Source organism: Podarcis vaucheri (assembly GCF_965113315.1).
Source record: "Podarcis vaucheri genome assembly, chromosome: 8".
Taxonomy (NCBI): domain Eukaryota; kingdom Metazoa; phylum Chordata; class Lepidosauria; order Squamata; family Lacertidae; genus Podarcis; species Podarcis vaucheri.
In genome coordinates this window covers 70,391,866-70,680,223 of record NC_138766.1, presented here as the reverse complement: position 1 = coordinate 70,680,223, position 288,358 = coordinate 70,391,866, and the positions used below count along the sequence as shown (strand labels likewise).

The window sequence follows — 288,358 nt, the reverse complement described above, 5'->3', positions numbered from 1 at the left end:
TCAGGAGAAAGCAATTAAAGGGACAGCATAATGTTGTGATGTATGGTGTGGGAAAAGTTTAGTCTTTCTCCCTTTCATAGTACTATAACTCAGGATCATCCAATGAAATTGATAATAGATTCAAGTCAGACAAAATAATGTATTTATTCACATCATTCATTTATGGAATTCACTTCCATTAGATGTGGTAATGGTCACAAGCTTAGAGGGCTTGAAAAAGGGATTAGACAAATTCACAGAGGATAAATCTATCAGTGGCTATATAGAACTTTCATGTTCAAAGAAAGTATGCTACTGAATTCTGGTTGCTGGGGATCCACAGCAAAAGAAGGCTGTGGTTTACAAGCTTTTGCTCTGCTTGTGCTGTTGTGGTTTACCACTGCATGAAGCTAGACTTAATGGACCTTTAGTCCAATTCACAAGGGCACATCTCATTAAAAAACAAAAACAGAGAAACCAAATATGAAGAACAATCCAGTTCAACGTGCAGACACACTAAGGATTAAAGAGTTGATCTCTTTTTAATGTATTAATTTCAGCATTTTAGACTTGAGTATAGATTCACAGTTTCCTATCAACTGCAGCTCTCTAAAGTACTTGCAAGCGGCAACTAGGAATGGATCTGAGCCATACTACTGAATATTTTAAAAGAAGAGGTATCTAATTTTACCTCTGCTACCTCTGTATATTTGAGTGAAAACTTGGAGGCTGTTTTACTCAGAGTCCATTGAAATTTATGGACCTTAGTCAATATTAATACATTTCAATGGGTTTACTCTGAGTAAAACATAGCTGAATACGACCCTGAACAATTTGTACTCTGATACACATGCCCGAGTACAAAAACTTATAGGGGGGAATAAGCCTTAAGGCTATGTTCATTTTTATCAGGTGCCTGCCCTGCTTACAAGAAGCTCAAGGCAGCTTTCTCAGATCTCTCATTTTTACTCACAACAACTTTTTAAAGGTAGCTTATGCTGAAAGAGATAAACTCTTCAATAATTAGCCAGTGAGCTTCATAGCTGAAGGAGATTTGAACCATGGTCTCTCTTCTCCAGACTGAACACTCTGTGCCTTTGCCCACTACTAAAGACTGACTCTTATCTATTTACCGTATTTTTTGCACCATAACACTCACTTTTTTCCTCCTAGAAAGTAAGGGGAAATGTCTGTGCGTGTTATGGAGGGAATGCCTACGGGTGGCGGGGGGGATCTGCTGCAGTCGTGAGCAGAGGATCCATGGTTCCCCTTCCTTCCTCCTCCATGGCTCGCTTTGAAACAGCAAAGCGGGAGAAGAGCCGCTGAGTGGGGAGGAGAGAGGGACAGAGAGCCTGCTTCTTTAAAGGAGCAAAGCGGGAGAGGAGCCGCTTACACTCGTGTAAGCGGCTCCTGTCTGGTTGGTTCCTTTAAAGCAAGCAGGCTCTCTGTCCCTCTCTCCTTCCCACTCAGCTCGCTAAATAGCAGCAAAGTTTTTCAGCTCGCTAAGCCGGGGATGAGCGGGGAGGAGGGAGAAAAGCAGAGCCTGCTTGCTTTAAAGGAGCAAAGTGGGAGAGGAGAGGAGCCTGCTCCCCTTAAACCCCTCTTCTGCTTTATTAGCAGCATCCTTCTCCACCCACCCCACGCGTGCTCCTTGTCCCTTGAGTGCTTTTCCTTCCCTCCCCACTTAAAACGTGGTTACAAAGCACGGATCCACATGGATCCTCAGGATTTTTGCACTGGGTCACCCCAAATTCACCATCAGATCACATAGCATGTCCATGGCTACATCTTGCACCAAAAAAATCACGCACCCACTGTTGCCTGGGGCTGCAGTGGTGCAAAAACGTGGTTACAAAGAATGGATCCACATGGATCCTTGGGATTTTTGCATTGGGCTACTCCAAACTCACTGTCAGATCACATGTCTGTGGCCACAGCATGAACCACAAAAATCATACATCCACTGTTTCGTTTAGAATATTTTTTTTTCTTGTTTTCGTCCTCTAATTACTACGTGCGTGTTATAGTCGGGTGCGTGTTATAGAGCGAAAAATACGGGTACTCTTCAAATTTCTATCCCAGCGGAAGTCCTAAAAGTGGTTCAGTCATAGAATCATAGAATTTTAGAGTTGGAAGGGACCATGAGGGTCATCTAGTCCAACCCCCTGCAATGCAGGGATCTTCTGCCCAACATGGGGCTCAAAACCCATGACTCTTAAGATTAAGAGTCTGATGCTCTACAAACTGAGCTATCCCAGCTATCGAATAATCATTTTCCAACTTAGCTCAATAAGGCTTAATTTAAGAAGACTAAGGTCTAAATTAGTTATGGCCTCTGGGCATTCAAATAAAATGTGGAATAAAAGTAAATTCAAGCAGCTCATTGTGACATAACTTATCTACTCATTAAGTGACAAAATACTTTAGTAGAAATAAGGTGTTAATACTGACTCCATAATCAGAGCTGCTGAACATAGATGTGAACAAAATAAGCGACAGGATATGAACACTGAGCATAAATCCAAAATTTTAAAAGAAAACTTATTTAAGACCTTATGAGCGGCTGCATCCAAAATGAATTCTGCACGGACACCATTGTTCTCAGGGCTTCTGTAATCAAATAGTGAATTGGTGAGGTATGTCATCCCTTTTGTGCTCAGATTTTCACCACAGTTGAAAAAGTAGGCCTCCTTTTATAAAAGGGGGAAAAATATATCAGTAGGAATAGAAAGATAGTAACAAAACATAACAAATAAAAGAACATGGTATTTGATTTCTTCTTTATAAAACATGGTACTTGAAGAAACCGTTCCCACCTCCCCACCATGGTCTTGTTTGCACAATGATAAGCCAAACCACAGCTAAGCATGAACAAGCAGGTTTGCTGGTATACCGCTGGAAATTGCAGCTTCTTCACTCCCTACCACACCGCCCCACATCTGCTGTTGCCACACTATCAAGAGCTAAGCCATGATTTACATATGAGCCAAGGCTCGTGGTTTGTCTACTTCGGCTAACACAGCTACCTGTCCTTTTTGTGTGAGCCAGTCATGCGGCTTTTGGGGTTCTTCTGAAAAATTCTAAAAATATTTTATGCCCTCTTCTTAACAAAGCACGCCTGCAAGCTAGCAAAGCGTAACTTGTACTTACCGCATCACTTCTATTCATATTCTCCTCAAAATCTTTAATTCCCATAATTCCTTTGAGACAAAGAGCTTGGCAACCAACAAAGCCTATTTGGCAATCAAAGAAAGGTTCTCCACTCATGAGGACCTGGGGAAAAAATGTTAACATGCTGAGTGTGTATAAAGAAACTGGAAGAGAGTTAAGCTTCTAGCCAAGAACCAACACACTGTTGGGCTCACCTATCTAACTTTCATGTTGTCGCCTTTATTTTATTTATCTATTTTTTTATAGCATTTGCACTCTACTCCAAGAGAGGCTTACATAAAATCAAAACAAGACATTTCCTAACCACAGGCTTACAATCTAAACGAAAAGAAAACAAACGGGACAAGGGACAAGGACAGAAGAGAAAAATGAGAATAAAGGCTATTCCAAGCCTATCCTTTGGAATTCTCTCCCCTTGAATATTAGACAGGCCCTGTCAAAGTGGTCTTTCCGGCCCCTGCTGAAGACTCTCATCTATCAACAAATCTTCTAAATTGAGATTTTCCCAGTCTGGAATGGTTTTTAAAGATTTTTAAAATATGTTTTTATCGTCTTATGCCTTATTTGCCACCCTAGGCACCTTTGGAACGAAAGGCAGGGTCTGAATCTAATAAATACATAAATAAATAAATAAATGCACACCTATCTATCCAAAATTAATATTTATGTGGATGAATGTATAAGCAGGAATATTGTGGTCAGTTTTTCCACTTAATTAAGAAACAAATGAAGTGAAATAACAATAATAATGTACACTAGATTTGAGAGCTTATTATTTACTGCCTAGAGTACTACCGCTAAAGTCCAAGAATGGCTCTATTTCAGTTATGTTTTTATTATAGCCATCCAATAATGAGTGAATATAAAATCAATACTGCAACTGCCAGTACAAAGTAATGATTCTGATGAAATAAATACTGATGCCAAGAAATCTACTATAAATATACAGAAGTAATGGAAAATTACCTCTACTGTAGTTCCTTCTTGCTCCCAGCATATTACTTCTTTGGATTTTACTTTCTGTGGGCTGTAATAGCTACTTTCAGCTTGCATTTCTGTGAGCTGTGTAACAATATGCCAAACACTTACCATTAGTCAACATTAGTATTAGCTACATAGAAGTTATTATTACTGTGTAGAAAAGATGATGACAAATTAAATTTTACTATTGGTGATTATGATTGGGCAGGAAACAGGTGCGCTAAAACAGCTGCAATATATTATCCACACTAGAAAATAACAACTTTAATCTATGTACTGGCACAATTTAAAAAAACAACAACACTGAAACATTTTTAGTTTCTCGGTTACATAAACAATGAATAAAAAGGTAATCTAACAGATACGCAGGTGCAACTCAGTTTATGAACTTGACAGAATAAACTTGACAGTTTATTATAATAGCATAGGAAGTAATTCACAAGATGGATGTACTTAAGCAACCCTTGCGAACCTCAATCATAAGTAAATATACTACCTTTTTGTCTATGCTCTGATCACCATGAATAAAGCAGCAAAAAGAGATCAATAGTGCACTTTTGACTATTCAACATCATTCATTAAACAAGGGCAAAATAATGAAACATTTAAATGTTTAGCCCTAACAGCTCCTAACTCTGGCATCTTTAACTGCTGAAATAATTCCTTCTAATTTTCTTATAACATAAAATTCCTAGAAGCTCTCATTACTTAGCTATTTCCAACTGTGTGTACACATGGTTGCTGTTTTGAAGCTAAGTTCTATAAAGCAAATGCTCAAGTTAAACAGGATTTAAAAACCCGCCCTTCAGCTGTCTGCAATCATTGTAGAGGAAAAGCAATTAATTGATTAAAAGAACTCAAACATTGCAAGAACAATTTTCGACATTATTAGGAAAATGCAACATTTAATTTGGCATGGGTTTTTTTTTTTAAAGCTGGAGTGGTATCAGCTATTCAGAATGCTAATGCAGAAACCTGAGCTTGTTTTTGACCAAAATATGAACCACAAATTAATTCCATACATTCTTAGCATTCAAGCAGAACAATGAATTCTAATGTTTTCCTTCTAAGTGCCAGCATAATTCTCTTATGCATACCATTTTATAGTGTAAAAAATATAACATTCAAGATGTTAGGATGTGGTAAAATTATTGTAATGTATAATGCTAAATGCACAAGAATAAAAACAAAGTCTCCTTTAATGGGTATTACCTACTTCAGCAAAGGACGCTGTATACACTAGCAGTTTATTATGAGATTTAGTGGGAATAATATCCGAACTAGAGTTGAGGCGACTGGGTTCCATGTTAGATTATAAATAAAACATCTTTTTAAAGTGCTGCAGTGCCCTTTTCCTCTTGAACTGGCCAGGCTCATCCTACAAGTCTGCTGTAAGAAGTGACTGGCAGGATCAGGCAACTACTGTACAAAATAACAAAGGTACGAACAAATCCATGGATAGTGAAGAACGTGAGTGCTCTGGGAGAAAATATACTTGCTGCTTTATTCATAGCCCCAGAGTAGAACATTCTTCTTCTTTCTTTGGCGATCGCTCGTAGTCAAGTAAGATTGTCTTCCATAAACACGGTTTTAAGAATGAGTCCGTAAGTGACTGTGGAGGCCAATTCTGGACCCACACATTCTTCCACAGTGGGGATATAGGTTTCTGGGCGGGAGTTGATCACGGTGTGGATTTGCCAAGTGTGCCTTCCTCTTAGCACGTTTCTCCCTTGCGTCCTGAGTTTGAGTGTCTTCAAAGCGCATGACACCTTTGGTAAAGGCTGTTCTCCAATTGGAGCGCTCGCAGGCCAGTGTTTCCCAGTTGTCAGTGTTTATACTACATTTTTTTAGATTTGCCTTGAGAGAGTCTTTAAACCTCTTTTGTTGACCACCAGCATTACGCTTTCCTTTTTTAAGTTTGGAATAGAGTAGTTGCTTTGCAAGGCGATGATCAGGCATCCGCACAACATGAACAGTCCAATGTTGAAGAATTGTTGCTTTGAGACTGATGCTTTGGGAGAAAATATATGTGCTCCCTTCTTCATATCCCCAGAATAGAACATAGATCTACTGTGAACACCCAATGATCAATCAACTTCCTTGACTGGAAGCATTAAAGTTGATGCCTACATGTTTGGATCATCTGAAAACTAACAAAGTTAGCTTTCAGGTGATCTACACATGTGTAGGAATCATGGGGAACAGTGGGATAGACATATGTAGGATTACACTGTTAAAGGTATTCAACTATATGTGAACCAGCATACATTGTTTTCCGCAATGAGAACTAATGACCATATACTGCCATCTATTTTTGTTGTCCGAGCACTTAGCAAAAATGACTAGAAATATACTTATGGTTTTTTTGGTTTTTTTAATGTTACCTTGAAGGTAATAGTAGCCTTTGTACAATAAAATCCTATAGAAACAATGGGATCTTTAACTGCTGGCGATTTATGCTGATTCATTGTTGTTCCATCATCTATTCCAAGAAAGTCTCCCTCTTCATCATCATTACCCACAATAGCAGGTACAAACGACCAGGCCCAGGACACCCATCCCTGCTGTTGATCATCATCTTGTTGAACGTAAGATTCTGGAGAAATATATTGCATATCATGGCCTATTTCATCTTCTGCACCTTTAAAAAAAGCAAAGCAGGGATTAGTCAGCTTGAAATACAGTATTGGCCACAAACTAGAAACAAGACGCATTTTATTTTATACTTACATACAACATGTATTTTAAACAATATATACTATACCTTGCAGTATGAACAGGGATGCCAACAAGATTTCCTGGGCCCAGTGCACTGTATGTGGATTTATAATATATTTTTTTATATTACATTCCTGGTATCATTTCAAACCAAGTCATATTTGATGAACACTAAATAATTTACATTTAAAACTCTAATTAAAATTATGAAATCTGGCTTTCATTTTGTCCTAAATCATCTGTTTTGATCCAAACTATAAAGGTACACCTGATTTAGGGAAGCTGCCCCGGTTTCTGATTTGATCCCAGAATGTCCCACTTTTCCTTAGGGTATCCCTGTTTTCATTGGAGAAATATTGGAGGGTATGGAGTTATCCGACCCCCCCCCCCGAGCTGTCTGAAGGCAATCCTGTATAGGGAAGTGTTTTTTTTAATGTTTAATGTTTTATGTTTTTGTATATGTTGGGAGCTGCCCAGAGTGGCTGGCGCAACCCAGTAATGTATACAGGGTATAAACAGTAAAATTATCATTATGGAAGGGAATGTCCCTATTTTCATGGGAGAAACGTTGGAGGGTATGGACTACACACACAAAAAAGTACTACTGAACACAATAGCCAGCATAATGAAAAACTGCAGAATTAAATTAGCAGCAAATTACAAGACACCCTATACACTCTTCCGTAAGTCATGAAATACATTCCTTGTCAGAATTCTCATAGTGAACTTGAGCGATTCACACTAAACTCTCTTCAGAGGAAACACGGCAAAAAATACTATGTTTTATACCAATTAGAAGTATTTTTTAAAATCCCTGCCTAATTTAGCTGATAACGTTTATTCAGTTTCCAGAGCTGATGAACAGGAAAAGTAAACGAATGAGCTGCAAATGCTTAAAAGGTTCTTTGATATCAAACATCAGGCAAAATCCCTAAACTTATGCAATCAGTGCTTACATGGCTGTTAACACAAGCTGGACCCCGGCCTTGGCAGCATCACCAGCACAGTCTTAACGCAAGGATTAACTGTTCTTGAACTATTTCAAGTATATCATGTCCAAACAGGCCTCCTTCAACAGCAGAAATGTCCCCATTTTATCCCTTTAAAGGTATTGACAACTGTGATTGGCAGGAAAATGCTAGGTTTCATTTATGTCACCTTTTGCTGATGGATAAAGTAATCAAATCCATACCTTCAGAAACCCGTGTGAACTTTTAATTAACTATGGTTTGTAGCAGAGATGTTGCAGAGGAGCCTGGAAAACTGTGGATAGTGTGTGCCATTTTCCCAAATTCACCACAGTTAGGGTATCTTTTTCATCTGGAAGTAGGTTGGGAAGGGGATGGTGGGAATTTAATGCAGACACTTTGGGATTGCGCATTTTGTGATGGGACAGTCAGCAGTCCCGTCCTAATGCTGTAATATCCTGCTTTTCCCCGTCATTTAGATAAAAGGCAGGGTTTATCCTGAACATTTTAGAACAGGTAGAACAGGAGATGGCTTTGGTAGGGGTCCTGTTTTCATTTGAGCCTGAACCAGCATATACACAAACCACAGATACCAGTATAGTGGTACCTCTGGATGCGAACGGGATCCATTCCGGAGCCCCGTTCACACAATGAGCAGAATGCAACCTGCGTCTGCGCATGCGCGGGTCGTGATTCACCGCCTCTGCGCATGCGCACGACACCATTCTGAGCGTCTGCGCATGTGCGAGTGGCGTAACCCGTTCTGTTACTTCCAGGTCGCTGTGGGACGCAACTTGCAAAGATTTAACCCAAAGCGACTTTAACCTGAGGTATGACTGTAGTTCCACTTGAGTGGGAGTGAAGCAGAGTTGGCTTCTTCCCCCTAACATTAACCAATACAATCTAGACACCACAAATCTTATCAAATTAAGCAATTATAATTAATATGAAAATGAAACACTTGAGTAAACATAGAATATGTAGCACAACAAGAAAATATCTACTAACCCCCACCATACAGATACATGCAGCAACTTTTTTGCACACTTTATTAATTCGGGAGAAATGGCACAATCAATTATGCATCTTAATATCTCCTTTGTTATCATTTTTGTTCTACTCATTATTCTATTTCATGAGAAAGGCAGTACAAACAATGCGAAAAGTAAGAGGCTGTACAGGCTGAATGGTATGTGATATGTTGCCTAGGCACAGGTCCTGTCTATACATATTTATATTGGATTTAATATTATAATGTAGGTCATAATAAAAGCAGACAAAGTCTTCAACAACACATTCCTACATGAGTAGCAACAAAAAGTAGATGCTTTTGGCTTTTCTACCCCTGCAGTGAAAGCATTGCTCAGAGCTGTGGTCCAGATGCATATTTTTAAAAGGAAAAAGCTCACATTGTTATATATGGCCTTTCCCCGCAAATAAAACATCGCTATATTAGTCTGAATTAGCTGGTGGTCTCATAGCCGAACATGATAGGAACTGTAGGGATTATTTTTGATTCCTATGTCTAGAGTGACATGGCATATTAATCGGACAAACTGATGCCTCAGGCCATAATTTTTCTGCAAGATGTGTAAACCCTTTAAAAGTACTGTGCCTCCAGAATCTTGTGCTTTTTAAAGAGCCTATAAGAAAGACCAATGAAAATAAAAGCAATGTAAACTGTGAAAGCAGCCAGCCTACCCTAGTTACCGGGACAATGAAATCAAACATATAAGGGCTCCTTACAGCGAGTCAGACCATCTAGGCCAGGATTGTGTTCTCTGACTGGTAGTGCCCCAAGAATCTGTCCCAAGGGATTTCCTCAACCCTCTTCAGTCAGCCCTGAATAGCTTGGGACCAGTTTACTTACAGGATAACTTTACCCCATTATGTGCTCTCTCAACTGCTTCAATCTGCAGAACTGATACAGGTGCCACATAATACTCATTCCACTGCTGTATAAAATCAATCTTTTAGTGTGACGACACCTACACTTTAGAACTCACAGCTTAAGAGGTTTTACTACAATCAAAGGGTATATAAGTTTTGTTAAATAAATTTGGGCTTCTGTATGGGGCTGCAGGGATCGTCATCAAAAACCACCTCCTTCCCCATCCCATTGAGAGATGCTTTCTGTTAGCAGAGGCGGCACCATGGGATACCACACCAATCTGTAACTACATTATTTCTTGCAAATATCTATTTTTTCACACAAAAAATTGCAGGTTGTGGTTAACAACTATGCCTAAATAGTCCTGTTGCATTTTAGATAATTATTAATACTAATGAGGTGCTATAAATAATGAAAAAGAACACTTAGTACTTAGCTTCCGAGGCAAGCTGCTCTATTGACTTATTAAATCAGTTCTTTAGTAAAGTTAGCTGATGTGACTTAAGGGCTGACTACTTCTAAATAAATTAAAATATGGGAATTACAGAATAATTTAGAGTATCAGCTTATCCCAGGTACTTTTAAGGTAAGAATAAGAAAGAATTTTGAACTGTTTACTTCATGGTTTTGGAACATATTTTGAAAATGACTGGTGGCAATCCTTTAGTACAGAGGCCCTCAAAGTCAGTTACAGAGCTCTTTTAACCAACCCAAGAAAAGAATCAAGCCCTTAATACAACACAGATTGCAATCAATTTGAAATATTTTTCATTGCCCTAAAAATAATACACAATGTTATTGTTTGAATGGATTACAAAGTTCCAGTTTAACCTTGGAAAAATTGTTCCATAAAAGACCAAAATGAAATGGTTTATATGGACACTTGTTCTGCCTTCACAATCTTACATATAGCTTCTCTAGGAAGCTAACAGAATAATTACTTGTTATTCAGTTACTCGTTTTGCATTATCTGCACTTGAACTGTAATTTCTCTGATGCTTTTGGAGGATTGTGAACGAATTCAATCTGTCTTACCTGAGATGTGCCCCAAAACATCCTTAGTGTGACAAACCAAGTCTTCATTTTCTCCATCTTTAAAGTTGCCTATTTCTCCATAGTAGAGTGAAATTCCAAGTTGCATTATTCGAATAAACATAGGAAGTTGTTGATCAGTAATGGAGAGCTTCAGGGTTTCTACTAAAGTGTGGATCTGCAAGTACAGAGAAAAGCCTTGAGTTGGATCTGAAGAAATGTAGAGCTGAGAGAGGCCCCCTAGGGTAATCTGGCCCAATTCCCTTCAATACATGAAAGGAAGAATGAATGGAACTCCAATTCTGCAACAATGGATCCTCTGGAACAGCGTAAGTTGCAGTAGGACAGGGAAATTATCAGAATTCAGCTGAACTGCCTTGCACAAGCAGTAGTGCCTTTTTCCTGCAGTCTTAAATGGCAACCCGTGCATAATAAGGGATAAATTCTGTTGAGCACAGTCAGATTTAAACATGCATATAGGACCAGGCTCCACATAAGCAACAAGAGACAAAATTCAGATTTTAAAAGTAAATGTTAATATACATCTAAGGCAAATGAAGATTGTAATTATGAAGTATGTTAAACATGGTGTTAATTTCATTTTTAATGACAGATTTTCCAGGGTACCCTGATGAGGAACTGTGGCCACCAACAGAGATAACCAGGCAAGTTATTTATAAACGTAATTATAATTATGCTCACACTAATCTATGTTCCCTGGCATGCTTTTTATGGTAACTCAGAATTCATTAAAAACCATCTATATAAGTAATGAAGGAATAGAAAACACAGAATTCCTTATTAGAACCACAGCACCAATTGACATTAGTGAAGACTGTGTCAAAATTTCCATTATATGCTGTCAGAAGTTTGTGATTCTGCCATTAAAATATCCCCTCTGCTAAAACCTGGCATGAAAGTTAATGATCAAGCCCACAACTGAACTTCATTCCTCGATCAAAAACAAAAATTTGGCAAACTTTAAGATTCAGAGAGAGAGAAGGCCAAGATTTAATATTCTGCTTACCTACAATAGCCGCATAGTACCACAGTGAAGTGCATTTAGCATGTCAGAGTTTATTATGATTAATAGAAGACAAGAACCTGTTTATGTTTCAGAAGCTGCTGAGCACAAATATCTCAAAATGACTTTAGCTGTCATCTCTTTCCATCTAGTGTTACTGTATGCATAGCAAAGTTGTAGACAAGTTGAGAAAATATCAATTCCAGAATCTGACAAGTAATTTTGTCTACAGTGCTTGTCATAGACTTTAGGACAGGTGTGGGGAACTCAGGCTGGAGGCTGAGTGCCTGGTCCTTGATACTCTAACCAGTCAACACTGCTCCCTAGGCAGCTTCATTCCCTCCTTGAGTGTTTTTGCCAGGCTGGAATGTGTCATTGAGCTGTGATAATGGTTCTTGCCTGCCAAAATGAAGCCCCAGAAAGTTGCTCGTGAGGCAATGCAGCCCTTGACTGCACAAGGTTCCCTATCCCCGTTTTAGTACAGTGGTACCTTGGGTTACAGACGCTTCAGGTTACAGACGCTTCAGGTTACAGACTCCGCTAACCCAGAAATAGTACCTCGGGTTAAGAACTTTGCTTCAGGATGAGAACAGAAATCGTGCTCTGGAGGCACAGCAGCAGCGGGAGGACCTATTAGCCAAAGTGTTGCTTCAGGTTAAGAACAGTTTCAGGTTAAGAACGGACCTCCAGAATGAATTTTCTTAACCCGAGGTACCACTGTATTTAGAAACTAAAGCATGCAGTGCAAACTGTGAAGATCTAAAACAGGCATAGGCAAATTCCGGCCCTCCATATGTTTGGGACTACAATTCCCATCATCCCCTAGCTAACAGGACCAGTGGTCAGGGATGATGGGAATTGTAGTCCCAAACATTTGGAGGGCCGGAGTTTGCCTATGCCTGATCTAAGAGAACATTAAGCTCGGATAAATGCCACAGAGAATGCCAGATTGATAGCTGTATTGATTAGAAAGAGCCATATAGATCCTGAACCACTCTGGATATCTGCTTCCAATCCTTGGCTTAGAAACAGGAGAAAGTTTGTTGCAGTTAAACAAACTGAAACTAAACTGAATAGCTTTAAGTACCTAATAATGAATTGTTAGTCTGAATTAAGACCCTACAGCCACATGCTACTGGATAAATGTATGTGCAAAACAACTCCTATACGGCATCTGGCATCAATAGTATCAGGATAATTAGCTGCACACAGGGACAGATAAACTACAGTACTCATGGACACATCTGGAAACATGTTCAGAACAGACAATACTTCGCTTTCTCAATCTAATTTCAAAAATTCACAAAACATCCCCAGTACATGGTGTTATGTGCTTTCAGATTGCTCTGGCACCACTGTTCCCACATACAGTATGTGCATTCTCTCTTGAAGTAGATTAGAATACACAAACTCATTAAAGACTATTAAGTACCTTGAATTACATCATAATATTTTTGAATTCTCACTTATCTATTACCCCAGTCAGCCTTTTTATTATCCATACAAGTTCCAGAATTAAGTATCCTTAAGCTCACACTATGAAGAAGTAGCTAAATTAAGTAAGATGAATTAGCTACACTAATGCTAGAAGCTGTATCTCAAAAAATGTATAAAATGATTGAAGTAACCCACTAACAGCCAAACTACTCTTCCTGGGACACAAAGTCCTGCTATGGCTATAGCCACCCAATGTTCACATCTGGAGGCTCAGAAATGAGTGCCAAAGGCAGAGCAGAAATTAATCTGTTTTAGGTGGTCGATTTTCATTTTTCTTAGGAGTACATGGTGAAAAACAATTCATACATCAAATTTAAAAGATCTAGAAAAGTACTTACTTTAATAGTGGATGGCATCTTAGAATTAAGATTATCGTAAGTGAAATGTAGACGAGTTCTGAACGAACACTTGTAAAGCAGGGGATCTTGATAAAATTCAATCTTGCCACTAGCGTTCCTTTTGTCTAGGCAAACCGTGCAGTCGGAAAAATTGATCACCTTCCTTAGGACCAAATCAGTTGCTTTCAAAAGGAAGAAAAATGTTGCTCAGTTCTTAGCAAATAACGCAAAGTAAATATGCAAACGCTCATATTTATTTCGCACTACTTAATACATAGAAACATTTTTAAAGGACCCTTCACAAGTTTAACATATCGAAGTTTTATTCGAAACGCTGGAGAGACTGCAGGAGTGAGGAAGTTCCAAATGCTGCCTACTTGGTGTCTGCTTCAAGTCTGTGCAGAATCTGAAAAGCTTGAAGCTATACAATGCATCGTGTTGTAAGAACACAATGAGGAAACTCAGAGAATAAAGCTCACCTCTAAAATAGATCAATATTTGTCTCTCTGATCGCTATTTCTGCAAAATTATTTTAGAACATTATCTTAAAAAAAATGTACAATGTCATTTAAAAACTCAATAGTCTGCTTACCAGATATGTCCATGAACGCTCGATCCCAAAATTCATCCACGGTGTAACATTCTGCTGAAGTGATATTGACTGACAGAACGATGTCATCCTCCACGTATTTGAGTATGAGATTATTGATGACAATGTTGACATTGTTTATAACCCGCCAGATCAAACTCTGTACATAGCCTAAAAAGAAATCATGGTTTTATTAAACCCTTTGCTTGGGAACCTTACCAAGAAGTTACCAAATACAGGAAAAAATAAAATTGCCAGTTGAAGAGATATCAAGTGTTTAAATAAAACAAAACATCAGGCTTCCTGAGCTTCAAGCAAACTAACAACCGCCAAAAGAACAGAGTCCTAAAAATAGCTATATTATTTTTTATCACAAAGTACCTGGTGGTAAATCTGGGTCAGGAGTAGTCTGTTGAATTCTTCTTGGTTTCACTGCTGCTTTTGCACTTTCCGTGGTACTACGATTTGTTGAACTTGAACCACAGCTTTCATGATCATCCTATAAAAGTTAACAAATGTTCATACTGAATCCACAATGGCCAAAAAAAATAGTGGGGGGGGGGTTTATTTTTTAAAAAAGAAAATAAAGAATAAAAAACAGTTTGCTAGTGAAAAGTAACAAAGGTAAGAAAGATACAAACTAATTAAATATGTAATAGGGGAAGGAATGAACAGCAGAATGGATAAGTTGAGGTCTAATAGGTCTAATACCTTAGAAACAAAAGCTGTTGACCACAAGATAATGAAAACAAACAAAAGTGCTAACAATTTGACAACTGTGCTCTATAATTGCTTATCCCATTTTAAACATTCTATAATGGTTGGATTGGTGGGCAGAACAGTTTCAAAGAACCATATATGCATGCTCAGAGGGGGTTATGGCTTAAATTTCTCAGTCTACAATTATACAACTGCCACAATGGCCGTTTGTACTTGTTCACAACAATACGAAAGGATACTACATCTGTACAGTGTAAGATGCCTAGAATTCTCCCTTTCAACGGAAATATCTCTTTTTAATATAAAATTATTTAATGTAATAAACAAAGAACCTTGGTATTTTGACACCTCTTTCAATTCTTTGTATTTGTTGATGCAAAAAAGTCATTTATGCAGTGCTATTTTTCTAGAAAAAGAGGAGCTCAGAACTCACCATGAATGACTCCCTCGTTCTCTTAGAATGTCAATGGCGCCCACCTGAGTGGTGCCAGAACTGAGTTCCTGTGAGTTCCAGCTGAAAAAAGCCCTGCATTTATGTCTATCTCTATTTAATTAATATTTGAATAATGTGGGATTCAAAAGGAGTATCTTAAGGTTATCAAATTCTGGCCCTGTTTGCACATCATAGGAAGCCATAGCGTAAAATACATTATAGTTTACCATGCAAGAGCAGCATACAAGTGCATGCTGCTCAAAGTATAGCCATGCCACACCTACTTTTGCCAAACCAGGAGAAAACTAACCGCAGCACTAGCTTAGCGTTCTGTGCAAAAAAGCATTTGCGCTTTGTTTCTCTCAAAGCAATCCATGAGAGGCAGCTAAGGTTTGTCCTTGACCTCCTTTTGTGGTTTGTTTGGGAGAGAAAGAAATCAAAAGTGCTGGCTTCTACGGAACGCTGTAGTAGCACTCTGACCCACAGCCCTAATAAGGCGCAGCACAGATCCCAATTTAATATGTGAGACTGTCTTCCCACAAACCATGCACATCTGCCCCAAACTGGATGTCATATGTGGGGCAAGCACAGATGTGGCTGTCAACAGAAAATCAAAAGCCTCAAGCCGTGCTCCTGATGGTTCACTGGCAAAGAAGACTTGCTGTCATGGCTGATCAGCTGACTGGCAGTGAGAACAAGACTGCTGGGTAGCACAGCTGACCTCTGCCCAAAGAGGGCTTGAAGTCACCAACTATCAGCTAAGAGGCAGCAATTCCAAGCCCACTGGGTCAGCCGTGCAACCAAGATTCCCATGAAGAACTCAGTCGCACAGCCGATCCCTGCAGAAAGCAGAATTGAGTCACCACCACAGACGGTAACTTCAAGCCTTGCTTGGCTTGGCTTTTCTTCTATAGCACAGCTTGCCACCTGGCAAAACGGGACCCACTAGCCAGATCTACTTTCCCACCTGTTTTAGATGTTGCCTCATGTGACATGCAAACCAAGTTATGCTTGTTCTTATCAACATGGGAGGGGGGGAATCACCCCAAAGCGAAGTTCTCAAAATATTATTTTTTAAGTGAACAACAGCTAATGATATCTTTAACACAATATGTAAACCCTAATTATTACAAGGCAACTCATGTGGCCATGACCTTACAAGAACTATTTTGCTATTTAGACCTTTTATGTCAAAGAAATCTGCAGTCATACATATTTCTGCTCAATGTTAACTCTGAAAACACACAATTAATTTTTGAAACATATGTGGCTGCTCACAAGCCCAGAAATAAAACATGTTCATTAAAAGTTCCAAGTTAACTGCCAAAACCAGCATAATTATGAAAATATTTAACACTGGGACCAACTGAAATCACATACTGCATAGATTACACTGATGTCATGACACACTTCCCAGCCAAAATGCACTAAAACTACTACAGTCTAATAAATCTAGGTCACAGCATATGACAAACATTTTAAAGTTTAGGAAATGTAAATGATATTTTCCCATTTTATTAGCTTGAATTCAAATAGAGGATTTCATAAAAGAAAAGGTTTCAATAACTGCAGGAATTATTCCAAAAAAACTTTAGTTGTGATTGTAGGTGCCTAAATCTGAAAGAACTCTAAATACTTTTTCCTATAATCATTTCACAATCCACCTCTCTCATATTTACTTTTGCCGAGTTTCCCCCTGTAACTATGGCATTCGTGATGAAGCAGGGTTTTTTTTAAAAAAAAAACCCAGACAAACTTTAATTTTATAAATATTTAAAAATCTTTTTGCGTTGACACTTCTGGGACTGCCACCTGATGAAAGGTGGCTAGTAAGTAAAATGGAAGGTTTCTTTGTCTGCATGACTATTATTGGAAATATAGAGAAGATAAAGGGGATGTCAGTGCTTCCAGTATTTGAGGAATAGCTCACGAAGGAGAAAAGCTGGTTTCCCAGGTGAATAATCCTACTTTCCCCACTATTTATTTACATATATTACGCTTGTATATATTTACATATATATTATAAACATACAATATACCGTATTTTTCCATGTATAAGAAGATGCTTTTTGCTAAAAAAAATTAGGCAAAAATTGAGTGTCGTCTTATACATGGATAATGAATGCAGAGGGGGGGAACGTGCGATTAATGGCAGCAGCAAGCAGGAGATTGGCAGCAACGACTGGGCGGGTGATTGGTGGCTGCAGCAAGGCCTGCTGGTGACTGGCTGCGGCAATTGGGCAGGCAACTGGCAGCTGTGGCAAGGCGGGGAGGCGATTGGCGGCTGCGGCAAATGAGCGGGGGGCTGTTGGTGGCGGTGAGCAAGCAGACATTTGGCGGCTGCAGCGAGGTATGCGACTGGCAGTAGCGGGCAGGCAGGTGAGCAATTGGTAGAAGTGACCTCTCCCACCCCCCAAAAGAAGCTAAACAACTTAATTTCTTAATTTTGGGTTTAAAAAAGGGGGGTTGTCTTATACATAGGGGCATCTTATACACATTAAAATATGGTAACACTGTATATTTTATATATATATTTATTTGTTTCTGCAACTCCAAAGTGCTCTCCTGAGACAGATGTCAGTGAATAAGGGTCAGGGGCTGCAAGTTGATCTGATGACAATATGCCAGCTAACTTAGTGTTATGTCCACACATGCATCTTATCCTGCATTTCTTAGCACAGGTCCCAATAAGTTTCTGCAATCATTCTGTAGATTCGAGGCAGGAGCAGGAAAAACAGCAATATATATGCATTAAAGAACCAACCCCTCTTCATATACCCTTTCTCTTTCCTATTGCATCCTCTATGATTATTCCCCTCCTCCATGTTTCCTGAGACAGAAAGTGGTTTCAATAAGGGAAGGGCAACCAATGGGCTGTATCCTCACTGGATCAATTTGGCCTAAGATCCAAAGGGCCTCAATCCCAAGTTGATAGAGCCAGGCCTTGGTACTTCCTTCATAAGTCGTAAGCAGAGACAAGTAGCATTTTTAAGTGGCTTAACATTAAATAAAATGTCCTGGATTACATACAAATCAAATAACTGAAAACAAGATTATTTCTGCTCAGTTGCTGCCAAAAATAACACCAAAAGCTAAGGCACACTAATGAAAACATAGACATTTGGAAAAATAATCATCAGTACTTTAAAAGGCTTAAACATTTTGATGCTATGCTAAAAAATATAAATCACAAGGAGGCACATTAAATACACCAATTTCAAATAGCACTGTCCCATGAATACAGATCAGCATCAAGTGAAATAAAGATGTAATGTCATTAAAGTTTAGAAGCTGGTCCCAGGGTCATGAATTCACTTCTGCAACCCCTATCCACCCCCACAGGAATTTCCTCCCACTGTCCTTAGCCATGGTCCATCATGGTTTGCACCAGCATGAACCATGTTTAATACAAACCCAGGGGATGCACACCCCATTTAATATCTGAAACTCTGGTTTCAAACTGGTTTTTACTAGTGCAATAAGTGCTCCTAGGTTTTGTTTATTAAAAAAGTAAACGGAAGCATCAAGTCCAATCCTGTAATCCTGGCAATGCTTCACCATTAGAATGAGCTGCATTTGAAAAAAGGAGTCCTGTGCATGTTTATTTGGAAGTAAGTTCTAATTTCTCCAGTGTAGCTTACTTCTTAGGAGTTGTGTTTAGAATTGCCAAGCAAACACTTTTATAGCATGAATGTTCACAGGCTAAGGCTAGAGTTTACTTCTAGATGCAGATTTTCCCTGATTGTATCACTGAAACTCTCTGTCCATGCAACTTAGAAAAGCTATATTGCATTGTAGCTTGAATCAACTATATTTCCATTTATTAACATTCATTACAGCAAACATTTTTATTTAAAACAAATCAATGTAGAGCTCTTTTCAAAAAGGGGTGAATGGGAGAAATCCTCTGTATTCTACCTTAATTCATGCTACACTTTCCCCACGTTACTTGTGACTGTATCAAAAAAGGAACAAAAATGTTGTTCAGTATTTTAACTTGTGTAAAACATGTGGAGGGCTTATTTGGGGGGGCAGAAGGAAAAATAGTTGTACAATCGGAAAGGGGAAAACCATGTCAAAAGCGGTGGAAATAATAAAAAGTTTTGTTTAAAAATATCAACAGTTACATCACTTCATTCAATGAATATCTGTGTTAATAAATTCATGTAATGTTGTGCTATTATGGTGGGACTGGACGTTACAAGCTGACCTGCAGAAACCAACACTTGCTTACCAAGCCTAGCCAACATTTGTAGCCATCTGGCTGAAAGCTTACTGTGCTGTGCTTGTTCAGTTTTTTGAGGTGTGGCAAAAGCACTGAGATAAGAACCTGAGCCAATTCCCTCAGACTTTTCTGACATAAGTTGATGGTCAGATATTTAGCCATCCTTATAACCTTTCTCTGAATATGTTTCAGTTCGCCAATATACTTCTGGAATTGTGTCAGTCAAGCAAAATAGGAGTTTGGGGAGGGTTCAGTGGGGTTCACTGGGGAGGAGGAGCCAGGAAAACACAGTTGCATTAGATAAGTTTGCTTGTTCTTCTCTGGATCCAATCCAGTCTTGATTACTGCACTCTAAATTGTTAAAAGTTACAATATTTATTTTTGGATGCTACATAATTTGAATAGATACATAATCATCCATTGTGTAAACAATTTCATTTGAAAAGTTATGCACAAGGTTGCAAGATTTTACAGCCTACATGAAAAGCAATATTCACATGTCTCTCTCTCTCTGCTACTGAATTATCCGGATTATTTTACCATAATTACAGCAAATAAATAAATTTCTTTTATTAAGTACTTATTTCAGATGAACCAAGAAGAAGAATGGGTGTGGGGGATCTTCAAACTTTAAGAAAAGGAAAAAACGAAGAGTTGCTTTCCAGTATTCAACTAGTTTACTAAAAATGTGGAAAGCAGGCTGAACAGAATGGAGTAAGAAAGATTTACAAGTAACATAGGGGAAAAGGGAAGTGTGGGAAAGTAAAATTTTGGATGCATCTTCCAATTTTCGTACATAATGCCAGATAGAAGCAGCTTGGGGAGTATCGAGTGTTTACAGAGAAAATAATGTAAAGTTTCAAATTAAAGCAAACCATGGTAATAGTCTGTACCAAAGGTAGAGTCAAATTTTACTATTACAATATAGTATTATTCTGTCATTATATATGTTAAAATTGCTTTAATTCATGTTATATACTGACATTCCGCTGCATGACTGACTCCTCCCACATACATCTTTTTTGGGGTACCACAAAGTTCTCCATGGTCCAGATTAAGAATCTAGTTTAGATTTCCCATTGTATGTAAATCAAGGGTAGGAATAGCTTCCTGCTTTCTAGGTTCTACAAGGCAACAACAGAGCCACATGTTTAAAGGAAGAAACAAAAGAAAAGCAAACGTTCTGCTGAGCGTGCATATGCATGGCTCATATCCTTTGGTGTCACTTAATTCCTCAGACAAATACAGTTGATGTAGAAATGCAAGGATAAGACCACAAACTCAATGGTATGACCTTAAGAAGTAATATTCTCACAAGTCAGAAGGAGATAATGATGTATGAAAACCAGGTGCAATTTGATAGGCATGTAGCTTTGCTGGAAAGGAATACAGCACACCTAATTAAAAGCAAGGTGAAATGTCTATGGAAGTCTTCATAATGTACCTCAGGAGAGCTTTAAAATAATTTGGAGTGGAAACAAACACACTGAATAATAATAATAATATATTTTGGGTCTTAACAGATAAGTCATGGCTCATGGAGTTTAAAATAATAAGTACTGGTATGGTTAAAAGGGGACCAATCAGAGTAGTGATACTGGAGCAACAAAATGGAGAAATTAGGATCATGGGCTTTGGAATTAGGATGGCTATAACAGCTATTAAAGACATAACATAAACCCAGAACATTTACCAGGATATATTTTCAATGAGAATATGCAGTATCAAAAGATGACAAAAGCCCAAACAAAGGGTGGTATGTCATGATGATCTTAAGTCCATTTACTTCAGTGGGTCTATTCCTGACTTAATTGGATACCAAAATAATTTAAAATCTGTATCACTTTACACCATTATGAGTTATTGAACCTCAGCTTTGGGCTTTCTATATTTCTAGGTTGTCATGCCCACCCCAAAGCAAATCCTGCGAATCTTGATAAACCCAAAATATTCCTGGAGTTGCTGGATCATGTTTCTCTACCCAAAAATAAATATTTTGCTACATTTAGCAACAGCGAGTAGTAAAAATGTGCTTTAAAAATGACTCTGGAGGATGATTTGGATCAAAAGAATTTTAAGTTAATAGTGCTTACATCTGCATGGAGACTACGTGAAGGTACTGCAGGATTGTGGAGTAAAGATTTAGGAACCTGTTTCTTATAGTTTATAAAAATATAATTTGAGAGGGGAAAGCCTTAAATGATAGAACACAGTGAGCTGATTGGCACAGAATGCTAAGTCAACCTATGTCTTGGTGTGAACATGCAAACATACAGACTCCCTGATGGGAGAATGCAGCGGTTTTGCTCTTCCTCCTGTCCTGTTGCTGCTTCGCTGCCATGAGCAAAGTCATGATTTGTCTTAACACACTATCCAAACCAGGCTCGTGGTTTGTCTCACTCCAAACAACCCCATGAGCTATAACCAAGGTTTGCACACAGTGTGTGTGTTTGTGTTTTATTATATTGTAAACTGCTTCAGAATACTTCATGGGAAGCAATTTATAAAGGAAATAACAGTAATAGTAGTATTAAGTATGGTGCAAAATAATTTTGCTTGACAGTTTTCTGTGATCTACTGTAACAGCAACGTGTAGCAAACAGACATGCTACATTCTATTGTTATAAAATTAACTGATGATCTAAAATGTGTACAGTACCAAACATGTAAGAATTACAATATCTGTGAATTTTTGTAGCTATTAGTGCTAAACCTACACATCTATTCAGAAGTAAGTCCTATTGAATTCAATGTGTGTGAAGGACTGCAACCCTACATTTTAATATACAGTCATCAAACTCCTAAAAAATATATAAATGATAACCTTTCACAACTACTTTGTGAGAGGGACTGTGGCATTCAGTGTCTCACAAAAAAACTAGAGAAATATAAACAAGTTTACAATTAGAAGGCCAAGCCAGTGCTCACCACTTAAAGCAGCTTTTGTTCAGTTAAGAAAATGAGTTTTATGAAGGTAATCAAAACGTTGGATTCAAGAATACAAGTGATCTCGAATCCTTTAATGCTCTCCTGTCCACTTTTGAAGTGATCCCCTGACTGCAAGAGCTCAGGGCTCTCGGTTTTACAATGTGACTCATTATTCATATGATCCTTAAGTTTACCAAAATAGTTTTGAAACAGTTTTGAAAGCAACTCCCTGAGCAACAGCCAAACCAACTAGTATGAAAAGAACTCCCACAGGCATCCCGTGGCAGCGTTTCAGTCAATTATATATGCAGCGCTGTAAAGCTCAACTCTATTGCCGAGCTGCCAGAAATCAAATAGTTCCATTGGCAGATCTCTAAATCAAAGGCAGGAACAAACGTTAATGAATTATTCTCCTACACATCAAATAACTGCCAAAATATTGAAAGTCTCAACTTTAAAGCTGAAGGATGTAATATACCTTCCTTATTTCAGTTAGCATTGACAGTATCCTTTCCTGGAGGGCAAGTTATTTCATGCGCTATTCTTATTTCATGTGCAATTCCCATATATTCTTATTTCATGTGCAATTCCCATATATTCGCAAATATCCCTTTGGAATATGCTATCTGCTTCTGAGTCCATCTCAGTGAGATATGATCAGCCAGCAGGAAGCCAGCTGAAGTGAGCAGAGAGCATAAGGAAGGTCTAGACTGCAGCCTTAAGCCCTTTTATCACCAAGCAGGTCCTAATGATTCCCAAGTGGATTCACAGGGACTGTATAAGGACACTGCTTTGGCCTGAAGATCTGTACTACCATGAAAATGAATGGCCTCAAATTATGGGTAGTGTGTAGGTGGGTTCAGACTCCTTCCTGGAAAAGTGTAAAATTTCTACAAAATTTGGATTCTGTTCTTTTTCCATATATTTTCTCTCTCTTGGAATTCCTCTTAGACTTTAGGCCAGAGGTAGGCAACCTAAGGCCCATGGGCTGGATGCGGCCCAATCGCCTTCTCAATCCAGCCCACAGATAGTCCAGGAATCAGCGTGTTTTTACATGAGTAGAATGTGTCCTTTTATTTAAAACGCATCTCTGGGTTATTTCTGGGGCATAGGAATTCCTTCATCCCCCCCCCCCAATATAATCCGGCCCACCACATGGCCTAAGGGACAGTGGACCAACCCAAGGTTGAAAAGGGTTGCTGACCCCTGCTCTAGGCCTTGTGAATTCCAGAGCTGCAAGATCTCCTAGGCCCCCAGAGCGCAGAGCAGATTTAGCCTCTCATCCTTCTCTGTAAAAAGGTTAAGTTCTGTACAATGCTTGCTGATCACTATTACCAGCAAAGATTGTGTTATCAGTAAAGGCAGAAAAATAATCTGAGAACGCATAAGGCCAACACTGCTAGAAAGTTAAGACATGGAACCACCAATAGCCACAGAAAGAGTAATTACATTAGATCTTTAAAAAATTGTTAAGACATGGCATTGCTTCAATTTTATTTTAATTTTATCATATCTATACTGCGTTTCAGCTCATTATCAGCCCTCAGCTCCCATTGCAGATCTCCAGTGAGTCATCCAGTTTGGGCTGGAATTCTTCATTTCGAAAATCTTTGATGAGCTGCACTCCACCTGCCAAAAGGCCATGGGATTCAAGGGTTTCTCCATGCCCATAGAATTAATCTTCTGTATTTATCAGGAATGGAACACACGCGTCGAAACTAGAAATGTTAAAGTAACATATCTGAGTCTGAATAAATCACATGCTTCTATGAACACCACAGGCCCACTTTAGCAATATATTAATTGAATCCTGACACTACTGGTGGGAAAGGATTCATTTTCTAAAGCAGTGAATCATTAAGTCACTTCATTTACTGTCTCCAAATACCTCACTTAGCACACACTGGCTTCTTTCTCAAAAGTTGGTTTGAATTAGGCCATTACCATGTTATTCACAATGATGTGGGTCTCTGTTAGTTACCACAGCCTCAAAAAGAATGCAGAGTTTTTGGTTTTTGATTTATTGAGGACAAAGCAATGGTTACAATAATTTCTGTGTGGCAAATAAAACTAAAGTTTATTAGGCTCATGAAAAATAGATTCCACAATGTTTAAACAGCATAGAAAGCACTATTACGTTTGCAGAAACATTTTCCAAAGCCGTATACACTTAATCTCAAGGAAAATCACTGTTCCCTAACATTTTTTTGCATCTATCTACATTGATTCTTAAATTTCTTAGCCAATTCAGTTGCAAAGAGAAAATTCCCTTAGTATGTTACACCTCTGTTGTTTTACATCTTTCGCTAGCACTGAAGTGCTACTTAAATAGCTCTTAAATTTCACCACGGAATACAGAACAAGCCTTGTTCTCGTGTGCTGTCTTTCACACCTAACTTTTGCCCACATATGGTGGTTTGTTAAACCACAGTTTTCTAAGCAAGCAGAACATATTAAGAAACGTAAATTGTTCACTCTCAAAGGAACCAGTAATTTAAAATGTCTTATGTGAATAGTTACTTTTATTCAGTAATAAAATTAGAATATTCTGCACACAACCAGCTACAAACTTATTTTTTCTTTCCTACAGTGTACTAAAATCAATTTCCAGCAATGGAAACAGGTTCCTGCATTAAGTCCTGATATTAAGTTCCTGCACTAAGTCTATCACAGGTGTAGTCCAGAAAAGAAGACTGTGTATGTATGTGTATGTGCAACATTCATGAAGCAGCTAGACTATGACAGAAGTAAACGTTGTTGTTGTTATTATTATTATTATCTGGCAAATATATTGCTCTGTGAGGAGTGGTTAAAACAAAGTTTCCTGGTTTGGGTATCATGGAGAACTATGGTTAATAAACCACTATCGGGGTGGCCAACGCCCAAGAGACTGCGATCTACTCATAGAGTTAAACACTGGCAGTGATCTCCCCCTTTTGGGGGTGCAAGGCAAAAATGTTGAGCTTTTTTAGGGGACCCAAAGTTGTTGAGCTTCTTTGGCGGGGCGGTGATCTACCAGTGATCTACCACAGACGTCCAGTGATCTACCGGTAGATCATGATCTACCTGTTGGATGTGCCTGCCTATATCAATGCTGAATCTAGGCATGCCAAAAAGGAAGCATGCAGGAACAAGGCTTGTTTCCCTTCCCATAAACCAGAGGTGAGGGGCGCTCTGATCCACAGGCTAAACCAGGTCTGCCAGGGAGTCAAATTCCACAGTCACCTAACCGGCATTATTTCCTTATTTATTACCTGACTTAAGGTTCCAGGGCAGGTCACAACAATTTAAAATTCAAGATTAAAAGCAATTAAAAACAAATTGCAATCACAATAACTGGGCGGGTCATTAAAAAAACATACATTTCAAGTGTCATGGGCCAGGGTAAAGAGGTGCATCTTCAGCATACAGTGAAAAATGTATAGTGGGTATATATATGTGTGATGTCAGTATGGGGTGGGGAGATACATAGTTGTTGATAAAAATTGGGAGCCTTAAAGTGCTCTCCTGGTTGTGTATTTGCAGGGGAGAGCACCCACTGGCTTCCCAAAGGAACTCCCTCTTATACATCATGTCTGCACAAAGCGCTCTGCATGAGGGAGTTCTGCACAAGGAACCCCCTTCTGCATCTCATCACTTAAGTGCAAATAGTGGGGACTTCAAAGCAACCAATCACCTGACATCATTGTGATATCAGATGATTAATGGGCATTTGGCAGACAAGGACCATGAATTAGCCATACCATTCTAAGACTAGGAAATAAAACTTTCCTGTTGTTTTACTATTTTTTGAACTTTCCCCTCACCCTTTCAATGCATGCTTATGGGGAGAGTGGGATTCATTTTTGTGTTTATTCCACATTCCATGACCTTTCTACTTTAAATGTTATGACTGACTGGGACAGACTGGAGCTGGAATAACTCAGTCAGTAGAGCACGGGTGTCAAACACAAGGCCCGCGGGCCGAATCCGGCCCGCCAGACCTCATCATGTGGCCCGTGTAGCTGCCAGCCCGCTTCCCCCTGCGAGGCAGCGCGCTGTGGGCGGGGCTGGGGGGCTGGAAGGCGGACAGTGGAGAAAGCGAAGGCGCTCCCTTCCCGCGCCGTTACTCGGCCGGCCTGAGAGAAAAATTCTGAGGCGGCGGTGGCCTTCGTCCAGGGTCGGGGGGCCATAGCGGGACTTTGCCCTCCCGGCGGCCTGGAGCATCTGGAGCTGGGGCAGCTGCGGGACCCGCCGGGCAGCGGCGGCGGCGGCGGCGGAATCGCCGCCACTTCTTCTCCTTCTCCTCCTCCTTCGTCTTGCTCGCCGTTGCCGCCGCTCTCCTCTTGCTCGAGGCAGGCCTGGAGCCGGGACAACCCGGGCTTCGAGCCCGAGGAGGAGGCGGGCGAAGCGGCCAGGGCGGCTGGCGGGAGCGTGGCGGCGGGGGCCATGCTGCAGATGGGCGTGGTGGAGTGGGGCGCCTTCGCCCTCAGAGCCCGACTCCCGGGAGGGCCTGCTGAGAGCGGGAGGCAGCGGAGGTGCAGGCGGCGCGGCGAAAAGGAGGAAGGTGGGGGGGAGGCAGGCCAGCGGCCTTGCTCCGCCGGAGGCGCCCCGCCGCTGCCGCCGCGTTTCCCTCACGAGGAGACGGGCAAGGAGGTCGCTGAGCAGCCGCCGCTGCCTCGCCTGGGCCAAAGGGATGGCGCACCGCCTGCGAGGTGAGTCGCCGCCCGGCCGGGCCCTTCTATCGCCCTTCCCGGCTCGCATCTCTCCTGTTTCACCTTATTACTCGCGAGTCTTCTGCTCTGAAGACAGATGCAAGTAATCCGTTCAGCTCCTCTGCAACCTCCTTTCCCACCTCTAGCACACTTTTGATTCCCTTGTTGGCCAAAGGCTCTACCACAGACATGTCCAAAGTCCATTTCAGGGGCCTAATCCGGCCCCTTCGGCAGTTTATGGGGTAAAATCCTCAAAAAACCCCTCAACAACTTCAACCCTAAAAAAAAAAGCTCAACAATTTCAATCCTAAAAAAAGCACAACAACTTTGGTTGGCCCTCACGGCCCTTCACTTCATCAAATCTGGCCCTCCTTGAAAAAAGGTTGGGCACCCCTGCAGTAGAGCATGGGACTCTTAATCTCAGGCTTGTGGGTTTGAGCCCTGCGTTGAGCAAAAGATTCCTACATTGCAGGGGATTACCCTAGATGACCGTCATGGTCCCTTCTGACTCTACAATTCTATGATATACTGTGCTCCATCAAGTACCTACCAAAGTGTTGCCAGTAAACAAATTACCGCACTGGCCTGAATATAAGCCTCACTCCCCCCCCCAAAAAAAAAAAAAATTCTGACCGTGAAGAGTTAACGTGTGGCTTAAATTCATGACCTTACAGCTTTTACATTATCGCTGCTGAAACAGACATATGGTAAAACGTAACGGGTGTGAGTGCCTGCAGAATTTTAAGGGAGCAGCTTATATTCGGGTATTGTCTCCCCCCCCCCTTGAATTTTAACGGTGTGGCTTATACTCAGGCCGATACGGTGTTAATTATTAGCCAGGAAAAATACAATGACAGTGGACTACAACTGATGCTCTTCTATTCCCTGAAAGGCTCTGATCCATGAACAGAAGATGGGTGCCAATTTTTGCTTGTTTCTCTTGGTTCCGAAGCCCCACACCGCCCTCCCCACTGTTCCGTCCAGAGCTGATTTTCAAGGGGCACTTGGTGGGAGGGTGTATCAGCAAAAATGACCTGCACTCCACTTCTGTTAGCGAAAGCACCCACTGAATCAAAAGCTCTTCCATGAGTTAAAGAGCACCAGTTGCATGCCCTGAAATAGGTCTAATAGGAAATTAAACCAAATACAATATAAGCACTTCCTCCCACCCAATCTCTTAACAATGGTTAAGAGAACACCACCCTACTGTCTTAAGAGACTATAATTGAAAGAGGGAATCATATTGGCCTGGTATAGAAATGAGTCATTACCCACTTTATTCTCAGGTGTAAGGAAATTATATTTAGACCTGTAACAAGACCTGTAGAAGGCACTTAAAGAATTAAACTAAGGCACATTACACTTTTTCCCCACTACAAAACTCTGTGGTTATACCTAATGCACAACTACCACTTTTGCTATAGAAACATGTTAAAAACACACTCCCAGAAATTTAACTCTTCTTTAATCTATCATCAAATAAGGAAAACCCACTTCCTCTCAGAGGTAAAATTTTAAATGCATTACCTCACCTTTTCAATGTTAAACTGCACCAATCTAAGGCCTTTGCAAAATATAATGGGACACTAAGGGCCAGAATTTGATCTGTTCTGGACTAATGTAAATCTGGAATAATTCCAGTATAAATCACTGAAGATATACACAAGAATAATAGGCATTAATCTTGGAATGAAATTCTTGTAAGCATGCCAAGAGTGTAAATTAGCCCCTTCAAAATCTGCCAGTAAATAGACACTCACTTCTTTCCTTGGAGTGATCTTAAGATATACTATCATTCAAAAACACATACAACTAAAGCAATTTCCAAAGTTACATGATTAATGGAGTCCTCAAAATCACGCATGAAACTAGGATTCAGTCAAGAAGGGCCCCTAGTTCTACCATCCTCTGCAAACTTCACCTCTGCAAGTTCTATACCCAGCCAAAAAAAGGGAAGAAAATCAGTAGGGACAAATGGCAATGTCTCTAAAGAGATTGCAAGGCTGAAGGGGCAGCAATGTGTACTTTATTGCCTCTTCAAAGTAGAAAACAGATGAAAAATGTGGCTCCTGCTGTTGCCAACCTACTTTGTGAAAGACTAAAGCGCTGGTATTTTGCCTTTTCCAATTCTTATTTTATCCCACCTACTTTTTGATGATTGGCATGCCAAAAAAAATGTTCAGCCTGGAAATATATTCTGTAGATTACATTCAATCAAAGCAGAATTTCAGCTCTCCTTTTCAGAACATTTTACAATTTGTCAATAAGCACTCGTTTTTACTTAAATTTTTAGTGAAGATGCAAATGTTTAGTTGCAGCTTTTGTTCCAACTACCAAATATGAAACCTCTGGCATAGTTCTCCTTTCTCCTTCGTGTAAGTCAGGCACCCCCAAACTTGGCCCTCCAGCTGTTTTGGGACTACAATTCCCATCAGCCCCGGCCACTGGTCCTGTTAGCTAGGGGGTGATGGGAGTTGTAGTCCAAAAACAGATGGCAGGCCAAGTTTGGGGGTGCCTGATGGAAGTTAAGCAAGCACAAGGATTTAGTAGCACAGGAAGCTGCTTTATACCAAGTCAGAGCAAAGACTGGCAGTGGCTCTCCAAGGTTTGAAGCAGGGGGATTTCCTAGCCCTACGTGGATACCAGGAATTGAACCAGAAGCCTTCAGCATGCAAAGCAGATGCACTAACTCTTTTGACTGCTATCAATTGATTTGTTTGCTGTAAAGACAATCTATTATAATGTAACACATAGGGAGAAATACATTGATACCAACTTTCAGCATCTGGTGTCATATATTTTTCCAGCACAATGTATTAGTAGTTAGGCCACATAACATAGCATACAAGGGCAACAGAAGTGGGCAGATCTGGCCCTCCGCTTCCAACTATCCACCCAAAGTGGTTCAAAGTTAAAAGCTGGATAGCAGACAATGCCCTTGGCTTTCCTTCACTGCTGTCTCCATGCTCCCTGCATCTGGCACTAATTAAACTTGGAAGAAACAGGCTCTAGAGCACCATGAACATTAACCGGCTAAAGCATAGCTGTCAACTTTTCCCTTTTCTTGCAAGGAATCCTATTCGGAATAAGGGAATTTCCCTTTAAAAAAGGGAAAAGTTGACAGCTATGGGCTAAAGTAATATGTGGCAAACACAGAACTGTGTCATAGGCAAGCCCAGCCTTGCTGCTGCCCTTCCTACTTGAAGATGCCACCACTTGTTTCCAATTCCTCTTGTCCACAGTGATAACATATCTGCCTCCCTTTCCCTCCTATTTGTGAGTAGGTCCTGCTAGCTCATTTGTGGATAGTGGACTTTGATAAGGTGGAAGGGCAGGAAAACGGCAGAAAGGATCTAGGAACATGGATAAATTTCCGGAACGACAATGGGATCTCAGCTTTGCCCAAGGCATGACAGATAACAGCAACAATCAGGGGAAAGAAAGACATAACATCTTACAAGGACAGGAAGAAACGCCACGGACAGAATAATTGGATGAACAAGGATATAGTTTGAGTTATAGGATATAGTTTGAGTTATTCACTTGCAGTTTATAAATCATTTAATGTGTCAATACGAATAGAAGCTATTAGTATTGCAGTCGCTGTATAAGGGATTATTATTATGACCGGAATGTAATTGAAACTAGTAAGAATCTGGAACGCAGAAATAAAGAATATCATCAAACCATCAAATCTAGCAGGCACTTTAACTAAATTATGTAATTCAGTATTTGAATGATTGGTATTAATAATTGTATTATAAATTGGTATTGTTATAATGAGGCTATTATTGGACTGTAATTGAAAACTAATAAAATTTATTACAAGAGAAAGGATCTGGGAACACCTGTCTCGCATAGCAAGGGCATAAAAACCTGCAACTGGTCGGATCAGACACAAAGCTGAAAGGACTGTGCAGACTCAGTTCAGCGCAAAAGTTGGAATGTTTACAGTGCAATTCCATATTTCTGAGTAAACGTTTAAGTTCTACTTTGTTCAGTGGGAACTATTCATTAGCAATTATGTTTAGGATTGCAGCCTTAAGTCCTACTGAAAATCAATGGGACTGCAAATAAGGTTATTTTAACAATCAACAAAATTGTTAAGAACCTGATCCATATAAGGAGGTTGTCATGCTCCTTTTTTAAAAAAAAAGGCATTATGCTATTAATCACCAATCAGTTATTTAAATAAGACGCATTATGTTGCTTTCCACTGAACTGCTAAAACTAATGCCAACATTAAATACATTCCTTTAGTGCAATCATTATTTTATGAACAAATCAGCTCAGCATAAACAGTTTGCAATGTATTCCATTTAAGATTTAAAATTGCTACATAAAATAACACACACTAATTAGGGCTCCAATACATCTGCAAATACATCCCCATGACCCATCAAGACAGCTGCACTCTTGTGGGACAATGACATTTATGAATTCCTGACAAATGCATGCGATCCGGAGCTAAAGCATTATCGGTTGAGAGGATCTAGCTACAGAATGCTCTCCCCTAGGAACTCAAACACTTGGAATTTAAGCAACTTTAGGGCATATGGCAAAACCTTCCTCTTTGATAAAATGTTCTCCAGCAAGAGAAATAAATTTAAATTTTAAGAAGATTCTATACATTCTTTCCCAAGGGCGGCTTCCTAAAACCAATAAAAGCAAATAATACACCCAAGATTTAGTAGAGCCTACAAAGCAAGTAAATACGTGGAAATTGAACTATGTAAGCACTGCAGGAAATAACAGATTGACATGATTCAGCTTTTAATGTATGGAACAACTGCACAAAGTTATGGCTAGGCAAGTGACAAGAAAATGAAGCTATCAAGTCAAGGAAACTTTATTTAGAATTTATTTTTTCTTTTAATAGTCTTCCTTCTCAAATGCATATTGAGCAAAAAAAAATTATTCTTTAGAAGAACATTTTTTAAAAAATAAAGCAATGCAGCACATATATTTTTGGCTGAACTGCTATAAAATACCACAGGTTTATTGGTAAGTTCATCGTTTTAGAATGTTACGGATTTTTGGACAGCAGAGTCGCTGGCATAGGAAAGAAGTAAAATGATAGATTGCTGGTATGTGTTAAGAAGAGCCAAATGGAAATCCTTGATGCACAGAACTACTGAAGCTAAGGAGGGGTGGACCACATCAGTCCCTTTAATGGGAGCTTATTGAACCAACAAAATGGAAAGGGCCAACATGTTTAAGGAATGGGAAGCAAGCTACAAAAACATATGCTCCTCTTTCTCCCATTCTCTCCGCTTTGGATGTGAATGCCCTCCTATCAGACCTAACTTGGGTTAACCACCACATTCAGTGGCGTAGCGTGGGTTGTCGGCACCCGGGGCACGGCAAGTAATTTGCGCCCCCTAACTGCGAGTTAGTTAGCTGCGAGTGCGAGCGCCCCCCCAATGTTGCGCCCGGTGTGGCCGGCCCCCCTGCACCCCCCACGCTACGCCACTGACCACATTGGTAGTAACATTGTCCTCAGTGTAACTGAAACCCCACCTAGCTCTAACTCAGCAATACCAACCATGGTTAAGGGAGCCCAGATTTCCACTGAACAGTGGGTTTTTAAAAAGCAACTTTAACCTGGGTTTTTTAATTCATTGTTAAGAGAAATCCTAGCCGATTCAAGCGTTAACTGCACTTGCATGTGAGCAATAACATAAGGGGGTGCACTGCCAACCCCCTACTCTGTCACATTATTTTGGTTCCATGTAGTCGTCCCCATGTTTGCAAATGAAGACCTACATCAGACTCCACAAAATTAAAACCCTGATCTAAATCACACATGGAATGTTCCTGCACAGAGGCAGCTCACCACTGCAGACATTCACCCTAAGGCTTGTGGACAGCTGTACACGGAATAGGGACAATATGCCAGAGGAGAGAGACTTGATAATATACTCCCCATCCCAGATCTGCTTACATGCAATTGTAGTTAACACCTGAATAGTGCTCCTGATTAACACTGCTGCCAAAGTAATGGGAATTCACTATTAGGCTGAAAAGCAAACAAGGAGGGAGAGTCTGAACCATTGTCATACATTCAATCCATGTATTTAGTGTTTAGCCATGACCAAAAGCAATCAGAAGCATTCTGTCTGCACAGACCCAAAGAGAAAGAAATGGTACATAATCCTTCTTAAGTGAACATGATTACAAAATGCAATAGTACCTCAAAAATAAAAGAGACATATGTATGTAAGTATTATTAAAATGCTATCAATCTTAGCACTACAGTCATACTAACTTTGCTTAACTTTTACATGCAAATGAAGGCTAAATGTGTAGTTTAAATTGGTGCATCCCATACTGGTTGACGTTTAAGATTTCTTGGGAAAATTACATAACCAAAGTGTGTTAATGTTTTAAGGGTCCTTGGGACTTTTTTCTTTCACATTGCTTTTATGATACACAATTCCCTCACTTCTTCAAGCCAAGTTATAGTCTTTCAAAATTCATTTTTTACATGTGTTTCAGATTTTGTTTGTTTGTAAAGACTTAAGCATGTAATTATACTCTGAATTGTTCCCTCCTCCTTCCTTAATTTTGTTCACTTTCTGTTGCTGATTTTGTTTGTTTTTCTTTTCTTGGACCATATTTTGTTCCCCTCTGAGTTACCCATTGCAAATTTACAATAATTATTTGAGGCAATCTTTTTTTCTTTTATTACTGTAGCGAATTAATTCTTTTCCTTTATAGTTGAACTCCTGATGAAGTTCTCTTTTTTTCTCTGGAAGCATCTTCCTACTTTCATGCCTCATAGCATGCTAAAAAAAGGAGAGTCATCTTAGAAGTTTAAGCTTGAAAAGGATTAGGTCTAATTCTGAACAGTCCTCCCATTACCTCTAGTAACCTGACTATATTGATAAGAAAAGGAATAGGCTTGCTTCTAATGTCACTTTGTGCACTCGCTTAAATATAGCCTTAAATCATTGATAACATATGTTCATGTATGAGTTTTCTCACAACAAAAGGATGGGCAAGAATCAGTCCTAGTATTATACATTGAAACATGCCAAGGTATCGGGGGCATTACATTTCTTGCTCTTATTAGCTATGCAGATATGACAACTTCGATGTATTCATGTTCCCTTCCTTTCTTCACTCATGAAGCTCAAAACAGCATACAAGGGGCTCCCAAACCATCTCCCAACTTGGTACTGACAGTGCCCAATCCTGTTTCACTTCAGCAAGTGACTTTCTTTGCCCCTAAGCAACACAACCAGAATAAAATTCTATAAAGCATTGATTTGGATTATATCCAACTGAGTCATACTCAAGAGTACACTCAATGAAATTCAAAGACAAATCCACTGATTTCAAGGAGTCTACCTGGAGCATGATATCACTGGGTATCACCCTTTATCTTAGCAACTAAAATATTGCCCCTTCTTACATTCTTATAATAATAATTTTAATAATTTTATTATTTGTACCCCACCTATCTAACTTGGTTGCTCCAGCCACTCTGAAGCTAAACAGGAAAAAAATAGCATTTTAAAAGCTGGCTGGGGCAGAGAAGAAAAGAAACAGGGATGAAGGAATTCAGCTGCCTGGTGTAATGGCTTGAGGCAGACTGGTTCCAGAGCTGTAGGCACAGATAGCATTCCCCTCCCCATAAATGGGAACCACACACCCTTCATGTGTTAGGAACTGATAAATGTGTTTTGCAACATGCAGGTTACTTTCTCTTCCAAAACATCTACGTTGCTGCAAATGGACATACTAGTTCAGCTGATGGCTTTTCAAATGGTTGCTACTCTTGTCCTCTCCTGATAGCACTGCTTACTCTGAAAGCTTTTACCAAAGAACGTGGGAGAAGGAATCAGTGTTTTGCCATAAAGTATGCATTTTTCTTATTATTATAATGTCTACAACAACTTTCATCACTGTTTACTAGGTCAACATATTAAAACAATTCCAAAGCAAATTGAACAACTGGAGATGGATGTTACAGAAGTACTCATTTCATTTGGAACTTGAACCAAGTCTGTGCTCCAACATCATAACTGCACGCAATTTGGTAAGTTTAGTAACAGAACAGAGAAATGAGGACTTGAGAAATGTCACATTTATTACAGACAACACATATACAATCAAGAAGTCTTATGGCACTAATATGGCATAAGTTCTTCTGGACATGCCCACTTCTTCAGATGCAGGAAGTATAATCATAATAGGTATACTGTATACAGGAGAAGGTTGTAAGGTTGGGTTGCAATGATTGGCATGCTAGTTAGCTGAAATCTGTAAGGTTTCTGCATGGACACCTCACTTGGGAACACTCCTTCACTCTCTCCACATTCTACTTCCCAGCAAAAAGATCATCAATAAAATTGGTGAAAGTACACACATGATCCCCACTCAAACCCCGGGGAAATGGTCTGAAGTAAGGGTGTGTGTACACATTAATAAATGACACTATGAAGATTTCGGCTCTCTTCCATTTGTTCCCAAGATACCCACCCTAAACTTCGAGGTTGAGGAACTGTCACTAACAATAATGGGATGACCTGCAGGCAACTGAAGACCAAAGCAAACCACTGTCATATCTACAGGTCACAGAGCATGTGTGATCCCAACCCATTTTTAAATATTATTTCCCCCAACCCTTGAGTATTTTTCTGCAAAACATTAGGCTTGAAAAATAAAGAGACAAGAAGCCATCTATTCAGAAAGCAAGTACACACTCTCACTGCTTGTCCATACAGTCCTCTTTGGGTCATTATTGATATATAGATCACAAGAACCTCCAGTCCACATGCGTAGTTAGTCCCTCCACACCTTCCAATTTGGCCAGGGGTGCCATTTTGGCCAAGCCACACCTACCTGCCCTGCAAGTGTGCAGCAGGTAAAGACATGGCAGTGTCAAATGGGGTTTGAAAGTGATCAATGACACCTGAAAAATTCTGTGCACAGCACTTTGCCAACAATCAATCAGGATCTGCAGCACTTTACAATCAGATGACTGATTGGTCAAAACCAAGTCATCTGATGACACTGTGACATCATGTGATTAAAAAGTGGATGGCCCTTTCCACCTGTCAACCATGGCCTGTGAGTGCTGGGGAAAATAAACCTCTGTGACACAGACCAGACCCAGTTCTCCACCTCTGATCTAGTTATACTATTATCTTCTTTCTTCTTCTTCTATACTGCATACTAAGACTTTACTATGACAACAATATGCTTCATGAACAACTAGAAAAATGCAGAATAAAGTATTATGATATGATAGCCTTATTCAAAAGTAGCCAAATTTTAACTAAGTTCATGCCAATTAACTACTTACTGTAATTTTCCACAAGGTTCTTGACACACTGCTATTTGCTATATTATATACTCAAAAGTTGATTTATAGTCAAAAGGTGACTTAAAGTCAAATGTTGATTAACTATAAAACAGAAGTTCAGGTTTTAAAAAATCTGTTGGTGCAGATGTTTAAACCTATGAACTTATCAGATTTATTCTCCAACAGGGAAATACAATAAATAAATAATATGGAAGTGGATTTGGAGATATTACATATCTTATCAGGGTAAAGGGCTACATGGAAGCCATATGCATAAATCAACTTTTACAAAACCTTTACAAATTTAAAATATATTATATTATAAAATACAAAGAAGGGGCTTAAGCTGGTACCTGAAGTTCTTAAAGGCAGCTTGGGGCGGAGGGGCGGGGGGAGCTTGGGAACCAGAAATCCAAAAGGAGTTATTTGTCATGAAATGAAGTGAATTTATAACTTCCTAAATACATGTTCAAAAAAGAGAAGAGATTGCTTTCATTTACATTCTTATTATTACAAAGATAAATCCTATCATTGGCATAAATCCAAATGTTATTCTCTAAGGTTGTACATACCATGGAATAATTTGTCCAAATGTCAGTTGTAATTTTCAAAATCCCCCTCTTACTATAGATTCTTAAACATCTGTAACAAATACTTGTTTTGAGAGTGCTTTACATTTGTGACATTTGACCTTTTGCCGTATGCACCACAAAATTCAAGTTTCAAATACCATGCAAGCAGGAAATATGATCATTCCAGCAGTAGCCATCTGCATGGTCCAATATCAAATATTAGTTCTGGGTTGCACAAAGTCATGTGTTACAAATCTGTTTCTGCAGCTTCTATAATTAGTTGTAATTTGCTGCTTCTAAAATGTGTTTCTTATGGGACATCTGGCCTTGAAACGTCTACCTTTTGCATTGAAAAAAATACTTAGTGTTCTGAATATTTTAAATACATACATACACGTGTGTTTGTGTCACTGCATGGGTGGCATAACTAGGACCATACTTCTTAAACAGAGATTTATATCATTATGCAGAAATATTAAATAATCTAAATGTATGCAAATAATGTTTCAGAGGTAGTCAGATTTTTCCAAGCTAATTATTAAACAGGAGCCTGTTAAGGAGATTAGAGCATTGTATGCAGCAGCACTGGTACTTTGTAGATAATACAAAATGAATAAAAGATACACATATATAGTACGTATAGATGTATTTATTTAGTAGTGCTCCTAATTTTTAAAACGGAGAGCATAATGCTATTGTGCCTAGTAGCGCAACACATTTTTCACTGTAAGAAAATGAAGGCACTGTCCTATGTGCTCCAAATATACTAGTGCATAAGCACTTAGATGAAGATAAGTGCTTTCCTGTATCTCAGCACAAATCATAAGCATATCAAAGCATTTAAGAGCCATCACAAGCACATCAGGTATCATCAGCCCATTTGTAGTAGAGTTTTATGGTGATACATCTTCATACCTTTCATATAATCTACCTACATAAATTATTCTGCAGAAGGTGAGAAGAACCTATTTGCTACAAGAGCAAATAACTTATTTGCTAAAAGATATTTTTGTCCAAGTATGAATATCATTTCTGAAATCAATTCATCTCTAGGAGAAATAATAGCAACTCTGTGCTGAACCTTCTGCACTTTTACAGTTCTCAGTATGAAGGACAGCACATAGCAATTTTATACACTAAACTCATGCAGCGGAGGAGAACTCTAACTGGAGAAATTCCCTTCCTATTCATGTGATCATTTTGGTTTTACGGTTCAAGAGGGAACGCGGTGGCAATTTCTTAATGTATGCAGTGTGCCAACCCAACCAAAAGAAGTACCAGTTCTCACATAGAATACAAATATGGGCAATTTCCAGCCTGATATACAGTCATACCTCGGGTTACAGACGCTTCAGGTTGCGCGCTTTCAGGTTACAGATGCGCCAAAACCCAGAAGTACCGGAACGGGTTATTTCCGGGTTTCGGCACTTGCGCATGTGCAGAAGCAGCAAAGCACGCTTTTCGCATGCGCAGAAGCACTGAATCGCAACCCGTGTGTGCACAGACGCGGGGCTGCGGGTTGCGAATGTGCCTCCCACATGGATCATGTTTGCAACCCGAGCGTCCACTGTACAAACCAGAGACTGAAGAATAGAGAATATAATGGAGTAAAGAAATATAATAAACCAATTATTTAAGTACACAATCAACTAGATGCCAGGTTGATTCTAGATGCTGAGAGTCAGTTTTAAAGCCTAGGTGTAGAATATTTGAAGAATAGTATTTCAACTGCCTTCTAAAAATTAGTGGCAACAGCTGAGAATGTTGCCCTGAGATTATAGAACCATCTCCCAAAAGAAATTGCCAAATCTAGCAGCACAGTCCATTTCAGGGACTTAAAATATTTTCATTCAGATTAACTTTTGACCACTAAATATACCAGTTATAGCTGCAAACACTGCTTATCACTGCTGCTTCAAATGGTTACTTTTTATTTCACTGGGGTTTGTTTGTTTGTTTGTTTTTGCAATATATATGTATCTAACACAGAAACAGCTATAAAACAAACTTGGACACAAATATATCAATCTAGTAAGAAATCCATGTGTCATTGAAGATACTGCAACAACCTGGTGTTTTTCTATGTGCCACGATGTATAAGTGAATAGCATAATTTTGAAAAAAGGATTCAAACTGTACCTGGCTTAACCCATCCCTTTGCTTTCTTTGTAAGGATTAGCCAAATTTCCATATTAAGTGGCTCCAGAGGTGTTTAAACTTCCCGGAAATACTGGAATTTTATAAGCCTTTCCAGTTGGTTGCTATTGTAGAGCTTGCTGCATGGAAGGAATGGAAGTCTTTGTGCAAGACTTTAAGCACCTGAACACTTGCACTTTTTGCCTTATCACAGCATCCATTTCAGAATATACTCAAAACTCCCTTGGGGGGGTGGAGAACCACCACTATGAGTGAATGAACATTTATTTTTGTTTTTATTATCTGTCTTGAGACTATTGCATTGAAAGGCAGAGTAAAAATGTTCTAAGTAAATCTGTGTGGAAAGCTAATCTTCAAAGACAAAAGTATTTTTCAGTGCATATGAGGCATAAGAGTGATTTGGGGTTCTGCTGCCAACAGTGTCTGGCTGGTAGAAGCTCAAAGGCGGAGCATGAAAGCAATGGCCTTTCTCCATTAGTTCCTAGCATCTGTTTTTTTAGTGGTGTACCACCTTGAAACTCCCTGTTAGCGGTTTTTTATCTTTTATAAATCAGGGGGTGGGGAGATAATGAATGTAATCAAAGCTAGTGCCCATTGTTATACAGTGGTACCTCGGGTTAAGTACTTAATTCGTTCCGGAGGTCCGTACTTAACTGTTTTTAACATGAAGCACCACTTTAGCTAATGGGGCCTCCTGCTGCTGCCGCACCACCGGAGCATGATTTCTGTTCTCATCCTGAAGCAAAGTGCTTAACCTGAAGCAGTATTTCTGGGTTAGTGGAGTCTGTAACCTGAAGCGTATGTAACCTGAAGCATATGTAACCCGAGGTACCACTGTACCTTATGATGGTGAATTCCAGAGATTAATGGCAAGTCTGAGCAGGGGGGAAATGAGAGGTGCGGGGAGGAGAGGGTAGACGTTCCATTGCACGAGCGTAATTCCTTCTGCTGATGGGACAAGTTAGTTGGATACCACCCGGCATCTCTGGGGTGCTTACAAGCAGGGAATGAAGCCAAGAGTCTTCCCTCCACCGCCCCACTCCATGTCTTGCATTCAGAGATGTACTGCGTCTCAACACAAAGTTTCCCTTTACTATTGTGGGTTACAAAAATAGATTGTGTGGGCAGAACTGAAGAAAGAAGGGGTTTTGCATAGCAGAACTGAAGAAAGATATTAAGGGAAAGGTACTTTCCCACTTTTGAAATGTACAAGAGACCTCTGATCTTAAACTTCATTAAATAAACACAATTTTGTGCATTACTCGTTTAAACCAAGCTCACATGTTGTTCCACTCCTTGGCCACCTTCTTTCATAATCAGTATTATTTTTATTTTTTTAACCCTTTAATAATTCTTTATCACTGTGCCAAAGCACATGTTCGTAAGTTTAGCAGCTAGGAGAAAATAAAACTTGGGCTACTACACAACACCAGAATCTATTTCACTATACAGTGGTAACTCGGGTTACAGACGCTTCAGGTTACAGACACTTCAGGTTACAGACTCCGCTAACCCAGAAATAGTACCTCGGGTTAAGAACTTTGCTTCAGGATGAGAACAGAAATTGTGCGGTGGCGGTGCAGCAGCAGCAGCGGGAGGCCCCATTAGCTAAAGTGGTACCTCAGGTTAAGAACAGTTTCAGGTTATGAATGGACCTCCAGAATGAATTAAGTTCTTAACCCAAGGTACCACTGTACTGGAAGCTGCCCAGAGTGGCTGGGGCAACCCAGACGGATGGGCAGGGTACAAATAATAAAGTTATTGTTGTTGTTCCATCTCAACATCCCTCCCATCCCTTCTACACATTCAACATCTTATTGATGGGAAAGCCTTTTTTTTAAGGAAAAAACTCAACTATGAAGATCAATTCCAGGAAGAAAATTGAAATAAAAATTAAAAGCAAAATTTAAATGTGGTAAGTGCATTGGTATGAAAATATTGAAGCACGATAATAAAAAACTACTAGTTTCCCTACATCACTTCCTCATTTTGGAAGGATGCCAGTACTCAACTCCAGCAATGAGATCCAGATTTTTAGTTAGTAGAAAACTGGAACAATTATAGCTAGTCCAAAAGATCACTACAGCAAGAAACACATTTCACCTTCTTCAAAGATTCAGTGGAATCAAGAAGAAACTGAGCTTCCAATCACAACTTGACTGCAATAGAAAGTGACTTTCAGGAGGAAGGATAAGATGAGCATCATGGTAGCCTTTTGCTAGGGAAACTAACCATGTATCCAAGTTCCTGTAAAATCCAATAAGTTCATATATACTGTCTTTTTAAAGATTGCATGTTGTTTTCTTACCTGGACTCCATCCTTCAACTTCAAAATGCACTCCATTGTATTTATTGTAATCACAACTGGCTCGGAACCAAGCTTTGTCCATGGTACGTGGATGCGCAGTTCATGAATGTGTCCGCTTAAAAATGTAAATGGTAGTTTCAGCTCCTTGAAAACAAAAGTCATATCAAATTACCAAGCTAGCTATTAAAAACAAAATTAAATAAAACGAGCAGCTTGAGCATGTAGTTACAGTTATCCAAATGCAATTTAACAAGTTTTTCTGCTGCAAGCTGTCTGACATAAATTTTGGTGCATTTCAAAATAGTTTCCCGGATAATGGGGAACTACCTCATTCATATAAATAAACCAAGAACATAACCAATGTGTGTCAAGTTGCATCTATTCTGACACATCACACACACACACTGAATTCATTCATTTGGCTTTTATTCAGTTCTAAGCTTGAAGACTCATTGAAAAAACAAGCACAACTTATAAAACATAAAATCCATAAACTATATACAGTTAATCCAAACTTCTAACAATAAAAATAATAAAAATAATAATTTATTATTTATACCCCGCCCATCCGGCTGAGTTTCCCCGGCCAATCTGGGCGGCTCCCAACAGATTAAAAACAGAATAAAACATCAAACATTAAAAATTTCCCTAAACAGGGCTGCCTTCAGATGTCTTCTAAAAGTCAGATAGTTATTTATTTCCTTGACATCTGATCGGAGGGCATTCCACAGGGAGGGCCCCATCACCGAGAAGGCCCTCTGCCTAATTATCAATGGCCACTAAAATCCAACAAAAATAAATGAATGAATGAAATGGTCTTACACTGCTAATCTACCACACACACACACACACACACACACACATGACACTCAAAGGCTTACAGTAAACTTGAATAGGAATTCTCAAGCTAGGAAGTGGATCCTGAGGTTGCCTTCAAATAAACACTTATTATAAAATTTCTATGCCACCCTTCCTCCCCAAGGAGTTCAGAATGCTTAACAGAATTCAAAAATACACTCAAAGCCATAATTAAAAGATCAATTAAAATTTTGTATCTAAGTACAATATAAAAACATAACACAGCTTCCTCAACCATGTTGAGAGCCAGTGTGGTGTAGTGGTTAAGAGCGGTAGTCTCGTAATCTGGGGAACCGGGTTCGCGTCTCCGTTCCTCCACATGCAGCTGCTGGGTGACCTTGGGCCAGTCACACTTCCTTGAAGTCTCTCAGCCCCACTCACCTCACAGAGTGTTTGTTGTGGGGGAGGAAGGGAAAGAAGAATGTTAGCCGCTTTGAGACTCCTTAAAGGGAGTGAAAGGCGGGATATCAAATCCAAACTCTTCTTCTTCTTCATGTGCTAAAGATGAGACACACATCTTTCATTGGCATTTGAAAGCCATCAAGGGAAGGGAACCACCACACACCTCCAGGAAAGGAGTTCCACATACAGGGCATTTGCCATAGAGGAGTCCTTGCCCTGTATAATCAGCACATGGGCTCATCCCCATCAACGGGAAATGCAGGGCCTTCCTTCCAGATTTTAAAAGCATGGGCTTGCTACAATTATGACACCAAGTTTGAAGCAAATATGAGCAATTTTGCCTTCAAAGTGCTACATAAAGGACAATGAGCTTCTGAGCGACTTACTCGTTTTATCAGAAATATTTATAACCTGCTATTCATTTAATATTTTCAATCCAAGTGTGCGGAAACAAAAGAACAAAGTAGAAAGGACATACAGAAAAATATAACCATGTACAGCAGTTACAAAATCATATCAACAGGCCCAGTAAACAACAAACAGTTCCATGATAATGCAAACAAAGCAACTGCAATAAGGGCAGCAATTACAAATGTCTATTTAATAAAATACCTTGGGTAAAACCCAGCAAGATAGTCACATAAAGAAGTCCCCATTCTACTTTGTGACCTTTGTGCAACTTAACAACTTTCACCCCTCTCTCCAACTCATCCAGGACCTTATCCTGAGTGGTATGAATCATCGCCCACAAGTATAAACAGCAAAGATCTCCCACTCCTTTTCCATAGTAGAAACAGAACACACACAAAAGAGAAAGGTGGCGATATGCCACAGCTGGTGTTTCTCTCCTCTTTCCATGGGCCTGACACAACTCACAGGCCTTGAGGCCTGTAAGGCTGCTAAGAAGATTTCCTCTTTGTCAGTTTTGCCACCTTTAACAGTTTGTTCCAGTTTTAACCCTGCCTTCCAGAAGAGGAGGCAATCTTTTCCTGTATGCTCTACTCTCCAGTGACTAAAATAAAACTTCAGAGGTAATTAAATCCAACTTTCCATCATGCTCCTCCTTGGAATACTTCGTACAATATACCTATGGCTTCGGCAGTAGTCTGTCAGCACAAACAGCATTCAGCATCCTCCACAATTATTTGTCTTTATTACCAAACATGATTTAACCAGACCATTAGCCACTAAAAAAAGTTCACTGAGGAGGCAACAGTTGTGGAATAGGTGTTTTCAATATTGCCACATGGTAGGCGTGATTATACACCTTCACCTCTGCCTGGCTGTAGCTGCTCTGAGATGTGTACCACCTGAGACCTAGCCATGAACTGGGCTGATTTATTGCTCCAAGATCCATCTTAATGGGTCCCGCACCTCCACAGGGGGAGACAGCCACAGCCAATCCAAACCTCACCAGTGAGTGATTCCACCCACAATAGGGTCAAACTCTGCACAACCACTGGATCATTCCAAATTCACTCTGTAGCAAATTCCAGATCAGTTGTCAGACATGCAATATGTGCTGCGTCAATGGTATACTGAGATAGCCCCACAAATTGTTAAGGTGGCCATAAAGTTCTGAGGTGGTCCTAACAAGGTGGACTCAGTTTGAATATTAAAGACCACCCCCCCCAGGAGCAACCGCCCTCCACCCGCTGGATTGGTGCCACACCAAATACTCAGGCAGGACAATCTGAGTCAGGTGAGGCCCAGATAGCTCACCCAATAGGTTTCAATAATGTATAACAAGTCAGCCCCTTATTTCACAACTGTGTCATGAATAAGGGATGTTGCACTGTGAATTGCATGGCACATTTGCAGTTCACTTTTGACATATAAAAGGAACTCCAGACAAGTCGCTAACAACAGACATTAGAAGCTACTGTATAGCCAAGCCTAGGGGAAACATTATATTCTGATCCTACATAAAATTGCCTTGATCCATAAGCACTCTGGCATATACATGAACTGCTGTTTGTTGAATTAAGTAACAAGAAGCTGAATGAACAAGGAATCATCATGCATGTACTCAAGATGCAATGCCAATTAGAAATGGGATATACTTCTACATAAAAGCAGTTAAAATAATTAAAAACGTGTTAACATCTGTATGTCAGGGACAGGGCAGGCTCGCCTAAACAAAAATGATTTAAGCAGGCATCAAAAACAGTACATTGAAGGAACCTGCCTGATAATCAATCAAGGTCATATGTTCTTAAACATAGACTGAACAACCATTCAGGCAAGGGTGTGAGTGTACACATGCACAGGGCAGTGTGTGTGTGTGTGTGTGTGTGTGTGTGTGTGTACACACACACATACACAAACACACACCATCATCCTTGCACAGTATTACAGCAGCAGTTTGTGAGATAGCACCATGGTGCGGGGACAGAAGTTACTTTAGGGGCTACTGTTCAATTTTGTTTTTATGAAAAGATGTGCAACTGTTTCTCGAGATCAGGTTCAGGTCCGCTGTGTTTATAAGCTAGGTTTTAAGATATATAGGTTCCCATGAACTACTACTATTGTGTACAGCGATTTCACAACTTTTGAAAAGATAGAAGATTCAATGCCACTGTCCGAATGCTTCAAGAGGAAACACAGGAGCTCAGCCTTCATCAGGGTAGAGAATAGCAGTGAAGAAAACACAGAAGTGGATAATAGAAAGCTGTTGAAAGTTTGAAAACAACTTGTTTGCCTTTTATGACAGCTGCCTGACTCACTCTTTGTTGTATAAATACAGGTTGGTGTTTTTTCCAACAAACGTTTTCAACTTAACAAAGTGAAGTTGTCAAAATGTAGAATCAAGTCAGATGTCAAAAGCTGACAACCCAGGAGACACCACTTAAAGCTGCAATCCAATGCACTTTTTTGAGAGCAAGTCCACTGAACAACAACTTACTCCTGAGTAAATGAAACATCTGTTTTGTATGCTCTCTTTTGTTTAGATGAAGAGAGCTTCTTCAATATGCTGACCGAAAGTGCAAAATCGCCAAGAATACATATGTCAAAAAAGAATATAGTCCAACATCTTACATTAGAATTTATCTTTATTAAGTATGTTGATTGATGCTACATAGAACAAATGTGTACATCCATTTTAATGACAAGCAAGTTTAAACAGATACATCAAACCCACATTCTTTCTAAAACTCATTTCTAGGTCTAGAAATATGTTCAATTTAGCCAAGCAATTTGAGAATCCTTCAGAAGTTATTATTTTAATGTTTATGCTAGAACACAGAACATATTCCTCAAAAAGCAGCCTCCTCCTTAGCCTCCTCCACACCATGTGTGACACTTGATCTTGAATCTTTTCTCAATTTCAAAAGCCTTTCTATAATGTAGCTCTACTGTAGCTCTTTATATTGTGTTTCAGATACACCAATGTGTGGCAATTTTAAACTTCATAAACATTGCTCAACAAAGCTCATTTTCATCTATTAATCTTTTTTACTTCCATATGAGATAAAAAATATTCCTCATTTTAATCACATGAATATGATGTAGACATATATATATTATTTATAAGACCATTTATAAACTTCTAGCTCATAAAAATATATCATGGTTTTGTTAGAGCTCTCCTACAAGTCCCCAGATGCATTTCAAACACATGGGTCAGACTAGAAATGGGGATGATGAGAGTGGAGGCTAACATCAATCTACAAATGGCTGTCATTGAATCTGCTCCCCTGAGGAATAGCCCCACTGATCCTCTGCAACCAGTTCCAGTCAGGCTGGCAGACAGCAATCCTGAACACCCTTTAGAAACTGGGTTTTGCCCCTCAAGCCTTTCTAAGACTGGCGTTGGACCAAGCAAAAGTTACGGTTAGGCAAAGAATCATAGACACCGAGAGGCAACAGGACTGCTCAAGGTGCCCAGACTATAAAATTGGATAAATTGAGAGAGAGATATAGCCACACCGGCAGCAAATCTCTTCTTTCTCATATCCAAAAATGCAAGAAGGGCTTTTACTTTCGCCAGAAGCTCAGCTCTGCCCTCGCTGGTCCTAGAAGGATCCTTTTAAAAAGTCCCATATGCTCAGAGTCTTTGCGCCTGTTCATTGGGGGATATAGGAAGTCCAGAGCACTTATTTTTTAGATGTCCCTTTTATGAAGAGGCACGTAGTGAGACCATTGATCCCCTGCTGGTGAGGCTCACTGACCTCCCGGAAAAGCAAAAATTCGACCTTTTCCTGTTAGGCAAAGATCATAAGACGACCCGGATGGTCACCAGATTCTGTGTACAGATTTGTAGGCGCAGACTAACCCCCTATTGAAACTAGTTTGTTAAGAAAACCCCCAAACTCTGTTCCATGGTTGATTCTGGATCATTTCTCTGCGGTAGCTTATCTTATAGTTTATAAAGATCTATACACTTATCATATTTATAAATTTTAAATTTACTGTTGTACATTGTTTTAAATGTTTGTTTTCCTTCTGGGATTGTACCCCAGGTGTGTTTTATAAGCTGGTCTCTGACCGTAATAAATGATCTATCTATCATGGTTCTGTATTAAAAAATAATTAAAAATCATAACATTCTAAAAATCATAAAACACAGAACACATGACCAACAACAGTGAATCAAATTAATTCTCGAAAAAAACACTTGGCAACAAGAAAAAAACCCTAACAGTAATTAGATAAATGTACAAGGAAAGTATGCCAAAGCAAGTGTTTTTATATCATAAAGGACAATTATAAAAATGCACAGTGAGGCAGAAGTAATATCCACTGACAGAGTTTATTCTCCAGAGCAGTGTCCAACACTCCCATGGTTCTAGGCACGTTTTGCGACAGGGAATTTCTGAGCTCTGGGCGCAGTACTGCACCTAAGATTTCAGATTAAAACTGCCACTGTTGGTGCTGAGGGTGTGGGAGGAGAAATTCCTCCTCACTAGGCTTTCGATAGATCTAGGGGTCGTCTTATACATGGAAAAATATGATAGGTCTTAGGTTTGCAAACTGGACACTCAAGGTGGGTGTCTCTGCCATCAGTTGTATAAGCTTTTAATATGTATTGTTTGTGGTGCCAAAAAAGATATATTTATATGAAGGAAAGTGGGTATAGGGAGAATCCAGGGCTTGTCTGCAGAGTGGAAGAAAAGGAGGACCATTTTTTCCCTCCCCACTTCCAGCCACTCTCCGAATACTGGAGAAGAGACCCTATTAGGGAGACGGGCAGGGGAAGCATGGCTTTGTTTTTTGCAGGCTTCAGATAAGGACTAGCCCATGTGAAAAATGAACATACGTTTTTAGCCTCAGTTCATTCATTGTCAGCTTTGTATTCTTGTTATAAAAAAGTGTGCCTAGACAATCCATTGTTGCGCCCATAACCTAGGTTTAAGATACCATTTAGCTTCTAGCTTTCATATATCAGTTTCTAACACTGCTCCAGAGGAAAGACGTAATGTTCAAGATTTGCACACATAGCAGGAGAACCACGAACAGTCATCCCTACATTTCTGTGTTATGATGCAACAATTCCCACATCTGAGGATTTGCAACTTGCCTCTTCAGCAATAGAACTGCTGTACCAAAGCAAACAACAGGTGCAGGTATGGTTCTCCCCTGTATACACCACAGCTGTCAACTTTTCCCTTTTCTTGCAAGGAATCCTATTTGGAAAAAGGGAATTTCCCTTAAAAAAAGGGAAAAGTTGACAGCTATGGTATACATACACTGCATCACTGGATCCCAACCAAAGTTATTTTCCACACGTCAACAAGATGCAACATCAGTTACAGAAACAAGATATTACAGACATTCAACACAAGACTGTTGTTATATTGTGCAAGTCTTTTCTGTAGAAAGTCCATTTTATCTTTTCAACACAATATTCAGAAGAGAAACAGCTTAAATTACCAAGTTTCAGCTGAAAATATGTAGGGGAATATAAAGTGTGTCTTTTCAAACAACTCACTGCAAGGAAGACAACTTCAATTGGCCTGTAGTACTGTATCACAAGGCTTCTTGCGTACTGAGTGACAGAAGATGTAAGTACAAAGGTGCTTGATGTTTGTGGGAAAGAAATGCCACCAATATAGAATTAGGCAGCCTGATCTGAGCAATGGAGGGCCTTGAGAGAGGAATGGAGGCCAGGCTTCACAAACATGGAAGAAATATATATATAAAATATGTTTATGCATTAACATAGAAAAGTATGCCAGAGTAGTAAGGCACCGTTTGCACCCTAAATTCATATGATTTTACTCCTGAGAAACATGGAATATACACGTCCCAATAATGCTAAAAAAGGGTATCATTCACCCAAAGTAAATTGAGGACAGCTTATTTAAAGTTACATTAATTTATTTGAGTTATGCACAAAGAACAACATACCTGTTCAAGTACATCAAGTTTTAACTCAAGCTTGCTAAGAACAACATCTCCTCCCCAGAGTGATAGCTGTAGATCAGAAGGCTTCAAGTTCTTAATGTAGCGATTCACATAGCTCATTAGAATAGGAGTCACATACGACTCAAGCATTGTGTCTTTGTTGATGGAACCTTTAAAAAAGAAAAGAAACTCATGTTACATCTTCCTAGTATGCATAAAAATACTGTAGAAAGCAAACCTACTGCCACTGTCAGAAACTTTCAAATCAGAACTGTATTTGGATTTAAACTGATGCAGTTTAACAGCCATGCATCATTCAAATCATATACATTTCAATTGAGAAGTCCCACTGAATTCAGTAAGGTTTATACTAAGAACAGCAAATACAGGAGACTTCCACTAAGCATTCCCAGGCTTAGATGATCATAGCAGGCCCCTTTAAACTTTGTATCTTAGCACTAAAGTATACCTACAGATGACTGAACACAATATTCACTTAAATAATGTTATTCTCTCTCTTAACTAGTTTGCAGCACAGGCTGTAAAGCAGCAATTCCAAAACTGTAAGTTTTGTAGCTCATGTAATCTCACCACCAGTTTGTGTATCACTTCCAATGACAAATTGAAGCCCAAATATAATATAATAATATAATAAGTTTTATATGCGACCCATAATAAAAAAACCAAAGCATCTATTGTATCAATTTAAAACAACTCCTTTTAAAGTGCCTAGTAGGAGGAAACAAATCTGAAGCAACGCATGCAAACATATATGGGTTTTTTGCTATGGGAGGTGGAGTTTCTGTCCCAAATGCTCTTTTTCTTTTTTTAAAAAAATATGCTTTTCAGGTTTATACATTTCACTAATTTTACACATTTCGAAACTTGACTTCCTTCCCCCTCTTTCTGCAGTTCCTAAAATTTATTTTTAATATCTTCTGCATATCCAAAATAACTTAATTTCCTCATTTATTCACAGACTTTAAATATATACTCTCATCAAACTGCAGGTTACTACAATAACAATGCGTTGGTTCTGTTTAGGATGAAGAATAGATGGGATTATTGTAATGTCCCAAACGTTCTTCATCCTAAACACAACCAATGCATTCGGCACACAGCGTCACAGGTGACAGCTGTAAGCTATTTTGCTATTCTCTCTTAAGGCCACCACCACCACACAAACTTCAACCTTGTTGAAACGCGACCCAAACACGGGAAGCGTCCAACCAACCAGGTGTAAACTTTTAGTAGTTTCTTCCACGTGGGCTCCGGGCGCGTATTCTGCCACGGGGAACCCAACCCTTGAATCTCATGCCCCCCAGGGTCAGGACCCTTGACTCTCTCCAACACGCCTCTTCCACAACTTCTCCCCGCCGCCTTCCTCTGCCCCGCGAGGCACCCCGAGACCCCCTCAAGCTGAGCGCGCGCGCCGCCCTTCGCCGCCCCCCACCGAGACGCCCCTCACCCTACCGCGGCCTCGGCTTCCTCATGGGGCTTCTCCTTCTCCTGCCCGGAACGCAGCTCGCGGCTCGCCGGCGGTGGTTCACTCCCCGCGAGGCGCCCCGTCGCCCGCAGCCCGGCCCTTCATGCTCAGCAGCCGAGGAGGCGTCGTCGCCAAGGGCCAAGCGAGCCTGAGGTTGGTTTGTTTGGTCGGCCGCCGAGGCAGTTCCGGGTTCCAGCCTCACAACAACAACCGCCGCCGAAGCCGCCGCCTCCGTTTCGCCGGACGCATTTGGCGGTGACACCATCCGGCGGGAAGCTTCCGAGAGAGAGGCTTCAGCCGGGGACGCGAAGGGCTGCGGGAGAGAGGGAGGGAGAGGAGGCGCGCGGAGCTCCCGGCGACGGCTTCCTGCCCGGACCTGAGGCTGTGCAAGGCGGGAGAGGGGGGAAAGGAGGGAGGGGGGGGAATGCTGTCTTCGTTGGCCACCTCTCTTAACTACTTCTTCCTATCTCTTGGATGTGCCCTGGGCTCCCTCGCTGGCGCCTTTTGTCGGCTTTTCCCACGCGCTGCCCGCACAGCCTCGGGGAACACAGAAGGCTCCAGTGGTGGAAGGACCTTCCTAAAGAGGCTCTCCGGGCCCCTGCACTGTGGTCTACCTAGAGCCGCGGGAAGACTTTTGAAATGCACATACACACCCCCAGTCCTTTGGTAATCCTCATAGAACTCTAGCCCAATGGTTGCCATTAATATGATCCCGAATTGATTTTAGAATGAATTGATTTTAGAATGTATTTCAATTAATTGATTGTGATTTTATGTAAATTGTGTTATTTTTACTGTTAGCCACTCTGAACCCAGCTTCGGCTGGGGAGGGCGGGATATAAATAAATTATTATTATTATTATTAAGTAATTGACCCGCATTACTTTTCCATGTGCTGGTTTGTTTAACTTGATTTTATGCAGTTTTGCGCTGATGAGGGTTTTAGGAAGGAAGGAAGGAAGTTTAGGAGTGAGTCTCCGTAACATACATAGTTCTATACACCTCAGTCATGTTCCTCCTTGTGCACCTGTTGCCTAAAGATCCCCAAGGTGCATCACTTTACATTTGTGTTTATTAAATTGTGTGCCTTTGTACTATCTATTCACTTGGTGTGAAAAATCCCATTTTGTTTAAGCTACCCTGAACCATTAGATATCGTAGGCAAATTTGGCTTCCTCACTACTCACCCCTAACTCTAGATCATAATGAATACATTGATAAGTTAAAAAGCACAGGCCCTAATACCAGGTAGTTTAAACAAAATGGGATTTCCCCCAAGATAGATATTAAGCGAATTGGTCTCACTTTCTTGAACCCCAGTAAATCTGCTTTTTATCATTGGTGTTATGTTAGCCACTTTCCAGTTCTGTGGTAATGGAGCCTGGTCTTAGAAGCAAGTTGCATATTTTTGAATATTCTCACATTCACATTCTTTTAATTTTATTACTATTATTAATAATTAAATTTGTATCCTGCCCTTCTTCTGAAGATCACAGGCCAGTTCACAACATAAAAATACAAAGTGAGAATACAAAATACATAGCAAGAACAAACCAATAACCTCCCTGGCACAAACACATTTAGAAGGACAGAGCCAAAGACCTGGTTAAAGAGAAACATTTTCACCTGACGCCTAAAGATATGTAATTGAGGCACTCTGGGGGGAGAGCATTCCACAAATGGAGCCACCACAGAAAAGGCCTGTTCTTACGTTGCCAACCTCTGGATCTCTCATGGAGAAGGCACACAAAGAAAGGCCTCAGATGATGATCGCAGAGTCCAGGTTGGTTCGTTTTAAGAATTTTCAACTGGATGCCATCCAGACCTGGTGATTTGTCAGTTTTTATTTTGTCATTAACTACAACTGTGTTTCAGTATTCATGTAATCTACAGTTACGTAAGATTCTAAGGTGTGGCAGGTAGCTTCAGTGGAATGGCATTCTGGCTGTCGAAGACTTTCCCCAGGGTGGCTCACTGGCAAATACCTTGATGTAAATTTGGCACCATGCAGAGACCTTTTTATTTTCCCAGGGTTTATAATTTGTACACTGCTTTTATGCTGGTGTATGGGTATATTTTCATTAATACTGCTATGTTGTGTTTTGATTTAATCTTATTGTAATTTAAACTTTTTTTGTAAGCTGCCCTAGGAAACTCTTGAAAAGGGTTAAAATCTCTCGGGGGGGGGAATAGAAATCCTGGGCTGAAGTAAAGATGTGCATATGCAACAATGTTCAGGGCCAAATGCAAGGATTACAAGAAACTCTGCATAGCATACATTTAATTTTAATGTAACATAAAAAATTCTGATGAAAATCCTTTTCTGGGTTCTGAGACAAAGGAATTTGGAATATTATTCACGTTTTAGTTTTAAACCAATCCATGTACTTGTCCTCGTGGAAAATGCCTCACTCATCTATTATTGAGGGGGTTATTTCACACTTTTAGTTTTCCCTGCTATGACCCATCAATTTTTTTCTTCACTTTGTTATTGCTACCCACCATGTTATCTCACCACCATTTAGCACTTTCATACGTTTATCCATCAGTAGCTATGGTTAAGCATAGGGCAAAACGGCACAGCTATCCAAATATAAATACAGAGTATACTACATTTTATTTAAAATTGTTAACATAAACAGATTGTGATGTATGGGTGTTTGGTTACTTAATAAGCTAGTAATAAACTTTACTTTGCTACAATTACTTTAAATAAGTATGTATACACTACAGTAATATGTTACTATAACGTTAAGCAGTATAAAAAAATTCCTTCCAGTAGCACCGTAAAGACCAACTAAGTTAGTTCTTGGTATGAGCTTTCGTGTACATGCACACTTCTTCAGATACACTTCTTCAGATCTGAAGAAGTGTGCATGTACACGAAAGCTCATACCAAGAACTAACTTAGTTGGTCTTTAAGGTGCTACTGGAAGGAATTTTTTTATTTTGACTATGGCAGACCAACACGGCTACCTATCTATAACGTTAAGCAGTATAACCAACACAATATAGGGTTCCTGCCACTTGCACTTCAGTTCCTCCCCCTATCCAAACATAAGTCAGTTTCCCTATAACAGTCCTGAACTCAGGACTATGAAGTCTTCAATCTGATTAATGCCCTGTTCCTTCCAGAGTCTCTCATACTTCTCATGGGACTTCTGCTTCAGTCTCTACCCTGGTCCAGCCAACACTTCTGTCTCAATGTTTCAGCAATCTTGCTGGCAATTGGCTACAGAATTCTTCTGAGGTTTGTCTCTACAGTCATAAACTCTTCCCTATGAACATTCTCAGTCCTAGTCTAGTGATGATAGCTCTTGGTTCCCAAGCCTGTCCAAGCCACTTCTGAAGTTCCTCAATACCCACTACCTGACTTCCAAATCTTCCTTCAGCTACCCAACAGCTGCACACCAGTAGCACTTTTTCCTTGCCCAAGGCTTGCTCTTTTATTGTCTCCAGCCAATCATTTCAATTTCAATTTGGGTTGGATTCTGTCACGTCATTGGCCTAGAACTATGATCCAATAGGATGTATACCAACAGGCCAACTAGAATTTACCAGTTTCTGATGTCTTGGTGCCTTTATATAACCTCATATAGCTATCTCACTGTTGGATAGGTTGGCACTTTGCGAAGTTTTCAGGGTAGAAGAATGAGTTGATAATCAAGTCAAGGGTTATTTGAGATGCAGGGATGAGAGGGAGCTTCTTTTCCGCAAGATGAATAACTTCAGCATTTAAATTTAGCTTTGGGTCATATCTTTAAAGACAAAAATCTTTAGGGTCAAGTGCTGCCAATTTTGTGGAAGTTCTTAGAAGATAATAGTTTATGGGCAATTATAATTGAGAAGTATTATGTTATAGCCAGTAGGTGGCAATAATAGGGTATCTTCTTTTGGCCTTGAAACACCATTGTAACTTGAGGAAGAGGAATAAGAAGATAAAACAATCTAATATTTAAAACAATGTAAGCAATGGCAAGTTAAGTGTCACTGAGACAACTTCTTGGCCTCCTGCTGACATAATGTATCTCCACATTTCCTAGCAGGAACGCAAGACATCTTACAGAACTGTTAATCCTTACATTCTATGCAGAATAAAAAAAAACATTATTAATGTGGAGGAAATAATATGATTCCTCTACACTCCAAAGAAGTAGTACATAACATATAATTTAGACTGTGTATCTTGAACTTCAATCTTTTAGATTTTGCTGTGTCTTGCCAGCAATAAAGTCGTTTCTTATATTGCACCTTTGATTAGAAATGCAGTAAAGTATTCCAAATTACCCATAATATTAAGGTTTCCCATGGAAAAGAAAAACCAGAGACATTTCACACAAGATGGTGGTCCTTTATTTTCTGCACCTAATGTCATGGACAGGGAGATTATCTTCAAACTACATTGGACATTTGGACATCATAACAGACTATTAAAACATGTATGAGACTAAAGTTATTATCAGGTATGACTCCTTTTGACAGACATTTGAAGCATTAAACTTTGGAAACTTATTGATAATGTCTTTACAACCTTCAGTCTTCTATCCATTAATGTAGTGGAAAGAGAAAGGAAAATCACAATTCTACTGGGGTGTTTTATGATGTTATAACAAACATCATAAACATCTTTATCCTTAATCAAACATTTTTTCAAAAAAATAAAGTGTTCCAGGGGCTATGCTTCAATGTGTTGCTGGCAAAATAATCCTGAACATAAAACTGATTGTGAGGATTAAGGATATGCACAGTAATTCTCAACCTTCTTATCAGATTTGTGACCAAAATGTTTGAAGTCATTTTGCAATTTTCCATTTTGTGTTTTATTGTTCTGTTGGACAAAACATCTTTCACTTGAGCATCTCATGAGTGAATACTTTTGAAACCAAGAAGCATCCACCCAAACGTGTTTCTGGTTGCAGTATATGATGTACAAATATGATAGCCGTAAAAAAATGTTTTTAAAGAAACAGTCCATGATTTATTGTAACCTCCAGATGTCCTCAGATTTATGCCCTTGGTCTTACAAGAAATAAAATCTGTGAACTTGCAAAAGCAGCTTTACCCTGTTTTTAATCAAATACATACTCATTTAGATATTCTGGGAAGATTTGAGCTACAACAAATGAATATTATTCCCAAATGGAAATTGGCATTTTGAATGAAACATTTCTACTAGTATTAAATATTCATTCTGTTTTTCAAAGTTGGACAACGTTATTGCAGAGTGAAACATGAATGACAACTTCTTTCTGAGAAACCATTTGTTTTCAAAGAGTATCACATAGATGTTCGAAATAGTAGATTTCTTATTGAAATACTACATATGCAGTGATCTCACATTTTTATTTATGTTTATTCAGAAATGCTGCTTTGGCATGACCATTTCCTCCTACAATGCTGTGCAAATCCTGCTCATATGTAAGTGTATGTCTCAAGAGGAGATGGAGGAAAATGCTTCCAATGCATAGGGTCAACATCCTCATTTCCTTCTTCCAGAAACAAAACACTTTCTGCCATCTTTAGAGAAGAAGATGGAAAGGTTGCTTCACTAATTTGGCAAACAGTTAAAACTCCCGTGTGAGCAGCAAACATTAAGGAACTGCTGACTTTTCCAAATCTCAAGTCTTTAAGGTTAGACTAAAGTCCATTTCCTCTCCTGAGCCAAAAGTGCTAAGAACAGCTTGACAGTATCATAAATTGATACCCAAAAAGAATTAAAATCTTTATTCCCACCGTACATCTACCAGCTCTTATTCTTTCACCCTAATGCCAAACAATTCAAAAATATTGTTTAAACTAAACAAATCCATCCATTAACACTTTTTGTCTCCCCACCACCCAGCCATTCTTTATCCAGCTGACTCAGTTGATAGGTTATATTGTTTTTAAATGGCTTATAGTAGAGCCAAGAGGCTCTGGCTACATAAGATTGATCAAACTAGAATCTCAAAAAGGAAGAATTTCCACTTTGGTGTTCCAGAATTTATTTATTTATTAATGATTTTTCAGCATGCATTTCTGCTACTTACAGCCCACTGGTAGAGTGCAGGGGTAAGCCAATATGATGCCCTCCAGATGTTGCTGCACTACAACTGACATCATCCCTGATCGTTGGCCATACTGGCTGGGGCAGCAAAGTATTTGGTTGTGCTGGTGGGCCTATCCTTTCAACCAGGAAATGTCTATTCAACTACTTTTGGAATATAAGCAGCCGAATATGTAGAAATCACTCTGGAAAGAAGTATTAAGGCCACATAATTCCAACAAGTATTTAGGAGCAAATCTTCTTCTGCACCATCCTTCTAAAGTTTCATTAATCTTCTTCCAGTACGCTTAATCCGAACCTGAAAGTCTAAAAATAATCAGAACCCCAAAGGACCAATACATGCACGCTAAAGTCATTTGGTCCGTTGCTGAACCTTCTCCCCCTCAACAAGGGGAGCTTTGGGACATTACCCAATCAGCTCAGAGCATGTGCTATTTGGACAAGAGTTCTTTCTGCCTGTTTCTGAAATGCAACCTATTGACCAAATACCAAAACATCCTGTCAATAGCCTTGGAGAGTTCCTTTTCAGGAGCACAGATGAACCCCTTGTAACATTCTAAGGAAAATGATTAAAATCTAAACATAAAGCAGAGGAAGTTGAGAGCAACTAAGTGGGCAGTGATTCATGGAGAATCGCATGGGATGAGAGCTTAAAGGCAATCTTACGAAACAGCAGCCACATGTGAACCAACAAGGGGGAACTAGATTCCTCTCTGCGGAACTCAGGAGTCAACTTTGTAGTGGATTCAAGAATCACATACAAATTTCAACAAAGTGCATTTGAGCAAAATGCACTCTGCAAACCGGGCTGAAAGCAGAAGACAGCTAGAAATTGGGACTGGAACCAAAGAATTCTAGAGATAATCTTCAGAGAATAGGAATACACTCAAATTGACCTCCCTGTGGCCAGCTGCAATGAGAAATTAGATCTGTGTGTTTCCAGACACTGGGAGAAGGAGAATAGAGAACAGATGTGTTCTTTTTTCCCTTTTCTTCTTCAATGGACTTGACATCCTGATGGTTTGCTCTCCTCCTACTCCTTTCTAATCAGAGCAGCACCTCCTCCTCCTCCTCTCCTACTGCAATACAAATATCTGAAAAGAGTTTTTTACTCCATGATTCTGTTGCTTTCCAGGGAGGTACTTAATGTCTTTTTGTAGTATGACTGATGCCACCCAAGTTTATCCAAAAACAATGTAATGAGCTTTGTGGAGAAACATCAGGCTTCTTTGAAAAAGGCAGTAAGTGCATTTGACACCTTGGAAAGCAGAAGTAAAGGGCTACTTGTATCTCACAAGAGTGGTGAAGAAGTTAAGCAGATTTATTTCATGCTGACACAACAGCAATATCTTTGTTTTCCATCTGCTTAATTGTGTGCTTCTAATGACAGTGCTTTGTTTTACATTGTGAAGAATCCCATTGGAACATGGACAGATTCAATAAATGTTATTTTATTAAAAATAAAAAATATGGAGGCTACAGTCAAATACATAGCAAGAGTTTTTATTTTTACAAAAGCATGGGTTGGGCTGATCCTAGTAATCTGCAAACTTAGCACACTGTTAGAAATACAATAATTATGGAAAACCACAGTGACCAGTAAGTATTTTCCTGTTGCCTTAATATGCTTAATATTATATATGGCCCATATATACACAGAGTATACTTCTGTCTGAGTGCAATTGTATTAATTTGTTCTTCGAGTTATGCAGATTCAGTACATTGGTTTGCATGTATTGTTCAACTTCTGGTGTTTTTTTAACTTACTGTTATGCTGACTTCCAAGAATTTCTTTACTGTTTAGCTCCAAAGTATAAGTGAGGATGAAGGGGTGGGAAGAAATCCTAAGTAGTCAGTCACTGCATAATTAAACAATATAAATTGTATGAAAAGTATTCAATATATTCAAATAGTTGGGCATTGAGTATATTGAGTCTTCCCAACGGTAGAGAATAATTATATATATAAAAACCAGGGAAACTACAGAGAAGCACAAGAGTGCTCATTCTCCCTTACTTCCAGCAGAGCACTGGAAGAGGCAATACAGTCTTTTCTTCCTCATCTTCTGCCTAAGGATTGCAGGCTTGGTGGTTCACCACTCTGGGCACAGGTACCTACTCTCTATTAGATCTATTGACAGAACTGAATCAGCTGTGAAATATTGATCATTTAATCTCAAGCTGAGTAAAAAGTGTTTCTGGCCCATCAGGTTGGATCTGGCCCATCAGGTTTCAGGAGTTGACTATCCACCCAAATGGACCAGAAGCAGGAGTGGGCTCAGACAAAGCAGCCACCCGGAATACGGAGCATGGGCTAGGCAAGAGTCTAATTCCAGAGCTTAGTTCCTTGGACTGAGGAGCTAGCTTTGAAGCAGGGGGTGTATAGGGCCTGGTGTCCTGAGAATGGTCCTTGGGGGCCAGCTGACTGGATGCCCAGGAAGCCTGACACTGCCACATCTACTGTGTCCTTAAAACACAGTGGGACTGAAATCTGCCATCTTTGAAAAGGAGTTTTTGATGAGGGAACCCAAACAGAGACCCGCAAAGAACAAGGATAAATTGGCCACTACTGGTCACAGGTCCTCAGTAGTTGTGACTTCTCATCTTGCACTCCTGTGGTGCTATCACACTACACCTCAACTTATCCACTGTTTCAAAAAATGAAACTAAAGATCATATACCCGATGGTACATTGAGCTACTCCAACCTATACACCAGTGTCCTCTCTTGTCACACTCAAGATTAATATCTCTCATTAAAAACCCCCACTAAACTTGCGGATAATCAGAAGAAATAAACACAAAACATTATTTTAAATAAACCTATGCACGTGTAGTCTGTTTATTTTTCCTTCTGGTGCTGCAAAGCTAGATGCCAGCCAGAAGAGGGAGCAGGTCAGCTAAAAATTCTGTTCAGGTTTTGCTGCTGACAAATGCAGCCATTTTGGCAAAAACAAGGAAGTACTCAAGGAGAGGTGGATTCGTCTAAGTTTAAATTTAAAGAAAGGATATGTAGGAGGAGTTCCCATGTTCATGAGACACACTATAATCACAATGTTCTTGAATGAAAAGGGGGAAAATGGAATCCACAGTGTTAGCATTTTGAGATTTACCTATCAAATCTCAGTACCAGTTCCATATACTACGAATTTTTGGAAACATTGCATTCTGATTTCGAACCTCAGTTCCAAGTGCTTTCATACCTGGGACTTGGATCGAGCTCATTGTGGGAAGATGAATCTATTATCATGTGATCCTACGGTCCTTAAATTGTGTTTTCACAGGCCTGTGAATTAACAGGATCTGCAAATATACCTCTTGGCTATCACTCAATCACATACTCTCCAACACTGCATGAAAATGAAGACATTCTGTTCCAAATCAATCAAATGTCCCTATTTTCATATTAAAGCAACTTTAGCTTTCTTTCATAGGTCAACAGTCCACATTTGGTCCAAAATAGATGGGGGGGGGGGTCAAAGACAGACAAATATCTGGAGATATTTTCCCCCCTTATTCTGTGTATGAAAACAGAATGATGGGTAAAGTGCCAAAAATTGCAGGACTATAGTTACATCGGCGAAGCAATGAACTTTGTACATATTTTATAGAACATGTTTGTCAGAATTGCCTCTGTTTATATCTGTTGTGATTGATTTACCCATTCTTCTAGTAGGTACTGAACACATTTTGTTTTAAACTGAATGCAGTATATTTTACCACTGCAAACCCTCTTTTCATCTTGGAAAGCATTCATACTGCAACAGTCTGAACGGGACTTTATACATTTTATAGTCTTGTACTACAAGTCTGAGTACCAAAACACATGTGCCCTACGTAATATCTGAAGATTTGTACATTCTCTAAAATCAAAATGTATGAAGGCCAGGGCATGATCCTCTCCTGCTGATTTACGTATTAATGTGTCCTTCACAACTGATTAGATTACAAGTATTTGACACTCGGTGCACAGGAAATATCCTGATTAAAAAGAAATAAAGAAAACACTGCATATAATTGCTCAACGTAAAGAACTGTAAGCAAAGAGAGTTTATTTCCAATTGTAATTGTTATTACACAATTTGGCGTGTCAGCTGTTGTGAAAGTGAGTTACATATTCAAATCCCCAAGTTCATGTCCTGAAGTTATTTAGACAGGGCCAGGCAGACACATCTACATTATATTAGAAAAATCATGTCAACAAAACACATAAAAAGAGGGGATTTTGTATGCATTAATTAGAAGGTGATAAAAATGGGTTACACCGTATATAAATGTAATCTCTCCTACTGACCCTCCAATCTGTTTAAAGAAAGAAAGAAAATAGTTTATCTAGGATAAAGAGCGAAGCCAATGGTGTCTGACACTATTGCAGTGTACTTTGTAACTTATTGGTTTAGTGTCAGTTATTGACAGCTTTGGTGGGGGGGGGGGGAATTCTGGCCATATCAGCAGCAAAAGCAATTTAATTTTATATAGTACCTTCCACATGAAAAACACGCTGTAAATTGTATTACCATCAGCTTGTTGATAAAAGTGGTTGTGCATGAGGATGAGACATAGGGTGTGCATGTGAAACTGGTGATTTTTTATTTTATTTTTTAAAATCCCTCTAAAGAAAATACATTTTTTGCGCTAAATAAATAAATAAATCTTTCAATAACTTTGTCTCTAAAGATTTGTTATTCTTATAACACTGCCTTTCAGCCATCCAAAATTTGCCCTAAATCTTATGGCCTCGTTTATGTTTTTAATTGCAGACATAATTAAGTTTGTTCATCTATCTAGTGCTGTATTTGCCACATTAAATCTGAGGTCAAAGTCCCCCCACCCTGTACCACACAAGTGGTAAACAACAGCCACAAATGCACTCTCCCAAGTGAGAAGGATACAAAAAAATGTATTCATTAGTGTGAGATGTAAAAATGTACGCTCACACTTCTGAAATGTATGGCTGCTCCGTTCACACTTATGCCAAAGGCAAACAAACATAATTCTAACTGGCAGCTGGACGACATTCCAAACCGCCACCACATTAATTCACTCACCTCAATCAGATTTCACATGCAACCTGCACAGCGTGCTGCCAGGAAATCTGGCTATAAAACCTGGGTTCCCATACAAAACAAACTCCAAAAATATCCCCATACAATGCAGTGTGGCAGCTGGGGACTTGCTCTTGTTTAACACTGGTAGCAAGTAAGATGTCTGCTTGCTTTCATTGCTTCTGTCCTGGATGGAAAGTTAAGTTTTTGGTTGATATATATATGTGTATATAACCTGTTGTAATATCACAACAGTGCTTCGAGTTAGTTTTTATTTGTTGTGTGTAGAGGTAAGGAAATCCCGTGAAAGGGACACAGGTCTCTGTGTGTTACAAAGTTGGGAATATTTATGCTAATTATTTGCTGATTTCTGCTTACCTGAAGATAGGATTACGTAAGGTCTATAGTAGACTGGGAAGAGAGTGCTGTGTACTGGATACCAGTATCAGCAGATTTTAATCTTAAGCCAAACATGAACCTTAATATGTCTTCATGTCAAGTGGCATTGGATGATACAGCATGAGACTAACTGCAGCAGAAACTCCAGTGTCTCGTGACATTTTTTATATGTATGAGCAAATCATCACTAAAAGCAACAACACATCACTACCACCAGTGTACTGTATATTACTTTTCCAGGGTAAAACATGCTCAAAGCAGTTCACATCATTAGAAAAGCTACATAATAAAACCTAGCAATATTTCAAGATAATTCACTAACCGTTACAAATCAGTCTCATGTTAACAAATGTGCACCAAGATCATAGAATCATATAATTGTAGAGTTGGAAGGGGCGGTGAGGATCATCTAGTCCAATCCCATGCAATGCAGGAATCTTTTGACCGGTGTGGGGCTCAAACCCACAACCTTGAGATTAAGAGTCTCATGTTCTATTGACGGAGCTGTCACACAATGAAACAATCCACTGTTCATTCATACAAGGACGCAATAACAGAAATACAAAAATGAAATCTAAAGAGCAACAAAAACCATAAACCTTAAAACAAAAGTAAACATTGCCTCAAGCAACAACCCCTCCATCAAATCGGGGCCCCACCTGGCTAGGTTGGAAGGAAATGAGCCACAGAGCAGGGACCAGATCTTGAAGGGTTGGCGGCTAGATCGTCCTTAAGGACCTTCAGCAGCAGGAGGAGACTTCATAGCTGGAGTCAGTGAGGGCCCTTCCAGGCCAGGCGGAAGATGAGTCGGACTGAAAACAGGCAGCAGGTCTCACAGCTAGATGGTCTTTGATCTGCATGAACACAGCCAGTAGCATTTTCCTGTGATCAATGCAGCTGGATAAAAGTATTGACTGCATCCACGTTCTCCCTGTATCACAGTTAACATTTCTCCCTGTGACCACATGCACACAGCCAATGACTTCTTACATTAGGAAAAACAGTAGAATGCGAACTGTCTCTAAGTCAGTTAAGAACATAGGAGGCTGCCTTAGTCAGAGCATGGTTCATCAGGTGTTGTGCTGCCCACACTGACCGGCAACAGCTCTCCAAGGGTCTCAGAGAGTCTTTCCTAGGCTCAGCCTTACTTGGAGTTGCTAGGACTTTTTGAATGTAAGGTACAGTATATGTTTGGTGGCAAGGCCCCTCAAGTTGTAGAAACTTCTTTGTGGAATTCCATGCCAAGGGAGACCAGCTTGGTCAATTCTTGGGCAAAGATAGTTCTGTTTAGTAGAGCTTTTCCCCCTCTTCCCTCCCCCCACTTTCTTTCTTTCTTTCTTTCTTTCTTTCTTTCTTTCTTTCTTTCTTTCTTTTGTTCTTTTTTCTTCTTCTTCTTCCTCTTTTGTTTGTTTGTTTTTGCTGGTCTGATGTGTTAATATCCTTTTTAAATTTGGTTATTTTTGAAGCTTTAATAGCTGTAGTTGCATTAATGTAAGCGTCATGAGGACCAATATATAGGTTAATGTGGAGGAATACACGGCTGTATCTAGCGTTAGTCCTACTCAAAGTGGGCCCCTTGAAATCACTGGACATGACTTACTTGTTGTTATTGACATCCGTCCACCTCAGGAGACAATGAAGGAGTACATTAGATTAATTGATTTCAATAAGTGCACTCTGAGTAAAATTTACTTGGCTACAATCTGTAATTTTTATTTAAACCATTTTAAAATCAGTGGCATTGGGAAGAGGATGTTGCTGAACCCCGGGCGCCAGAGATGAAGGGAGCTGTGGCCCAGCAGGAACATGAGTTTTTGGATCTGACAAATGAACTTGGAAAAAACCAGATTTGGAAAGATAAAGTTTGGTTTGGTTTGGTTTGGAAATGGGGGGTTGGATAGACCCCTCTATGCAGGGATGTTTGGACTTTTCAAGTCTGGCAATGGGCCGTGAGATGTTTGGGGTTGTGGGGGCTCTTAATTCTGGAGGGACTCTGAAACATGTTTTTAAATACCACATGGAGTTTAGTGTGGAATATGGAAAAGGGACTGACTTGTAGAGAAGGGTCAAAAACATTGTCAAGTTGGAGTTCCCACGAATGAAAGGAGCAGGAGATAAAGTAAAGTACAGGTATAAATATGAAGAAGAGCCGCGGAAGGGACATGGAAGAGACTTAAGGGCCTCGGATATAAGATTACCAGGTTAATGGGCTAGATTGATGGGATAGAAAGGACTGACAAAACCCGGGACCAGGAGGAATAGACGCTGGAGAAGATTGGAAGAATTTTTTTTTTTTTTTTAGGATTGTTTTATAAAATTGATGAATGTTAGAAAAATGTTGGAACGAAATGATTTGGCTTTAGCAAAAATGTTAAAAGAATTATGTAAGAATATTGTGGTTATGAGAAATTGGTACAAATAAGATCTAAGTTTTAAGTTTTAGGGTCTTTTATAGTAAGATAAGGTTAAAATAGACTAAGGTAATGTAATGACAGAATATTATGAAAAATGGAAAGGATTTGCTGTGACAATTAACAACTAGGATACAAAAAAAGGGAGGAGTGAGGAGGTCAAAGAAAGAAGGTAATGACAGTTAAGGATTTGAGAATATTGGATTTGTTTTTAAATGTTTGTGGCTTATTTTTGTCTTTTGATTGTGTTGTGTTATTTTTTGATTTTGATCAATTTGTATTGTTTGATTGTGGTTTGTTTTTATTTTGTTTTCTCTCTTTTCTTTTCTTTTTTGTTTTTTTCCTGTAATTCTAAAACCCTTAATAAATATCATTTAAAAAAATAAAAATAAAATCAGTGGCATTGAACAGGAAATCTAGATTTTCTTCAATCCAGGTTTACTCTTCATTATTTAAACAGACAATTTCCTGTTAAAAGAGAACAACACAATTCTACACCACCAGACACCACAGACTCCGTTTTCTGCTAGTTTGAATATGCATTTGTTTAATGGTCTTCAGTTTTAAATTTACGCAGAAAAGTCTGGTTTACCACATCCCCCAGGTTATTTTCCTAGTAACATTTAGCTCTTGTGAAAAGGCAGGTGACTTCTGCCACCATCCAAATGACAAGCGGCTGTCATTGTCACCAGCGTTCTTGGCAGCAGAACCCCCACCCCGCTGCCCCAATCCTCACCTTAAGAGTATGAAGAATTCAGTGCATGTTTTATGTCTGGTTTACAGTGTATTGTTTAACTGAAGTGAATTACTTCTGCTTACTTTTTGAGAAAACATTCATAGAATTGCTCTACAGGTTTGTGAATCTAATCTAACTTTGGGGGGATTATTATTAATTGCTTCTATAATCCTTTTAAAGCACTTTGTCATATTTATCTCATTTTCTCATCGCAAAAGCAACCGTTTGAGGCAGGTTGGGCTGAAATCCAATTGCAAGGCAGTGAGCTGCACGGCAGGCAGAGGCTTGAACGTGAAGGCCAGAACTTCCCATATTTTTACTTGTTTTGCTTTAATCATTTATATACCACTTAATTCTGTAACTTCATGCCCAGTACCTTTTTTCTAGTTCTTGTCAGCATCCGAAATAAAGATTCCACAACAATTAAACTAAAGTTGCAATTCTGTACATCCTATTATTTCTCAGATATATTGTTTTGGTTTTTTTTTAAAAAAAATGCATTGCTACATTTGCTACTGTATCGGAATCCATGTTTTGGATGAAGGTGCAGTTTAGAAATGTGTTTTTTTAATTAAAAAAAATTTTAAATAAATAAACACACACCTAGAAGTTTACTTCTGCATAGGCACACACTGGATTGCATTGTAATACATTTTTGCTTGATGATGCAAAGCAGTAAAATAGTTTCTTCAAATTCCCTAAGCGCTATCGGATTGGATATATTAAGAACAGTAAGAACAATTTTGAGAGGAGGTCACAGAAGAAGGCATAATGTGTCTTTTAACACTCAAAAAGTCAACACTCCTAAACAGCTGGCTCTGCCTGTTCTGAATCCCAAATACCAATAAGGATGGGACCATTTGTTGCACACTCCAGCTTAGCATGACAGTAACACAGATTTTCCTTCCATTCCCCTCCCAGCATCTTTTGAAACATTTCTGTGTTAAGAGATGCGTCTTCAGCTGCTTTTGCTGCATGTGCAAATGGGGACACAAAGATGATATGTTTCAAAGGGAATCAGCAGCTCAGAATAGATTCTGATGTAATGTTTTCCCTCAGTATAAGTCATATTCATTGAAAGATCATTGCAAGTTAAAAACAACATCAGCAACACAGCACTGGGGGGGGGGGTTTCCATGTCTACAGTGGTACCTCGGGTTACGGACGCTTCAGGTTACAGACGCTTCAGGTTACAGACTCCGCTAACCCAGAAATAGTACCTCAGGTTAAGAACTTTGCTTCAGGATAAGTACAGAAATCATGCGGCGGCAGCGGGAGGCCCCATTAGCTAAAACGGTACCTCAGGTTAAGAACAGTTTCAGGTTAAGAACAGACCTCCAGAACGAATTAAGTTCTTAACCCGAGGTACCACTGTAGTTGGATTTTACAAGGAAAATCCATGGACTGGGACAATGTGAGAAAGCCAATCTCCTGCAGTAGTTTTGGGACCCACTGCAAGAGACCCATGGCTCAGCACCCCCCACCCCAGCTATCCCCTTACAGCACCACTGTAAATAATGCTTCTGTTATTACTATTATTATCACGATCCAAAAATCTCAGGGCAGTTCACAGCATAAAAATGCAAGATAAAAATACAAAATAACCCTCCTCCCCCCCACACACTTCCTACAAGGCAGATATGCCAGAGCATGTTGGTTTAACCAGGGTGGTGGCCATGTTGTCTTCCAATGGAGTAAGCTGGTGCTTCTCAAATAACCTGGAACATATGCCTTCCAAATGCCAAATCTGACTGCATTCTTATGTAGAGCAGAAACTGCACAGGCATTTAGAACAATGTGGATAAAAATTCTGAAGACATCTATGTTATAGCAGTGCTGTATCTCTAAAAAACAACAATGGTGAGTAAGAAATAAAAATCCCAGAAGCCTTCATACCCAGGAAAACCTGTGCCTTAACTCAGATGTAACATAGCTAGCTGAAACAATGAGTTACTTCTGTTTCTCCAGTTTTGAGAGTGATCTGGACATGCAAATTGGATGTGCTGCATTCTCCAGATCTGACCTGTTTGACAGGTAATATCTTTATTTTCTTGGCTTTTCAACAGGTTTACAAGAATACCTACATCAAACATACATATAATCCACCATGCAGGGTTTTATATTAGTATATTAAGACTGCATTATGACTCAATCTTATGAGAGTTATAGCCCAATCTTGTTAATGTCTACTCAAAAGTCCAAATTGAGTTCAGTGGTGCTGTCTTCCATGTAAGTGGGTACAGGATTGCTGCCTTAGGCACACTTAACGTACCTGGGCAAAAGTCTTGTTGAACTTAATGGAATATACTTCTGTTTAGGTATGCATAGGATTGCATTCATAGTCTCACTGGGAAAGAATCAGAGGACACTTAATGGGCTTGTAAGGCATGCATTGTGATGAAGTACCATTTCTGAACTTGTTTGGAAGTGTAATCTGTACCCTTGGTCATATGACTCTGATTACATCCCTGGACTTCTTAGGAATAAAGAATGGAAGTTCAGGCTTTTAGAAAAACCATAGCTTTGCCACATGTAGCTGTAACCTGCCATTTGTTTAAAAATATCTCATCAGCAAAGTGGAAACAGATTTTTCTTAACTAAGTGCTTTCAGTTAAATCTAAAAATGCTCCCTTTGTCAAAGGTTAAACTGTTGCCTGACTTGCTCTTGTAAGCGTTTTAAGCAATCCACTTTATGTGCCATAAATATGAACTACGGGGGGGGGGAGAAAAAGAGAGTACCAACCAAGCAAAAGACAACGAAACAAACAAAAAGGAGAAGACAAATCGCTGCCCATGTTAGAATGGAGGTAAAGTTCCATACAGCTGTTTCTATTGCATTAAACCCCATTAATATAGTTTTGCACGTGCAAGATGCCACTTACTGCATAGGCTGTATTGTGCTTAAAGCAGAAATGGGGAACGTGGCCCTTCAAATATTGTTGATCTACAAACCCATTCTCCCTGACCATTGGATTTGCTGTCTGAAGCTCATGGGAGTTTGAGTCCAACAACATCCACTGTGACACCATTCCCCATTTCCAGGACTCGCTCAGATGTTATGCCAGCAAACATTGGTCCACACCAATGTGCAGTAGCTAAAATATATACTGATAACCAGATGTTATAGGCTGTCATACTGAAAAAATCAGTGTTTCATCTGGCCTAGTACTATCAACCTTGGCAGCTTATCCAGATGATAACTTGAAAGTATGGCTTTACCACATTTTGGTCTTTGCAGAATCACTCTGCGATTCTGCATACAGGTGACTCTTAGTGTATGCAGGAGATTATGTTCTGGAGATAGCACATAAACCCAAAATTGCATATAGTCAAAACACATTGGGTGTAATGGCGGGTGGGGTTGCCAAAGTCCCCCCCCAGGGGTCTGCCCCCTCCCTTTCCACCCTCTTTTTAATAGTTAAAAAATATCTTGCCATGCATGTGAAGCTGAATACACACAAGTTTAATGTGTTGAAGTTGCAAGTTACCTGCATAACATTTCCCCTTTTGTACAGTTCTCCTGCAAGTTCCTCATACGAATATATTCTAATGATGGAAAACAGATTGAGGCAGTACCTTGAAGCAGGTTGTCAATTTCACTAAGAGGAAAGGTAAAAGCGGCAAGTGCCATGAAGGAAGGAAGGAAGGAAGGAAGGAAGGAAGGAAGGAAGGAAGGACTGCCGCATGAAAAGGGGAAGTACTTATGATTATTATTTCCTTTACTTCCTGTTTCCACAAGATGAAGTCACTAATGAACACAGAATTCAGTGGTGCGTTGACATAAGAGTGTTGTTGGTAAAAAAAAAAAAAAAGTTTAGTTGGAACCCTGTTGTTCTACGATTGACGGATGGCCTACTAAAGAAGATCTAAGTGAAGTGAAGATAGCATTTTACAAAGGCATGAGATTACTCAACTTTGACTAGTAAGAAATGTAATACACACACACACACACTCTATCAGTCCTTGTCCATAGGCTGAGTTTATCTTGAATCAATTTATAATATATATCCTAAAAACCATGTATTATCTGTGCCAGGAATGCAATAATATTGTGCAAAGATATTGAGGTGTGAATACCGTACATGAAGTTATCATACAGGTGACAGTGGTATACAGTTCAACTTGGGAGTTCCCAGTTATTTCATATTTTCTTCCTGTTAACAAGCTTAACTATCTCTGAGCTATGCTTAATTAAGATGACTTTTTTAAAAGCTAAAACAAAATACTGTTTTTTAAGTAAAGTGCATTTGTCTAGTATGCCTTTTCCTTCATCGGGTTCAGTCCTCCAAAGACATACCTGCATTATGAATTGTCCAGGTAAAGCATTCTACCTTCGTAAGGTTGCATATTTTATAGTTCTGCTTCTATTTTTAGGAATGTTAAAAGCTAATTGCCTTGAATAAAATCATTATGCAATCTAACAGTTATGTACACACTAAAAAATCCACAAAATCCAAACGTTGGATATGCATCTCCCTAGCTGTGTTAGGGAAATATGCCAGCTTCTTCTGAAACCTCTTTATCTCAAACTCATGATGTATACATATCCGCACTGGGCTAGGAGATAGATTATAAATCTGTTCCTTCTTCATCCCAATCAATCAATTGCTGTACATTTCCATGCCTGTATTTGTGAGAGATACTTAAAACCAAAAAAGTGAAGCTTAAAACCAAGCTTATTTAAAACTTCAGCTGCTCCTTTACTGCATGATGGAGGGCTGTGCCAAGTCCCCAGTTCGGCAGAAATTTAAAACACTGGTAGCAAATGACCAGGCATAGCCTGGCATGGCACTGGAATGTCCAACAGCAAAGGGGAAAGATGTCTGCTATGGTGCATATTGTGTAAATGCAAAGGAAGATGGGGATGGGTGTGAAATGACAGCTTAGAACAGATGTCATGGGCTCCAATTCTTCCCTGATCATTGGCCATGCTGCCTGGACCTAATGAGAGATGGAGTCCAAAACATCTAGAGGGCACCAAGATGTCTACCTCTGGCTTAGAGAACCAGAAGGTATCTCAAAACTATGCCCCTCAGTAACACTTACAGTGAATCACATGTGGGGAAAGTGCCTTTGTACACAAGTCCTGTTTTTGGTCTTCCCATAGGCATCTGATTGGCCACTGTGAGAAAAGGCTGCTGGACTAGATGGGCCACTGGCCTGATCCAGCACACTCTTCTTATGTTGTCTAGTCAAGATAGATCCTATTCGAAGCCCCGTTTCTACAGCATATCAAACAGGAGTGGCAACATACTTTGTGTTCAGCTTGTAGCTGCTGCTTAATCAAAGCAAATTCAAAGTAAATCTATTATAACATTAACGTCATACCATGACTACATTAGCCATTGATTAATGTTGATTAATGTTGCAACACAAGCTTTTTTCCTTTTTTGCAATATTACGCCTGATTGACAAGTGTGTGGGTGTGGATCAGGACGGGTTCACAGCTGTCAGCAATGCCGTTGTGTTGTACAAATGGGAGAAAGGCATTTCGTTAATGTGGAAAAGAAGAGCAAAGAGAGCCTTTTAGTTTTCAAACACAGAAGAAGGCACTAAAGTAACAAGCACACAAAAGGGATATGGCACCATGGGAGGCTAAGATTCAGTGACAGTCCATGATTTATAAGAGCTTTGCAATTATGCCTGTAACACTTGAGTATGATGTCCTTCCCTAATAAGAGAAATGAGTACTCACTGTTCCATCTTACATAATGTTGTAAAGTGATGAAAAGCTGAGGGTAAAGGATACTTGAGAAGTGTAAATACAGGTATGGAATGGTGGCGCTTGACTTTAAGAGGCAGGCTGAATGAATGAATGATGAGAGAGAGAAATTACAAGGGCTTCTCAAGAGCTTCTCTGGTTTGTGAAAAGCAAATCGCTGCACTGTCTTCACCCCGCCCAATCTGTTTCTTTGTTTCCTTGCCAATATTATTTGATTTCAGGCAAATAATGATGAGGTAAAAAGACCTAAATGCCGCCCTGTGCCATGCTTGACAATGCATTCCCAGGAGAGCCGCACAAACATCACAAATTCATCGCAAGAGCATTCCATTGTTCCCACTGAACAGGTCAGAAAACAGAACCACAAGACTGCTGAAAGAGCTTGTCAAAGGCAGCGCAAGTAAACCCCAAGGCTGGGAAATGCACAGTTTCCCCAGATGAACAGGAAGCGCATGCAGACACACAGGGGGGCAGGTTGATTTATGCAGAACCAAAGCTCCCCTCACCCCCAAGGAACTGGAGAGTTAACTTTGTCATCTTGACATTAGGCACAGAGCAGGCACCTTTCACAGCCCAGAGCTGTAAAACTGCAGTGGTGGCATGGAAGGAGGGAGACTCACCCAAACAGTTATAATAAAGGTGCTAGGATGGGATGATGTTGAAGCTGGATTTGTGGCACAAACCCTTCAGTGGCTTGGACATATAAAAGCTAAAAAATAATGCTGGGAATTCTTTAAGGGGACTGTCTCCAGAAATAGGGATATACAATTTGGTATGTCCCCAAGGATTTTGAGATGCAAAGTTGAGGAAGCTTGAGTTTCCTATTCAGGCAGCTTATGCAGCTCGTGTTGAATAAGGAACTGAGAACTAGGAACCAGCATCAGTCTCATTAGGCGGAAGGACACAAGGAACGAGGGCAGTCACTGCCCTCTGTGCAAACTCTGGCAGGTGTAGAGCCATGTGTCTCAAATTGGGTCTGGATTTTACTTCCATACTTAGTGCAAGTTTTGATAAGGAACAATTGCATGTTGTACTGTATTTTAATTGTCTTGTAACTCACTTTGAGATGCTTCATAAATAGTGATGAACAAATATAACACAAAATTATTATTATTCTTTCTTCTGCTTAAGCTGTCTGAATACACTGCCAAGCATATATATTTTTATAGATATAGGTACGCTAGATTTTGTAAATGAGACATATTTGAATCATTTATGCTGCAAACTTATATGAATTTACCTTGGAGTAAGCCCATTCAACCCAATGGGACTTCATTGGATGATTCAGGACAGACAAAAAGAGGTACTAACAGCCCAAGTGCATGTATATCTTCTCAGAAGTGCTAAAGATTAGGGGTGAAGAAGACTAGTGAATCATTCAATGAAGCTGAATGTTGGAAGACCCCAAGTTCCAGTGTTATAAGAGAGGAAGAAAAACTTTTAAACCACTTTCACCATACCATGTGTAATTTTGCATACCTCTATCATGTCCTTCCAAAACTCACCTTTTTTCTAAACTAAAAAGTCTCAAGTGTTGCAGCCTTTCCTCACAGGGCAGTTGCTCCAGCTCCCCAGTAATTTTGGTACTCCTTGAAGCTCAAGATTTTCTCCGACACTTCTGAATATTTTGATTGAATGAAGGCCTAAGAGCATCAGCAGAGAATGTAACTCCATAACCAAGTACTGAGTTTATTCAATAGCCTACCAGGGAACAGATACCACTAGAAGTTCATAGAATCATTAATCAAAATAAAGGCAATATGAAGTTAAGAAATGCATAAGAAGTGGTCAAAACGGTAGATCATCAGAGGTGCTGATGGAAGTCCAAAAAAAAAAAATTATTTAAGTGATGAAGTTTTGTGGTATGTATTATAATTTATATGTTAAAATTACTAAAAATTATTATTAAAAAATATATTCCATAACTGCAAAAAAAAAAGAAGTTCATAGAATCATAGAATTGGAAGGAACCCTGAGAATCATCTAGTCCAACCCCCTGAAATGCAGGAATATGCAGCTGTCCTATACAGGGATCAAACCTGCAAACTTGCCATTATCAGCACCACGCTCTAACCAGCTCAGCTATCAAGTCTCTCTCTTTGCAAATACGTGTGGCTTCTGCCTATACTGCAGTTTTATCATTTTAGCTGTCAGTCCCTTTTTTGCTTCCTACAAAGTCCAATTGTACAGAAACTGCAACATTATATTATAATTTTGTGTGTGTGGGTAGGTAGGTAGGTATATAATCAGTTCCCACCCATTCTTTGTCTGTTAACATTTTACTGTACTTTCAGCTTCAATGCTATTCAATACGTGATCTCATTGGCAAAACCTGAAACTCAAGGTTGAAACCTAGGTTTCTAGCATCTTTAAATATTGCAAAGCTCCTTAGTTTCACTTCACTTTTAAATAAAAATATGTCTTGGGCATTGGGGCTGTTATTCAAGCTCATCTGTTTGTCCTCAATAATAAGGTAAACAGATCCACCCATCATGTTTGTGTGTTGGTAGTATGTATTCATGATATCTGCCAAGGACACTCCCTTGGAAGGGACAAAAATGACTAAGAAGACTGGCAACCTATAATCTGCAGATGTGGTTAATGGGAATTGCAGGGGTGCAATGAGCAAATTAGCATCACGGTGAAGCTTCTATCTTGATCTGTTCCAGTATACATTGTAGATATCTTGTACGTGTGACATATAATTTCAATGCCAATTCGCACAAACTTCTAGGTTTATGGCACAGAATTGTGGGGGGGGGGTTATTCAAACCCACATGAACTTGTGGCTAAAAGCTGCTGTGACTGTATGTGTGCTGTTGTTGCTCAGTCCAAATTGTTTGTTTTTATTAGTTGCATTTTTGTACTCAAGTGCCTCAAAATGACTTACGCATAGTAAAAATAAAATAACGACGGCATTAAAATCAGACAAAAACAACAATAAACGAAAACTAAAGTACTCTTCCAACAACATATTTTAAAGGAACAATTCTTACCCACCCCACTTAAAGGACGGTCATAACAAAATCCACTGACATTATGCAACCACCTTCTCAATTAAAAAACATAAGCCTGAGTAAATACTGATGTTTTTGCCTGTTGCCTAAAAGCAGGCAGTGCTTGTGCCAGGTGCTATTTCCTGGGGAATTCATTCCACAAACAGGAAGCCATCCCTAAAAAGGTCTGTTCTTGTGTTACCTCCCTCTGCATCTCCCTCAGATGATGAATTCAGTGTCTGGGTTGGTTTACGTGAGGAACGGTGGTCCTTGAGGTATTAAGGTCCTGGGCCACATATCTGTAATCTTATTTTATTTTTCAGCAATATCATACAAAAGAAGGCTTACTGCCAACAAGGAATGAATTACAGTGGTACCTCAGGTTACATACGCTTCAGGTTACATACGCTTCAGGTTACAGACTCCACTAACCCAGAAATAATACCTCAGGTTAAGAACTTTGCTTCAGGATGAGAACAGAAATCGTGCTACAGTGGTACCTCGGGTTACATACGCTTCAGGTTACATACGCTTCAGGTTACAGACTCCACTAACCCAGAAATAATACCTCGGGTTAAGAACTTTGCTTCAGGATGAGAAGAGAAATCGTGCTCCGGTGGTGCGGCAGCAGCAGGAGGCCCCATTACCTAAAGTGGTGCTTCAGGATAAGAACAGTTTCAGGTTAAGAACGGACCTCCGGAACGAATTAAGTACTTAACCCGAGGTACCACTGTACTCAACTCTTCCTAGCCCACTGGCCCAGTCATGAGAACGACAGAAAAACAGAAGTAACGAGAGAGCTGAGAAAGAAAAGTAAGTAGATAATCAGCCCTAAAAACTGAATAGTTGTGAGATAAGAAGGAAAATAGAAGGGGCAGAAGATGTAGGTCTAGTATTCCTGCATTGTATGGCCAAAGATCTGTTTTCGATTTTGGGTGCGCCCATGGTTTTCGGCATCCCCTGTGGGGCTCCTGACTCCCCTGCTCTTTGAATGACAGACTTTCATGCCCTATCACAAGCTGCTTTTGAGAAACTTCTCTCAGTAGTTTAAAAAAAAGCTTTGGCATGCAGCCAGACCTAAGTGCAGGGGCCCCTTGGGCATGTGGAACTGCTGTGCAGTTGTTTGAATCCAGGATGATGCTAGCGCTGGGACAATTCCAGTCTTTCTATTTGTATAATTCAAAAATCCTTTCTAGACCAAAGCATGTGTGTCCAGAGTCTGAAAAGCAGCTCGAAATGCAGTTGGGGTTCCACATTGCCAGGTACACACCAGGACCCACCATTTGGGAAACACTGTTCTAAAGTCAGCTGGGGGCTGCTCGCTACGTGAGTTATACACGTGAGGTCTCACACATGTGAGTAAAAAATAAATTGGGAGGAAACACTCAATGCTTACCTGTGTACTTTTCAAACTATTGGTATGTATCTGAAGTGATATACTATAGCCTGTTAATCTTCCATAAGTACAGCCCTGCCCAGTCACACCAAAAGTCCACTCAAGTCAGGAAGTTCATACCTATGCCTATGGGGAAACCCAGAAACAGGACACAGGTGCTGTTATTCCCCTGCAACTCGTATTCTGAAACATGCTACCTTTAACCCTGCAGATGGCGTATATCTTTGTCTTCCATGAACATGTCTAATCCTCTTTTAAACATAGCTGTCAACTTGCAGATTTGAAAATAAGGGACCAGCAGCCTTGCAAATAAGGGACCAGCAGCCAAAATAAGGGACCTGCAGCCTCCCCTGTTCCAGGCACTCCAGTCTTCCTGTCCTCTCGCAGTCTGGTCAAACTCATGCTGGTAGCTTCGAGAACACTGTCCAACCAACTTTGTAACCAGAGGTTCAACTGAATAGAATCTGAATCACATGCACCACAAGGCCTATGCAGCCTCAACTTAAGATGGCTCCCCGGCCTGGCTTTGCACTGCAAAGTTTGCAGCAGCACGTGCAACAAAATGGCGTCCAGCATTCAAAAAAAACCCCAGCTTGCATTAACTAGCCACACACAAGGCATGCAAGCTCTACCCCCCAGTCGTTCTTAGACTTCTTATTGGTTGAGCAACACAGCCAAGCAACACAGTTGGAGCCTCCCTCCTCCCTGGCCGGCAGGGAGGGAGGGAGAGGAGCTGCTTCCTTTGAAATTTAAGGGACATCATTTAAGGGATATCCATCAATAAGGGACAGCAGCGGGACATGGCGCTGGAATAAGGGACTGTCCCTTCAAATAAGGGAGACTTGCCAGCTATGCTTTTAAAGCCATCCATCTTGACAGCCATTACTACACCTTGTGGTGCTTGAGAATTTTGTAGTTTAACTGAATGCAATCAGCAAAGGAGCTTGCACATTTTGGATGCTTTATTCCCTCTACTCCCTAGGAAAATAATAATAATGTCAGCAGCAGCCCCCAGCCATCAGTTTTCCTGTGGCCACTTTCCTAACAATTTATTGGCTGCCAGGGAGCTTTCAATTGTTGAGCGTGTTGACAAGCAGACACTAATGCCTGCTCCTGTAACCCAATCTTTAAATGTCTCTGTTTACCTGCAGCCTGCTGCAACTAACTGGCCTGTGCGTCATAATAAATTGCTAAATCAGCACATTAATGGTGAAAAGCTACTTTCTGTGACACTGAATGGGAAATCTCCCATTGACTTCAGCAACACTAGGAAATATCCAAATATAAAATTGACTATAAGCCTAATGGTGATCAGCTTTGTGCCTCACTGCTTCTGAAGAGGAGGAAATTTTGTACACACTTAAAAAAAAGAAGATGTTGAGAAGTAGTGCTGCAAGCAGTCATTTTTCATTTATGAGAGTTTATTTTGGAATGTAGTTGATGGGTTTTTTTTGCTTCTTTAGACCCTGAAGGAGACAACCATGATTATTCAAAATAAAGTATCCCAGATTCTGGAGTACACAGAGAGGTATATGTCAGAAGACAATGTGAAACTGCAATTATGATGATTGAATTGCCTGAGGACAATCCCTGCATGAACTAGAAACATTCCATGATTACTAAACACCGTAGTCTGTTCATGTTTTAAATTGTTTATTTTGCCCTGGGTATTGACAGCTTCCAATGTTAGGGACAAACATCTCCAAGATACAGCCTTATCAGATGCGCATATTGTAACTTGGAATACAGAAAACCATCTATGAATCAGGACTGATGAGCCTCAGGGTATCTTCACATCAAAGTGTCTAGTGACATGTCCCCACATGGGGGTGGGTTGTTCCGTTTCAGTAACATTAATCATAATTCACAAATAGGAAGGAGCAGTGTTGGCATATTAATCCCCACGCCACAGCCTACCCTACTTTTCTCAGGGATTCATTCCCATGCTTCAAGCACTGTGGTAAATTACCAAACTTCTAGTGAGGGACACTCCCATACAGACATGCCCCCTAAAAGTGGCATATCACAAAACAGTTCCTGAAGAATTCGGGGAACATCAGGTTTTTAAAAAGCAAGTTTCTAGTCCTGATTATTAACACTAAAAATGTACGTGGTGTTTTTCTTAAAAGTTTAGAAGCACTGACGGATTGAGCTTCTGCATGCAACAGATCTTTAAGCCTCCCCCCCCCACAAGTTTCTCACAACTAACATGAATAAGGCACAGATTGGTGTTTTCTCTTCTATTGATGAATCTGAATAACTTGTGATGTTTTGTTGAGGCTCTCCACTTAAGTCTCTCTGGTTCTGAAACCACTTTTTTAAAAAAAAGTTTTCAATGAGTTGGAAAATACAACATTATTCCCAGCAGAAAGAGATGGTAGCATCCTTTGGTGCTATAGTGGACTCTAATTTCAGTCTGCAGGTATTGGAAGCTACTTCTGAATAATTTTCTCTTTATTTTTATTTTTAAACTCCCTAAAAACACTAGCCCATCTAAAAGCAAGATTCTTACTGTACCAACTCCCTGTTCTGCTAGTTTTCTACTTGCAGGATCCCCCCCCCAATAGAATACTAAAAATGCAATTTTTAGTATCTGAAGAATGCCGCCTTAGGACTTGGGGGCTGACTTTCAATACATCACAACTGTGGAAATTGCTCTGCTACATACAAAGCCTCATTTCCACCATATTCTAAAACTTTCACGTAAATAAACTCCAAATTTCGAAAGCAAATGGAAGTTTGATTAATTGACAAAATGTATTTTAGTTATTTCAGCATTCTGGTTCTGGGATTTGTGGCATTTTAAAGGACTGGGTTCCAGACACATTGACTAATTTTAAAAAAAAATCTAGATAAATGTGAGAGCTTGCAACACAATTATGTAGATGAGATGATGATGGTAGCAGCTATTTTCAGAGTGTTCCACATAAGTTTTCTCAATAACCCTTACACCACACCTACAAGGTAGGTTATTATTATTGCCATATTGCTGATGGAAAGTGTGACAGAGATAGTGGCTTGCCTAAGGCTTCCACTTAATCCCTGATATAGACGAGGTCTGAGGCACAGACTTTCTGGTTCACGGTTCAATCTCTTAGGAAATGTAGAATGCACAGAACCTGTGCTGTGAAAAAGTCAGGGACTCTCGTGGACTCAGTGCCATTGACTCAGCAAGGCAAATAGAGCAATGGTGAACAGAAACCAGCAGCAGAATAAAAAAGTAGGCAGAATATACAGACGGGTGGATCCAGTCCAGACACCGTAGAACAACCTAGTGGCTGTTTTTCAGACTGTGGAACAACAGAAGGCCCTGGGAAAGTGAAGTGGGAGGCGTTTTCCCCCTACTGTTCTCCTGCCTCTGCTCCTTCAGGCTGCTGCTCTGCGGGTGAAGCCAACTCCTGGCCCATAACATCCTCCAGGACACTCAGCAAGAGAGCAGGCCTTTAAGCTGGAATAATCAGATAGTAGGGAGTGGTTTCCGTGTAGAAGGTCATGGTCAGGATTTTCAGGACCAAGGAGAGCTCCCAATGAAGGCAGATGTTTCTTCAGCAAATGGTCAGACACAAAGGAACTCCTAAGTTGTATTGCTAGTCTACTGGGTGTTTACCAGGACTCAGTCATGGGCAGAGGTCTGGAGTGAGCCGGGGGAATCCAAGGCAAACCCAAAGACAGGACCAGAGAATAAATAACCAGTACCCTGTTCTGCCATGCAGAGAAGCCCACAACACATGGCAGCACTTGCTCCAATGAAGTCTAGAGGCCTTTTGAGCCTCTGCCTCCAGACCAGCTCTCCTGGGTTCCACCTCCTTGAGAACTACAGTCAATCTTCTGGTCTGCAGACAGAATTCCTCACCTAAGAAATCTAAGCCTACAGTATTGGATAGAAACAGGAAACAGCACCTTTCACCCAGAGTGACTTGTTGAATGTTTTTGTTTATTTTTTTATTTGCATAACTTTGTGTACTGGTTTTCAAGACAAATCGCTTAGACTGGAGACTGGGTAGACACTGAGAATGCAGACACACTTCAGCTGATTATATGGCTTTACAGGGAGATCAAACAAACCCATAAAGAATAAGGCCGTCAACGTCTACTAGTCATGATGGTTATATCCCGCCTCCAGGATCTGAGGCAGCCTGCCTCCAAATGCAAGTTGCTGGGATCTCTTTTGTTTTTAATTAGTTTTTATTAAATATTTGCTTTGCTTTGTGTTTCCCATAAACATCTGACTGGCCACTGTGGGAAATAGGAGCTGGACTAGGTAAGTCCTTGAGCCTGATGCCGCACATCTCTTCTGTTATTACGAACCAAATTAGGCCTCTTCAGGTCTTGACAGAGGAGTAAAACCGGCTCCAGCCCTTCCCTTGCACCTCAGTAATGTAAACAAATGCTGCTCAACTGAGCTTATAGTTTCTACACTTGAATGAGTCGAGTGGCTGACATCACACAAGCATCGGTGCAGTTACAGATACTTTGCATGTACATGCCTGCTTCTTAGATTTATGGGCTTCTTCCTTTCCCTTCATAACGGGAGAAAAGGCCTTTGAATTATTATCTCTCTTATGACATTACACCCTGTAGCTTCCTATCAGAATGTGATAGTGGATCTAAAGAGATGGCTTGTCAAGAACCATGAAAATTAGCGCTTCTTTGAAACATGAGAATGCCAGTATTATGAGGGCATTCATAGAAGATACTTAACTGTCAGGGATCAGCCCCCCCCCCCCCCGGCCACACTCTCTCTATATCTTATTGTGACTTAAGAGTGTCTGCCAGAGATCTGTGGTAAGATCTAATGAACACAGAGTGAAAATCTTGCTCAAAATAAAGGCGAGAAATGTATTTTCTGATAACCACAAGACATAAACAAAAGATTTGGCTGCATGACAGAGTACCTGAATACTGAGAGGCTGTGTGTATCTGCAAAGGGCAATAAATCCAACTTGCTGCTGTGTTCAGACTGGGGCACCAACAAACACTGGCATAAGAAAAGGAATAAGACAGGTTCTGTCTCTCTGACACCCCCCTTAAAATTATGCCCAGGAATACATTGCAAGTTTCTCTTCTTCCCATGGCATGATGGGGCTACACAGGTGTAGTCATCCCTTGAAGTCCAACATTGATTAGAGTAGGTTCTCTGCCAAGGGCATTTAACCATCCAGCTCTAGGCACTGGGGCAAACAAAGGCTCAATCTACCACATTTGTATCTATTCCTAGAAGTTCATGCCCCCATCCAAGTGTCCTACACTCCCAAGAGGCCCAGACCGAGGGCCACTGTTGTAATGTGTGAAATAGCTCTACCCAAGAGTAATTCACTATAGGGATGCATTCCTGAAATTTTCTTTCCTCTAACTGCCATCCCTGAGATCATGAAGAATAATCTGCCCAAACGAGATCAACTTGTGACTGTTAGGGCAATTGTTGTCCTCTTTTGCCATCCAGCGATAGGAGATGTGGATTTCATTATGTTGTGAGTGAGCTAGAAACTTAATAATCTGTGGTATTCAGGAGCATTGTAGTTGTTTCCTTTTCTGGAACAAGATAAGGTTGTATCTTAAACATAAGACTCTCCAGTACCTGTTAAGTATTCCACACAGGTTCCTACCTACCCTATTTAAACCTCAAGAGATAAACCTCAGGGTAGAAGACTTTGATGCCACTTTTATTTTGTGGAGGGAATCTTTTTTTTTTCTAAAAAGGGGGAAGTAATTTGAATTTTTCTATGCTTTGCTTCTTCCTAAGGTGAGCAGCAAGAGTACAAATACAAATTGCTCAAAGCAAAAGTGGTGAAACTGGAAATTTCACTATTGTTAAAATCAATTTAAATAATGAATTAGATCACTATCATAAATCAAGGGTGATGGGAGAACAGTCTACTGTCTTGATTGGAGAACTGAGCCAAAACTAAGAAAATGAATTTCAGCAGGGACAAATATAAGCTTCTATCCTTAGGCAGGAATAATCAGATGCACAAATATAAGATGGGGAACATCTGGCTTGACAACATTACATGTGAAAAGGATCCTAATAGACCACAAACTGAATGTGAGTCAGCAATGTGATGCAGCTGCAAAAAACCTATTGCAATTCTACGCTGAATCAGCAGAAAGATGGTGTCCAGATCAGAAGAAATAATAGTATCACTCTATTCTCCTTTGGTCAGACCCCAACTGGAGTACTATTTCTAGTTCTGGGCTTCACAGTTTTGTTTTGTTTTTAACTTGTATTAAATTTTTCAGCAGCAACACCATAAATGTAACATACATATTATTCGACTGTCAGTTACAAAAAGTAACAGTAAGGTACATACATAGTAGGATCACTGATTAATTGTCCTGAGGCCACCCAACCCAGGGAGGACAAACAGCCGGTAGTTTGCTTCTTCATTGGCAAAGCACGCATTTACAATAGCTCCAAAGGTGCACAGAACATGCACACACATTCCGGGCGACAAAGTATCTGGCATTCCGTCCCCAGGTTTGCACTCCAAGCTAGACTGTTGGAGCAACAGCATCACTACGTCTCCCCACCCACAAGCTTAAGTAACCTCATCTGATGGGGCGCATGCAAACAACCTGCAACTTCTCTTAAATGGATGTGGTCGCAGTGCTTGCCTCTTCAGGCCCTTCCTTGGAGCCCTGCCAGTCCCTGACATTAATTAGTGCTCTCCATAAAGATACGGGGTACATTTGTTATAGGAGTTTGCAATAACTGTGCTGACTTATTGATGTGGTCAATAAACTAAGACCACGTGGCTAAACATTTGTCTCTCTTTGCCTGTCCATTAATGGCACTGCAGTTTAAGATGTGCATTGAGGCGCTGGAAGGTGTGCAGAGGAAGGCAACCAAGATGATCAAGGGTCTGGAAACCAAGCCTTATGAGGAATGGTTGAGGGAGTTGGGTATGTTTAGCCTGGATAAGAGGAGACTGAGAGGAGATATGATAGCCATCTTCAAATCTCTAAAGGGCTGTCACATGGAGGTTGGAGCAAGTTTGCTTTCTTCTGCTCTGGAGGGTAGGACCCAAGCCAATGGATTCAAGTTACAAGAAAGAGATTCCAACTAAACATCAGGAAGAACTTTCTGATGGTATGAACTGCTTGACAGTGGAACACACTCCCTTGGGATTATTGAGCTGTGATTGATTGATTGATTGATTGATTGATTCATTGCATTGGACTAGATGATCCTTAGCTCCCCTTCCAACTCTACAATTCTGAGTTAAATGGAACCAACTGAGTCACTGCTGCCCTAATCATCCCTATTTGCCAAAGAGAACTGTAAGCACAAGCAACTTGTCTCCCATCCTGCTCTGTCTTGAGGCAAGCATTCAGTCGTCTCCTCTGCAGGAAAAGGCTGGTGATTAGGTACAAAGAACAAAGTTCCCTCTCCAGTCTGTCCCAGGCCCCATCTGCACCATTTTTTAAAAGCAATATCATAGCACTCTAAACAGAGAATCATGGGAGTTGTGGTTTGTGGAGAGTGCTGAGAGTGGTGTGGATGCCCAGCCCTACACTTTCCAGTGGTTTAACAGTCAATCCCTCCTTCCAGAGAACTCTGGAATTTGTAGCTCTATGAGGAGAATAGGGTCTCCTAACAACTCCCAGAATGGTTTCCTTGGGGGAAACCATTACTGTTTAAAGTGGTATGATCCCACTTTAATTGTATGCTGCAGATGGGGCCCCAGAGGCAGTCCTATGTGTTATGGGGCAGGAAAGGGATATATGTTCAAGCTGCGCCTTCCCACCAATGAATGGAGTTAACATCCCTTTGGTTGGTTGGGTGGAAGCAAGTTTTGCCCTTTTGTAAACTGTATTTTTAAAAAAATAATAACGCAAAAAAGCCTGTTTCTCAGCAGATCTGTATTCTGTGCTTTAATTCTGCCTTATTTGTTTTTGTAAGTGCATTAATAATCTGCTGTTCTTTTCAGACCTGGTTGCTTCCAAGAGAAGGCAACAAGATTCCAAATTCAGTGTAGTGAAGGAAGGACAGAGACAAAACAATCTGAGACACATTCTTAGAAAGTTACGGCATGGCAAAGCCAGGTCCCTCACAAAGACTAAAAGTCATGACAAGCCCTGGCATATTATGATTGTGAGTCTGTTTGTATGCACACATTCCCAAGGTAATTTAAGCTTTTAAGATAATAAAATAACTAATACAATTAAAAATGTTAAAGATTCACAGAAACACAGTAGATCACTAATATTCAGAAGAACAAAAAGCGATTAAAACCATTATATGTTTGCATGTGTGTGTACACAGACAGACAAAAAGAAAGACAATATAATAAATTAGGATAAACAAAATCAATATCTCAGATAAATTTTAAATCAATGTCTAATATAAATCTAACTCCACTGCTATCAATTTTTTGTCTAAAAAGAAACAAAGATTGGTTTAAAATGAAAGTGCTGAATGGTGTCCTCATCTGGGTGTTAACGCAAAGTACATTTCATAATTTATATTCATGAGTTCTAAAACTCCTGGGAAACATCCATAAAGTGTTGCAGTACATAAGCTGAATTAGGGTCCATTCTGTAGGGGTTGGGGAATATTACCTTTGAAAGGCGGTAATCAGTGCTGTATGTCTGTCATACATCAAACAAAACAAAAGAAACCACTTATATTATTCCTGACATTGCTGCAAAGGGCCTTTATTGGCATCACACAAAGCAGAATATGTATGTGTAATGAAACATCTCATCTCTTCTTTTAAAAGGCTGTCATTAAATATAATCCACAAGTACCTGTGTGGAAGTGGGTGCATGTGTGAGTATGTGTGACAGTGAGACGGAGAATTCAAAAGGCAAATTAGTTTTCACCTCCCGGTCCAATCATTTCTGGGAATTGTGCTTGAAATCTAGTGTTATTATTAGGTCAAATTCAAAGGAAGCTGAATATTCTATGGGGGGGGGGGGGAGAGAATGGAAAAACGTGAGGTCCTGTAGAAATAACTTCTGCATGTTGAAACACATGCATGTCACACCCCATTTGTCTTTCATATTTAAGGATAAAGCCGCCTGTCCTGCAGCAATTATTACACAGCATACCCTTTATTTTTAAAAATGCAAGACTTTGGCACAAAGAACCAAAAGGGGGGGGGGAGGGAAGGAAGAAAGAATTAAACTGATGAAAAGCATTTATGTCATGGTTTAAATTAAGACCTTTGTAATGTAAGAATGACATCAGCAGGAAGCCTAGCTTAATGAAAGTAAGAAACTGTACTGTTGTTGTTATTTTAAAACATGGGTAGGCAAACTAAGGCCCGGGGGCCGGATCCGGCCCAATTGGCTTCTAAATCCGGCCCACGGATGGTCTGGGAATCACTGTGCATTTACATGAGTAGAATGTGTTCTTTTATTTAAAATTCATCTCTGAGTTATTTGTGGGGCATAGGAATTTGTTCTTTCCCACCCCCCAAAATATAGACCGGCCTCCCACAAGGTCTGAAGGACCCCTGCTGAAAAAGTTTGCTGACCCCTGTTTTAAAATATACATACATTGACAAATCCTCTCTGTACACCAAACTGGAAAGGGTGGGAAAGTGGCCCCAACAGGCACATTGTGATAAAAAAGAACTGATCTAGGATCCTATCTGATATTAACAGAGGTGTGTGAAAGTGTGTATGTGCTTGTGTAGCAGGGGAGAGTTTGGAGTCAACAAAGTAAAGGATAACATTATTTATTATGCCAATGCAAATTTACAGTTACTGTTGCCTGTGACGATAGACGTCCAGCATATGGCAAATGGTGCATTTTCAGCACCCAGATATATAGGCAAGAAGTTCTGGAACACAATCCAGAGGGAAATTCCCAAGATATGCTCCACTGATAGGAACAGGAGAAGCTGCCCTGAAACATTTCCCCCTGTAATTCTATGGAAGCATCACAGCAGGTTCCATGCAATGTTATTTATCCACACTTATCAATTTTATGTTGGATTCAGATAACTGCGGGGTTTATAATGCTGTTACAGTGGTACCTTGGGTTAAGTACTTAATATATTCCAGAGGTCCGTTCTTAACCTGAAACAGTTCGTAACCTGAAGCACCACTTTAGCTAATGGGGCCTCCTGCTACTGCTGTGCTACCGGAGCACGATTTCTGTTCTCATCCTGAAAGCAAAGTTCTTAACCGGAGGTACTATTTCTGGGTTAGCGGAGTCTGTAACCTGAAGCATATGTAACCTGAAGCGTATGTAACCTGAGGTACCACTGTATTTTAGTAAGGTGTTGAGCAGCTTACAGTAGTGAAAGAGGCGACGTATAAATTGAATCAAATGACAGCAATCAAATTACAGCAATTCAGTTTTCTCTTTTTGACACAGGATCCCTGTTCCTTGTTTGTAAAACTTTCCCTGAGTAGTATTGTACTGCCTATGGTTGTAGCTAAGTGCTACTCAGAACAGACTCATTGAAATTAATGGAACGGAGTTAGCCGTGGTCATGAATTTCAGTGGGTCTATGCTGGGTAGTACTAGCATTGAATTCAACCCCCCCAACAGCCATGTATCCACTATGGACATCTGCCCCCACCTTGCCCATGGCGTACTCAAATTCTGGACCCTGTATATCCACTAGTTAGACAGCAAGGCATTTCCTGCCCCACAGCTGCCCCACAGGCAGACTAAGTGGTTTCAAAACCTGGGCATCTCAAGGCCTTCCCAAGCTTCCTTCTGCCGCTCAGCAAACTAATCCATCCCATAGGATCACACCCTCACAGTAGTTTCTATTTTCACTGACAGGCTTTTAGGTCAGAGCCAATAAAAAGAGGCAGACTGTTAGAAAAGAAATGTGTATTCTCAGTAGATAAAAACAAAATAACTCTGTGGTTGGAATAATTCTGCAATTAAAATGCTAAAAAAGTGATAGGTTTGATTGGGCATGATTAATGAAACCATGCATTCCTCACATTCCTGTTATGTTCATGTGGAAGTATAAACAACAGCATTCCAATCATGTGTAATCCCTGCCTTCCTGAGACCGTAGGCAAAGTTGTTCATAGTTCTATGAGCAAAACATTGAAAATGTATGTGAGCTTTGCCTTTCTTTCCAATGGGAGCCAGATCAAGCCCTGATAATTTAACCCACAGGAGACATCAGAGTTAAAAAATATAAATATAAATTCATTCATTTGCTTTTACTTTGTTTTGTGAAAATGTGTCATATTCTCAGGATTAATTTTCTGGTGTCATGAGTAGCTATAGTTGTGGAAAAATTATACTGTTCTTTGATGAGCAATCAGCGATAAGACATATTCAGAATCCACATAAATGAATTAGGTTACAGTCCTATGCTCAAATTCTGCTGGTTAAAGGGCTCTAAGATTTGGCAGAACTTTCGCTATGCTGACAGAACACAAATATGCCAAGAGCAGGCAGTGTGGAGGCCTCCAGATGTTGCTGAATCATGTCTGCTCATTGGCAGTGTTGGTTGGGACTGATGGGAGTTGTAGTCCAACAAAATCTGGTGGCCATCACATTTATCCCTGGGCACCATGACAGATGCATTGGTGGAACGCTCTAAAAACATAGTGATTCTACTGGCAAGGATGTGCTGGTGACACAGCTAAAATAGGGTGGAGCTGTGGGTGAGATAGGTTTGGCCCAGGGAAGAAGCACACCTGCCACTCCCCAGCCACTCTGGGAGGCTTACAGCACATAAAAAATGGTAAAACATTAGACATTAAAAATTTCCAGATACAGGGTTGCCTTCAGATGTAGCTAGCTTGTGGCTGGTGGTAGTAGTAGTAGTAGAAGAAGAAGAAGAAGAAGAAGAAGAAGAAGAAGAGGAGGAGGAGGAGGAGTTTGGATTTCATATCCCGCTTTATCACTACCCTAAGGCGTCTCAAAGCGGCTAACATTCTCCTTTCCCTTCCTCCCCACAACAAACATTCTGTGAGGTGAGTGGGGCTGAGAGACTTCAAAGAAGTGTGACTGGCCCAAGGTCACCCAGCAGCTGCATGTGGAGGAGCAGAGACGTGAAACCGGTTCACCAGATTACGAGTCCACCGCTCTTAACCACTACACCACACTGGCTCTCTCGCTCTCATACTGTTGGGGTTGATGGATTCGTGATGCAGTGGTGTCATTTTGTAGTTTGGGCTTGTGGGCGTGTCCCTTGCTCTTGCGGGTTCATTGGCTCTCACTATGTGTAGGTGTTGTCACCAACACAGTCCCTGACTGGTGGGCTTTGGTTGTGTTCCCATGGATGCTGTGAGCATATCTGCCATTTTCCCCGCTTTTTTAGGTATAAGATATGGCAGCTGTTCTGCTGCCAAAATGGCAGTGTATCTCACATTCTATTTAATTCACCAGCACTGCTTAGAAAAGTAAAATAAAACACATAGAGGTCCCACTAAAGAAGGAAACAGGTTCTTTACTTACCGTTTCTTCATATTTACAAGGATGAGTTCATATTCTAAGCCTACAAGTGGGAGCGAGTTTCTTGGCTGTTTCTTCAAGCAGAGAGATGGGAGGAAGCGGCGGAGCTAATGGGAAACCACAGTGTATTTTCCCCTATCTAGAAGTAGATAGGTAGCCGTGTTGGTCTGCCATAGTCAAAATAAAAAAATTCCTTCCAGTAGCACCTTAAAGACCAACTAAGTTAGTTCTTGGTATGAGCTTTCGTGTGCATGAAGAAGTGTGCATGCACACGAAAGCTCATACCAAGAACTAACTTAGTTGGTCTTTAAGGTGCTGCTGGAAGGAATTTTTTTATTTTCCCCTATCTGTTAGTCTCAAGCCTGCCCTCTACTGGCCGGGGGTATGAAAGGTTGCTTATACCCAACGATAACAACATGGTGTGCTGCCTTATTATCTAATTATTAAGTTGTGCTCGTCAGCATGAAAATTTTTAAAATCAGGGCCCCGAAGCCAAGGGCTACACTAGCTGATAATGTTAGCTCCTTAACTACAGGGATTGTTTGGTTTCTAAAACACACAATTTGGCTGCACAGGATGCCTTATCTGGATGTCAGTAGTGGGACTTTAATCCTTTGCCCCCCTTTAATATTAGTTCAGAATACAATGGTACCTCAGTTTTCAAACATATCGGAAGCTGAACGTTTCAGTTTTCAAATACAGAAAACCCAGAAGGAAATGCTTCTGTTTTCGAATGCACCTGTTATTTTTTTCAGTTTTCTGCAGACCACCCTTTGCCCCTCGGTTTTCAAATGTTTCGGAAGTCAAACAGTCTTCCGGAACGGATTACGTTCAAAAACCAAGGTACCACTGTACTTCAAATACTGGCAAGCACGGAGGAGGGGAAGCCCCATTCTCTTTAACAGGAGCTTATTCTTCTGTGCAAGGGACGCGGGTGGCACTGTGGTCTAAACCACTGAGCCTAGGACTTGCTGATCGGAAGGTCGGTAGTTCGAATCCCCGCATGGCGTGAGCTCCCGTTGCTCAGTCCCAGCTTCTGCCAACCTAGCAGTTCGAAAGCACGTCAAAGTGCAAGCAGATAAATAGGTACCACTCCGGCAGGAAGGTAAACGCCGTTTCCGTGCGCTGCTCTGGTTTCACCAGAAGCAGCTTAGTCATGCTGGCCACATGACCCGTAAAAACTGTCTGCGGACAAACGTCAGCTCCCTCGGCAATAAAGCAAGATGAGCGCCGCAACCCCAGAGTCATTTGCGACTGGACTTAACTGTCAGGGGTCCTTTACCTTTATTCTTCTGTGCAAGAGGTGTGATCTAGATTGGACTACATAGCCATACACTAGAGCCATACACTAGAGTCCCCCCTAATCCAGATCTCTCTATCTCTCTCTCTCTCTCACACACACACACACTTTAGGGCACAAATATGGAACTAAAGTTCTGCCTAGTTTGATCTTGTAATGATTTAGGTAGGAGCCCAACCATCTGTTCTTAAAAATGCATTAGAATTTTGACATGGTCTTATCCTGGTCCCATGTACACCTGTCTAGCTACTGTTTGTCATGCAAATTGTTCCTTTGTATTTCCTTGGTCTCATCAGCAAAGTGTGTGTAGATGTTTCCAAGATGGAGCCCATACGAAACTGCACAGTCCTCTGAAGCAGCATCTTGTGAAGGTAGTGATTGAGAAATTGCAATCTAACTGCTTTTTCTGGAATAGCAAATGAACGGGCCAAACCTCAGAAGTGTAAGAATAGCTGATGCTTTCTCTGATAGTCTTTTGCAGGTAATAAAAACAGGGACTCTGGGCCTGTTGCATATCAAAATAACGTTAGACAGGCTGCCTCAAATCTCAGTTGACTCATTTTCCTCACTCCAGTGAGGAAATGTTTTATTTGTATCATGATTATCTGGAATTGAAGTTCCACACAAACGCACATGGAACATACCAATAAAAACTAAAAATGTAGGGCTGAACTTCATGTGATGGGCAGTTCAGTGGTTTTTCCTCCTGTCAAGATTTGTTTTTTAAGTAAAAATAAAAATAAAAATTGAAATCACTTGTGGGATGCTGAATTCATAATGGTAGAGGTAAGGATTTGTTTAACCATTTCCTTGTTCATTCAAAGTGTACCTTTCTCTCTCTCTCTCTCTCCCCACCCCCCTTTATAACTTCCTACTTACCTGACTGAAACCTCGTAATTTCTTCTCCTATGGGGGCAATGAGGGGTTATTTTGTGAGAGCAAATGGCAGGAAGGCAAAGGTAAAAGTTGTTTCGTGAAGGTGCCAGATGTACATCCATACAGAGGGAGTCTCACAATTTAGGGGCTCCCACAGGGAATACCCTCAGAAGTGCTTTTAGGGTAGTGTGACTAGTGTGGTCACACAGGGCACCACAGTGCAAGGGTCAGTAAACAATGCTGTAGAATGGAGCACAAGTGGCAGCCGGGGTGGGGAAAGTAATTTCAGTATTGCAGTTGGTCCCTTACCTTTCCCGCCCCACCTCGCCACAGTGATCCATGCGACGGTCACCTCCAGGCATGACTACTGTAATTCACTCTACGTGGGGCTGCCCTTGAAGCTGTCTCTAAAACTCCAGCGGGTGCAGAATGCTGCAGCGAGGCTCCTCACGGGGTCTCTGCCATGGGAGCATATTCACCCAGTGCTTTTCCAGCTGCACTGGCTCCCAGTGGAGTACAAGGTCAGATTTAAGGTGCTGGTTTTGAACTTTAAAGTCCTTCACGGCCTAGGACCCTCGTACCTACGAGACCGCCTCTCCCTGTATGCCCCACGGAGGACCTAAAGGTCCATAAATAGTAACACCCTAGAGGTCCTGGGACCTAAGGAATTCAGATTAGCCTCAACCAGAGCCAGGGCCTTTTCAACAGTGGCTCTGGCCTGGTGGAACGCTCTGCCTCATGAGACCAGGGCCCTGCAGGATCCGATTTCTTTCCACAGGGCCTGTAAGACAAGGGTTGTTCCACCTGGCCTTTGTCTTGGAATCAACTTGATCCCCTCCCCCTTTCCTTTTTCCTTTCTCCTTCTGTGATGGAACTCCTAAATGGGGACTTCCCTGACTTTTTTCTGGCCCACGTAGGACCAGTCTGGATAGCTGGCTTTGGTGAAGATTTGACGTTTTCATCCCCAAAAAGTTTTTGATTTGAGTTTCTACTGAAATGAGGCTGCATTTTAATGTTGTATTTTAATCAATTGTTTTTATACCTGGTATTAGCCACCCTGAGCCCGGTCTTGGCTGGAGAGGGCGGGGTATAAATATATTATTACTATTATTATTATTATTATTACGACGCGGGTGGTGCTGTGGGTAAAACCTCAATGCCTAGAACTTGCTGATCGTAAGGTCGGCGATTCGAATCCCCGCGGCGGAGTGAGCTCCCGCCGTTCGGTCCCAGCTCCTGCCCACCTAGCAGTTCGAAAGCACCGCTAAGTGCAAGTAGATAAATAGGGACCGCTTACCTAGTGGGAAGGTAAATGGCATTTCCGTGTGTGGCACTGGTGCTGGCTCTCCAGCGCAGCTTAGTCACGCTGGCCACGTGACCCGGAAGTGTCTGCGGACAGCGCTGGCTCCCGGCCTCTAGAGCGAGATGAGCGCACAACTCCAGAGTCGGTCACGACTGGCCCGTACGGGCAGGAGTACCTTTACCTTTAATTTATTATTATTATTATTATTATTATTAGGCAATGCTGAAATTTGAGAGCCCAATGTCTGCAATGTCTGCCAGTTATGTCCTCTCCTAGGCCACACACACCCATACACCTTGAGCTTCTGAGTGTGGTGGAACTACTAAGAGGGCCCACCTCTCTCTATCTTAACACCTGTGAAGGTTCTGTAGGGAAATAAGTGGTTTTTCAGATGCTTAGGGCTTCAAACACTCATATGGGCTCCAGAAACTAATTGGCAACCAATGCAGCCAGAGGTTATGCTAGTACTGTACTAAACAGAACCCTCAGCCAGTAACCACTTGAAGTCATTTTTGTCCAAAAGGGACTGTAACTGGCAAACTGGACACAGCTGAAAAAGGCACTCTTAGCCACCGAGGACACCTGAGACTCCAGTGAATCCAGAACCTCCCCCAATCTGCAGACCTGATTCTTCCAGGACAGGCCATCTCCCCACCTCCCTGACTTGAGAATTCAGGAAATATGACACCTCTGTCATTTCAGGATTCAGCTTCAATTTATTGGCCCACATGCAGCCCATCACTGCCTCCAAGGACTGCCTCCAAGAGCCTGAGCCATGCCTCTCTCAGCTCCGATAGAACAAAGAGATAGAATTGGGTGTGGTCTACATGTTGACTCCAAATTCCTGGATGTCCCAGCTGACCTGCTCATTAACTCACTTCACCTCAAAACTTGCCTGGTCGGTCTCCCGTGTCTCTCTTTCCCCTCCTGTTTATCAGGCGATGGCAATGGTGGTGAAGGGGGGCCCCCACAACTCATTTTCCTTTTTAAAAAGCCCTTTAGAGAAAAGATTTGCTGTATCAAGTGGAGCAAAGCTCTAGATTCTTTGCCCCCTATATGTTCCTTTCTCAGAGTGCCAGTGGACCCAAATGGGACCCAGGAGCCCACTGGGGAATAAAATATGGCAGACATGACTGCCAGAAGCTTTCCTCTAATTGAAGCAGCATAGTCAACCCCAAAAGTTGTTGGTTATTATGATGTCATTGGTTCTCAGGGTTTCCGGGGGGTCCAGACCTGTTCCTGGTGGTCCAGCATCCATCTCATTTACTTCCATAGCTGTCAACGTTTCCCTTTTCTTAAGGGGAATTCCCTTATTCCAAATAGGATTCCTCGCAAGAAAAGGGAAATGTTGACAGCTATGCTTACTTCTCTTTCATAGAGTTATTAGTCACATATTTTCCAAGAGAAACTCAAAGTGAGTTATAATATAAAACATAAAAATAAAACGAAATAAAAACTACAACAATGCATAAACGGCTGTCTAACACATCCTACATATTAAAGGAACCATAATATCTAAAATCCTCTATATTAAAGGCCAAAAGCCTGGCTGAAGAGAATGCTTTTGCCTGGAAAAATGTTTTTGCCTCAGAAGACACCTGAAGGGAAGCTTTTCATGTTTGATGTTTTACTGTGTTTTTATATTCTGTTGGAAGCTGCCCAGAGTTGCTAGGGAAACCCAGATGGGCAGGATACAAATAATAAAGTTGTTGTTGTTGTTGTTTCTAAAAGTAGCCAGTATGGCACCAAGCATGCCTCCCTGGGGAGAACATTTCTTAAGCAGGGAGTCACCACTGAAAAGGCCCATTCTCTTGTTGCCACCCTTCACATTTCCCTTGGTGAGGGCACATAGAGATGGACCTCAGATGATAAAAATCAGCCCTAAAAGTGCTTTAAAAGAAAAGAAAATCCTTGCTGGAGAAAGCCTCCGCACAGTATGACCGATGCTTGGAAGTAATTTCTGCTGTTTTCACTGAGGTTTATTCCCTGATAAACATCTGCAGGATTGCAAGTTGACCTCCTGTAAATTGAACACTTAACCGGGAAGCAAGCTGCACTGAAAACAATGGAACTTACTTCTGAGTATACACACATAGGATTGCACTGTTAATCACACTGTGCATTCATTAGTATCTGCTAAAAATTAAATACTTTCATTCTAGTGAGCGGGGGGCAAATCACAGCGAAAGATGTAAAAAGAGATGAGGAAGAGGCAGGTGTTATAATAATATGTTAGGACATTTGATCAAAGCTGATCTGCAGAGATAGGATGAAAAACAATAGGTAAAAAGGTGAGAATGGAAGCACGGGGCCGTGTTTCATTCACCTGCAGCAAGGGCTTGACAGAAGAGGCCCACCAGGTTTGCTGTCTAGCCCTCAGCTACTTCACCTTTGATACAAGACACATTGCTTTGAAAGCACAGGTCTCAACATATCTGAGAGTGTTCCACCTCCATTCACCCACCATGAGGAATCGTACTGGATCAGAGCAAGGATTGCCATGCAGGGCGGGTAGAACAAATACAATGAGGATTCTAACCCCTATGTTAAGCTGAGGAGAGACCATTGCTTTGTGGTAGAGCACACCCTTTCATGTGTCTCCAGTTAAAAGGATACGGTTGCAGGTGTTGCCTAAGACAACAGAGACATGCTGCCTGTCAGAGTAAGCATCATCATTGTTGTTGTTTAAATTTCTATACCACCCTTATTCCAAGGATCACAGGACAATTTACAATATAAAAATGCAAAAATACATACCATAGTAACAAACAAAAACAATACCTCTCACACACACACACACACTTTAAAAAGCCATCGATTGTTTAAATAGCCAAAGATCTCGGAGAAGAGGAATGTTTTCACCTGGCACCTAAAGTGTTATGTACTGAAGTTTTCACCCTGGGCCAGCAGGGGGATACTGTAGATAGTTATGCAAATGAAGGATCGAAAGTGACGTTCAGTGATTGGATAGTTTTAGAAAGTTGCTACAGTAAAGTTGTACTGGAGCTCTATATCAGTGGTGCTTACTCCCAGGTAAGTGTGCACAGGATTGCAGCCAGAGTGGGGGCAACTTGGCACCTTGTAGTGGAGAGACCAAAGAAGCTGAGTGATTCAATGGACCTTGCTTAGATGTGGCCTGAATTTCTATATGCACTGTCAGAAGAGCAAGGTATTCAGTGATATGACTTTTTATCCACAGAGTAGAAGTGTTCCAGTTATGAAGCTTGAAGGCAATTACCTGCCGTTACTGCCATTTCATCCTTATACAACTTTTTATTTTTCTTACATGTCTAGAGGCTGTTATTCCAATCAGAGGTGCACAAGGTGCCTGACGACAATCAAGAGCAATAAATCAAGATGTGTCACTATAAGGCAAAATGCAAAATAGCAGTGTGCAGCAAAAGGAGTAGCAACAAATAAAACAAGACCTTTCAGATTCATGGAAAATGTGGAAAAAAGCCGGGTAAAAGAAAAACGCTCATATCAGCAGTCTTGAAGAGGTGGGGCCACCAAACAAGTTGATCAAAAGTGGGCTTGAATTTTGTTCACAACTAGCATGGGGCTGAAGGAAGATGTTTGTCAACACTACTGTAACAAGTGCAGCTTATCAGTGGTTCAATCTCTCAATGGAAGCAGTGAAGCATGATCATAGATGGTTGGCACTCTGGAGCAATAGCTAGATCCTAACTAACTGCATGGGAAGAAGAGATGGGTCACACAAACACCATTGGCATGGTAAGCACTGAATATATTTCCTGGTACTACGCAGGGAGGTGGCCGAGAAATTCCCACGGAAAAGCCTTCTTAATGCTCCTATTGAGCAGGGCTGCTGAAAGGCGGGTATAACGTAGATACTATTCTAAGTGATTACTGCGAGATGAGCCAGCCTGACTGCTGTCACCTGTCTGCGTTTTTAGCCAATGAGTGAAGGCAGAGCTGTCAATAATAAGTGAGTTGTTTGGACACCAGTTGTTATTGGTGTCCATCTTTCTCTAGAGAAAATGGAGTGCGCCTTTGGGAGTGAAGTCAAACCACTGCATTCGCAGCACCAAAGTGACCTCTCCAGAGCACAAGCCCAGGCAGTGTGTGTGGAGGTCCTGGGCTTTGTGGTCCAAAGGAAAGCAGAGCAAGACGTTTGGCACCAGCTTGGCTGCAGGAATTGCTGGAAGGAGGCACACTGTAACAAAGCGCCATCCAAACATCATAGGAACTCTGCTCCAGATTTCTGCAGGGTTTATTCCTTAGCCTTTTCTTTTCCCAAATATGTCCTGCAAGGCAGTGGAGGCTTAGGATCAGAGTTTTCCTTTTCCTAGATGGGCTATCTTCCCAGGTTGACGAGTCCCATTGGCCCCTCAATTCCCTCTACAGCATGTGCAGAAACCGCCTTCTTGACCATTGGATCCGCTATTGGTCTCATCATCTCAATCTGCCAGAGGGTTTGAGAACCATCAGCTACCCAGCAGGAATCCCTGGGATCCAAAGAGATGTCTTTTCCTACCTTTCCTTTAGTGAATGTTTCCTGATTCTGTCTTATTTTCTAGCCATTGGAAACTGCATACTTTGCAGTTCCTTTTTTTAAGACAACCAATATACCTCTTTCTCATGGTGAGTTCATCCAAGATCTCCATAAAAGTTTTTTCTTCAAATACTGCTATACAGCAACTGTGGAGGGATGTTAAAGAATTTTTCCCTCCAACAGAAAGTGCAAAATATGAAAACTTTGCAATAAGGCTCAGGCATATTTCCTGCTGTAATAGTTCCCAGGTAGGAGCTAAAGATCAAACACTCATTAAGAATTCACTGTATAGTTAATACAGTACACTGTTAAACATGTTTACCCAGAAGTAAGTTTCTTTGTGTTGAATGAGGATTAGTCCCAGGTAAGTAGCCACAAGACTGCAACCTAAACTTTAGTTTAGGGTTGGCATTGGGGTAAAGCAGGGTTCTTATGCCTCTAACACCGACAGTACGTATGTGGCAGGCAGAAGTTTAACATGTTATAGGAAAAGCTTCACATTCTGTCTGTCAGGCAATATATTGCATGTGTTGCCACTGATTTATCTTTTGCTCCTCCAATCCACCTGCAGAAGAGGACATAAATTTGAATACTGCACAAAACAAATTTGTGTCCTTGTTTGCAAGTGGGTTTCAGGGCCTAATCCGTATAATAGAGTGTGCTGGGTCCAGAAAATCCTGTTGACACCTGTGCTGTTGAACAAGACTTTAAAAGCTCTTGTAAGCATGTGCAAAAATCCAATTTGCACAGAATTCTGTGTGCATGGAGTTACATGACTATCTTAACACATGGTACCCGTGAGCATACACAGGTAGTAACCATGCCAGAGGTGGTCATGTGATTCAGCCCCAATTCCACTGAATAAGATCTTCAAGTAAGTATTTGATGCTGGTGTGGTGTACAGTACTGGTGACAGCAGGGATAACAAACATGGCACCCACCAGATTCATCGGACTCCAGTTCCCATTAGCCTAAGACAGCATGGCCAATGGTGGGGGATGATGGGAGTTGTAGTTCTGCAGCATCTGGAACCAACAACATATGGCCAACCTTAGGTTAAAGCATTAGACCAGGAAGGGGTAAACCTGGAAACCAGGAAGTTAGGAAATCCCTACTACACTGTGAGCAATCTAGATTGCCTTGGGCACGTGACTATTACTTTTTCTCGTTAACCTACTTCCCTGAGGTGTTGAGAGTATAAGACAAATTAACGAAGTGTGCAGCACCCAGAGTTCACTGGAAAAAGGGCAGAGGCACATGTGAGAAATAAATTATATGTTTAGGATTAGAGCTGGAGTCTGTTTTACTTACTTATGCAATAGCTAGTCTAAACATTGCATAATGTAAGTGAAACTGCTTAATGCACAGTCTGTAAATAAATTCACACGTTTCTGCCCTTGCTTTGAATCTCCAGATACAAGACTGAAATGCAGCTGCATTGCTTTGCACAGAGGCAAACTTGTATGAATATGACAGACAAGAGCAATTGCATTCTCTCTTATCAGTGATCCATAGATAATGGGTCACGGGGAGATTTCGAAACTGTACTTTTCAATCCATGCCAGAGAGGTGCAGAATTGACATGAATATGCTGACACACCTTGAAGCACCTTCCAAACACCTGGGGCAATGATCCTGACCCTTTCACCAAGCGAGTAATGCTCCAAAGGATGTCGGTTGACAAGTCAAGTGATTGCACCTTGTAAACCACCGCAGATTATTTTTTCTTAAGAAAAATGCTACTTTTCCTCTCTTTTTTTAATAAAACCACTCAGCCCCATTCACTTATGTGTACATACAAAACATTAAAGGTTTCCCACTACTGGAAAATGACGAGACCTTTTAACCTCATAATTAAGAGCTACTAAAGCTTGAGACAGAAGCCATTTTCTCTAAATGAGCAACAAGGATATTGCCATATTATTGCAACCCAGTGCATTCAATGTCAAAAAAACATTGCTCTAAATGGTGGTGGTTAAGCCGTGGAGTTTTATTGAGGTCTCAGTGTAAAATGATGGTAGGCAAAAGGTGTTAGTATCCTATTCCAGTATTCTATTGATTTTTAATTAAAATATCTCCCTTTGTTTTATGTTTGTGGTTGGGGAAATTTAAGGAGGGCGGGGAACAGCCAAGTTCCATTGATTATCTCTGTAAGCCTTAAACAGTCCAATCCTATAATGGCTACTTGGAAGCAATCCCCATTGAGTTCAGTGGGACTTTCTCCCAGGTAAAGGAGGATAGGGTTGCAGCCATAATGACTTTGGATTGTATCCAACTAAGTTTAGAGTAGACTTACTAAGATTAATTGAGCTAAGGTAGTCATGTTCATTCATTTCAATGGGTCTAATCTGAGTAGGACGAGGACTGGATATGATTCTTCATTGGCATTGAAATATGACTGTGTTTTTCAGACTTCCTGGCCTCAGTGAATACTGCCCTCACTTATTGGTCTGCTGAGAAAGGCACAGGAAAATGTGTATGAACTTTTGTGCCAGTTCTCTTTTTTGGTATAAAAATCACAAACTGATGCAAAAATTATTCTGAACTTAAGTGTAGAATAACGAGAAAATGAAATTGACATATTCAACCATCCCTATCTTAGACACTCTCCCCATACAGCAGTGGTCCTCTTTAATGAGAGAAAACGTGTTGCTCCAGTCCAGCCAATCAATAGAGGCTGGTTCAGATTCCCAGTGCTAGGATATTGAGTGCTTGGTCTCTGGTACTAGAATACAGAAATGAGAGAGAAGTGAAGTTTCCATCTGGCAGCAAAAAACTGTGAGTCCTCTACTGCCAGCAACAAGCAGTCTGTGGGCTGGCCCTGATCCATTGACCAGAGACTGAAAACCACTGTCCTAACAAATTCATGTCATTTATATTGCCCACAGTGTGAGAAGCGATCTAAAATGACACAGGCATCATGCTGAGTAAGCTATCAAACTCATGTTTTGATCCACTGAATTGTAAGAGAGTTTGGTCCAAAGAGATGTGAAGAATTTGGAGGAAAAAATATAACTTCACTTGGCCTGCTGGTTCAGAATGCCTGCTGTTAAATGTGTGTTTCAGTGGAGCAGGGAAGAGGAGAAACTTTTAGGCTGAAAACTAGATACCAGACTACACAGCGGTAGTTCAGAAAAGTGTGTTTCTCAACATGGGCAGAATGCATTTCCTATCATCACTGAGCAACCACAGCTTGCAGCACACTTCAGATGACAGAGCAAGGCTTCCAGCTCAAATTCAAATTCCAGCTCAAATTGAGAATTCCTGGAGAACAGGCGAAGTCCCGGCAGACTGGAGGAGGGCAAATGTTGTCCCTATTTTCAAAAAGGAGAAAAGAGAGGACCCAAATAATTACCGCCCAGTCAGTCTGACATCAATACCAGGGAAGATTCTGGAGCAGATCATGAAGCAAACAGTCTGTGAGCACCTAGAAAGGAATGCTGTGATCACCAATAGTCAGCATGGATTTCTGAAAAATAAGTCATGTCAGACTAACCGGATCTCGTTTTTTGACAGAATTACAAGCCTGGTAGATGAAGGGAACGCAGTGGATGTAGCCTACCTTGATTTCAGCAAGGCATTCGACAAGGTGCCCCATGATATTCTTGTAAAGAAGCTAGTAAAATGCGGTCTTGACTATGCCACCACTCAGTGGATTTGTAACTGGCTGACTGACCGAACCGAAAGGGTGCTCATCAATGGTTCCTCTTCATCCTGGAGAAGAGTGACTAGTGGGGTGCCACAGGGTTCTGTCTTGGGCCCGGTCTTATTCAACATCTTTATCAATGACTTGGATGATGGACTCAAGGGCATCCTGATCAAATTTGCAGATGACACCAAACTGGGAGGGGTGGTTAACACCCCAGAGGACAGGATCACACTTCAAAACGACCTTGACAGATTAGAGAACTGGGCAAAAACAAACAAGATGAATTTTAACAGGGAGAAATGCACTTGGGCAAAAAAAATGAGAGGCACCAATACAAGATGGGTGACACCTGGCTTGAGAGCAGTACATGTGAAAAGGATCTAGGAGTCTTGGTTGACCACAAACTTGACATGAGCCAACAGTGTGACGCGGCAGCTAAAAAAGCCAATGCAATTCTGGGCTGCATCAATAGGAGTATAGCATCTAGATCAGGGGAAGTAATAGTGCCACTGTATTCTGCTCTGGTCAGACCTCACCTGGAGTACTGTGTCCAGTTCTGGGCACCACAGTTCAAGAAGGACACTGACAAACTGGAACGTGTCCAGAGGAGGGCAACCAAAATGGTCAAAGGCCTGGAAACGATGCCTTATGAGGAACGGCTAAGGGAGCTGGGCATGTTTAGCCTGGAGAAGAGGAGGTTAAGGGGTGATATGATAGCCATGTTCAAATATATAAAAGGATGTTACATAGAGGAGGGAGAAAGGTTGTTTTCTGCTGCTCCAGAGATGCGGACACGGAGCAATGGATCCAAACTACAAGAAAGAAGATTCCACCTAAACATTAGGAAGAACTTCCTGACAGTAAGAGCTGTTCGACAGTGGAATTTGCTGCCAAGGAGTGTGGTGGAGTCTCCTACTTTGGAGGTCTTTAAGCAGAGGCTTGACAACCATATGTCAGGAGTGCTCTGATGGTGTTTCCTGCTTGGCAGGGGGTTGGACTCGATGGCCCTTGTGGTCTCTTCCAACTCTAGGATTCTATGATTCTATGATTCAAAGAATGTGACATTCCAAAAGGGCCAAGCAGGAGGTGCTTCAACTCCAGGGACAGAAAATCTAACCAACTCCACACACAGAACCAACAAGTTTTATCTTCTTTAATTGTGCCCCAGATCTGCTGCATGAAGTCTTGACTTGCCTGATAGCAGATTTGAGGCCAACTAAATGTCTTTTGAAAATTGTCTAGTAGGGCTGTAATTGTAGCAGCAGGAGGCTTTAAAGGTCCTTGATACTCATACCTTTAATTTTTTTATAATTTGGCAGAAGTGTGATTCTGCTACAGCTGCTAATCTTTCTCACTTTAGAATTCATAGAATTGAATTCACATTTAAAGTGGATATGCTGCTTCTCTTTTTGGATAATTTATTCAATAGCCCACTGGTTCAATATATTGTTTTTGAGACAGGTTTGGTTCCTTGTCATGTGTAGTTGCACTGTTTAGGCACTCTATATCCAGCTATGAGATAGCCTGTGTCACTGCTATTCTTTTTCACTTCAGTGTGATAAAGCCGCAGGCCTGCTGTTCTGGTTCTTAATTTTTAACCTGTCTCTTTCAGGACACAGAAAATTAGCTTCATCCATTAGCTGGAAGCACTTGTTAAGGTGGGTTGCACCATTCATCCCGGATGACTGCTCTCCATGGTTATGGAGTGATTGTCAAGGACAAATTGCTCTGCATTTTTCAAACAGCATGACTTAGTGCAGTCCTATCCTTGGGCCCTTTAATTCTTGGGGACGCGGGTGGCGCTGTGGGTTAAAGCCTCAGCGCCTAGGGCTTGCCGATCGAAAGGTCGGCAGTTCGAATCCCCGCAGCGGGGTGCGCTCCCGCTGCTCAGTCCCAGCGCCTGCCAACCTAGCAGTTCGAAAGCACCCCCGGGTGCAAGTAGATAAATAGGTACCGCTCACCAGCGGGAAGGTAAACGGCGTTCCGTGTGCTGCGCTGGCTCGCCAGATGCAGCTTTGTCACGCTGGCCACGTGACCCGGAAGTGTCTCCGGACAGCGCTGGCCCCCGGCCAATAGATGTGAGATGGGCGCACAAACCCCAGAGTCTGTCAAGACTGGCCCGCTCGGGCAGGGGTACCTTTACCTTTACTATCCTTGGGCCCATTGAAATAGCAAACGTTGGTCTAGGTTGTACTATTTCAGATTGCAGATGGTGGCTCCCTGATAGAATACTGTTTCCTATAATATAACTAACTCCTCAGAACACAAAACATCAACTAGAGATCTGAGTCACTCTCCCCCTCCAGCCCTCTCTGTGACACATTAGTTTTCTATGTGCAAGGATGTTTTCTTTCATGGAAGACAGCCATCCTACCTACATTATAAAGTGGTTTAGACTGAACCCCAAGTGAATATATGAGCATTCCATTGTCATATGTACTGTGCAATATCTGCTCTTCCTTGCCTCTTGAGGACAATACAACATTAAGTAAGATCAATGAAGTTTGCAGGCCTGAGAGACAGGAGCTTCTCTGTGGCGGCCCCATAGCTATGGAATCCCCTCTCCACTTAATTGTGCCTAGCCTCTTATTTATAAGCATTTAATAATGCCTTTAAAACTTGTCAGTTTCAGATTGCTTTTTCTTAAAGAGTTCTAGCTGCTCCCCTATGTGTTACTTTCATGGAACATTAGAATAGAAACGGGGAGCACCTTGAAATGTTTCATAATCTGTACCAATACTCCTCTGGAATCCCCCTGACTGTACTAGGGCTGAAATGAATTACTCCATCACACCACTATATTAAAAAGTGGCAGACTTGAGGGGTGGGATTTGTAGATTGTCAAGGAGTGGGACTACCCCCCCCCCCGGTTCTGTGGGAAATTTTAGCAGCAGGTGACAGTGCTTTCCTTTCTTGAAAAAAATGTCCAAATGCATTTTTTGCATAGCTTTTCTTGGTGACTGCTGAGAAGAACTCTTCAGCTGCCACTAACACATATATATTTTATACATTTTTTTAGGCGGAGAGAGGAAACCACTGCTGTTCGTTCCCATAAGACTCTCCTTCCCTCTTCCAAATTCAAAACATTCCAGGTCCACCCAACATTTCTCACCCATTTCTGGGGGCTGAAAATATCCCCCCCCCAAGATGTTGTAACCTATCCGGGGACCTTAGTGTAAAGTGTGGGCAAATAACAGTAATAATTTTCAATAATCAGATTTGGGTCCTGCCCTCCATTTTTACCAGGGATGCTGAAGGGAATGCTCTGCTGTCTGTCTCCCCATATAGCATACATTTGTGATTAGAATTGGTAACATGTATCCTAAAGGTCCACAAGGGACGCCGGTGACACTGTGGGTTAAACCACAGAGCCTAGGACTTGCTGATCAGAAGGTCGGTGGTTCAAATCCCCGTGACGGGGTGAGCTCCCGTTGCTCGGTCCCTGCTCCTGCCAACCTAGCAGTTCAAAAGCATGTCAAAGTGCGAATAGAGAAATAGGTACCACTCCGGCAGGAAGGTAAACGTCATTTCCATGCGCTGCTCTGGTTTCACCAGAAGCGGCTTAGTCATGCTGGCCACATGACCCAGAAGCTGTACGCTGGCTCCCTCGGCCAATAAAGCAAGATGAGCACCGCAACCCCAGAGTCGGCCACGACTGGACCTATTGGTCAAGGGTCCCTTTACCTTTTATCCTAAAGGTCCATATTTTAGGATTATGCAAAAATTTTATTTTACAGGGGATGAGTTGCCCATTCTTCGCACTTCATATAACTGCTGCTCCCAGCTGTGTGAATATTTTTAGCAAAGGGCACTTGAATGGTCTTATGTGAGTTTTAAATGTTTAGGTCAGCATTACAAACATAAGCCTTGTAAACCTAGTGTTGTAAATGAAACAGCAAACTACACAGAGAAGACAGCTCCATTCCGCTCGTGTCAAGGTGCTTTGCCAAGTATACAAGTCTGTCCTCAAGGCTATTACATAATACCCACGCTAAAGAAGATATTGAGCACAAATGTTCCTTCTCTTTTATACCATTATATTTATTAACTCCTCAAATGCAGGCTGAACATAGGAATCAGTATCTACAGAGAGGGAGAGAACTAGATTAGTGAAGGAGGAGAAATCTGTTGGATCCAGATTGTTCATCACGCTTTCTGACAATTTAGCTGTCACAGAGTCTTTATTCTGTTGATTTCAGTGGAACTACAGAGCAGCTTAGTTTGGATGCAACAATATTCTTTGATGTTTTGATGGGCAAAGAAGAGATTTCAATGGCCAGCGTTCAAAGGCTGACTATATCCAGGATTAAACAGTCCCAACATATTGCATTTTAAGTGATATTGTTGTGCTTACCTTTAATGTCTCTATATAGCACCTAAGAAATAAGTAAGTGTGGTTTGAAATGTTGGGTGTGGAGGGAAAGAGTTGCCTTGGGGTTCCTGCTTCAGTTTTTAAAGTGTAAATGTAAAATGCTTCACACGTTTGGGTTAAAACTATAATATGGAGATATGGCAAACATCTTCACTGGCAACAGTTGCAGTGTTTGCAGGGTCACTCTGTAAAATAATGCACTTACAGGGAGAAAGCAGTGTCAGTTATGTAGCTAGCGTATGAGCTTCTGAGTTTGTCACGCCAAAGCTGAAATCCCACTTTGGGAACACTGGCTTGTAACATTTTACTGACCCTGTGACTATTATACTTAATCTGAGACAGGGCTCCAAGCCAGCCTTTTTTTTTCCACACTATGGCTCAGCTTTGGAGCATGTGAAGTCATAATACAGTATTCTGAGCACGTGAATAGCCTCCCCCCTCATTACTGAGTAACCACATCTTGTCCTCACCGATTTGCAGCAATGTCACATACAGATGTCTTTCAGATCTCATGGCATCATTTCACAGAAGCACCTAGATTTTGGGACAACTCACACTGGGCCCTGGTCTACACCTGCAGCAGAAATGAGGTGGCAGAACACTGTTACCACTTTTTGAGACTGCAGTTGTGTGTGTGTGCCATTTTTATATGCTCCCATACTTTACATGACCACCACCACACACTAAAAATCTGAAAGCAAAAACATATCAGACTAGGGAGACATGTATTCTATCCTGCTTCTTTGTTGTGCAAGATTTCGAGTTTCAGAGAATATTTTTTTAAGGAAAAAACCAGATAAGCATTAGCTCAGTGGGAGAATGCATAATTTGTGTGCAGAAGGTCCCTGGTTTTTCAGCCAGCATGTCCAGGTGGGATTGGAAAAAACTCCAATTTCAATTTTCAGTGTAGACAATCCACTTGATGGACCAATGGCCTGACTCAGGATGAGGCAGCTTCATATATATAGGCAGCAATCCCTTCTTGCTACCACTTCAGAATGCGTAGAGTAGACCTATATGGTTATACATATGTCAGATGAGTTTACATATGCATGTCAAAGGCCCAAATCCCTTTGGCCTTCCCCCACCCTCCCATACAGCTGAGAAATTTTAGTCCCCAGACTCAGTGGTCTTACAACCTTTCCCTCCTTTTCGTGTATTATTTTGGTTGTGAAGCACAAAATTAACATTACTCTACTTCCTCCATCACTTCATGTTTTACAGCTGCTTCTGCATTCCTAATACATTAGAGCAAATAAAAAAGTTTGCCAACCGTGATGGGGGGGGGGTACTCTGAACACATGGACTTTCTCATTTTAAACTCGCTTAAATCATAGCACCATCCTGAACAAAATGGGCTTTGCTTCTGCATCTGGTAAAAAGCACATTCACTTGGGAGTAATAACCACTTTGTAGAAAATGACAGTGCGGATTTAAAATAAAAATTATAAAATAGGCATCTGTTAGCATGTATGTGCCTGGTCAGAGTAAGACATGGCCATCAACCCCACCCAACTATGAAATGTGGGATTTATTTATTTTTTAGAAAAAAGATGCTGCGCCAATCAGCGTAGGCCCTGCTGGGTCCCACGTGCCCAGATGCCAGTCCAGGTACTTATGTGGGGCCTGGATGCTTCTGCCCCCAACATTGGTCGCTCTCTGGATGGTCATTTGGGGACATCCAGGCTGTGAGGCCATTAAATTTGGCACCCAGATAAAACACAGCTGCTTTGGTTACCCCCCCCCTTTCCACAAGGGGCTTCTAGGCCCATAAGTGGGGAGGCAGGGAGGAGCAGCTGCCCCCCATATATATATATATATATATATATATATATATATATATATATATAAATAAACAGCTAACTGAGGCTCTCCCCCTCTAACAAAAGGACTGCTTCCCCTTACAAAAATCCTGGCTGCGCCCATGTCTAGGCCTGTATTGATAACTTTGCTATACCAGTGTTTCCCAACCTTTTTTGGGCAAAGGCACACTTGTTTCATGAAAAAAATCTCGAGGCACACCACCATGCCAGATGGGGAAAGGTCACTTTTTACTTATGGGCTGCTGGGCCGCTTCCTGGGTTCGCTGCCGCCCGACGCCGAGGCGCCGTGCCTGGAGGCGCAGGCGGGCGAGAGCCTGGCCAAGGCGCGCACGCTGCTGGCCTTCCAGCGAGGCGACTTCGCCGAGCTCTACCGCCTGGTGCAGAGCCGGCGATGGGATGTGGGAGCTCTCTCGCTCGCCGCCCCGCGTGTGCCTATGTGGGGCACGTTACAGCCCCGTGACGACAGCGCCACGCAGGCAGCCAGGCAGGCAGACAGCGAGAGCCCCGCGCTGGGCGGCCTCTCCTCGCCGCCGCCGCCCCGCCTCTCGCCGCCCAACTCGCCCGCCTCCCTCCCACGGCACACCAGGCAACGTCTCGCGGCACACTAGTGTGCCGCGGAACACCGGTTGGGAAACACTGTGCTATACTATAGTTGCTGAAACAAGTAACCGCAGCACATGTTTTAGGGGAAAATGCTATGCAGTGCAACCAAATCTATTCTTAGGAATATAGAAGGACCCACCTCAGAAAACTCACCTTCGATAACAACCCCGATCTACCCACTAGCAACCAGACCCTCCACCTCCCCGCCTTTCCCGGGCAGAGCCGAGGCTCCCTCGAGCTCCCTCCTCCACCCCCGGCCGCGTGTTTCCCAGCGCGGGAAGCCGGCCAGAGCGCGTCTTGGCAGTCTTCCGCCTAGAGGCGTTTGCCCGGAGCTGTCAGCTTGGCTTCCCTCGGCAGCTGCCGCTGTGCTCGCTTTGCATCCCTCCCTCCGCTTCGTGATCGCCGATTCCCTCCGCCCCGATCCTCGCTTTTGGAAATGGGCTCCCTTTCCCCCACGGCAGCCCCGTGCGCTCTGCGTGAGCGCCGCTGCTGCGCCTTGGCGAGCGGGTGGCTCCCGCGCGCTCCCCCGGGGCAGCCTCGTCGGATGCGGCACCGCGGAGCCCCGCTCAGCTGCCGGGAGGCTTGGAGGGGGCAGCGTCCCTTCTCCCCACCCCACCGCGCTGTATTTGTTTTCGAGGGAGCTGCCAGGCCCGCAGCCTCGTCTTGGGCGGTGTAAAGTCCCTGTCTCAAACCGGGCAAATCGCCGCCCGCGTTCAAAGTCTAAGCAAGGGCGCTATCTCAGGCAATCTGTAGAGAAGAGCTGATTATTGCTTCTGAGGCTCGATTGCCAATAAGTTACTAATAAATAACTTCAGGGTTTAGGATTCTGAAGCCTTTCCCAGCCCACCACCCGTCCTGCCGTTTCTCCTTCTCTCAAAGCTTTGCATGGGGAATCGTAGGAGAGGAAATATATAGGTAAACGTGCTAACGTTTTAAGGAAAGATACCCGGGCTTGCTTGCTTTTTTTGCCTTACAGATTTAATGCAGCCTGGCCCTATGCGTGCCATTCATACCATAAATTTAACGCCTCCCCCCAAAAAAGAATCGTGGGAACTGTAGTTTAGCCCCTCACAGGGCTACAAAGCCCAGCACCCTTAAAAACTACAGTCCCCTGAATTCTTTGGGGTGTACTTTAAATGTTCTGTGCGTATGCATGCTTGTAAAATGTCTTCTCAAGTAAAGAAACGGCAGTTCTGCAGCATTTTCCCCTATATATTTGCTCAATAAGGCTTAGTGCCCAATATGCACCTTTAAATCCATTACCTATAAGTAAATCCTATATAACACAAGTGAACTTACTCAAGAGGAGTCATGTCTTGAGGTGTACAATTAAACTGATCTTGAGGTCCAACTGTTCTTAGTAATAGTTCACTTCTGAATAAACATGCAAAGGATTGCACCACTAAAACACTTGAAAATGTAGATCCCTTTTACAAATGTACAGACAATATTTAGAAATCAAAACCTTTCTTACAAAAAAAAGAAACCAAACAACCCAACTTAAGTAGAAACACCATTTACCTTTCAGTTACCGTACTCTCCTGATTTTTAACTGACACGAAAAGAAGGACTGAATAAACACACTGTCCGTGGAATCATTAATTATCAAACGTGAGAGAGTTGGGGGGGAAACTGGTTTACTTTGCAATACACTTTTTAAAAATATTTTTTCACTCTCGTTGTCCTTGTTACCAATGTGCATTTGGTAAGACAAAAAAAAAAAAAGGAAGTACACAAACACACATGACGCCACAGTTTCTGTACAGAGCTCTAAAATGAGCTGCGATGTTATTATCTACAAGAGGTGCTCTTGGGCCGAGGAAAGCAGCTTGGGGCTGCTGTCACTTCCCCTGTGCTGCCCACCCCAGCTGCTTTTGGCAGGAGCCAAGGGAGAGAGGATGGGGCCCTGCGTACATCTGTCCACATGTGCATGGGCTTAAAGATTTCTCTACAGTTCAAGTCCTTTGAGCCAGAGTTAGCTCCCTGTGGAGGGTTCTAGAAGTCCTGCCGCGGGGTGTGAGTTAGACTGTGCCTCCGCAGATCACAGTTTCGCCTGAACACTTTGCCGCACTGCTCACAGTTGTAGGGCTTGATGTCTGTATGGGTGAGAAGGTGAGTTTTCAGGTTACTTCTTTGATTAAAGGTTCTTCCACATGTGGGGCATTTGTGTGGAGATTCCTGTTCAGATTTGAAGCAAGCAAAGGATTAAACCCTTTACAAACTACCTGGTTTACTGAGTTTCTCAAAACTTCTCTCGTTATATGCACACACCCTCCCCAGTTTCGTTACCCTTCAAAACACCAACGCCATAGCGGGAAATAAATCTTCACAAATCCTAAGTGCCCCTTCTCAGGCCTAAATGCCATGGAAGTGGTTTCCACATAAGGCTGCAATTCTAGGCACATTTAAATGGGCAGTAAACACCACAGTAAACAATGTTTACTTCTTAGTTGTTGTTGTTTTTAAAAAAGAACAAATTAAACCCAAAACAGGATTAGGCTGTACAGTATGTGCATTTGTAGCCTGATCCTATGTGTGTTTACTTAGAGGTAAATCCTATGGCATTCAGTGGGATTTACTCCAAAGTAAATATCCATAAGTTTGAAGATGTCCTGAAAGTAAGGTGAGGATCCTAGCATGCTTGCTGCCCAGTCGTAAGCACATTTAACTGGAAGTAAGTCCCTAAAAATAAAATAGAGAGCTTGCAGGGATAATACATATAAGCTTGGATTGGACCAGGGAAATGTGGATTCGTATTCTTCTTCAGCCAGAAAGCTCACCAGGTGAACTTCTGCCAATCCCCTATATCTCTAGCTAACCTATAGCACAAGATTGTTATGAAGATAAAAATAAACAAAGAGGGAGGAAACAAGTATGCTTAGGAGTTCAGCCCTACTTGAAGACAAGTTCTACTGAACTTATTAACAGTTTTCTTCCCAGTAAATGCATTGGGTGGGGGCAGGGATAGCTCATGTATCTGCTGTAGGTACAAGATCACAATTCTTTGCAGCCTGATCCTTATAGACATTTAGTCGGAAGTCAGTCCAGCTGAGCTCACTGGAACTAACTCCCCGGTAAGTGTGCTTAAGATTACAGCCTTAACAGCACGGATATATCTTCTTGCCTGTCAAGGACAATCCTCACTTCATCACATTTCCCCATCTCTAGGATCTACTGAAAAATGCTTCTTGCTAATCCACCCAGCTTCCCAGGGATACTTGCATCATCTCTATCAGTGAAAAGCTTTCCACAAAGCAAGTCTTTTTTAATCTGAGCTGTTAAAAACAGAGCATACATTTCATCTGGTTCAGAAGTGCCAGACTTCCCAATGAATCTTTTCCAGCTATGGAATATGCAAGTCTTAAATGAACTGATGTTCAAGCCAACACACGTTTACTCAGAATAAAATCCTGTTAAATTCAATGTGACTTACTCTCAAGTAATTGTGCATTGGATCACAACCATAAACAACTTGTGCAGGCTTCTTTAATCCTTCTAAGATCCCAGTGTGCTTATTTTCTTTACCATAAAGAATGAGTCAAGACAATTTACACCCCCCAAAAATGAATTAAATGACTCTGAATAACTGAAATAAAAGTTCAGACTGTGTCATATTTTCTGCACTATGAAGCAAAGTGGAGGTCAGTAGTGGATAAATTATCTGATTTAAATACCATCAACACCACTCCTCTGGTACAGTTACATGTCTTTACTTATTCATAATGAATATTGCTATGTATAAAGAGTTGAAACAGAATTAAGATAAAAATAAACTGTCTAAAGAAATATGGATCTAACCTTACCTGCATGTGTAAAGTTTTATGAACTGCTAGAGTCCTGGACTGGCAAAATCCTTTCCCACATTCCTGACATTTGAACGGTTTTTCTTTGGAATGGATATACCTAAAAGCCAATACAGGCATTTGGAATCAGTATGTGTAGACACAGAAAGAGCCATAACAGTTAGCAGTAGTCTCTATGTAGCTCAAGTATCTGGGGGGAAATTATACTAATGGGACAATGCTATAAATGTTGACTCAGAAGTAAGTCTCACTGAGGTCAATGACGCTTGCTTCCAGGTAAGGGTACAGGGTTGTAGACTAAGCCTAACTCAACACTGAAATCTACTTTTCCAATTTTCTTTTCATAGGTTTTTTCCGCAGCCACTTGACAGTAGTTTCTCCAAAGGGCTTCATTGCCCTTTTCTGCTAACAAATTAAGGAGACAATCCTAAACACACTTGCTACAGTGTATGTTCTACTGAGAACAGTGGAACTTACTTCTGAGTAGCAATGCACAAACGTATGCAATCTTTCACATGCGTGCACTGGGACTTGCTTTCAGGTGAACGTGTGAAGGCTGTGGTCCCACTTGTTCCAGCTGAGGTCAGCTGGAATTTTGCCTTACTAAGTTTAGACCCCCACAGGATCTGGCCCACAGTTCATTACCATTTGATGGGATGAGAAAAGGCAGAAAGCCCTTGAGCTTCTCAGAGCAAGCAACAGAGGAAAAGGGCCATTTGTACATTGTTACAAACACATTGTAAATGTTGTTTCTCTGGCATGTATGGGACAGAAAAGAACAAACATCCCATTAGTGTTAGGAAATATTCATTTCAAGGAACATACTGCCTTCTCTCTGCCCCTCCCCTTTGAGTTTTGATCCACATTTGCTAGGCTATAAATCTACTGAATTTTTTCTGCAGCTTCCTTAATGGACTTCTATCGAATGCCATTTCTACAGAGGCAAAGTAGTTTGTTGCTTTTTTTGCTGGGATCACCAAGCCTTTATCAAATCCTACAGACTAGAAAAGAAAGCAAAAGGGGAAAGATTGGAAAGCCCAGATGAGTACAGATGGGTACAGATGAGATGCAGAGCCCTGGAAATAAGTGTCATGAAAGCCAACCACCTTGAAGCTACTCCTCACCCTCAGTTGGGCCCACTGAAGTGGAAGATGACTTGCTTCTGATCAATGTCACTTGCTTCTATGCAAATCAACCCAACACTCCCAGTCCCAACCTTGTTCCCTTGGAAATAAATCCTACCGGCGCCCCTCCTACGTATTGAGAACTGCACTGTTAGTTAGGTCAGCATACTAATAACACCAACCACCTCCCTATTGCATACAGGAGGCTGAGAAACAGACCTTTCTCCTCTAGGCCTATCTAAGTGGGTTTAGGGGAAAACTGGAGCCCAGGACTTGCTGGTTGGCACCTCAACCCACAGCTGTCAACGTTTCCCTTTTTTAAAGGGAAATTTCCTTATTCCGAATAGGATTCCTTGCAAGGAAAGGGAAAAGTTTATAGCTATGCGGCTCAACCTCAGAACCACCACTAGGCCATCCATCATAAGGCTTAATTTCCAAGGGAAACGGAGGGTCGGGGAGTGGCTGGATCCTGCATGGCATAACCCCATGGGCACCCTTTTCTCCAAAGAGGCTGGAGCGAGGGCAGTAGCCCAACAGTCCCCCTTCTGCATCTCCAGCAGAGCTGACCTGTGGTCGCGGAGGTGGTCCTGCCTCCGGAAGGCCTTGTGGCAGATGTCGCACGTGTAGGGCCGCTCGTCCGTGTGGGTCCTCTCGTGGATGAGCAGGTTGTAGGACTTGGTGAAGTGGCGCCCGCAGAACTTGCAGATGAACTCCTTCTTGGTCTTGGAAGGCAGCCTGCCGCGCGCCGGCTTCCGGTCCGGGGAGAGCTTGCCCAGCGCCGCCGACAGGGGGCCGCTCAGCTTGGCCAGCTCGCCGTGCGCCGCCGCCGCCGCGGCCTGGTGCGCCTTGGGCGGGTCCTCCTGCGTGGCCGCCGCCGCCAGGTTGGCGAAGTCAAAGCGCGGCCGCTCCTTGCGCAGCGCCGGCAGGACGTGCGCGATGGCGGCCGCCTGCTTGGGGTGGAAGAGGTGCGTGGCGAAGGGCAGCGCCGGGAAGGGGAAGCGCTCCACCAGGCCCTGCGCCGCCGCCATCTCGCTCAGCGCCGAGCAGCGGCTGATCTCGGCCGGGCCGCCGCCTCCGGCCGTGGCGGCGGCCGCGGCGTAACAGCCCAGCGTCCAGTGGTTCATGTGCATCGTGTGCACGGCGCTCAGGCCGTACAGGCCTTGCAGGTGGTCCACGGCGGCCGGGAAGGTGTTGACGGCCTGGAGGAAGGAGTAGTTGGTCAGCTGCAGAGACGGGTGCAGCGGGATCGGCGCCGGCAGCGCTTTGCTCCCCATCGTCCCAGCGGCCGGGCCTGGCCGTGGAGGGCCGGAGGCGACCCGCGGCTCCTCGGGGCGCGCGCACGGGCGCAGGTCCTGAGCAGGGGCAGAGGAAGGGAGGGGAACAGAAACAAAACAAGAGGCAGGTTATTGCAAGGGCAGCGTCTACACGTGGATTTGACAAGAGGGGCCTGGTTTTAATACAGTTTCAGGCCCCTTAAGACGAAGTACAGTAGAATTAAACAACATTCACAGCAATAATAACGCGCAACCAGGATAAATAATTAGGGGACCCGAATGAGAGGGCTGTCGTTGAAGCGGCGAATAATTCAGACTCCGAATTGATCTCGCTGGTGAAGCAGGCCCCAAACCGGCGAAATCATATACTGTATAAAGTTCAGAAATGCAAGCAAAGCTGGGAGGGAATGGCATTACCTGGAAGAGGCCAACGCAAATAAAATATCACCTGAAAATATCAAATAGCAATTAAGCTCACGGATCCCTGCAACACGCACACTCCTCAATTCGTTTATGCAGAGTGACTCCTTCCAATATCGTAGATGGATCAAGAAATCAAAGCCGCGTTCCCTGGCAAGGGCTGCGTCTGCGGGCAAGGTCACGAGGACTAGGATCTTTGAAAACGACGGCGGCGGCGGGATCCCAGATCCAGCATTTCATCGACTTCTTCAGAACGCCCCCTCTGAATGCGAGTTGTACTGATGGCCGAACTGACTACAAAGTCCATATTTTTGAAACGACCCAGGAGGAGCGCGATGTGCCGGCCACTTAACGCTCGAAGCGGGTGTCCTGCAAGGCTCAGGACAGGAGCCGTTTGGAAGCGGGGGCTGCTTTGGTGTGCGGTTTCTGCGTCCTTGCCATAGCGCACACAGTGGTGGTGTAAGCAGGGAAGTTCGCGAGCTACTGACTCCCGTCCAACATGAGCGAGCTTCACAAATAGATTTTTTTAAAGGCGTTTGGCTGCGATCCTGCTTGTTCGAATGGACTTTTTATGCGCCTAGGTGGGGAGCAGGAGGCTCTTTAAGAGCTCATGATGTCTGAAGAAGCGATAAGTCATGTCAGGGGCTTGCGGGGGAGGGGGCGGAGAGGGGAAAGTGATAAATACTCGCTGATTCCCTCGCTTCACAGGGAAATATGTGCGAGCACAGTGCATCTAACATGGCTCCCGACTCATTTAACCAGTGAAAACGGAGGGGGCCCCGATGCCAAACACATTACACGAGAGTAAGGCTCAGTTGGGTCGATTTAACTTCCTTCCACCATGCGAAGGGCACACTAGGTCCAACCGGCACGATGGCAGCTGGTTTGAATTTGGCTGTATTATGGTTCACAGCTACCTACTACCAGCAATCCATTGGGAAGCTGGCCTCGGTTGTAAGACTGAACGAAGAAGCCGATACCCCATCTTGAAACACTTCCAAACGTGCGCAGCCCGATCCAGTGCATTTCCCACCAAAGGATCCTATTATGTAATAAATAGGGGTCTCATTGACTACATGGGGGCTTGCTCTCAAGAAAGCAACTCCACCTACGGGTAAGGCCGATGACCTGGCCCATGCTTTCATGGAAGAGAAATCCGGTTCAAATTAATGGACGTGACTTCCGAGGAAACATAGGTGGAGGGCTCCTTCGCCTTGGCGGAGGTTGCTTTTAAGCAGGTGGACCCAGGATCGCAGCCTGGGCCTCGAATTGGCGCACTTGCCCGAGACACCCATCATCTCAGGAGGGCAAAGGGGATAGAAAACGCCAACCGATCAGGGCCGGCCGGTGCTGAATGAAAGGGCGAGAACAATTACAACGCGCTTCTCACGTCGGGGGCTGTTTCTTTCGTCGCATCTACAGATTATATGGGGGGGGGGTTGTCAGCGCCTGGGATCCTCCTCGCCATTGGAAGTCGGTTCCACCGGCTCCGTCGGAAGTGTCCACGAGGTTTCAATGGCGAGGCCCTGAACTGGTATAGCGCCTTTTCACAGGCCTTGGAACTCGTCGGCTGAGGTTGGCCTGGCGGGGTTAAGTCAGGGGGAGGGGAGCAGAGGGGTCTCCATGGGCGGGGAAGCAAAGGTCCGACGCGGGAGGCGAGGAAAGGCGGGGGCGTTTGGAGAGGAGGGGCTGGTGGCTCTCGGCGGTGGGGCTGCCCGCCTTGGCCCTCCCCGGTGCTGCTGCTGCTGCGCTTATTTTTCTTCCCTCAGCGACAACTCATTAATCAAGATAATTGAAAGAGAGAAAAGCAACACTTCCCCCGTCGCCCCTCGACGCCAAGCGCTCCAGGCTCGGAATACCCCCTCTCCCTCCTCCTCCTCTCTCGCAGATCCCTTTCAGCTGGCCAAGGCGCCACCCAAGAGGGACACCCCCAGGGTCTCTCCCAGAGGGCCTTCAGGGAAAGGCGAGTAGTAGCTGGACGCTTTTCTGCAAGGGGAAACACCCGCCCCCTCCATTGGGAGTCCTTAGGAAGAGCCACCTCGCTCGGGGATGGTTTTCTGCGACAGGCAAGCGCCACAGAGCGCTGCCCCGAGGATCTCCCACATGGGATTCAGCTCGCAGGCTTCCAGCAGGCAGCCGGACCTTAATCTGGGGTCGAGGTTATTTTTGGGGGGTGCTTTAGCCCCGCAGAAGTAGCATTGGCCAGCACTGCCCTGCTCGCTGGAGGAGGCGGGCGAGGCTTACTCTTTCGCCCCCCGCCCTTCTCTCATCCAGCACTGCAGTTTCGCGGCCATTCCTGCCCCAGGATCTTGGCTCCTCTTCCTTGCTCCGCTTTCTTATTGCATTTGGAACGTCCCTGCAGCCTCCCGAAAGGAGTGTGGGAAATGTGATACTTCGAGAAAAATAAAAGCGGCCCTAAAATCCAATTGGGAGTTAAGCATTTAAACGGGCTTCTGGGACGGGCTGGGCTCGGCCACATCTGTCAGTCCCGCTCGCTCTCACAAGGCAATTTTCGAAAGAAAAGAAATAAAGCCTTCAGATGCTCCTTTCTAGGCATCCCCAGATACTTTCCTCTAAAAAACACAATAATAATCCGGTTGGAAGATGCTCACAAGAGCTTAAACGAGCTTTATTTCAAATGCCTGGTCGGGAAAAAGCTACCGGTTCTCTATCCCCGAATTGCGCCTTGCGACCCATTAACAAGCCCGGGACGGGAAGTGGAAATAATCTGATTCCCCCCCACCCCTTCTTTAAAGGCATCGTCTTTTGGTTTTGTATTTCAAAAAATAGAGGATCGTGAGGCTGGGTTATTAGTCTGCAGGGGTAACCAGCGCTCCTAGGCGCAAAAGGCTTCATTGATTTCTCCAATGGCAGCCGTAGGCCTCTGCACCGCCAGTTTGCAAAGAGGGAAGGAGGAGGAGAGACCATCAGGGTCTTATACGTGTGCCAACGTAAAACGCACTTGATCGTGCATTATTTCCCTCTTTTGCATCAACATCTGATGGGTCAAAGGGGCCGAATTGCCCTGGTTGCCTTCGGCCCAGTTTCCCACTCGCGCCCGGGCCGAGCAGAGCTTTGCTTCTGGTGGTTGGTGGGGCGACGGACCATTTCTAAATGAATGCAGCGCTAAAAAGGGGCAGCAAAAAAACCAAAACAAAACACGAAGCCTCTTCCTTGCCTCTGGTATGCGACCCGAGTGCGCAGGGAAGGGAGTTAATGAGAGGTGTGTGACAGTCAGAGGGTTTCACTCAGCCCGTTCAACCGAAACTATTAACTCCCGTTCCCCCCCGACGACTTTCCCACCACTCATCACTTTCCCTTTTGCAAATAAATAAATAAATGCACAAATCATGGCGCCCACACCACCCCACCCCCTCGACACTGCAACGCGACCGCACAAGGGCTGGCTATCCTGATAAGAGACATCGCCACGCAGAGATGGGAAGCAAAAAGGAAAGAGGTTCGTTTACTTTTTCCTGCTGGAGTTCCCATCGTGCCAGGGTCAAGGGGCTTCCAGACTTACTCAAGGGGGTCCTTTCCTAACGAGGGGGAGGGGACCCCTTCTCCATCTGGACTGGACTGCTTGGTTTAGATAAAACATCATGCAGCAGGATCTTTACACAAAAAACTGAAATGTACGCTTGACAAAAAAAAAAAAGTCCAAAAGTTTAATCGGAGATTAAAAAGGGGGGACACACCCAGAAAGCACGTGATCTTTTATTTAAAAAAAACCTCTTTCTGTGCTGTATTAAAATAGCTGTAATGCATAGCACCAAAGTACTAGTATTATGCCTAGGTATTTATATTTCAGATGTGCAGCTTTTACACGCCCACGACGCAATTTGTCCCCAAACACTTTCACCGCACACATTTTCTAGAAGTCCTGCGGATTTCGATGGTCCTTGTTTCCAAGCAAATGTGCTCAGGATAGAGCCTCCAATTTCGTTTTGGCATTTTCCTTCCAAAGCGGCTTGAAAATTTGAGTCGGTTTAAATGATTTCCTCACAGATCCTAAAAACACCTCCATCAGAAACTTAAGTGCTACTGATCTAATCAGAGTTTACTTCCTGCTGCTGTGCTTCTTAACACACATTAAGTGGAACAATCCCAATGAATCAAGCGAGAGTTACTTTTAATGTTAACCTGTTTTAAGACCGAGGGCCAGAACTCGGGGATTAGGCCGCTCACATAAAAATCCAGTTATGGTTTATTTTATATTAATTGTTCTCAACAAAGTTGAGGGTTTTTTGTTTAACACCGACATTTTCGTTTCTGATTAAAGGCATATGATGAAAAAAAAGTCACTTTTCGAATTTTAGTTTTTTATTAAAAAAAGCAAATATATTCAGAGCCTCCCATTGCAAGAAAAAAAAGACAATTCGATTAATGTTTATTTGGAAGTAGGTTCCATTTATTTCAGCACAGTCCTAACCACTGCTACTCAGAAATGAGTTCTGTTGAATTCAATGGGGCTTGTTTCTGGTTAAACCACTGCACCTTCATTCCCTAGTAAGCGTTCATGCAAGTATGATCTTTAGGCGTACATTTTATAAATTTACGTGGAAAATAGTGGCGCAGGTTTTAGGAGAACCTACTCATTTACATGGGATCGCCTCTCTACTGCAAGATTTTGCACACGTTTGCTCTTTGATTCAATGGGATATCCATTACAGCTTTTTTTATTTAAAAAATGCTTAAGTTTACTTTCAAAACCACGTGTTTAAGTTGTGTAATATTCACACCGATCTTGTTTTTGCTTCAGTACAACCCAAAGGTGGTGTCTTTTTAAAATAAGACATATCAGAATTTCTCTACCTGCTGTATCCATACTGATGTAATTATTTGACCCTGCATAATGCAGTATTTCACAGAATCGAATGAAAACAAGGCGTAGGACTGCACCCCGAACAACGTTAGATAGAGACTTTACTGCCCTCTGAGCCATCTTGCAGGCTGCAGTCCTATATTCACAACCTTCCTTCCACGGAAAGCAAGCAGCGCAGTACAAAGTAAATACGTTTAGATGCCAAACTTGACAATGAGAAAGTGTGGGGGGTGGGATGGGGGTTGAAATTAGGCCAGAAAGTGCAGTGTTTTCCTTTGAGAGCCCACTGGTAGTCAGGGTGCGAATCAAACACGGATGTTATTTAGACACACTGTCACTTCCCTTTCCACTCCGAATCCTTAATTTAATTAAGGCCAGTGTCTGCAGAAACAAGAGTCTTCCCGGCGTGATCTTTGGCTGGCTCTGCCTTGCTTTTTCAAGGGCTTCCGACGGCTAAGGACTTGAAAGGAGCTTTTGCTTGGATGTCAGAGGGAAATAAATAACCGCTCTTGGTGGGAGAAGGCTAAGAACACGCCGAGGGTCACAGCTATCAGGTAGGCAAACGCCGGCTGAAGTTGGGGGAAAGTATCCCTGCCAGATCCCACAGATTTGCATTTGCTTATCCTCGCCAAAACCAAGACCTCCGTCCCGCTCCGGCGTTCCCAAAGGCTATCTCGAACAAATCAAGAAGAGGAAAGGAAATCTTTCGCCCAAGATTTGTTGAACGAGCAATGCGACTTCACCTGGCTTTCCTGGAAGCCTTTGGAGTGCGACCTTTCTAGGGGGGGGGGGTCTGGAGGCCCTTCCACTTGCCCGGAGCTTTATGGAGCGCGCAGAACACAGCCGGCTCTGTGCACCGAAAGACAGGTCTGCCCCTGTTCTGGTGTGAGCCACCGGGATTCAAATCGAAAGTAAAGGCGAGGAGCTGCTAGCTCCTCCTCGGCGAGAGACCGAGCTGGCTGACAAAGCCCTCTGCGGCCAGCCCGAGCTCTACACGCGCGCTTACTCGGAAGGAAGTCTCCCTGCGCTCAGCGAGCCTTACTCCCATGTAAAACGCGCAAAGGATCCTAACAGTCACATTACTAAGGGCAAGAAGGTTCTGGTTGTTGTGGAAGCCCGTTCCTGGACGGTTCCGAGGGCAATTCTCCGGGTTGGGGTTCCCTGCGGAGCTTAGAATCGGGTCCTTCCCCTGTTCTGCCCCGCTAAAGCCCCTTCCTACCCGGATCCCTCACTTCCCACCCGCAGGTGCCCCGTTTCCAAGCAGGGCGACCATTCCGGAGCTGTCACTACCTACCTCCCACTTGCCAATTTCTTCCGACGGGGCCTCCGCCTCGTCCCCGGACCCACGTCCTCCCGGCGCTCCTCAGGCCAGCAAGTGCCTTGGCGGCGTCATTAGATCCACTCGGGAGAGGAGCTCGCTCAGTGGAGCCGTCGAGTCCCGGGGGCTCCGGGCATATTCCGAGGGGCGGCTTCCGAGGAGTCAGAGGGGCGGCTCCAGGAGACCTCCGGCCCGGGCTTTCAGGCTCCTCCGTCGGCTGGGAGGCGGCGAGTCAAGTGCCGGCATAGAGCTTCCCCGGGAGCCCCGTCCTGCCTTCGGCTCCGGCGGAGCTCGGCGCGAGTCTGGACCTCCCCCTCGCGGGTCCATCGCATTTCAGCGCTCGCCGCGGCGCGGGCTCTGTCCCCGCCCGCAGTCCCTCCCCGAGCCCCAGCAATTCGAACGCTCGCCGCCCCAGCGTTCGAAGCCACGCCCCCCTCCGAACGCTCGAGAGGTTGCGAACGTTCCGAGGGCCGCCCCTCGAAGCCCCGCCTCCCTGTTCCACCACCACCACCACTGTTTACTTCTGTTTGGATAGCAACTTGGCTTTAAAGGGGCAGAGCTCCTTTCTCTCCCCCTGCACCCCCCCCCGCTCCACACTTTCGCTCCCCACCCCCAACGTTACCTAAGGTGACTTTTTCCCCTTTGAGAAAACACGATCAGTGCATAAATCAAGATCTTCCTTCCTTAATGCTTCTGGCTACTCCAACTGCAGAAACTTCGGTAGCTGTCTCTCAGGCTAAGCCCTAGAAGTTGAACGTGTCCAACACACCGTTTACATGGACTAAATATGCTGGCTATATGTTCTCTATACACTCCGAGTAATACCTTCAGACCATTAACGTTTTTTTCCTGCTTCATGTGAAGCAGATCAATGTGAACGCGATTAGTTTAGAAGGCTTCTTTGAATGATCTAATCCTATATTTTCCCTCCCCTCTTTTCTCCCCCCCCCCTTTGCCTCTTCTTTATTTGATTTGTTAGACTGTAAGGTTCCCGAAAGAATCGTGTTTTTAAAACAAAATTATAGGGCGCCACTTTGTCATAGCCATTTCAAAGTATTAGTGTCATCATCATCATCATCATATCCCAGCTAAAGAATCCTCTCTCAAAACCTGGCTTTCGTGAGCAAACGATTTTCTTCTACCCGAAACAGGTGAATCCCAAGGAACCGCCAACATTACCCGGGCGAAATAAATAAAAATATCTGGCATCTAGGAAAATCTTGAAAGGTAGTTTTTAAACTTCCCGAGTGACTATAATTCGGAAATGCTTTTCCTCTGTTAGATGAGAAAGTTCCCCCAAATATATATACATAAAAATATATTTTATATACATTTAATTGTTGGAAGCATATGCATGCAGATTATAGGGACCTCGGGGGCTTTTGCTACCACTTTTCCTCCTTTTCAGTTTAAGAGGGATTTTTTATGTTGTTGTTGTTTTTACTTATCCCAAGTGACCAATCACAGGTTGTTTAACTTGAGCCCCTGGATAAATAGAAACATATTACTGTTCGTGGTTAAGTTGCGGTCGGGCTCCTTTTTCCCTGCATGCAAGCGGCGTTTTAGACGAATATTTGTTAACTACTCATTAATGGCACGGAGCGCAGCGCGGAGGGCTGATTATGCCCCCCAGACGGAACCGTGCAGGACCGGCTCCCTGAAACCTAAAACAATCCACATGGCGAAATGACGTTAAAAGGCACACACACACACACTCCGCATCACCCTCCACCTCTCAGGACTTGGAGCAAGATCGTGCTGTTTAAGAGCTAGGGGAGAGAGAGAAAGGGAGATCTCGGGCAAATGGGCCAGATGCGAAAGCGCGTTTGGTTCAAACGATGAGCGCGAAACAAATACTCTCAATAAACACGCCAGCGATGGAAACTCTGGAAAATGTGAGATGCTGAGTGAGGCAACGAAAAAAAGCCAGATCTCCCTGTTTCCAGCCTCCTATTGATAAGGAACTGAGTGGGCATTGAAGGATCCGTTCCTGTCCTAGAGCAATTAGGATTCCTGAATTTCCCTGCACAGAAAAGAAAACAGGAGATGATTAGAAACTGAGAAGGAAGATGCAGAGGGCGGAGGGTGCGTGGGTGGGGGGAGAATGGCAATGAGCAGGAAAATAAGGGGTGGGAAGAAAAATAATAATGGATGTGAATGCACGATCAGGGCAGGCAGCGAGACAATTTTATCGTCCCCATCTTCGGGGTTAAAGGGACTGCCTGGCCATCATCTTGGCCCCTTGACCCCAATGGTTGCAATCCTAAGGAACCTTCTAATTCATTTCCATGGAGAGCAGCGGGACTCGGCGGCTCTGCTCCTGCGCGCCAGCGGCCTTTGGCAACAGCACCATGGGCACAGAGTGAGACCTCTTCCCTCGACGGCTGACTCCAAAGGTGAACGGAGGACGGCGCGGAGAAACAGGAGCGAGCCACCGGCTGCAATGTGTTGGCATGGCTACGTAAGTTAGGAAGAACAATCCCTACCTTTTCTCATTTCAGAAATATGACCCATGTTCGGAGAGCAGCAGAATCTGAGCGAAATTCCCGTCGCCGGCAAATGTCTCTGCCCCGCACCCCGCGCAATATTGACTCCCTTTAGCCATAACAAATTAAATTCCCATCGGCGCTCCATGATGGTTGGGTCCCCCCCCCCCAATGAAAAGAGAGGGAAAATATATTAACCATCTTTCCCCGCTGTTATTTCTAGACTCCATATTACGCAGGTTCAGCAATAATAGAGAACAAAATCACCTACGGATTACAGTGGCTGGGTAAGGTATGGGCACTGGAGTGAAAGAAGGAATCTGCAAAACAATTCACGAGGTTTCTCCTGCTGCTGCTGTTGAGGCTAATAATAATAATAATAATAATAATAATAATCTGCCGTTGCCTCTATGCCACTATCAAAGTCGCAAGTAGTAGAGAGCAACGGCGACGATGAGAGCACAGTGTTTTGGGCCCCAATCCTTGGTCTTAGGCTGTTTTCATTTACAAGGCTCAACAGGTGCCTCCACGGGGTGAGTGAGAGCTGAGTGAGAGCTAGCAGATTTTGCTTTTCCTTCGCTCTAGTTTCCCAAACAGAGACTTTCCGCTCACTCAGACCCTAAGAGCGAATCCCAGCATCTGGTGCAAAGTCGGGTCGAATCCATTCGACGTTGGAAATGGTGTTGGATGTGTGTTTCCTACAGTCTGCCGCTAAATAGCAACGACAACAAACACACACAAGCAAATATACAAACACGCAAAGAAATGCACGACTGCTTCGGCCTCTCAGTCCCTTAATAGGGTAGAGTTGATTTGGGACCTGTCCTGTTGGTTCTGAATGGACGAGGCTTCAGCCCGCACACTTACTTGCGAGGAAGCCCCATTGGGCGCAGTCGAGACCGGCTGCATCCCACACCTTGGGAGCAAGACGCCGCACTCTCTCGGTGCGCAATCTCTGCGGGGCGTTTGCGTGCGCAAGGGAGCTGCGGGTGACGGCAGAGGGAGCGGTGTGCGTCTCTGTGTTATCTTCACAACAAGTTGTGAGGTAGGTTAGGCCGAGGGGCTTGCGGCGGGGGTGGGAGAGAGAGAGAGGCCCCGGGCCACCCGAGGAACTTCATGTGCCCAGGATTGGAACCCAGGACCAGGAAGCAACTGCTCGCTCTGGCTGCAGCAGAACTTTCTACTTCCAGGCAAGAAGGCGCCCCCGAAGCCGAGTCCGCGCGCTGGGGAAGCGGCTGCCAAGTCCTGACCGGTGGCTGCTGTCAGGGAATCAGGAGCCGGAGGAGACCCGCCGGGAGCGGATCCGGCCTTGGCTGCGTTCCTTTCCAAGGGCAATGAGGTGGGAAGGGCATCCCACTCTAAACCCGCCGCTTTCGCTCGCTGGGGCTGGCTTTTCCCATCCAAGCAGCGCGCACACCCCTTGCTCGCCCCCAGCCCGCTTCTCCCTCCCTGCCTCCCTCCCCCCCCGCGAGCCCGGGGGCAGCAATGCAAGCACAGCGGGACCCCCTTCTCGCCGAGCCGGTGTCTCCCCCTTTGGTGATGCCACCCAGGAAGCCCGATCCGGAGTCGTGCAGGGAAGCGGGGCGGGAGGGGGCTTTCAAACCGAAAAGCGCCCTGCTTCGTTTTGCAAGATCAAGAAGGAGCGCGCCGGGTCCTTTTCCTCGCTCCGCTTTCTGCCCTGATCTCCTAGATGGCGAGTGCGGTGTGGGACTCGCACCCCGACGAGCGGAAGGCGCTCTGCCCATGCTCGGAAGCTCTCTCGCCGCTACGCTTTTCTTAAAAGCTAGGAGACACTGGGTCAGAGTGACGCGCTCTAGGCCTTGGAAGGCTCACCGTTCGCAAGACCAGCCCTGGAGGGAAACCTGCGTGACCTTTCAAGACCTTTTCTGCTGGGCTCCAACAAGGACGATTATCCCTGACCACTAGGCACGCTGGCTCAGTGGCGTAGCGTGGGGGGTGCAGGGGGGGCCGGCCGCACCGGGCGCAACATCTGGGGGGGGGGGCGCTCGTACTCGCAGCTCTCTAGTGGAAGAGACTCGAGTGTTAAAATCCACGGGTTAGGGGGCGCAAATTACTTGCCTTGCCCCGGGTGCTGACAACCCACGCTACGCCACTGCGCTGGCAGAGCCGGGTGGGTGGGACGCCAGGTAGGGAGAAGAGGACGGCTGTAGAGGCAGGCAGCTAGTAGTCAGCTGCCCAAGGTGGTTAGACCCAAATAGATAAAATAAAACAAATAAATAAGTTTAAATAGACATCAGCCTCCGACTCAAATAAAATAAAATAAAATAAAATAAAATAAAATAAAATAAAATAAAATAAAATAAAATAAAAGTCTCAGGCGGCATCACCCGGCGCCTGGGCAGTTTCCCCGCGCGTCGTTTCCCCGGCTTGCCAAGCTGCCTGGTGCGGCGGGCGCGCGCAACGCGGCCACTTACTTGCCTGCTTTGCGCAGCGCCGGCGCGCGCGCCCCCTTCCTCTCGCCCCCTGCCCTCCTCTCCAGGGGTCCAGGCAGGACCAGAGGAAGCCGGCCAGGGGAGCAGGACGACTCCTGAGCACGGGGGAGGGACGGAGCCCGCAGGGTGGGCTGGGGGACACGAAATGCCTGCGGGGCGCTCGGCTGGGGGGCCAAGGCAGGGAAGCGGGGAGGTTAGCGGCCGTCCAGGTCTGCTTAGGAAGCAGCAGCAGCAGCAGCAGCAGGGAAACGAAGAGCTCCAGCGCCCCCTGGAGGCATCTGTTTGCTTTGCGGCTCGCGGAAGGGGCAGAAAAGGCTCAGGATGCTTCCCTAACGCGCGAGAAAGAAGCGGCTGGGAGGAGCTCCGGCTCACTCTTGCACTTCCTCGCTAACTGATACTAAGGCTGAGGATCCCCGGTCACTCTATTTAGGTTATTTTGTGCCCCTTGCGGCGCGGGGAGTTGTGTGCATTTAAAACCACAGCACGACGGACTAAGGATGAGATCCAAACCAGAGAGAATCGAGCCACTTTATAGAGATTTTTATCTACATAGATAATGATAAAGAAGGGCTCGGGACCAGCATTTCGCAGGACTAAGGGACAGCGCGATCCCCTCCGAAATAAATCCTATGGAATTCAAAAGGGCTGGCTCGGCTGAGTCGGACAGCGCGCTCCAGTAAGTGCCTACTCAGAAGTAAGCCCCACAGAGCTCCCTGGATCTTGCTCCCAATAACGTGCACTTGGAGTTGCAGACTGTGCTTGCTTCTCCGGGAGCAAGAAGGCCCATTGATTTCAGTGCCACTTAATTACTTCTTGAGTAAACATGTCTTCGTTTGGACGCTGGCAGGGCATAGAATTGATGTGCCAAGCGCAAAATGTCCATAGCTGTCAACTTTTCCCTTATCTTGCGAGGAATCCTATTCTGAATAAGGGAATTTCCCTTGAAAAAAGGGAAACGTTGACAGCTATGAAAATGTCTACTCAGAAGTTAGCCCTATCGAATTCAATGGTGCTTGCTCTCTGGTAAAGTGGGGTTAGGATTGCAGCCATTGAGTTCGGAGCGACTTACTTCTGAATAGACAATAGGATGGCATACCTGAGACAAGACAAAAACGCTTTTCTGAAGCAGCCCGAAAGGATGCTTTGCAAGGAGCGACGCCAATTGTGAAATAGGTGAAGGGATAGAATAGCTTTAGTCCCTCTCGCATAACTCTAGAACTCGTAAAAGGTGGCATATATCTTCAAGGCAGCTCATAGTTAAGCTATAGAACTCGTGATGGCCCCCAACCTAAATGACTTTACAAGAGGTACATTCAAGGAAGAGGGGGGCTATCGGTTACTATTAGCTGGGAGGCAGCAATGCCCTGAGATCTTATGATGAACAGCGGTATATAAATCTAATAAATAAAATGGAAACCACAGGGCTCTTGTGCTCGAAGTCTTCTTGCGGGTTTTCCCACCGGCATCTGCTTGGCCACTGCGCCATCACGACGCTGGAGGCCCGATCCAGCGAGCTTTTCTTTTACTTTCTTAAGGTACCACAAGACTTTCCATGGGGACTGATGGAAAGCCCTAAGGACAGAGCGAGGGCACCAACTGGGTGTGCCCGGTTATATACAGTAGTAGCTCCTTGCCCTGCAGCCAATGACGCAAATGCTATTTCTCGCTAGCCAACCCGGGACAAAGGCGTGGCAATTCCTACAGCAGCTGAATTCGTCTCCAGGTAAGGACCCAGAGCACAGCCTTCAGGTTAGAACGCCTTTTGAGTTGAAGGGAGACCTGAGGGCCTAAGAAAGATGGGCGTGCATCCAGGCATGTGCAGAGTGCTTCTCTCTTTCTACAAACCCGGCCCTCCTTACACACCTGGAATCAAGAGCAAGGTCGCACCTCTGGCTGAACTCCTGCCCCTTCAGTTTTAAAATCAAGCTCTGATTACCTGAACTTCCCTTTCCGAGTTGGGTCTTATTAACCCCCCTGAGTTACTTTCTAAAAGGGGTGTCGTGACAGCTCTTTTACTCTCTTTATAATACAAATAAAAATGTATTTTTAAAATATTTGGAAACGGTTAAATATGATAAACACACGTGGCTGTTTTTTAGTACAACAGGAGCAGGACCGTTCCACATAAAGAGTCGTCTCCGACTAAGCCATACTCAGACCTACTGAAATCAAGTTAGCCATGACTAAATTAAGGCAATAGGTTTCAATGGGCCTACTCTGAAAATGACTTACGCTAAACGTGCCTACTCAGAAGCAGGCCCTACTGAGCTCGAGAGGACTTACTCCCAAGTAAATAGCCGTAGAAATAAAAGTCGCAATACAAGGCTTACTCCCTTAGGAATTAATCCCATTATACAGAGACCTGAATTCGAAATAAACAGGCATAGAAAAGAACTGTGAAGAAATAACCATTACATATACCACGTGTGAAAGCAAACAAATTAATCTGACTGCCCTGTCCTACTTTGATGGCGCTGTAGCAACAATCCAATACAGTATAGATGCTCTGGCGTCTGTTATCCCGTTTTTTGCTACCAATTTTTCCCTATAGCAACATGATTCAGGGCTAGTTTATGCGTGGGTTTGGATAAGTGTCAAAATGTATAAAGCTGCAATGACTGAAGGCAAAATGGCCTCGGCTCATTTGCCCCGAGGGACACCCGTGGACTGCAGCTCAGTTCATCCCACGTTGTCTTTTCAATGGACCTGTTGTCTCGGCTGAAGCTTTGCGCGTTTCCCAGATGCGTTTCTGCTTGGGAGGTTGGATCTGGGTCTCAGCGCGTGGAGCTCGGCTGAAGCCTCTCCTGCGCAGACCTCAAAAGTTCGCGCTTCCGGCAAAAACTCCCAGCGCGACAGCCTGGGAACCAACAAGCTGCAGAGGTCCCATCTGCTCCCTAACCTGCTTCTGGTCCATTTAATCCAGATTCCCGGCTTCTGCTGCAAGTCAAACGGAGATTCTTAGAAGAATCTCCACGCTTTCGATTTCATAGCGCTGCCAAGCTGCGTTTGAATAAAAACTCTCAAACTACTTGCCCAAGGAAAAACAACATTCAACCACATTTGCTCGTGGCTTAAACACCCGTGTAAGGTCACTAAATAGGGTTTAGATTTTCCCATCAGGACTTGCGCAGAGTTAGATGATTTTAAGCCGGTATGGTGGTCACAAGTGCTCTCTGCCCATGCTCAGATACGCTCTTCATAGATCCCAGAACTGGGCTCTCATGCGGAAAACAGATTATGTGGTTGGGCGCTGGTACAAATCAAGCCCTTTGGCACCTAATAATTTTTGAGGCAGCTTCATTTACCCAACTGAGACTTTTCTGAAGGAACTCGATTTGCGTCTCAGGTCTCTGCCCCGCAGCACGGCTGTCTGGTTACGCTTTGAAGCAAGAGAAACAATATCCGTTGCCATATTAAGATGCGAGGGGGCTTTTAGACCTTGAAGTCCCCAGTCTAAAATTACTTAAGTGCATTACTGTTCTCATAGACCTGTGTGTGTCGTGAAATCAAAAGGAAACGAGGGATTCAGAGCTTGTAAGAAGCGGTGCCCTTCTTTCAACTTACACGAGGGCGACAGCTGATTCACACATGCCCAGACGGATTGCCAAGTCGCCCGGTGATACAGGGCGAAATACCTCTTAAGGGTCAAACACCACGTGTAGCCTTTTCCATGAAATCATCACTGTGCTTTTCAGGGGGAAGGTTCACACATTTAGCTTGCAGAAGCGTCGCCTATTCAGAGATGAGAGAGCAAAAAACCGAGAGGCGTGTCTGGTGCAGGCTGCGGTCCTCAGCACAACCGGACCCAATCCCATCCGTGGCGCATACAGGTAATTCTGGGTTTAGTGGTTTGACGGCTCCTGCCTTTAAGGTGACCCATGTGCATTACTTCACTTGCGAAGCACACCGTTAACATTTATCTTCTCCCCAGCCGTTCCACTGCTTCTTCGTTCCCGAAATTGCCAACCCCGAATTAAAAAAACAAAAACAAACACACAGAGTTTCTCCTTTTGCTCTCGCATAAATCATCGCACTCTGTAGACTAGAGGAATACAACTGAGTTGCTTCTGCTGCCCCGAGGCTAAGCACATTTATGATTTCTCTTAATACTCCCGTCTTTCCTCTAAGGAGTTCAAAGGTGGCCGACACACGGAATGCCCGCTCTCCAGTTTTATCCTCACAACAACAGCCCTGCGAGGAAAGCCAAGCGGAGAGAGACTGTCTGGTCCAAGGCCGCCTAGAGAGCTTTCTGGCTGAGTGGGGGATTTGAACCTGGGTCTCTTAGGTGGCAGCACCAGTTCGTTGTAGAAAATAATAAAACGTTTTTAAAGTAAAAAATAACACAAGGAGCGTCTCCATCCCTGACGATAAAGAAATAAAAGATGGGGCTGTGATAACATCAGGCCAGTGGACCAGATGTTGAGGGCGGGCCTGTTTGCCTGCTCCCATCACCTGCCATTCTTGGTCCCGAGGTGCAGCAGTGGACCTTCCACGGTCTGTAAGGTTTCTTCCTTCTTCTTCTTCTTCTTCTTCTTCTTCTTCTTCTTCTTCTTCTTCTTCTTCTTCTTTATACCCCGCCCATCTGGCTGGGCTTCACCAGCCACTCTGGGTGGCTTCCAACAAAATATTAAAATACAGTAATGCATCAAACATTAAAGCTTCCCTAAACAGGGCTGCCTTCAGATGTCTTCTAAAAGTCTGGAGTTGTTGTTCTCTTTGACATCTGATGGGAGGGCGTTCCACAGGGCGGGTGCCACTACCGAGAAGGCCCTCTGCCTGGTTCCCTGTAGCTTTGCTTCTCGCAATGAGGGAACCGCCAGAAGGCCCTCGGCGCTGGACCTCAGCGTCCGGGCAGAACGATGGGGGTGGAGACGCTCCTTCAGGTATACTGGGCCGAGGCCATTTAGGGCTTTAAAGATCAGCACCAACACTTTGAATTGTGCTTAGAAACGTACTGGGAGCCAATGGAGGTCTTTCAAGAGCGGTGTTATGTGGTCTCGGGATGGGATTGAGTTAGGCACAAGCAGGACTAACACCTTCTTCACCCAGAAAGGAGACCACAATTTCCCCCGGAATATGCAAAATCCTCGACTTCAGTCACCCCCACTTTGAAGAAGAGGAGCGACTGCAGATTGCTCTTGGTCCCCAGCTAAACTGCTACTTTTACTTTGGGAAATCCCCAGCGCCTTTATTACCACCAATGAAAATGTAACAAAACAGGGTGCAAGCTTCTCAGATTATCAGAACTCTTCGCTAGGCGGGGTGATGCTCAGTAAAGCTGGAGGAGGGATGGCGATGAGAAAAAGTTTGGCTTCATCTTTGAAGCCTTCATGTCTACATGGCTGGAAGTTAACTTTTGCTCTATATAGTCTTAGAAGGGGCGTGGTTATGGCGAATGTAAATAAGCTCCTGCGCCGCAGAATCTGTCACTACAGCTAAAATCCTCGCCCACCTGGCCGCCTCCTTCCCGAGAGGAAAAAGGCTCCCGGAACAGCCCGCAGCTTCCCAATATAACTCATCCTTTGATCCCCAAATGAGTCCAGGCGGAGTATCTGGATTTACACGTATTTCCTGCGTTCGAGTTTCTGGTGAAGTCAAATCCCGGGAACTTTGTAGTTACTTGCCTTTCCGCGCTTGCTGTTCCTAACGTACCACTCTACTGAACAATCCAGATCGACGTCAGACCCCGTTAAGTCGAATCTCTCGCCTTTAAGTTGCTTCCCACGTCCTTCGAGAGCAAAACCCAAGAATGCAAGCTTTACATTGCGAAACGTGCATTACAGGCTGCAAGAGAGCTTTGCTACTTTAATTCAATTTATTGAGTTTTCTAAACAACAACATTTGTATAATCTCTGGACCTCGTCCCAGAAGCATGAAAATATTTTAGGTTTATTTATTCCTATTGGGAAAGGAAGACATGGAAAGGGCTGCTTTCTTTCACCGTGAACCATGAATCCGAAGCAAGTCTCTCCTAACTCCTCCGCCAGCCCCCCGCCCCCCATACTCGCAAAAGGCATGGATTTGATTAGCACCCCCTCCGCGCCCCTAATTCTACACTAACCATTTGGATAGCTGTGCGCTGTTAATCCTCCTGAATGTACCATTCGGACCAAGATCACCCACAGACCATTCCTAAATAGATTTTCACCGAGTTCCGTGGGATTTGTTTCCTAAATATACTGCAAACCTAAGCAAGTCCCATGGAAATCCATGGGATTTCTCCTGAGTAAACTTAGCAGGGAGCGACAAGATGATTTCGGGCAGAGTTCCAGGAGCGCAGCCCTCCCGAACCTGCAGCTGCGTCTTGGCTCAGGGGAAAAACACAGCCGAGGGCGAATGTGAGATCCGTTTAAGAACCATAATCCATACATTCTGGTAGCATTGCTTTACGAGAATTGGGCTCCAGGAGCCTTGCGCTTTTTGCGCTCAGGTAGGAATTTGCCTGGGTCTGGACTTCAGAGAGGCCCAGCCTGGAAACAAGTCGATGTGGGAAATGGGAAAAGCGAACCGAGGCTCCGCAGTTTTATCCCGTCCGATCCCACCTTCTATTTTCTCTCCTTTAAGAGTCGAGGAAAAGAGATTCTGCAAAGCAGGTTGAATACGGAGAACACTAGAATTTAATCTTTGAACACCCTTGCAGACAGAGAGCCACAAGGTAGTTAAACGGGACGGCTGGGATTTGAGAGAGCTGAAACCCAAAGTGTAGTTGCCCTTAAGTGGTCTGTGCGCATAACTAAGAAAAGAAGATTAAAAAAAAAAATCATTGATGGACAAATACTTGTTTTATGCAGAAACAAGGCGATGCAACTATTTAACTTTGTTAGGCTGCTGATTTGCTGCTGCTGCTGTTGTTGTTGCTATTATTATTATTACAGTTCTACCTATCCATTAAGATGTTCGGAGATTAAGGATCTAGTTTTTGCCTGGTGGATTAGCCAATTAAAATGGCCACGGGACGCCAAAGTACCTGACTATTTAAAGACTTTTATTACGGAGTCCACAACAACAGCAGTGCAAAGAGGAATCCAATCTGAAGAGGAGAAAAAGAGAGCGAACGTAACAAAACTTTCTAAATGGGGTGAAACAGTTCACATCAAAATGTTAATTTAGGCGTTAAGGAATCAATGCTTCCAATCACTGGACTGATGCTCCACATCCCCAGCGTTTATGAATTATGAAGACAATAAAAACGACCGGCATTTGGTAGCCACGACCTTCCTTTGCTCCACACGTTGCTAAATCACTTCCAATATGCTATATGAATCTTAACCGATCAGCTGATTAATGCCATCTTAATCTCGGCCCGTAATCAGCTGGGCGGCTACGGATCCATCCCAGGACAAACGAGCCGAGATGAAGGTTATGCGTGTATGGGGTGATGAGGAGCGAAGTATTTGGGCACCTTATCTGATGGAAGCCCTGCGAGTCTCTGCACGCCTCCTGTTATTCGCTTAAGCGACTTTCACCAAGAGAAACAAGTTGAGGACGTAGCATTGGACGTATAGAAAGGGGCGCGCAGCCAATCGCGTGAGACGTCTCAAGTTCTGCAGGCTTCCTGGCTTCTGCTCTTGGGGTTGCAGAGATGTTGCAGGAGGCAACTTTGATCAGTGTACACCTTATGCACCCGTGCGTTGGTTATTATATTCGGATGTGCAGAGCCCACAACTCCAGCTGGGAGTTGCATTGCCATGCAAAAAGTCCACATTCCCTGGTCCTCCTGAATCCAGCTCCTATACACGGCGAGGAGAATTTTGTCCGCGTTGTGCACAAATATTGTTTTGAACAGTATATCAACGCAGGGGATACCGCTTGTTCCACGTTCCACAGCCCATGGCTGGGGCAAGGCGAGTCTCTCCACTGTTACCATTTGGGTTAAAGTTTTTCATTCTGCAGCGGGAAGTGGAATCGCTCAGCAAAAACAATGTTGTTAAGGAAATCGTTGCAAGTTTCAGCGCACGCCCTGACTGAATTTATGCCGCCCCCACCCCCCACAATTCAACATACTGTACTAGAATTAAACAAAAATAAAGTTGGGTAACGTCATGCAACGTGGAAGGCTCTGATTATTTGTTCGCTTAGGCACTTGATTTGTTAGGTTTACGGTTTGATTGGGTATATGGTGGAATAGTTTTTATGCCACTTTTATCATGTCCTCCTGGAAATAACTTCAATGGGAATCAATGCCAATTTCAAGCAACGTCAAGTAAAGATGTCAAAAGCTTGAGGTGCTGGAGACATGTCACTGTGACATTTCCTAAATTATTTTAAAAATCCTCAGAAGTTGGATAGCTGGTGCATACTTCAATAGGATGTGGCTTAATTATTATTTTTTTAAGCATCAATTCCCCCCAGAACAACTGCATCCAAGGGCCATTCATATGTTACAAGTTTTCTGCTCCCTGCGTACAATCACCTCCACTCACATCTATTTTTTCTGAATATGCACACACCAGAAACCACCTTTGGTCTCAGCTTTGCAGCATGTGTGCCCTCCGTGTGCATCTTGCAAACTCTGTGCTTGCGTGGTAATCATACATGACAACCTACATATGTTTTGCATGTTTCTCTTCTAGAGGGTAGTGATTCCAATGTAGGAAAATTATAAGTGCTGTGCAAATGTAACTATGGTATTTTAAGTGACTTTAAATGTTATGGGGGGAAAGCAAAAATATGAGTGGCTAGCATATGAAATTGCTTTTTTGTGTGTGCATATAGTAACATCTGAAGAGGGAACTCAGGACATCTCTCCCACTGTGGAGGACTAATGATTGCTTTTCCTTCCAGAATGAAGCTTTAAAAAGGGGAATTGAAGTAGACAGGGTTGCTTTCTCCACCAAGTGGTGCAATTAGACTACTGTGGACTACTTTTAGACCTAATGTTTTTACGGGAGGGGCCTCTTTTAATGATAATGTCTATTATTCCACTTACTTCAGAAATTACTCTGAAAGCAGCTGATCATTTTCTGCATGCATTGGCTTTAAATTATTGTAATTTTTAATTGATAATTTCATCTTCTTTGTAAACCACTTTGAGGCTTTTGTACAATCAGTATATAAATTTAAAAAAATAAAAATAAAATAATAAAATAAAATAATCCAGTACTAAATTTGAGGGCCTTCCTTCTTGATTTTTTTTTTTTTGAGAGAGGTCCTCAACATCTGCCTCAAAGTCCTGCCTTGGTGACACTACTGTCTCCACCTACTGTTTATTCTTATATGGTCACCTAGAGCAGCTTCCCACATATTTCCAAATTTTCCTAGTTCTTATTTCCTAGTTCCCAGACTCTGATTCTGCTGTGCTATGTACCTCCTGAACAGCCATGGTCATATTGTGAGTTTGCATTCCAGGAGAGAAAGGTTTGAAATCTACTCAATTGAAGAGAAACAGGATTATCATGAATAGTAGGTATGGTCAACAAAAGTAGTCATGTTGGTCCATTATTAAGTAATTAGAGCCTATCCAAATGTCATGGAATGGTGAACAAACTTTTATTTATATCTTTATTTCTTACCTGCCCTCTACCATAAGGTTCCTGGGTAGGTTAAGACAATAAACAGAATACACAGATGTATAATAAGATGAAATGAAAACATCTACAACCATAAAACCAAGTGTTAAAATAATTTAAAATTCACATATAAAACAACTAAGAACAATCCATATATATATATGGATTGTTACAGAATCTCTCAAATGTGTTAATCGCCAATGGATACCAGAAAAACAAGGTTACGAAGCTAATCCAAAAAGAAACACCCCCCAAAAACCAAGACACAGAAGAAAACAATGGCATGGCCCTCCTTCCTTATATCAAGGGCACTACAGACAAAATTAGCAAAATCCTCCATAAACACAATATCAAAACAGCCTTCTGCACCAACCAAAAAATAGCCAATATCCTCAGAAACCCAAAAGACAAAATCCAGCTGGAAAACCAAGGGGTCTATGAAATACCCTGCAAAGTCTGCCCAGCCACGTACATTGGACAAACAAACAGACGAATAAATGCACGTATCGCAGAACACAAGAATGCCGTCAAAAAAGAAGAAAAAACTTCCTCTCTTTTCCAACACATGAAAGAAACAGGACACGAAATTAATTTTGCAGATTCCAAATTGCTCTTTAACATGGAACATCACCACAAGAGAATAATCATGGAAGCCATCGAGATAGAGAAACACCCTCACAACATGAACAAACGTGACGACACGTCCCGCCTGCCAGACATCTGGAAATTAGCCCTCCCCACAAAAACCGACACCAGAACCAGAGGCACACAGAACGCCGTCACCAATCAACCACACCAGACCCAAACCCAGACCCTCTCCACAGACATATTACAGACTCCATCCAGTAGCCAAACTATAGTGGCACCTCCGGATGCTGCACCCCCCTGCAATCCCTACACAGATCTGGCTGGCACAAGGCACAAAATCACAGCTCGCCCCTATACACGAAGCCAAGCCAGAGCACAACTAAATGCAGCACAGCCATCTTCTCAGAAAAACTCTTCACAAGCTCAAGAGGTCAAGACACGAAAGCTTTAGCAACTAATCTACACTTAATGACCCACCCAGTGGTATTCAGAATATCACTCATGAAATCACTCAAGATATCCCTCAAGTAATTAAGGAACAAAAGAAGAAAAGGCACACTAATCTAGGAACTTCCTCTCTGCCCAGAACGTTGGAGGCTATACACCACACCCCTCAACAGTATTTATAGGAACTCAAACACCAGATTCTGCTCTGTTCCAGTAACAAGAAGCCGAAAGCACCAGCCTGAAGATGACGAGTGAGACCTCGTCGAAACGTCGCCCAGACACCCCGACTCTTACACGGGAAGACACCCGAAGACACCAAAACCTGCATTCCTGTACCCGTGAAAATCTACGAAAGCAAATATATATATATATATATATATCCTTAAAACCACTTCCACATTGAAAAAAGTTAAAAATAGTTCTGATATGAATAAGGTATGGGATAAAGATCTCCACTTAAAAGGTTTGCTGAAAGAGGAAGGTTTTCACTAGACATTGAAAAGATCACAGAGACTGCACCTGTCTAATATATAGCAGGAGGGAATTCCAATGTGTAAAGTGTAGAGGTCTCCACACTCAATTCCCAATCTCTGTATCATTAGAATGGACCTCCTAATAAGGTGATATCTGCAAGAGGCCCTCACCCACAGAGTTACTGTGATTGACTGGGTATATAAGGGCTGAAACTTTCAAGTTCTCCTGAACATTTATTAAGAATAGATGTCGTTTTGCTTAACATCCAAGGCTGAAGTAAAGTTATGGAAAAGGTGAAACCTTGCTGTGACATTTTGGTTGGTCCTAATGAAAGTATTACCCTACTGTGGTTTATGAGTGAGCATTTTTAATAGCTCTAACAGCACAGTTATTCCTTCCTAGCTTTTAATCTAAAAGTAATATTAGCAGGACTAAGCCTTAGTTGGTCATGAATACTTATTGATTTCTCAGTAGAGGCTCAGTATGCCTTTTAATCTTAGTTTCCGGAGGGGCAGCCCCGTTAGGCTGCAATCCTAGCCTCACTTACGTGGGAGCAAGCCTCACTGAATTCAAAAGGACTTACTTCTGAGTAGATGGGATTAGAACTGCACCAGGGGTGTCAACTTGAATAATATACCGGTATTTTAGGATGAGACAGGTAATCAATCACAAGATTCAGCACACAAACACCATTTGAATGGCAATGCCCATTAACTTTGGGGGGCCCAGGCCCCCTCAAATATTTTAGGGGGGGCAAAGGGATCTTGGCCCCTAGGAGTTGGCTCCTGTGGACTGCACTGTTAGCTTGTTTCAGCAAAACCAACAGAATCTTGGGACACTAGTTTAAAGACTAGTAAATGTACCATGGCATAAGCTTTCGTGGGCTAGAATCCACTTTATCATATGTTTCAGTCTTGTTTCTTCTGGATACAGGGATATATTTATAAATGCATAAACAGCAGAGTCTTTTGGCTCTTTAAAGAGCAACAAACGCATTACGGCATAAACTTTTGTGGAACAGATTTCATCAGATGCACAAGGCGTTATCCCGAGTAACACATGCTGGTGGTGGTGAGGATTATAATTTCCCTTCTGGTCTACCTGGCTCTTTCTTTCAGTATGCAGAAGCAGGAAATGAAACCTCTCACAACAACCTGAACTGGCTTAACACTGAAATGTAAGAAAAACCCCCTCCTTTTCATTCATTAAAATGCCATCCGCCTCACAGTGACAGAAACACCACATCTAGGAAGCGAATAGGGCTGATATGTATTGCTAACTCTTCTCCCCCCCCCCCCCAGTTAGATGTACAAGGACTTCTGAAGTGTAGATCAAAGCAGCTGCAAAAAAAAAAAAAGTGATCTAGGAATGAACAAGCAGAAGAAAACATAAATCCAGTCAACGTTTCATCTGCTCTGTTCTCAGTTGTTATCAGCAGTGTTTGAAAGCGAGGTTGTTTTGAAGTCAGCAGCAGGTTTTCTGCACGATCGGAGCTTTTAATGTGCCCCCAAATATCACAGAGGTTTCCGTTTCATATCAGAATAGCACATGTTTGTTGCCACTGCAATTATTAATTTTAACTCATCTCCTACTTTCCCTCTGGGCCCCTTCGTTACATCTGGTGTCTCAGTATGAGTGAACAAGATGACCAGGACTGATAGGAGCAGGGAGACTGCAGATCTTCATGTTATTTGTGGAAAAGCTAGCCAAGGCTATTGGCTGATTTATGTGGTGGCTACAATTTCACAGGGCAAGGTTCTCTAACACTATTTTTCTAATCCACATCACCTTCAACCTGGAGGGGGTCAAATTTCTACCTCTTATTGTTGCAGCTGCAGGTTTCTGACATTGAAGTCAAACTCCAGTTCTCAGATAAAGTAACTCCATCTCCTTAAAGGAGAAGAAGAAGTTTAAATATTTTGTATGAAAGGAGAGCGGACCAATCATTACAGCAGTGTCATGATTTAAACTGAAAATAACTGTGGCTAGTTCTTTCAGACTGCTGGTATAAAGAAATACAAAGAAGAATAAAACTGGAAGGAACACAGAACTGGGATGAAAGGAAGATGGACAATCAGCAACATATTGATCAGGAATTACATAAAGACATGTAACCAGCACCCCCACTTCCTGAATACATAGATTGCACACAAATATTAATTTTTTGGACACCATTTCCCACCTGCTGCTTCTTCCTGAATTCCTTGTATGGATGATCCACAGGCTTAAGAGTGTAAGGGGAGCCCTGCAACACCATTAGACCCAAGGTCTATCTAGTCCATCATCCTCTTTTCTGCAGTGACCAACCAAACAAGACAGTGCCTCTGAACAAGGAGATGCTCTACAGCTATCATGACCAATAGTTACTGATGGCCTGATTCTCCATTAATTTGTCTACTCCCCTTTTAAGATGTAGTGATGTACATCTTGGATGTGACATCTTGTGGCATAGTATTCCATAAACGAGTTATGTGCCATGTCCTGTAACACAGTCAGATAGTCAGATTAACTGGATGATCCAGTAATGGCATTTTGAGTTTACATTACCAGCAGACATAAACTTGCTACGAAATCCCTGCAGAAGGAACACACCGTACGCTACATGCAATCACACTGGAACTCTGATTTTGTTAAATAAGAAAGCAATGTTTATTCCTGGAAATACAGTGGTACCTCAGGTTACATACGCTTCAGGTTACACACTCCACTAAGCCAGAAATATCACCTTGGGTTAAGAACTTTGCTTCAGGATGAGAACAGAAATCGTGCAGCGGCAGCGCAGCAGCAGCAGGAGGCCCCATTAGGTAAAGTGGTGCTTCAGGTTAAGAACAGTTTCAGGTTAAGAACAGACCTCCCGAACGAATTAAGTACTTAACCTGAGGTACCACTGTACATGGTTGATGGGAAAGTTATCCAGTTCTTGGAGATGCCTAAAGCCATGCTTGTTCTTGCACATTAGGCTGGAGAGATTCAAGTATGTGTCCTCTCATGAGGACATGATGAAGAAGAAAGAGGAAGTGAAGAAGGGAGGTCAGATGGGGCTTGGCATATATCTGGCCTTGGAAGGGGCCGAAAGCCAGTCGAGTCAACTGACTCTGACAGAGAGGAATGAGTTGTGGGAAGCTCGGATTGCTGTCATGGAAGAGGTCAATGGTCTACTCTACGTGAAAACTGCAACCCTCATAGAGCAAGATGGGGCATGTTTGGCCAAAGACCCCCAAATATGCATTGTTCTAGGGCCAAGTGCCTCCAACTTATTTTTGGAAGCTGAATGGTCTTGCTACACAGCTCTGTTCAAGGATAGAAGCGTAGTTGCCTATTGCCTGCAGGGTAAAATATTTAATGCCCCTAAAATTTGGACATAAATCATGCTGACAAATTAATCTGTGCCCTTTTGCCAAGAAGACCATTTGATTCAATGAGCCGACAACAAAATTAATCCCTTTTCATGGCACGCTGCATAAATGTGCTAGATAGGTTTACTGTGGCGCTAATGGGCAAATTGTGTCTCTCATTACAGGAAATGATGGCTTTTGGCACCAGGGTTTCAAATGATGATTCCATTTGTTTCTGAGCTAGCAAATTGATTCCGATAAACATTGTGGAGCAGTGTAAGGAACAGCTATGAGCAAGGAGCCAAGCAGCAACATCTGAAACATAAAATGAGAGCGGAATAAACAGTTATTCAACACATGTGGTACATCAATTATTAAGAAATAAAAGCTTTAAAAAAAGAAGAAGGGAGGTCAGAATAGCAACCCTAAGAGTGTCAGTTTAACTGAAGGAAGATCAAGAGGTCAGCATGGGAAGGACAGTCTAAGAAGTGAGAAGGTTTCTCTCTTCTGCCCTCCCCAAGCAGGTATATCATCCAACAGTGCAAGCAGAGTTGCACACCTGACACTCCCAACACCCAGGTTCTATTATAATGAGAAGGTCTGAAAGACCTCTCTCTTTCTCCACTTTCACTATGCATAATGTCTCTACTTTGTTGCATTTTCTTAAATAGACTAAAAAGCCTCCCATGATTTAGCTTTTCCTCTTGTGGAAGATGCTCTGGTTCCTGATAACATTGGCTGACTTTTTATGCACTTTCCCTAGCTCTACAATAACCTTTTTGAGAAGAGGCATCTAACTGGACATAGCATTTGTTAAGTGTGGCCACACCACAGATTTGTATGAAAACATTATATCAGCAGTTACATATTTGTTTCCTTTCCTAAAGACTCCTAGGATGGAATTAATCTTTTCCACATGTATTGCACTCTGGACAGCATTTTAGCTGAGCTTTCCACCATAGCTCTTAATTTATTTCCAACATTTTAACTCTGGTCTTTAGCCAAGCAAGGCTGCCAGAGCACCTTACAAATGTCAGTGGTGAGACAAACCCTTCTCATAGGCTTACAATATAAAAGACACAACTCAGAAGGAAAGGGAATTGTGAGGGAGAAGGAGTAAAACAGCAAGCTCAGACACTAGCTCTTAGTTACAGAGCTCTTATAACAACAGTTGGAATAGAATGGCTAGTCATAGTTCAGACTGTCTTCTCTTCTCTGCTCTCAGCTAACTGGGGTTAGTTCTGCATTCTAAATTAGGATTCCCTCTCCTCCAAATTTTACACTTACCTTAAGAGTCCAACCACCATTAATGTGTGATAATTAAGAACAAAAATCTGCACAACATATCCATGATGGGACTAAAAAAAGTGTATAATTTTAAAAATATTTTAAAAGAAAACTTGTTTCTTCCCATGGATTGCAGGCTGCTTGTACATTGCAAATCAGTGTGTGTTATGGGTAGTCTGTGGCTGTTATTGCTTTAGAGCTGGATTAATCCTGAATCAGCAGCCATTCTATCAGTCATAATGGCCAATGTGAAAGTAAGGGACAGCCAAGTACAAATGATATGGATCAGTTTCAATATAATCCTAAGGTTCTTCAACAGTTTGTTTCAATCAAACCTAAATTTTGTGTGAAATATTGAAGGGCAATCTCTTCCCTGAAGAGCCTTCAGATTCTGATTGCAACAGTATTATTTATAGCCAGGGTTAAGGGTGTACATGCTAAGATAAGCATGCAAGGTTATTTTGTGTTTGACAGGATGGTTGGAATTTACCCCCTCTGAGGAGAAATACAAAAGAGAGGAAGAAATATGATTCTCTTATCTCCAAGATAAAACCTTGAATAAAATGCCAACAGCTTATCTTCAGCTCTACTATTTGGAAATACAAGAACCTGAAATATTAACTTGACATCAAACCATGTATCATTCACAATCTATATACATTAAATATAATTTAAAGGCAGTTAAGAACATAAGAAGAGCCTGATGAATCAGGCAGGTAGCCCATCTATTCCACCATCATGTTCTCACTGGGGCCAATCATATGCCTATGGGAACAGCGTAAGCAAGACCTGAGTGCAATATTACTCTTCCCTCCTGTGGTTACCTATCTCATATTACAACTGCTAATTTTCTTATTGGCAGTATTTCTTGTAGGTGTGGAGTAACCTTTTCAAATCGAGGGCTGCATGTTGGAGGAACTGAACATGGAGGAAGGGGTTAATTTTCTTAATGAGCATAAATCACCCCATGGTCTGAGATAAGTCAACAGGTGCAAGATCAGCCAAGTCAGTTGCTATATAGTGGTACCTTGAGTTACAAACGCTTCAGGTTACAAACCCTGCTAACCTGGAAGAATTACCTCGAGTTGAGAACTTTGCCCCAGGATGAGAACGGAAATTGTTTGCCGGCGGCACAGTGGCAGCAAGAGGCCCCATTAGCGAAAGCACGCCTCTAGTTAAGAACAGTTTCAGGTTAAGAATGGACCTGCAGAACGAATTAAGATCGTAACTAGAGGTACCACTGTAGTAACAACCTAGTGTTGTCTATATAAGTGATTAAGGTGTGTCATTTCACTAGCGTCTGTGGTCTTGCGCTGTGTGTTGGGGTCAGTCAGTGAGCCCCCTCCCCCTGGGAGTCTGTGAGTCAGAGTCTGTGTTACATCTTGAAGCTGGAGCAACAGAAATACAACAAAGTCAAAAGTCTACAAGCTCTCTCTCTCTGTGTGTCTGGAACTGTATCTTCTATAGCAGTAAACTATTTTGGACCTTAAGCTGCCTTTGTGTAGTGATTGGAACTTGGGGCAACTTTTGCTACATGGGTATCTCACCTCAGATTCCCAACACTGCATTCCCTTCTGAGGGCTTTGTGTCAGTAGCACATGACGCCAGAGGCAAAAGTGGGCAAAGCAATGAATGTAAAATTTATCCTTCAGGCTCAGTCGGCTAGTTTTGACAATCCTCTCTAGCCCATCCATTCATGTCAAGTGTTCAGGATCACAGCTTTTCCAGTGGTGTAGCGTGGGGGGTGCAGGGGGGGCTGGCCGCACCGGGTGCCACATCTGGGGGTGGGGCACTCGCACTCGCAGCTCTCTGCCCCCTGCTAAAATCCACGGGTTAGGGGGCGCAAATTACTTGCCTTGCCCTGGGTGCTGACAACCCACGCTACGCCACTGAGCTTTTCACATGATATTTAAAATTGACGTCAGCACTTGTATTTTCTCAAAGTTTTGCATCGGAGTATTTCAGATTACTCCTGTAACAGAGGTTTCCATACACACTCCAATCCCCTGGAGAGATTAACCCCCCCCCCAACTAATTGACCAGTGTGATACTTGGAGTCACTGCAATATCTGTGAAGATAGGAAGAATGCTTTTGTCAAAGAGCCCTGCAACCCTGCAAGAGGATGTGGCAGTAACTGCTTGACCAGTTTTCTTTGCTCATCCTCCCATCTCATCTCCTGAAAATCAAGCTGAATATAATTTTGCTATACAGGTGCAGTGGGGTGAGGAATGAGGTGGGGAGGAAGCCACTCTTGCTCCCATTATTCCTCTTGGAAAAGCAAGGTTTTCCAGGTTGCTACCATGGAGCTCTAAAACAGGATGAAATTGGCACAGGCATTGAAAAATGAAGAAACGGTAAGAACTGATCATATGTTGTACTGTACAAATTGTTAAGATGCTTAGGGATTCTTTTGTTTAAAGGTAGGACACAACTTCAAAGTAAGTTCCCTGTCGGCAAGCAGAAGCTCATTTCATCACTTAGGCAGCAGTTGTACATGCACTGAACTCAGCGGGGCTTAAATTGGAGTAGAAGTGTAGCATTGCACTGTTTACACAAGATGCCAGGAAAAGTTCTGTGCCAAATTTCCCCCAGAGAAAAAGTGGACAATGCCTTTGCTCTTACAGGCATGGCCAAGCTTGGCCCGCCAGATGTTTTGGGACTACACTTCCCATCATCCCTGACCACTGGTCCTGTTAGCTAGGGATGATGGGAGCTGTACTCCCAAAACATCTGGAGGGCCAAGTTTGGCCATGCCTGCTGGTCTAGCACCTTTGTGAAAGAGAGTCTTTCTAGCACTATCCTAAGTCTTATTTACTTGCAGAAGGGCAACTACATTGAATGAAGCTTAACTTTCCAGCAAGTGTCCAATGGCAGCCATAACTAAAGATTAACCCACCAATATATCACCATAAGATCATGGCCACTGGTCCCATCACCTCCTGGCAAATAGAAGGAGAAGAAATGGAGGCAGTGAGAGATTTTACTTTCTTGGGCTCCATGATCACTGCAGATGGTGACAGCAGTCATGTAATTAAAAGACGCCTGCTTCTTGGGAGCAAAGCGATGACAAACCTAGACAGCTTCTTAAAAAGCAGAGACATCACTGTGCCAACAAAGGTCCGTATAGTTAAAGCTATGGTTTTCCCAGTAGTGATGTATGGAAGTGAGAGCTGGACCATAAAGAAGGCTGATCGCAGAAGAATTGATGCTTTTGAATTATGGTGCTGGAGGAGACTCTTGAGAGTCCCATGGACTGTAAGAAGATCAAACCTATCCATTCTGAAGGAAATCAGCCCTGGGTGCTCACTGGAAGGACGGATCCTGAAGCTGAGGCTCCAGTACTTTGGCCACCTCATGAGAAGAGAAGACTCCCTGGAAAAGACCCTGATGTTGGGAAAGATGGAGGGCACAAGGAGAAGGGGGCGGCAGAGGTCGAGATGGTTGGACAGTATTCTCGAAGCTACCAGCATGAGTCTGACCAAACTGCGGGAGGCAGCGGAACACATGTGGCCCAGAATACTACATAACCCAACATGCACCGGTTCACGTTGGGACCCCAGCTACGCAAAGGGGACCTTCCCCTCTTGCGTGCCTCCGTCATGACGCACTCTGCTCGCCACCCCCCCACTCCCCTTGCGTGCCACTATATAGCAAACGCTCCCGCTTCGCTTCCAGCCGACGTAAAGTGTAACTTTCTCTTCCGTCTTCTGGGTTTTCCGATTGATTTTCGGAGAGGCCAATGGCCGCTTCGCATCTCCTATGCCTCAGCCAATAGAGAGGCTGGGTGGGCGGCGCGTTCCGTCCCAAGCAGCAAAGGCGCCGTCCTGTGCGTAGCGCTGGAGTCAGGCAGCGGACGCGGCGCGAGGGGAGGGTCGCTTTTAAAGGGCCAGCTGCGGAAGGAAAGTTGTGCGGAGAGTTTCTGTTAGGTCCTGTCAGAGGGGTAGATAAACGGCGCCTCGCCTTTGGTGGGCTGTGGGGAAGGGGGGCGGGAATAATCCCAGGAGCCGCCGGCCGCAGCCATGGAGCAGGCAGCGCCCAAAAGGTAACGGCCGAGGGCCTCCCCGGTTCCCGAGAGGCCGCGGGAGCGGGCGGGGGGCGAGGTTTATTTTGGGCGCAAGGGAGGAGGAGGAGGCCAGGCTAGGCCGCACCGCGCAGCTCCCGGGCGCCTCCCTTGACGCTCCGGCTCCTGGTTCCCGGGGAGGCTTCCCGGTGGATTCGTCCCCTCTGGCCACCATTTCCTCCCCGCATCCCCCTGCTGCCAGGCCTCCCTCTGAGGAGGGATCCTGAGTGTGTGTGTTTCAAATGTACACTTCGCCCTCCCACCTCTTAAAGACATCTGTTCTAGTATTAGCTAAGCGTCGATGGACGCCCTATCATTGCCACAGTTTTGCTGTGTGAATGCGTGTAAATACACGTGTACATTCCCCCCTCCCCCAAGCCGACGCCCCATGTGGGAAAGCAGTGAATGCCCAATCATGTCTGTTAAACACACACACACACACACACACACACACACACTAAGAGGCATGATGGCCTGGATCATGCCTTCCCCAGATCTCTGTGCCTCAGAGTGGCACAGGTTTGAGCTAATGTTTCCAGGTAGGCACTAGTAACGTGGGATGTGTACTGCTTGCCTTCATAGCAGGAATTGTGGCATCTCCCCCCCTTTGCCATTCTTTTACTATGCTGCTTGTGGGTTTGACAGTTTGGTTAGAGGACATTAAGACATGACTGGTTTGCATTGGGTCAGTCTGATGACATGCCCCCTCGGTGTACATAGTCTTCATAGTCCCAACAGAGGGATAAAGACCCCACACATGGTCCCATCTGTAGTTCGTGTAGGAGTGGGGCAGAAATTAATTTCTCTCTCATACTTGCATGTACGCCACCCACTTTAGACCTCCCTGCCGGTTCTTCCCACGCGGCAGAGAGAATGTTGCATTTTCCTGAATGTCCTTCCTTTGGTCCCCTTGGAAGAGACCTGCTGAAACATCTGACCTGTATCTTAGTGAAGGGGTGTGGGAATAGAAGTTTGGGGAATTACGGCCTGTCTGCATTATTACAAATCTTTCTGGAAGTGTATGTATGAAACAGACAATGACAGTAGGTTCTGGCTCAATGTCAAGAACATGCTTCAGTTTAGGCTATTGGATTTCGTTTACTCAAGTTATGGATTTAGGAGAGAGTGCTAAATTGTGAGAAATGAAATCCCTGAAGGGACAGCATCTATTAAAAAAAACAGTTTTGGGAATCTTGAAATACACACAACTTATTTTATATTTGGAAGATTATAGGAGGTAAAAACATACATACCCTAAAAACTATGTTTATTGGTATATTACTGTATATATTACCTCATTGTATCTGTGCTAATCTGTTGGGTTGGGTAGATAATGATCTCAAGCTTCCCTTTCCAACATCTACATAGGAAGCAGACTGTAGGTGTTCTGAATTGCCCTGTTATGTGCATTTTCTGAGGCTATATTGAATCTTCAAGTTGACCAGGACTAAAAACAGATTATATATTTTTTCCTGTAATTGATAGATAATAAACGTCTGTCATATTTTTGGGTTGGGGAGATGCTGATTTTAAACTGTATTCAGACAATTTCCTAGCTGTTTTTTTAGTCCAATATTGGCTACTCGGATGGCTGGTTGCTGTCCACAGATAGTATTTCCCATCACCTGCTTCCTGATCTCTTTAATGCTAGGGATTGGCGCTAGAACCTTCTGCATGCAAAGTATGTGCTCTACTATTGAGCTAAGTTCTTTCTCCAACATTAAAGTAACAGCTGCAAGCTTAAAGTAACTTGCAGCGGAAAGAGGTTCAGTGATGGCTGGTGCTGTGATCCACACATGGCTAGCAAACCCACTTTGCAATCATAGTAAGGTATGTTAGGGCTGCCAGCATTGATGCTGTTATTGTGAGAAGGCAGCCTTTTATTTAGCAACAACTTGCTTGGTAGCCATTGGTGACTAGAAGTTTTATGCAGGCGAGGAGCAGACTGACAGAGGAGAGATGGAACACTTTGTTTCCCCTTCCCTTTTCATACAGTGGTACCTTGGGTTACAGATGCTTCAGGTTACAGACTCCGTTAACCCAGAAATAGTACCTCAGGTTAAGAACTTTGCTTCAGGATGAGAACAGACATCACACGGCAGTGGCGTGGCGTGGCTGCAGTGGGAGGCCCCATCAGCTAAAGTGGTACCTCAGGTTAAGAACAATTTCAGGTTAAGAACAGACCTCTGGAACGAATTACCTGAGGTACCACTGTACTTGGTTTCTGTGCTAGCCATGGAAGAAGAAAAGCCCTTTCCTGGAATATTACTAGCCTCTTGGCATTTAAGCTTGCTATGGTTTAAAAGTAAATGAACAGCATGCTGGTGCATGGGGAGAAATCACAGCTGCTTCTCTTCCACTCCTGTGCTAAGCCATGGGTAGCCTTAGCTTTATGTCTGAACCTGGGCTTGTGGTTTGTCTCTCTGTAAAGAAACCATGCACCAAGATTTGTTACTGGCTTACATAGGAATGGTAGATGTGGTTAGAATTATATGCAGTATAAAGTATTTTTATTTTTTGGGGGTAGAATTTGAGCATTTCTAACAATGGCAAAACATATTATGCTTTTTTGAGAGTGCACCTCTTTAAATTGTCTTTACTTTTCAATGTGTTGTGTTATTTTACAATTGCAATGCTTAAATTATTAATCATCAAGAGTTGTTGTTTTTTGGTGCATGCCTTTTTTCACCCCTTAAGCTTATATAAACTTCGATTCAATTTTTTTTTTTTTTTACATTTAGGAAGAAAATATTCATTCCTTGCTTTTGTAAACATGAGAACTGCCTATGATTTCCATATATATTCTCTTCTCTTCCTATGTTTTTAAATTAAGGAAGCTGTTTGTTTTTACATGTGGTTATAAATATTCAAGTATTCATAAGCAATTTGTTCTGCTGTAGACTAGTTTTCTTAACTCCATTTCTTGGGTCAGATGCCACTTCTAATTTAAAATGAACATGGGCCAACAAATGTCTGCAACAGATCCTTGTAGTGAGCATAGAGACAGCACAGCAATTAATGGAAATTCCCCAGCTTCATTTAGAAACTAAATACAGTTTATTTTAGACTAACTTTGGCTTGTAGGCTATGTTAAAAACTTCTCCCGGTTTGCATACTTTCGTGTGCTGTATAAAACACAGTTTGGCCAAAGCAGATTCAAAGGATCAAATATACAAAATGATTCCCCCAAGCAAGTAAGAAGAATGAAGTTGGGTTGTAAGAAGAGGTCTAGAATGATTCCTTGGGCACTAGTCATCTGGCAAGTCATTCTGTAAGCCTGACAGAAAAATGGGGAAAGCAATGCTACATTGGACCCAGTTCTGTATGAACTGCATCAAATATATTGCAACTTCATAGAATAGACACGGGTGGCGCTGTGGTCTAAACCACTGAGCCTAGGGCTTGCCGGTCGGAAGGTCAACGGTTCGAATCCCCACAGCGGGGTGAGCTCCCATTGCTCGGTCCCAGCTCCTGCCAACCTAGCAGTTTGAAAGCACATCAAAGTGCAAGTAGATAAATAGGTACTGCTCCGGCGAGAAGGTAAACGGCATTTCCGTGTGCTGCTCTGATTTGCCAGAAGTGGCTTAGTCATGCTGGCCACATGACCCGGAAAAACTGTCTGTGGACAAACGTCGGCTCCCTTGGCCAGTAAAGCCAGAGTTGTTCGTGACTGGACTTAACTGTCAAGGGTCCTTTACCTTTAACTTTTTACCTTGGTTCTCGAACTCAATTCGTTCTGGAAGTACGTTTGACTTCCAAAACATTAAAAAACCAAGGCACGGCTTCTCATTGGCTGATTGGCCCCGGAAACAATGCTAACAGCCAAAACGGATGTTCGGCTTCTGAAAAACCTTCGTAAACTGGAACACTTACTTCTGGGTTTGCTGATTTGGGAGCCGATTTGTTCGTCAACTAAGCCATTTTGGAACCAAGGTACCACTGTAACTCAGCTGGAATTTTTTTTGTGTGAATTTGAATCTGCTGCTTCCCAAGAGGTGCAAGGTTTCAGAACCACCACTTCTACTGGTAAAATAATGTAGATTGTTAAAATAGGTACAGTGCCGTATAGTCTCTATGTGTGGTGCTTTTGTAGTAAGAGATAAGTATATTTTCTTCTTTTTGAAGAGATGAGGTATTGAATCTGTGACAAAGGAATTTCTTCAAGTCAATATAGTGAGTGTTAGGTTGATTTTCCAGACCTGTATATAATTTTATATATTAAAAGTCCCAAAGCTATTTACGATATATATATAATACAACAAAACACAATAAAATTTATTAAAGAATGCAGAAATTCACTTCAGTAACAATTATAAAAGCACCCAGATGTGGGATTTGGGCCCTGATCATGTTACTTTTTCACGTGTAAAATCCTCTACATATGCTTATAGAATATTAATATGTGAATATAGCAAATATTTGTTTGTGAAATGTGTTATATGCATACTGATTAAAGAGCTGTGATTGGTTTTTGCAGCCCCCAAAAAGTATAAAACTGAGGACAACCATGGTTTTTAGGAAGCTGCCTTATATGAGGTCCAGTTTATTTGTCCACATAGCCCTTGTACTATGCGTGGTAGTGACTCTTCCATCACCACCTGGAAATGGCAGGGATTGACTTGATGCATGCAAAGCATGTGCTTTGGTAAAGAGCTCCATTTATCGCCAACTAAATTGTGAAGTGGCCCTGATCTGATGTCCACTAGATCACACAGGCTCTCATGAATTATTTTAATTTTTTTGTCCATTACTGCATATCACACATGTGAATGAACAGAAATAGTGTTCCTTAAATAAAATGGCAAAGTAAATGTTAAATTTAAAGGTTTGGATGAAAAAACTGTGAGTAGTTGGATAAAATGTTCTGTTGCTGTTCCATGGACTTTAGTATGTATTCGTAGAGCATACACTCTTGCAGCCTGGGAAAATGAACATTGCTATATATTAGGGTAGAAATCCTTAAGCATCAAGAGACAATTGCAGCTTGGTTGGCTGGTAGCCAGCTTGGAGTGGTAACACACTGGCAATAATCTGCCATCCTTTTCCTTTTTTAAAATCAAAGCACCATGTTATGATAAGATTGCATTGTTATGTGGGCAGGACTGGGTAGTATTATAGAAGAAGCATCTCAGCTCTTTGTACTTTTTCTGAATGTTCATACATCTTCTACAACTTGCAAGGGGATTTCTGGCAAAATTTTCATTGGTTGATTTCTTCAGTTAGCTTCGTTTTTGATCAACTTAGCTTCCTGATTTCATGAGGGAACTTGCAAGACAGAGGGCAAATATCTGTGTTGGTGACTTAATGGTGTATGTACATGAAAGGGAAATGATACCACTGGGATGACTGTTCTTCTGTCTTTGCTTTTTCCTTGGACAGACGTTTTTTCCTCCACTGCTGCCTCCTCAAACCAAGACCCCTACTGTACAGTTCCCCTTTCCATGTTTGGCCCTCATTCAACTCCTTAACACTTGGAAACCCTAGTTCTCATTTTAAAACCAACATAAAAGATTAACTGGATATACACGTTTAGAGCTAGCTAGTTTCTGGTCATCAGTAAACAAAGTTGTGGTGCAACTCTGTGGCTCTGTACTATTATTGTACTAGTTTTTTAGTTGTCACCCCCCCCCCCCACTTACGAAGCACGAAAACAGACTACAATTTCCTCGTCTTCGACTGGAGGGTCTCCCCACTCCAAACATTTGAATTTGAATTTCTGGTGGCCACTAAGACTCATCTGGCAGCTGCTTCAAGTGTTCAGTTTAATCATTTTTCAAAATAGGCTCTCACCTTTTCTGGGACTGGAAGTATAACATTAAGATACTCACAGAACAGGGCTGGAGAAAATATTGACATTGAACTGTTCTGTCCCGAGTGTTCAGAACATGAGCAGAGGAGGTTCTAGAACTTCTGGGTATGAGGTTAGACAGACTCAGTATAATGCCTTTCTGTAGGGGATATCGTGGTTCTTAACTGTTGTCTAGTCATCAGCAGGAGCACATGTCATACATGAGGCTGGCATGCATTGGTGTGCTGATAAGAACTTAGAATTAAACAGTAGGAATCTAATCATTAAGCAGCATTGCAAGTAAGTTCCAACATTTCACTAGCCTATACATTCCCCCAACCCACCCACACATTCCTGTGTGCCCCACCGTTGGGAACCATGGATCTAGGGGGTTTGCAGGGGAGGAGAAGGAGAAAATGTTCTGTTGCACAAGGAAAAATCTTTGCACATTTGCACAGTGCTTTGTTGAATACGACCCAATGAATCTACAATAAGAAATAGCAAATCACTAATTTTTGTTTATTTAAAATATTTTTGATAGCAAACTGAAAAAGCTAAGCGAAGACAGCTTGACTAAACAGCCTGAAGAAGTATTTGATGTATTGGAGAAGCTCGGTGAAGGGTATGTATTGCTTTATGTGCTGCAGAGAGGTGGGATGGTTGGGAAGACTCTAAACAAAACATCGCACAAACACAGACAAGAATAGTACAACTGACCTAGAGCTGGAAAAGCTTCTTTATTTGGACTAGTGCCCACAGCCAAGAAATATTTTGGAGCTGTGGGAAAGCTCCATATTACCCATGTGAGTGTAACAATGCTCTGATAGGCATTTAAAAATTAAAAATGAAATGAAAACACGATTTGGTGATTTTGAGTGGAGTAGGGGCTAGTTATCTTTGCTCCTGTTAGCCATGCTTATGTTCCAGATTGAATTTCTTCTTCCTCCATCCCCACAACTCTTTTCCTTTGCATGCTTCTAAACAGGTGTTTTGCCCCTTAAGTCAGCTTCTGTTGCTGTCATAGCTGACCTCCCTATCCTCCTTTCTCTTTGAAACATCAACAAGACCTATTGCAGGTTAACTGGCATTTCTCACAGACCAAGGGAATATGTTAATGCTCACACTCTACTGCAGGCATAGGCAAACTCTGCCCTCCAGATGTTTTGGCACTACAATTCCCATCATCCCTGACCACTGGTCCTATTAGGTAGGGATGATGGGAGTTGTAGTCCCAAAACATCTGGAGGGCCGAGTTTGAGGAAGCCTGTTCTACTGAAAAAGCATAGACTGAGGCCTGTTTCACTGGCAGCAATTTGCTATGTGGGTGTCGGTTCCATCTAAGAAAACGACGTACTTCCTAAAATCAGGGAATACTATTAAGATCTTTATATTCATTACTTCTGTTGCATATTTCTGTGGTTGCTCTCCATTTGTGGAGTCCTCTCCCTAGGGAGACTCGCCTGGTGCCTAAAACATGCCTCTTTTCCCAGGCCTTTGGCTAATTAAACAATCTACAGCCTCTTAAACTTTCTCTGTGTGGGGGGTTATTGCTTTTGTTTGTTACTATGCTGTGCATTTTTATGTTTTTATATTGTAAGCCACCCTATGATCCTCAGATAAAAGGCAGTAAAGAAAAACAAACAAACAAACAAACAAACATTTAAAGCCAGGGCATCCTGTTTTAGAGGCATGTGAAAATGAAGCCTCTACAATGAACAAACGTGGCTTTTGCATTAACTATTTATAGGTTGGTTTGAATGAACTGCAATTTTGTTATTCAGAACTTAAATAAGTTGGAAACTATTTTCTTTTCTAGGTCTTATGGGAGTGTATTTAAAGCCATTCATAAAGAATCTGGGCAAGTAGTGGCAATTAAGCAAGTCCCTGTTGAATCAGATCTGCAGGAAATTATTAAGGAAATTTCTATAATGCAACAATGTGACAGGTATGAAGTACATACTTATTGTGAGACTCTTCTGTCTTTTTTTTAATGCCTAAAATATTTGATAGTGTAAGTTTGAATCTGCTGAGAATTTCAAGCTGAAGTTCAAAGTCTCCTTTAAAGTCTTCACAGCTCAGTTATGAGAAATGTGGATGTTTTATTGGGTTTTTAATCTTGCTACCCGCCTTTTCTACCTACTGGCTAATGCAGTTGGGTGAGTGGAAGAGGACTGATGCATCCTTTCTTCTTTCTTTGAAGTATTTTTATACTTTGGTACTGACTCTGGTGCCCTGACAAAGCTTGATCATGTTTCATGTTCATTATTTATTTATGCATAAATTACTGCTGAATGAAGGAAAAATATTCTCAAAGGCTATATGCACAAAAATGCAAAGATCAAAAGAACATAGAACAATGTTGCATGGTAGGGTAGTACTGTGTAAACAAAATTGTTTTAAGCTGACTTCTAAGGTTGAACACAGAGGACCCCTGTCTAATATACAAAAGCAATGAATTCCACAGTTCATCTCAGAATTGATATCAGGTAGTTACAGTTCAGGTTAGATGCAAGGTAAATACTGGAATGAAATGAATAGTGGACCAATTTGTTTTTATTTAAAGAAAGGTTTCCTTGAAGAATGCTGTTTAGCACAGCAAATATGGTGATGTATGAATACATAAATAAATACTGTCTAGGAAACTTGCTTGTAGGGTGGTCATCAAAAAATCCCAATCTCCCTTTCCATTCATCAGTGATATAGTGGGGTCCACTATGCCTCATTTGTGGTCTTCCTTAGTAGTGGTGCATGGGTGTTTCTGTTTTTGAGATGGCATTGAATAGAGTTCCTTGGACTAAGAAGCTGGAAATATGTCTGGAGTAGTTTGAGCAAAGAGGATATCCTCCTTCTAATAAATGTTTACAGTCTGCCCTGTCTCATCGATTGAGAGCAGGTCGTATCTTGGTGTAGGCTCCTGTGTTTGAATTTTTCTTCAGCTGCTTTGGGGATTCTATTTAGCTAGCAAGGGCAAGGCAGAGGAGCCAAGCATCAAGATGCTGGAACTCCATTAAACTATACTGCAGTTATTCACTGGTGATGAGAGCCTTGGTTCTTCAGATGAGGCAGTAAGAGGGATTAAGTGGGGTTTCTATCCATGCAGAAGGTTGGCAGTGATAGGTAGATAAGGGTGTGCCCTTAGTAAAATATTTGTGAATCACTCCCTTGTAAAATATTTGTGTGCAGAATACCTCCCTTTCTTTAGAGGCTTGCTTCTTTATCAGCGAAGATCTTTATGGACAAATGCAAATGCCCCAAAACACACAGTAGTTAAAGTAAGACTAACTGACCTGAATTAGAAGATTGCAAGAATGTTGCTCAGCTCTCAATATTTAAATATCATATATACTTCGGCAGGCTTTTAACATTTGTTTTTATTGCAGTTTGTTAATCTTTAGTGTAAGGTCTTCAGAATTTGTTATGGAGATTGTCCCAAAATATTGTATCCTAGGAATAGCACAATTGTAAGGGGCAAGGTTTAAAGTCTGTCATATATCGCTGATAAGGATGAAATGGGATTTTATGATGTATTTATTCAGAGTTTGGTAGATCTCCGGGTTGGATTTGGATGGAGATGTCCTGTTGACACTGATATGTCAGTAGTAGTAGTTGTGCTTAACTCAGTAGTGGTGAGAGATAAAAGTTAAGCACTAAAATCTAGAGGCAATGAGAGCTCCTTGACCTAGGGAGAAAAGGAAGTCTTAAACTCTCTTAAGCAAAGAGACTAATGCAGTGTGGTGGTGCTATGTATTTAAAATTCCTAATTAATGGAGATAATTTCCCTATGAATAGATTGTAATATTGTCTTGTATGTTCAAATACATATTTTATGGGGCTTTTTAGATACAGTTACCTTAATCAGGTGACATTTAATATAGTGCAGAAGCAGGTGTCTGTAAGGGGATCGCTTGCTGCTTGGGAGTATGAATAAAAAAGAGGGGTTACATATGAAGGAACCCTTTGAATGAATATATAGGGCCAAGCAAATGGTTACCATTATCCATGCTCATGCTTTCTAACCAGCAATTTGGCTGGCAAGCATGAGCAGTAAGATGTAGATTGGGGGCAGGAACATATTGGCTTGTATCTAACCATTGGTGTTTTGTGAGCTCAAGGGATTTTGATCCAGTGAAGAGGCTTGGGAGGTAATTTTTGCTAATTTCCCCCTCCCCTTGTAGCCTCCATTGTCCCTGAAAATTTGTTATGAAGGGTTGGGGGACCAACCAGAACAGATTTTTCGGGGATCTGCTGGGGGAACCAGAATTAGGATTCTTTTTCTTCTCTTCTACTTTGGTATGTGACATGGGGGGACGGGACATTTTTCAGCTTGAGGGCCACATTCCCTTCTGGGGGCCTTGGAGAATGGAGCTGGGGGAAAAGTGGGTAGAGCAATGAATATGATTTGTACCTTCTATCCAGCGCTTTTTTCTGGGGGTATTCAGGTGTACGCATATCCCTAAACATTTATTGAATCTTTGTCCATTGTCCAGTATTTATTTTTCCTGATTTGAACTATAAAATGGTGATTTTCTTGAGTCAAAATGAGAGTACCCCTAAACATTTTTAAAGAAAAAAAGCACTGCTTCTACCATAGGCTAGTTTCTACAGTCACATGACCCTCTCTGTCCGTCATCTAGGCAGGCAGGCAGGCAAGTAGGCAACATTATCAGAATTTAAGGATTCATTCTGGCCAGGCAGAAACACTGAAGGAGGCTAGTGAGGTGTGTGGCCTCTGGAGAAAATCCTGATGCCTCGAGAAATGCTTATAGAGAGGCCTAGGAGGCCTAATTTGGCCACTGGGCCTGTGTGTGTGACTTTTTCATTCATATACAAAAATGGCGTGTGGTTATCTATTTTGCAAGGGACGCGGGTGGTGCTGTGGTCTGAACCACAGAACCTAGGACTTGCCGATCAGAAGGTCGGCGGTTCGAATCCCTGCGACGGTCCCTGCTCCTGCCAACCTAGCTTGCACGTCAAAGTGCAAGTAGATAAATAGGTACCGCTCCGGCGGGAAGGTAAACGGCATTTCCGTGTGCTGGTCTGGTTCGCCAGAAGTGGCTTAGTCATGCTGGCCACATGACCCGGAAGCTGTACACCGGCTCCCTCGGCCAATAAAGCGAGATGAGCGCCGCAACCTCAGAGTCGGCCATGACTGGACCTAATGGTCAGGGTTCCCTTAACTATCTATTTTGCACTCTTAATTATTAGCACATGTACCAACATCTTTAGTTCTGTTTTGTATCTTTCTGAAGTTTTGATAAAATCCTATCATAAAACTCAGGCAGCTGCTTGGAAAAATGATACCAAGCTCTGATTCTAGCAAAATTTATCCTGGACACTACTGCTTCTTAATATTCTTGAAGGTTCACATCTGAATGTTGATAACCTCTGTTTTTGTGTTCAGCCCTTATGTTGTCAAGTACTATGGCAGCTATTTCAAGAACACAGACCTGTGGATTGTTATGGAGTACTGTGGAGCTGGTTCTGTCTCGGACATAATTAGATTACGTAATAAAACGGTAAGTGTTTAATTATTTTTTATAAAATATTGTTACCTTTGCAGTTGTTTGCATGCATAAAAAGTGTTCCCAACAAATATTTATTAACTTGAGGAGGATGTTCATAAGGGCCCCATTCTTTCCCTTTTTACGTTTATATTAGTTGATAGTGATTTATATTAGTGATAGTGATTCTCCTGCTGCTGTTTAAAGTACAATAACATGCCATGACAGAGTCTAATAATCTTTTCAGACCATGTCTAATGAAAATGTAAGAATTTTATGAAAGGGAAATATGATTTATCCACTGGTTTTTCAGAGAACCACAGACATAACCTTGGCAAATCATATTACTAGTATATACCAACATGTCAGAGGAGTAAGGCTGAGTCTCTTGGGTTGCTGGAATATGAAGCAGCCCTGCATCAACCAATCTTCATGGCTGTTTATAAGGAAGAAGATATTCTCTGTCTTTTATGTGGTGTTCAAGCTGTAGAGGACATTAAAGTAAAAAACCATATTTGTGGGCTGGTAGGAACATGAACTGGGATGCATAAAGTAGGAATTTGAGTCTGAGAAGCTGATGCTCAGTCAGTGGTTGTGATCCTGACTCAGGAGGGTCATGGAAGGGGCAGACTGGCAAGAGAGGCAACCCTTTGCTGGCTGCTAGGATGAGGGTGCAAATTCAGTTGTATTTATAAGCTGATGTTCATTATTATTTATATTTATTGCCAGGCTGATAGTTTAAAAGTTTAAAGATCATAAACTTTCAATGAACAGATTCTGACTGTAGTTCATAAGCTATTTGGCTCTTAGACCTTTGTTTTTAAATGTGAACTTCACTGGAAAAACCCACACACATTACATTTGGATGTCAGTGCTTGTTCTTGAGTTCCAATCATAGTTTGGAGAAAAACAAACCACGGACGTGGGTTCCTCTGTCAGGACCTGCTATCTACCATAAACCATGGTTTATTTAAAACAATGACTTATTGTTACACATAAACCAGACCTGTATCTGGTTCAGAATGATAGTTTTACCTTTTCTCCTCTCTTTAAAATTATTTGATATGGTAAAATACAAAATCAGTTTGTCCTCCTTTCTTATTGCTTATTATTCATGAAGGAAATAATAAAACCATTAGAAAATACCTAGTAGAAGTAAACTCAGTGCCAACAATTTTAGTTTAGTCAAGAATTTCATAGAATCATAGAGTTGGAAGGGACCCTGAGGGTCATCTAGTCCAACAGCGTGTAATGCAGGAAACTCAACTAAAGCATCCATGATAGATGCCCCTCCAACCTCTGTTTGAAATCCTATAAGGATGGAGAGTCCGCTTGAGACATGCTTGAGTGTTGTGGGAAGAAAAAGAGAAAACGGTGGACTGGCTGGTTTATGATTTCATATTTAGAAGCACATATATTATATCCATCACAAGGAATTGGAGCTTAGAAGTCAGACTAGCCTTGCAGCATACATATGACTGAGCCTCTTCTCACATTTCCAGTCATATTTCTTTTATATAGCTGTCCATGGATATGTCCTCACGGACTAGTGTTTCCTAAGTGCAGCCACCAGAATCAGTGTGGTTGTGAGCTCAGTCTTGTGCTCCTGTGTCTTGGAGGCTGTGTGCTAGTCAGAATCCCAGCAACATAGCATTTACTTAGATTTTCACAGTCAAAATAAAAAAATTCCTTCCAGTAGCACCTTAAAGACCAACTAAGTTAGTTCTTGGTATGAGCTTTCGTGTGCATGCACACTTCTTCAGATACACTGAAACAGAAGTTCTGAAGAAGTATCTGAAGAAGTGTGCATGCACACGAAAGCTCATACCAAGAACTAACTTAGTTGGTCTTTAAGGTGCTACTGGAAGGAATTTTTTTATTTTGACTATGGCAGACCAACACGGCTACCTATCTGTAATTAGATTTTCACAGTCTGACTTCTGGTGGAAGCATCCTAAGGTTGAAGGAAGGTGTCCTGAAAATGTGGGGCGTCATAGTTAGACCATGAATTCTGTAATCAGTGATGGAGCAGTTCAACAATCTAGACGGATGAAAATGGCATTACTTGTATTTTAATGACGCACATGGATTTGGGGTAGTATTTGGGCACTGTTTTATCTATTTGTTTGCTGCTCTATAATAATAATCTCAGGGCAGTTTACAACAGAGATAAAAATATTAAAGCTATATACAATAAATCAACAAAACACATTAAAAATGCATAAAAAAGACGGGCCATATAAAACTTATTTTAAAGCAGCAATATATTAGAAATGTTGGGGTGGGTGGGAATAAAAAATTACTTGCTTAGTACTGAATGTGTTCAAGCTTCTTAGTATCTACCTTAAGTAGATCCTAAAGTTTAGGCAGGTGTATAGAGAAAGCTGATCCTTCAGGTACCCCAGCCCTAAGCAATAAAGGACCTTAAAGATCAAAACCAGCAATTCAAACTCTACTGCAGTCAGTAAATACACAACCCAAAGGGCACATTGTCAGAAAAGTTTGTAATACAATCCTGTTTTGATAAATTGGGAAGACAGGGAGAATTGTATCTATAACAAAATAAAACACAAGCCAGGCTTTGAGTACATTACAAACTCTTACACTCACTTTTCATGTCCTGTTTGTTTAGGTCCTCCGTCCACAGTCTTTTTTTTGTGGGACCTCTGCTCCTGTTTGATGCTTGTTGATTTTTGTGGGATCTAATTCATGTTCGAGGAGGTCAAGCCATGTGGATTGGATTGCAGGAGTGGGACCTTGATTGGGGGTCTTGCTTTCTGTATTTGTAAAACATTTTGCATAACCTTATGCGTGCCATATAAATAATAATTATAAGGCAGTTTGCATAATTTTGTGTTACAGTTTCTCAGTCTTTCAAATTGTTTACGTAAGTGTGTAATCAGTGTGTGTACACACAGAAGAAGAAAATGTTATTTATGTTTCTCCATAGCTTACAGAAGATGAAATTGCAACCATTCTTAAATCTACGCTTAAAGGACTTGAATATTTGCATTTCATGAGAAAAATACATAGAGATATAAAGGCTGGAAACATTCTCTTAAACACCGAAGGGCATGCTAAATTAGCTGACTTTGGAGTGGCTGGACAGTTAACTGTAAGTATAAAGTGTATGGGTAGAGTCATATTTTATAAATATGCACTGCGCTTCCTACAGTCTGTTGTAGGGAGAGATGGAGCTTTTTCCCATTTGAAAGGTGCAGTTAATTTGGCAGTCTTTGCTTACTGAAGTCAGCTTTTCTTGTGTGTGCCTTTTGAATCTTGTCCAAACTGTGTCCTGCAGAACTTTTGAACAGTGGGTTGAGCCCAGACTTTTTGTTATGCCCAGAGCATGTGTTGAACCATTCACAGAACCAGTTCCGCATGTGTCACTTGGCTGGGAAAGTAATGTGAATAAAATAGTTCAGTGGTTTGCCTTTAGAGATGGAGGCCTAACTTCTGACAATACTTTCTCTACTGAAAAATACACTGGATTATGGACTGTTGAAGTTGAATGTGGGATCAGATATTTAGGATGCTTCATACATTATATTGTGGCAGATGTATTTGCGTAGAGAGCTATGGCCAGTCCCAATGCCCTGGTGCATATGACTGTAATTTTTTTGTGCTTAGATGCACATTTTCTGTAAGCACATATTGCAATTACACACAGAGGTTGTGTATATGTGTGTGTGTGTATATATATATATATATATATATATATATATATACACACACACACACACAAACATACACACATATGTATGTATGTATATATATGTGTGTGTGTGTACACACACACACACACACGTGTAATGTGTGAAAAAACTATGCATGTGTTTGCGGCTTCAAATATTGTTTAATTATTGAAGGCACAAACATGGCCTCCAGAACATTGTATTAGACTCTTTTGTACTTATCTAAAATAAGGCTGTTTTTCTTGGAAATAGGCCTTTTAGGAGAAAGCGCATTGCTGAGCTTTCTTGAGGCACTGGTGTTAAGTTCAGTTGCACAGATTCCATGTGATATTATAATGGGAGAGAGAGATGCAAATACATTGAGAGATGTTAAGCTTTTTAATAATGTCATTACAGGATACAATGGCAAAACGCAACACTGTCATAGGTACTCCATTTTGGATGGCTCCAGAGGTAATACAAGAGATTGGTTATAATTGTGTGGCAGACATCTGGTCCCTTGGCATTACCTCAATAGAAATGGCAGAAGGAAAGCCTCCGTATGCTGATATACACCCAATGCGGGTAAGAATCATACACAGTGACTTTGTTATTAATTACATGCTGTATACTGTTGCTCATTGGAAAAGTGGAACAAGTGGTTACATTGGTCATTTGAGTTGATTGGAACTACAGCTGAATGTCCACTTGCTACTTCGATCGGAGATTTAAAACTAAACTGCTACGAGTAAAGTGTAAGTCTTATAGTGGTAGAAGGCACTAAAATATGTTACACAACAGTTAATATAGTCCAAAAGTGATCGTTTACTTCATGTCGTTTAATAAGCAACTGTTGCTGTTAATGACATAGTTTAAAATCTTAAGTTCAATTACACCTGCTGCTTTGATTTCCCCCCAAAAGACACCTACTGTCACCAAGGATATTTTGATGTTTGCTGATCTAATGATTCTGCTCTTTTGGGCATTTTAGGAGTTAATCACTTTTGCACAGGGGTGGAGAACCTGTTTCTCTCCAGATGTTGTTGGATTAGAACTCCCTTTATTCCTGGCCATTGACCATGCTGGATGGTGCTATAAGGGGAGATAGAGTCCAAAAACATATTGAGTTTAGAACAAGAATTAAATAGAGAGTAGTTTAATGTTTTCATATTTCATATTTTAGTGGCTACATGCTTTGCTTTTTTTTTAAAAAAAGTGATGGGTCTTATATTTATGCAATGCCATCTCTTTTGTTCCAATAGGAAAAAACAATGCTTTAACTATGGACATACTATGCATGATATAATTAATTGTAAACCTTTATTTATTGTCTGTTATTATTATTATTCATGTGTGCATGGAATGTGAAAAAGGCAGTGCAGCTGCTACTTTTGATGGCACTGAAAATGCATAGGCATTCTGTATTTCTGGCTTTTTGGTGATATCCTTTATCATTCCGGCTTGTCAAGGGATCAGCTGTGAAAAAGGATATTCCATCACTCATGCGTCTTGTTAAAGGGTAACGGTGTGTATTTTGTAGTGGGTGAACTGAGTTTGGAACTTGAACTATTAATTATCTTACAGAAGCAGCTGATTTTTCTTATATAATGAAGCTATTTTGTTTAGGGTGAAAAGGAAACATATTTTTTTTAATGATTTTTTGAATCTTAAAGAAATATGTGCCCTTATTCTTGGAGACATAATGATTAGTGATGACTACAATGGCTTCTTAAAATTTAATGATATCATCCTCATTACATCTGGGATAACTTTGACATAATTGCTTGTAGTTGCACTTGGTAATGAAAGGTACGAGCTAAAATTATTGGAGAATATTTTCTAAGCATAATAGCTGCTTTTAAATTAAGGGTTAGTGTTTTAACTTGACACAATGTGAGTATTTGTAATGCTTGTAATCAGTCGTATTAAATCAAAAGGGCAAATTCATTTTAAAAATAACAATTCTGGCTTATATGGTGCACATGTTCTTGTTAATAATTTGTGTTCTGGTTTTTAAGGGCTTGTAAGCAGTTAATACTCTTTTGTATATTTGATACCCTACAGTTCTTCTTAATTTTTATTAGAGAGTTGTTACAGTGGTTGAGAAGAAATACACAGATTTCAGTTGTGATAGTTTCCCCAGTGTTATATGATCCAACTTCACAAGATTCCTGGACATATGTAGATGCTTTTCTATTTTGTTTTCGTTAAGACATTCAATTGATATAGGCAAGCATGAAAGCTCGGGCAAATTTTCATTGCTTTTTCTGGATCTTGCTTAGATTCTGTGGTATTTATGTAAAACACTGTTTTGTTACTTGGGAATGCATGCTGAAGTTATTCCTTATGCTATTTTGCTGTAGGCTGGTTGGCACTGCCACAAAGGTAATGCATTGCCAGTAGGCCATTTCCTTGTCAATTGCATTTACAATCTAATAGAGATATTACATGACTTTTTAAACAAGTGTTTTGGCAGGGGCGGAAATGGCAGATTCCAAGCAAACAAGCATAGCTTCCTCTCCCTAACCACACACTAGCTACTCAAGGAGTTGTACTAAATCTTGTGAGAGTGCGAAGGTAAGGAAAGGATTTCAGGTTGAAAGATGGCAATAAAAGTACTTTAGGGCTCAGTATTTGGGAATATATATCAGATCTTTGTCAAAACCAACCCATTCTTGCTGCGGTTGGAAAGGTGTTGACAATCAGCCAATGCAGTAGGCTATTTACTATATTTTAAAATCTGTGTAGTATGCCTGGGGCTACTTTCCACACTTGATCTAATGTTACTAGTAGTTTTAGGAATGTCAGATGTAAGGGCCACCTGCTTCGTTGGCATCAGTGAATGTTCTTTTTAGATGTTTAAAACCTTTAAAGTATCAACTTTTGTGGCAGGAAGTCTCAAAGGGGAAAAGATTTACTTGGTGTAAGTAGTAGATTGCAATCTCTAGTGGAAGTGCTTCAGAGTTCCTGTTCACATATCAGAGTTGAAGTAATGGTGAAGCAGATTGAAATATGAAAGATGGCTATAATGGGGACATTGTATAAATGTTTCTGTTCCAGTATTGTGGCAACTCTATGTGGTGGCCTGCCACCAAAAACCAGCATCTCTTGTACAGTGGTAGGGAACTTGAGGCCTTCCAGATATGGTTGGACTATGATTTACATCGTTCTTGTCCATTGGCCATGCTGTTTGGTAGTTCAACAGCATCTGAAGAGCCTCACAGGTTCATCACCATGGTTTAGTATGACCAAACATAAAGCTTGGCATCACCAGACTTCAATTTCCCCTGCTCCCACAAATGATAGCCAATGAAATAGGGCAGGGTAAATTTCTGCTATTAAATTTGAGATAGTGTTATGAGTTCTGGTCCCTGCACTTTGATAAATTTATAGACTAATAGGAATGGGTCAGAGTAGGACAGTGGAGATGGTCTACAGTATGGAAAACAAAGTCTGTGAGGAAAGACTGAAGGATCTGTTTAGCCTGGAGAAGACAGTTATTTTCATATATCTGAAGGCCTCTCACGCAGAAGAGGGCAAAGTCTCATTCTCTGCTGCCTTATAAGGCAAAACTAGATCTATCAAGACTTCAGTTACAAGACGGTCTGTTTCATAAGAAGAGCCTGTTGGATCAGCCATTTAGTTCAGCATCCTGCTCTCACGTTGGCCAACCACATTCTTATGAGAAGCCCTCAAGCAGGACCTGAGTGCTACAGCACTCTCTGTTTGTTATTCTGAGAAACTGGTATTCAGACATACACAGCTTCTTCTGACAGTGGAGGGGATAACATAACCATTGTAGCTAGTAGCTGTTGACAGCTTTATAGTCTATGAATTTGTCTTATTCTTGATAGCCACCAACTTTAATTACATTGGTTGAATATTGTTGGTGCTGCCACCAGTGGGGGCTGCCCGGTGGCAGTTCCCCATTCACAGAATGCCATCCTAGATGAGGTGTTTCTGTCTCCCTCTTCATTAACTTTCAAGAGGAATTAAAAAACATTACTGTTTACCCTAGGCACTTGAAGTCTGAAATACACTGTTCCTGGCAAACCTGAGATCACTGATTGAGATAATGTTTTTAACTCTTTTTAGAATACTTAAATATATATTGATGTGTTTGCCACACTGGGCTCCTTTGAGAGGAAGGGCAGGAGGAATGATTGATTGATTGAATGAATGAATGAATATTGGGAGAACTTCTTTGTAGTTATATCAGCTCAACAGTGTAACCAGTTACCTAAAGGACTGTTGGGCTATCCCTCACTGGAGGTCTTCAGGCTGAAGTTAGACAGCCTTCTGTTGGGGATGCTCTCTAGCTCTGAATTTCTAGTATCAAGCAGGCTGTTGGATGGCCTCCAATGCCTCCCTCCAATTGTATGGTTCTGTGACTTGTAGTATGTGGAAATGTCCAGTGTGTCAAAACTTGTGATAGAGCAAAAAAACTTTCAACATTTCAACAGTCAGTTCACTCTTTCTGCAGTACCCACATTTTGCTTTTAAAATTGAACCCCCTTCTTACTCTTCTTCTGTGCTTCGGCCGGTTCTATGTTTCTACACCCAGAACTTCTTTCTTAGTATTTTACTTAGCTCTCACTTTTCTTACAATATAGTTTATACATTTTCATGATGAGTACTTGCTAAATAGGTACCGCTCCGGCGGGAAGGTAAACGGCGTTTCCGTGCGCTACTCTGGCCAGAAGCAGCTTAGTCATGCTGGCCACATGACCCAGAAGCTGTACGCTGGCTCCCTTGGCCAGTAAAGCGAGATGAGCGCCGCAACCCCAGAGTCGGCCACGACTGGACCTAATGGTCAGGGGTCCCTTTACCTTTACCTTACTTGCTTTTCAAGTTTGAGGGATTAGATCTGATAGACAAATTAAAATGTAAAGCATGATCTCCAAATCCTCTTTTGAAGCCTTGGTGATTCTATGTATATAGTCCCAAGATAATTATTTCTGTATATCTTACACTCTGAAGTAGGTACTTCACATATATTGTCTAGAGAATGGCGTTTGTGCTTTACCTAGTGTCACCCAGCAAATCTCTTGGAAAGTGAGGAACACCGTGGAGGCCTCTGAAGCCCAGCTGGAACCTAACCCTGGGCTTACTTTCCTTTTCCTTCCTTTATCCTTTAGAATACACCCACATAAGCTTTCCAAGAAGGCTTCAGCCCTGGTGGCACTCCAAGAAAACATTGCCAACCTTTTGTATAAGCAATCTAGCATTGCAAATTTGCCCCCCCCTCTAATTTATGCTGTTTTGTCTTGGGAGAGGCTAGTAATGTAAGCTCTTGAAAACATATCCAGCGTTTGCCTTTATTGTTTTCTATGCTGAAGTTGTTGGTAATGGACATGTGGACATCATATGTTCCACAAAATACCGTAGGAAGCCAATTTGAAATGTTTCCATTTGCCTTAAGTCCAATCATGATATTTATTTTTCCATGGCACTTACCCAGATTATCCATACCTCCTGCTTAGCTTGTGTCACTGCCACCATGGACTAATCTGCTTGTGATCAGTTTCTTTCCAATGTATCTTACAAGCAGCTGCCTTTTGCCACAGAACTCTTGATGCTGTTTATATTGCCATATAGCCTTAGTCTAGATTTGGGCAGTCTGCTGAGGATCAGTGTCTGTATAAACTGAAAAGTTAACTTTTTTATTTTTTTATTTTACTTTGAACATTATTAGCTATTGAATGTTACCCTTTCCTTTTTTCAACAAGCAAGACAACACCTGGCAACTAAATACACTTCAACATCCCCAAGGTGGTTTTGGATCATGTCTATTACATGATTGCCTAAAACAAGGGTGGACAAATGTTCTTCTGTCATGGCCACATTCCCTTGATTAGAGGCTGTTGATATACTAACACTAGAAGCTTTCATACCAAGATTGGGTAAGCTGGAGTGCAGATATATAGTGAGCATAATGGAAACCTGGTGGAATGGAGAAATTAAGTTGGACACAGTTATCTCTGGATGCAAACTCTATAGGAAATATAGAGAAGAGTATACTCTGGAGGTGGTGTGCAACTCTGCATTATAGAGTGCACAGCCCAAGTAGCTAGAAATCCCAAACAGGGCATACTCCTCCATGGAAACACTGTTAGTGGCAATACCAGGTCCCAAAATTAATTTTGTATTGGTGATACACTATTGCCCCTCTGGCCAAAACATCCAGGGTCTTCTTGAGATGAAGAACAAAATAAAGGAGGCATCCAAAGGAGAAAGTTTCTTAGTTATGAGTGCCTTCAGTTACCCTCACATAGGCTGGTTGGGTATATCTTCCAGTTGTGACAAAGAGGTACACGTTTGGAAACCCTAAATGACTGTGTCCATAAAGAGCTGGGCATGGAACCGACCAAAGGCAGCAACCCTGGACTTAATGTTAAGTGGTGCCCATGGACTGGTGTGAGATGTAAGTGTTGCTGAATTGATTAGGAACAGTTACTACCGTGTTACAAAATTCAACATTCTATTCTGTTCTGTTCTATTCTATTCTAATTCATTAAATAAATATCTCACTTCTGACTGGGAAAGAGCCCCCGAAGCTTGATGGAAGATAAAGGCCTTTAGTAGGTGACAAAAAGAACAGAAAAAGCACCTGTTTGATTTTTAAAGGAAAAGAATTCCAAAGAGTAGGTGCCTGATATATGTTAGTAGACAGCTTACAAGAAGGTGCAACACAGGCAATTGCCATGGCACTGAAAAATAAACCCCAACAAATTATGAGCAGAAACCAAGGTTTCTCTTGGCTTGCTGTTCATGGTTTGTTTGGAGAGAAACAAATCACAAGCCTGGGTTTGAACATCACAGCAAGCCAGACACTGGCTTGTTTCCTGGCAGTGCAGCAGAAGTGGGAGAATAGCCGAGCAAAAACTTTTCATTCACATTAAATCACTGTTTTTATCTATGGCTTAATACAGGGATCAGCAACCTTTTTCAGCCATGGGCCGGTCCACCGCCCTTCAGACCATGTGGTGGGCTGGACTATATTTTGGAAAAAAATATATGAACAAATTCCTATGCCCCACAAATAACCCAGAGATGCATTTTATATAAAAGCACACATTCTACTCATGTAAGAACACGCTGATTCCCGGACCGTCCGTGGGCCGGATTGAGAAGGCGATTGGGCCGCATCCGGCCCCTGGGCTTTAGGTTACCTACCCCTGGCTTAATACAACCAGCCAAGTGGGCCAATACAGACATACAGTTTGTGCTTGTAGTCTAGTAGGTATAGTGAACATTCCCATATTAATGTTCCAATATTTCTTTTTCTACAGTTTTGCAGAAATTGTTTAACATGATATTATGTTTTTTTCACCCATGGTCTTCCCCCCAGATTCCATGCCGAATGTTTTTTTCTTTAGCAAATGACATTGGAAAAAGGATGAAAGAATCCAATTCTCTAAAGTGCAGACTTTCTCTAGTGTATTATATTATGTATAAACTGTAACACCTTCAAGGAAGATTGTTCTGAGCAAACCAGACTTACCTACAAGCGACCATTTTCTCTCCTGAATCTGTCACTCTTGATTGGTTTGGGGTTCCATTCACTACTATGCGCCCCTCCCCATTTCCTGTCCATAGTGGGGAAGTCCATGCTGGGCTGAACTAGGGTATGACAAACTATGGGCAGGAATTTCCCACTGAATTCCTTTTAGAGGAGACTTCATGCAAACGTCCACAGGTAGTGAGTAGAATAGAAAAAAAGGCCTTATTGCAGGATTTCAAAATGTGTTTCTGTATTGTTACAAAGTCAAGGAAAAATATTTTAAACCTTTTATGTTGTTGAGTGCATAAGTAGGAAAACTTAATTGGGAATGTGTAATAAAGTAGCAGAAGGAAAGAATATATGAAATTTGGACTACAGCTTGAGTCTAATTGAAACTTAAATAGAAAACATTTATTTCAGACATCTAAATGAGGATTTAATTAAAGTAAAATTAGCTCATCTTTTTAGTTTTATCCTTGAATAGGAAATTTGAAACATACTTGACTTGATGGTTGGCTTTCTCTGACTTTGATTAATCACTTTCAAAGTAAGCAGAGGATCAGAACAATAATTTCATAATTACACGCCAGTGAGTTAACTTGAAACCTTAACTAAAATAACTGTAAAGGAAGTATGATGTTGGTTAGTTTCATGTGATGCTGTATATTTTTGTTACATAATTCAAATACTTACAAGTGCTAATCTGAAAAAAGAGCAGTTCCATGGTTCTATTCATTTATTTTCAGGATGTTTTAATAGGAAATTGTTTGAGATGGGAATATTAATTTCAAAGGCACTGTAGCAATAGTTAAGAGCTTATTCAACCTCCATTGATGTCGATAGATGTCTGCTTTGGTCTTCTATACACATTGGATAAGGACCTACAACTTTTAAGCTTTGTTGAAGATATATTTGATGGAACAGTCATTGTGGTTAAAGTATTCAACAAATCTTGCTCATTGTGAATTATTATTGTGTGGTAATGCACTAGTTTCCTTTTCCCAAGAGAAAAGTTATAAATAAAACTCTGAACAAGCTGAAAGAATTTAAAACTGCTACAGAGCATGATTGCTTGTGATGAGAAAGAGTTAAGTCTCCCTTTGGATCAAAGTGCAAGACAAAACTGTTCTGCAACATGAAGGTCAAAATGGGCCACAGGTGCTTGTGACCAGGATCTTCTGTCACATTGTGCTCTTCAGCTTGGTCATTTCCAAGGTGTAACTTTTTGTTCTCATTGACTGGTAAGGCTATAGCAGATGTCCTTGCCTGTTTGCTTACACCTTCAAGGTAATATGTAATCTTGGGAACTCCCGATGGTGCAGAAAATCTGACTTGGCTGGGGGTTGGAGGCCAACTGGAAAAGGAAGAAAGCAAACAGTCCATTGCTCACCCTGCAGTACTGATAGGGAGTCCCATTAACTTGCATTTCAATTTCTTCCTCTTCTGGTGTGATTGGAAGATGATTGAAAGGTGGGTTGCTTTCCTTGATTTCTGGAGCAAAGATGCAGTTCATTCTGCTTCCGTCAGTAGTCAATAGAGACCCCTCCCTATCACGCCTCCCTATCCTATTATTACTTGCAATTGTGAAATAGTCATTGCAAACAAAACACTACAGATAAAGCTTCTATATCACCCGCGCTGGCTGAAACATTTAGCCATTGTGGCACCTTAAAGGCTAAAATATTTATAATGGCATAAGCATTTGTGGACTCAAGCACACTTCACTCATTGCAACATGGCAGTTTACTCAGCTGAATAAATTATTGCTAATCTGATACCATAAAAGATGTGATATTTAACATAAGTTTCAGCTGTAATAATCACTGACTTCAGTTTTTGCATCTCATTCCCATTATACTTGCACCTTTACAAGTTTCTCCTTTACATACATGCCAGCTAAGGTTCCACTTCATTCATCTGACAAAGTGGGCTTGAGTCCACAAAACACTTATGCTCTAATAAATGTGTTGGTCTTTAAGATGGCACAATATCTTTTATTATTTTCACGGAAAGGGACCAACATGGAACACAGAACTTCTCTGAAGATCATTAAGAAACGGCAGGCGTGCATGCACATATATACATGTGTGAATCAGCTGTTTGCCCCTCTTTCAACTCACAGTTGAGGACTCTGCTGCCTATTGTTCTGGAGTAGACTGTTCTGTGATAGACTGTGAAATCCTATGGCAAGATTCACCAGGATGAGCAGCTTAGAATGCAGCTGGTCTCCAGCTTTGCCAGATGATTCCTGACTCAGCTGGTGTTAAGTCCCTTAACTGTGGCTCAGCTAATGATATGCTGGCACAACTTGCCCAGCCAGCAAAAGGGGCATTCCAGGGGTGTGGCATGGCGGACCAGAGCGGTTGGATGCTAAGCTTGATTATGTCACCTGACAATCCAGTGCAGAACACTATTTTTAAAGGCTTGTTTACCCTCTATCCTGCTGAATTTGGTTTGGATCCGCTGTAACTTTATGCCAGCTTACCTTGGCTTGCTTTATGCCATCTTATTGTTTATAGGATTGCTCTCCCAGCTAGTGTTTATGTGTATTTACTCTCTGTAACTTTATATATATATGTGTTTTGTTAATAACCTTTCAATAATTCACAATTGCCCAGGTGTTCTTGTTATATGAACTCTGTTGAACAATATGGCATTTCATTGTTAGGTGATAGAGTGCCGAGATTTCTGTGGGCAATAGCATAGAAAACGTAGATCAAAAGTGAGATTCTTCAGTGTTTTCATTATGAATTTTAAGTATTTCTGTCAGAATAACTGATTATTTGGGAAAGCAAAGTGCAGAGACTTGACTAGCAAACACCCACATTCAAAACACTATGCTTTTAAAATGCAGCAGTACACTTATTTACCCCCTAAGATTGACTATAGTTTTTTCTCCTTTGAAATTTTACAAAAGAATATCTAAAGCTTCCATCCTGCATTTTCTTTACGAAACCTAATACAGTGGTGCCCCGCAAGACGAATGCCTCGCAATACAAAAAACTCGCTAGACAAAAGTTTTTTCCGTTCGCGATTTGCCTCGCAAGACGAATTTCCCCTATGGGCTTGCTTCGCAAGACGAAAACGTCTCGCGACTTTTTTTCTTTGACTAAAAACAAAGACATGTTTTGTTTATAAAGTTAATTTATTTTCCCTTAAATTTTTGAACTGCTCTTTACAGTATGTGTGACTTTAAAGAGCAGTTAATAAACTGTTGTTGTACCAAATTTGGCTTTGTTTGGACTTTTTTTGACCATAGGAACGTATTAATTGATTTTCAATGCATTCCTATGGGATTTCGTGCTTCGCAAGACGAAAAATTCGCTAGACGACAAAAATTGCGGAACGAATTAATTTCGTCTTGCGGGGCACCACTGTATAATGATTGACTTTGCTGAAATGTTAAGGTTATTTGGACTGCAAGTTGGTTAAAATATAAGACTGGGATAAAGTCTATTTAAAATTTGTACACATGTAATGTCTGTGCTTATTCAAAGACAACATAATTCCAAGTTATGTTTTGTTGGATATGATGCATATTAAATGTAAGAGTCTTATTTAAAAAGAGGTGCCAATCAATCTAAATTTGTTGTAGCTAGAATTTGATGGTCTAAGGATAACTTATCATTCCTTTCTTGTTATAAAATAGTCAAATTTTGTAGTAGTATAAGTTAAGGAGTTTATGGAAACTTGGTTTAGGATTGTTTAAAGGAACACAAAATCTTTAATTTGAATTTGATGGCACCTGGTTTCATTTTTGTTCCCCCAGCAACACTACTGGTACCAAAAGTTACCAGCAGACCACCCTGGTTTAAGCAAAGGATGAAATCACTCTGGCCTTTTCTTTTTATTCCTTTAGTTTGCTGACTAAATATTTAAACAGAGGTATAACACATCTGTTATAGTTTGTGACATAGCTGTAGAGCAAGACTTTGTGGTGCATAATTTGCAATTTTTTTTAAACACAGATTAATCTTAAAATTGTCTTCATGTTTAGCACTCTAAATGAAAAGAGAATTAAACTATGATTTACATTTTACAAGGCAAGAAGTAAGAATGTGTGTTTTAAAGCAATAAGCAGCTCTTGTCCTGAGAAATAGACCTAAAAGTTCATATTTTTAGCTTGCATGGTCTATTTTTAACATTGTATGAATCCAAGGTTGCTTCCAGATGTGAGTTAGTTTTCATTATTGAGGTTCCCATGGGAAAGAGAGAGAGCCAACACAAATGTTACCTCCAGAGTTTTGCTCTTGTGCCTTTTTGACAGTGTCAGTAAGTTTACATTGACTATGAGCATGGGTTAAAATGTTTAAAGATGTGTATGGAATTTTAAGCATTATGAGTCCCTAGCTTTGTTTTTTGGGTGGTATGTTAGAAAAGGCAGGGGCGGGACAATAAAACCTGGAAAACCTTGGCTGCCACTCCAGGTACCATTTGTGTTGTTGAAAAATTCTCTTTGCAGGGATGGTGACAAACTAGTAAAATGGAAAATGCCATGCTGTCTTAAAGGCCACACGGATTTTGTATAGCATATTCTTCCCCTCCTTAAAAATGGTATCTAAGTGAGTTGTGTATGCTGGTGGCCAAAGGGAAATTGGACAGGGGATTATTCCTTTTTAAAGTAATAATTACTCTTCTGCAGTATTAAATAACACCAGAATGGTCCCTTAAAAAATAGCAGTCATGGGTGAACTGATCTCTTGTATAGTATGTGTTGGGTTTTTTTCTTCCCTTTGGGAAGAATAGTTCTCTGCTAATGTAATTTGCTCTTGCTATTTTCCCGAATCAGCCAAGTTAGCTACTCCCTTGCTTGGTCTGGAGCAGATCTGCTCTGATTCCATCATGTGTAAAACACTTGCTGCGCTTGGCTCAGGACCATTTTTGCTCTCCAGTTTTGTTCCAGGCTACCCAGTTATATTAAGGAGCAAGCATTTTCAGGCATTCCTTGGCCCAGAACAGCCTTCCCTATGCTGGTGCACTCCAGATGTTACCTATTACAACTCCTGACCCTTGGTCATGCCAGATGGGGCTGGTGAGAGTTACAGTCTAAAACAACTGGAAGGCACCATGTTGGGGAAGCCTGGCCCAGTGGAATTTTGGGCATGATCCAGCCCCTACAATCTGCATATTGAAGGCAGAGTGCAGATGGTCTTGCTTGGCTACATAATTTATTTATTTAATTCATATCCTGCCCTCTGTCCTAAGGGAGCCCAGGGCAGTAAGTACTTTGGTGATAAAAATACAATTAAGAATAAAAAAACCTCCACATACTTAGAACATTTAAAAGCTGATAAAAACAATAAAACACCTGAAGTGAATTTAAAGACTGATGCAACCAAATAGTCTGGATACTTGCAGCAAAACAGTAAAAGGTTTTCAGCAGGCATCTATTTTGTTTATTTGCATATTTATAATCTACACTTTCATAAAAGAACATATCGAGGCAGTATATAACACAGAAGAATAAAATCAGCAAAAAGTATCCATAAAGGACTACAAAGGAATACAATTGTGGTACCTTCCTAATGTAAATAGGTAGAGAGTTTCAAATTGCGGGATGGACAATGTGTGGCACTTATAGAAGTGCCAGTTCTGCAGATTTAAGTGATCGAGTCAGCATGTTGGCTTAAGGTGATCCCTTAAGTAAACTAGTCCTAATTCAATAATACCACATTGAACTCAGCATGGTAGTAAACTGGCAGCCAGTGTTTTCCAATTTTTTTCTACCCATTTTCTAATTTCGAGACAAAGGAAAATAGTGCCACGGAGTTGTTTTTCCAGTTGCTAGCCCTAACTCTGAATAAAAGGTTCCTATGTCACAAAGAGTGGTTTGACCACCTTTCTGAATTCTGCTGATATCCTAATGATCTATTTCTGATGTGTTTGTGCTGCATCAGTGTCCCAAAAATTTCTAGCAGGTTATTATGCATTAAATAAAATATTGGTATAGTTTGTCACATTGTATCTGCTGCTGTTACATTTTTGTAGCATTTGTTTTCCTTTGCAATGGGGAAAGTTTAGAAATATTAAATGGTAAATAAATGCATTGATAGCCAGGCCCACCTAATTATATTATATATTTAATTTTATCTGTTGGAAACAAGCAAAACAATTCAAATAGTTCTCCAACTAGATCTCATATTGTGTGTCATCCAGCCAATATTTGGCTGGGTTATGCTCTTAGCTTGTAGTAGTCTGCATTTATTTTACTTATATTGTAATCTAGGCTGTAAGGCTTCTGCTTTGAAAAGCAGGGGTTTAGCAGTAGCACTTCTAATTGCCCATATTTTTTGCACTGGACACACATAAAAAGGTTTTCTATGGGCAATGTTGCACCTACAATGTTGCATAATCACATTCTCAAAACATAAATTTGATACTAGTTTTAAAACCACATTTGTATGCTCTTGAATTTTGATAGGCAGATATGTTTTCTATAGGATGCCTTAACTTGAAAGGTATACCCAATTGTTTCAAACTGATCAGCATCTCATTGCAACATATGTATAGCATCTGCTTCTACTTTGGGTTAATTATGAGAGTTGTTAAGAGTGCTGCAAGCTTCTTCAAAGCTTAGCATCAGTTACAAAATTCCCTTGCTGGGTTGGTAAGGTGGTGTTCAGGCATCTAAATCAAAACTTGTATTCATATTGTCTCTGGTCTGGTCAGCCAATTCATTTATTTGTGTGTATACAAGGTGACATATGATGGGTGTTGGAATTTCTTGGTTGACCCATAAGCTTTGATTTGAAATTTAATGGAATAACAACATACTCCGTGTTCTTGCAGCACTAGGCCAAGCCATGGCTTAATTCTGGGTGGTACAACAGCAGCAGAGAAGAGTGAAGTGGCTGTGATTTTTCCCCCAGGGAGTACCTGTACATTGACACATTCACATTTACCCACGGTTTGGGTTAACATTGTGTGTAAACTGAGCTGCTATGTAGATTCTGCTTTTCCCTTTGCTTATGAATCTTACTGAGTCTTGCATTAGATTTTCAGAATTCCTTTAAGCTTTTAATGCTTCAATGGCAGCCTATGGTTTCCCATTGGGGATTAGCAAATAAAGAAGATAATCAATAAAAGTAATTTAGTGTACGAAGCAATATGTTGATTTTCTTTCCCTTTGAATTTTAGCCAGAGATGGTTTAGATTATGACACCCAGTGCTTTGCCTTACGGCTGTGATTCTGTAACTTTTTTCAGATGCATCAACTATGCATTGCCTAATTTGTTATGAAAGTGAAAGAAAAGTTGTTCAATAATTCTAGCTAAATTGTGCTGCTAACATATGCTTCTGATGAAATTTTGGTAATACGATAAGAATTTGAAAGAACTGTGTGATTGCTTAGGTTTAAATAACCATTTCAATGACAGTCAACTAAAGATGTCTTTTCCTTCCTTTTTTGAGGATCATTTATGAGATGTTATTAAGTCCAAATGGCAGAGATCTGCCAATAAGGCATACTGAAATATAACCAGCAGAATTGTAAAATGAGTGCTCCTTGAATTTAGCATTAAATATAATTTTATTCAATTTATAATTTAATGCAACTTTGCTGAGGTAGTTCAGTTAAACACATTTTGAAATCTTCTTTCCATGATATAGATTTGTATTTAACACACTTTTAAAAACTGCATATGATGGGTAGCTCTAGATTTATAATTCTTTGCTATGCTGCATATATTGTTTGATAGTGAAAGTCTTATTTCTGAACTTGGATGGCTTCAACATTATTCAAAAGCTGGCACAAGACGTGCAGGATGCTGAAACAATTGTTCTTAAGAAATTGGTGTTTATATAAAACACACTCTTTCCTATTGTGTTTGATTATAAAGATAAGAGTGGTTTTTCTAACTTTTTTTCAGAAGTGAAGAGACTTTGTACTGGTTGAAGATATATTTGGAGACTGGATGATTTTTGCTAAACTTATTTAGAGTAGATAGCTCTTTACCTGGATCTTAAGTTGGTATGTAAAGGTGTTGGTCAGCAGGAAGGCTTCTTGGTCAAGAACATGCTTCTCAATTGTTTCCAAATACTTGCTCTCTGTGTTGATGTTTTCCTGCAATATTATATATGTAATTGTAATTGTAATTGTAGCACAACCTGAAAGTTGATTTGTGTATTCAAATCAAAATACGCTGTGACCTTCACAGCTGACCAATTTTTATTTGAATGACCAAGAGTTACTTCAGATTATATGTAAAATTATGATTACAGCTGCTGCCCCAAAGTGCCTTACTTTACAATCTCATTTGTTTTTGCATTCTGTTCAAGGCTCCCCTTACTGTTAGGTAAAGTGAGGCAGCTGCCTCAGGCAGCAGATGTGGGAAGAATGGCAGCAGACAGAACTGTGTGTACCACCCAACCTTCTGTGTGCCTCCTAATCTAGCGTGCTAGCCTTTGCTAGTGTTATTTCAAGTTTCAACTTCCAGTCTACTTACATCATTTCATTCAAAGCTTATAAGCTTGAATATCACCCTCCCACGTTGATAGCCAGTGATGTCAGTAAAACTGACTAGATTCCTAATTATTTAATATAGTTGTTTAGGTTGTCTTAAAAGTACAAATGTTATTGGAAAAGCAGGGCGCAAGCTTTAGACTATTGTTGTTCTTAATGGTCACTGAATCTGCACCCCCCCCTTTTATTAGAGTAGCTTGAAAATTAGGTAGCCACCTGACATTTAAACAGAAGTGCAAATTACATTATTCGTGTCCTAGAGGTACCAACAATCCATGTTTAAGCCAAGATATAGAAAAGAAAATATTGTATAAAGCTACTGTTCTTGCCTGTCAAGTGATTAAGCAATTTCAGTTTAAATGTCAGTTTGAAGATGAGAAACAGGAAAACAATGCAGAAATATTAGTTGCTCTTAATTCTTCTGTTTTGGTGTTATCCAAGGCAATAGTGTTCTGTAGCCACTGTATGACCTACCCAACGGCAATTGCAATCCTTACTTTTTCAAAGCTAATTGTTCCATGTTTAGTTTACTAAATGTCATCTGGACTCAGTAAAAAGCAAATGACCTGCATTGAATTAGTATAATTGTAACACAAACAAAATATCACATAGTTTGGGTCTCATACAGGAAAGGAGAAAGTTGGAAAAAATTCCCTGTTTGATAAATAAAATCTGAGATATGAAACAGGTTTAGACATCTGTTTTACCTGTTTTGGACTCTTTAAAATACTAAATTTTTACTTTTTATTCTTTACTATTGGAAAATAGCATTTCCTCCCTCAAACTTACTTGACTGTCTCACATCAGTATAGGGTTATTTTAGCCAATTTAATCCTTTTTAAAATGGACTTGTAGGTTGGGGAGTGGCAAACACCTGCAAGAAGGGTCTGTTACCTATGCAAGAGGCTCAGTCCTAGGCAGTGCCCCTCTAGGAGCATAGGCAGGTGACCAAGAAATGGTCAGTTTGAGAGATAAATTAGACCAGAGCCAGGTGAATACTGTAGGTAGTTTTAAGAAGACTAGTACAAATACAAGTGACATGTTTTATCTTCATGTGCAGTTTATATTGACTTTGCCAGAAGAAGGTAGGGGCAGAAGAGAGAGAAAAAAAGTGTCTTTTTCTGGCTTTTTGGTTCTATAGTTCTGGTTATATGAAGCCTGACCAGTCACTGGTGCAGGGAATCTCTGCAGAGATTCGGGATAGAATGTTGAAATTCTGTAATTATTTGAAACCCACTAATAGCAATTGATCCATGTACAATCCACAAAAAGTTAAGTACACTGATCCCTACGGAGATCAGTGAGATTTCTTTTGTGTGTTGTAGCCAACATGCGGCAGGCTTGTTTATATGTTATTAAAGATCACGTGGGGAATATTTACACACAGTTGCTTAGATTTCTATTTGCAGTTATTATAGAAGCTAGATCAGTCAGTTAAGAATAAAAGAGAGAGAAAAGAAAACACTTGTTTTTGATGTGAAAGAAATAATGTAGAAACTGTGGGCCAGACAATGTGTGATTGTGACAGACCCCACACACTGTTCTTCCCCATAGCACTTCCTTTATTGCAGGCTCATTTCTGGTATTGGAGTCTAGTTGCAGAATAGATGTCCCAGGGGTTGGGCAGGTGAGTGAGCCAGATAAGAAAAAGTGGCAAAAATTCAACAGCTTCAACCTGTGGGCCCTTTGTGCACTCTTACCCTCTGCTTTACATATGATCAGGGCGAATCCATTTTCAAAGAATGGCTCTTTTGCCGTCACGTATGGTTTGATTCAAACCCATCTCTAGACAGCTTCATTAGTGCAAACTTTAAAAAAGTCTTTCTGGCTCACATCAGAGGCCCATCTAGTCTAGCATCCTGTTCTCCTAGTGGCCAACCAGATATCTAGAAGACATCTGCAATATGTATCTGAGTGCATCTTACACTCTCCCCACTTCTTGTTGTTGTTGTTCTTGAGTGTATCTTACACTCTCTCTTCCTCCTCTTCCTCCTTCTTCTTCTTTATATACCGCCCTATACCCAGAGGTCTCAGGTAATTACCAACAATTGGCACACAGAGGTAGAACATAATCCATTGTGGCTAGCATGTATAACTAAAGTTAATCAAATTGAGCTTCTTTGAAAGTATCGTGCTTGAAAAGTGCTAGAAAGCTACTTTTACACGTTTGACCTCTTGAATTGTTATCATAGCCTGTGCAAAACTGCAGAATAATCTTGTAGTTGAAGATAAAATGCCTATCCTTTGGTAATCTTTGCTCTTAATCATGTGACAATTGTTCCCTTATCTTTTCCTCCTCCTGTGACATTTTCTGCTGTACCATCCTATCATAGTTTGCATTAAATAATATCCAAAGGTCATAATTTTAAGAGTATTTGCAGTTTATGGGTGCAAATTATGGACAGCTAAACTACTGGTGCAGTGATAGGAGTGAGGCCTTGTCAGCATATAACACCTGTTCTCAGAGATCTGCAGTGGTTGCTGATTTGCTACCGGGCCAAGTTCAAGGTGTTACTATTAGTATATAAAGCCCATAAGAACTTGGGACCGGTTTACCTATGAGATCGCCTTACTTACCCTATATAAGCCCTTTCAGCCACTTTGATTGGCAGAACTCTCGCTGTTACAGGTGCCACATAATACATGTTCCACACTTGTTGGGATGGCCAGGTTGCTAAGGGTCAAAAGAGATGTACAGTGGTACCTCGGGTTAAGTACTTAATTCATTCCGGAGGTCCGTACTTAACCTGAAACTGATCTCAACCTGAAGCACCACTCTAGGTAATGGGGCCTCCCGCTGCTGCTGCCGCGCTGCCACTGCACAATTTCTGTTCTCATCCTGAAGCAAAGTTCTTAACCCGAGGTACTATTTCTGGGTTAGCGGAGTCTGTAACCTGAAGCGTATGTAACCCGAAGTACCACTGTACAAGGAAGCTGCCTTGTTGTGAGCCAGACTGAGAGACAATGCCTCTTGCCTCAGTACTGTCTGCAGCATAGATAGCTAATAAGTTATCCACCTTGATGTTGGTAGATTACAACTCCCATCACCCCCGATAATTGGGTATGCTGACGGGCTGATGGGGGCAGGGGGAAGTTCAGCAACATTTGGAGGCACAGTGTTAGCTTTCTCTGGTGTACATTGACTGGCAACAGCTCTCCCATGTTTTCATACAAGGATCCCCCCCCATCTGAAATTGCTAGGAATTTATTTTGGGACATTTTGCATGCAGAGCTACAGCCCCTCGTCTTATAGTGTGTGTATATACAGTGGTACCTCGGGTTACATACGCTTCAGGTTACAGACTCCGCTAACCCAGAAATAGTGCTTCAGGTTAAGAACTTTGCTTCAGGATAAGAACAGAAATCGGGCTCCAGCGGCAGCAGGAGGCCCCATTAGCTAAAGTGGTGCTTCAGGTTAAGAACCGTTTCAGGTTAAGAACGGACCTCCAGAACGAATTAAGTACTTAACCCGAGGTATCAGTGTATGTGTGTTTCTCTCTCTCTCTCTCTCTCTCTCTCTCTCTCTCACACACACACACACACACACACACACACACTTACTTTATGTGGGCTGGGGGATAAGTGGGATCATCACTGGTGTGGAGAGAGGTGGGCTTTTTAATCCTTTGAGCCTGCTGCATTCCTGTTCAGAATCTTCCTTCTTACCCCACACTAGTTATTTACGACGAGAGGAAAGCTTTGGCCCCAACTCCGCTCCCAGTCTAGCAACGGGATTTGTTTTTATCAACTTTTATGTGCAAGCTTAGTAACTCAGCTATCTTCTGTAGTAAACTGAGCAATGTATATTGAGCATTTAACTGTAATGGATGTTTGTTTCCTTCACATGGCCAAAGCAATTTTGTCGTGTGGTTCTGAGTTGCTTTGGAGCTGATTCTCAAACAACCTTGTAAAGTGAAATAAACTCTGAAGGGTTGGAATATACTCTAATTATCCTGTATATAGTGGTTTATATAATAAGTTTTATAGTGAGTCCTTGTGTCATAGGTCACTGTTAATTACTATATGGAACTTCAGCTGACTCTGTGATGATGATGATACTAAAGAAAACAGTAGTTAGACCATTTTCCCCCTTTAGTTTTTTTTTAAGCTACTGCAAAACTGCCATTCTAACTTGAACATTATGTGACAACTTTCCAACTTTCCAGGTTCAACCTGGTTATTGTCAAGGTCACAAGCAAATACTTTATCTTGGCATGTCCTTAATTTTAAATTCAAGTATGCTGCTAAACAATTAGTTTGGATTTGCAGACTTTCTAAGATGAATCTGTTGATCATTGCTAAGCCTGTTCTGAAATTCTAACTGGAAGATACTATGCCTTAAATTAGAGTATCTTTATTAAACCTGATAAAGAAAATCATTGTAGAAGGGATTATTATGTTACATCAGATGGACAGCTTGGCTTGTTGCCAGATTTCTCTCAAGTTAATAGTTTATCTGAATTATTCATGAAAAATAAATACTTGAATGGAGTTTGGGAAAGAATATTACATTTTATGTTGATGGCAGCTTTCCCCATTTGTGAAAAGGTTGTGACTGTTATAATAGTCACAATTTTTCTGAGACCTTTTCACAGTTGTTATGCTTAAGGCTCAGGGTTGCACTACATACTGTGCACAACGTATGTACATTTTGGGTGTAACATCAGAACACAAGGAGAACCTGCCAGGTCTAGGCCAGCAGCCTGTTCTCACAGTGTCCCACCAGACGATGACGAGGATTCTATTAATTAAATTTGTTTTTTTTAATAAAATATTTATTAAAGGTTTTAAACAATATAATCAACTTCACATTTACAACCAAAGAGAAAAAAACACACCATCACAGTCAATACAAGAAAAACATACAAAACATACAAAAAAACAGAAAAAGCATAAAAAAGGCATAAAAAAGAAAAAAAGAGATTCAATTTCTTAAGTATTATTTCCATAACCCTCTTTCTTGACTCCCTCACATCTCCCTTTTCTGTGTTCTCATTTGTAAGATCTTATTCAGCAAAACTTCACCTTCTTTCAAATCTTGTTTTATATTATACATTTCAACTATTATGTCTCCAATTTTATCCCCTTTATATTATTTGAGCTTGACATAATATTGTTCAAATTTCAACTTTGTTCTTATAAACCAATTTTGCATACTCCTCTCAAATATGTCACTAATGCCATGTTATCTTCATATCCTGCATCATTCTAACATTCAAATATTAATTAAATTTGTATACAGCCCTTCCTCCAAAGATCACAGGGTGGTTCACAGGATAAAAATACAAAATGAGAACACAAAATGCGTAATAGAAACAAGAACAATCCAATAACCCCCCTCCCACAAACACATTTAAAAGGCCACGGAATGTGAATGAGCCCAAAGCCTGGCTTCAAGAGAAATGTTTTCACCTGGCACCTAAAGATACGTAATGAAGGTGCCAGGCAAGTCTTCCTGGGGAGAGCATTCCACACATGGGGAGCCACTGCAGAAAAGACCAGTCCTCATGTTGCCACCCTCTGGACCTCTTGTGGTGGTGGCACATGAAGAAGGGCCTCAGATGATGATTGCAGAGTCTGGGTTGGTACATATGGGGAGAGGCAGTCCTTATGCCTGTGGGAAACCTGCAAGCGGAATCCAAGTGCAAGAGCCCTCTCCTCTCCTGTGGTTTCCAGCAGCTGGTATTGGGAAGCATTACTGCCTCCAGCTGTGGGGTCAGAGCAAGAGCCATAATGACTACTGGCTTTCAGTACTGTCCTCCATGAATTTATCCAATCCTCTTTTAAAGTCATCTGAGTTGGTGACCATCACTGCCTACTATGGGAGAAAGTCCCATAACTGTGCACTACACAAATAAGTACCGTACTTTCTTTTTCCCTTTTTTGCAGTGAATGTGTGTTTTCTATGCATGCCCACATAGAAGTTCAATAAACTTGCACTTTAGGGAGAGTGTTTTGCTAAATCTTTATCTCTAGGAAAGTTTGGCAGCTTCTGGGAGATTCTTACATTGGGAAGTAGTAAAAGCACACACCCTGCAATTTTGCATATTACAGTCATTTTATTATTGCATCATCCCCCCATTCCCCCACACCCATTATGGTGGTGATGTGGAAGCTGCAGTATTAGCACAATTCCTTCCTCTGCCTTTGGAATAAACTCAGGAGCCCTAGACATGTTGGAAGAATCCAGGTTGTGGCTTCTCCCCTCCCATTGTTATTTGCGTTTCCAGGAAAGACAAAACTTGTGGGGGAAATGCCCCTGTGCTACCTTCTTTTTTAGCCTCTGAAGGAGTCGTGCCAAAGGAGCTCCCACAATATAATATAAGACAGAGGGACTCGGCATACCACTTCATTCTGATTAATATGTAGTTTGGTTCCAAGCTTACCTGCTTTAACAATTAACCTCTCATTCTTTATCTATTTTTATGTAGCAAGGTTTTTATTGCATTGGCAGATTAACAGAAACCTAATCAATTTGTTATGTGCTCTAAAATATTACCCATTTGATTTACCCAGTTTACTGTTTTGTATGTATGTGGCATATAATAGCTGCAAGATCACATTTTATGTGCTTAACCAGGAAGTGCTTTTGCCTCTCAGCCAAAAGACTGTGAAATACAAAAATCTTCTCTTGAGATTGATTAGCAATAATAGATAAAATAAAGAATGATGTGCACAATGAGGTACGGCTTAAATAGAGGAAATTGTAATGGGAAGTAGCTACATTGGTAGCAGATGGATTTGGTTCCTTTATCTTGGTGATATTGGAAATTCAAGACTAGCTAAACTCCCCTCACCCCCTTCCAGTTTCAACTTGAAAAATAAAGATAAAAAGAACAAAGTTGTTTTAATTTGCTGAAATACTGATATCCTTACCTTTTCTTTCACCCTTAAAAAAACCAGGCAATTTTTATGATTCCTACGAACCCCCCTCCAACATTCCGGAAGCCAGAGCTTTGGTCTGATGAATTCACTGATTTCGTGAAAAAATGTTTGGTGAAGAATCCTGAGCAGAGAGCAACTGCAACCCAACTTTTGCAGGTCAGTATTCAGCTGTGTTCCCTAGGGAAACTTGGATTTATGCCCCCAGCAGATGTAATCCAACAGAGTCTGGATGGCACCATATTGGCTATTCCCTGATCCAGAGAGACAGTTCTGGGAAACCTTTTCCACTTACCCAGCTTTCTTAAAAACTTAAAATATTTGGTATTGGTTTTAGTCACTGTTGAATTTTGCATGCTGCTCCCTCCTTCATTCTTCCTGCCCTCATTTTGGAACTCCCTAAACCATTTCTATCAGCTAGCAAATCTGAGTCTGCTTTATTTGAACTGTTTCTCCCTCCTTGTCCTCTCCAACCCTCTGCTTTCCATCTTGCCTTATTTTCCTGCTTACCTTTGTCATTCTTGAATACTTTTGTTGCAGTATAATTTTGGGTTTTAGTTCTTTTCTTCTGTGATAGCGGGCGAAAAATACAAATCCAAGTGTGGCCCAACTTCATTTTAGTACTGTGTTTCTGCACAGGTAGCAAGCACACTGTCCTGTCCTTATGCAGCTTTGTAGATGGATATTAAGACTGTAATTGTAACCATGCTTACCTGGGAGTAAGCTTCATTTAATTCAATTCTGGGTAGATATCATAGAATTGCAGATTTGGAAGGGACCTCAAGGTCCAACCCCCTGCATTGCAGCTAAAGCATCTCTGACAGATGGCCATCCAACCCCTGCTTATAGTTAAGATAGTGCTGTAACTCTTTTTATTCTAGATGGAACTGAATTAATATCCCTGTACTGTTTTTCTTTTTATTTATACTTATTTGTAAAAATATTTATATACAACTGTATCATAAAAATATTATCACAGTGGTGTACAACAACAACAACAACAACAACAACAACAACAACAACAGCAACTAAAACCAGACAGTAAAATCATAAAAAGCTAAAACAAGATGAAAGCCATAAAAGAAGTAAAAATAAACAGCACAGAGTGGAAAAGCAGCAGGGGACATAAAAAAATTCTGTAACAGTTGGGTAACATATAATTACTATTTTGGTTATTAATTGCCTTCTACAAGAAGTCTTAAGTAGATTTACAGTGAGAGAGATAATAAAATCAACACACAAAATCACACATAAAAGATTAAAAACACAATTACAACAATCTGCTAGAATTTATTTATTTATTTCATAAAATTTATGCACTGCTTGATTGTAAAAAAAAAAAAGCCTTAAAGTGGTTTACAAAAAGATAAAACAAGATAATCAAGAAAGAATTACAACAGTACTTTAAAACAACGGTTGGGAGGAATGTTTTTGCCAAAAATCTCAGAAACCTCATCAGGAGGGCTTTAAACTGACTAATGTGGGGGAGGGAGACAGTGCTCCTGAAGGTAGGAGTCTATCAATTGATGAAGATGATCATCCAAATGTCATAGACCAAATGGAGCAAACAGCACGCAGACCTAGTGGTGGGAAGAAAAAATCCTTAAATAAGAGACACGGGGGAATGATTAATGGACTTCAATGTCTGTACACTAATGCGCAAAGCATGGGAAATAAACAATATGAGCTTGAGCTCTTGGTACAGCAAACTAAACATGACATAATAGGCATCACTGAAACCTGGTGGGATAAGTCCCACGATTGGAATGTAATAATGGAGGGATACAATCTATTTCAGAGAAACAGACCAGACAAGAAAGGAGGAGGAGTGGCGTTATATGTCAGGGATGTGTATACCTGTGAAGAGATCCAAGATTTAGAACCTCAAAGCCAAAGTGAGAGCATTTGGGTCAAAATTAAGGGAGAGAAGAATAACAGAGACCTCATTGTGGGAGTTTACTATAGATCCCCAAGCCAAACGGAGGACATAGATGATGCCTTCCTGGAACAGATGGCCAAGCATGCAAAAGGAAGGGAGATAGTAGTAATGGGGGACTTCAATTACCCGGATATTTGTTGGATGTCAAACTCAGCCAAGAGCATAAGGTCAAACAGATTCCTCACTGGCCTTGCAGACAACTTCATTGTCCAGAAAGTAGGAGAAGCAACAAGAGGAACAGCCATTTTAGATCTGGTCCTAACCAATGTTGATGACCTGGTTAGTGGGGTAGAAGTGGAAGGATCATTAGGTGCGAGTGATCATGCTCTTCTGAAGTTTACTATACAGCGGAAAGGAGCAGCCAAGCATACTAGGACTCAATTTCTTGACTTTAAGAAAGCTGACTTCACAAAACTTAGGGAAGTGCTGGGTGAGATCCCATGGACAGTAATACTAAAAGGAAAGGGAGTTCATGATGGCTGGGAGTTTGTTAAGAGGGAGATAGTAAAAGCACAACTTCAGGCAATACCAATGAGACGGAAACATGGAAGGTGCCTAAAGAAGCCAGGGTGGATATCTAAAGAACTTTTAACTGAGTTAAGATTAAAAAAGGATGTGTACAAAAAATGGAAAAGGGGGGAACCACCAAAAAGGAATTCAGACAAATAGCCAGCACATGTAGACACAAAGTCAGAAAAGCTAAAGCACAGAATGAACTCAGGCTTGCTAGAGAGGTTAAAAGCAACAAAAAAGGCTTTTATGGGTATGTCCGTAGCAAAAGGAAGAAGAAAGAAACAGTGGGGTCACTCAGATGAGAAGATGGTGAAATGCAAACAGGGGACACAGAAAGGGCTGAACTCCTCAATGCCTTCTTTGCCTCAGTCTTCTCCGATAAAGAAAACAATGCCCGACCTGAAGAATTTGGAGCAAATGATTCAGCAGAGGAAACACAGCCCAGAATAACTAAGGAGATAGTACAAGAATACTTGGCTAGTTTAGATGTATTCAAGTCTCCAGGGCCAGATGAACTGCATCCAAGAGTATTAAAAGAACTGGCAGGTGTGATCTCAGAACCACTGGCAGTCATCTTTGAGAATTCCTGGAGAACAGGCGAAGTCCCGGCAGACTGGAGGAGGGCAAATGTTGTCCCTATTTTCAAAAAGGGGAAAAGAGAGGACCCAAATAATTATCGCCCAGTCAGTCTGACATCAATACCAGGGAAGATTCTGGAGCAGATCATTAAGCAAACAGTCTGTGAGCACCTAGAAAGGAATGCTGTGATCACCAATAGTCAGCATGGATTTCTGAAAAATAAGTCATGTCAGACTAACCTGATCTCATTTTTTGACAGAATTACAAGCCTGGTAGATGAAGGGAACGCAGTGGATGTAGCCTACCTTGATTTCAGCAAGGCATTTGACAAGGTGCCCCATGATATTCTTGTAAAGAAGCTGGTAAAATGCGGTCTTGACTATGCTACCACTCAGTGGATTTGTAACTGGCTGACTGACCGAACCCAAAGGGTGCTCATCAATGGTTCCTCTTCATCCTGGAGAAGAGTGACTAGTGGGGTGCCACAGGGTTCTGTCTTGGGCCTGGTCTTATTCAACATCTTTATCAACGACTTGGATGATGGACTCAAGGGCATCCTGATCAAATTTGCAGATGACACCAAACTGGGAGGGGTGGCTAACACCCCAGAGCACAGGATCACACTTCAAAACGACCTTGACAGATTAGAGAACTGCGCCAAAACAAACAAGATGAATTTTAACAGGGAGAAATGTAAAGTATTGCACTTGGGCAAAAAAAATGAGAGGCACAAATACAAGATGGGTGACACCTGGCTTGAGAGCAGTACATGTGAAAAGGATCTAGGAGTCTTGGTTGACCACAAACTTGACATGAGCCAACAGTGTGACACGGCAGCTAAAAAAGCCAATGCAATTCTGGGCTGAATCAATAGGAGTATAGCATCTAGATCAAGGGAAGTAATAGTGCCACTGTATTCTGCTCTGGTCAGACCTCACCTGGAGTACTGTGTCCAGTTCTGGGCACCACAGTTCAAGAAGGACACTGACAAACTGGAACGTGTCCAGAGGAGGGCAACCAAAATGGTCAAAGGCCTGGAAACGATGCCTTATGAGGAACGGCTAAGGGAGCTGGGCATGTTTAGCCTGGAGAAGAGGAGGTTAAGGGGTGATATGATAGCCATGTTCAAATATATAAAAGGATGTCATATAGAGGAGGGAGAAAGGTTGTTTTCTGCTGCTCCAGAGAAGCGGACACGGAGCCATGGATCCAAACTACAAGAAAGAAGATTCCACCTAAACATTAGGAAGAACTTCCTGACAGTAAGAGCTGTTCGACAGTGGAATTTGCTGCCAAGGAGTGTGGTGGAGTCTCCTACTTTGGAGGTCTTTAAGCAGAGGCTTGACAACCATATGTCAGGAGTGCTCTGATGGTGTTTCCTGCTTGGCAGGGGGTTGGACTCGATGGCCCTTGTGGTCTATTCCAACTCTTATGATTCTATGATTCTCTGAAAACACAGGTAAAGGTAAAAGTACCCCTGACCGTTAGGTCCAGTCACGGATGACTCTGGGGTTGCATGCTCATCTCGCTCTATAGGGCAAGGGAGCTGGCGTTTGTCCACAGACAGCATGACTAAGCCACTTCTGGCAAACCAGAGCAGTGCATGGAAACGCTGTTTGCCTTTCCGCCGGAGCGGTACCTATTTATCTGCTTGCACTTGACGTGCTTTCGAACTGCTAGGTTGGCAGGAGAAGGGACCGAGCAACGGGAGCTCACCCCATCATGGGGATTCGAACTGCTGACCTCCTGATCGGCAAGCCCTAGGCTCTGTAGTTTAGACCACAGCACCACCCGCGTCCCACACTTTAAAACATACAAAGGTTAAAATACTAAAACAGATTAAAATAACCTCAATGATCATATGTATAAATAAGGCACAATTCATTGATCCAAATCCTCTTTCCAACGACACAGACATGCTTGCTATAAATTATTCAGCTAAAATTCACCCCCCCCAACCATAGCAATAAAAACCAGCAGTTGAATAATGCCTGGGAAAAGAGGAGAGATGCCGCTACTGAAAATGGTCATCTCTCTTAATTACCACCCTGTGACCACAATAGTCCTGGAACCATGTTCCATATGGCATGGGATATGGTGGAAGAACTTCATTTTAGAGTTTACAAATCTGATGCTGGGAATAAGGTGATATCTGTGCAATAAAAACACAGCCTTGAGGAGAGACATCCAGGCTTTGTGCAGAAAATGGATAATGGTGCATTACTTGCACTAAAATGTGATTGTGTGGGAAGTTCCTGTGCTGAAGTTTCAAAAAGAGTTTGCTCTGACTTTTGTAAGAAAAAAAATCAGCAATATTTTTAGCAACTTTTAATAGCGAAGCAAAATATATTTTTGAGAGCACAGCCTATTAGGACATATCAAGGACCATTAGGACATATCAAGAGTCAAGAGCACAATTTATGAGCTTTCTCCTTAAAAAAACAACACACCAGAAAACAAACAAGCACCAAACCCTATGGGGCAGGAGTCAACTAATAAAGTCCCATCAGTGGAAACTAGCATAAGGGGACTTCCTCCATCTTCTCTCTGCATGCTCCTGAATTTGGCTCTTGGGAGTTGGGAAAAACCCCAGAACAGTGTGCAGGGGTAGGAGAGGTGGACAATTCAATCTGGCAAGGTGACATGCTTGCCCTAATGTGTGGTATAATTGACATAATACAACACTGGATTTCTCTCTTGGGTTTTTATTAGATAAATTGGTTTAAAATTCCAGTTGGAATTTTAATGTACAAATGTTAATAGAAAGAATAGGAAAGCCTGTCTTGAATGTCTTACGTAGATTTTTCAATTTCATTGTTCTGTATGGGACAATGACAATAAAGATATCGTATCATATCGTAAACAGCCATATTCACAATAGTGACAGAACACATGCCAGTTCTTAAACAGGAGTGTAAATTACATTAAAATAGCTGGGCTTTCTTGATTTCTTCAATATCATCTGGACAGCTTGAGGATTTTAATTTTACTTCATTTTTATTTCATCATTGTAGGTGGCCCAGCGCTCACGTAACTATGGCTTAGCAAGAATGACAAACCATGGCGGTTCCCAGATTACACATTGTGGCTGTAGCACTTTCCCTCCAGTTCTGCTACCCATGGCTAACCATGGTTTGGCGTAATGTCACAACTTAACCTTGACTTGTAGTTAGTTTTCACCAGACAAATCACAGGTGGTAGACCAGGAACAAACTTTGGTTACAGCTTACGGTTTGCCTGGAGCAAGACAAGCCACTAGCCTGGGTTTTGATGGAATGCTAAGCCAAACCATGGCTGGTGTGAACCAGTTCAGTGGCTCAGTGATTCAATTTATGTGGATCATTATATTGCCTGCTCCGCTTATGGCCACTAACTTGCATTGTCAGCTTGTTAAGATGAATTAAATACTGTAACTGAATGCATTAAAAAGTTTATTTTTCTATGTCAGGCTATCTTCTCTTTGTTTATTTACCACCTAATTCACATTTCCTTTGGACAATTATATCCTTAACTGTAAAGCAGTTGTGATTTGTAGTAACATTCTTCTCATGGTTGCTGTTTACCTAAACAAACAAAATGGAAAATCCTATTTAGCTGCAAAGCGGTTAAACAGATCATATGTTCTTTTATTCCAAATTTTAATTGCTGTCCAAAGGGAAATGTTCTTTCATGCACTGGTCTGTGAAGTTGATTGACATGTTGTTTTAACATGTTACACCATATTTATACTATATGTACAGTGTCTGTGGGCTCCGTTTTGTATAACTATATAGTTTTATTTTCTAGCATCCTTTTATTAAGAATGCAAAACCAGTTTCAATCCTGAGAGACTTGATTACTGAAGCTATGGAAATTAAGGCGAAAAGACATGAAGAACAGCAGAGGGAACTTGAAGAAGAAGACGAAAACTCGGTGTGTGAGAATTTAATGATCTATTTTGTAGCCAGTTCCATGGAGCTGGTTTGCACGTGGTACTAAACCATGGTTTGATGCTATACAGATTAGCCTGAGCGAAGCATTGTGCTCTGCCCTCTTGCTTTCCCCCCTTGTGGCTTAGCATTGGGAATCCTGCTTTAAAACAAGCCAGTGGTTGCTAAATGAGCCATCTTCAAGCCATGGTTTATGAAGCTAGCTTATTTAAAAAACCATTCCAGTTTTTTCTTCCAAAATGAAAATAATCTCACCAGCACTCCTCCCAGCTGTTCAGGAGAAGGAATACACAAGCTGATGCTTGCTCAAGCTTGCTGAGGTTGGTCATGCCACGCTAAGCCATGGTTTAGTGTTGCATATGAACCAGCCAGTATCTACATATTTAAATGATCAGTTGTGATCAGGAGAGTTGCCCCTGGGTTTTCCTGAGTTTTATTCCTGGCAAGTGCCACGTAAAACCCCAGATTGCAAAAGCAGTTTGTAGGTTTGTTGTAAGTTTTTAATTATTAGAAAGGGGTGGGCAGTTGGCTCAAAAGCAGCCTGGCTTCCTCCATTTTAGTGGGAATGCAATCTTGATATTTTACCTGCATTCAGGAGCAGATCGAATCAAGACTAGGGGGAAAAAGTGATTGCTCAGTTTCTCATGGCCAAAACATAAACATGCTTGAGATTGTAAATATATTCTTTCTCATAGAAAAACTACTATAAACAAAGGCATGGTGTGTGTGGACATTTCTAGTATGACCATCTTACCTGTTCTGGCCCTTGTTTTAATAATAATTGGCCATACAACCTTTAAAGAACATGTTAGAGAATTAAATTTATAACCTTGCCAAATACAAGCAACAATTTGAGTAGATATCTAAGGGCTAATGGGAATATAGCCGCAGTCTGTGAATGTCTGTCTATCGGTGTTTCGTGCTGTGTCTTTTGTGACTAGGTGACTAATCTTATCAGAGGTGACTCAAAGCATTTACATTAGTAAATAGTTTTCTGTTTTCTCCTGGTATCTGCTTTCCCTTTTGGCTTGACAGAGACTTCTGCAAAAATTGAAAATGTGTGCAAGTCAAAGGGATTTGCTTCCCTGTTCCTATATCCCAGGCATGTCCAAAGTCTCTGTTGGGGGGCCTAATCCGGCCCGCTGGTCGGTTTAATCCGGCCCCTGTGGTTAAAATCCTAAAAAAACCTCATCAACTTCAACCCTATAAAAAAGGCTCAACAACTTTGGTCGGCCCTCATGGCCCTTCACTTCACGAAAGTTTGGACACCACTGTATCCTATATTATTGTACTGCTTATATAGATGAGCATTTCTTGTGACACACAGCATTCTTACCAGTTGTCATTCTGTCTAGAGCACAGGTGTCAAACACAAGGCCCGCGGGCCGAATCCGGCCCGCCAGACCTCGTCATGTGGCCCTTGTACATTTGAATATCTACTTATATTCTAGTTCCGGGCAAGCGGCTTCTCTAAAAGACAGGAACCGGCCGCAGCTCCGGGTTTTTATTCCCCTCCCTCCCTTTTGCTGTGGAGAGGAAGCGAGAACTGCAACGAGCCCCGGAGCTGGGAAGAGGGCGTGTGGGTGGCTGAGTTGGAGGGTGAAGATTTGGGTTGGGCAAGAAGGATCAAGGGTCGGGAGCAAAAGCGCAAGTCAGGGCTCCCTCGCCACCCCACCCCCCTCTTAGGACATCCGAGCAGACCCCGCAGCACAGGCAGCCGTGAATGGGGTGGGGGAAGGCAAGCGAGAGAGACCACCAATCCGGGCCAGCTGTGCCCAAAGAGGGTCGGCGATCCAGCTGCGCCGCAGCCCGCCCACCCCCCCTCCTCCAACGCGAAGATCAGCCACACATGCTCGCCAGCCAAGCTCCGGGACGCGGGCCTGACTGAGTCCCTGGCGCAGCCGCTGAAGCTAGCAAATGCACGGGAGCGGCAGGGTGAGAAGGAGCTGGGCTCCGGTTAGGTCGCCAAAAATGCTGTAGGTGTGAGGCTGCGCGGTGCGCTTATTATACGGCGAGCTGTATCCCTCCGCCGGAGCAGCACCTTCTTTTCCCCTCTCCCTCCTGAGACTGGGGCATGTGGCAGCAGAGTGACTGCAGCAGGCAGCCCTGCCCCCTCCCCTCCCCACACCCGCCCCGGCCCCTCCCCCGCTCCCTCCCAGCCGCCAGCCCAGCTGGGCGCGCGCTCCATCTCCCTCCAAGGAAACGGTGGGCAGCTGCAGCAGCCAGCGCACTGGCTTCGGAGCGCCTGCCAGGGGTTGCAGCAGATGCTGCTTGCGGCTTAGGCTGCTTCCGTGTTCCTGCTTTGGTCCGAGAGGCCGAGCTGTTCCGCAGCAGGCAGGGAGAAGGGCAGGCTGTGTGTCTGCTGCTTCCCTCGGAAGCCCTGAGGTGCAGAAGCCTGGCAATAAAAACAAGAGCGGAAAGGGGCCTGGCGAGGATGCATTTGGGGCTGGCCCTACTGTTAGGCAGAGTGAGGAGAAGAGATCTTGAGGCGACTGGTTTGGGGGTGGGGGTGGGGGGCAAGAAGAGGAAGCAAATTCTTGCCTAGTTCACTTATTGTTTCTGGAGTTTTGCTCCCAGGGAGGAGAGGAACCTGTTGGAATTTGCAGTATCTGCAATAGCCAGCCTGTACATTTGAATATCTACTTGCCATTATTTTGACTATGTTTCTGCTTTCAGAGCTAGTTATTACTTACATTATTACAAAAAACAGTAATAATTGAATGCAGTGACAATAATTTATGATAATAAAGAGTGGACACATAGTCCTACAGATACAACCGGCCCTTTGAGGGTGACCAAACTGCTGATGCGGCCCCCGATGAATTTGAGTTTGACACCCCTGATCTAGAGAGACAAATTCAAGTAGTATGATCAGTGGTCATTTTTTCCTTTGCAGGACATCTTTTCCTTGAGGGCAGAGTTTAGAACCATTTCTTCATCTATCAGACACGCTAAATCTTTCTTAGCGCTTCCATTCATGTAATACTGAGAGATAATCGCTATTGAGATACTGGATTGTATGAAAAGTTAGCTTGTGGTGCCTCTCTTATTAGATACCTTTAAAGAAACAGTAATGACAAACCAGCTGTAAAGTTATTTAAAACTAGTACTTTGGTTGAAGAAAAGGGTGCAAAATTTTGAGCTGCTTGATGTCAGGTTTCATAAATAAAATGAAATGATCTATTGCCCTTTAGAATTTTATTAGAGAAAAATAACCCGTGGTAATTATTTACCCAGAGGTGTAGCTGCATTAGTTTCTTGCAGCAAAAACAACAGTCTTGCAGACCTTACAGAGTAACACATTCATTATGGCATATTATTTCTGAGACTGCAATCCACTTCATCAGATAACACTTCATTTGTTAGTGCCACAAGTCTGTTGTTTTCAGTATATCGTATATCCTCAAAAGTTCAACTGGCACACCTGTAGTCTGGGCAACTTTTATAAACAAGTAGCAGTGACTACCTTCTTTGAAAGCTATGTGGAATATGGTCAATAATAGAGCTCATGAAGTTGAGTTTAGGCATGTTACAAGAATAGCTTGTCTGATGAGAATGTATTCTGACAAACTGACATGTTTTGATAGGTGTTGAGGTAACTTTACAGATTTTTTTAATTAAGTAAAAAGTCCAAGCTGAGTACTCTACAGAAGGTTAATCCTAATATCAAAGTTTAAATGTTGGTTTAAGCATTACTAAACATGATCTATCACTTCTTTTATGCATTTTTGAAGTGTGATGCAAATTTGATTCTGATGTCAGGCAGCTGTATTATGGAAACGTAAAGCAACTCGTTGCCTGGCAGCGCCCAAGAAACATGTCCAAATATTTATTTCAAAGGATCTTTAAAGAAATGAACTAATAGTCAACTCTTAGTGTATCTTTTTGCTTCACATTTCAATATCTACATTACCACAAGATTGTTTGAAAACACTTCCTAATGACAAAAATAAAATGCTGTGCTTTTTAAGGAAATAACTAAGAACAAAAAAGCATTAGATTTATTGGTGTAGTATGCTTGCTTCTATGTTACTAATTCCTACAGTTCAACTTCCTTATATATCTAATTACTTGATATTAACTCTTGAGAGAGTTAGAAATCAGGGAAGTTTAAAAAGAGCTGAATCACCTTCCTGTTTCTAGTCTTCTTGTTTTGCCATCATGTTTTTCAAAAGTGTTTCTGAAACTATTATAGCTGGAAACCTACTTATTTTTAAGTCAGGCCAGGATTCTTTGAATTTTGTGTGCCTTTCAAAAGATGTGGGTAAATATGCTGTCCAATTGTTGTTTAAGGCAGCCTTTTCTTATGAAATATTTTCTTAGGGCCAGGAATTAATTTTTATTTTAATAAAGAGCAGTAGTCCCCCTCCTCCACACATTTGCTGTAATGCCATATACATTTTATGGCTCCATTCATTTAAGTTTTTCTAAATGTTAATCAAATAATTGGATCCCTATGACTTCTTGAAGAAGAGAAATCAATACGATTTCAGCTAACACTGAAGTGTGCCCATTATTACGATAGCTTGTAAAATAACACAATAACTTTTTATGTGCTAATTGACAATAATGATTAACCCGCGGAAGTAGTGAATCTGATATATAGTTCTCTTTCACTTTACAGTATTTGTTCAGGTTGTCTTATTTGTTGAAAAACTTGCTCAAATGCTCAGTTTTTAGAGCTCTTGAATTTCCTCACCTTTTATGCGATCATAGGCTACTCTAGTAATTTTTTAAAAAGCAAACTGTAATTATATTCACATTTTCCCCACCCCAAAGCAGTGATGAGGTGTTTATTGTATAGAGTATTAAATTTAGTTCTTTTAAGTCCGCAAAGTTGTGCATTACACTCTACTTGTCTTTGCTGCCCTCTAGTGATCTTGCATATATAAGACAGAAATTAGTTAAAATTGATACTGAGATCCAAGATGGATCACAAATTCTTTTCTCTTTACTAGCGATAAGGGGGGGGGGGAATACATTTTGTTAAATTGTGCTGTGCATTACATCTTCCGAGAATCTTCAGATATTTACAAAGCAAGGTTCTGCCTGTTGAACTAATAGAATGAACATAGTGTAGGGGAAGATAAAGGCTATCGGTAGCCAAGCTAACCTATTCAGACATTTTCCTGACTGGAAAATATGCCAGACCCTAATAATGAACACAATACAAATTTATTGAAATCTCTCCTAGAATATATGTCTGTGTATGTGTGTGTTTTTAAAAAGCACAAGTTCATCCAGTCCATTAACTGTTAATTACAGTGGTACCTCGGGTTAAATACTTAATTCGTTCCGGAGGTCCGTTCTTAACCTGAAACTGTTCTTAACCTGAAGCACCACTTTAGCTAATGGGACCTCCACCGGAGCACGATTTCTGTTCTCATCCTGAAGCAAAGTTCTTAACCCAAGGTAATATTTCTGGGTTAGCAGAGTCTGTAACCTGAAGCATAAGTAACCTGAAGTGTATGTAACCCGAGGTACCACTGTAATTTAAGTTACAGAACACAATTATTTTTAAAGAATGTGCAGGAAGAACATAGGAAAGTGCCTTTTACAGAATTTCACCATTGGCCAATCTAGCTCAGTATTTTCTATTTTGACTGGCAGCAACTCTCCAGTGTTTTAGGCAGCAGACATTCCCAGCTTAGCCTGGATATGTTAAGGGTTGAACCTGGGACTTTCTGCATGCAAAGGCAGACACTCTACCACTGACCCTTCCCCAGCCGGGGTACCTCAGGAGAGCATGAGACTCTTAATCTCAGGGTCATGAGCCCCACATTGGGCAAAAGTTTCCAGCTTTTGGAGGGGGTTGGTCTGGATGACCCTTGGGGTCCATTCCCACTCTACAATTCTGTGAGTTGCACTGCATATACCGGCCATCTTGACTGCTTACAACTGTATTGGGTACAGTAATTAATTCTACTATCTGTTTTCACTTTTTTCTGTGCTGTTTATTTAACAAGATTCCAACTTTACATCAAGGCACTCAAATTATGTTGCCCCTTTGGCCCAGTGATCTAGAAAAGCATTTCCAAATTCCTTGGCAGATGCTGTCATTGCTTTTATAGAAAAATTTGAATACTTCAGATCAGAAATAAAGAGTAGAGAAACGAATTGCAGAAAACTTAAAAACCAGCAAACTTTCTCCCAGCTGTACAGCATAAAAGACACGGCATCTGAATGGGAAAAGATTTTTTATATATAATTAATATGAAAATTTATTGGAAAAGATTGTCCTATATAATTAATATTAAATTTAATGTGACTGCTGTTGATGTAGTGGGCATACAGCTTTTAAAAAATCCCAACCAAATAATTGTCTCTAACATGCTAGAACAGAAATAATTTTAGAAATACTGTAATTTATAAATAAGGGAACTTACAATTATATTTTCAATTTTTCTCCCATCAGGAGGAGTGCATATACATGCCTTGTATTAGGAATATAGTGGCCCTACCCGGTGTAGTACTGAGGCATTAAATATGTCTTGAGGGAATGTCCAAACTTTTTTTTTTATGACATGATATTCTGTTTATTAGTATGTAGAGTTCCATATTGATTCATTAATTCATTTGAAAGCATTTATAGGCTGCTACATATTTCAAAAATCTATAAGCTGTGTACAGTCTAAAAAACAAACACTGTATTATTAAAACAAAAACACAACCTAAAAACAATAAAGCAGGAGTATAAAAACACATAAAAGTAGATGAAAGCAAACAAAACAGAAATTCAGAGGACTCAAACATGTACCAACCTTATGGGTCAGGGAAAGCCTGGGCAAAAAGATAAGGCTTCTCCAAAACATCTGAAGCAACTGAATTTTCTTCAGTTCTGAATGCTATCCGTTTCCTGCTTAAAATGGAAGGAACTCGAATACTAAGGGGTGCAGCATGTTGATCCTGTAATGAGGAGCTACTTTAGGATAAATGGGAGACTTAAATGATTTCCCTAGGTGGTATTGCTGTCCTCCTTACCTTCTTCACTTCATCTGAAATGTAGGTATTCTGGTTGACAAGGCATGGATTTCACCGTGCGATTAACAGTGCATTATGGAGTGTGCATGGTTCCATGTAATTTTCTGGCTTGCCAGTCTTGCAGACTTGCCCTTGGGAAGAGCACAAACACATAGGCTTGTGAACATATTTATTTTGAGTAGAAACAAATTGGAAGCAAAAAGTTTTGTTTTTGGAGCACTCAACAGAAATCATCCATCAGCAAGGAGGCCTGTAAAACTCATTGCTTTCTTGCTCACTCAACCAATATTTCTTGTTGATTCCATGTTTCTTTTGGAGAGGATAGGCAAGATTAATATAAATTATCATAGTTCAGCAATACAGCTTTCACTCATTGAGCTGAAGGAGAGTTGCATTCATGGAAGGCCCCCTTTGTGAATGATACTGCACTGAACAAAAGCCCATTCCATTCATGATGGAGCGAAAACCTAGAGCAGGGCTAGGCAACCTAAGGCCCGTGGGCCGGATGTGGCCCAATTGCCTTCTCAATCCGGCCCACAGACGGTCCGGGAATTGGCGTGTTTTTACATGAGTAGAATGTGTGCTTTTATTTAAAATGCATCTCTGGGTTATTTGTGGGGCTTGGGAATTCGTTCATATTTTTTTTCAAAATATAGTCCGGCCCACCACATGGTCTGAGGGGTGGTGAACCGGCCCACAGCCGAAAAACCCTGACCTAGAGGGTTCTGCAAATCTTTCTATAGTGAAACATGAAATGAGAGAAATTTAGGGATTACCATTGGTTACAATAGTCCTGAATTGTTCTTTTTAATTACCTGTAAATAACTTTGCTTGAATTTAAGGATTTAGATCCCAATTCGAACGACAAATTGTATTAGTGCTATTCCGTGGACGTGAAATAGAAAACTCTGATTATTGTTTATATAAAGGAGACTATACAACTCCTGAAGCTATTTGAATCTGAAGAAATGGAGGTAGAGATATTAAAAAGGGTGGAAGGAGACATTTGAAAGAGATCTTATGTTAGAGGACTGACATGCACAGCAAGGGGAAAAAGGAAATGGTAGAAATTTGATTTATAAGACAAACTCAGCAGGGAATTATGAATAGTAGCAAATTGTTACCATGAATTTCTTCTTGTGCTGCTGTTGTTAATTGCTGATTTTCATTATGGGCAATAAACTGAGACTTATATCTGAAACTGTGGCTCATTTAATCACCTATTTTAACAGAAACTTTGTTAACAATGTGGTATTTAGGGTTTCCCCCCCTGGAAACAAGGTCGTAATTTTGTTGATTTATAAATCAGTAGAACACACATTTAGGCATTTGAATTACACTCCACATATATATTTTTTGCATATGAAAATGTTATTCTATATTTCTGTAAATGGGCTAGAGAAAAATAACTATTCCTGAAAGACAGCCAGTGCACTTTAAGCTGAATTTATCTTACTAACTTGCAACTTAAAAAATAAATAAATAATACAATAATGCCAGCAACCCTGATTTTTATAGTTTTAGTCTGTGTCATGGGTATCATCAGACACAGTCAGTGCTTCATAAGTTTACTCCCCCCAGGACAGCAGGATCGTTTTCTTCACGATGGCACTGATTAGTGGTACGTGGCTTTTTCATTAGCCATTGAAATCCGTAGGGCTATTTTGTAAACTCGATGTTAGGATAGACTTTCGAAGCGTATTTGGCTGGTTTTATTTGGCCCTCAAAGAGGGCTACAAATCAAAGAATTTGCTTTTTATTGAGTCACCTAAAATTAAACACTTAATTGGAAGCTTTTATACAATCAACAAGCAGCTCTTTTGCATTCTGATGTTTTTTTGTGGGTTGTAGAATGTGCCCTTGTAACAGGACTTGAGGCATAGAACAGCATGTTAGTCCTTAAATAGCTGGGATATTGTGCACATCCTCTAAATCTGACTTCAGAAAGAGAGTAGGATTTCCTAATAATGTTTTCAAATACTTCTATTCCATATGGGTTTTATGATTCATGAACTGGATTATCATCAGTTCTCTGTTTTACATTCCTGGCACATTACTGCCACTGATTGGAAATGCTTTTGTATCCTTTGCTGGAATTAACTCTGTTCCACGGTCCTGAAGCATCTGCTCAGCAGATACTTCTCTACAAAGTATCAACGGGTTTTCTTCTTCCCCCTTTTATCATAGCTTAACAAACCCTTTAAGTACATACAAATGAAAGGAATTGCCTTTGCCCATTGAGATTTTATTTATTTTTTTAAATTTTTTTTTTACATGATATGCAATGCCCTTTTGATCTCCTGGACTCATTTCTATTGAGGTTTTTATACATGTCCCTAGGGGTGGAGCCTTAGGTCACTTGTAGAGCAACTGCTTATCATGGAGAAGGCTGCAGTTGAGTCCCTGGCATCTTCAGGTAGGAGTGGGGCAGACCCCTGTCTGAAATCCTGCAGAGCTGCTACCACTCAGTGAAGGCAGTGCTGAGCTAGATGGAGCAACATCCTGACTCTATAAGGCGGCTTTCTAAGTTCTTGTTAAATTTCTGTTAAAACTACATTGGGTAACAGGACTGGGAAAGGGCTGCTGCCTGAGGCATTGAAGAGCTAGTATACGTGAGAGTAAATAACAGGCAAGGTGGGCAAGTCATGTGAATTAACAGTAAGGGGGATGCATATATCCTCTTTCTGTTTTTGAGATTCTTCTTTCACAGAATGCTTTCCAGTTTTTGTCGTGTTGCTGGTGATGTGTAAAAACTGGGTTGTATCAAGTACAGTGGTACCTCGGGTTTAGTATTTAATTCCTTCCGGAGGTCCGCCGGAGCCCGATTTCTGTTCTTATCCTGAATCAAAGTTCTTAACCTGAAGCACTATTTCTGGGTTAGCGGAGTCTGTAACCTGAAGCCTAATTTATCGAGGAGCAATGAGGAAGGAGCAACAATGTTGGAGAAGCGACAAGCCTTTTAAGTAGAGATCTTTCCCTACTGCATCTGTACTGGAATGGTTTTTAGGTTTTTTACTGCTTGTGTGTTTGCTGCTCTGAGCTCCTTTAATAGTTGAGAGAGAGAGAAAGTGAGAATTAAAAGGTGTACCAAGCAAAACAACCAAACATTTATTTGGCTTCAAGTTGTGGAGTGGGGATGGGGAAGGAGAAGAATGGAAATGATGAACATTGGAATCTGCCACATACCAAGTCAAAGCATTGGTCCATCTATCTCAGCACTGTCTACAGTTATAGGGAACATCTCTCTAGGATTCTAAACGGCATTCTCTCCTTGTCTTTCCTGGAGATGCTGGGGTTTGGACCTGGGACCGTCTGCATGCAAAGCAGATGGTCTACCACTGAGCTACAGCCCTTCTCCTATCCATGAAAATGACCATAAATCTTAAATCTGACATGCCCCAAAATTCAATATGAGAAACAAGAAATGTTACAGTGTTTCACAGTGTTATAGAGCACAAGTCCATTGATTTCCATGAGTCTATTCTAAGCAGGACTTAGTTGGGTATCACCCAGAATTTAAATGTGACAAGCCATGATGTGAAGAAAGAACTAAGGCATTCAGAGTGTGTGATTGGAAATTCTTTTGTCCTCAACATCAGTAAGTGTTTGGAAGTAATTTCTATTTAAACATTTTTACAGGATGAGGATGAGCTGGACTCCCATACCATGGTGAAGACAAATTCAGAAAGTGCCGGCACAATGAGAGCCACAAGTACTATGAGTGACAGTGCTCAGACAATGATTGAACATAATAGCACCATGCTTGAATCCGATTTGGGGACCATGGTGATAAACAGTGATGATGATGATGATGAAGATGAAGACGGAACTATGAAAAGTATGTTTAATTTTCCTTTCTGTTTAAAGCATGTTCTGTTTTCCCTCTAGATATATAAATTGTTATCAATAAATACGCACTTAAAATCAGTTATGTTATGGATTCTACAAAAGAATGTTGGAGTTAAAACCTTGGGAAAGGAAGTTGTCCATGTAGATATTGGCTACATTCTTGTGGTTAGTGCAGATGAGATTCACATGTGTACTTGAGCTAGTTTTCCCTGACAACATGTCTGCCCTTGAACTCACAGATCTCTTCTGCAAGATGGCTTACAACCTCTGGATTGGCTTTATTAGTAATATTAGTTATAAATACTGTGCTTACTTCATGCTATATTATGGAACTAAATATAAGTTTTAAGTGTGATTTCATTTTTATTTAAGTCATTCACATAACATTTCACGTAGGATAACTGGAAAAATTAAAATATATTTTAGAACTATAGAACACTTTTCATTAAGGGCACATCAGTCAAACCCAGAGCCATTTGGAGCCAGTTCTATGATAGTCATATAGATTTATAGCCAGGAGTTAATGGTTGTAAAGGGTATATTTTTAAAATTTTTGTCATAAAGCATTGGCCTGGTTTGCACATCTTGTTATGCCATGGTTAAAAATAAACTACGGTTTACCGCAAGCAAAAAAGTGTGTTGGTGCACGCTGCTCAATCATGCTTGCTTCAATCCTCCCCTTTCCCTCCTTTTCTGCAGTTGGGAGGAAACAAACCAGGATGTTGGCTTGGCCACTTTGGTTTCCGCTTGTGATTTGTTTGAAGAGAAACAAACCACAAGTGCTGGTTGTCTTGCAATGCTGAGAAGAAATAAGGGAAAGGAGTCTGGCTGAGGAAAAGGAGGTGCGGGGAGGAGCAAAAGAGGCACAATGGAGCAGTATGTAGTTCCAGCCTACATACAGTATCAAGGAAGTCATAAAACACAATAGGGATACATTTGAATTTGCAGTTAGGTATAACAGGGACAATAGAGATATAGCAACAGTTAAAAAATATATAAATTAATGGAGCAGTAATAGAATGGAGCAGTATGCATTAGCATGCTGCCAGTTGGTGAAAAAACACATTTTATTATAGCTTATGGCTTAATGGCACATTTTATTATAGCTTATGGCTTATGGCTTAATGTGTCGTGAGATGTGTAATGTGTTCACTATCTGTTCAAAAGGTAAATGTACAATGTTGGCATTAATCTAACTCCTTGTCACAAACTTTCTGTCTTTTGCTATTATAACTGCTTGCCTTTTGCCCAGTGCCTTCAAATATTAACTGAGGTTTCCAAAAGCATTTTGTCTCTCCCAACACATTCACCTGAATGAATTAAGTTTTGCAAAAGCACTGCTGGAAGTTAGTTAAAACATTGGTGGTATGACTGTTCAGTCATAATTCCTGGCAATGTAAAGTGTCTTAATATTTTCTCTCCAGAAATGCAGAAGAAACATCAGTTGCCCATCTGATGGCTATCTTGCCATACACATATGACAAAATTAGCCTAATATAATCTATTGCTAGGATGAACTGAAGCAGCTTTATGTGCCATATTAAAGTCTGAAAAGATTTAACTTCTTTGAATGTTAGAAACATGCTTGTTGTGACTTGTAGAAGTGGAGCTGGCAATTTAAGACAGGATTTTGTTTATTTTGCAGTGCTTATGTACAGTAGACCAGGGATTTTTATCTCCAGCTAAAAGATAATAAACAGTTCTGTTGATGAGTGATGACTCTTGAGTAGAATGATTCAATCCATAAAACACTTAATACATGTTTTAATTTGTGTACGATGCTGAAATAGGTATTTGCTTTATAAACTTCTGTGGATAATGGAGAGATTTATTATCAAAATCTTGAACTAATATTTAACATATGGTAGAAAAAACATCATGAAGAAAACATCATGATAAAACATCATGAAGATAAAGTTATGTAAAGCAAATGTAAGAGTTCCAAGAAGAATAATGGATGAATTATTCTGGATGGAAATATATTCACAAAGAGATAGGCACAACTTTCCAGTCCATGGTATATGTGAAAGAGAAGGGATGCGGGTGGCGCTGTGGTCTAAACCACTGAGCCTCTTGAGCTTGCCAGTCGGAAGGTTGGCGGTTTGAATCCGCATGTCAGGGTGAGCTCCCATTACAGTGTCCCAGCTTCTGCCAACCTAGCAGCTTGAAAGCATACCAGTGCAAGTAGATAAATAGTTCCTGCTGCAACAGGAAGGTAAACACTGTTTCTGTGCGCTCTGGCACTCGTCATGGTCTTCCGTGTGCCAGTAGCGGTTTAGTCATGTTGGCCACATGACCCGCAAATGCTGTCTGCGGACGAACGCCAGCTCCCTTGGCCTGAAATGAGATGAGCGCTGCACTCCATAGTCACCGTTGACTGGACTTAACAGTCCAGGGGTTCTTTACCTTTTACCTTTATCTTTTATGTGCAAGATGCGCTGTGCAACTCTTAAAAAAACATTTCTTTTAATTGCAGAATAAGTACCCTCTTTTAATGTTAAGTTTCCCATACATACTCTAGCTTCTCTCATTTTTTGGAAATACACAACTCCATGGGTTTGTGGTCCATTATAACCTTTTACAGACTTGTAAAAGTCTGTAAAGTCTGGTATTGTGGTGGCAGGTTCTACCTCTGAACTTATACACACACACACACACACACACAAAAAAAAAAATTATAAAACGTACCACAAAACTTATCACTTATACAATCTTTTTAGACTTCCTTCATCACCTCTCATGATCCACCGTTTTAACCACTTCTTATGCATTTCTTAACTTTATATTGCTTTTACATCTCTTAACAAATCATCCTTCCCCTTCTCCATTTTTGCAGTACTTCCAATAATACTCCTCACAAAACTTCTTGCAAACCTACAAATGTTGTCTGATCTTCACAAATACTTTTCAAGTAGTCCGTCTACCTCTGAACTTCTGCACTTTCATGAGATTTCTGTAGAATGCTGCCCTGCATGTAGCTGTACATCTTAGGAAGTCTTAGGATTCTCTCTGGGCATTTGGGCATAACTGAAAAGTAGTGTTCCTGATAGCATAGACCAGGGTTCAGCAGTCCATTGGACCCATGTGCATATTTGCACACTACAAGCTATTTTATTTGCTACAATAGAAAGCTTATTTCATGCTGAATTTCATTGGGGGAGAGGATCCTGTGGGCACCAGGGAAGGTCTCTGTGGGTGCAGGTGCCCCTATGGGTGCCATATTACTGACCTCTGGCCTAGATAGAAGACTCTGCACATATAACAGTGTAAGCGGATGCTCTCTGTAAATGTTTTAATGAAGTCAGGAACAGAACCTGCCACTTGGATGCCTCAAACCTGCCCACACTTACATTTTGTTGAAACAGGCTTTAAAACATCCCCCCTTTTGCGCTGAGTGTCACGTACTAGTTATCCTGTAGATCATCACTACATTTCACTGAACACAGAGCCCTTCTTTAATCGGTACTCTGTTTATATTATTTAGGCTGGAAAAGTTCCCTCCAAATAGCAGGGGATGTGCGTTGGATTATGCCTCAGGGCAGGAAAGAAGGTTTTGGAAGCAGACTGAGGCTCCTATGATGCTCTAGTTCATTTCCTGCCTTTGTTATGATGAATTCAATTATGATCACTGTTGGCACCTGTGTAATCTTCTCAGGCTAGTTGCTATTGATCTTTCTTCTGTCTTGTATTTAGACTTTCATCTTGAGTGTTTTTCCTCTCCTCCCTCAGCTTCATCTTTGAGGATCTAATGGATCTAATTGATCATGGTACGTCTCTTGGATGTACGGAGAGCCATTAAAATGTACATAGCCAGAACCAATTGCTCATACAAGCAGATTCTCTTTTTGTGTCTTTCCATCCAGCACCTCTGGGTAGAAAGGTTTGTGTGCACACTTTGTCTAAATGGATGGCTTATGAGGTGTTAAAGATACCAGTGCCTTTGAGACTGACTACTCATTCCATGATGGCTGCTGCTTCTTCTTCAGCTTTCACTGCTAATAGGGCTCTTCCTGATGTTTGTGAAGTGACTGCATGGGCTTCGCCAAATAATTTCATATGCCATTCAGCAGGTCCTTCCATAGAACATTGCACAGCTGGATACAGTCCAGGGACCTGCCCTATTTTTCATGGAAGACAATTTTACTCGACTACGATTGATCTCCAAAGAAGAAGATTAGCTTTGGTGTATCCCAACATACCATCCCTGATAGCTGAAGAGAAATAGTTTGATTGGTACCTACCTGAACAGTAGATTTCCTTTGCCTTAGCACGGATGGTATGGCTGCACCCTGTCATATTTGACTACACATATTTTTATAGGGACCATACATCCACTGATCTGTTAAGCTATTTTGCTGATAGTATTGGAAGCAGGTTTTCCACTACTGTTTATTTTCTGGTGCTTGTTTTTCTTAAGTTTCTCTTTAAGTTCATGGGCTCATGATTCTTGTATCAAGCTTGGCAAGTCTGCAAACTAGAGCATCATGGGAGCATCCTCCTACTTCCTGCTTTGCCCAGAATGTGCAGCCATAACCCAACATACCATCCCTGACTAAGCCAAAGGAAATCTACCCTTCAGATAGCTACCAACCATACTTTATGGAGGACTGTTGCCTCCTCAGTTAAGAGGTGACACCAGATTCTGTTGAAAGTATAAAAAGTAGTGAACTGGACTGATCATGCAGCTTTGTCATAAAATGCTTAATTTCACTATTATATAGTGAATTACATTATATTTACATATGCATCTTTCACTTCCTACACTGAACTTGAAGCTACCAACATCTTGTTGGTAGACATTCTCCCAGTCAGGTATTGACCAGGCTCAAAACTGCTTAGCTTCAATAATGAAACTTGATGAGGTAGTTCTCCAGCTTTTGGAAATATGATTTTGTTCTGCCTATTTGAAGAGAGGACTCTGTTCTGTGTAGAAAAACTGGAATGAGTCATCGTTGTGATTTTGGTGTGTCCCCAATTAGTGTTTCCCTTTTATCTCCTCCCAGTATGTGATAAATTTCTTCCACATAATGCAGTGTGGTCATATGTGAAATTCTTTAATAGTTTTGTGCTGTTTCAGCAGTATACTTGGTTTCTGTGTTAATCATTAAACTATGTCATTGCTCTGGAAAGAAATGATCTGCCCCAATAACAAATTGTGTCCAAGGAACATGGATGTTACTTCAACTTCACAAATTATTGATGCATCTTTTGATATTGTTCTGAAGCCCTATTTTTGATATTGTTTTGAAGCCCTATAGCCACCACATTTTAAGTTGTTATATTGGAACGTATTTATTTATTTAACGTATTTATCAGTCACTCCAAAACCCAAGTTCTCTGGATTACAGTCATTAAAAAAATATAAAAACATAAAATCCACATAAAATAATCAAAGTTCAACACTAAAGTCCAGTAAGACAAAGACCAGTACCAAAATAGAAAATAAACACGATACGAGCCACAAACATTTCTTAATCAAGAGAGAACAAAAACAACCCCATAAAGGCTAAAATTTATCCCAGCTGCCATAAAAGTAGAGGCTAAAATATTAATAATGATGCTAAAATATGATTTAGATGCTAAAAGGCCAGGGAAGCAGTTTAGTGAAGCAGCTTGGTTTGGTGCAGTTTTTTTTAAAATGACTGTGATATCACTTATTTTCAGATTGTTCTCTTAAATACGTTAAAAATTATACCAGCACATGTGGGCATTGCTTCCTGTATTCGTGAAGTTTGAGTCTTGGTTGTAAGCATGGCTCATGGGTTATGTGTGAATTAAGTTTGAGAGAGGAATTCGTACATTCTCTTAACATGTGATCTGTTTGGTCTTGTGCATGTTACGAGGAAGGAACTTTCCCGTCTCTTCCCACAGTGTGTCTGCCCACCGTAAGCTGAAAGACTATTCGCTTTCTGGAAATCAGAGCATGAGATGAGAACCCCAGGATGTTTTTAGATGATTTCATTGGCCTGTTTCATGCAGCTTCTTCATTTCTCCCTCATAGTTTGCTTGGCTCACTGTCTCCTCTGAACCAGGCTCATGGTTTAGCTCTCTCCAGACTAATCATGTTGTGACCAAGGATTGTTATTGGCTATGGCTCATAGTTAGTTTGGAGAGAACAAAGCCATGGGGTCTGGCTTGAGGTGAAAAATGACTGGGTAGAAGCAAAGTTGCTGTGATCCCTTCACTGGCAGCCCTTTGTATCTGTTTGTTCTCTGTCTCTTAATGTAGTTCTTTTAGGATGCAATGAAGATGTGAAACGCTGTGACTGATAAATCTGCAGAGTTGCTAACCCTAAATATTCCTAAAAATCATTCATTCTACTCCACCAGTGATGCAGGATTGCTTTTTCTCAGCCCAGTACTGTGTGTTGTTGTTGTTAAACCTATTTTCCACCCTTCACCAGCAGGTCCCTGGGCATGTTGAAATAATAAAAAATGCAACATTAAAACAAACCACAATCACAGGAATAGGGTGGGTTCAGAAATGAGTGGGGGAAAGCATTTTTATTCCTCATGTTGGAATTAATTGTATTCTAGTAGAAGCAAAAGGCGACCTATAGATGATGCATTTGGAGGGACCTATGATCTGGTGGTCTTTTTATACTGCTCTATCATAAAAATTATCAGAGAGCTTTATAACAATGGTTTCCAATGTTACTAAGGGAGGAGTAGCCCCAGACAGGATTTAGTTTGGGTCAGATCTCCCTTTCAGATTGCTTAAAATGTGTAGATTTTTGGGTGACGCATTCTCAGATGATTTTTTTGCAGCAAGCCACACAACTGCAGAAATAAATGTGTTTAGACAGAGGGGGAATTTTCTTCCTCTCCTAGCAATGCAAAACTATTGGACAACTTTTAAAACTTTGCTAACATTAGATTTTGTATATATATTTCCCTCAACTTTCTATTTTCCTGCTCAAGGACAAAATAAGTAACAATAATAAGTTTTTTATTTATAGGCGCCCATGCTTGGAGGCCCCTGGGCGCTTTGACAAAAAATAAGTAAAAACATATTTCCCCCCAACAAATAGGGACTTGTGCCCAAATAAAGCTGAGATCTGGAACAAAACAAAGCTTGACATTCTAACCTAACATTTTAATACACAGCCTAGCAATAAATAGCATTGTGTTTTCTGGCCTTATATTTTTTCAGGAGTAGGGGCTTGTGTGGGTAAATTGTTGGTGAGAAAGGGATGCACTATATCAATACAACAAAACAGAACCTGGAAGACTGGAAAATCAAGTAGGCAATAGAGTCCTTCTATGGTGGTACAGTTTGACTGACCTACTCTTGCTTTTCTACAGTTTCATCTGGCTTTAATTTGGAAAGCCCACATCCTTACTAAATACGCTTGCTAGTTCGCTTATACAAGTTTCTGTTTTCATAAGGCATTTTTCCGCAATGATTTTCATTCTCCCACCTTTTAGGGTTAGGGTCTTTTTGTGTGCCCCCCCCCAAGTGGCTGCTTTTGTGTGCCAGAGAAAAATGAGGGGAAATCTCACAACAGCACTAAAAGACAAACCTTTATAAAATTATTATAGTCTTGATAAAATATCCAGTGTGTTTTCAGTTGATGATGGCCTTCTTCAAGGGCATAGGATTAAGGTCATGTCAAGGTGACATCTCTGGCAACCAGAATTGTGTTAGTTTATTTTGCATTTTTATTTTGAGTCCATCCATTTGCCCATCTAGCACAGTACAGACTATTCTGACCTTGAGTGGCTCTCTAAGGTCTCCAGTGGTGATCTTTCCCATCCCTGCAGTCCTTTTAAATGGAAATGCTAGAGAACGGATAGTCAACCTTTTTATACCTACCGCCCACTAATGCATCTTTCTTGATGGTAAAATTTCCTTACCACCCACCAGTGCTCGATGGAAGGAGGATTCAACTTGTGCCGTAGAACACCCTACGGCCCACCTAGAATCCTGAAACGCCCACTAGTGACCAGGTTGACAACCCCTGTGCTAGAGAGAGAACCTAAACTATAACCCCTCTCCCTTGTATCTAGCAAAGTGTAGCAACATTTTAACACATTTTGGGGAAATTAGCAATACAGTTTCAGGGTGCAGGTAGGGACTCTCTATAAATGTTGGTCTTCTTTCTTTCTTTCTTTCTTTCTTTCTTTCTTTCTTTCTTTCTTTCTTTCTAACTTTGTATCTGGAAGCTTCTTTGGAGTTGAAAATGCTTAATCTTTCTCCCAAGCTATGCTTAAGATAGTAATCAGCCAATTCTGCAAATGATTGTGAAACTCTGCAAGTTAGAGATTATCCTTTAATGTGGAACTTCTGCATTTTCTGAGCATCTAATCAAGTGATGTCAGTGCAATTCTCTTGTGGATTATTGTAGTAATAGGAATGAATATCAAGAAGTTAGTGAGGCATGACTTTCCTTTCCTGCAGCAATGTTTAGCTGTTCCTACCAAAGCTGTATTCCAAACGATCGCTTAAATAGTTTGTAAGATTACCCTATAACATGTGTCAGACCAATTTATTACAGTTTCCTCATGAGCCTAGGATTCCCTTTCCTTAAGAGATAATTGTCCTTACTCTATGGAAGGGTAGCAACGTAGTGTCCTACAGCTGTTGTGGGCTATCAACTCCCATCATGCTCTGGCAACACAGTCAAAGATCAGGAATTATGGAAGTTGTAGTTCACAACATATGGAGGATGCCGCTATTGGCTCCTGGTTTCTGTGGTCTTCTTGACTTTGCTATACGGTTTGATACACAAATTTGAGATTCTTAATTGGTTCTTTTTCTTTAGGTAAAGTAGACTTTTTTTGTCCCATTAATAGTTTCCTAAAGACCAGCTTGTAAAGCCATAAACTTAAGTATAAGAAGCAAAAATCCTGGCAATGCAGTTATTTACAAAGACTGAATTGTAAATTTTCAGCATAAATGGAATGTGATTGATCTGCACCTCTGCATTTCTTAGAATGGTCTCATTGAGTTGTCCCACTTGTAAGAGGGAATATTAGGGGTGTTTCCAATGCTGCAGCTCTGCTAATACAACATACTTCTGGGAATGACGTGAAAGCCACCTCCACTCTCCCTGCTCCGGGCATGCCCTCAAAATCTGCTCTGGGGGATTAGGAGCCCCTCTAGAGCAGATTTGGGGGGGGGCATATGGAATAGAGTAGAGGAAATAGAAGACCCATTGCATGAATGGAACTTCCCTCACACGCTGTTGGATACAACCTTAGTCCGGTGTCAACGGATACTTTTCAATTTGTACAGCCTGAGGATGTGGACAGGAACCTTGGAAATGTGAGAGCTACCACATGTGTTCTTGATCCTTGCCCTTTCTGGCTCATCAAAAGAGTCAGCAGCGGACTGGCTGAGTGGGTCAATGCCTCTCCTTACAACGAGGCAGGGTGCCAGCATGCCTAAAGGAGGCAGTTATAAGACCACCATGGAAAAATCCATCCCTGAATCCCACCGTATTGAGTGATTATCAGCCAGTCTTCAATGTCCCATGTTTGGGCAAGGTACTGAAGCATGTTGGTGGTATTTCAGCTCCAAGGGTTTCTAGAGGAGACTGATTATCTAGATCCATTTCAATCTTGTTTCAGGCCTGATTATGGGACAGAGATGGATTTGGTCACCTTGGTGGGTGACATGTGCCAGGAACTGGACTAGGGGTGTATGTCCCTGTTGGTTCTCCTGGACCTCTTAGCAATTTTTGATATAATCAACCATGGTATCCTTCTGTACTACCCTTGCTGGGATGGGAGTTGGAGGCACTGTTTTGCCAGAATCTTTATATGCTATGGGTGAAGCTGGAGTGTTTCTGTTCATGTGAGGAACATTTATATTAGTGTCAATGTTAAAAAATGAAAAGAAATATTGAGAAGAAATATTGGACTTCAATTTCAGGATTTGCAAACGTTATATTAGTTCAACTATGTTTAATTCTGTAGATGTATCCTGAGTTAACTGAGCCGTAAGCCACTTTTTGCACTCATTTGCATCACAGTGGTATTTCGTTAGGTTTCTGTCGCTCTGATTACATGCCTCTTTCTTGTTTGCCCTGTCACTCTGTCCTGGGAACCCAATTGCTAGGAAACAAACATTAACTCTGCCTATTGATATCTTTTGAGCAGCTCTGTTATAAACACAATTTACTTGGAACTTACTGCTTTTCTCTTTTAAATTTTAACCACAGCCTTCTAATTTTCATACTAGGAAATGCAACATCACCCCAGGCTCAGCGACCTTCTTTTATGGACTACTTTGATAAACAGGATTCCAAGAATAAAAGCCATGAAAACTGCAACCAGAATATGCATGAATCTTACCATATATCGAAGAATGTCTTTCCCGATAACTGGAAGGTTCCTCAAGATGGCGATTTTGATTTTGTAAGTACTGCTGTACAGTTTGCTTTCCTGGTATCTTTGCATGGTGTAGTAATTCTAACTGAGATCAGCTAACATGAACACTATATAGAATTCTTAGCAGTGTAGCAATCGCTTAGGAATATGGCCACCTACATAGCATAATCCAGGACAGTTTTAGAGGGTCTCTTCTCCAGTCTTCAGAGAGTAGCTGGAAGTGGGGAGGCAGAAAAAAGTCCACCTTTCCTTCCACTCTGCTATTTTAATCTGAAATCTTAGGTGCAGTACTGTGCCCAGAGCTCAGAAACTGGTTGCCCTAATGAAATTCCCTGTTGCAAAATGTGCTTAGAACAATGGGAGTTTCAAACATCGTAGGGTTTTTCAGACTGTGAATTCCATGTTCTGCAGTTTAGTGGTCCCTTCTCTTCATCGTTTTCTGTACTATTAGAGACTTGTCTCAGCCACTGTGTGCATTCTCCCAATGTGCATGCAAAATTACATATTGTCAAATGAACTTGAACTTAGAAATGTAGAAGTGGCCTAGTTTATCTTTTTGGTTTCTTGTCTCTGACAGCATCTCCCATCTTCTCTGAATAGCAAACTGCAGTTTTTTTGGTACGTGAAACCTTTGTGATCCACCACTGAAATAACAAATGAATCTGACTCTTCATTCTCAGCCATTTAGGATGTTTGTGAACATCCTATGACTAGCTGCTTATTAGACCCTGTTTCAGTTTCACTTGCACTCAATCATAGGTCTGTCCCTTCTATCCTTCTGAATGTTTTCTGTACACACTTTTTAGTGTAAAAACAAACGCCCACTTTTCAGTGTGTTAACCAGGTAAATGTTTGTTGTATATACATCTTTAAGCTAACTTAATTGATCAATATTTTACTTGTATTGTCCACCTTAACTGTATGGGAGTATACATTAAGGCCACCTATTAGAAAATTGAGTTAAACTGGTGTAAGAAGTATTATCTATTTTTTGTGATAGCAGTAGTCATGCATGAAGTATATAGATTTTGTTATCAGTTATTTTAACCATCACACTTTGTAGTTCTTCCTATGAGCTGACAGATTGTAATAATCGTTGTAGGTGTTCTGAGTAGTACAGTATGGGGAAAATTCAATTATTTTCTCTAGTTGTTTGCTTTGGGAAATGTTACTCATATTATTGGCTATAGGTACTGACACTTGTTAAAGGATAACTCATTGTGGAGCATGCATTTCATGCTTTTCTAAAATTGACATCAATTTTTTAGATTGCTGACATACAGTCTTTAAGTAATTCATGAAAATTGTAAATAATGGATAACTTTCTGTTCTAAGGAACCCTCTTCTATCTCTGTTGGATTTTGCCTTAATGGGATCTAGTTAAGGATTTTATCAGTGAATGCAATCAGGAATGACTAATTTTGTGTGTTCTAAAAGAATAGGGTAGCAGTTTAAATTCCAAAATGTAAAAAATGAATCAGCATTCAGTGTTATTTTAGGACAATGTAGCTGCTCTTAGCAAGATACAAGTTTAATTCTTGTCAGACCATTACAGGGGTTAATATCCTCATTCTTTCTAAAAATGAAGGATTGAGTTTCACCCAGGATCACCTAAGTGAAAGAATAGGCACCAGTTCCTGATGGTTGAGACACTTTGGAATCTCATTATTATTATATTTTTAGGGTGCTGGGCCCCCTCAGTGTTCAGAGCGTGTTGGGCTCTGCCCCCTGGCTCCTTGCAATGTCACACAATGTCGTGCATGTGACATCAGGACATTGCATTGGGCCCCCTCAATCATCCAGAGAAGCTGGCACCTCTGAGTGCAAGCATAAGAGTCAGTTCAGAGGATTGGACATCAGTGATAGCAGTACGGAGGTTGAAAGAAAACTTAATTGCAAGTATCTTGATGTTCTTTTGCCTGCCTTTTAGGATTGTAGTTGGCTAGCAGAGATTGTCTCCCCATCTGCTTACTGCTTTAAAATGATAAAGGAATACCACCTAATCTATACTCTAAAAGCTGCTGAAAAATAAAACAGTCAACATGCTAGCTAGATCATGAATTAGTATAGTATTATTTTAAAAGCACATTCTTTAATAAAAGTTATTAAATTTTGCATTATTTTTCTAACAGATGAATGAGAGTCTACATTCCCCAAAAGAGATAAGTTTTCCTAATGGCTCAAAATGCAGGCATTAGTATTAGGAATTGATTTAATTTAGAAAGATAATTGTTAAAAGTCTCATCAGTGCTGATTGAATCAATTATCTTAACTGCATCTACATGTTAAGTGAAGTGCCTCTTTTTCTCCCTGGGTAGAATAATTCAAATAGAGAAGGCAAATGCATTTTACATCAGTGCCAAAGGAAAGATTCCTGCCTTTGCTAAACTTACTACCAAACAGGTCTGGTATCCAGATTGTTTAACATTAAACACAGAACGTGCATATCATGTGTCGGCATTACACTGTTGTTTAAGTACACTTTTGATGCCTTGAGCATTTTTTTTTAAAGCCATCTGTTACTAAAAGGCATGATTCTTTAATGTATTCTTAGAACAACAAATACATTAAAACATAACAATCACTGCAAAACGATGACATTGCAAATAGCAAGTATTTAATTAGTGCTACAAACGTTAAATGTGACAGCTGATTAGGTAATAGAATAACATGATTTAATCATTAAAATGATTAAGGATAATATACAGCATTTAGATAGAAATCTCAGAAACAATGTAAATTGGTATTTTATTAGAGTCTTACTGTATTATAGCTTAGCTGCCGTTACCCTAATGAATTTAAAAATGCAATGATTTCTGTAAACACGTTTCTGCACAACTTTTTAAAAAAATGTGGTAGATAAATTTAGTTTAAAAGCAGAAGCAAAAGCTTCTGATCTTATATCCATGTTGCACTCTGTGTGTGTGTGTGTGTACGTGTGTGTACGCGTGTATGTGCAGATCCAGGGCATATATAGGCTTACACACCTAACACTATACAAGGGGTGGGCAACTTTTTCTGTTGATAGTTGCCTTCCCTTGTGGGGCCATATTCCCATTTCTATGCAGATATATTCAGAAGTAAGCTGCACAGGGTTTGATGGCTATTTAGCAACACACATTTCTGAAGTTACCTGCTATGTGCTTAATCCTTAATCCTTCTTACAGCCTATAGCTCCTGCTATCCTAGCTCACCCTGACCAGGAACACTGGAAGCAACCCCCTCCCTATGCCCTCATTTATCCAAAACTATTTAAAGGAAAGGAAGGATCGGGCGATAACGAACAAAAAGAGGCTGGGACTACAGGGGCGGCAGAGCAAACTGAAAAGGAAGGGCGACGAGAAAATTCAGAATATGGTCTCCACCCAGATCCCAAACCAAGTGCTGTGGCACTGGAATCCTTGGGCAGTCCATGCAACAAGATCCCAGGGGCAAGAATCTTTCCCTTAAAGGAAGTGCCTAATCCAACAACCTCTCTAGATGATAAGGAAAAATATAACCCTAGGATATGGACATATGTGCCATTCTCATACATGGATCTATTGAACTAGAAAACACATTGCCCACCCAATTCTGAAAAGCCCAAAGCCATAACCGATTTGATTAGTTCAATTATGGAAATACATTATCCCACTTGGGCGGTCTTCAGGCAATTACTGATGACCTTTCTCAGTACTGAGGAAAGGCAAAGGGTCGATCAACAAGCACAGGAATGGCTCAGGCGAGAAGCAGAGAGGCATGGAGCGGCCAACACACAGGCCTGGGTGGTGGAGAATTATCCAGATCAAGACCCCCATTGGGACCCTAACTAAGGGGAGGGGGAAGAAGGAAGCTTGAGCGACACCACCAGGCCATAATAGAAGGCTTGAAAGCTGGAGCACTGAATATTAGCAAGGTGAAGGAAATCATACAGAGAACAGATGAGTCTCCGGGCACCTTCCTGGAGAGACTTCATGAAGCCTATAGGAACTATACGCCATTAGACCCAGAGGCTCCTGAAAATCGTGGAATGGTGAATATGAGTTTTGTGGAGCAAAGTGCACCAGACATTAGAAAGAAGCTTCAGAAGCTGGAAGGATTCGCTGGAATGAATCCAGAACAGTTGGTGGCAGTAGCTAGGAAAGTATATATGAATAGAGATTTGGAAGAGAAAAGGGAAGCAAAAAGGAAGTTTAAAAGGGAAGTGGATTTATTTACAGTGGCCACAGCAGCCAGACTTCCCACATACCAAGGAGGCTGGGGAGCAAAAGGAGGTTGGCGAAGTGGGGGCTTAGGCCCGAAACAATGCGCTATATGCCGAGAAGAAGGACACTGAAAGAATGAATGCCCGAGAGTGGAATGTGAAGGAAGAGGAGGACGCGGCTCAGTGAGAGGTAGAGGAATTATACTGAGAGGAAGAGGAAGAGGACAAGGCCAGTGGCGTGGAGGTTGATACTAACCAACTAGAGAGAAGGTGGATGGGACCTCACTGGGAGATGTGATTGGCCTGGAGGTCCCAGAGTTCGAGAAAAAGTGAACATATGACTCAGACTATAAAGACTCAACTAGCCTAACTGTGTGAGGAAACTCATTTAAAATGGACTGAAGTGTTGCCCTTTGCCCTATTCCATATTAGGTGTCCCCCTAAGGGAAAATTAAAAGTCTCACCACTTGAATTGATGTATGGCGGACCGCCACCTGTTATCCAGTCCTTATACCATGGATTAATGGAATGGAGTGACCATGTGGTAAAGAAGCAAGTGTAGTCTCTCTTCCGTGTCATGTATTCTCTCCACAGGTGGACCATTGAGCACACCCCCATTAACCTAATGGAGCCTGTGCACCTGTTCCAACCCGGTGACGAAGTGTGGGTCAAAGAGTGGAGAGAAAACCCACTTGAACCATGCTGGTGTGGCCCATGCGTTGTCTTATTGACCTCACCAACAGCAGTAAGGCTAGAGGGGATTGCGTCCTTGATCCACCACACATGTATCAAGAGAGCTGAAGGCATGCGGTCAGGTGCCCAACATCCAGAAACTGATTTAAAAGTAATCTTGACAAGGAAACCCCTTGTACCCAGTCACACCGGGAGCTGACTGGGTCACGGGCATCATGAGAGCGACGACCCTCTGCAGTAGCCACTCCGGATGCTGGCTATCAACGCACAGGGGAAGATTGGGAGCAAGATGCTTGTCTCCTCATTTTCATTTCACTATTGTAGTTTTATTCTTCTCTATAAGGTGGAAGGAAGGAGGTGGAGAAGATGAGCAGTTGGCAAAAGATAATAAATGGGCAGCAATAGCAGAAGAGGTAGCAACGAATGGGGGAAAGTGTCTAGTTTGCTCCCTAGGACTCTATGATTTGTTGGGAGGTGTGCCTCTCCTACTATATCCTTTAAACGCCACTGGATTAGTATTGGATGTGGGATTCACCAAAGGGAACATCAAAGAATGGCACCCAATGTATAACAAGGCAAAGAATTAAAGTAGCACCTTTGAAAGGTGGGCTGTGTGTGCGTCAGAAGAAGACTCAAAACAGCACTGGGGTGGGAGTTTTGTCATGCACCCACAATTGGTGGCACCATGATGTTAATAACTGGACATGTGGACAGACCCAAAAGACATTTGATTATTGTAGATGTTCAAAATGATTGAGCCACGTTTGGAAAATCTGTTGGAATCCTAGTGGAGATATCAATAGCACTACCAGGACTTGCCCAAGAGGCAGCGTCACCCACAAGGTCATATTTGAAGCCAGAGTTACCTTCCAAGGGAATGCTTCCTTTCTGTGGTAGGTGTGCAGACAGTGAACATATAAGGAAGTTCCTCCCAGTTGGCACGGGGCTTGTTATCTAGCCACCCTTTCCCCCCCCCCATGTGGGTTCTCCCTTATCTGACCCACCGAAGGAGAACTATCCAGAATGCGGCAGGGGCCATAGAGACGGTAGCTGGAGGCTCGGCTCAAAGTTGGTATGGGACTAATGGTTGGCTTCCAGAAAGGATAATACAACATTATGGCCCGGCTACATGGAACCCTCATGAATTAGTAGCGGGGCTCCAGGAGCCTATTTATAATCTGAACTGCATCATTAGGCTGCAGGCTGTAGTGGAAATAGTCGCCAGCACAACCCCTCTGGCTCTGCGGGTGGTGGCTCCACAATTAGATGAAAGTAGAAGTGCCATTCTGCAACTCAAAATAGGCCTGGATTATGTCCTGGTCAAACAGGGCAGGATGTGTAACGCACTGAATTTAACAAAAGATGTTTGTTGTTTCAACATATCTGATAATGGTGAGGCTATTCGTTCTCTAGCTGATCATATGGAAGCAGTAGCCCATGTTCCAGTACGGTCTTGGGAGGGTTGGAATCTGGATTGGTTGTCTTCATGGCTTCCCCAGATGGGAGGCCTTAAACCTTGATAGGAGGATTATTGGTTATGTTTTTGTTGTTGTTGATTCTGCCATGTATTATACCTTTGTTTCTGCAGGCCCTTAGGCGCATGATAGAATCTACCGTAGAAGCTACAATGTCTAGAAAATTGCTTTTTATGTATAAAAGCTTGCCTACTGAAGATCAAGCTATAGGTGATTTGTTTGCACCATAGCTTGAAAGTACAGGAAAGCTAGGCATTTGATATGTAGACATAGAGGCCACGACTCAGTGCGCACACTCTGCTATGCGGCCAAAGGGAACCAATCACAGGCCGACAGCATAGCCTAAGCTTGCTTACCATATAAGGGAAAGACAGGACTCACAGGTTCTGATTGGGATGTTTATAAAAGATGGCTTGTAGGTGTGTTTGGGGTCCAGTCTTTGAGGAGTGATCCCGCTGGACCAAACTTCTGCGCAGAAATAAACTTTGGATTCCTTTTTCACTCTATCTCATGTGTTTCCTTGCTCACTTAGGAGATAAGGCAGATTTTCCTGCAACAAATTTCACAGTCCTTTCCTGCTTCTTTTAAGATTCAACACAAAGTTCAGAAATGCTATCTTTCCTAGAACATCAAGATTAAATGAAAACAAGGCCTTGGGCGCATAAGAAAAGCTAGAACGGTTTTTGTAGTGAATTGACTCTTAGGAAAATCGGTAGGTTGTGAAGGTTGCTGGCCAGCTCTGTTAACATCTGTTTAGTTGCATAACAGGTTCATAATTCATGAATAGTTTGAGGACTCTAATGAATAAAATAAAATGGTGAGAATAGTGTGATGAAGCAGCAGTTATATTTGTCTTCGTTGCCTTGGTAACTAATTGTTCATATTAATACATCTCATGCACATAGCTCAGTAGCCTTCTGAGTTCAGGGACAGCTTTGAAATGTTTGTAACTAGACCAGACCAGATATTTCATAGCCGCCCCCGCCCCCTACACATCAGTGTGACTTGGGTTTTGGACTTCAGGCAATTTGACTATCATGAGCCTAGTTCTGAGATAATTTACATCTTAAATGAACTACTTCTTAAGTTTAATTATGTACATCATTGGGTGTGTTTTAGCTGAATTAGTTTTGCTTTTTTTAATTGTTGCTGTGTGTGTGTTACTTTGTTGTCTTCAAGTTTATATATATACACATTTAAAAACATATTATGAATCCACATAGCATAGAATCTGTAGCCCAACCTTTCATTCATTCATTCATTCATTCATTCATTCATTCATTTACCACCCTTCATCCGAGGATCACAGGGTGGTTTAAAATATAAAAACACAAAAATATTAATACATAGTAACAAACAAAAACAATACCACCCCAGTTTAGAAGGTTTATAATAATATGAATTACTATACCAGGATAGTACCAGTTTAGTGGTTGCTAATACATAGTGCTTACACCGTTAAAGGCTTGGATCAGAATCACCACGTCTCCCATAAGAATTCATTGGGAGCTTGGAAGCAACATTATTCTCTAACTATTCTTTAATGTAGCTTTGCAAACAACAACAACTTATTATTATTTATACCCCGCCCATCTTACTGGGTTTTCTCAGCCACTTTGGGTGGCTCCCAATAGAATATTAAAAACACGATAAAACATCAAACATTAAAAGCTTCCCTAAACAGATGTTCAGATGTTTTCTAAAAGTCAGGTATTGTTTATTTCCTTGACATCTGATGGGAGGCCACTCCACAGGGCAGGCGCCACTACCCAGAAGGCCCTCTGTATTTGCCTGAATTTGCTTCCCTCCTCTTGGCTCCCAGAAGCTAGTAGTCCCCACTTGATGTATTTATTTGTATTGTATTACATTAATATCTCGCCTTTCTTCTGTCATGGAACCCAAAGTAGACCTACCCAGACCCTGGCCTGCTTAGCTTCATCCAGGTGGTATCTTCATGTACCTTCAGACCATACTCTGGCACCAAATGTAAAAGATTACAGTATGGCTCTAGATCTTTTTTACGTTATGCAGGTGAGAGACAAAACCCATTCTCTTGTGTTGAAGTATTTTGGATGGATCAAAATGGTTGCCCTCCTTTGCCACTCTTACTTACAGGTAGTTAACTGGTGGTGGGCATATTGGAAACCATAAATTGAGCTTAAAATAGTTTCAAGGTGTGGGGAGGATGCTTATATTTCTCTCTGTCTTTAAATAAAAGGTCTCACTATACTGGCAACTTTGGTACTATGGCAGTAGCAGTTAGAACTGCTTGCCATCTTGTCTTCCTCGGGTGCCTCTGGGAAAGATGCTAAAGGAATAACACTTTATTTATTTCATCTTTAAAATAATTTATATATCATTAGGTGACACTCTGAGAAGGAAAGACTGTGACTGTGGTGGACCAGAGCTTATCTGCTGCTGTGCTGCACAATCTGCAGATTTTAAGTGAAGTAAATTAAGAAGCTTCCCTTCCCACCCCTCTGCTCCCAAAATGAAGTGCTGACACCCTTCTCCCATTTTAGGGTTCCAAAACCAACTGACAATGAGAAAGTAGACCAGCTCTAGTGCAAATAGTATGGAAAGTAACTTATATTTAGCATTCTTCAGTATATATACACAAAAATGATTCGTGAGGGACCATGGCTTGTAAATTCGTTTTAATAGCACTGGGATTCTCTTCTCCAGGCTAAATTTAGTGCCGGGAGTCTACACCTTTCCTTGGAGTGCTTTGGATACTGGATTTAAAATTGAAAAGTAATGAAGAGCCTAGAGAGGTTTACAGATGAGGGCGGGGGAAAAGATGATGAGGGAGGAAGTGGCAAATATATAGGCAGCTGCCTCTCTCTGTTGTCCCTCTGAATACATAATGGTCTTCTTTTTCCCACTGTCTCCCACAGCTGCTATGGCAACAAGTCCTCTGATGATCTTAAACAGGTTGGTTAGTATAAAACTAGTGGGGGAAACTGTGGGTAGTTTTAAAAACCTGACCTGTTTTCTGTGATTTAGAGAGCTGTTGTCATGGGAACAGCAGCCGGAAGAGAACAGAATGCTAGTTTAAGTTTTCACAGGCTTTGCAGAGTCATAGGGGAGTTGCCACATTAATTGGCACTGCAAATCGAGATTTATTTTGAATTTTTGCTTGACTGTCCTAATCACATGTATCAAGAGAAACAATGTACAGCATCTATATAGCTATATCTACAGCATTCCAGAAAATACTGGCTGCCCCTGGTAATCAACATTTATTATCTATGATGTCCAATTCCACCATGACACTGCCAAAACATTTTATATGCATTTTCAGAATAGATTCCAGTTTCTTCTGACTGTATGGATATATTAATAATGTAGGCTTTATCTATGTTAATGAGCATATGACTTTCTAAAAACTTTGAAACCATGATTCATTTTTTAAGCTTTTAACTGTGTTATTTCTATTTTTATGGCTTTTTGTTGCTCTTGCAAATATATTATATTAGGCTCAAATATTTATGTATTATATTTAAATACATTTTATAGGTGGCTCGCAAAACAGATACAACAATAAAAATACAACATAAAGCAATAAACTTTATTAAAAGTAAACAACAACAACAAAACATATTTTAAAATGAGGCCAGACAATGAGATGCATGTTATTTAAAAGTCTCAGAAGACCACAAAGATGGTTCCAGGCAACCATTCCGGGAAGCAGAGTGTTACCAACAAAAATTGTTTGATGGCGACATTCAGAGCTGTGTTTGAAAAGATGATGATCAGGACTGAGTAGGTGCCCTTCTGGTAACTAAATCCCAAGCCATTTAGGGCTCTTAAAGTTAAAACCAACCTTTTAAATTGGACCAGGAGATGGACTAAGAGCTGGAGTAGCTGACAAAACTCAGGCATAATATTCCCAATGTATAACTGCCCTGTTCCCATTAATAATCTTGCGGCTCTGTTCTGGACCAGCTAATGATGAGGTTTTGAAGAAGTGAAAGTCCTGCGACACCTTAAAGAAAAACTCCTGTGAATTTTCACAGGCTATGCTATAGTCTATAGCTGCAGCTTTTAAAGTTAGATCACTGTGAAACTCTGCTTACACAGTGCTTGTAAAAGCTCTTCTAGACTTTTTTTAAAATCAGAATTTATGATTAACCCTTTGGCATGTAAAATCCTTCATTTAGGGTTCATTTAGGGTTTTCAGAATATTCCAAAAATTCAATTAAAATGATTAAATGCCTGTTTTTGAAGAGTGGAAAAAGTTGCTGCATTCCCATTATAGTACTGATTGATTACAAATTTTGGCTCTTCACCATATTCCTCTAAGACTGCTATCCTATGCATCCATCCATGGGAGTAAGCTCTTTTGAACTCCGGGGCTTACTTCTGGCTAGGATGTAAAGCACAGTGGACATTTACTTAAGAAAAGCTCTTTTACTAGCTGCAGAGCATCCTTTGAATTGCTGTAAACAAGCTGAAAGAGCTACCATCAAAGGAAGGGAAGAGATATCCAGTCCTGTAAGATTTTTATGTGGTTTTATTGTGTATATATGATTGTTGTAAACTGCTTTGATATTTTTATGAAATTGTGGTATACAAGTATTTTCTTGGTCACTTTCTCAGCACCTTCCTCCTTAGTCTGGAATCCCTGATTAGCAAAGATAACTGGTCCTGCACCCAAGTAACTGTTTCAACCTCTCCCTCCTTTGGAATTTGTGCACAACAGTAGTCTTATTTCCTCATTCACTCCTGTCAGAGAGAGGGGAAAATGCTGATTACGATGTCTTCCTGAATTCTACAATAGTGTAGGTGAACAGCTTTCTTATTAAAATACTTAGGACCAAGCACTTAAAATGTATTCTTTTAAAAGGTTGGGGGTGTTGTAAGGATAAAACTTCCTTCTACATATATTTTTGCTGTTGCCAGGAATTTTTGGAACTGTTTTATCTCAAATCCATACAAGGGGCCAAATACACCTAGAGCTGCTTTTTTGCTTAAGGCGTTTCAAAGACGAATAGCTCAAAATCTATTTAAAAATCTGTTTAAATTCATTTCTAAACTAGAGAGCTAGGAAAAATGTTTGTTTTGCAGACTCCATCACTCACTGTACTTTACATATACAGTACATATCTCCTCATGCTTATAACCCTTATAAAGTTTTGGGTTTTTTAAGAAAAGAAAAGCACACAAAGCTTTTTTTTAAAAAGAAACTCCAGGTATTTTGGGTGCTTTGGGGTTTATTTTTGTAGAATCTTATACCACTGAGTGGTAGCTCAGGAGCAATTTGTGAAAGTCTTTTCACCAAACAGAACATAAGACATCACCGGTTGGTCAAGTCAGGATATCGCAAACAGGTGGTTTGCTATGGACCCCGGGGAAGGCTCCAGTGGGCTTGGGAGGTTGTGTTCTGACCCAGAGGAACTCGATGCTGAGGAGCCTAGGGAGGCCCAAAGTGTGTGTGTGTGTGGGGGGGATTTCCCTCAACTTGCTGTCATGCCCTGTCAATCAGAGTGGAGAGCTGTGAGCTCCATGGTTTTCAAGAGTCCTGTTCTGAAGCTCTTACTGTGCCTATTGCCCCGACCACCCTATCTTTGGAGTCAGATACAGGGTCTGCCCCTGTCTCTCCAGAGGGGGATGCTGTGCTTGACCCCTCCGCCTCTCTGGAAGTGGGAACAGCGCCCCCATCACCCAGTTCCCGGAGACACTAGTGCAGACAGCTTTCAAGGGGCAGTGCTAAATTGCTGTGCTGCATTGTGCCTAACAGGAAAGCAAGGGATGTGTTGTTGGATCAGCTTCTTTGCTTGTGCCCTTGTATACCTATGCCTTTGAGCAGAGATGTGCATGGCCTGCTGTGCCTTTGACTGGCGATTTGCATATGTCTGGTACTGATTGAGAATTAAAGCTTCTGGAAACAAACAGCACCTGGGGTGGTGTGCCTAATCCAGGGGGAGGCAGGACAATTTTTTTCTATCTGTGCTCTTGTTGAGTACAGAAATTAAGAGTGAGCTTGCCGTTTTAAAATTTAGCAGAATTTAACAGGGTTTTCTATCTTCCATTTCCAGCAGAGCAAAGAGAATGAAGTTTCTGGACTCATCTTCTTGGTTAGCAGAGATAAGAAGGGAGTTGATTTTGAAGTGGTGCCCACTGCTAGGCTGTTTTCTTTCTAGCTCCCTTTACCAATATTTTGTACCTGATTCAGTTTAATTCTTGTTTAGCAGAATATCTGAAATGCATTATTCAGTAGCTCTGTCAGCCTATTTGCTTGCCATAGTAAAATTCTAGCTTGTGTGTGTGTGTGTGTGTGTGTGTGTGTGTGTGTGTGTACATACATATATATATGAATGCTTTGTTTCCATTTATCTGTTTTTGGACACTGGTTGTACATCTGCTTCCCAGCCATGTCAGGGAACCTATGTGGCATGGCAGATTGGAGCCACGTCACAGGCAAGCTCAATTGTTTGTTTTGGGCTGAGCTAATATTGGTTTTCACTCTTCCTGTGCAGAAGCCCAATGAGTGAAGCAGGGAGGGGAACGGGATCCAGTGAGTGGGTGGGCGGGCAGGATCCTTTCTTCCAACACCCCAGGGACAACAATCAGGTGACAACTTCGAAGGGGCCCCGTTGAAGACACCCTGTCAGCACCAGCTGAATAATTGGCCCAGAATGAACTGGGCATGGAATTTGCTTCTGTATCCAATCCCAGTGGGGCTTAATTGTTAGCTGTCTGAGTTTGTCACTTGGAAATGAACAATTGGGAGCTTGCTTTAAGCTCCTGATTTATCCTTCAGAGTCATGAGTTTACGTGGTCCACATTCGATTTCCCATGTGACACCTGGTGAGGGAAAAGTAGGTGTGGTTTGGGGAAAATGGCCTTTGGAATCAGAGCCTAGTTAGGCCCGCAGAGTGGAGGTTACTCGCCTCTGGAGTAAAGCTTCTCACACTATATTAAGAATTTAAAGAAAAAGGTCCAGTACACTTCGGGTTACATACGCTTCAGGTTACATACGCTTCGGGTTACAGACTCGGGTTAAGAAATTTGCTTCAGGATGAGAACAGAAATTGTGCTCCGGTGGCGTGGCGGCAGCAGGAGGCCCCATCAGCTAAAGTGGTGCTTCAGGTTAAGAACGGACCTCCGGAACGAATTAAGTACTTAACCCAAGGTACCACTGTATAGTAAGAACCTTGAAGATCAATCTACTTGTCCTGAATTGCAAATGGCAGCTGATTTGAAAATGGAGGTGTAAGCAAACGGTGAATTTTGGTGTGATTGCTGCAGATGCTGATTGGGCAAAAATTACTAACCACTGCAATGAGTTGCTATGATAATCTGCACTGATTGAGCAAACTAATTACATTATCCATCTGTTGTACTGAACAAAAAGAAATTGTAGCATTGAACCTGAAATAAAGACTGCAATGTGGATCCTTTCTTAGACCTTGTCTTTGTTTAAATTACTTGTCAAATTTAGCTGCCTTTTTCTCTTAAGTTGGGGAATGATTGAAAATTGCATTTATTTATTTATTCAGGGCCACCCATGTGCCTGGTGCTTTACAAATAACAGTTATGACAGGCCTGTGTCCCAAGGGGTTTACAGATTAAAATAGCTATAAGGAAACAAAACAGAAAAAGGGGGAAATGGAGGAATGGGTAGGCAGGAGAAGAATATACAACTATTTCAATTACATGTACTTTGGCTTAGTGACAATAAGGTATAAGGACATGCTGTATAGATATAAATTTTATAATAAATAAAATTTTAAATTGGCTCCCTTGCTTTCATGCTTGAGAGTAAGAAAACTATTTTAACAAGTTGCACTAGAAAGATCTTTGCTTTCTAATCCAGGCTCAGGTAGCTTGCTAATAAGCCATCAGCTGAAAACTGTTTTCAGTATTTCTAATTAAATGACTTCCCCAAGGATTCTAAATTCTTCAATGGAAAAAAAGTTTTGATAGCACTGAGCTACTTCTTCTGCTAGTATTTTTAAGGACCATAAGTTCCTTAATCTTAAATGTACCTGAAGGCTTGCAGGTACTTCTCGACAGCACCCTGGTACTCTGTTCTGTGACAGGTAATTGTCTTCTATTAGTGTTGTATAATCACTTGTCAAAAATATCGGTTTCAAACCTGCCAGGCTGATTACTGTTTGAAGAGGAAGCTAATCAAATGGTATTCACAACATTAATTAAAATATCAGTGGCCTACCTTTTCTGTCACATTTTAATTTATTAGGTAACCAACGAGTTGCATTTTATAAAATGTGTTAGCATTTCCAGAGAGAGGAGGAGAATCCATATGTGAATATCCTTTTGTGAGCCTGTTGAATTTTTCCCTCTCTTCTTCTTACGCTCATGAATTTGTGTACATTGGTCTAGTTTACACATAATGCTAAGCCATAGTTTGTTTTCTGGAAACAAAACCATGATGTGAAGACATGGTTTGTTGTTAGTCTTATGATCTATGGTTCGGCATTATGTCTGAACCCAGCAGCTTTGCTTTAAAATTATGATTTGTTTGGCCACTCACTTGGAGTGGGCGTGGCTTACTTTCATTCTCCAACCGGTGATTACTGGTGACAGATTAGAGCAGTTAGATAGAAAGCAGTGAGCACCTACAGTGGGGCAATTAGTTTTTCTATAGTGAGATAGTAATGTCCTGTCTGAGTAATGCCCAGTCCAAATCTTGCTCTATCTTATTTTCTAATGATTCCAGCTCAGAATTATTTTCATAACATTTAACTGTTAGAAGTTGGAAACTATTCAAGTTGAAGCCTGCTTTTTTCCGCGGGGGCGGTGTAGGGTGGGGAGAGCGAGGAACTGAACAACAGCTCTTAGCCCTTCTGCCATATTGCTGCAATCAGTTTGAACCCCTTTCATAGCTCCCTCCTGTGGGGCATGTGGCTTTGTTGCATTTCTAACGTTCATCTACATAGAAGAATTGTGGGTTCCCAGGTACTCCACAGAAAATGCAGTAGAAGTCCCATTTATTAGAAACGAAGAAGCAAAGGTGGTATATTGATGCTTAGCATGTGTAGAGTACTTTTCTTGCATGTTCAAGCACTCCAGGTAGAGGAGGAGGTTGCTGTGCCTGACAAAGTCCCATGATGCTTCTACTATCCATATTGGCTCTACCATGGCTAGGAAATGGGCACCATGTAATGTGTGAGGATTAGATGTCTACCTGATCCCTGCAAGTCACATGGCATATGGGTAGATTTCCCACGGAAACATACCCATGGTTGTTTAGAAGCTTTAATGCTTCAAATCTGCTGTCCTAATTAACCGTAATCATGAGAGCCCAATAGCATGTAAACAGCAATCGTCCCAGGACTTCAATGGACAGAAAGCCCCCCTCCAACTGCTCCTGGGAACTGTTTGAGATTGGCAGCTGCTGGTAGTGCCTGGAATAGCAGAATCTAAGAGCTGCCTTGAAACTGTCTCTCATAATTTAGCTTGAATTTTAGTCTTTGCAGCTCCAAGTAATACTTTGAGCCAAACTTGGAGACAAATATATGTGCAGAATAAACCAACTAGTCTATGCCAGCACCAATGATTTCCATGTAGCAGTAATAAAGACCACATAGTTAAAGTGCTGTGAGCAATTATGATGTGGAGGGAGGAGAGGAGAAGGATTGACCGTGAAAACTTCATTACCTTGCTTTAAAAAAGTAGGTTGGAAATTTACTAATAGTTATTTTGGCTCAGAGTTTAATAATGACCTTTTCAGTAGCGGTATTGCCATTCCTTTGATCTTGGAGAGGTGTTTACCTGTGTACCATCTCAGGCAAGCTTCCTAGCCTAGCATGAACCAGCCACAAAGTGCACAGGTAGTTGATCAAATCCTAAGGGCCTTGTCTGCACCCTGAAGCAATGACAAAAGCTCAGCCAAGCAAATCAGACTGCTGGAGGCCACGGCCATCTCCTGCCTAGAATTTACAGTTAATGAGCCATTTACATTGGAAGTGAATGCGACCCATTTTATCTGCAAAGTTCAGACATACAGTACATAATATGGTCAAAGATCTGCCCACAGCCATCACACACTCCAGGAGCATGACCAGTGATTAAAAAATGACCTTCAATTGCCTTAGTATGTACATTCAGATTGGCTGCTGCACTTCCCACTGATTTAAACTGGCCACATATGGACAGATCCTATATGCATCTGTCAAAACATGCAGAATTAAGGTGTAGACATGCTTGAGTAGTTTCCCATTGTGCAGATGCAAATAAATAGCCCACCATGGAAATAAATAGCTCACCATGGATTGCCATGATATTATTGATGTAATTTAGAACATGTACGCAGTACTCAAGTGAGGTAGCTATTACAGAAGTATTGATCTTTGTTCACTGTAAACTTACCTTCAGGTGGTACAACTGCATTGCCATAACCCTGTGCAAATTTCCCTTTGCTTCTCTGACCCCCATTCCCCTCTGTTGTGTTTTCCTTGTCTAGGTTCCATATACAAACTTTCAGCAGGGATCTGTTTTGTTTACTTTTGTTAAGGGCTGATACATTGTTAACATCACTGTTTGTTGCTTATGCATTGAGCCAAAGTAGATATATTCCCGAAATAATGTTGGTTACCTCCTTTAAGTTTTAATGTCTCATTGGAGAACAGGGATTCCAGTATGTGGTTAAGGGGCATGACTGCCATTTTTTTTTAAAAAAAAACAACAACCCCTAAAGCTATTTAAGGGGTTACCAAGGTTAACAAACCATCACTCTACAACATTTTGAACCGTATTTAGTATGACCTTAATATTTACACACAAGCTGTATTTTATATGGCTATTGAAATCTAAGGGTTTGAATTAATAAAGAAGAAACCCTTGCAGTTTTAAAAAGCATATACAGATGTTTCTTAAATGTGGTAAATCTGTTGCTTTAAAAGATGTATGAGCTTATATAGAAAATTGCTCTTGCATGTCTTGGCAGTTTGTTAAAAACTGCGAACTTTTAAAGCTAACTAGTGTTTTGATAGATTATGTTCAAGGTCACCTTTTGTTTAAATGATGTTTTGTTTGCTGTAATTAAACCATGCCAGGTGTATTGGAAACAGGAGGTTTGACTAATTCAGAGTAAATGAGAACAAAATACAAGGTCATTATTCGTCTCCAGTGAGCTTCCAAATGAATGTTGCACATGGAACTATTTATAATACATTTTACATGGTCAAGGATTGCTTGGAGTTACTGTCCAGGACTTCCAAATTAAACTACTCACAGATTTTTATAAGCATACCTGTAAAAATGATGTTCTTGTATCTCTTCCTGAACATAAGCTGGAGACCATGTAGTTTTCAGCCATATCTAAATGGGTTATAATCATAATAGCAGTTTACTAAAACATGCACTTGTATTGCGTTAAAACATTCTTTCAGATAAGATGCTGTAATTCCCACCCTCTACCTTCAGCTAATAATCTTTGAAATTTTAGTTCATTCAAGTTAGGTGAATGAAATAAGTTAAAGCAATGTTTAAATTGATATAATAATAATATAATAATTGATAATATAACTTTGACATGGAAATGACAGTGCAGTAAGTTCATCCCAAATAATTTAGTTCTAGCACATTACTTGAGGGATGCGGGTGGCACTGTGGGTTAAACCACAGAGCCCAGGACTTGCTGATCAGGAGGTCGGCGGTTCAAATCCCCATGATGGGGTGAGCTCCCGTTGCTCAGTCCCTGCTCCTGCCAACCTAGCAGTTTCAAAGCACGTCAAAGTTCAAGTAGATAAATAGGTACTGCTCCGGCGGAAAGGTAAATGGCGTTTCTGTGCGCTGCTCTGGTTCGCCAGAAGCGGCTTAGTCATGCTGGCCACATGACCCGGAAGCTGTACGCCGGCTCCCTCGGCCAATAAAGAGAGATGAGCGCCACAACCCCAGAGTCGGCCACGACTGGACCTAATGGTCAGGGGTCCCTTTACCTTTACTAGCACATTACTTGAGAACATGGCCTCTGTTATATGTTGCTATATTAATAACTTCTCAGAGAACAAGAACAACACAGTTAAAGTTCAAAAATTGACAGTTCAGTTCTAAAAGCTCAATTAGTTTCAGGCCACAAATAGCAAATCTGTAACAGATAAAACTTTCGGCACATCATCTTGTTGGGTGGCTCGTTAAATGTATATAATATCAGTGTGTGTGAAAATTTTAATCAAGACATATGTGTGCCATTTGAAAATAATAAAATGAATTTGAAAAAGTGTAACAAGTCTACAAAGTAAGAAACAGACTTGTTAACTCCCTTCTAATGAAACCATATTCCTTTTGAAGCTATAAATATTTGTCAATTGTAGCTTGACCTTTAAGAGTGGTAAAAGTCATCTGACATAAAAGCAGCCATGGTGTGTATACACTGGGGTAATGTGAGTTGATTAACTTGTCAGATTTTTGTCATTGGCTAGCTTCCACAACCATGCTTTGGCCCTATAGTTTTTTAGTAATAATAATAATAATAATAATAATAATAATAATAATAATAATTTATTATTTATACCCCGCCCATCTGGCTGGACCTCCCCAGCCACTCTGGGCGGCTTCCATAAAAACCAGAAATACAATAAAATATCACACGTTAAAAACTTCCCTGAACAGGGCTGCCTTAAGATGTCTCCTGAATATCAGGTAGTTGTTTATCGCTTTGACATCTGCTGGAAGGGCGTTCCACAGGGTGGGCGCCACTACCGAGAAGGCCCTCTGCCTGGTTCCCTGTAGCTTTGCTTCTCGCAATGAGGGAACCGCCAGAAGGCCCTCGGCGCTGGACCTCAGCGTCCGGGCAGAATGATGGGGGTGGAGACGCTCCTTCAGGTATACTGGACCGAGGCCGTTTAGGGCTTTAAAGGTCAGCACCAACACTTTGAATTGTGCTCGGAAACGTACTGGGAGCCAATGCAGGTCTTTCAAGACCGGTGTTATATGGTCTCGGCGGCCGCTCCCAGTCACCAGTCTAGCTGCCGCATTCTGGATTAGTTGTAGTTTCCGAGTCACCTTCAAAGGTAGCCCCACGTAGAGTGCATTGCAGTAGTCCAAGCGGGTGATAACCAGAGCATGCACCACTCTGGCGAGACAGTCCGCAGGCAGATAGGGTCTCAGCCTACGTACCAGATGGAGCTGGTAAACAGCTGCCCTGGACACAGATTTGACCTGTGCCTCCATGGACAGCTGTGAGTACAAAATGACTCCCAGGCTGCGCACCTGGTCCTTCAGGGGCACAGTTACCCCATTCAGGACCAGGGAATCCTCCACACCTGCCCGCCTCCTGTCCCCCCAAAACAGTACTTCTGTCTTGTCAGGATTCAACCTCAATCTGTTAACCGCCATCCATCCTCCAACTGCCTCCAGACACTCACACAGGACCTTCACCGCCTTCACTGGTTCTGATTTAAAAGAGAGGTAGAGCTGGGTATCATCCGCATACTGATGAACACCCAGCCCAAACCTCCTGATGATCTCTCCCAGCGGCCGCATGTAGATGTTGAAAAGCATGGGGGAGAGGACAGAACCCTGAGGCACCCCACAAGTGAGAGCCCAGGGGTCTGAACACTCATTCCCCACCACCACTTTCTGAACACGGCCCAGGAGGAAGGAGCGGAACCACTGTATAACAGTGCCCCCGGCTCCCAGCCCCTCAAGACGGTCCAGAAGGATGCTATGGTCGATGGTATCGAACGCCGCTGAGAGATCCAGCAGAACTAGGAAACAGCTCTCACCTTTGTCCTTAGCCCGCCGGAGATCATCAACCAGTGCGACCAAGGCATTTTCAGTCCCATGATGAGGCCTGAATCCCGACTGGAAGGGATCCAAATGGTCCGCTTCTTCCAGGCGTGCCTGGAGTTGTTCGGCAACCGCTCGCTCAATCACCTTGCCCAGGATTGGAAGATTTGAGACTGGGCGATAGTTGGCCATCGTGGCCGCATCTAAAGATGGTTTTTTAAGAAGCGGTTTAATAACCGCCTCTTTCAGCGGGTCTGGGAAGGCTCCCTCACGGAGGGAAGCATTCACCACCCCACGAAGCCCATCGCCCAGTCCTTCCCGGCTAGCTTTTATAAGCCAGGATGGGCAAGGATCCAGGAGACAGGTGGCTGGTTTCACTCGTCCAAGCAGCCTTTAGATTTCATCTTTAGCAAAATGATAATAACTTCAATAGTATATAGTGCTCTGAGAATTTGTTCTAGGAGGGGTATCACATGCTTTTTAAATGTATGGATATAAGTTTATGGGTAAGCAAAGATTGACAATATTTTATTTCAAACATAGTCGTATCTGAGTGGGATCAGAGACAAGGATGATTGGTAGCACACTGCCAGGTGGACTCCGGTTTGGAATAGAGACAATAACAAAACAATTTTTTATGACTGAGAGATATATGAAAGTTTGACCTTGACAAATGAGGAAACTGCAAAAGTTTGTGCAAGAACATCTGCTATTGCCCTGCTCTAAGACTTAAAGCAGAAGCCCAGCTGTGTCCCATTGAGTGTTCCTGGCACCCAAAATACCTGCAGGACCTTGGAGAGCTCCCACTTTGTGACTAGTTCTCTCAGCAGGTACTTTAGTGGGGTGGGAGAGCTGAAAATAATGCCAAAATATTTCACATCTGGAAACCAATGCAACACTTTGGTTCCAGATAGTACATGGGTAGACAAGTCTAAAAAGCCTGGGACACAAATTTTCACAGCCCTCTAGCAGCTATGGTGACGCATTTAACAAAAGTAATGTAATTTGCATTAACTCTGGAAGTTTATACTTGATTTAGACCAAACTAAGCCTCCTAGAGCAAAATAAACACCAGGATTAACCCCCCCCAATATTATAGAACCTCAGAACCATAGAATGGTAGAGTTGGAAGGGACCCCCAAAGGTAATCTACTCCAACCCCTGCAAATATGACCATAAAACCTTCATCCCCCCTTATTTGATTTAACAGCACCAAACATGATAGAAAAAAAAATACTCAGAGTGTACTTCATGTACACTCATGTAAAACAGATGTTGTGCCTGCCAACATTCCAGACAGTGTTGTAAGTGTTATAATACTTATGATACACATAAGCAACACATAAAAACATTATCAGCAAATGATAGGTAGATAAGACATAGCTGTGACCAATTTTGCAAAAAAAACAAAAACAAAAAACATTCCCCTCCCCCCCCCCGAAATAAGAAACAGTTAGGTCAGGATAGTAGGCAGCATCTTTAGAAAACATTTTGCTTTATAAAATTATTTAAAAAATCATGAATGAAAATAATTCATAAAGATTGTATGCGAACTGTGGTTATAGGTGAGTGGTCTGCTGCTCTGTACCTTCTTAGCTGTCACTTCTGCTATGAATAATATACAAATTTCTTCTTGGACTGTTTTTCGTCCTTGGAGCTACATAACAGCACTAATTTTGGAGAGGATGTCTAAATGCTGTTGGTGGGGGGTAGGATCCAAAGCTGTAGTATCTCTCCGATATAGTTTGCTTCTCTTGCTTGATACTGGCAAAGAGTGTCTTTCTTTGTTTCCATAGTACTAGCTTGTTTAGCCTCTTGGATTATCAATCCTATTTTTTGTAGCTACAATTGCTTATCTCTGAATTACAATTGCTTATCTTCAGAGTTGTGTATGCTACCCATTTAGTTTTGATTTCACCATTCTTTTCAAAATGTTCTACCCATCGCTAGCTACTAATAAATGCAATGAAATTAAAAATGATCCTTCTAGTAGATTATAATTGCCTCAGCAACGATGCTTAAATAAATAGAATTCAAAATGCTTGCATTCACTAGTTCTGTTTTAATTAACATGGCTATGTGTTAGTTCCATCTTTCACATATTACTATATTTATTTTTATTTCAGGAGAGATTAATGTATTAAAGGTGTTTCGCTGGTAGGTAAGGATGTAATATTATCCCGCCTGCATGATTCGTATGCTTTTTTCCCTTCCAAATTTGGCTGCAGGGTATTTTCTTAAAGGTCACTGGAAAGGTGAACAGCAGAGATGAAATGATATCGCTCTTCATGTTTACATTTATTATACAGTGTTAGTAGTGGGGCAACCTGGAAAAATCACTTCATTTGGATTTCCTCATAACTTCCTAAGCCACTTGTTGGTTCGTTCAGCTGGAGGGAATTGTAGAGAACCATGCTGAACTGTCAGCAGTTTATTCCTTTACTGTGTTTTTGAAAGCCATTAACTATATGTATCATTCTGCAGCAAGAACGATGTTGCTGAAGACAAAATACAGTGGGTTTTTGTTTTTTTAGGAAAAAGTAAGTTCAGAGCTGATTCTTGCCTGGGATTTCCATGGCTTGCTGTATCACAATTCTACTTTCTTCAGCAACGGTTGGCTAGCTCCCATTTTATGCTGTTGCAAGCAAGTTTAAGGATCATAAGAAATAACTTTCTGTTATAGAATCATTCTGTAGCACCATTTATTAAGAGATGTTTCCTGTTTTGCTACAGTTGTGTCAAATAACAACCAGCTGGTGATCTTTGCCATTAATAATCTTGATTGGCTGAATGAAGCTCTCTAGCTGCATTTGTCAATTTGGTAGGCCTCACATTGAAGCCAAAGTTTGTGAAGTCTGAGATGGAAAGTGAAGGTGAAACACAAGGAGAAACTTATGATTTCATAGGGTGAGCCTCATTTCACACAAACAACAATCAGCATGGAGGCTGCTTTGCATTAATTCCACATGGCAGTTTTGCCACACCTCAGTCTGTAATACATATATTTCTTCATACATATTGCATAACTATCTAGAGGAATCCTTTGCAGCAGGGCGCTGGCTCCTAGGGTCCAAGCCCTTTTGGCGCCTCCTATATTTTTGGGATAGGGGCTGGGCTTCCCATGCCCCAAAAGCATGGAGCCAAAGAGCAAAGCAGAGTGTGGCGTGCTTCCAGGGCCCGGCTCCTCCTCCTCCTCCTGCTGTGGAGGGGAAGGAGGGTTGAAGCAGCCTCCTGTCAGTGGTGGCACCAAGAGGAGGTGGAGGAGGAGCTGCTGGCCATTGAGCCGCACAGCTGCCATGCTCAGTTCTAACCCCAGCTCCTCCCAATGTCCCGAACATGTTGTCTCTCCCCCCCAATCATCTTCGCAAGCTGGCACCTTGGCTCAACAACAACAGTATGGCAACATGAACACAAATGGTTAGCAGTTGTCCTATGCGGTTTGTGATGGAATTAGCCTATGAAAGAGAGCTAAGAAAGACTCAGCAACAACAAGTCGCATATGAATCAAGCCAGATGATTATAAAAAAGATGATGAATGCATAATGTGGAACTTAGGAAGCTGCCTTATGACTAATTGTCCATCTAGCCTATTACCAGCTTATAGGAGCTTTGAAGGGTATTGGGCCAAAGTCTTTCCTATCAGTTGCTGTTTACCCTTTAAAGTAGTTAAACTTGGGACTTTCTGTATGCCAATCATGTGCTGTATCATTGAGCTACATTGCCACCCCAAGTGTTGAGACCTGCATTTTAGTCTTCAGAGAGTTTGAGTTTGCTCCAACAAAAAACTCAGAGAAAGATTATTAGGGTATATCTTATTTGTTTTGCATACAGATAAACTGATTCCTAATACAGTTAGGCTGCTTTTTGGCCGACAAGGTCAAAGGCCTTTGTCAGGTCTATGAAGGCCAGTGTCCAGTGTCCAAGCATTTCTGCTCTTGGCATTCCATGGAAGTTGTTCCAGCCATGGCAGTCACCTTTTTTCTTGTAAACGGTCACAATGCTGGAACTGCACACACCTCCGTGGCCTCCACTTGCTAGGGCTGGGTGATACCAGTTTTTCAACATCACAGTTCACTGCCAGCTAAACATCGCGGTTTGGTGATGTACCGCGATGTTGAAAAAACAAGCTGCGTTGGCCTCTGCATCTGGTGAATCTGCCCTAGCTCTCCTCTTGGGAACTGAAGCAGTTTCACCCACACGCTCATGGGCTGGGACAACGCAGCTTGTTTGCGCAACTCAGTTGGGGATCGGGAAGGTTCCCCCTCCCCAGCTGAGAGAGCCCCAGTGTTCCTCCCGCTCACAGGCAGAGCATCGGGGCTCCTATAACTGCTCACTGTGGGGAGTGCCAACCGCGTTCCCCTCAGCTTAGCAGTTTCACGGAGCCCCCACCCTGTCACCGGCTCACGGGAGCCAGAACCAATCTGTGGGCTCCTTTAACTGCTTGGCTGAGGTAAGGGCAGCTGCACACTCCTCAGTATAGCAGTTTAAAGATGCAGATACAGCTTGTTTCTCCCTCTGCATCATTTGAGGGCAGAGTGCGATGGCACATAGAAAACATACCAACCGTCAAATCTCAGTATTTTACCTTATTAGAAGGTTCTACGTATATTGCAAGTAAAATTCTGCATTCAAATAAATGTGGGATCTCTCTCTCTTTAAATGTTACTTTCTATACACAATACGCGGAGGTGTGAAAGAACTATACAACCTTGACACTCATCCCAGCTCTTACTTTGGGGAGAAACTATGTTGGTTCACGTTCAACGGTAATTTGTACATATGATCATTGTCATTTGAAATACACAGCAGTAGGATATGCGCAGGTCAGCAGGGACTTCTGAATCTCTGAGCCAGGCGTAAGCAGATTACTTGATGTCTTAACTAAACGTACAGGCACAGCCTCAGAAAAGCAGATGAACAAATTAAATTGGAGGAGAAATGGATTCCAAAGAACAGCTCTCTTATGAGTTTATAGGAAACAAGATTTACCAAGATGGACTGTGAACTAGGCTGAGTAAGCCGTTTTTGTTTACAGTGGCATTCAACAGGGGAAGATAGTACATAGTATTCTGCCAAAGGCCCTGTTCTCACAGCATTCTTTCTTTGTGTTTTTCAATTTATGCATTTTATATTTGATTTGTTTTCTTTCCTCATCTCCGATGACACCAGTTCATGACTGTTCTGCTGCCATCACCCATACTGGGGATGACTGGTGAGGAAGGAATTTGCTTGTTTCTGGGTTTGTGTAGACCTGGCCTTGTTGTTATAGGAGTCATGCACATTGGAGCTTCTCCTCCTCCATACCATCCAACTTCTGACTACTTGGATTGTGCCAATATTCTACCCTTGGGACATCTAGATTAAACAAGGTCTAGAACTGAAGGAAAAGAATGTGTTTGGAAGCTGTGCCTTGGTGCAGTTTTCTATGTGCTCCCAGTGTCGATATCCTCCAGCACAGACAGAAACAGACACATAAACAGCACTCTTGGTTTAATATATGCAGTTGTTGTAAGATCTGTAATTCACGATGTATTTCTACACAACATTTTGATGCAGAACTGAAGAGGCTCCTGGTTCAACCTGTTCTGTTCCTGTCATTTTAACTGTTGTGTCAAGCTCCTTTTGCTGCTTTATTGCCATAGACAGATAGCTGCCTTTTTGTTTCTATAGCAACTGTAAATAGGCTAAATCACTCCTCAGGTTCTAATATCATTTTCAGACTGGTGAATGATGCTCAGTTTGCCTCACACACTGTGGAGTTGAATAATTAAAGCTGAAAACCAGAGAAGTGGGTGCATACTTGCCTTTTCCCAAGGACGTACATCTCAGAAGATGCCTCCGTTTTCCCCAGACAGCTGTTTGAAGTTTCCCAAGTGGTAGACACAGTTTGGTGACTTGATGCAATGGTGTTTGATTTGCCTGAGAAAGGGTTTGATACTGTGAAATACCCAAGATCTAGATAGCCTGAGTTTGTGATGAAGATTGATACGGTGGTCCCTCTGGATGAAAAGGTGAAGAGGGTTTGCTTTTTGTTTTGGAGCTTTGAGGTTCTCTATGGCTGTTATAGGAAGGTGAAAGATGAGTCATCCTTAATCAGGTGCTTGGAAGCTAAAAATAGAGGCAAAGGTAATTCTTAGTGTAGAAGCAGAGCATCTTTCCTTTCCTTTTCCTTTTGTTTGTCAGTTCTGAAAGCTATGGACCTATTTTTCCAAAAGGTAGACATGAGCTGTTTTCTGCACCTTTCATGCTCTGGGGCGGGGGCATGAAACTGTTAAGTTGGGAAGGTATGAGTTTTGCCAGATTAAAATTTAAAAAAGAGAAATAAAATTATTTGAAGAGGAGAATTGGGGTCCCCCCCCCAGTGTTGCTCTTCTGTAGTATAGTACTGAAAATGTTGAACAGGAGAGATTCATGTTTAAGTCCCTGCTGTGACATGATCCTTGTTCCCAGCTTTTCCCTACAATACCTACTTGAGAACATTATCATCCAGTGCTAGAGTTGAAAGGGGACAATGGAAGTGATCTAGTCCAATCCTCTGTTCAGTCCAGAAATCTTGGAACTGCAGCATCTCATACAGATGACCCCCCAGCCTTTGCTTAAATACCTCCATTTGCTAGCAGGGTCATCACTGCAGGCCATATGAATGCCTAATAACAAGTCAGACTATTGGGCAATGGCCAACTAGAAATGGCTTCTCAAATTCTCAGAGAAACATTTCCTAGCCTGCTACCTGAGAGCCTTTTGACTTGATATGTCTGAGATGGAACCACAAACTGTCCTCTTGTCATCCACTGAGCTGTGTCCACATTAAGTTCATCATCAGGCTAGGGATGGACAGGTCAGTCTACTTCCTGTCCATGTCAATTTCACATTCATAAGCCCATTCCATCCCATTTCCATATTAATCTCTTCAAAATTCCTATTTAAATGTTATTTTAATACAAAATACTTATTTAGATATGTATTTTGTCTCAGTAAATGCATTTGTAAACATATTTTACCCTAAAATGTGCATTTTGGTACTTTTTTGAGCTAAGCATTATATTCTAAAATTCAGAGAACTGTGAAATCCAAAAGATTGTTATGTTTTGAGCCATGTATTAGTGTGGGAGGCGTGAATTAGATTGCTTAAAAGTGTCAACCAAATCAAATTCTTTTTCATCCCTAACTGCAAGTACAGTGGTATCTTGGGTTGCATACGCTTCAGGTTACATACGCTTCAGGTTACAAACTCCACTAACCCAGAAATATTGCCTCGGGTTAAGAACTTTACCTCAGGATGAGAACAGAAATCATGCTCCGGCGGCGCAACGGCAGCAGGAGGCCCCATTAGCTAAAGTGGTGCTTCAGGTTAAGAACAGTTTCAGATTAAGAACGGACCTCCGGAACGAATCAAGTTCTTAACCCGAGGTACCACTGTAATCTGTATATGTTGATGATTCCCCCCCATCACTTATTGTATGGTGGATTCTTGGGGGGGAAAGCATTCTGTCCCTGTGTTGGGAGAACCCTAATTGCTTGCTTTTGTGCAAGATCCAAAAGTGGCAGGAAAGGAATATTTCTTCTTCTTCTTCTTCCTTTAAAACATCCACAATCATTTTGAAAGAATAATGTGCGTACACACACACACACAGAGAGAGAGAGAGAGGGGGGGGGGAGAGAAAGAAAATGAAACGACAGGGGTGCATATGAGAGGGGTGTTGCAGTCAGTTATCTAGGTAAACCTACCTCCTGTCCAGTTTTATAGACTTGCAGTAAAACTTTATAACTTTATCAGTATATCAATTCGTGAGCAATAATGCTACAGGAAAATGAAGATATTTATGTTCTCTTCATTTTTATATTCTTACGATTCATGCTTTTATGTAGAAAAACAAAAACTGGCTTTGCCTGTATTACATTTGTTTCAGCTGAGTATTATTCCTGCCCCATCCTTCCAAGTAACTAATGTATCTACAGAATTTAATCTAAAGGAGCTAATCAAACAAAGTGATGTTATTTTGTACTTCATTGAATAAGTTGTCAGATAGAATATGCCACGTTCAAAGAATTAATTCTAAATAAAGCATCACAATTACCAGCTGATGAGAGCTTGTGAATGGATTGCTCATTTGGGTTTAAGTCAGAGACAAATATAGCAGATAATAATGGTATTATAAATCTGGATTTGGAACCCTTCCCCCACAACCCTATATGTAAATGGCTATCCCAACATATATTATATTTTAATGAAACAATTGTGCTAAAATGTTAAATACTATTGTTTTCATTTAGCAACAGTTGCAAGCAGTGCATTCTTACCTTGTCCCTTGGAAATTATTGTATAAACTGGTTGAGGGGTTGTTTTATAACAGCAGTTTTAATTCTTAATTCAAAACCATAGTTTAGCATTTTCTTCACCTTATGCATCCTCTGTTCTTGTTGTCCATTAAAATACCAAATAAGCAATCAAATGTGCAGTGTGCAACAAGATTAATAGGTGCCATTCCGCTGACCATGGGCACAATTAAGATTTATAATAGTAATAATATTATTTATACCCCGGCACTCTGGGCAGCTTCCAAAAAAATATATTAAAATACAGTAATGCATCAAACATTAAAAGCTTCCCTAAACAGGGCTGCCTTCAGTTGTCTTCTAAAAGTCTGGTAGTTGTTGTTCTCTTTGACATCTGGTGGGAGGGCGTTCCACATGGAGGGCGCCACTACCGAGAAGGCCCTCTGCCTGGTTCCCTGTAACCTTACTTCTCGCAATGAGGGAACTGCCAGAAGGCCCTCGGCGCTGGATCTCAGTGTCCAGGCTGAACGATGGGGGTGGAGACGCTCCTTCAGATGTACTTGACCGAGGCCGTTTAGGGCTTTAAAGGTCAGCACTTTGAATTGTGCTCGGAAATGTACTGGGAGCCAATGTAGGTCTTTCAAGACCAGTGTTATGTGGTCTCAGTGGCCGCTCCCAGTCACCAGTCTAGCTGCCGCATTCTGGATTAGTTGCAGTTTCCGGGTCACCTTCAAAGGTAGCCCCACGTAGAGTGCATTGCAGCAGTCCAAGCGGGAGATAACCAGAGCATGCACCACTCTGGTGAGGCAGTCTGCAGGCAGATAGGGTCTCAGCCTGCGTACCAGATGGAGCTGGTAAACAGCTGCCCTGGACACGGATTTGACCTGTGCCTCCATGGACAGCTGTGAGTTCAAAATGACTCCCAGGCTGCGCACCTAGTCCTTCAGGGGCACAGTTACCCCATTCAGGACCAAGGAGTCCCCCACACCTGCCCGCCTCCTGTCCAGCCAAAACAGTACTTCTGTCTTGTCAGAAGTAACATACCAGTGAGTGATGAGAATTGTAACATAGCACAGAATTGGGAAGGGAAGAAGCATACCAGGTGCAGCACCGGGGGCATTTTGCCATCCTGAAGTCATTTGGAAATCAGCATCAAGTCATTTATTAGTGAGGGCAAAGAAAGATTGGGCTCCTTAGGCAGTCGGAGGATGAACTTGGGCTGTACACAATGATTGCATATTTGCATTTGAATTTCCACTCTACCCATAAGTTTATTTTTCTGAAGGGAAATGGGTTTATTTATTATTCTTTACTTTCAGCCACTGAGCTCTCTGGGTGGTGAACAAAACAGAGAATAAGGCTATAATCTAAAAACATACAATCAAGTCAATAAAAACACAATAAGATACAATAGAAACAGAAGTCGTCAGAAGCCATAGACCTTGTCCCACTGAAGTGTAATGCTTGTAGCTATGTTGTATTCCCTAGCATAGCTTAGCTTTGTAGTTGACTAGCTTGTTCCCTGTTCTGCTTACGGAGTCCATACACTTGTCACCATCACGATTACTCCTGTCCTCTCCATGTCTTGTTGGCCTGCTCACCATCCCCTCACATCTCATCCTCTGCCTTTCCTTCATCCTTCCTACTCCTTCCATTTAACTGTCTTTGCTGCTGTACTCACCCCTCCATCTCTTCTGTTCACTTCCCTCTATCCTTCTCCCTCATCTTTTGTACTTAAGAAGATCCAGGAGTCGTAGACTGACTTGTGTAGGCATCTGGAATATTTATTACAGAATATCATATTCTAAGGGACCACCATACTTTCTGTATAAAGTGCAGTTAACAAACAATATGTAGATAATATTGCCTAAATTAAGTTTTGTTTTCCTAGACCCTTCTGAAATTGGCAGATTTTAAACTGTGCTGATTTTTCCTACTTCCATATAAGTCAAGATTTGTCATAGTAACTAAGATACATTTGTATATTCAAATAGTTTTCAGAAGAACTTGAGAGAGATCTCCAGCAAGCATTCCTAGTTAGGATGAGGTAGATTTACTGTAACAATTTTTGTTAACCATTTTTGGAGATGAACATTTTGTGCTTTCAAAATCAAACTTCTGCTGTTCACAGGTGAAGCACTGATGTAACCTAACGCTCATCTATGGTTGTTGGTTCATTTGTTTCATTAAACCATAGTTAATGCTAATCACAGATTGTTCAGGCATAACAATTGACTAAGTTAATGTTTTATGGATGGTTTTTATGATTTTATTGTCTAAATTATGTCAATAAAGGCTGAATGAATGGCTATGTTAAGTTGAAAAAAGAAGCAAATTCTTCTATTTTCAAAAGTCTTTAAGTAGCATTTCAGTTGTAGGACTGTCTTGGCCTTTAATTTCTGTTGTATTTTTTTTTAAAAAAAAGTTTCTCGGGCAAGCGGTATCCTGGCAAGCAGTGAGACATATGAGCTAGGGGCACAGTGAGTTCGGTGGCAGTATTTTCTGTGAGCACAGAAAATTCAGAGCATGCTTGTCACTGTGGGAGGAGAGGAGGATAAAATGCCTCATTCACACATACATGTGCATTGCTTATTCTCTCATTTGATATCTCATCAGTGACACTGAGCCAAACACATGACGTGAACCATCTCTGTTGGTTTGCAGTCATGGGATTGTTGTCTGTCACATGACGGTGTATGTTTTGACTCCACAGAGTGGGAAGTGACGGAGACAGGATGTTTTTATGACTGTGTTTCCATGATGTAGGATTCTTGTCCTTTGTTCTTCTCTTTGCTGTCTGATGCTGAAGAGGAAGGAGCTGAGTTACGACGCTCCAAGTGTGTTTGTGTAAATAAACGTGGTTTAGTGAAAAAGCTGCGCTACTGAGTCTGAACGGTGACTGCCTATACTCTGCTGATCCTGAAGTGTGCTGATGCCTCTTGGTATCCGTCACTGTGATGTTTGGGCTGGAGAAAGATTTTGAATCTCCTGAACGACCAACCAGGAGGGAGAAAACATGACAGTCGGGCATGTTTCTCTGCTGGACTCCTGGATGGAGGATAGAGGGGACTGTATGAGTGTGTGAAGAAACTAGCCTGCTGACAGTAGCAAAATTTACATGTTTCTCTGCCCGTTTTGTTTCTCTGGCCCTGCCCACCACATGGCATGTGGCTCTTGGAAGGTCGCCCAGGAGGGAACGATGCTCTTGGACTGCAAAAGGTGACCCATCCCTGCCCTAAAGCTTTCTTTTGAAGAAAGCCTTATTAGACATTTTTGAACATATCTGAGACAACTGTTTGCTTTCAGCTCGACTTCAGGTGTTGACAGCTGTATGCTGAGGTAGCAACTGGTCTGGAATTTCAAACAAACTTATCAGTATTAAGAAATGCAACATAGAACAGGAATTTTAGCCACCTATTTCAGAATACTCTGTTCCTTAAGCATTACTATTTCTCTGTTGATCTGTAATATTATTGACACCCCTCCATTTTATGTTTGAGAAACTTAACAAATCTTGAATTTCTACTTGGAGAAATAACAGTACAGTAGTAAACTATAATTTTGAAAATTATACAGTGACAACTTTATGCTGAGCCAAGCTGCAAGCCAACTTGATGATCTATTGAAATACAGTCTCCATAATGCAAGGCTTGCTTGCTTAGTTATTTCTAACTATTAATCTAAATGTGTGCTAACTGAACTGTGAATCTGGAAGTCACTGGTTTGAATCTCTCTTTATTAAGTGACCCTAGGCAAGTCTCTCTTCTTTTTGCTATAGATTTGGAGTGAAATCTTAGCCTTAATTTATATTTAAGTATGATCCAGTTGAATATCTTGCACTACTCAGTATATTTATTGAACGCGGGAAGGATTTAGAAAGAGCAATGTCTATTGTAATGTGATTTTGGGATCGGTGGCCTTTGTAATAAGGCCATCACAGAGACTCATGTTGATTTTGCTTGCAGATTAATATGCTCAATTTGCTAATGAAAAGATTTTTATTGCAGCAACTTGCTCTACTAATTCATCTTGGGTTTTGTCTCTGAAGTCTAATGCCTTTGCTTTCCATCCCCTTTTCTCACCAATTTACTGGACTCCTCCAGAATTCACATGGTTTTCCTGCCATAGTTGCAGCTTCATTCCTGGTTGCAGTTAAAGCCATTTTACATATTAGAACGCATGGAAGATGTGCCCTATGCATGATCCAAAAAGTAATGTTCAGAGTTTGCAATACTAGATCTGTAACCAGCACTTGAGGCTGGATGGAGTTCCTGATAGCAGATTGGGAACCATGCACAATATACTGAGGAAAGTAACAGATCAGTGTAAATCTTACAGTGGTACCTCGGGTTAAGAACTTAATTTGTTCCGGAGGTCTGTTCTTAACCTGAAACTGTTCTTAAGCTGAGGTACCACTTTAGCTAATGGGGCCTCCCGCTGCTGTTGTGCTGCCGCCGCACGATTTCTGTTCTCATCCTGAAGCATAGTTCTTAACCCGAGGTACTATTTCTGGGTTAGCAGAGTCTGTAACCTGAAGCATCTGTAACCTGAAGCATCTGTAACCCGAGGTACCACTGTATATATGAGGATTAACTAAATTTATCCCTTGCCCCTACTGTGCACCGTTGACAGAGGTCAGCCTTCCACCAGTTCCTAACAGGAAATAGTTGTTATCAATGCAGATAAAGGTAAAGGTAAAGGTACCCCTGCCCGAACGGGCCAGTCTTGACAGACTCTGGGGTTTGTGCGCCCATCTCACATCTATTGGCCGGGGGCCAGCGCTGTCCGGAGACACTTCCGGGTCACGTGGCCAGCGTGACAACGCTGCTCTGGCGAGCCAGAGCCGCACACGGAACGCCGTTTACCTTCCCGCTGGTAAGCGGTACCTATTTATCTACTTGCCCCCGGGGGTGCTTTCGAACTGCTAGGTGGGCAGGCGCTGGGACCGAACAGCGGGAGCGCACCCCGCCGTGGGGATTCGAACCGCCGACCTTTCGATCGGCAAGCCCTAGGCGTTGAGGCTTTAGCCCACAGCGCCACCCGCGTCCAGCCCCAAACATCTTTCAGCTGAATAGGTGCACTTGGACACATCCTGGCAGAATTGTGTGGGCGGCTTCTTTGTGGGGTGCCTGTGTTTCTGGGTTGAAGCTGCAGTCAATGCTAGTACTCTGCTTCCCTGTTGTCAGTAAATCTTTAGAACATACGGCCCCAGACACACTGACCAGATGTTTGGAAGCTGTGGCTGGATGGTTACGTGGGAGCCGGTTGAAGCTAAATCCTTCGAAGACAGAGGTCCTGTGGCTGGGACGGGGCGATATGGGATTGGGGGGGCAACTCCCATCTCTTGCGGGGGCGCAATTAGTGCCAGCACCGTCCGTTAAGAGTTTGGGTGTAATCTTTGACACCTCCCTTTCCATGGAGGCGCAGATTGCAGCTATAACAAAGGCGGCATTTTTCCATCTCCGCCAAGCTAAGCAGTTGGCTCCTTACCTCTCTCGCCCTGACCTAGCCACTGTGATCCACGCGACGGTCACCTCCAGACTGGATTATTGTAACTCGCTCTACGTGGGGCTGCCCTTGAGACTGACCCAGAAACTCCAGCGGGTGCAGAATGCTGCAGCGAGACTCCTTACGAGGTCTTCGCTGCGAGATCACATTCACCCGGTGCTATACCAGCTGCACTGGCTCCCGGTGGAGTACAGGATCAGGTTTAAGGTGCTGGTTTTAACCTTTAAAGCCCTATATGGCCTAGGACCCTCGTACCTACGGGACCGCCTCTCCTGGTATGCCCCACAGAGAAACCTACGGTCTTCAAATAAAAACATCTTGAAGGTCCCAGGCCACAGAGAAGTTAGGCTGGCCTCAACTAGAGCCAGGGCTTTTTCGGCTGTGGCTCCGATCTGGTGGAACACTCTGTCACAAGAGACCAGGGCCCTGCGGGACTTGACATCCTTCCGCAGGGCCTGCAAGACAGAGCTGTTCCACCAGGCCTTTGGCCAGGGCACAGCCTGACTCCCTCCCTCGGCAATCTTCGCAGAGCTCTGGCCCAATGGTTGCTAGTGGCTTGAATTAATTAATTTTTATAATGAATGATTTTAGAATGTTGTTTATGTTGTACTTTTGTACTGTTTTATTGTTGTTAGCCGCCCTGAGCCCGGCTTCGGCTGGGGAGGGCGGGATATAAATAAAATTTATTATTATTATTATTATTATTATTATTATTATTATACTGCTTTTTAAAAGATCTAATAGCTCCATGCTTTTATTTACATCATTATCCCTGTCACCTCAGCCACAGTTAGCTGTTATCGTGTGAACTCTTGTAGAAATGTCCTTGGCTGGATGAGACTAATGGCATTATATATAAGCAGGTTCTGGCTGTAGGCTTTTGACCTCAGATCAAGATATAAACTGCTTGACCTTTAACTTGCTTTTTCTTGTTTCAAGCACAGTTTTTAATAAAATGAGCTCCTTGATGGACTAAACTCCATAAAATAAAACCATATTCTTCTTACAAGCAGCAAAGGAATGAACTAGAATGGAGATTTGGAAAGAAAGAAAAGGCTGCCTGTTACTTGAATCTATTAACAACTCAAAACAATCTGAGGCATGCACTAGTTAAATCTTAGAAAGTGCTACAGGCAACCCACCATTGCAATTGCCATAGAAAATTATTGTTAGTCGTTATGTTGATAGTTCACATTGTTGGAATTACTAGCAGATGGGAAAATAGATGACTCAGAAATACAGTATTAGCTATCCATATTTTTTAAATCAAAGGCCTCTAATAAAGCCTGTAGCATCTGTGAGATTCATTTAAACAGTTGCTAGGAAGAAATTGTGTTTGAAGCAAACAAAACACTGTCTGTATAATTTGTTTCTTAGTGAATGTCTGTTTTGTTTAAAAATTTAAACACCAGTTATTTTGGAAATGTTAACTGATGCCTTCCATGTCTTCCATTTAATAACAGTATCTAATCTAAAATCAGAACATCGATTATTTGTGAATGTTGCTGAAATGGACAGGAGCTTCTGTGCATTCCTGCCATTGTTGTTTTAAACAATAAGGGAGCAACATGATAAAAACTATTCCTCAGTGACAATTGGTGTATTGATTGCCAATGTGATCCTATGCGCATGGTTACTCAGAGATCAATCCCACTGGATTCACTGAGGCTTACTTCCAAGTAAGTGTGTTTCAAGACTGCAAACAAAGAGGTTCAAACAATTTCTGGGCTCTGCCTCCCAGTATCTTTATGTTGGTGGGACTGAATAAATCAAATCAAAAAGTTGTAGGATTGACAAGAATAAACCAGTATTTGTGTTACTGGGGATGGCAGTTGCTTTGCTTTGATTCATAGCTGTCTAACTCAAAATTGATCTGATTTCTTACTTGATAACTAGCCACATCTAATCAAACGGTATTTTATATCATAGAGAATGCCTTGCTTCCTTTGAAGTAAAAGTATGACATACTCAGATTTTAAGAAGAAATTTCTCAAAAGTTTTGTAATAAAGACGCAGTGCAAAAGACCTCAATACTTGTTTGCATGCTGGGAAGGGTGAATACCCAACCTTCTGCCTAACTGACCAGGAAGAAATGTCACCCTAGAGTTAAAGAACTTTCTTTAACAAGACATAAGTGGGTTCAAAATATATAGATAAAACTAGTAGCAATATGGACATTTTAATTCCTGATCTGATCCAAGCTGATCCAAAAATAGGAGTTGCACCTATTTTCCTTCAGTACGTTTTACTAATCTCTGGAAGAGTGAACTGCCTCTCTAACTCAGCATTTATTTATTTTTTCTTTCTTTCCCTGGAAATTTGCTGTAACATGGATGAATAGAGGCAAATAGTATACAACTCCAATCAGAGTCTACTTAATTTATCACTTCCTAGTTATTACAGTCCTCCCCCCTTTTTCCTATGAGACCATGCTTAACCACCTTGTATATAAAACTTTAAAACCCAATCCTAGCTGAATTCTGGATGACTTCAGCTTTGTTTGGTTAAAGCTATGATGGTAAGTAGAAAACTATTCTGATATGCTGAGATGGTATACAACTGTCACATTTTCTAACTACCGAAACAAATGTGCTAAACTTGAATAATTTGTTCAAGTTTTGAGTGTTTTTCAGACATGGATGCTTTGGCAACCATTATGTGCTGAACAAGGGAACTGTGGGTTCCAGTCCCCGTTCAGCCATGAAACTCACTTAGTGTCTTAGCCTTAACATACCTTTCAGGATAGTTTTGAGGATGAGGTAAAGGTAAAGGCACCCCTGACCATTAGGTCCAGTCGTGACCGACTCTGGGGTTGAGGCGCTCATCTCACTTTATTGGCCGAGGGAGCCGGCGTACAGCTTCCGGGTCATGTGGCCAGCATGATTAAGCTGCTGGTGAACCAGAGCAGCGCACAGAAACGCCGTTTACCTTCCTGCTGGAGTGGTACCTATTTATCTACTTGCACTTTGACATGCTTTCGAATTGCTAGGTTGGCAGGAGCAGGGACCAAGCAACAGGATCTCACCCCGTCGCGGGGATTCAAACCGTCATCCTTCTGATTGGCAAGCCCTAGGCTCTGTGGTTTAGATCACAGCGCCACCCGCTGTGGATAAAATGAAGGCCTAATGGGATGTTACGCTAGCTATGACTGCTACCAAACCCCACATCTACCTAGTAATGTCTATTAATATAAAACCATGACAAAAACATCATTATGTTTCAGCATTTCCTTACGTCTTCCCAGTTCATTGGCTGTTGCTTGCAGATGGCAGATAAATTAAGAATGTGTTGATGTTACTTCACATGCTTTGTCTGCTAGAGGCTACCAGGGAGATGCTAGTTGGTATCACCTTCCTAATAGTGTTTTGCAGAAGAAACAAGTTGGCTCTTGAAGGCAAGGCAAATTGGATCATTTAGATAATGAAGAGATTTCTGCTTTTAAGCAAAGGTTATTACTGTTAAGTATATTGCAATTTTAATATCATTCAACTATTCCATTGGGGTTCCAGCATGGAAGTTTGCATATAAGATGCAATATTTAATTCATAACTTCGTTTGTTTCATGTAAGTAATTAATTGACTACCATCTCATTGTGCTGGAAGGGGCAACATATAGAAGGCAGGATTGTTGCAAGGTGCAAAATAGATGGTGAAAATGGAGATCACGGTGCTATGCTTAAATACAATATTCAGCCAAGCTCTCAACTGTGGATAATTCTGTTTATTTTAAATTTTAGAATCCTGTGCTCGTTATCACAAGAAAAAAACGCATTACCGGGTTTGGGTAAATTTTTCATGAGCAGTATCTTGGGAAATTTTCAAACCATGTCAGGATGAGTTGGGGTATTTTGCTCTACTTGGAATCTAACATTTTTTAAATGTCATTTTTAACAATCTGCTCTTGGCTATGGAGCTCCATGTTTAATTTCATAAATCCATTGCTGCTGTTAACAAAACAGTCTATCTGTGTGCATCACATTGTGCCACTTTTCACTCAAATGTTGGCTTCCCTTGTATTTTGGTTCTGCCCACCTCCCTGGCACTTGAATACTACAAGCGTTGCTTTGGAGGGTTTTTTGAAAACACATATTGCTGATTCCAAATAGGAAAATGACTCATTTCCACAATCCTGTCTTTTCCCAGCTAGCATTTACTTTCAAAACGTGCGGCATTAATATTATGAACTACACTAGTTAGCTTCCAGAAACAAATGACAAATGAATGTTTATGTAATTTCCCCTTTCTCTACCCTTTAATGCAGAAGAAGGAAAAGCAGTAGTGGCCCTTCTTAAGTGCTCCATTTCATTCATATATATATATATATATATATGCAGGTTTTGGTGTCTTCGGGTGTCTTCCCGTGTAAGAGTCGGGGTGTCTGTGCGACGTTTCGACGAGGTCTCACTCGTCATCTTCAGGCTGGTGCTTTCGGCTTCTAGAAGCCGAAAGCACCAGCCTGAAGATGACGAGTGAGACCTCGTCGAAACGTCGCACAGACACCCCGACTCTTACACGGGAAGACACCCGAAGACACCAAAACCTGCATTCCTGTACCCGTGAAAATCTACGAAAGCATATATATATATATATATATATATATATATATATATATATGGATATGGAGACAGATAGATATATTGGGGGGGGGGTACTTTAAAGCAAAGGAAAGCGTCTGTTTTATAAAAGCAGCAGGAGAGAGACCAGAAACGGCCATCAACTATATCAAGGAAAGTTACCTATTTAGGCCATGGACCATTTTAACTGGAAAATAGTAATGTCTGTTTTTCTGCAGATTTTGAAAAGGGGGAGCAAATAAGCATGTAATATAATGATCTTCTAGGGACTGCCATTGAAGGCAAGATGAGATGAACCTTAACTAGGTTGACTTGGTTGCTGTAACCCAAAGAACATGCACGTGGGGGAAGACCGCTGCCTAAATTTAGTGTGCTGTCTGCAGATAAGACCAAAAAAAGTTCTGATGGGAGGTACACAAAAGCCTTGCAGGCCTACGTGCAAGATTTACATGTCTTCTTACAGAATAGTACTGAACATTGCTATGTGCTGTGTTTGCTGTTTTCTTCACATTGGCCAGTAGTTTACATTGCCCAACCACTGAATTATTGGATTGTGGACTTTCAGTCCTGAAAAATATTGAAAGGGAAAATGGTTTCATAGCTGGGATAGGTAGCACCAAGTGCTGTTGTCTGATTTAGGAAAGATACATGGGTCTGTGTGAGTTGTTGTGGTTAGTCAAGTTTTTAAAAAAGCTATAAAAATGTAATTTAAAGAACCTTTCTATTTCCCGCGGCCTTCACAGGAAGAGAATGCTTCTACACTCTCTTCTTGTAGCAGAAGTTGATTGCCCTAGGAGATTCTCAACAGCAATTTCATTGTTTCAATTGATATTTTACAAAAACAAAGGACTTTTTGGCATTCCAGAACTGTTTTCTAGTGTAACAGCATAATTAAAGTATGATATGTGTTTTCAATTTTGTAGACAAAGGATATTTTTGGACTACAGAGTAGCTTCACCAGGAAATTGTTTTTATCTGATGAAGCAATGGCGTATTCGATGCCAGAGAGTTTTGTTCAGCAGGAAACAGAGTTTCTGTTTAATCCTTCCTAAGTAATCATGACGAAAATAATCAAATCAATAGCTTTAGCCTACCCTTCCCAAGCTGAACCGAGGGTTTTATGGGTTTTTATTTGTAGCTTTTACTTAATTAATAGCAAACGGAAAGTGGAAGCGAATGAGCTATGAGTTTTGAATGTTTTAATAAATGTTTGTACATTTTCTGCATGAGAGCCTTTAGTAAAGTCGATTTCTTCGTGCATTGTGCTCAATACTTTATTCATGGAAGGTTGTAGTTTCTGAGAATGCCTGTTAACAATAACATTGTTTCAGGTGCACATCAAGCCAAAAAACATTCTATTGAGGCAAAGCACATATTTTGACTGGCCCCTTTGAAATGAGGTATGCACAAATCATGGTTGACAGCATGAACATTAGCTATTTTTTATTTCTATCTACCCAATGTTGTGGGTGGGTGGTTCTCAAGTCCAGGAATTAGGAAGATGGCCTATCCTGGGTGGTGTTTTACTTCCCCTGAAGGAATAGGTTATACATAGCTTGGGGGTTCTTAAAAGGAAACACAACTGTCCTTGGTGGTGAGGAATAATAATAATAATTTATTATTTGTACCCCACCCATCTGGCTGGGTTTCCCCAGCCACTCTGGGCGGCTTCCACAAAGACCAAAAAACACACTAATATGTCATACATTAAAAACTTCCCTGAACAGGGCTGCCTTAAGATGTCTTCTAAATGTCAGGTAGTTATTCATCGCTTTGACATCTGATGGGAGGGCGTTCCACAGGGCGGGCGCCACTACCGAGAAGGCCCTCTGCCTGGTTCTCTGTAGCTTTGCTTCTCGCAATGAGGGAACCACCAGAAGGCCCTCGGCGCTGGGCCTCAGCGTCCGGGCAGAATGATGGGGGTAGAGACGCTCCTTCAGATATACTGGGCCGAGGCCGTTTAGGAATGCCTATGCTCAGTTCCTGCTATGCCCTCTATATTGGGCAACCCTTGAAGAATATCTAGAAGTTGCAGCTTCTTAGCCACTTATTGACTAATAGTCAATAAGTAAAGCAGCTAAATGGGGTCATATAACACTGATCCTTAAAACACTGCACTGGCTCCCAGTCTGTGATCAGTGTTCATGGTGTAGGTATTAGTACACACAGCCCTTCATGGCTCAGGATCCAAGAACTTGAACAATCACCTTCCCAGCCTGTGCTTTGCGATTGACTGGGGAGGTCCCACATGTGCTCCTACCAACAGGAGTGGCCCATGATGTGGCGACTAAAGACAGGACCTTCTCAGAGGTCAAAAACAGCACTGCAATCCCTGGGGAAGGGTGATTATTCTACATGCTGCTAAGTTTCAGATGTCAACTGAAAACATTTTTGTTCACCCTGACTTTGGGGACGTGAGTTTTGCCCTGGGTCTTAACTAGCATTATTGTTGAACCTCTGTATAATGTTATTATTTTAGCTGTTCTGTTTTAAAATGTTTCAATCACTGTGTACTACAGTTCTTGTCATGTTGCTACCCCTCCTCTCTTGACATGTCCCTGACACGGCTCGCTTTGGCCCTTTTCATTGTAGTAGGCATAGACTGGTGAATTTCTGGAAATGTGCCAGGAGTGCCTGCCAGTGGCAAATTCCTGATATCTACTGGGTAGGGTACTTGTACCCAATCCTAAAGCACTCTCGTGTACATTGCTGTACTACAGGACCACGTGGTATTTTGCTTTCCCAACACTCATGGCTCTTGCGAATCTGTATGCTGCAGATGACAATAGAAATAAAGGTTGAAGATAATATTTATATCCTCAACAGAAAGAGGTCCGACTTTGATAATGGAAAAATACACTGAAATCAGTATTGATTCACAACCAGATCAATTCAGATATCATGCTTTTATTCATTTGCTTCTTTCTTAGGCCCATGTGTTAAAAATGTCAGGGAATTTACTGCAAAATCAAACTTGTGTTGTTGTTTCCCCCCCATATAAGGGTATGATTTTGTCTTGATTCTTTTAGATGGTTTGTTTCCCATAAAATAGGCAAAATTTTACCACCAGTGAAACCTGATTGGTATGCCTGCACACACAGCAACAGCTCTGACGGATGATGTAATAAATATGAACCCCAGGGTTCATTTCCCATTTTGAAACTGTACTATTTCCTGCAAGTACAGGTGGAGGAGCCCACACTTAAAGCCCCCCCCCATTTGCTGGCAAGAATCCAGCTTCATCGTTCACTGCAGCTAGCCGGCATGCAAATGAGCCATTTTCTTTGTAAATAGCCCTCGTTATTATTAATGTTTGGATAGCTCCTGAGAAATTAATCAAGCACTCCTTTTGCAAAAATGCTAATGTACTGCTGCCCTGAGAGGAAGGAAGTTGATTTTAACAGTCTCCTTTTTCTGAATCCAGACCATTGTTTTTAGGCAGTTTTGATCATCCAAGGCAACTTGCCTTGAGTAGGTGCAACAGTGACCCAGTGAAGGATCTGAATTTTTGTCAGAAGGCCCATATGAACATGTTGAAAATAGCTTGCTGTTTCTGTATAGCAGTGAGTAGACCATTCCCTGCTAGCAAAGATAATAGGAAACAAATTAGGAGTAAGGCAAGAGTAAATAGTTGCTTTCTGCATCACAATAAAGTTAGAAGTTATAATAATAATAATAATATCTTTATTGTCATTGCCCCCTCTCGGGGACAACAAGTTCCTGCCTCCTAACATACGGAGCTGCCTTAGGGCCAAACTAGGCATGACAAGCTCCCAAATTTTTAGATAGCATTTGAACCTAGCCCAGAAGCTGAACTGTTGTTTGTACACTATCAACAAACCACAGTAGGAAACCATGGTTTGTTGTTGGTTAACAAACCTTGGTTTGTTCCAACTGTGATTTAGCATTACATGTAAACTCAAAACCCTTACTTAACCATGCTTTGTTTGAGCACCCCATCCCATATACCAGGGATGTCCAACTGGTCGACTGCGATCGACAGCTCGATCCCCGGGTGATATTGGTTGATCGTGGTCAACCGCTTGCTCTTTCCGGCCCTGCCCCCTTGCTTTGTCGTTCATTCGTGCAGGATCGCAAAAATGGAAGTCAGAGTTATTGCTACCCTGCTCTTTTTTTGGTGAGCATTATTCGGTGTTCCCGTTATCAAATTAGGACTGCAAATTCGGCACCCCCCAAAAAGGTAAATAACTTTGATGTGCCCCCTTAAAAAAAGCTCACAACTTTGACCTGCCCCCCATGGGTAGATCACTGCCATCCCCCCCCCCTGGAGTAGATCGCAGTCTCTTGGGAGTTGGACGTCCCTGCCATATACTCATGAAACTACAAAGGCACGAGGTGAGAGAAACTGCAAACCAAACCAAATGGCAAAAAAGCCATGGTTTGTTTGATCTTCTGTAGGACAACTTGTGGTTAACTCATGGTTTGTTAACCATCAAACTATATGAAAACTGGAACGAAAAACAAGCTAAGATACAAGGGGACCTTATATGCTCATAAGTTGTCAAGTTTTGGGTTATTTGTTATGCATTTTGCTGCATTGTGCACAGCTATTGCTCAGTCTTACTCTTATTTTATTTATTGCTCAGTCTTACTCTTATATTAAATAAGCTTTATTGCTTTTGTTTTTGTATTCCTATCTGGATAGCTGAAAAACCTGAGTTTGGAAGAGCTGCAGATGAGGTTAAAAGCTTTGGATCCAATGATGGAACGAGAAATTGAAGAACTTCGTCAAAGATACACAGCCAAGAGGCAGCCGATTCTGGATGCTATGGATGCAAAAAAACGAAGGCAACAGAACTTCTGATCTTCCTACATTGCAAGATAATGCAGCAAAGCGAAGTGGACACTGGTGAAAACTGTACATAACTACAAGTCTTGAAAACTTGCGACTTTGAGCTTCACAACAACTTAAGCTGAAGTCCTTAAAGAAGGCACATTGTATGTTTGGCAGCCTGAGTGAAAACCCTGTCCTATTTTTATGTTTTAATACAATAGAAATTTCACATTCCACTTCCTGATATTTTATTTGGCTATGTTGCAGTAATGATGTGTGTTGTACAATAAGGAGTAGTGTCTAGTTCCTGGTAAGACCTAAAACTCTCTCCTAATTGCACAATAATGCAGGGCCTTAAGTTGCAATATATTTTCCTCCATTTAAAAGCATATTTATTGTATATGCGTAGGTGATCTTATTTATTTTGATGCTTGATGCTTCTTAGCTATAAATAGTGATTGCAGATACTAATAGTGGAAGCCGTGATAGAGTAAGTAAAATGTATGTGTGGGGCCACACTCTAAACAAAAGTTACAACGATATATTAAGATCAGGCTCAGGTTTCGAGTGTTAGCTCTACTTGGCTTGTAAGTGCACACTTGGGATTCATGGTTTTGTTTTTGCTTCTTTTTTTGAGCTTGAAGTTTATGCGTTTTAAGCACTGTGGAGATTTTGGGGGGTTAGTGATAACACTGGCAGTGCTAGAGAAAATGCTTATGTAGGGACATAGGGCACAATCCACTAAAAGGTTTTCCTGTGCAATTTTTTTTATATGAATGGGGGTTATGCACTCTTAAACAACTTCCATTCATCACCCAAAGATTTGAATAGGAAATGTCCCCAGCAGGTTTCCCCCTAAGCTTGCCACTTTCGCTTTTTGTTGAAAAGGATCCTACAAAATAAGGGACAAGTGCCTATGTAGTTTTCTCTCTCTCTCTGCCTCTCTCTCCCCCATTATGCAGGAAAAATTCAGGTCACTCATTCTTGCTTCACATTTTTGCCTGCCTTTGCTTTTCATTTATAAACTCTATTTTAATATCCTACTTGGTTCCACAGTTGTTTTTTTTTAAAAAACTGTTACACTAAATGGACCATTTTGAACTCTTGCTTATTTTTTCAATACCTTCACCCATTTTTTCCTCCTTGTATTGGAAATACTTTTATTATAAACATACGTTAAGAAACACTAATTGAAAAGCCAAAGAAAATTATTCTGGTCCATAGCTACAAGCATGCACAGGTGGCCCCCTCCCTTAGTATTTCTCCTTTTGGGCAGCTTTTCACAACAAATGGCAAAGCCATTTTAAAAAAAAAACCGCCGAGTTTAAAATGCAATTTGCATTTCTGCTGTTCAAGCAAAGGAAATAGCTGTGGGAAAACTCCCAGGCAAGTATGTGTCTTACAGCGCAATCCTATCCATGTCTACTTAGAAGTAAGTCCCCTTGAGTTCAGTGGGTCTTATTCCCATGTAAGTGGTCATAGGGTTGTGGCCTTAATTACCTTGTTGCATTGTGAGCAATAAATAGGAATCCTAATTTAATAATCCCCCTAAGGAGACAGAGCATATCAGTATTTTTTAAATATCCTAACTGCATATTTGCAGTTGTATTTTCTTATAGGAAATACATTTTCTGTAGGGAAGTACCACTGCGAGAAAAATGCAGTATCCTAAGAGACAGGTAGCCTTGCATAACAGTGTGCGTGTAGCAATAAAAAGCACAGCAAAATTCCCGTAACTGTTAGGCAATCTGGCTTTTGCAAAGTAACAGGTTTGCTACCAGCACAGGTACTGCAGTCCTGTTGTCTGTGGTTTTCTTGGAACAGTGCAACCTCAATGGGTTTTGCTTAGTGCAAGTAGAGCCCTAGTCCAACATCCTGTTTCCCTCAGTGGCCAATCAGATGCCCATTAGACACCCACAAGCAGGACGCAAGGTCAGCTGCAACTGGCTTCTCTGCCTCTGATCCCGGAGACAGCATCTAGCCATTGACAGCCTTACCCTCCCATCAGTTTGTCAAAGCTCCTTTTAAAGCCATCTAAGGTGGTAGCATCACCACATCTTGTAGCTGATGAATTCCATAGTTTAACCATGGGCTGTGTGAAGAAGCACTTCTCATGTAACCCACAAGTGTGAGGTCCCATGGCAGCTAGAGTTTTCCCTGTGGCAGCAGGAGCTTTTCTTAGCCAGCCAGGAAACCAGGCTGTTTGCCTCTTAATAAGTTGCTATTACTTTTTTCAGTCCTTGATTTGTGCTTATATACGGTAGGGGAGAAGTATCCTATTGCAATCAGTATAGTAAGCTCCTTCTGTACAACTGTGCAATCCATTTCATAAGTCATTGTATAATTACTTTCACATTGACTACAGGTTCATTTCATCTTGACTTTCCCCCCTGACTAACAATTAATATAGCTGTGGTGTTTCTATACCTCCCGGAACATGTGCTATTATTGACAATGACTTGTACACAGTGCTGGTAAAGATTTTATTAGTGACCACTATGTAGATAGTATTCTGCAAATATTTCTGGGCTTTACACCAGATACTCCATTTGTACTGTGCCTTGCAGACAGGCAAACCATACAGCACACATTCCGAAAAACCTTTAAGCAGTCAAAAGAAATGATCAGCAGAGAGAGAGAGAGACCATATCTTTAAGTTTCAGCTGAGTATGATCTTAGCACATGCTCTGTGTACCTGTCCTTAAAATAATATAATATAATTTATATTTTCCTGAAATGCTCTTGCAAACCCTGAATTGCTTTTGTGAAGGAAGCAGGGAAAGTTGTGGTTGCAAACCTTGATTGGAATAAATACCTTGATTGGAATTATGTGCTCCTGGTATGCCACTATTTTTCATCACATCAGAGTCGTTGTGATGTTCTGTGAAAGTATAGTTGGTCATTTAGTTGTAAATCAGATTTCTAAAACCTTTTGTTAAATAAAATACAGATTTGTTGTTAATTATAGGAAATTACGGCGTGACTTCCAGAACCGTTCTTTTTATATGCTTTATAATAATCTACAGTACAAAAGAATCATGCACACTGCTTCATTGGCAGTATGATCATCCTTCACTATAGCAGCTAGCATGTGTTTGCAACATCCTGTATGAGATGAACAGTGCAGAGCTGCACAGATATATTTACAGTAAATAATAATTCCTTGATGCAGCTCCTAGCTAATGCATGGCCGTACAAAAGCTAGGAGGCTGTGGGCATTGGGAATGGAATGCATGGGTCCAATTGTGCTTCTGCCCTGAGAAAGGTTTTTCCATACTGAAATAGCAGCACTATTTATTGCTTCTGCTTTAGTTCAGTGAGAACCGCCACCACTAACAGCGAGTCACTTGTCCTCCACTGGGTGTACTAAAAAGGTGAGTGCCTCTGTTACTCGGCTTCATTATATTAAGGGGTGTCAAGAGAGGCCCCCATCAGTTTTTCAGAGCAGCACCAAAGTCTTAAAGTTTTTAATGAATTTATAAGTCACACCTTTTTCAATTAAGCAAAGTGAATTACTAAAAAGATCACTGTGGGCATCAGCCTTTTCTTCCTCTGGTGTGCCTTATGCATAATTGACTTTGACCAATCGGACATTCTCTGACTTCCTCGCTTGATGTTGCTTTGATTACTGTTGCACATTGTAACCCGGAAAGACAGTATTAAAGAACCAGTGAGCAGGTCAATACACATGCAAAGAATCTGTAAAATCTTATGTTCACATACTGGCCCATTTTGAATGTACAAAGATCTGCATAATAAGCAAACATACTCCTGCCTTATATTGCCCCTTTGTTCCTCGCTTTTCAGCATTCCTTGATTAGTCCAGGAAGTTAACCATAGTTTCTTGCTCTGTCCAGTTTGAGAACATATGATTTACAGGCTTGGAACAAGCCAGTATGCTAAATCAACTACAAACTGTGGTTTCAGATCATGACTTGTTCCAAACCAGTTAACTATAGATTCTCAGTTTGGAAATAATGGGACTGAGTTTCATGGAAGACTTCTCAGGTTAATCATGGTGTACCAAAGAAGGAATGGGAGATATGAAGATGGAATATGCAAGCATAGGGCTTGTGTATATATCACAGTTTATGAAGCGAGGATATATATGTCCACACTCAACCACTCGGTTTCACAATAGCCTTTTCCTCCAGAAAGATGGAACTGAATTGAATCTCTCTGTTTTATTTTATTTTGTTAAACTAAACTACAGTTAATACACCTTTAAATCAGACTGCAAAGTGGCACACAAAACATGCCATTGGAATTGTATATGTACAGAAATGAATATAGCAACTTTGAAAAGTTGTTTATTGGATCAAACAAGCTATGTGCTATAAACTGAATTTGGGGTTAGAATTTATATGCAGTTGGCCTTTTATTAGTTCATATTTATTAATATTTACTGAATCATATACTATTAATGTCCTTAACTTTTATTTCCACTGAAGACATACATATTTGATAAAGTATTTATTTTACTAAAACTTGCAATAAATCTAGTAGAGTTGATTATTATTAACCTTAGTTAAATTTTAACCCAGCTTGGTTTATGGTTTGTTTCCTGTCATGTATATAAAAGTTTTAAAGTACAATTGCCCCAAACTCTGGAAAAAACAATTGTTTGTTACCAAACATTTTGAATAAAAGTTATTTTCCATCTATGCCTCAATTTGTCATACTATTCATTCTAGCTTTGCTAGGTTGCATTTCTAAACTCACTTACTAGATAATGTCCTACTGAACTTGGAGGGGGTTTACTTTTGAGTAACTATGCTTAGGATTGCGGCTTCAGCAGTCTTCCACTCGTGTGTGTGTGTGTGTGTGTGTGTGTGTGTGTTAGAATTAACACACAGGCTTGCCAATATTGTATTTTCTTTATTGCTTGACTTTTAAGTTTTGAATTAAAGTTTTCTCTAATAGATATCAGTAGAAGGCCTGTTTAGCTGCTGTTCTGAAAATTAGATTAAGAGCTGTCTTCCAGATTAATCAGAGTATGTCTTATTTTTTAGTAGCCTAGTGGTTGTACTGCCTGACTCCAGAAATTGCTCTTATGGTGTCCATTTATCCCATACCAAGTACTGGACAGATCAGCCTGGAGCTCTCTGTCCCTCTCTCCTCCCCACTCAGCTCGCTAGATAGCAGCAAAGTTTTTCAGCTCGCTAAGCCGGGGATGAGCGGGGAGGAGGGAGAAAAGCAGCGTCTGCTTGCTTTAAAGGATCAAAGCGGGAGAGGAGGGGAGCCTCTTCTTCATTATTAGCAGCATCCTTCTCCACCCCCCCCCGCGTGTTCCTTCTCCCCTTAAACCCCTCTCCTGCATTATTAGCAGCATCCTTCTCCACACACCCCACATGTGCTCCTTGTCCCTTGAGTGCTTTTCCTTCCCTCCCCACTTAAAACGTGGTTACAAAGCACAGATCCACATGGATCCTCAGGATTTTTGCACTGGGTCACCCCAAATTCACCATCAGATCACATAGCATGTCCATGGCTACATCTTGCACCAAACAAATCATGCACCCACTGTTGCCTGGGGCAGCAGTGGTGCAAAAACGTAGTTATAGAGCGAAAAATACGGTACACAGTGAACGGGCACAATAAATGCATGTTCAAGGGGAAGAGCATAGCTTAGAGGTAGAGTGCATACTCCACATGCAAACATTTGCTGGTTCAGTCACCATAGTCCCCAGGCAGGGCTGTTCTTGCCAGAATCCCTGAAAAACTGCTACCAGTCAGTATACCCAGGAGTAGCTTATGAGTACTCTCTAGATGTTGCACTCCCAACTCTCATCTGCTGCAGCCAATGATCAGGAATAATGGTGGTTGTCGTCTTCTTCTTTGGTGATTACACGTAGCCGAGTAAGATTGTCTTCCATGAAAACAGTCTTATAAGTGAGTCTGTAAGTGACTGTGGAGGCCAATTCTGGATCCACACGTCCTTCCACAGTGGGGACCAGTGGCGGAGCGTGGGTTGTCAGCACCCGGGGCAAGGCAAGTAATTTGCGCCCCCTAACCCGTGGATTTGCGCCCCCTAACCCTAACCCCCAGATGTTGCGCCCGGTGCGGCCGCCCCCCCCTGCACCCCCCACGCTAAGCCACTGGTGGGGACAATAGGTTTCCAGGCAGGAGTTGTAATTTGGACATAGCGGCTGGTAATTAGAAATATTCACTTCCTCTCTGGATAGGAATGTTCTGCTACCATGGTTAATTCCCTTAAATAGACCTATGCAAAAAGTGAGACTATAATGATCAGAAAAATAACACATTTCCTCTATTCTTAGTTTGTCCATCTTACAAAAGGCAGAGGCTAGGTAATACAAAGCCAAAACATGACTTGGAAAACATACTGGTGAGAAAGTCAATTCCATTCAACTTGAGGAGGGGGAAAATTGATAGTGGAGTTCAAGTGTGATCATGAATTCTATCACACAATGGGTGACATCAAAAGGAAATCCTCTAGCCCCACTCCTTTGGGGCATGCAGGGAGCTGCAGGTGGGTGGGTGGGGACAGAAAGTAAGGAGAAGCTATGTTGGATGAGTGGACACCACCTTGTGCTCTGTTGGATCTCACTCAATTACTATTAAAGCTTATGAATTTGGGTTACTGCCTTGTTTTTAAAGTATTGTTTGAGAATAATTCCCTTAGATGTAACTGCATGGTAGAACTGCATGCTACAATATGCAGGGAATTTGTGTGGCCTTAACCCCCCCCCCCACAACTACTTCTGAAGCCTATTAGAAGGTATAACAAATTTTCTATCCTCAATGTGAAGAAAAATCAGGTTAGAAGCACCTATTCCAAAAACCTATTCTGCAAAGTGAAAGAAGCTGTGATTACATCGTCTGATCAAGGTTTTATGATGATTTTAGTGGTTAAATTACATTGCGACATGTAGAAGTAGGTGGATGTTTTATAGTTTATTTGGTGTGCCTGTTCCCTTCAGATAACTATTATACCTTTTTGCACAAGGCTGCCTGTATTAAAAATGCAATCTACCATCGAGAATACTGTGACATTTTAACAGTATACATGTTGGAAGTTTGAGAGCCTACATTTTTCTTTCAGAGATAATTTGTGTTGCCTTTTCTCTTTTCCCCCCTAGTACAAAACAGAATTGTCGGTGCTTATTTGTATACCAGTTAACAGCTAAACGTAAAAGCAGGGAAATGGTAATTTGGAACATCATTTTTTTTATTAAAAAATGAAGTAAAACAGGGAACGAAATGTTCCTTTACTGAAGTGCTCTCAAAAAGCCGGCCCATTTTCACTTTAGTCAGCAATAGGTTGGGGGTGGGGAATCTGTGGCCTTCCAAACATTCTTGCTTTACAATTCGATCATCCCCAAAATAGCGTCTTTTTTTTTACACATATATAAATGTCGTTGTTAAATTATGACATCATATTACAACATTGTACAAACATACATAAAATACCCCATACTGAGGCAGAAGATGAAGTTTTGGCAATACGTCAAAAATGACATCCAAGTAAGGTTGTGAGTTCCTATCCCGGACAACCATTTGTAGAGCAAGTAATATACAGTTTATGCTAAACATATATTTTTTTTATAATGGGGAGTCCTCCATTTTTAGCCACGAATGTAATAAAGCTGTTCTAATCTAGTTCAAGAGTCTTTATGGTTCAAACCTTGTGCTAATTTCATTTATTAGTCCATTTTTCCTGAAGTGCTATTTGCCATCCTTTATTACACCAATTTGTCAAAGAAGCACCCTCCCAGTATCTCATTAGTACAAGCCTGGCCGCTAGTGAAAGAGAACTTATTAGGGGTTTGAACTGCAAGTTAGTGTTATCTCCCGTAAAAAGGTTGAGCAGAGCCATATCTGCACATGTAAAAGGGTTTTGTCTGGTACTTATTTTCATTTCAACAAATATTTCCTCTCAGAATGGAGCCCTTTCCCACATGTCCACCACATACATTGACTTCCGGAACAGATTCTGTTCAACTTCCAAGGTACGACTGTACACTTTTCTTCCACTGTATCTACAGCTTTCTGTTTGTTATTTTAAACACTCAAGGGGTATAAAATGATACAGCCAAAGGGTACCATTCTTTTGTATGGCTTTTTGTAGATTCCCAGCACATACTTGCAGTGCTTCTTGGATTTCCTTAAAACCTTTTCCGTTTCCTAGCTCAGCAAGGAACGCTGGGCTGAGCATTTCTACAACGGTGGTGCTGTGGGTTAAACCACAAGAGTCCAGGACTTGCCAATCAGAAGGTTGGCAGTTCGAATCCCCGCGATGGGCTGAGCTCCCATTGCTCGGTCCCTGCTCCTGCCAACCTAGCAGTTCGAAAGCACGTCAAAGTGCAAGTAGATAAATAGGTACCGCTCCGGCGGGAAGGTAAACAGCATTTCCGTGTGCTGCTCTGGTTCGCCAGAAGCGGCTTAGTCATGCTGGCCACATGCTGTACGCCAGCTCCCTCGGCCAATAAAGCAAGATGAGTGCCACAACCCCAGAGTCGGTCACAACTGGACCTAATGGTCAGGGGTCCCTTTACCTTTACCTTTATGAAGAGATGGGAAAGAGCCACTGTGCGCCATATACTTCTCAGGATACATTTGTAAAGTTGAAACAACTTAATGCCATTTGATGGTAATTCTTTCAGATACCTGCCTTTATGCTAGTGTGAAGGGTAACAGGAGGCCCAACTTTCTCATGCAATGCTTTCTGGGGATCTGCTGCTTAGCAAATAAAAAACAATAGTCATAATTAATTAGTAATCAATGAAAAATGAATATCTTGCTGTGACTATAAGCTTTCATTTTTCCTTGGGCATGAGAAATGTCTGCCCTGTTGGTAGAAAATCCTTCTGAGCAGGAGAAAAGTTTTAAGTGTGATGATTGTGGTTGTGCACATATGATACAAATTGTTGACTGAATGTAACCATAGGCTGTTTTCGTAGTGGTCCCTTCTATTAGTCAAGGATATTGAAGACTTGATTGCTCTACTTTAAGGGAAATCCGATGGCATCCAGGTTTGTTTATCTTCCATAATGCAATATTCCTTAAGTTACTGGTAGCTACTCGATTGTTCTGTGCAAGGATTTGCTGAACCTAAACCTTGTTCAACTGGTAAATGAAATGATCAGCTCTGTTTATATACCCAAAGCTGTCAGGTGTTCCATGGTCAAATGTGGAGGGGAAATAATCAGGAATGTTAGCAGGAATGTGTATATGAGTGTTTGTGTAATAGATATAGAGGGTATTATTCCTCTTTAAAACTGCAGAATTTATAACCAAACTATTTAGGAATTTGAGTATATGTAGCTTAGTTGATATATATCTCATCCAGGCCACAAGGACTGTATTACAAGCTGTTACCCAGCAGAATGCTTCTGTTTGTAAATATATTCAGGAAACATAAAAAAAACCCAACCAGATGAAATTGAAAGCCAGACAACACTGAGCTCCAAAGAGGCACCTCAATGTGGTGCAAAAGTGGCTGTTTCACCCATGCTCCTGTGTGAGCTTCCTGGCTGAAATAGAATTTGATTCCATATGACTGTGGTCAATGCCCAACAGCTTCCAGAACACCACAGGTTCCCCATTCTTATAGTAGAAACTACAATGGAGCCTTGGTTTTGGAGCATCTTGAAAGCCGAACATTTCGGAACCCAAATGCTGAAAATCCGGAAGTAATTGCTTCAATTTCTGAACGCGCCTTGGAAGTCAAATGGCTTCTGAGGCGTGTTTCTCAATTTTCTCAATGGAAATTGCTGACAGCCCTTTGCGTCTCAGTTGTTGAACATTTCAGAAGTCGAACAGTCTTCCAGAACAGATTACGTTCGACAACCAAGGTTCCACTGTAGTTCAATTAACAGTGCAGATCTTTTGGTGTCTGCCTAGCAGTAAGTTCTATGGAGTTTCATGGGTTTAGAAGAAGAAGAAGAGTTTGGATTTGATATCCTGCTTTATCACTACCCTAAGGAGTCTCAAAGCGGCTAACATTCTCCTTTTCCCCTCATCCCCCACAACAAACACTCTGTGAGGTGAGTGGGGCTGAGAGACTTCAGAGAAGTGTGACTAGAATCATAGAATAGAATCATAGAATCCTAGAGTTGGAAGAGACCACAAGGGCCATCGAGTCCAACCCCCTGCCAAGCAGGAAACACCATCAGAGCACTCCTGACATATGGTTGTCAAGCCTCTGCTTAAAGACCTCCAAAGGAGGAGACTCCACCACACTCCTTGGCAGCAAATTCCACTGTCGAACAGCTCTTACTGTCAGGAAGTTCTTCCTAATGTTTAGGTGGAATCTTCTTTCTTGTAGTTTGGATCCATTGCTCCGTGTCCGCTTCTCCGGAGCAGCAGAAAACAACCTTTCACCCTCCTCTATGTGACATCCTTTTATATATTTGAACATGGCTATCATATCACCCCTTAACCTCCTCTTCTCCAGGCTAAACATGCCCAGCTCCCTTAGCCGTTCCTCATAAGGCATCGTTTCCAGGCCTTTGACCATTTTGGTTGCCCTCCTCTGGACATGTTCCAGTTTGTCAGTGTCCTTCTTGAATTGTGGTGCCCAGAACTGGACACAGTACTCCAGGTGTGGTCTGACCAGAGCAGAATACAGTGGCACTATTACTTCCCTTGATCTAGATGCTATACTATTGATGCAGCCCAGAATTGCATTGGCTTTTTTAGCTGCCGCGTCACACTGTTGGCTCATGTCAAGTTTGTGGTCAACCAAGACTCCTAGATCCTTTTCACATGTACTGCTCTCAAGCCAGGTGTCACCCATCTTGTATTTGTGCCTCTCATTTTTTTTGCCCAAGTGCAATACTTTACATTTCTCCCTGTTAAAATTCATCTTGTTTGTTTTTGCCCAGTTCTCTAATCTGTCAAGGTCGTTTTGAAGTGTGATCCTGTCCTCTGGGGTGTTAGCCACCCCTCCCAGTTTGGTGTCATCTGCAAATTTGATCAGGATGCCCTTGAGTCCATCATCCAAGTCGTTGATAAAGATGTTGAATAAGACCGGGCCCAAGACAGAACCCTGTGGCACCCCACTAGCCGAAGGTCACCCAGCAGCTGTGTGTGGAGGAACGGAGACGCAAACCCGGTTCCCCAGATTACGAGTCCACCGCTCTTAACCACCACACCACACTGGCTCTCAGTGTTTACTCCCAGGCTAGTGGATGTAGGACTGCATCCTAAGTATATGATCTCCTCTCATATACCACCTTCAGCCTTGCATTAAGTGAAGTCTTTGAGGTTTCAACATCAACCCAGCCCCTCCCCCATTTTGCTTTACATGAAGTTCGCCTAGAAAAAAAGCTGGCTATTTTTGTGATATTTTGGTTGGTGTTGCCTGTCTGTGGATTGTGAAAAGTTTCTTCTGGACCGACACAGATTCCAGTGTTTAAAACAAAACAATAGAAGGCTTAGGGGAGACTCTTGGATAGAAAAGAAGCCAGCAATTTGTTCTATATAATTCTTTATGTGCTGTCTCTTTTCTTAATACAGTACCTTATTATTCTCTGATGGAAAATACTTGTTCTCTCTTTAGGATCCGTTTTGCTTAAGATACTTCTAAAAGCCTGGAGGGGATGTGATTACATCCCTGCCTCCTTGCACACAGCTGGAAAGTGGAAACACTGGACCAAATTCGCCCCAGGTGAAATTCTGTTGAAAGTCAGGCAAGCTAACCGAAGGAAGAGCTGTGGTGTGAGAGCTTTCCAAGGAACAGAAATGGTGACAGCAAGATGAATGCTATCCAAGTGCCGTTAGACAAAGTTAGGAAACTTAAAACAACAATGACCACAAAGCCTGTTGTGAATGAAAGTAAATAACCGATACAGTAAAGGACAGTCAGTTTGAGAAGCACGTCACTAGGAACAATTGCACAGCTGGGCCTGGGGGGAGAGGACTTGTTGTGCAAGAGCCGAAAGGTCATGTCATATTGATTTAGCACCTCTGAGTATTATTGCTGCTTTGCCGAGTCCCCAATCTACCAAAGAGAAAATGAGAACTCTGTGCCTTCTGTTTACTGGCAAGGGGGGAGGGTGTGGAACAAAAGGGACCACTTTTCATTAATACTCAGCTTAATAAAATACAACCCCCCTCCAGAAAGACAACTTAGTTAAGATTCTGCTGCAGTTCTTTGCTGTTGCCGGTAAATGAGTCTAGCATTCTGTTCTCACATTGGTTGACCAATGCCTATGGGAAGTCCACAAGCTGGACATGAGGCCATTAGCTCATTCACACTTATCCCTCAGCAATCAGGAAGTGCCATGGGCGTAGCTGCACCCCCCCAATCAAGTAAATAAATGGAAATGCCAGCTTAACTGACCAACTGCATCACTGAGAACTCGGTTCTGCTCCCCCAATAAATCTTGGCTATAAAAGTAAAGGTAAAGGGACCCCTGACCATTAGGTCCAGTTGTGGCCGACTCTGGGGTTGCGGCGCTCATCTCGCTTTATTGGCCGAGCTTCCAGGTCATGTGGCAGCATGACTAAGCCGCTTCTGGCGAACCAGAGCAGCACATGGAAACGCTGTTTACCTTCCCTATTTATCTACTTGCACTTTGATGTGCTTTCAAACTGCTAGGTTGGCAAGAGCAGGGACTGAGCAACAGGAGCTCACCCCATTGCGGGGATTCGAACCACCGACCTTCTGATCAGCAAGCCCTAGGCTCTGTGGTTTAACCCACAGCGCCACCCGCGTCCCTAATCCTGGCTATACCCATGTATAAAACTTGGGGTTTTTTTCAGTGTTGGCTCCGCCTCTCCACATCCTGGCAAATTAGCATGTTTATTGAACATTAGTATATACTAACATATACTAGTATGTTCAGGACCCACCCTATTCCCGTTAATGTAATCTGTTTTAACTGTTTTAATACAGTGGTACCTTGGGTTACAGATGCTACAGGTTATAGACTCTGCTAATCCAGAAATAGTACCTTGGGTTAAGAATTTTGCTTCAGGATAAGAACAGAAATTGCACCACCACGGCACGGCGGCCGCGGGAGGCCCCATTAGCTAAAGTGGTACCTCAGGTTAAGAACAGTTTCAGGTTAAGAACAGACCTCCAGAACGAATTAAGTTCTTAACCCGAGGTACCATTGTACTGAATTTTAAATTGTTTTAACCTGCCCTGGGATGTGCAAGTGAGGGGTGGGTGGTAATAATTATATTTATTTTGGTATCTATCACAGTTTTGGGTTGCTACATGTCTCTTTCAGTAGCATTGGGTTGTTCCACCATGAATTCGGCTCCTCTGAACCATTATCCAACTACTTCACTCTCTAGACAATAGCAGATTTCAAGGTATGGGATTCTTTGGATAGGAAAGTGTGCTTACTGTCTGCCGTTTGTGACTATATCTGGGCCTGGGTAAGACTTTATTCTGCGACTGTGGAGCCCATGGTCCGCCATAACTGATTATAGAGAACACATTTCTAGTGTTTGCTCCATTACAGTGGCTTCCTGATAGTATGAAGGAGTTTGTTGCTTCTATTCAGTGTCAGGCCCATGTTCCTTAAATAAGGTAATAAGTATTTCCAGTACTGGAGGAAAGGGGAAAAACCAAACTTGCAAGCTACATGAAGCTCAGGGGTGGGCAGGTGTTGGTCCTTGAGGTGCTGCCCTTCATCCAAGGATTACAGGGCATTTTGCAATATAAACAGTAATAATAATAATAATAATAATTTATTTCTACCCCGCCCATCTGGCTGGCTGGGAAAGAACACCCAACATAGCAACACACACAAAACAATGTTGTTGGACTCCATTTCCTTTTTTTTTTTTTTTGTTGGACTCCATTTCCCATGAGCTCCTACCTGCTTGGCCGATAGGGAGGGATGGGAGCAGTTGTAGTGCAGCAACATCTGGAAGGCCACAATTTGTCCACCTCTGCTATAACTCAGACTTTCCTCCCAACCCATCTGCTAGCAAAGTAGCTCCAAAGGCCAGTTTTAAGGCATGTAAAATCTCAGTGGTCATCAAGGATCAGCCACCAGAAGGAGGGATGGAAAAGCGAGGCACTCCATTGGCTGTGTTGAGAGACCAGCTCTCCTCTCCCTGACCTATTACCATTTCAGCTGATTGAGATAAGAACCTTGTAACTTTAAGAACTGTTGCCTGAGGTTGCTTGTTTCTCTTCTTCTTTTCGTGTTGTGTCTTTTAGATTGTAAGCCTGCAAGGGCTGTCTTGTTAGTTACTGATCTGGTGTAAGCTACTCTGGGAGCCTTTTCTGCTGAAGAATGAGGTAAGAATGCATTGAGTAAGTTGCTTTGGGGTGCATTTTGTAATGGAAACACAAATAATAAGTGCAATAATAAATAAAGACTCATGAGTCACAACTGATTTAACTCCTGCTTTTTCCAGAGGAAAGCACCCATTTAGTCCTGACTATAGACTCATGTAATTGGATTCAGGAGACATTGTATGGGGGTTAATCTGTGATCAATTTCTTGATATTTGAAACTACAAGAACTTCCAGGAAGTGCATTAAGGTGGTATAGAATTGAATTTGCAAATTGCTTTATCAATTAATCAGTGAAAACACATTGTTAAGCCACTACAAAAAAAAATCCTTAAGTCTGCTGAAAAGTACAATTAGCAGCTAATATAATTAATGTTGACTCTCACTAAACCTGAGCAAGCATTAATTACTTCACTGCAAATTCTAAAATAATTCCTACGCTGCCAAAAGGGATGTATGATATGTACCCCCCCCAGTGGCACAAGCTGACTTTATATTAGAAACCTCAGTTCCATATCAAATTGTAATCCTTTTTACAAAGTAAGTTGCTCAGCTGGAAATGCCTTAATCTGAATACACTTAAATGCTAAAGATCCCATTTCTATACAGATTCAGTCATAGTCACACGTGCTGAGTGTGAGGCCAGATATGTGTCCTTTAAATGGCACAGAGAGAGAGAGAGCAAGCAGGCACACACAGTGGCGTAGCGTGGGGGGTGCAGGGGGGCCGGCCGCACCGGGCGCAACATCTGGGGGTTAGGGCTAGGGGACGCAAATCCACGGGTTAGGGGGCGCAAATCCACAGGTTAGGGGGCGCAAATTACTTGCCTTGCCCCGGGTGCTGACAACCCACGCTACGCCACTGGGCACACACCAACGAGCAGATCAGCGATTACACTGCAAAGATGTAACAGGCAGCAGCACTGCCCCAGCCATGTCCAACAAGCACGAGAAGGATCCCTATTTATACATAGGGTAGTTTGACCCTGTCAGCGACTGCTGCATGGAAACGGCGCCTCACACAGGACTGGCCAAAATGGTAGAAATGGGAATCCTCCTTTGCTTTTCTTGTCTCCCCCTCTGTCAACTTCTAGCTCCTCTGGGTTGTATCTGATGCTAGACCCAGCCTGCTCTAGTGGATAGAGTGGGGACTACAGTGGTACCTCAGGTTACAGACGCTTCAGGTTACAGATGCTTCAGGTTACAGACTCTGCTAACCCAGAAATAGTACCTCGGGTTAAGAACTTTACCTCAGGATGAGAACAGAAATCGTGCGGTGGTGGCAGTGGGAGGCCCCATTAGCTAAAGTGGTACCTCAGGTTAAGAACAGTTTCAGGTTAAGTACGGACCTCCGGAACGAATTAAGTTCTTAACCTGAGGTACCAGGTTTGGGGGAAGCCATGACTGTTAAGGTGGTATAAATGTTCTTTAAATATATGGTATGGATGTGACCCAGGTATCTACCTCCCCATCCCCTGTTATTTTCCTGCTTCATCAGTTACTACTTGTAAAGGAATGGGATCATTTACTTGGCTAAGTCTTCACTTTGGTCTTCTCAGAAAACAATGGCCTGTGGTTTATTTTCTTCTGTCATTCTCCAGGTTTGGGGAATTTTGCATTCAGTGAGTCCAGTTTGCTGCAGTTGTGATAGATGTGTGCTTGGCTCATTCTTTTAAAATAGTTTCCATATTTCAACCCAACAGTTTCACTGGCAAAATAAAGTCTTAATGAGTCATCACTTTCTAAACTCATGGTGTGAGAAGTTTCACTGTAGCATTGTTATTCTATTGAACTGGGACAGTGACTTCATGCTAAACTGCAACATGTTTTATTTGTTAAGCCCATCTTAATCAAAGCACTTGAATGCATTTAAAAGCATTAATGAAAATTTCTTCCAAACAATGCAATAAAAACAGACACTGGTCTCTGTCGTGCCATTCATTTTTCGTAGTAAAATGCAACACTGAGAATATTTCAACCCATTTCTGCAGTTTCAACAAAGCCTAGCCATCAATAATCAAACTATAACAGGGAATAATCTGAAACTAATTTATGTGCCCCAAATGTGACTAATGGGGAAAAGTCATATCTCAGCATCAGGGCATGTGTCTTGTGTGCCCAAGGGTCAATCCTGCCTGAAACTCTGGAAAGCCACTTATGGGTGTCTGCAAAGGGGGGGGGGGCATTTGTCATACCCCTTCTTGATGAACCATAATCTCAATAGTTCAAGATTTCATTTATTTAAAAGAGGAAGTTTCTATCACTTGTAGAACCTGAGGTACAGCCATTATTCTTCTTGGGTTTTTAAAAAGGAGCAACTTTCAGCGTTTTAGTCACACCCGCACCCCATAAAAATTCCTACAGATGCCCGTGAAACCTCTGCCAACCCATTCCAAAAATGTAGAACTAGGTGGAGCAATGGTCTGACTCAGCAGTTGGCAGCTTCCCTGTGTTCCTGACTAAAGCTGGAGGAATCTGTGAGCTGGAGGGAACTTGCAACTCCTTTGGGCTAGAAGTTAAAAGGATAGTTGGTTTAGGAATCCAGGGAGTTTTTTGTTTTAACACCAAAGAAATTAATTCTTGCCATTGGCCAAAAGAGCAGTGAGGAAAAATCTAAGGGGTTTTAATTTTTTTAACTGCCTTTGGAATGAGGCTTGCATTTGACATCATCCATCAATCGTGCGGGAAGACCACGGAACCACCCTCGACTCCTGACTGCTGAACCGCATCGCAGTTGCTGCTCCTGGGTTCAAGCCGGTAAGTGGTCCTTATTTTTGCCACAAGGATTTTGGCAATTTCCACACATCTAGATGAGGCCCAGGTCAGATAATCCAAGTACATATCATTTAGAATCATAGAACTATAGAGTTGGAAGGGACCCTAAGGGTCATCTAGCCCAACCCCCTGCAATGTAGGAATCTTTTGCCCTATGTGGGGCCCAAACCCATGACCCTGAGATTAAGAGGAGCATCTCCACCCCATTGTTCAGCCTGAACACTGAGGTCCAGTGCCGAGGGCCTTCTGTGTTATTGGTTTCAGAACTCACAGGGTTAAAGAGTTCTGGTGACGTCTCTTTCCTGAGGCGTGGTTAGAAACTCTTATGGGAGTGGTTTGACTCTGAGAGTTTCAGTCTGGTTTCGCTTTTGCGGTGAGAGGACGCAAGATGTGTGCGTTGTCACCGGGAGAGATTTAAGAGATGTTTTACTTCATGATTAAAGGCTAACAAGATAAGGAACGCCTTTGTGTCTGAATTTATGCTGCAATTGCTTCACCGCTGTGTTTACTCTGCTACCGGCAAGAGGCAGAGGCAGGAAGGACTTTTGTATCAGCACGGACAGGCAGCAGAGCTGCGCAGGGAAACGTGCCAGGCTCCATGTTTGTTTTCCTTGGCACTCAAGGCACTTTTGGCCTCTCCGTTGCCATATTCTGGCAGTTCCCTCACTGCAAGAAGTGAAGCTATAGGGAACCAGGCACAGGGCCTTCTTGGTAGAGGCGCGCCCTGAAGCAGAGCACCCTGCACGCCGGGCAGACATCGGCCAGTCCCACAAGCTTGGGGGACAGCAGGGAGGTGCAGCGCCGCCATCCCGCTGTTCCCCGACCTGGTTCGGTTTCCCCGACCTGGTTTTAGGGGGGAAATAAAGGGGGGGAATTCCTTTATTCCCCCCCCAAAAAACTAGGTGCGTACTATGGGACGGAGCGTCCTATGGGACGAAAAATACGGTATTTATATACACTTTGAATTCAACCATTCCGTGGTAAAATGGGATTAGGATTTCTTGGGGGGGGGGGAATCAGAAACACAAACTTCTCATTTAACCTCCAGCTGCCTCAGGATAATTCCCGACGCCCTCAATTATTTCACCCACATCTGTCACTCACATTTTTCTTCTGAGGACATGGCTCAAGAATGATTTAATTTGTAAATAATGCAAGTCTTTCTAGTTTGATGAACGTATTGACTTTTAATACCGAGGCATAAATAAGGAGAGATCCTACCCTACTGGGTAGAGCACACAATTGGCATGCAGAGAGTCCCAGGTTCAGTCTCTGGAATTTCCATTTTTAAGAGAATCAGGCGGCACCTGATGGAAATACCTTTCTCTGAGACCCTGGAGAACCACTGCCAGTCAGAGTAGACAAATACTGAGCTGGAAGGGCATGTGGTTTGACATGGTCCAAGGCAGCTCTCTATGTGCTACCTGTCAAAACACTAAATCCAACAAATCACAAGTAGGACCATTCATTTGCGTGAATACACACAATAATTTAACAAGTAGTAGCCTTACCATAGGGACGCGGGTGGCGCTGTGGGTAAAAGCCTCAGCGCCTAGGGCTTGCTGATCGAAAGGTCGGCGGTTCGAATCCCTGCGGCGGGGTGCGCTCCCGCTGCTCGGTCCCAGCGCCTGCCAACCTAGCAGTTCGAAAGCACCCCCGAGTGCAAGTAGATAAATAGGGACCGCTTACCAGCGGGAAGGTAAACGGCGTTCCGTGTGCTGCGCTGGCTCGCCAGATGCAGCTTTGTCACGCTGGCCACGTGACCCGGAAGTGTCTCCGGACAGCGCTGCCCCCCCGGCCTATAGAGTGAGATGGGTGCACAACCCCAGAGTCTGTCAAGACTGGCCCGTACGGGCAGGGGTACCTTTACCTTTACCTAGCCTTACCATAATGTTCATGTAAACCATTTGGTAAACTGGCAGACTCTATGGTCCTGCCACACCGGAGTGTAAATCACGCCACGCTTCTGCACCTGCTCAGAAATAGGAGTAATCAGGAGTAGTGACTCAGTCCTTTTCACACAAGTTCTTAAATAGGAAAGCTGCCTAATCTTGCACCATGATCCAAAGCTCTGCAAGGATCCTGATAAGCACCCAGGATTACACATGTTCGTAAGAGTCCCTCCAGAGTTGGGGGATGTTTTGGAAGTGTGTGCGTGTGCAGAAGAAGTTATCCCCCAGATTGTAGAAATAAGTCTTGCTGAAATCAGTGAGACCTATTTCCACGCAATGTATGGTGTTGGAGTATTTAGCATTAAACATTCTCTGAGACCATCCAGACTCCAGGATACAATGCAAACAACTTTCAATCTAGTTGAATGCTGATCTAATATGGTTTGAACACTGTCGCAAGCTGAGAGAGGGCCACCAGCTCAGAAGGCCACAGCATTTTTCAACTTAGAAATGAACTTCTGGGTTGGCTAAAGCATGGACTCAAAGGGTAGTGCCCACATCTCTTTAGCCTTGTGTATGTGCAGGGCTGGCCTGAAGTATTTTGCTGCCTGAGGTAAAGGACAAGATGGTTTCCCCTCTCCTTTCCGTGTACAAAAGCTGACTCGACAGGTGCTTGAATCTTGTTTCATCATTGGTAAGCTTATAGCATCCTCCATATCCTCTAAGAGGATGGTGGCAGTGGCAAGACAAACCATGGAGCATATGCCACTTTGACCTCTAGCAGAGGAAAATGGCTGGGAGCATGACTCACTTTGTCTAATGGTAGGACTGGCCAACATATATATTATGAAACTGTAGTGTGGAACCGCCTCCCCTAAGAGATCAGTTAGGTTCCTTCAACCAGAATTTTTAGATAAGTGGTTCCCAAATTCCTCCCTGCCCCCTGGACCACTTGTAAAATGCTGAGGGTCTTGGACGGCCAGTCAATTGTTTTTCTGCCAGTTGTAGCAATTGTAATGTTCTGTGTTAGATGCTGTATGGTTTTTTTATTGTCTTTTTACTGTGGATCACCTGAATGAACTTTGTGGACCAGTGGTGGTCCATAGACAACAGTTTGGGAACCCTTGCTTGAGATGATTGTTTGAGGCTACAGTCCTATAACCACTTACCTGGAAACAAGCCCCATTGAACTCAGTGGGTGTCACATATGAGTAGAGATGTATAGAACTGTGCTCTCTTTATGGGTATGGTTTATTTGTTTCATAGTGAGCCTCCTGAACATGAATTTAGGTCCCCCTAGGAAATGGCCTCCCATTCAAATGTTAAAATATAATGTGTCCTCTCCATCCTTCTCATTGGAACCTGTGGCTCCCTCTCAGAAACAAAGAGCATAAGAAAAGGCTGGTGAGTCAGGCCAATTGCCCATCTAGTCCAGCATCCTGCTCTCACAATGGTTGACCACCAAACACCTGTGGGAAACCAGCCAGCAGGACCTAAGTTCAAGAGCACTCTCTGCTTCTGTGGTTTCTAGGAACTGGTATTCAGAAGTATATGCCTCCCACTGTGAAAGCAGAGAATTGTGTCCACAATACTCTGTGGAGGCAGAGTATAGCCACTGATAACATTATCCTTCATGAATTTGTCTAATCTATTTTAAAGCCATTCAAGTTGTCAGCTTGCATATTACATTGCTGCCTTTACCACTGGATTTGGTGTATTTCTTTTTACTAGTCAGCTGTAAGAATATCTTCTAATGTTGATCCCTTAGCTCAGACATTGTGTGTGTGTGTGTGTGTGTGTGTGTGAGAGAGAGAGAGAGAGAGAGAGAGAGAGAGAGAGAGATGTAAATTCTGAGCACGAAAGATTATACTGAAGTTAAGAGTTGGTATCAGTTTCTGATGTCTAGGAAGATTAGGCCTTAAATATTTCCTTCAGCACAAAAGTGGGTATTTTCTTTCTTTTTAAGGCTCTTGAAAGGTTGGCCTAATGCATGTTTCAGGAGCAGGAGCTGATGGGAGATAGCTTTTTGAAATCTGTCATCACAGATCAGTTCCTGTGAACGAGAGTCTTATCAATGACACCCAGAAGAAATAAAAATATGCCCTTACTGGATGGTCTTGGAAATCATTCTGTCTGTCTATTTATCGATTGATCCCCAACATTCTGTCACTCTCTCCCAATATTCTATCACACTTTAGGGTAGGGGTTGCTGACAATTGCTTCCCATTTCTTCAGAATAATCAAACTCAATTGAAGCTGCACAATTGTGGTTACAACAGCTTTACTTCTCATAAACGGGCAGTGATTCCCCAAGTGAATTCTCAATTAACTAGTAAAGTATGATAGCGGCAAGTGGTTTTGGAAATGCAATCTGGGTGTTATAGCTGCTTTATAATGGTCTTAAACAAAGGCGTGATTTAACCGTGTGGCCTTTTTACTGTACCACAAGCGTGCATGGAACTGGGATAGCCACATTTCCAGCTTTGCAGGTGATTTGTTTCTGTAGTCTTCCTGGAAATATTCTTTTCGGTTCTCTCACAAGGACTTCCAAAGCAAAATATGCATGTGACAAAGAAGCTCAACATCACCAGCACTACACGTCATGGAGACAAATACAGCTGCATAGAAAAACCAGGAGGCTGTTTCTATGTAGCTAGACGAAAATGCACCACGTATCGTTCTGTAAGTAAACTTTATATTCTTCACAATTGCCAAGGTAAGTGCATTCCCACAACCATTTTCCCCATTAGGTGGCCCTTTGCATGTGATGGTATTTATGTGCACCATGGCTTTGTGATGGGTTCAACACACTTCCAATTGCAAGCTAGCACAAGCTGAACAAACTTCAAAATGCATGTCGTCTCTAAATCCGAATGTACGATGAACCATTCACAAGACTCAAGTGCATATGAATTGCTACTGAGAGATTACTGCCAAAAAAAGGATGGTGGTGGAGGAAGAATGGTTATGTGGACCTGCCCATGGTGCTTAATGGATGATATTAGATGCCGGGGTGAGGAAAAACAACACACATAAATACAGCTCTTGGTTTTCCATCATGCAAACTGGTCTTAGAACCAGAGACTAATGCAGTGAATCATTCAGACTTAGCTCACTTGGGGTGCTCCTGCTCATGTTTGTGAGACTGGCCATAAGAGATTTAACTTTGTAGGCATAGTAGTCCCTTAAGTTGACTGAAGGGACAACTTTCATCCCATCCCCAAAATCACAGCTCCTCATGGCACTTTCTAGCTGCTTTTGGCGCCTGTAAAAGTGGGAGAACTTGTTGAAAATGAGTGTGATAGGGAGGACCACTACCAAGATGCCAGCAAGGATGCATGCAGAAGCTGTCAGCCTGCCTGCCGTGGTCACTGGGACAACATCTCCATAACCAACTGTGGTCATGCTAACTGTAGCCCACCACCAGCAAGCAGGGATGGTCTCCAGGGCCCTGTTTTCCTCTTTTTCAATTGTGTAAGCCACTACAGAGAATATAGAGATTCCAACAGACAGGTATAGCAGGAGAAGCCCTACCTCCTTGTAACTATACTTGAGGGTGGCTCCAAGAGATCTAAGGCCTGTTGAGTGCCGTGCGAGTTTTAAGATACGGAATATCCTCATCAGTCTCAGCACTTGGGCTACTCTACCCAAATTAGCTAAAGCAGGGCTACTTTCCACCACCAAGTTAACAATTAAAGTGATGTAAAATGGAAGGATGGACATTAGGTCAATTAGATTGAGTGCATGCTTAAAAAACTTCAAGAAGTCTGGGGCCACGGCAAACCTTGCCACCAGCTCAAAAGTGAACCACGCAATACCGAAATGTTCCACAATTTCAAATCGAGGGTCTTCCTCAGAGTTCCCATTGCTATTAACAATCTGAAAGTCTGAGAGGCTGTTGAGGCACATGGTTACTATGGATCCAAGAACAACCACAATGGAGAGGACACTGAATATTCGGCTCAAGACAGAGTAGCCAGGGTTGTCTAAAGCTAACCACAGCTGCCGCCTGACTTTCCCAAAGGGTTGCTTGTCAAACTTAGCAGCATCATTGTAGAAGGCCAAGATCTCATCAAAGGAAGAGGTGGTACTTTCCTGATCACTGTGATCTTCCCATTTTTCTTGGTCTGGTTCCATTTTCCTCCCATGGTAGCTGTAACTGCAGCAAGAATCAATAAAGAATTCATTGATTCCCCAATATTCGATTTCCTGACTGAAGGAAAACACGCAGAGCTCACCCATCACATGCAGCTTTCCAGTGTTATAAAAATGCAACACATAAGGGAAAAGTTCAGGGTTCCTGTCAAAGTAGAACTCGTTCTTAGTGTCATCGTAATCATCACAAAGCTCTAGAATTGACTCCTTTGAATTGCAGTTCAGCAGTTTACCCAGCCTCGTTTCAGGGAATCTCAACAGTGTGTTGGATCTCATCTTTTTCTTAAAGCCTCCGACATTGATGCTGATTTCACTGTCTTCAAAATCAGCCTCTGATAAATCCCTCAGACTCAGCCCTGTCATAGTGAGTGTCTTCCAAATCTATATGGGGCAGGGAGAGAAGACCTATGGAATAATTAAAGGAGGCATTCAGTGTTATCCAGTAGTGAGGGGATTCTTAATTCTTCCTACCCCCACTCTTTTGTGTTTAATTTGGGTCAAAAAATAGTCTTACACCCAAAGCACCCCACACATATTAACAGATTACCACAAAGAGGCTCCGTTCTTTAAGGCGTAGCTTTTGTTCTCCACTACAGATGAGGGGATCGCTTAGTGTGTGCTAAATCCACAAATGGACACCCTGTGCATCCTTGGCCCTTTCCCCTCTTTTTCTTTCCGTGCACATCCTCTGGCAGTGCTGTAACTGGCACAATACCATGCATAGCCCTTGACTGCCACAGCCCCTCCTTTAGCAAGAGTGGAGCTGCTGGAAATAGGGCATGGATTTTAATGGTTGGATGGGCAGCCAAAACAGCTCCAGGTGACAGACTAGCAGGCGTCTTCCCCCAAAGTCTGTAGCGCTGGCGAGTGGAGTGAAGGCAAGCTTCTCTTGCTGCCTTCTCTCTACCTCCCAGGTACCTCTCAGTAAGCGTGTGGGTCTCTCTCGCTCTCCATCATAACAAAGGGCGAGGAGAGACAGTGGTTTCCGACGGCCAACTCCCCATGTTGGACTAAAATAGGAACCCCCGCCGTTTAAATACTCATACCCCCGTTTACCTCAAGAGCTGCTGTTGCTGCTGCGACCCCGTTTGGGAGCGTGAAACTTCCCCCAGCACCTCTCGAGCATCGCTGGGGCGGGGTCCTTCATCCAGGCTGAAGATGTCTTGGCTCCAGGAACCGATCCGCCGCCTAACCTTTTGTGTGATGGAAGTAGGCAGACAGCCCCTTTCCCGGAGAAGGTGTCAGCGGGCGTTGCTCACATCCTGGAGCGCCTACAACGCCCGAGAGTTGAGCTACTACCAAGAGCGAAGCCGCGGCGCCGTGGTGCTGAATGGACAGCTCCTCTCCAGCCGCGCCTCCCGACTCAGTTGAAGGCGGCGGCGGCGGTTGCGGCTGCTGCTGCAGCAGCAGCAGTCATGGCGACCACCGGCATCCCCCCACTTTCCAGGCAAGCCCTGCCTGAGGATTGAACGCCTCCCCGCACCCCGACCCAAGGTGGGCGCCGCCTGCTTCTTCCTCCGGTCGGGCTGCAGCTGAGAGGTACCTGAGGTACCACAGAGGGATGCGCTCCATGCACACCTTTTCTTAGGGAAGGCAGGTTTTGCAGGGGCTCCGCGTGCACAAAAACTAGCCTGGCTCCGTGTCTTGGGACTGAATGGGACCGATCGCTCTAGAGCGACTACAGCCACCACCCACCTAGCCACCTGTCTCCCCTAACCCCACATCCCCGTGCAGATTGCTAATAGTCATCATAATCATAATCCACAATACCTACAGTCAACATCCCCCCCTACACCTTTTTTGCTCTAAAGGTCGAAGTTCGCAAAGACATCGTGCTCCTGGGCCACGGGAAGGGACAGGGCTGCGATCGGCACCGCTAGCAACGAGGCGACACTATCTGATGGGCGCTCACTCGATCTGCGCGCAGGCAGGGAATAGGCGTGTTGTGTTGGCGAGCTGACCGACAGAAGACCCGTCGCCTGCGGGCATCGATGGTGGGGGAAAATAGGGCGCGGGCAGGCAAGGCAGCCAGTCCGCACTTGTGCGAGGGGAACTGATTCCTGCCTGAGTGTTGGGAGGGGGGGTGCCTTTCCTCTCCCCCACCTACACACAGCTCTGCCACAGATGCCAGCCTCCTTCTGTATAGATAAGAGTATCTGTCATGAGCAATGCTTTCATCACAGCATGAAGCTCTCTTGCCCTCAGTGGCGATCGAGCCCATCGCGCTGACGCCCCAGAGCCAGCGAGTCACGCTTCCGTGTCCAGAAATTGCCTGCTTTGCAATGCTTTCCCGTCTTAGCAGGGAGATCCGCGAGCGTCTCGTTCGTTTTCAGAAATGGACCCTTGCCGAAACGGATTGGCAGCTGGTTCACAAGGGCTCATGGTTCTCCCTTCCCTCTCCAGTGAGTTCGCTGTTCTCACAATCCTTGTGCAGTCAGAGGTAGTCCGCACACTTGGGACACCGGCTAGCCTATTCACTTCTCTCTGTGCGTGTGTAAGCCATCACACTACCACCAGATGTTCAGCCAGATGTTCAGGTGTCTGTGGGTGAGGTGGTGATGCTGCATATTAAGCGGGGAAAGTGTCTGACCTCCAGGTTCAGAGGCAGCCTATGCCAATCACAGATGTTTTTGAGACACAAAACTGGGAAGCTTTCAGCTTCTCAGAGATACCTGTCTGGTCACTGTTGCAAGGGTGTCGTATTAGACCAGTCATTGCCTATCTGGTGCCCTCAGGATGCTTTGGATTACGAAAACATTCCATAGAAAATGCCACCACATCTCTCCCTTAGCGGGAGAGATGGGAAGCCGGGCTCACTCCAGCAGTTCTGCTGTGACGACCAGCTCCATCAGGCACTCTGAACTCTGCCAGCTTAAGAGTTGGTGTTTGATTTCTTATTCCCTCCCACTCTTCGCTTCCTGCCCCTTTCCCCATGTGTGTCATTTGTTTTAGCTTATAAGCCTGTGGGCAGGAACTGTCTTGCTTTAAATGGTGGTATGTATGCCACTCTGGGGGACACGGGTGGCGCTGTGAGTTAAACCACACAGCCTAGGACTTGCCGATCAGAAGGTGGGCAGTTTGAATCCCGGCGACGGGGGTGAGCTCCCGTTGCTCGGTCCCTGCTCCTGCCAACCTAGCAGTTTGAAAGCACGTCAAAGTGCAAGTAGATAAATAGGTACCGCTCCGGAGGGAAGGTAAACGGTGTTTCCGTGTGCTGCTCTGGTTTGCCAGAAGCGGCTTAGTCATGCTGGCCATATGACCCGGAAGCTGTACGCCGGCTCCCTCGGCCAATAAAGCGAAATGAGCGCCGCAACCCCAGAGTCGGCCACGACTGGACCTAATGTTCGGGGTCCCCTTTACCTTTACCCTTAAGCCACTCTGGGCACCTTTTTGGCTGAAAAGTGAGATTCAACTGCTCCATCATCATCATCATCATTACAATTACATCTCCGATCAACCACAGCCAGCATGATGGGAGCTGTTCTCCCAAACATCCGGAGGGTGCCAGGTTGACAATGGTTGGACTAGACCACATTTCCTCTGCTTGGTACTATTCAGATATTTTGGACTCCAATTCCCACCAGCCCCAGTAGCATGACCAATGATCAGGTTTGATGGGAATTGTAGTTCAACATCTGTACAGTAAGTACCAGGTTGGGGAAGAAGGCTAAACCACTCTGTTCCTTGATTCAGCAAGTCTCCAGGCTCATTGGTATGTTAATAGTAGTAATTTCTAACTACTGCTTTTCACATTAATAAAGCATTTTCACAGAGTCGGCTTACACAGATCATTAGTGGTAATATTTGGTTGCCTAGAATTTGATTATAGTTCTGTGGCCTTTCTTGCTCTAACAGGATGAATATTGCTGACAAGTGGTATAAATGAGGGACAAACCTGTTTAAACATGAGTGTATAACCTTTATTTTGGAGAAACAGCTGTCATACCCCCCCCCCAAAAAAAACCAGCCAGAAGAGAGTAATTTTAGCAGAAAATTGTCATGGACCATGATCTGCAGTGTTGCTAGGGCAGGATTTTGGGGTAAAAGTCAAGGTCCCCCCCTCTCCAAAATGAGAGGAGAGGAGCAGGGGGGGGGGTTAAGCAGGATTTTCTGGCCCTAGCATATGGATTACTTTCTCTGCCTCAGTTGCAAAAGAGGGTATAAATTTGCATAAAATTTGCATACACTTCAGGCCATTTGTGCATTTGTGTTCTTTTTTTACAGGTGGGATGTAAGATCCCAAAATAGATTGGGGACTACACATGTGCCATAAGATGTCTGACAGACAAAATATCAACAGGTGAAGCGTATCACTGTATTTCCATACCAGAAAAGGCTTAATCAGTTGAATTTCTGCCTGCCACACAATTTCCGCCCATCTGCCTGACAAAGGAGGACCCTACCCGATGCCTTGCAGGAAGAGGGGTGTAGTTAGCGGAGGCTTATGCTATAAACATAGTGCTAGCTTTGAAGGTGAGACAAGATCGTTTGGCTAGTTACACACCAGGCATTTAAAGCGCATGGCTCACCCCCAATAATTTTGGGAGCTGCAGTTTATCCCTTGCAGAGCTACGATATCCAGTGGCCTTAACAAACTACAGTTCCTGAGATTCCTTGAGAGGGAAGTAATGTTCTTTAAATGTCTTGTGTGGATGTCACCTTGGTTTAACATCTCACCAGATGCACAATAAAACATAAAAAGTGCACAGCTGCATCACACCTTTGTGGTTTTTGCTGCAAGAGACTTGTGGGGCTACCCCTCTGGAAACATTTCATGCTGGAGGTAGAGGTGTGTGCATTCCTTTAAAAAACAAGCTCTTTTAGGGGAAATGAGTCATTTCCCCTAAAACATCCTGACATGATTTAACAATAAAAGCACCCATAATCTCCCTCCACAAACCCAATACAGATATAGTCCGGAATGTTACCTCTTTAGTATGATATTTGAGTGCCCATACCCCATATGCTATGTGTACAGAGGAAGAAGTGAGCATACTCAGTCCTCCATGGGAAGAAGGTGGCCTTCTCAGTGGTGGCACCCTGGTTGTGGAATGCTCTCCCTAGGAAGGTTTGTTGTTGGATGTGCCTATGGGGGTAAAGGTAAACTGTTGGAAGGTTGCAGCACCTGCTGTGGCTATACAGACCGATACAGGAGAGACATGTTTTGTTGCAGCTGGGGCAGAGGAAGGTGTCCGGTTGTGCTGCTGCAGATGCACCATGGCATTTCTTCTCTCTGCCACTCCTCCCAGTGGTCATTCCACCTCTGGACACTGCTGTGGATACACAACCTGACTGCCTGTCATTTCACCACCAGGAAAATACTTCATTTTTCACTTTCTCAAGCTTCTCAATGCAGACTGGTTCATTTTATCTTGGCTTGTACACTGTGGCTTTTGCGCATTTCCGTATGTTTTAATTTATTTTATTCTGTTAAGAGATTTTTGTAAGCTATCCTGGGAAGTTCTATGAGGGGTGGGGCAGCACTCCCTAAACAAACAAACAAACAAACAAACAAACAAACAAACAAACAAACAAACAAACAATGGATTGGGCAAGCAATGCATGTGATTCAGTGCTGTCTGCAGTCACCCTGGGGCCTTGTGTTTATTCGGAGAAAGTTGGTGAAATTGTTTGCATGTATCAGAGCAGACTCATATCTTCTTCGTAAATTATCTAGACGTACAGTGACCTTTCTTTGTGCATCTCCTCCTGCCATGAGTCATATCTCTTTTCTGTCCTTCACAAGCGGAATCCACATTAGGGAGATCAGACTGATGCACTGATTGTGCAGCAGGAATGGCAAAGCTTACATTCAACAGTCATACTTACACTGGAATTTGCTCAGTAGTCTGCCCCCTTTTCCCCTCCCCACACTTTCCTATTCTCCTTACCCTGACCAATAATGCTGTGGTCCACTGGGCTAATCTCTTACAGTCTGCTCAGAAGCAAGTACCATTGACTTCAGTGGAGCTTGCCCCCAGCCAACGTCACAGCTTTCTTTTTGGAAAACAGGTTCATTACTATGCCAATACTCCTACCTAAGAGCCCCTGAGCTGTAAGCGCTCCGTGAGCCCATGTGGTTACAATCCAGATGCATTTGCCTTGGCAGGTCCCTTCCTGGGATCACCGTTGAAAGTTCTGGCAATCAAAGTGTTTGTGTTTGTGCAACTGGAGAGGACGGAACAAATGTTTCTCATCTTAGAGCTCACTGGGGTAGTCTGAGAACACCTGCTGGGGGGGGGGGAAGCAACGATTTTCAGCAGAGCATTTTGCATTTATTGATTGCATTTTTAATCTGCCCCTCTTCCGAGGTCAGAGCAACATAAATAGTCCCTGCTTTTATCTAAACAACAAACCTATGAGCTAGACTAGGCTGAAAGATAGTTGCTGGCTGTGGGTCACCCTGTATGTTAGTTTTATGGCTGAGTCAGAATTTGAACCCAGGTCTCGCTAGTCCAGTGGCAGCCAACCTTCCAGATGTTGCTGGACTCCAACTTCCATCAGCCCTGGCCACACAGACTAATGGCCAGGGTTGATGGGAGTTGCGGGTGATGGGGTATGCGGGAGAAAACTGATTTGGTTCACACTTAAAGCTGGATTTATCAGATTCACACTTTCTGACACTATATGAGAACCGAAATGCAGCCATCCTTCAAAATTTTCACTTATCTGAAATTTGCTGCTCGCCAACCAACCATTGTTCACAAAAAATGCACATATTAGGGGAAGGAGTGAAATGTGTGTGTGAAAATAGCAAGCAAAAATGCATTATATTTAGAGAAATTGCTTGCAAAACCGTGTGTATTAGTCAAAACTGTACAAACAGAAATTCACACTAAAATGCTGGAGAAATTTCAGGAGGATTTAAAAAAGAAATTTTCACATTGATGTAGAAGTGTGAATAACTAAATTTAAGATTGGATAAATGAGAAACAGAGAGAGCGGGTGGAGGTCCTTCCATCGCTACAGGTAGCGAGGGTTTGAAATACTTTTAATAGCCTTAAAGTGCTACTGTATACAGGGCATTAAAACTCTATTATTCATTACTGTGTCTAAGGCCTCTGCCTACTTTTTCTTCTTCTTTATTCTGATCAGATGAAGCATTTGAATCACTAGACTAGACCTTAGACATCCAGTGCACTTTGACAGGGGACGATGACAAGTTTGACATCAGCATTGACATTTTGGGTTTTTATATATGCAGTATGCCTTACCATCATCAATAGAAACTTTGCTGAGGATTTGGACCTGAATTGCAAACATCCCCCTAAGAGGCACTTACCAGCATATGAGAGAATAGGCCAGGCATGCCCTCCACAAGGACAATCCAATCTGTAGCTGGTAGAATGCCCACAAGTGCGGCAGACCGGCAATGATGATTGCTGAGCTGCTCCCAGAGAGAAAACAATTGACAGGCCCTCTTTACAGGAGCAGAATTTCTTCTTCTGAAAGGGCTACTGGATAGGTCTAGACATGAGCTCCTTCTTGCAGTCACCATCCTGATTTGGGGACCATTATACATTTGAAGGGATACGGGTGGCACTGTGGGTTAAACCACAGAACCTAGGATTTGCCGATCAGAAGGTCGGCGGTTCGAATCCCCCTGACGGGGTGAGCTCCTGTTGCTCAGTCCCTGCTCCTGCCAACCTAGCAGTTCGAAAGCACATCAAAGTGCAAGTAGATAAATAGGTACCGCTCCGGTGGGAAGGTAAACGGCGTTTCTGTGTGCTGCTCTGGTTCACTAGAAGTGGCTTAGTCATGCTGGCCACATGACCGGAAGCCGCACGCCGGCTCCCTCAGCCAATAAAGCGAGATGAGCGCCGCAACCCCAGAGTCAGCCACGACTGGACCGAATGGTCAGGGGTCCCTTTACCTTTACCTTTATATATTTGTCATCATCATCATCACCATCATAATAATATGCTTCCACAGAGACGTCTGCAAGCAACACTATAACACATGTGCCAGCTCCTAGGGCCCAAGGCATTATTCATTTTTAGGGGACTAGGCCCCCTCAAAGTTCAGAGGGCTTTTGGCAACACCCCCTTGCTCCTCATGACGTTGTGCAGGCGACATCAAGAAGATGGTGACTCTGGTATTGCTAAACATACTCAATACCTGGGCCTGTATTGCATCCTCTATGATAGGGCTCAACAACCCCACAGAGCAGTAACGGCCCTCCAGATGTTGCATCAGTCACCATGGACAGACGACAGGAGCTGGAGTCCAGCAACATCTGGAGGACCACAGATTCCCCCATTACTGTTGTGTGGGGTTGTTGATTTTAGCCAATAGGATTTGATGGTAACATCAAATAATTTATTAGTGTACAGCCACTGAAATTCCTTTAGGGGGTGGAATCAAATAGGAGCAGCAATAATCACTGTGGTGGCATGTTATTACTACAGCACTACTACAGCACCATTTATGCTTTAAAAAAATTCATTATAGGTCCCTTCCAGCAAGGAGATTACAATCTGCATTACAATAAAGTCTATAAAGCACGAAGATTCTTCACTGGGATTCTCTTTTTGCTATTGTGTGCTTAACACGCTTCTGTCTCTCAAAAAATGCAGTTGTGGGGGCAGAGGGAGGATTGGGACGTGCAAGTTGTTCTCTGTAACTGTGAAAAAAATACCCGAGCTAATTCACACCCTTCACTCCGGGCGGAATAGCTGAGCTGACTTCTCATTTCTCTCTTCATATTTTTGACATGAGCATCAGTTTCTAAATTCAGAAGAGTGTTAAATAGCAGAGGGAATTTTTGGTCTTTACCTAGAAATGTCTTAATTGCATATTGTGGATATGACAGCTTTGTTTTCTAGTTTCAATCTATTTCGATCCATAGCGAGATAATTCTAGCTGGCGATGGAAAAAGAGGAAGGCGTGGTGATGAAGAATATTCTATCCTAATTATCCCCGGGGGAGAGAATCAGATTGTATAATCCGATGGCATTGAGCAGAGCAACCAGGCACACTCTGGGCTGATGCTGGCTCTAGTGGTGTTCTCAGGTGCCAATAGACCTGCTAATACCTCCTGTGATGCCTATGAAAGGCCTCTGTAAGTATCCGCTTGGAAATCCACAATGCACAAGAGGTTGTCTTGCACTTCCTGTAAAATAGTTCAATGAGAGTTCAGTGAGAGCACCTGCTTCACGTGCAGAAAGATTCAGGTTCAATCCCAGGCGACTCCAGGCAGGGCTGGAAGTTAATCCTGTCTGAAATCCTGCAGAGCCACTGGCAGTCAGTGTGAACACTACATTATCCACAATGCTCTTACAACACAGTGCTTTTTGCACTGTAAACCTGAATTACATTCAAGAATAGGGCTCTAAACCTTGCTGCAATCTGCCTTCTTCTCCCAATAGCACAAATCTCGTATGCTTTGCATCATATTGTCCACGTAACCGGTCCTTGGAGTCAGACTTCAGTGCACACCTGTTGGTTCAGACACATCTTTCTAATTAAGCAGTAAACTTTGCTGCTGAATTCACCTTTTGCTTTCTTTGAGGAGGAAGGAAGGAATCAGACAGATGCAAGCATGCAGTTGCTATAGAAATGCTAACACAGCGCGAGCACAATAAAGGCAACTTCAGAGAGTTATTCTTTACTGCAGTCTCGAACAAAGCAATTGTTTCTCATCTCCGCAACGTGATCTCCTTGTGTGCAGTTTTTTCCAGCTGAGCTGTGGAGTGTGTTTCGGAATACTCCATTACTGCAGGCCCTAAGTTTGAAACTTGCTCATCATCAATCATATAGCAATTCCCCTTTCCCTAGCTTGTTTAATCTGAAAATGGGTTTATCCACCTCTCGCAGCTGTGAGTTCCACTGATCAGTTGAATACTAAAATGAAATTCCTGTTGGTGTATGTAGCAACGGGGTGCAGAAACAAAGAGTCTCGTAAGACTGCCGGTTGCAAGAGTAAATGAATTTAAGATTTATTACTCCTGGCAATCAAAGCAATTCTGAGCACATCTGGCCATTGCAGAGGTTATGATGTTAACAAAAGAAAAGTCTGACACTAATACTGATGAAGTACCAGAAAGGAAGAGAAAAGCAACCTACAGGTAGTGTTACTCAAGATAGAATCAGTAAGGAGAAACAACAGTAAGGAAAAACAGGAGAGCCAGCGTGGTATCCCAACAATACCCTCTTGTGAAACTTTCACCAAAGCTTCTGATGTTTTAGAAAGAATGGGTGGCACCCAACCAAATTGTTTAGTCAGGGCAAGGATTTCTCATTGTGCAATGGAATTCACCCTCCTCTCCCTATATGTATAGTTTCCTAAGTTCTGCTCCAAAGTGATGAGGGAACCCCCAGAACAGATTTAGGAGGCACATGGAGGGTGGAGAGGGGGGATTTCCATTCCACAATCACCAATGGAATGTGTTAGTTGGATACCACTCAATACTTCCTTGTTGTTTATAACCAGGACATCTGTATTTTAACTTTAAAATCCATCTTTTCTATTTAATTTTAATAACATTCCTGCTTAAACCCCAAGTGACTGGCGAGGATACAAGTGGAAATAATCAAACAAGGCATGTCAGTAGGTTTTTCCCTATGGAGAGGTTGATTGCATCTATCATCCTCAATTTGTTTATTTTAAGCAACAATGAGGACTAGTAACATTCATAGTTCTTTTTCAATTGAAATGAAATGCTGAGGAGAATACTGTGACCCATGCTGAGAAAGATGCCTGAAACATATGATAAAAAGCACACAGTGGTAGTCCATGGGCATCTCAAATTTTAGGGGCATCCTGCGTGACACTAAAATTCGGTGCCCACCTTCCATTCCACATCGTTGTTGTGGCGTCCCCTGTGGTGCCCCCGAGGCTCCACACCGAGTGCAACCGAACTGGTTGTCTTCCCCTAAACCCGCCTCTAGTTACAGAATAAGAAGAGGCAATCTGATAACTGAATGGGTGGGCAGTGTAATGAATGTATGGCGCTGCTGCGTGGCGCCCACTGATTGATACTGATTGATTGGAAAAGGTGAGGGAGCTCTAAAAGCTGCGACAAGGAATATCTGACAATGGTTTCCCTGCTTCAAAATGCAGGCATATGTGGGGAAGGTGAAAACACCACGCCACGCTGCTATCCAATGCACATGCTAAAAAGGAGGAGGAAGAGGGGGCTGAGTCCAGGTCATTTTTGCTCTGTGGGAGGAAAAATGACTCACTCTCTCTCTTGCAACACGGGTGGTACCTTCATAAGCTGCTAGAGTGAAACAATGGGGTTTCCTTCTGCTCCTGCTTTGAATGTGTTCCTTTTTCATTTGTTTTATTTTGCTCCACCTCAAGGAGTTCCTTGTCCTCTGTGTTTTGGGGAGAGAGAGAAATTGAATGTGACAGCTGCATCTGTTCTGTGGATTTCCTGGAGTGATATCAGATTGGTGGCTGCACTGGGCCAGGCAGCATTTAAATTAATGCATCCTTTTTCGAGGCAGGTGGTCCTGGGGTGAATCAAAATGCTCATCGCTCCCTGCTCAAGATCTCCAAAGAACTTTATAAATATCAATTAGCTTGGTCCTAATGCATGCCTTGGAGGGGATGCTTAATGCCATATAACATAAATAATGCCTGTAAGAAGGTTAGCAGGATGACCCATCACATAACTTTATTTGTGGCTTCCCCAAAAGCTGGCTAGGTGCACAGATGGATTCCAATTTCAGCAGAACCGTCCCTGATGCAATCAGTCCCATATCTTATAACAGAGATAGGGAACCTGTGTCCCTTCAGATGATGTTGGACTGCAACTCCCATCAGCCCCGGTCAGCCTGGCCAATGGTCAGATATGATGGGAGTTGTAGCCCAACAACATTTGGAGAGCTGCAGATTCTACATCTCCATCTTACAGCCACATTGTATATTATTTTAATCTCATTACAGCATCTCATTATTAATTGAAAAAGAAACCAGAAGAGCAATGCTGTTCTCAGATGATATTGTACTATCCCTAATCCTGCAGCAACAGAAGCAGCAGTAGTGTAACAGTAATAAAAAAACAGTGTTTCTGAGACTTCACGAGCTTTTTTTCCAGCTGGAACTCACTGGACCTCAGTTCCAGCACCTCTCAGGTGAGGGCCATTATAAGAGAACAAGAGTGAGTTCATGGTGAGTTCCAGCACCTCTTTTTCTAGAAAAATAGCACTGAGAAAAAACATAATAAAACATTAAACATTCAAAAAATTCCCTATACAGGGCTGTCTTCAGATGTCTTTTCAAGGTTGCATAGTTGCTCATCTCCTTGGCTCGGGGGTTGCATAACTCCATACCTTCCAACATTTAAATAGGGACATCCTACCATACCCTCCAACATTTCTCCAATGAAAATAGGGACTTCCTAAGGGAAAGCAGGGCATTCCAGGATCAAATGGGAAACTGGGAAGGCTTCTGTAAATCTAGGACTGTCCCTGGAATATAGGGACACTTGGAGGGTCTGCAACAGGGCAACATTCTCTGATACACCTGAATGCAGCAGTAAGGATATTATTGGTTGTTGTTTTTCTCAATGTGCAGTTGGATACAAAATGTGGAGTTGCAGGGAAATG

At 42.0% G+C, this 288,358-nt stretch overlaps 4 protein-coding genes and 2 long non-coding RNA genes across 14 annotated transcripts in view; 2 read left to right on the top strand and 4 right to left on the bottom strand.

The window, feature by feature from the left end:
• Window positions 1–50,884, bottom strand: part of VPS13B (vacuolar protein sorting 13 homolog B) — a 368,427-nt gene extending 317,543 nt beyond the window's left edge. For all 5 annotated transcript variants that reach the window (XM_082235378.1, XM_082235375.1, XM_082235376.1 and 2 more), the window contains exons 1-11: window positions 50,620–50,884; window positions 49,150–49,316; window positions 41,539–41,682; window positions 14,570–14,687; window positions 14,192–14,359; window positions 13,600–13,781; window positions 10,744–10,918; window positions 6,516–6,772; window positions 4,117–4,212; window positions 3,130–3,252; window positions 2,532–2,669 (exon numbers count right to left, since the gene is read on the bottom strand). In XM_082235378.1, coding sequence (XP_082091504.1) covers window positions 2,532–2,669; window positions 3,130–3,252; window positions 4,117–4,212; window positions 6,516–6,772; window positions 10,744–10,918; window positions 13,600–13,781; window positions 14,192–14,359; window positions 14,570–14,687; window positions 41,539–41,682; window positions 49,150–49,296 — 1,548 coding nt within the window. In that variant the 5' untranslated portion in view covers window positions 49,297–49,316; window positions 50,620–50,884. The remainder of the gene's footprint in view (window positions 1–2,531; window positions 2,670–3,129; window positions 3,253–4,116; window positions 4,213–6,515; window positions 6,773–10,743; window positions 10,919–13,599; window positions 13,782–14,191; window positions 14,360–14,569; window positions 14,688–41,538; window positions 41,683–49,149; window positions 49,317–50,619) is intronic.
• A 38,341-nt stretch (window positions 50,885–89,225) lies between these two features.
• LOC309539669 lies at window positions 89,226–105,496 on the top strand. Its single transcript, XR_014222934.1, has 4 exons — window positions 89,226–89,437; window positions 91,948–92,143; window positions 94,540–94,980; window positions 103,473–105,496. It is a non-coding gene; the product is annotated as an uncharacterized lncRNA (long non-coding RNA).
• Window positions 105,497–107,828: 2,332 nt separating this feature from the next.
• Window positions 107,829–119,356, bottom strand: OSR2 (odd-skipped related transciption factor 2). Of its 2 annotated transcripts, none has more exons than XM_082235866.1 (4): window positions 118,949–119,356; window positions 111,703–112,487; window positions 110,012–110,111; window positions 107,829–108,304 (listed from the first exon to the last, which is right to left on the bottom strand). In XM_082235866.1, the coding sequence occupies exons 2-4, from the start codon at window positions 112,407–112,409 to the stop codon at window positions 108,230–108,232; spliced, it is 882 nt and encodes a 293-aa protein (XP_082091992.1). In that variant the 5' UTR covers window positions 112,410–112,487; window positions 118,949–119,356; the 3' UTR covers window positions 107,829–108,229. The 2 variants fall into 2 exon arrangements, with proteins under 2 accessions (XP_082091992.1, XP_082091991.1); XM_082235865.1 differs by having other exon boundaries at window positions 107,829–108,386; window positions 118,949–119,354.
• Window positions 119,357–135,515: 16,159 nt separating this feature from the next.
• On the bottom strand, window positions 135,516–137,396 carry LOC309539252. Its single transcript, XR_014222788.1, has 3 exons — window positions 137,112–137,396; window positions 136,747–136,819; window positions 135,516–136,269 (listed from the first exon to the last, which is right to left on the bottom strand). It is a non-coding gene; the product is annotated as an uncharacterized lncRNA (long non-coding RNA).
• Window positions 137,397–143,351: 5,955 nt separating this feature from the next.
• On the top strand, window positions 143,352–257,419 carry STK3 (serine/threonine kinase 3). 3 transcript variants are annotated; one of them, XM_082235745.1, is made up of 11 exons: window positions 143,352–143,594; window positions 149,942–150,022; window positions 151,217–151,345; window positions 154,802–154,916; window positions 157,852–158,016; window positions 158,993–159,160; window positions 181,444–181,581; window positions 188,240–188,365; window positions 199,003–199,201; window positions 209,398–209,573; window positions 218,795–218,833. In XM_082235745.1, exons 1-11 carry the CDS (start codon window positions 143,572–143,574, stop codon window positions 218,816–218,818), a joined length of 1,344 nt encoding a protein of 447 aa, XP_082091871.1. In that variant the 5' UTR covers window positions 143,352–143,571; the 3' UTR covers window positions 218,819–218,833. The 3 variants fall into 3 exon arrangements, with proteins under 3 accessions (XP_082091871.1, XP_082091872.1, XP_082091870.1); XM_082235746.1 differs by lacking the exon at window positions 218,795–218,833 and adding an exon at window positions 218,420–218,452; XM_082235744.1 differs by lacking the exon at window positions 218,795–218,833 and adding an exon at window positions 252,627–257,419 and having other exon boundaries at window positions 143,353–143,594.
• A 13,504-nt stretch (window positions 257,420–270,923) lies between these two features.
• Window positions 270,924–278,489, bottom strand: KCNS2 (potassium voltage-gated channel modifier subfamily S member 2). 2 transcript variants are annotated; one of them, XM_082236048.1, is made up of 3 exons: window positions 277,599–278,489; window positions 271,638–276,208; window positions 270,924–271,262 (listed from the first exon to the last, which is right to left on the bottom strand). In XM_082236048.1, exon 2 carries the CDS (start codon window positions 276,164–276,166, stop codon window positions 274,733–274,735), a length of 1,434 nt encoding a protein of 477 aa, XP_082092174.1. In that variant the 5' UTR covers window positions 276,167–276,208; window positions 277,599–278,489; the 3' UTR covers window positions 270,924–271,262; window positions 271,638–274,732. The 2 variants fall into 2 exon arrangements, with proteins under 2 accessions (XP_082092174.1, XP_082092173.1); XM_082236047.1 differs by having other exon boundaries at window positions 276,860–278,455.
• Between the last annotated feature and the right edge of the window lie 9,869 nt (window positions 278,490–288,358).

What these genes read in the sequence shown, in the direction of transcription:
- KCNS2 (XM_082236048.1), bottom strand. Translation starts at nt 276,166, where the DNA reads ATGACAGGGCTGAGTCTGAGGGATTTATCAGAGGCTGATTTTGAAGAC.
- OSR2 (XM_082235865.1), bottom strand. Translation starts at nt 112,409, where the DNA reads ATGGGGAGCAAAGCGCTGCCGGCGCCGATCCCGCTGCACCCGTCTCTG. An exon ending in GACCACCTCCGCGACCACAG is followed by an intron (nt 110,112 to 111,702) that starts GTCAGCTCTGCT and finishes ATTGGCTTTTAG; the next exon opens with GTATATCCATTCCAAAGAAA. An exon ending in ATAAAACTTTACACATGCAG is followed by an intron (nt 108,387 to 110,011) that starts GTAAGGTTAGAT and finishes AAATCTGAACAG; the next exon opens with GAATCTCCACACAAATGCCC.
- STK3 (XM_082235744.1), top strand. Translation starts at nt 143,572, where the DNA reads ATGGAGCAGGCAGCGCCCAAAAG. An exon ending in GAGCAGGCAGCGCCCAAAAG is followed by an intron (nt 143,595 to 149,941) that starts GTAACGGCCGAG and finishes TATTTTTGATAG; the next exon opens with CAAACTGAAAAAGCTAAGCG. An exon ending in CTGATATACACCCAATGCGG is followed by an intron (nt 159,161 to 181,443) that starts GTAAGAATCATA and finishes TAAAAAAACCAG; the next exon opens with GCAATTTTTATGATTCCTAC.